This window comes from Camelus dromedarius, chromosome 6, assembly GCF_036321535.1.
Source record: "Camelus dromedarius isolate mCamDro1 chromosome 6, mCamDro1.pat, whole genome shotgun sequence".
Taxonomy (NCBI): Eukaryota; Metazoa; Chordata; class Mammalia; order Artiodactyla; family Camelidae; genus Camelus; species Camelus dromedarius.
In genome coordinates, this window is record NC_087441.1 from 6,371,413 (window position 1) to 6,659,770 (window position 288,358).

General features: G+C 44.6%; 2 protein-coding genes and 1 long non-coding RNA gene across 18 annotated transcripts; 2 read left to right on the forward strand and 1 right to left on the reverse strand.

The window, feature by feature from the left end:
- The first annotated feature begins 22,475 nt into the window (after positions 1–22,475).
- On the forward strand, positions 22,476–130,665 carry AGPAT4 (1-acylglycerol-3-phosphate O-acyltransferase 4). 12 transcript variants are annotated; one of them, XR_010381198.1, is made up of 9 exons: positions 22,476–22,632; positions 55,411–55,676; positions 106,255–106,424; positions 118,657–118,818; positions 119,297–119,450; positions 120,924–121,055; positions 122,011–122,181; positions 122,276–122,387; positions 122,796–122,912. XR_010381198.1 is itself a non-coding variant. In XM_010976746.3 (9 exons), the coding sequence occupies exons 2-9, from the start codon at positions 55,499–55,501 to the stop codon at positions 130,185–130,187; spliced, it is 1,137 nt and encodes a 378-aa protein (XP_010975048.1). In that variant the 5' UTR covers positions 22,477–22,632; positions 55,411–55,498; the 3' UTR covers positions 130,188–130,665. The 12 variants fall into 12 exon arrangements, 10 of the variants coding, with proteins under 10 accessions (XP_064342561.1, XP_064342567.1, XP_064342565.1 ...); XM_010976746.3 differs by lacking the exons at positions 120,924–121,055; positions 122,011–122,181; positions 122,276–122,387; positions 122,796–122,912 and adding exons at positions 122,983–123,085; positions 124,871–124,946; positions 128,056–128,254; positions 130,093–130,665 and having other exon boundaries at positions 22,477–22,632; XM_010976745.3 differs by lacking the exons at positions 120,924–121,055; positions 122,011–122,181; positions 122,276–122,387; positions 122,796–122,912 and adding exons at positions 122,983–123,085; positions 124,871–124,946; positions 128,056–128,254; positions 130,093–130,665 and having other exon boundaries at positions 22,508–22,753.
- Positions 64,713–67,824, forward strand: LOC135321469 (uncharacterized). The gene is made up of 2 exons (XR_010381196.1): positions 64,713–66,153; positions 66,294–67,824. It is a non-coding gene; the product is annotated as an uncharacterized LOC135321469 (long non-coding RNA).
- A 9,193-nt stretch (positions 130,666–139,858) lies between the features above and the next one.
- Positions 139,859–243,380, reverse strand: MAP3K4 (mitogen-activated protein kinase kinase kinase 4). Of its 5 annotated transcripts, none has more exons than XM_031456649.2 (27): positions 243,077–243,380; positions 211,650–211,840; positions 200,076–201,436; positions 182,248–182,490; positions 180,019–180,165; positions 173,947–174,104; positions 170,579–170,695; positions 169,024–169,123; positions 168,835–168,918; positions 167,144–167,410; positions 165,621–165,770; positions 163,482–163,643; positions 162,816–162,949; positions 162,201–162,279; positions 161,225–161,291; positions 157,855–157,951; positions 156,909–157,025; positions 153,500–153,600; positions 152,749–152,829; positions 149,884–150,075; positions 148,668–148,738; positions 147,586–147,702; positions 146,554–146,713; positions 144,622–144,744; positions 143,887–143,993; positions 142,203–142,382; positions 139,859–140,846 (listed from the first exon to the last, which is right to left on the reverse strand). In XM_031456649.2, the coding sequence occupies exons 1-27, from the start codon at positions 243,229–243,231 to the stop codon at positions 140,826–140,828; spliced, it is 4,782 nt and encodes a 1,593-aa protein (XP_031312509.2). In that variant the 5' UTR covers positions 243,232–243,380; the 3' UTR covers positions 139,859–140,825. The 5 variants fall into 5 exon arrangements, with proteins under 5 accessions (XP_031312509.2, XP_064342569.1, XP_064342571.1 ...); XM_064486499.1 differs by lacking the exon at positions 243,077–243,380 and adding an exon at positions 219,954–220,081; XM_064486501.1 differs by lacking the exon at positions 243,077–243,380 and adding an exon at positions 219,917–219,951.
- Positions 243,381–288,358: the final 44,978 nt, after the last annotated feature.

A 288,358-nucleotide genomic window follows, 5' to 3' on the forward strand; every position in this document is an offset into this window, starting at 1 on the left:
CGGTTTGGTTTGGTTCTCCGATGTACAGCCACTGTCCAGCGTGAGAAAGGGCAGGGAGCAGGTGCCTCCTCTGCCCATGGTCTTCCTGCTGGGGCTGCAGCCAGAGCCTCTCCCCTCCCCAGTTCTAGAAAACTGCCTGCTCTGTCCTGTGGAGCCAGACAGGACCACCGAAGCTCTCGGCAAACACAGCCCAGTGTTCCTATAAGGACGACTGAGGAAATGTCCCTGATGTCAGATGGAGGGTCTTGGGGTCAAAGAGAATAAGTGAATGGGAGACAAATCTGAGCACAGAACCTGGAGGGCCTGCCCCGGAGCCAGACCTTGATCAGTAAGAGCCCCACCTCTTCGCATTTCATCCTTCACGCTCTTTGGTGTTTAAGCCTTTGAATGCCCCCACCAACGAGTACAAAACATAGTCTGACTGGAACAGGATTCTAATGTATCTGTAATCACAGTAAATGATGAAAATAAAATAAATTATTTTTTCTTTTTCACTCTATTTTTCATAAACAGGTGCTGGCTTCCTTTTTGGGGGACAGGGAGGTGGGAGGTAATTAGGTTTATTTATTTATTCATTTTTTTAATGGAGGTGCTGAGGACTGAACCCAGGACCTCGTGCATGCTGAGCACATGCTCTACCACTGAGCTAGACCCTTCCCTCCGGCTTTCTTAAGGCAATTAAATTTTGTTATGATTTAGACATTTTCAACATTTAGAAGCGACAATGGTCTTCCAAAAATGATAAGGACAAAGCCATTAGATTACTTCAGAAAGGTTTTTAACTTTATTTTCTTTTAGCCTTTTCCTCTCCGACTGTGGATGACGAGCTGGTGACCAACATCAGGTGACGGGAATGAAAATAAAATGAATAACCTATGAATGTTCTTTCCCGTTGGCTGAGAATCTCGTGATGGGGGAGTTTGGATGTTGTTGGTTGGAGCGATTGGGTACAAAGGTCATGAAAAAACAGCCAGCTGGAAAGACAAACTGAACCAGATCGACCTTTAAGGGCAGAGCAACTTCTTACAGGAGAAAAAAGATCCAGAAAGTGGACAGTGGAGGACAGAGGGGGGAAACAGACAAGCACTCATACAAGCTGGAGTCTTGGAGAGTTTGGGGGTTTGTAGGTGGAGAGAAGGGGGCTGGAAGCAATTGCCTTGGGAGCTGTGTGAGATTTTGAGAGCAAAGTGAATGGGGAAAGAGGACTTTAAGAAAAATTTGAGTGTGCTATGAATGTGCCCCTTTAGAGAGATGACAGTAAAACCTTGTTACTTTCAATTACTGTTTCTTCTGAATGGGATTCTGGCCAGAGGCAGGCCAAAAGATGAACAAGAACTGATGATTTTATGCAGATTCAAAGTATCAGATAAGACCAAATTCATTTAGGAAAATCAGCATACAGCCCCCCTGTTCCCCTAGGGAAGTTTCAATGTCTGACTCCCAGGGGGAACTTTGTTCCCAGGTATGGAGAGAAAGACCAATTGACCAGGAAATGGCCAGTGCAAAAATTCAAATTCAAGGGTCTTTGTGAAAGGTGTTTTAATGTGGACTCAAAGATCTTTCTAGCATTGCAACGTTTCCTTTTAACCCTTATGTGGCCAGGACCTATGAGGTCGTTTCAAATTCTTAATTCATGCTTTCCTTGGTATCTCTTCCTAGTGCGATTTCTAAAAAGGTATCAACTGATTCTCCAACCCTCTTTCTCACCTTTTTTCTTTTTAAATAACATCTTTCTGAAGCAAGAAACACGTTACCTATGCAGGACCCGAAAGAGAAGGAAGTCAGAGGGGAGTCGTGACAGTCACCGGATCCATTCTCTGAAATTCATATGGGTTAGTCACACTGAGCTCAGCAAGCACTTTTTAGACCTCAGTTTACTCTGTCAGGCTTCTCGGGTGTTCATCCTCAGAAAATAAAAGGTTTTTAAAGGAGTAAGAGTGGCCTTTTGTGCCCTGTTTGTTTCAGGGTTAAAAGGAATAGATGGATATTGGTTGGAAGAGTGGATGTGGGGGGGGAGAATGGATGGATGTTGGGTGGAGGATGGATGGATTTTGGGTGGAGGATGGATGGATGTTAGGTAGATGTTGGGTGGAAGAGTGGATGCATGTTTCCCTCCACAGCCAGTTTTGGGGGTGGGACGAGTGTGGGAGACAGGGAAAAACCTCAAGACAGAAAGTCCGCCTGGCAGTAAAGAGGACAGGCAAGCAGGCTGAGTTCTGGGCTCTGTATGAAGGTAGATCATGGAGAGACAGCACGCAGGGTTTCCAAGCCAGAATTGAAGAGCAGCTGCTGGGCCTGGACATTCAGTAGACTCTTAAGGTCCGATTTCAAGTTCTGGGTCAGCTGTACCTACAAAGAACTTTCTGTTCTCATCAGACGCAGAAAATATCTCTTTCCTGGTTGGTTTTTGATTGGTCCCCAGCAACCAGGTGACCCATGTTTCTTCTATGGCCTTTTCTCAGCCTGCTGTCAGTGAAGGAGAAAGGCACAGGACTGAAATGGGGTTTGAACCAGGGGTGACAACTGCCAGCTGGGGGAAGCCCCACCTGCACCCCGGCCTCTGGAGCCACCATTTCTGGAAGGCCCGGGCTCTGTCCTCTGCCACCCTGTCTCTGTTCTCCCTTCTCTGCAGCCCAGAGGCAGCCAGCTGGCCTTCGCCATCCCTCCTGCCCCTGCAGGGCCTGGACAGCAATCTCCAGGGCTCAAGTTTGCGGTGTCAATTGCTGCCTCTGTTGGAAGAATGTGGGGATCCTTCTGTAATGATTGAATCTTCATTTCCATTACCATCTTAGAAGAAAATCTAAAACAGATACTCAGGGACCTTGACCATAAGAATTTTATAAAATTCTGGAACCACTACAACTGTCTGTTTCCCTAGTGACTCGTGGTAACTTTAAAAGTGAAAAGGGCCTGGAATGGGCTGAACTGTGTCGTTTCCCCCCAAAATTCATACAATGAAGTCTAACCCATAATACCTCAGAAAGTGACTATATTTGAAGACAGATTCTTTAAAGAGGTCATTACGTGAGAATGAGGTCACTAGGGTGGGCCCTGATCCAGTGTGACAGGTGACCTTGTGAGAAGTGATGAGGACACAGACACGGAGGGACAGTGTGTGCAGACACAGGGAGCCGGCGGCCACCGACAAGCCAAGGAGACACCAGCCCTGCGGACACCTCGGTCTCAGACCTCCAGCCTCCAGGACTGGGAGGAAGAACATGTCTGTGGTTTGAACAGCTCCGCTGCCCCCAGGCCCACGGCGCCTGGGTAAAGCCAGCAGCCCAAGCGAACAAACACAAGGCCTGAGTGCCCACCTGCCGGGGCAACAAGGAAAGGGGGATTCTGAAGGCTTTTCCCACTCATCCTGGGAGCAGTAAGGACGGGGACGTGCGGGAGGCAGTGCCGAGAGGAAAGGAAGAGGCCCTGTCGCCAGGAAGGTGACCCTATGGGACCTGCCTGCGATACCTCACAGCCAAGCGGAAGCCCCAGTGGAGGAGAGCAGGGTGACCTTCAGAGGCAGACCCCACGCGTACACGCGCACAGAGCTGCAGATGACAGGGGAGCGCGAGGAAGGAAAAAACACCCAAAGCAGAGGCCAAAATGCAAAGCGTTGAGTCTGAGCCCATTTTGCAAAGGGGCAGCCGGTCCTTGCCGCGTCTGCAGTGTCACCCGAGACCGCCCCCCTCCCCGGTCTGGACGGCAGGAGGCCTCGCGCCTGGCGGCGCCAGCCTTGGACCAACAGTCGAAGCCGTGGCTTCTGGACCAGCTCCCTTCAAGCGTGTTTGTGCTTTGCCCTGAGCTCCCTTCACGCCTCTGCCTGTGCATCTAGAAAAAGAGGAACCGGCACCAGCTGATCTCCAAGGGCCCTTTTGGACTAAAATTCTATGGTTTTGATTCCTAACGGTGATTCACTGCGAGTCAACACGAAAAAGGTTAAATCATGTTCTGAGTATTCTAGTTAGGAACACAGGCAGGTGTGTGCTCTATTGTAGAAACATCTCCATCAGAGTTACTAGAGTTTAAAAGCCATCGTGTCGTTTAAAGACGTCAATGTGGAGGGATTTTGTGGCGCGCCCCGCGCTTGGTGGTGGTCAGTGGAACGGGCAGCATCTTCCTTCCTGAGAAGTCAGTGGTTTCCCAGCATCAGGCCCCTATAGATGATCTTATATATCCATCTGACATTTATTTTAAAACTGTGGCTATTTCAAAGCAAAAACAAAAAGATTTGAAGATTCTATCTCTGTCCCTTTTCTCTTAGTGAAAGAAAGACATATTTACTGCTTCTTGTTTAAATATTTAGAGGATCAACTTCTCAGAGCCAGCGTAGACCACCGGCTCCGTCTACACTGCAGAGCGCAAGCCAGACCCCAGGATGGGAGAGAGCTGGTCCCAACGGAGGGAACACCCGCTTCTCTGCAGGATTCCATCCGCTTACACCTCGCTCACCGTGACCGCTCCAGACTCTCGGGCCTTCTTTCATTCGTTTTGTTGGTTCCTTTTCATTCTACAGTGAACATTCTCACTGAAAGGAAAAGAACAATTCTCTCAGTCTAGACTGTTTGGAACTCTTGCACCTCCAATTTTCTCTGGGATTTCCTGCAGTAAGGAGACACCCTCGGACGTCCTGCTGACAGAGGCGGTGCCCGGAGCCAACCAGGTCCTTCCACCCAAAGCCCCCCTCTGTTTTCTCTCAACAGAACACAAATACTTATGTTTCCAGTTACACACTGGGCAAACATTTGTCCAAGGCTCATTATGCTGAGGTAGACTCACAGAAAGCTGGGGTTCCAAGGAATTTTTTTTTAAAAAAAGCTGGACCAGCACCTTCATTTTGTGGTGAGAAAACCAAAGCTCTAAGAGAAGGGAATTGCCAGATGCAGAGGTCGTGGGCTCTGTTAGTGATGGACGGGATGGGAATCCAGTTGCCTCCGTCCTGGCCTGAGTCTATGAGGGCGGATTTCTTTTCCTGCCAGCTGTGGCTTCAGGAAGGGGTGAGGAGAGCCCGTGCTGCTGCACACACCTGTGCATATGCTGTTCCTAACTAGAATGACTGCCACCAACACCTGATCCTGGGCCCACTCTGACGTTTATTCACCCGCCTCGTGGTCTCTCAGCTGTGAGATGAGGAGCTGGGCTCAGGTGTGCGTCTTGGCTCCTGCGCGGTGTGGAGTGGAGGACTTCCTCACTGGTGGGCCCCCGGGGGGTGTGATCCCCGAGCAGCACCTGCATCACCTGGGAACTGGGTAGAAAGGGAAATGAGCAGGCCCACCCAGATCTGCGGGATCAGAAACTCTGGGGATGGGTGGAAGCCAGACCTCTGGGACTTAACCAGCCCTGCAGATGATTCTGGTGTCTGCTGAAGCTTGAGAACCTCTGCTCTGATATAAATAAATGACTTACCACTTTAATACTGGGAAGATGATAACAGTGAATAGCACTGATTCAAAAATCACTAGATGTTGGAAAGAATAGGTTAGACACATTAGATCTGGTAACCAGACTGCACCAAAATAAGTCAAAAATTGTTTTATTCTTATTTTTTTATTGAAGTGTAACTGATTTATAGTGTTAGTTTCGGGTGTAAAACAAAGCAATTCAGTTATACATGTAGATACATATATTTTTTTCAGATTCTTTTCCATTATATGTTATTACAAGAAACTGTAAGTCAATCTTCACAAATAATTTTTAAGTATGTAGTGTTTTCCATTTATTTTAATGCAATTAAGTAATCTTGATTTTTTAAAAGAACAGCAGTGTAGTTAGCCAGCCCTCCCTATCTAATTAAATGTACTATACCCAAAAAAGCTTTTATAAATAGATGAAGTCATACAGTAATTAACTTACAGAGATCTGTGCAAATCATTTTTCATGTCAATGAGTTTTTCTGTGGGGGAGGTGGATAACTCGTAAAAACAAAATGAATTTAGATTTAAGTAGATAGATTATATATTTAGCCACAATGTTGTGAGAGTAAATATTGTCTTTTTTATTAAAAAGGCAATAGAACATCCCTAACAGATTGCAATTATATACGGCCATGTTCTACACTCATTTTCCAATGCAGGAGGCTGACTAAGGTTTCCAGTCAGGATGTTATTTGGACAGAGATGAGCTCTGTGCTGTGAAGTGTGAGGCAGAATGTTCTTTTGAGTTGCAGCCCTGGGTTACAGCAGGGCGAGAAAACGCCTTGTGGCCGGGGTGACATTACACTGTGTGACAGTCACCCCACTCCCACTTTCAGAACATTTTTATATTTTGATGTAATCATGGTCAAACTATATAGCGAGTTTTTATTTTTGTTCAGTTACTTTGTTTTTTAACTCTAAGAAATAAATTTTGCTCAGAGGATGTGACCCAGGGCCTACACCTCATTGCTTTCAGGTGAAGAAAGGATGTTGGTTTTTCTCGAATTAAGGGACTTGGCAAATGCGGTGAGAGCCCCACCATTAAAAGAATTAAAGGATTCAAGTGATACCATGGCTGCTTGCTTTTTCCAGGGGGAAAAAAAAAAGACTTGAACTTTGGGAAGTGGCTAAGCGTGCAGTGGGCACCCAGCTACCCTCACTTTCTTTAAAGATATTTTAAAACGATTTTGGGTGTAGTTAATTAGGTTTATTTATTTAGTGGAGGGACTGGGGATTGAACCCAGAACCTTGTGCATGCTAAGCTTGTGCTCTACCTGCCCCACTGCCCTCACTCTTGAATTGCCACAGTTCCCAGCTGGGGTGACATCCTGCTTCCCCAAGCCTCTCTGAAACGTGAGTCGAGTAAGCCCTGCGGTTCTTTCCCAGGGCAAGCATCCCTGTTCATTTACTGTGATTCTGCGTCCGTCCTCAAGATCACCTTTTCTGGGGAGGCATCTAGTGAACCTACTGAAAACCCCAATGACTGTGGTCCACAAGGGCATCTCCCAGGTAGCGGGGGTCTCCAGCACACAGAGGGGGCCGTCATCATGACATTTTCATCAGTCCAGCATCAATAGCCTGAATGTAGGCCCCCATTGGAGGAACAGCACTGATGGGTCAATACCAGTCACACTCCCAGAGATGGCTGCTCTGTGAGGCCACCGGCAGCTTCCCCATTGCCAAATTCAACAGTCAACCTCTGTCCTTGTCTTACGAGAGAGCAGCTGATTCCAGCTCCCTTTAGGCTCCAGGACACCGACCGTCAGAGGGTTCTCCTTCTGCCACGTTAACGCCTTCCCTTGTTTCCGCTCCTCCCCCAGCCTCTTCCTGCTACAGGCCCAGCTTTCAGTCCTCGCACCTCGTCCATCCCAGCCCTCCCTCCCTCCCAAGGTAGCATGGCCAGATTCAGCAAATAAGAATACAGGGCTCTGGGTGATATGTGAATCCCAGATAAATAGCTAATAATTTTGTAATAGGAGTCTTTCCCAAATATTGGATGGTGCCAGATATCAACTTGACTTGGTTAACATGTAAATATTGCATGAATATATGCCAAAAATTATTTATCTGAGTTCATGTTTCATCTGCCAGCCTTAAGATGATCTCATCCAGTTTTGTGACTTTTGATGCCACCTATACACTGACTACTCCCAAATGTTTATCTCTGGCCCAGACCTTCTCTCCAGAACTTCACACCCCTACTGCCTATGCCCCATTGCCCCATGGATAAGTAACAGATGTCTTAACCTTGACATGCCAAAACCAATGCTAATCACATGGAAGCAACCTAAATGTCCATTGACAGATGATTGGATAAAGAAATTGTGGTGTGTGTATATATATATATATATATGTGTGTGTGTGTATTCCATCATGTGTGGAATACTACTCAGCCATAAAAAATGAAATAATGTCATTTGCGGAACATGGATGGACCTGTAGATGATCATACGAAGTGAAGTAAGTCAGAGACAGAAAGGCAAATATCATATGATGTTACTTATATGTGGAATCTAAAAAAGTGATACAAATGGGTTTATTAACAAGATAGAAACAGATTTACAGACATAAAAAACAAACTTACCGTTACCAGGAGGAAAAGGTGGGGAGGGATAAATTAGGAGTTTGGGATTAGCAGATGCAAACTACTATATATAAAATAGATAAAAAACAAGGTCCTATGGTAGAGCACAGGGAACTATATTCAATAGTGTAATAACCTACCATGGCAAAGGATCTGAAAAAGAATATATATAGACATGTATCACTGAAACACTGTGCTGTACACCAGAAACTAACACAACATTGTAAATCAACTCGACTTCAATTGAAAAAAAAAAACAATGCTAATCTTTACCCCAAATACATGCTCTACTCACAGGTAATTTTGTCCCCACGTTTGATCAGCCAAAACCCCGAGCACAAACCTTGATTCCACTCTTTTCTCATGCCCCAATTTTCTCACATCCAACCCCTCAGGAAGTCCACTGGCCCCAGCTACCACCACCTCTTGCTCCTGCTCATGCCCCTGCTTCGCCCCTGCCCCATACAGGATTTTTTTTCAACCTATCAGCAACAGTGAGTCTTTAAAACCTGGGTCATGTCACTTTTCAGCCCATTGCCCTGCGAGGCCCTCCAAACCACTTAGCGTAAAACCCACGGGTCCTGACACCATCCTGTAAAGCCCCCACGACCCAGCACCCCACATCCCCTGGGACGTCATCTCTTTTGCTGCCCCTCTAGTCACTCATTCCTGCAGCCTCTTGGTTCCTCTGAAAAGCAAGCATGTCCTTGGTCCTGGTGTCCTGGTGTTCATTCTTTCCCCCTGGAAAGCTCTGACCCTCCCAATCCACATCACCCACCACACTCTAACCCTGGCACTCAGACACTCCTTCCCTGAATTTTCATTTTTCCATAAATATCAACTTCTTTTGGGGGTGGGTGGAGGGTAATTAGGTTTTATGTATTTTATTTTATTTATTTAGTGGAGGTCCTGGAGATTGAACCCAGGACCTTGTGCATGCTGGCCACACACTCTACCACTGAGCTATACCCTCTCCTAATAAATTTCAACTTATATGACATTATAAACACATCAGAATTATCATGTTTTCAGACTCTTCCCACTAAAAAGTTCCACAACCACAGGGATCTTTGTTTGGTTCCCTGATGTGTGCCTGGCACTCACAGTAGGCAAACATATTTGTGGAATGAATGGGTGAGTGAATGAATGAGTAAGTCTGGGGCACACAGAGGTGATCGCAGGAAACACAGATTCAGGTTAGTCATGTTCCTTCCAGGGCCCAAATCACCAGATGGAAAAGAAGAGAAATCATTTGCAGACCTTCAACCGCCCTTCGACTCCTTCCTTCCCAGCCCCTCTCTGCCCCTAGAGGTTAGATGTGCACAGATTAAAGACACCTAAGACGCAGTTGCCCTATTTCTCCAGGTGGGCAGAGCCCCGGGGAAGCCACATCAGCAGTTTCCAGAGACAAGCTTTCCCAAAGCCAATCATTAACTTCCTGCCTGCAAAGAACTCCTTGTTCTTGGGTTCTGTGGTTCCACACTCACCTCCAAGGGCTAAAGTATCCACAGGGGAGCCACATGACACCAATGGACAGTGTTAAAATGACTCTCACTGCAGGCGGGGCCGTAGCAACGCCACTTGGTTATCAAGTTATTTTCCTGGAGGAGGCTGTCAATTTTAGTTCTGCAGAATCTTGTGAATGTCACGTCTTATGAGTTGAAATAAGAGAAGAAATGATTGAGGTTGCTTGCTGAAGTAACTTATTCATCTTGACAAAATGAATACACACACACACACACACACACACACACACACGGGAACCAGGTTGGGACTAGTCCGTGATCCCCTCCCACAACAGCCTCAGAGGGGGTGATCCCAGGCAGGGTGACAGGGTGCCAGTGCCCAGGCTTCTGGCTAATAGGCTAAGACAAAGCTTGACTTCCTTGAGGGAAATTCTCAACCTCCCTGAACCTCAGTCTCTTTTTCTGTAAAATAGGGATGCTACGCCAAAGGGATCTTGTGAAACACACGTGAAATTTGAATGTAATATACCTAGACTAGTGCCTTGAGTATAGTGAGCACACAGTCAGTTGTAGGTATTTTGACTCTTTGGGAAGTAAGTGACAGAGGCTGGCTGCTGGGTCTTAAGAAAACAATTTAACTATTTCAAGATTTCCCAAGAAAGGTGAAACTCATTTGCCTTAAAGGTACAGTTTGGCTTCAATGAATAGTGAGAAATCAGACAGGAGTTTACATGTGAAACATCTCTGCCCTGGCCAGACACTTGGCTGTTCCTCCAATGATAATGTACTTTTTAGTTCAAGTTATGTGTATGCAAGACACAGCCTCTTCCCAGAACCAAACTGGATTCTGTAACTGGTTCTTGGCAATACTCATCAAGCCCGTCTTCAAAGGGTTGGTATTAAGCAGTGGAGGTATGATTAAAATATATGTATATATATAGTTGTTATAAGGAATACTAAACTATAGGATATGTCCTTACAATAAAAAAAGAAATCAAAACAAACCCACATGAAAAAATCACAGAATAACTCCAAGGCATCTCTCAACAAATACAAACCATTACGGTTTATACCCATCACATTCAGCCTTGCTTACACATGGTATTCTTGCTGAAGCCCTTTTCATAAACCAGAGCAAGAATCAGTTCCATTCCTGGGTACCCCGAATGAAAGCTAATTCGCTTTAAAATTAACAGTGGGCCAGGAAAGCCTAAAATCTCTTGTTTTGGAGAGATCTAGAGTTCCCTCTTGGGTACCAGATGGACAAATTGAAGTGAATCGTTTTTCTTTTTGACTTTTGTTTTTTAAACACTGCGTCTGGAGAAATGCACAAAACCTAAGTGCATACATGTCAGTGAATTTTTTCAAAGTAATTCCGCCTCTGTAATGACTACGAGAGCAAGCAACAGAGTATCGTACCCCAGAAGCCCCCTTTTCACTCTCCCACCCCTAAGGTACCGTCCTGCAGCTCCAAAGGTAACCACAGAGACTTGTAACACTTCTTGAACTTTTGGCATGTACTTCTCCCTGATTTTTTTTATTTACCAGCCGAATCGTGGAGGAGGTAATCTTTGGTGTCTAGCATCTTCAGTATAAATTGTATTTCTGATATTCTTTCACATTGTTGCACTTAGTTGGGTTCCGTTCATTTCCTTTGTGAAACAGTCTCTTAGCATAGAAGTGTACCACACTTTCTATGTATGTTCTTGAGATGTTCTATACACGCTCATGAGCTGTGATTCAGGTTGTTGTAGTTGTGTGCTGTTACTGCTGTGAAGACTACTGAATCACATGCCTGCATTTCTACCAGGCACATGCCTAAGTGTAAAACTGCTGGATCATGGGAGACGCACATCATCTTTATCAGAACACACGACACCCCTTTCCCAAGTGGTTGCATCTCTTTCCATCCCTCCAGGAGTGTTTGTTCTGTTGCTCGATGGTCTTGTCAATAGCAAGTGTATTGCACACTTTGTATGTTAGCCATTCTGCTGGGTGTGTACTAGTGAGGTTGATCATCTTTTCAAATGTGTAAAAATTGATTTGAACATTCTCTTTTCTGAAGTGCCCATTCATATTTTTCACATTTCCTACAGGGTTGACTTTTTCTTACTGATCTGAAGATATTTTAGCACGTTCTGGTTAAGAGTTCTATGTCAGGCATTCATGGAATGAGTATCTTCTCACTCTCTGTATTTTGCCTTTTGGCTCTTTTAGTCCTAACTTTTGATGAGCAGAGATTTATTTGGGGGTAATCCAGTTTCTCAGTCTTTTCCTTTATGGTTAATACTTTTTGAATCCTGTTTAAGAAAACTTCCCCTATCAGAAAAGCCAAAAGATGGTTTCCTATTTTGCCTTCAACATGCCTCACTGTTTTGTCTTTCGCAATCAAATCCGCGATGCAGTTGAGAATGACCCCTGGGTATGGTGTGAGGAAGGGGTCGAGTGGTTTTCGTTTGGTTTTTGTCTGGTTTTCTGTGTGGCTGTCTAATTGACTCAGCACTATTTAATTTACTTATTTTTAAATTTTTAATTGAAGTCTAGTCAGTTTATAATGCATCAGTTTCTGGTGTATGGCATAGTAATTCAGTCCTACATATACATATATATCCCTTTTCATGTTCTTTTTCATTATAGGCTACTATAAGGTGTTGAGTATAGTTCCCTGTGCTGTGCAGAGGCACCTTGCTGTTTATCTATTTTATATATAGTAGTATCTGCAAATCTTGAACTCCTAATTTATCCCTCCACCTGCTTCATTCCTCCTAGTAACCACAAGTTTATTTTCTGTGTCTGTGAGTCTATTTCTGTTTTGTAAGTAGGTTCTTTTGTCTCATTTTTTTAGATTCCACATGTAAGTGATATTATATAGTATTTTTCTTTCTCCTTCTGACTTACTTCACTTAGTATGATGATTTCTAGGTCCATCCATGTTGCTGCAAATAGCATTATTTTATTCTTTTTATGGCTGAGTAGTGTTCCATTGTATATAAATGCCACATCTTCTTTATCCATTCATCTGTAAATGGGCATTTAGGTTGCTTCCATGTCTTGACTATTGTACATAGTGCTGATATAATATTTTATTTAATTTTTTTACCGACTATTCTTTCCCAACTCCCCTGCAGTACCACCATTATAATAAATCAAGTGCCCGTAAATATAGAGGTCTATATCTGGATTTTCTGTTCAGTTTCATTGGTCTGTTTTCTGTGCTTGTGCTGTCTTGATCCATGTGGCTTTATAATACACACCCCAGCTCCGGGATCTGAAGAGTAGGCCCTCCCTCCTTACCCTTCTCAGCCCTGTGCATCTCTGTGCAAGTGTTACAATCACCCTCACACCTGCTGAGTTTGAACAGATTGCATCAAATCTATAGATCAGTTTTGAGGAAATTTACATCTTCACATGAGTATTTGAATTTGTGTTTATGGTATATTCCGTTTTATTTAAACCTTCTCTAATTTCTCTTAGTAGAGCTTTATGGTTTCCTGGGTAAAGGTCGTACACATCTTTCATCAGATTCATTCTTAATTAAGTATTTGAGTTTGTTGATGCTACTGTAAATATGTTTATTTTTTGAATTTTGTTTTTCTAAGTGTTCGTTATTGCTGTGTGTTTTGATTATCCACAGCTGTGTGACAAACCACCCCAAACTGAATGCTGTGAAATGACTGCTGTTTTATTCTGCTGATGGTGCCGTGGGTGAACCAGCCGGACAAGGCATGACCCGGATGTCACCCCTCTGCTCCCAGGTGTGCAGACGTGGAGAATGGGGTGATTCAAGTGGTGGGGGGCATCTCTCATCACACGCTGGGCCCCGGGACGGACTGACCCACAGGCCGGGCTCCTCGGGCACTGTTCACAGACGCCCCTCACATGATCTCGCACAGCTCAGCACCTAGGTTCTGAGAGGGAGAACATGGAGGGCAACCTTGCAGAGTCAAGCGTTTTCAGAGGCCCAGGGAGCAGCCGCTCCGCCTTCTCCACCTGAAGCTTGGGGGTTACACAGCATCATTTCTACCCCCTTGTGTTGGTCGCAGTCGAGTCATCAGGCCACTCAGCTTCAAGCGGAGGCAAGGAAGGCCAGCTCTTGCTGGGGGAGTGGTGAAGCCCACTGCAGACACTGCCCTGGGCATCTTTGGAAAAGACATCCGTCAAGTGATATGCAGATACCATTGATGTTAGCACAGAGACCCTGCGAAGCTCACTTATTCTAATACGTTATCTGCAGATCCTTTTGGAGTTTTATTTGTAAGTGTTGTTTCTTGGTATCCATGGGGGGTTGGTTCCAGGACCCCTGAGGACACCAAACTCCACAGATGCTCCAGTCTCTTACATGAAATGGTGAAGTACAGCCCACCCTCCAGAATCCCAGAATGCGGAACCCACAAGCACCAAGGGCTGACTGTATGGCAATTTTATTTCTCCTTTTTCAGTCTTTACACTTTTCACTTCTTGTTCAGTAATTGGTTTCTTCATTGTCCCATCAGTGATTCTATTATGCTGTTGAGTTTGCTCTCCTTCCACTCACAGGGCAGTGATGGGGCAGGGGCAGGGCAGGATACACTTTCTTCCTAAATAGCATTTTTTAAGACTTTGATTCCTCTTTTTTTTTTATGCTCAAAACTGTACAATTGCTTTGAAAAAATTTATTTCACAATTTAGCCAAACCTTGGTTAAAACATCCACTAAGAGGTTTCTCTTAGAAATAAATAACTCAGATCCTTCTTTTCATCTCAGCAAAACACTGATCTGGAAAGCCCTTGGGAAACGCCCCCTCCAGCTCAGTGTGGAGTCATGGGAAGAGCCATTTCCTAGGGAGCGAGCACTTGAAGTCCCAAGACCCATCCAGGAGAAACGCACAGAGGTGACTGAACACCAGTTCACGGAAAATACGATGTGAGTAAAACACAGACCACATATTTCAGGAAGGACACGCGCAGGGATAGGAGCATGTAAACACCAGCTCTCAATGTCTCATACGCCAGCCAAAGGCGACACCTGGTCTGCCGAGGGCAAAGGCCAAGTTCTATGATGGCTTAGTGCGGGGGATACCGCCTCACCAAGTCAGTCCAAGAACTCCAGTGACCGCGAGGCGGGCGCCCAGGGCAGATGCAGGCAGTGCGGGATGCCGAACGAGGGGAAAAGCCAGGAACCATGCGCCCTGATTCAATAGAACCACCTTCTGAGTAGGACTTGGAGAACGCCAGGGTGAAACACAGCAGCTGGAGAAAACGTCCCAAAGGTCTGCTTCTCAGCAGAGAGGCCAGGGAAAACATACCTGGTGGGAGCGAAGCCAGGACTACCAAGAAGAGAAGCAGTGACAGCAAATTTAAGGGTGGGTGTTGGCCACAGCGTGGCGGGGGAACTTGGGTGACTCACAGCAAACCTCAGGCGATGAACGTTGCTCAACTAGACGCTGAGCGAGGCCAGGAACCACCTGATAGACTTGCACGGGGGTCAGCCCCACACCCGCATCTCTCTTCCTTCAGGCACATCTGTTTCTCTTCTGCTTGGGCAGAGTCAGTGGTCACCGGCTTGCCCTTCTCCTCCGGCAAAGGTCCCTGCTCAGCCAACTGCTCCAGCTCTGCTTCTGGCCACTGGTAATGTCCATTGTCCTGGGCCACCAGGTCCTTAGTGTCCTGCAGCTTCAACTTGGAGGATGACTCAAGTCATCCAGACGGGGAACCCCTGGTGTGGGATGCGGGTGGGTCTGGGGGTCAGGTAGATGGTGCTTCCTCGTCCTCAGCGTCTTGCTGAGCCTGGCAGGTGGAACAGAGGAGAGGGTGTGCTCTCCTTCTTGGGAAAGGCCACACCCGACCACAATAGGATTGATCTCCTCAGCCAGGGTCCCAACCCAAATCTGTTTTCTCCAAAAGCCCACACTTCCAGAGCCAGCACACTCAAAACAACAGGCGATTTATTTAATACACGATACAAGAAAATGGCAGTTGGATAATCAGCTTAAACACCTTACACCATACACAATAAATGAATTCAAAATAAGCAGTTAATATGGAATGACAGGACAGTGAGTGGAAAATAAAATTGAGTGTTGAAGCAGTTGAGATCATAGAAGAAAGAGACTGACAAATTAAAATGTACATGCCAATGATACATACCAAGACCAAAGCACAAATAGTCAAGGCATAAGAATAGGAACCCTCCTATACTGCTGTTATATTTATACAATGGACTACTACTCAGCCATAAAAAAGGATAAAATAACGCCATTTGCAGCAACATGGAGGGAACTGAAGACCATCATTCTAAGTGAAGAAAGCCAGAAAGAGAAAGAAAAATACCAAATGGTATCACTGATATGTGAAATCTTTAAAAAAAGACACAAACTTACTTACAAAACAGACTCACAGACATACAAAACACACTTATAGTTCCAGAGGGTAGGGGGGAAGGAAGTGGGAAGAGATAAATTGGGAGTTCGACATTTGCAGATACTAACTGCTGTATATAAAATAGTTAAACAACAGGTTTCTTCTGTATAGTACAAGGAATTATATTCAATATCTTGTAGTAACTACAATGAAAAAGAATATGAAAATGAATATATGTATGTATATGTATGACTGAAACATCATGCTGTGCACCATAAATTGACACAACATTGTAAACTGACTGTACTTCAATTAAAAAATATATGTATACTGAGTTTAAACAAATAAATGAATGGATGGAGGATGGCGAGAGCCGGGCTTCTCACTACTGGAGTGACAGTTTATAGATAAGTAGCCAGAAGATGCAAATGAACCATGTTAAAAAAAAAAAAAAAAGAATTAGGGTTCTGTTGCAAGTAACAAAGCTAGCTTGATGGTTCATTTACTGTAAGGATACAGGGACTCTCATGTACCCAAGGACAGAGCAGAGAGAGGGGAGAATCACCTTCTCTCTTGTTTTTTATTTTGCAAAACTCCCTTTCACAAAGGCTGCCGGGCGAAGACCAAGCAGACAGGACAGTGGCAGGAGCAGAAGCAAGGAGGCACGGGGAGCCCATTTTTCCTTGTTGTCGCCTCTTGTGAATCAGTCATGAGGCTACATTTTATTCAACTAGACGTGGTTTTGGCTTGAAACCAAGATAAAATGAGTGATCATGGAGAAAAGATGTCACATGCTTTTTGCCAACTTTGGTCTGATAGTTGCCAAATTCCGAGATTAATTTCCTTTGGGTAAATCTGACTATGTATAAACGCAAATGCCCGAAGTACAGATGGACTTTTAATAACTACATGTAGAATAATGCACATGAGTTTAAGTAGAAATTCTCTTTTAACTTTTTATGCCAATAGATTTTCTTTCAGACTTAGTTTTCGTCTGAAAGCCTACGGGACACAGTGGAAAGAATTCTGAGGTAGGAATCACTAAAAACTGCGGTTTTGCTTCAGCTCCATTCCCTGTCTGTTGTGTAACTCAGGACAAGCAGATTCAGCCTTCCTGGACCTGGAAGCATCCTCTGTGAAATGAGAGATTTGGACTCTAACAGGTACTTCTCAAACTTTCATGAGCGTGTGAATCTCCTGGGGATGTTGTGAAAATACAGTTTCTGATTCAGTAGGTCTGGGGTGGGGCCCGAGATTCCACACCTCTAACAAGCTCCCACCTTAATGGTCCACGACCACACTGATTAGATTACCCTCCAAGGTGCCGCTAAGCTATAAGCTTGCCAAATAGAGAAAAGCATTATGTCAACATTTGATAACAAATATTTATTTTTAAAAAAATCCAGCTTTCTGTTTATAAAGGTAATCCATGCTTAGCAAAAAATTTTTTAAAATCACACAATACATAAAGTACAAGGGCTGAAAATCATCCAGAGTGAAATGCCACTCAAAGCGGTGTCCTTTTTTTTTTCACTTGGTTATAAAGAATGCAAGTGCTAAATCTCAGTATTCTTTTGTGTGACCTTGTCTTTTAAAATCAGATCGTGAAGCTGGGAACTTTCTCTATTTGTTGCCAATCAGTTGGGCATTAATGGATTTGAATTCAGTTCTTCCTGTTGCGGTAGACTTGTTCCTACAACATATGATTCCCAGTTGCTCACTGTCTGGATGCAGGAGGAGGGAATGAATGAATTTCCAGGGCCACCCCCGCCAGGCTGAATGGACCTGGAGCAATCTAGAAGAGAAAGGAGCTAAGTGAACACTGAGAACAATTTGTCAGAGGTTTAAAGAAAAATTCTAAGTTAACATGCGTTGAGAGCTGATCAATGGACATTAATGTTTGAGGAATGACTTGGGTCATAATCATCATTGATCAAGGAGGAATCTCGTCTAGGTCCTCTGTACTTTCCTCAGTGACAGGTAACGTTAAAGCTGTCTGAGTATATTTAAAATAATTGCAGTAATAACAATATAGCCGTAAGAGATTGCTGGTCATTAAAAACATATACATGACACATTTGTAAGGCTCAATTAGAAATGGCTGACATATACAACTATTAAATATAAGATGATGCATTCCAAATATCAAACTGACTTTATTATGTACACTTCTTTCTTTGTCTCCTCAAAGGAGTAACAATTCCTAATTTGCATACAGTGAGATCGTTAAAATCACAATTCTATGACCTGTTTATATTTTACAACTTGAGGAAATTTTCAAACCGTATATATAGGTTTATGTGGATGTATCTATATTCATGTTCACAATAAGCCAAATGAAAAGAAAGTGAAAGTATTATCAGTATGCAGCTAATGATGGGTTAAGAGAAGAGGCTGTTTGAAGTACTGTCATGAATAGCTCAACCATCCAGCACGGCAGTTAAATATATGGTACGTGAGCTAACATTTTAGATAAATGATATTCATCGTTTAAGTGCCAACATTTTGCTTAAAAAAACCTTTCTTGAAACATGCAGCATTCTACCTTTAACAGAAGTTTCTGAAAATACTTTAATCTTTGGGATTGAACATGTAATCATCACCAATTAGTCTTTGCTTCTGTCCTAAATCATCCTACAACACTTAAGACATTAGAAACCTTGAGTCTTCTGTGTTTACATCATGACCATTTTCTTTTATAAAAGTTATAAATACTTACGATAGAAAAATTTTCCAAATGCAATAAAATATAAAGAAGCAAGTAAAAAAGCATCCTCAATCTCACAGTCCAGAAATAATCTCGAGCAGTGCAGGGACTTTTGCACACAATGTGTGAGCTTCCCGGAGCTGCTGTGACAGACTGCACACACTGAGGTGCTTGAAAACCAGAGATGGATTCTCTCAGAGTTCAGGAGGCTGAGAGTCTGCAATTAAGCTGTCAGTGTTGCTGAAAAACCAGCTTGTGTCCCTCGATAGCTAAACTGAGCCTTGGAGGCAGAGTTCTGGGAAAATTAGGGAAGAACAGCTTTATTGCTTGGCCAGGCAAAGGGGGGTCACAGCAGGCTGGGAACCCCTCGTGGGGTTGGTGTCCTGAGGTTTTATAGAAAAACCAGGTGGAACAGAAAGGTGACAACAATCAGGGCGTTTCCAGGTGCTGTGTTCTTCTTAATCTTGATGAATCCAGCAGGCGTCACGAAGAAACTCCAGAAGGTCTGTTCATTCTTCTGACGCTATCAGCTTGGGACCACCTTTCTGGAAAACAGCTTCTAGGCTAAAGGATAAGCTATTCTGGGTAAAGAATGTACAAGGAATGGAGAGTGTCTTGGAATGGCTGGGGGCTGTTTAGCACAAACGCATTTGAGCAAGTGAAGCAGAGATGGGGGCTTGTCAGAGAAAAGAGAAAAACAAGGTGCAGGAATTTTAAGTCAGAATGAATCAGCAAACAGCCCCAGCATCAGGGAAGCCATTCTGTCAGGTTCCTACCCTTTCATCAGCAGGGTTGGTTCCTGTGGTTGTGGAACGCAAGCCTCGGTGTTCCCCGGCCGGCATCACTCCAGGCTCAGCCTCCATCACCATGTGGCCTCCTGCCCTGTGTGTGTCTCTCTCTGTCCTCTCTTATAAGGACCTCCAGTCACTGGATTTAGGGCCCATCCTGATCCAGCACGACCACATCTTAACTAATTGCATCTGCAAAGATCCTGTTTACAAATAAGGTCACATTCTCAGGTTCTGTATGGACATGGATTTTAGGAGGAACACTATTCAACCCACTGCACACCTAATATAATATATAGCATATAATCATAACAAAAGGTTCCTGTTTTATAGATAGTTTAGTTCCATATTTATTTTAATTTTTTAATTTTTGTAGAGTGTTCTGTCATTTGAATAACACACTATCAACATAACTAATCTCCTGCTTCTGACACTGAGATGGTTTCCAGTCTTCACTATTGTGAACGACTCTGGTATGCCTAAACTTTTGAGGTTATCTTTGCCTATTTCCTTGGTATAAATTCTTGTAGCTGAATTACTGGATAAAGAGTATGAACTTTTTTTTAACCACTTTGTTTATTTATCATTTTTAAGGGGAGCAGATAATTAGGTTTATTTATATATTTATTATAACTTTTTATAATGGAGGTATTGGGGATTGAACCCAGGATCTCGTGCATGCTAAGCACATACTCTCTTACTGAGCTACACCCTCATCCCCCAGAGAGTATGAGCATTTTAAAGGCTCATGAGACATCTTGTTTAATCAAATTCCAGAAAGAAGGTCCAATTTACTGCCACCAGGAAGAGGGGAGCAAGCCCATTGACAGCATCCTATTCACATAGTACACTAAAGTTTGTTGAAGGTTTGACAGGCAAAGAAATGACATCTCTTCCTTTCTATTTTTATTTTTATGTGAGGCTGCATCCTTTCTGTTGTTGTTGTTTAATGGCTGTTTGTGTCACCTTTTTATGAGCTACCAGTTTAGGCCTCTTACCTCATTTTAACTCTCTCCGACTGTCAGCATTTAGTTCTTACAGTCTCACTCATGAATCTACTGGTCATTCTCACCCCTTTACAGTTTGCTCTGACTAGGAAACTATGCAGACACACTCCCCTGCTTCCTTTCCCCGTTCTTTAGACCATCTCTGAACCTTGTACAGACTTCAATTATTGTCTTTGTTACATCATATCTTAATGTAGCTCCTCGTATCTTATCTTACAGGCTTCTTTCTTTCCAAAGATTCTGACTCCCTTGGGTCAATGTCCATGTCGTCCTTGTGTTTTTGCATCTTCAGCAACTAGCATGGAGACTCAATAAATATTTGTTGGACTGAATTGTTAGATTGTGACCTGGAAATTCTCGCAATTTATTTAGATGGAAATAGCTAAATCAGGAGATCTAAAATAAAGAGGGTCTGTAAATGGGTTTGAATAAAATGCACAGGATTTCATCTTCAAATGTTGTATTTCCACTTTAAATTTTTAGAAGTAGCCTTTTATCCTCCTGTATTTCTCAGCTATATTTCTAAGGTAACAGGCTGTTAGCAAAATCATCTAAATAGGCAAAGTGTTACTGTAGCAGAAAAAAAAAGCATAATAATTGTAATCATAATGTAATAAACACATAGTAAAGGATTATGACCAGAATAAAACTTGCAATTGTCAAATATTTTCATATTGTTTCTACTGAAATCATTGGCTGTACTTGTAGTAAATACAGCACAAATGTACACAATCTGTAGATTCTGAAATAGATCCCCACTAAAAATTCAAATATGAAAAACAGTCCATCTAACTCTGCTTGAGAAGTGCTCTGAAAAACTAGAAACAAATGGATTTTAAAACATAATCTGAAAAGTTATGAGAACGCTTAAAAATTGCTTTGGCTGCAAGAAACTTCTTATAAACATCTTTTATAAATATTTCTAAATGGTCAAATTTATTTTCACAGGAACATCAAAATAAACCATTACCACACATGAGTTTTCTGTTCTGATCGTTTTTCATGCCTTAGGTGCCCTTCATCCCCCCTCATCCCCATTCAGGCTTTTCCCCCTCTCCATCACAGACTATCAAAATGCCGCACACCATGTACCACCCAGCCCAAACCACATTCGCAGGATTATGAATGCCCTTCTTTCCCCCATCATAACCCAAAAGAGTTCTTTCCACCCCCTCTGTGTTCGTGACACACTGTTTTTAGCACTTTCATAGCTCTTAGTAATTCTGCAATATGGTCTAGTTATCTGTGAACATTTTATTTTTTTCCTGTGGATTGTAAACCTCTAAAGAACAGGGGTGAACACGGCAGTCATATGTTAATACTCAAATATTATTTGCGATAATGGTTCTAATAGAGAACATTTGAAGGGCGTACATCTTTACCGTTTGGAGGTTAAAGTAGTTTTTTTAGGCATGTTGGAGAGCTAGCATTTCTGGAGATTCAACGGCCCGCCCGCTTTTAAAGTTACGATGACACTACTGTCTTTACATAAAGGTCTCCCCAGACCCTCTCTAACGCTGCGTGTGAATGCCACGTGCACGGGCTCGCGTGTGCGCGCGCGCACTGCTAATCAACCGCGGTGGCCGCTTTGCGGGGAGAAAATACGGCGCCCTGCAAGCTTCTCCCCCACCCCCTCTTCCCCGCTCCCCATTTCCTAACATCTCCGATCTCCTGAGTTTGCAGTATTATTTTGTCGAAGGTGCTCTGGGGCTCTTCTGAGCGGAATGCAATCTCCGTCCCGCACAGCGCAGCAGTGAGAGGTGCAGGGGTTTTCAGAGTGTGGGTATTTCACAAAACAAATCGAGCGTGTGCTTGCTGCCGTAAAGATGAGCCCGTTTAGGGCAATTTCCAGGTCGCCACGCCGACGGGGCTGGAGTCCGCCCGCGCTGAGGCTGGAGGAGCCATGTCGGCACAGGGATGCAACAGGATTTGGGAGGCGCGGCCGAAAAAGAAAGGCCACCTAGCGGGCTTTGTTTCCGATTCTGGCAGGTTCTCGAGCCAGAGATTTCAAACGTGAAGCCAATCGAAGCACTTCTTCACAATAATTGGAAGGGGAGGGGAGTGACTCATATTACACCAGCTCGTATCTCCCTCCCCGTAACCGCTAAATTGTAGCTTTAAAAGGAAGTGACATGGGGTGGGGAGAGACGTCAGCTGAGGACCACTTTTTTTTTTTTTCCCGAAGGGTCCACCCCATGGGTGGAGTCTCGCTTTTTCTTTCCAGTGTTGGCTGACTTACAGCTCCTATAAACTAGTGGCAATTTCTGCACCCCAGCCTGCTCCCTTTCAGTTTGTGGTTTCTAAGTCCATGTGTCCAGGGCGGCCAGAAAGGAGGTATGTGCGGTGCGTGCGATTTCCAGGCGACTTCACCTCTGGGCGTGGCGGATGTGTGTATCCCTCTCGCTCTCACTGTTATCCTCTCCTTGGCTGGATTTCATTAAAGCCTCTGGAAGGGGTAGGTAAGAAAGAGGAGGCGAGGAAGGCGGAGGAGAAGGAAATCTGGGGACAGTGGGAACGTGGAGGGGCCGCCCTGGAAGGCAGAGCCGGCTTGGCTGCAGCAAAAGGACCATTTCTTTGTGCTCAGCTGGGTGAGCGTACCTGTCTCTGTTGGGATTGCGAGCTGCTGTGCTGGGTTTAATTTCCCCCTGCCCACCCCCCACCCTCCCTCGGGTGGAAGAATTTTCATCTGCCATAGATGAAGCCGGGGAGAAGGTTCCTGTTACAGCTCGGTCCCTTTTGTGTCATGCAACATGTTCTTCCGTCTCTGGCGTTTCTATGGCAACCACAAAAATACTACACCCAATGCAGCCCCGATATAAATCGCTTTATTTGTATTTGCTCCGCGTTTGTTGCTTTCCGCGCTGGTTATGGCCGGGGCTGCTCAGAGGCAGCCTGGCTTCGTGGCTACCCCCTCCTCACCCCCTTTTTGGTTTTTCCCTATCACAGGCGGGCTGGGGGAGGGGAGTTGTCAAGGAAACAGGCATTTGTAATTACCTCTTTATTTACTTACTTTTCAGCCCAGGAGTTTCTTCATCAGATCTAGGAATTAGAAAAAAGAATGATTTGATATTTATGTAAATCTTCCATTATTGGTATTTTTTTGGAAACCTAAACTGTTCTCAAGATGTGATCTTAATGTTGTGATCAAACTAAGAAGGGGTGAGAGTACTTACTTCTTTACAGGAGGTGAGATCCTTGAAAAAAAGTTTGAGAGGGTGTTTGAGAATCAGTGCTGACAGATATGTTACTTTCTGCCCAGGTTTGACCAAAAGTCTAAATGTTTAAAAGAGGGGGCTTTGCTCTAGTCTGAGTTTATTTAGTACAAAATCTAAGTTCACCAAGTATAAGTGAGTAACAAATGGTAACTACCAGCAAGATTCTGTTTTTTGGGCATCATCCTTATACCGGTCACGCTGTCCACTCTCCTTAAAGTGAGGGTCTGTAGACCTCTTTTTCAAAATTGGGAAAGGCTGAACCCATCTGTGATTGTTAGACAAGCATCCTCATTTAGTAAAAAAAAAAAAAAAAAAAAAAAAAAAAAATCATGGGATAAGGGAGAAAGTGTGCGTGCGCGCGTGTGTGAATGTGTTACGTGTTTGATGTGCGCGGTGTGATGTGTGTGTATGCAGTTGGGCAGGGACAAAAGGGACAAGTCGAGCCCCAAGTTAAAACTACTGAATCTCCTTAATATCCTCTATGGAAAAGCATCATCTACCGAGTAATAAGCAAAGTTAAATGTGATTAAATCAAGTGACACATCTGTTGAAAAGTCATAGTCCAAATGGGCTTATTAACAGGTAGGAGTCAAATTGATGCTTTTATCCACTACCTCTGAGGAACTGTTTGAAAACAGGCGTGATTCTTTTAATGGATATCCTGAATTACCAGATTAGCATTTATAAGACAGATCAATAGTAATCTCATCCTTGATTCTTAAATTTATCTGTAGTTTTAGGTAAAGATTTGTGAAGGTGGCTTGGCCCTCCCAGTGCCTTCCTGCTATGAAGCCAAAAGCATGACTTAGAAACCGCAGAGTAACCCCTCTGAGGGGAAGCAGGAAGATGGGGTGGTTTCATGAGGTTCTTTCTGTTTGCCGAGATCCTTATCTAAACACATGGTTGTCTATAACTTGTACAACTTAGTATAGTGCAAGAGGCCTTAAGTATTTCAGATACAAAAGTTATCTAAAAACGGGGCATGGCACAAAACTAACAAGAACTAAATAAAGCTAAAGACAAGAAAACTAGTCAAAAAAGCATGAAGCACAGAAAAGTGTCATTAAAAAATAGGACTCTCATTTGGAAAAGCATGTGTTAGGACAGATAAACAGTTGGCTTGTAGATTTTCAATGTGTGCAGAGTGTGGAAAGCAGTCATGCTAAGTTACTGTGTTTCCAGCCTGAAGAGGGTCCTCAAGGATGTAGGTTTACCATGTGACCTGGTGGAGCAGATGGACAGGGTGTAAGTCAAAGTCTACAATGTGGGCACTCTTGAGTTTCCAAACCTAGGAGTTTCACAACAGAAAGCCTTGTGGGATGGAGTTCAAAGGACAAGTAGCAAGGATTGTTTGGAAGTTCAGCCCAAAATAAAAATGAATAAAAAATCACTGTCCTATAATTGGACCCTGAATAGAAGTTGAAAATATAATTACCAGAGTTGACCTGGGGAAAGTCAATGGAGCAATAGATGCAAAGCAAATTCAAGGTCTGATAAAAGGGGCTGGATGGGGGTGATGTGGAGGAAATCACCTCTGAAGTCGGAGTCAGTCGGCACTGTATTGGGATTTCATGGCTCTGACCTGGGTGCTGTGAAGTCTGTGAAGAAAATAGAAGTTGTAGTCTGTGCTCTCAAGTTTGAAATCCACCAAACAGGGTGACAGCAAGTGTCGAAGGGCACACAGCTGGAGAGAAGGAGGCAAGGCAAGAGGGAGATTAGAATTGGGATGCGGTTAGTCTGAGAAGACTATCACAGGGATGAAGGCCTTGAAGGTTTGAAGGGAGGAGACAGACAATTCAAGGGGAAGAGGCAGAGGTGTCCAGGTCCCAGGGATGGGTTGTGGCTCAAGGTCCTTGTCTCAAGCAGGGAGAAGTCCGTCTGACTTTAGTGTGGAAACCAGGCAGGAGCTCTCTGTGCTGGTGGAAAGAACTAGTAGCGATTCAGGGACAGAATTTCCTTTAAATCAGATCAGGACCGGTAGAAAAGAAAGATTATGTGAGTAGGAGGCAGAATCCTCCCTAATCCGATTATTTTTGAGTTGAAGCTCAAGAAGTGAAGGCCAGACTTAAATCAGACTTTAAACAAGTCAGAAATTTGGGACAGGGAACTCCACACACACCCACAACGTCATGCTAATAATACTGACCATTGCCATTGCTTTAAATTGTGGGATGCTCAGATGAGCGTTTGGCAGACTGACTATGTTTCGTGCTGTATTCTGGAAAGGAGATATAATGGGCATGGGAGACACTCCATTCACAGTTCTGAATGGTTTGTGCACCTAAAGGTTCATATGTAATCAAGCCTGACTTAATAACCATCTAACGTGACCCAGAGCCTGAGCAATTCTAATTCAATCATCTGTGTTCAGGACAGAGTCTATTTGGAAAGGAAGTTTTGGAAATCTGAAATTTAGCTTCACATATGGACCAGGGAGGATCACTGCTAAGGCTGTGAGAAAGAGGACGCTTACATCATGGACTTGTTCTTTTAGCAGTATTCATTGTGCACTTATTATGTGCCAAGTGCTGGGGACACCACTGGGAGTAAGACATATATTGTGTAAGTAGCTACAGTTTTCAAACATCTGAAGGGTTTTTAAGGGAGAGACCTTGACCAGCTGATCTCCATTTTCTCCTAATGACTAAGAGGAAATGTCTTCAAATAAGAGCAATTTTTGGTGACCGTCATCATGGAACAATCTATCTGACCTGTCTTCCTTTATTTTTCAAAACACACTCATGCTGCACAAAGATTTCCTACCCGTGTTCGTTTTCGTTACTCCAATCTGGTTTGCTTTCCTTCTTCCTTTGACCCTGAGTCCCACCTTTCAGTCACCATTTATTCATTTATTCATACATCCAGTTATTCGTTCGCTCAACAAATGAGATTTGGTATCATGTGTCAGGCACTGTGTAATATTATGGATCTAGCAAGAAGTAAGAAACTATTTCTCCCCTGAGGACGCTCAGAAACGAGCAGGAAGACAGCTGTAGAAACAGCTCCTTAAGCCAGAGGGTATTTTTTTTTTATTTTTCTGGTTTTTTTTTTTAATTTATTAAACTACAGTTGATTTACAGTATTGTGTTAGTTGCAAGTGTACAGCTTCAGATTCTTTTCCATTATAGGTTTTTACAAGATATTGAATATAGTTCCATGTGCTGTACAGTAAATCCTTGTTGTTTATCTGTTGTTATATGCTCAAAAAACCGGAACTCCCCAGTGGTTTTCGGCGGGGAGGGGGAGTTTCCACAGGCAAAATTTGGGGTGTGCCAGTGTCTTGTGCTTAGCCTGAAGTTGCCATTCTCCACCAGGGTGGGGGGCCTTAGTTCCCGCAGAAGAATTTGAAGATACTGTTATGTGTGTCCCTTGACTAGGAGCCAAGATCCTGCTTCAGTAGCTGCACTGTCATTTCTTGATTGCTCCTCCTTCGTTTCTGCCTTCCCTGCCTTCCCTGATTAGCAACTGTTCCAGTCTGCTCTTTGGAACTCAGGGAAGTCTAGGAGGCTGAAGCCTTTATCCTGCAAGTAAGAAACGGGGGACGCGGAAAGGCTCTTGTGCCCTGGAGGGCCCCACAGAGTCCCACTCAGTTTCAATGGCATTAGGTACTTCTTTCATTGAATAATTTTATACAGAGATTGTTCTGGGCAGCGAGGGAGAAAGTGCTTAGTGGTGGACTGTTTATTCCATAATTTTCCTCATTGGTGGAGCTTATGCCTGATGTCAGTAAACGTGCTGATTAACTAAATAAGAGAAGTGAGCTTTCCACCCTTGAGACACAGAGGCACAGAGTTCAGAAGGCTTGTCCATTCTCTTTCTGAAAAGTCTAAACTGACTGAGAGTTCCTTGTAGACTTCCACGGGACTATAGCTCCCTCCAGGTGGACTCAAAGTACAGTGTTTTTAAAAGAGAAACTCTCACCACATCAAAATTTTATATGCCCATTGTTTTCTTAGATAACCTCTATTACTAGATTTCACGTAAGATGATGCAAGTACGTGTTGCGAGGTCTGTGACAAAACCAGGTGAGTTTCAACACTTTAAACCTACACACCCCGAATAAATAACATCAAAGCCTTGTTGCAGCACCTCATGCTGTACTGGAGCTCCTCTCGGCAGAATTGTTTTATCCCATGTAATTTCTACCTTCAGCACAGAAATTATGCTGGCGACACAGTCAAGTTCATCTGGAATACCACTCTCCAGAGCTCGCCTGACCTTCAGAGAAAACGTTTAGCAAATCCCCCTTCTTCTTTGCTATTTTGATTTCAGATGAGATCAGCTCCTCCCTTCTGCTGGAAGTTGTTCCAGATGTCTCTGGTCGGCACAGATCTCTCCCCTCAGACCCCGGGTTGTGCACAATAGCCGATTCATGGTCATTTCTATGTAGGATCCTACGAGAGAAGAGGCATATTTTGTACTTAGTGGGAGTTTGAAACTGGACACTAAAACTACTGCAGGGGATTATTCCCCAGTCTGGGGGTGACAGACGCCATCAGGGATGCTGGGGTGACCGGCCAACCTGTAGGATATATGTGAGCGTGGACAGCAGCCCACCTGTGCTGGGGGCATCCTCTGTGCCAGCCTGTTACGCAGACTTCACATCTGTCAGTTGCCTTTATCCGCATAACCAACTAAGCAGGTAAAAACTGTTACCACTTTCCATTTTGCAGATAGAGAAAGTAAAGATTAGAGAGAATAAGTTACTCACCTAGTATCATAATAAGTAACAGAGCTGAGATTTGACCCAAGACCCCCCCCCCCACCCCCATCTCACTGGTGTTGGATTTGTCCATCGGTGCCCAGGGCCGGCCCGGTGTCTCAGACAGAGCAGACGTTCAGCAGGTATTTCTGCAGCAGTGAACGGCTCACTGCCGTGTGGACCTCTCCGTGCCTTTCATCCTAGTTTTCAGGAGCTTCAGAAATACTGGAAGAGAGAGAAATATTTTAGAACTTGGGGGAAAATGAATAGTAGGACTTGTAAGACAGGCTACTCTAATAGTTTTCAGGGAACTTTGTTGTTTTGTTGTGGTTTAGCCAGCGAGGTGATGTGGTGGGGGAAGGGAAAGGGCTCTGTGATTAAAATATTCAGGTGACAATAGAGGTCATACATCGAGTTAAATACAGATTGTCCTCAAGACCAGTTTTTGACCAAGGACTGAACTTTGCCGAGAAGTTGCCCTTCAGGATGCCTGCTTTGGCTGCCTGCTCCCCAGGCCGTGGGTACATGGAGTCAGACTTTCTTTTCTGCTGTCAATTGTCAGCAAATCTATTAGCGAGTTTAAAGCAGAGTATTATCTGAAAAGATAATACTTATCTTAGTGCTTATCTCAGACAAACTTTGAGAGGAAAATGGGAGGAATGAATTGACCCAGGAGTGAGTTTGGTCTTTTTCCCTGTGAGCTGTCACCTCTCTGGGGGCAGAGGTTAACCCAGGCTGATGAAATTTTAAAGAGTCTGTTCGAACACTTCCCAGGATGCTGCAGCCATCAACACACAATCAGTGCAAGCACCTGAAACTTCCTGCTGGGTCCTGGTGTAAGTAATTCTGGCTCCTTCCCCCTGCCATGGGGGAGCGGAGGTTGAAAGGAGATATGGGAGCAGCTTCCTTCCCCAGATGTGTATAACCCTTTGGGCTTATTTCCTAAATCTTTGGCCTCTGTTCTCCTGACATTCTTGCTCAAACCTGTTCATAAAAGTCACTCTTCCCAGATGCGATCACGTTATATGACAATTCCTTACAGTGCGATCCTATCACTGCCCTGAGGGCTTCTCATCAAAGTTTCCAGAGCTGAGGGGAATGCCTGGCACTGATTGGGTGTTCGAGCCTAGGGAAAGGGGGGCACAAGAGATCCGAGGTCCTGTTTGCCTAATCGGAGGGCCTTCCAGCCTGGGACCTCCCCGGACTGACGTTCCTTTACGGCAAGTTCTTCATCGCTGCACTGTTGACTTTTGGGGTCAGATAGCTCTTTGTTGTGGGGCCATCCTGTGCATCGTAGGCTGTTTAGCAGCATTCCTGGCTTCCATCCTCTAGATGCCACCGCCACCCCACCAGTGACAGCCAGAAATGTCCCAGACATTGCCCAATGTCCCCTGCAGGGGTAACATGGCCTGCAATTGCGAACCAGGGCTTTAGGGAATTCCCACATCGGAGCCTGCGGGGTCGGCTGCCTGAGCCGAGCAAGCCCATCCCTCCAAGTTTACAAAGATGAGTCCCAACCAGAGGGGCCTTTCATTCACCGAAATTAATAAAGAAAGCGGAGTGGTAATGTAACAGTTAAATAAGTGAAGGGCAGACTACTAACTGGAGGGTATTCAAAGGTTAAGTGTCCTTTCTCTGGCAAACCTGCATGGAGAGTCACCTTGTCACCCAAGGCTGCAGGAGGGAGCTGGGTGGGGCTGGGTGGGCTTCTCTGAACTCTCTTTAAGGAGATCCTGCCCTGGGCTCTGGCTCAGCCCTGGTGGCCTCAACTCAGGGTGGAAAGAACCCCTCAGGTGGGATTGGTTAACATATGTAAAGAAGGAATTGGGCTCAGCAGATCTGACCTGCTGGGATTTGCTGATTTTCCCTGGCTTCCTGGGGCTTCACTGGGAACCACATGCCTCACACCCAGGTCTCACCAGTAACTCATTGCCTCTGAGCCCCGACCCCCAGTCTCTGTGCGTGTTCCCAGCGTCTCCCTCCCTCTGGTCTCCTGCACTTCCCGCCCAGCTCACCTGGACCTGCCCCTGCTTTGGGTAAGACCTGCTCCCCCCGCCCGGGGCCTGGGGTTACTGGGTGCTGGATCACTGCTATGTCCCTTCCTTTTGTTGGTCCCCTCCATTCCCCGCTCCGGGCCTGAAAGATGGGGGTGAGAGGGCAAGTCTGTTATTCACACTGCCCCCGCAATTCCAGAATCCTCTGACAGCATTTCTGAATCCTTGCACCCACCCTCCTATTGGCTGGGCACTGAGGGGACACACGTGACCCAGACAGGGTCACCGTCCGGAGACAAGACAGAAACCTAAGGCTATCATTTGAATACACTGGGAGGAGAGCGCCATGCTCTGGGGAAGCACGGAAAGGGGAACCCCCGACGCCCCACCCAGGCTGGGGCTTCAGAAATGCTTCCTGGAAAAGCGTATCATCCCTCCGGCAGGTCTGGGGTGCTCATTTCCTGGAGGGCAGGATGGGAATCCAGAAGTGATCAGAGCTGGGAGGTCATGCCATGTGGTTCACTGGACAGCGGGGACGGCTAGGTGTGGTGACCGCGTCCCTGGGCCAGTCTGGAGACCTGATCTGGGCTGTGGCGGCAGGAGGCAGGGAGAGCCCAGTCAGGCTGGTGCCATGGTCTGGGAGACTGAGGTGGAGGGCCCTGGCCGGTCCTGGAAGGAGGATGCAGAGGAAGGAGCCGCGGGACTCTGTAACTGGTTGTGCTGGCCTGTCTGACGGTGTGGGACAGAAGCAGCCTTTCCTGTGATAGTCTTCACGAAGGGTCACTTCTGTGACGCTTTGTAACGTAGTCATTCATGCACTTTAATGATAACCTTCTTTACTCAGCATTTACTGCCATGTTGTGTGCTCTGCCTGCCCCTTCTCGTCCTCACTCCAGCCTTGGGGAGGTACAAATATTTTCCTCTAGTCTGACTTGAAACCGAGGCCCAGATTGGTCAGCTTGTACTTTCCTAAGTCACAGAAACAGGAATACTTGTTTGCGGAGCAAAGACTGTGACTTTTGATCTATAAAGAATGATAAAATTATCACATTTACTTGTACAGTGTATTCTTTCCCACAATTTCCCCAGATCGTCTCTTAGGGTGAAAGGATTTCCATCACTTCAAAATGTGCAGAAATTCATCGTAACCTCCCAAATCATGTGGAAGTTACCTAAGACCAAACTATATAATGAAAGTTTTGTGATGTCACCACCTCATTTGACCTCCATTTCTAGAAGAATACAACGTTAAGGGGAACCAGGGAGAGAGGACCACAGAGATACTTTAAATGTGCCTGATGATTTTAATTATTTATATTGGTTCCAATTTTAGCCAGATTGGCACTTCCTTCCCCCTTCCTCCCACTCCTTCTGTCTTTTCAACGGCTCAGCGATGATTCGTCTTTGAGACAGTTCAGTTTCAAAACTGTCTCTCTGGCTTGACTCCTGAACATGGGCTTTGTGAGACTGGGGTCAAACTGTGTCCTGTGGGTGCTGGGCAGGCCCTGAACTGCAATTTACTAATAATGGTGGCATCAGGGGAAAAAAACCCTGCCTGGTACTCAGGGTGTCCTGCTCTGGTCAAAGGCCACAGGAACGTCTCATCGATAAGCTGGAAACCTCCTGGTGTCCTTCTGTAGACCCTCTCTGCTGGGCCAGGTAGACTTGGGGGCCCCTGAGGACTGAGGGGAGCAGCACCCAGTAGAGGGGAGCGGGGCTGGGTCACAGCCTGGGTTGGCCCCACCCATGGGACCTCGGGCTCCTTGAGACCAGGGACTGTCTACCAGGAAGTGGCCTGCCACATCCGGGGTCCTTAGTTTCCTGATCCCATCTGAGAGGAGTCCAGGACAGATGCAAACTTCTTCAAATACCCCATCCTGGGGCCGTGTTGGCAGAGTGCCTGCAGGTGTGCCGAGCTGTGGGGGGACCTGGGCCCAGCTCACTCAAGCTTCAGTTTTGCCAAAAGCTCCAAGGGAAAAGGATTTTTAAAAAGAAAAGCGACACGGACATGCCATGATCTAACACAAAGTTGACGTGAACTATTAAGACAAAACTGAAGACTTTTCACACTGGGTAGTTTGGGTGGCTTACGGCCACAGCTCCAGAACCTTCAGTCTGTTTTCTCTGCTGAAGCAGGTGTTCCTGTGGACATTTTTGAGAATACGACTGAGCTGATCTCCAAATGACTGTGGGAAGGCACGGTAGATGTATAGTCCTGCCCCGCAACCCCCTTTCCCACTCTCCAAAGCTGAGTCTGGGAATGGGATGGGGTGGGGTGGGCAGGACTGGAGTCATCACGGAGAGTTTGCCTGCCTGCACTGTTTTCTCTTCTGCGTCTGTCTCTTCCTGGTGGTCTCATCGAGGGAGGGCTGCTTGGCCCTCTCCTTTTTTGTCTGTCTGGTCACCCACCCTTTGGAGCCTCCCCTCCTTGTCTGGAGGAATCTCTTCTCTTGAGGAGCCCAGCCCTTGTTTTCTTTCTGACCTCTCTTCCGCTCCCTCTGGACTATCTTAACCATCTCTTGGGTAAGGAATCAACTCTTACTGCTTGTTCATACCTGTTATCTTATCACCGTTTTTGTGGTTAATTATCCTTCTGTTCTCACGTAGCCTTCTTTCCTGGGTTTATATTTTGAAATCTGAACAAAACTGTTGAGCACGTGGAATTTGCCAGTTCAGACACTAACAAGCTATGGGAAGGTGGCTGTCACTTTAAGGGTCTCACACTCCCTAGGGAGCCTGAAGGATAACCTCCCCCAGGCGTCTTGCAGGAGGCGTCTCAGGGTTCTCAGTAAGAGATGGAAAGAGAGCCCAGTACGTAATGACCCCAGCAAACCACTGCATTTTTCCTTTACAATAAGCTGATGGAGGAGAAAAAATCTGAGCCATGGACTTTGCCCAGGGACAAGCAAACCATTGTCATTTTTCTTTTTGGATGGATTAGAGAATGAGGAGGAAGAGTCGGCCTCTTCCGTGTGTGTGTGTGTGTGTGTGTGCGCGCGCGCGCGCGCGTGTGTGTACGTGCGTGCATGTGTGCGTGCATGTGTATGTGCGTGCGTACGTGCGTGTGTGTACGTGCGTGCGTGTGTGTGCGTGCGTGTACACGCTTTTTTTAAAACCATGTTATTAAGCATGGGATTCAAGTGTCACTAGACCTAACATTTCTCAGTAGTCACTTGAAATGGAAATAGTGCTGGTAAATTAACTACACTTCAATTAAAAATTAAAGAAATAATGCTGTCAAATTATCAAAGTGCTTTGGGGTCTGTGCATAAGTACTGCCACCAATTCCTCAGAAATTCTTCCAGAATATTTGTGTGACTCAGGAGTTGAGATTGGCACTCTGGGGTCAGAGTAGAGAAAAGATACTCTGACCGCAGGGCGTTTGTCTAATTCAGGTTAAACCGGCAAGTCTGCTAAAACAGATCCCCTTTAAGAGATGGTGAAGCATCCAGTCGGGGACAGTCAGCCATGTGGAACACAGCTCCAGATCGGAGGTAGAAAGCGAGAAACATGATTGTCAAAGCCTCTGTACATTAGACTTAATCTGATTTATCCGGAACCTACTTAGCACGCAGAACGCTGAAATCACCGGCTTAACGAGCTTGGTTGTCCGTCTTCCTGGGTCAGTGGTGTGAAAGCAATGATGGAGAGGAAGGTAGGAAAAGAAAGAACAGCGAGCGAGCTAAAAATATTACTACTGGTGGGGACCGTCACTGATGAACAGCAGAACCGTCGCCCTGAGCCGTCCGTGTTGTGCTGTGGCCAAAGTGCTTCATTTATGGAGGCAGGAGAGTCTGGGTGACGCTAGGAAGATTGTCACTCCAAACACGAGTTCAGGCAGCTTTCTCTTTTGGCAACTTAAGCTTTACCTTTTAGCTTTCCAGAAAATTCTTTGATTCAGAACGCGTCCTCTGGCTGTCACAGGTGAGGAAGGAGATGCTGTGCTAGGGTCACGGGGCCTGCAGCCTGCCCCCAGCCTGGCCGTCCTTCCAGAAGCTGTGCTCTGAGCTGATCTTCCAAGCATGAGGTGGAGTCAGCTCTCGACACTGAAAGGGAGAGAGTGGGGAGGTTAATCCAAGGCTGGAAGAGTGAGCGGGCAGGAGCCGGCAGAGGAGGCCCTGGTGATTGGCACAGGTGCTCAGCCTTCGATGTGGAGTTGGGAAACATAGCCACGGGTCCTGTGAAGGGAGGACACGGCCGCCTGGGGCAGGACCACCTCTCTGTCCCTGAATTCCCATCTCAGTGGCAGCGTCTCAGCTGTGGTCTCGACCTGGCCTGTCTGTTGGCATCACTCGCCTCGGACCAGCTGATCGAGTCTCTGGTTCCTTGCTTTTGTTTAAGTTTCCTAGGGGACAAGCTGGGAGAACTGGGAGAACTGGGACCACATGCTGGAAGGAGGGTGACTAGCAGGAAAGTGACGGGACAAAAAGAAAGCCAGAGGCAGGACAAAGGTGGCGGTGATGGTGGCCACGATGATGACGATGATGATGGCAGCCACATTTAATATGAAAATGTACCAGACAGGGTGCTAGAAACAGCAAGCCCTCCCCACAGCCCCATGAAGTAGGAACCATTACTGTCTCCATTTTACAGATGAGAAGACTGAGGTTAAGTAACTTGCTGAAGGTTGTAGAGCCCCTGAAGGCAAACCAGCTCCTGGCTCTTGGCGCTGCCTGTGCACGGCGGAGCCTCTTCAGATGCTCAGTATTCAAATTCCGTGTAGTGAGAGCAGAGCCGGAGCCCCAGGCCTCCCTCAGAACTAAAGACAAAGGGCGCAAAGAGGATGAAGCCAGCGGCAGGGACTTCCCTTATGTCTGATTTTGTTTTATTTTTCTCTTGGATTTTACTTTAATGGTGTGGAGGAAAGTTATGCTAGAAAGAATCTGGAAGCTTCTGTTATCTCTGACCAACTATTTCTAGAAGAGAAGCAGAGTTAAATCGCTGGCGTTTCCGCATTCAGGATGGCTGGTAACAGTGCCTTAGGAGCTGGAGTTAGGGGAGCTAAACTGTCTCCGCCTGCCCGTGGGCTTTGTTCAGGAGGATGCCCTGATCTGGCTGCAGCGCAGCAGCCCCGTCCCGCTGACACTGTGGTCGTGTTACTAACGCGCCAGAAGGCAGGCGTTCCCCCGTAGCGGTGTGGTGGGTGTGGTTCGAGTCGTTTGTATTATGGATATGTATTAACCACCCGTGGTGGCCAGGTCCATGCTGGACTCTGGATACCAAACGAAAAACCCTTGGGCGCCTATGGAATTCAGATTTGTGGGAAGGCAGACGTACACAGGAAGGGAAACCACGTTTCCTGATGCCACGTGGCCTGGGTTCGCACGGAATTTTTTACCTCATTTACTCACATGTTGTCAGCTTCACTGCACCGTGGTTAAGTCCTACAGTGCTGAGCCTAACAGTCGGTGTAGCAGAGATCGTGAGGAGACAGAGACAGATGCTTGTGGGGAGGCAGCTGGGTGGTACAGGTGAGGGCAGCGCTTTGAAGGATGCACACACATTTGGCAAGTCAGCAATGCTGGGGGTGGGGGGCATCGGCAGATGGGACAAGATGCAGGTCTCAGAAGCGTGAACGCGAACGCTGTTCAGAAAATTCCAAGAGCTGGGACCACCCTGCCTGGTGGACCCTCATCCCGCTTTTTACTCTGAAAACACCGTGCATTTCAGGAGAGTAGCTGTTAGCCTTCAATTTTATCATTTACTTTTTTCAGTTGTTCTTGCCTATAGCATAGACAGTGCCTGAGGTCACTTGGTGTCTCCAACCCCCAGGATTGTGCCTGAATAAATATTTGTTCTAGGAGTGAAAAGCATCCTCTCGGAAAGGGGCTAAGAGAAACGGACACCACGGTGGGAGTGCCTGCCACCCACAAGGCGTGGGCTTTGAGGTCCGTCCCACCAGTCAGTCGCCTGTTCCTTGGTTTTGCGGAGTGGTGTTCCATCATAGGGATAAACCACGTCTTGTTTATTTGCTCACCTGGTAGTGGACGTTTGGATGTTTTTCAGCTTTCATCTAATTTTAATTTTTTTTTAGTACTTTTTGGGGGCAGTTATTATGTTTATTTATTTATCATTTTTTAATGACGGTACTGGGGATTGAACCCAGGACCCTGCCCATGCTAAGCACTGCACTGTACCACTGAGCTATACCCTCCCCGCATCTAATGCTGAATTTACTACTTTTATTTCTGATCTAAAGTACGGATTCTCAGAGCTGAAACTGGGGAACCGGGTGCATTAGTTCTTGATTTCCGTCTCGATGGTTCGTTTGCCGTCCACCCAGAAAAGGTGAAGTTTTCGGTGTTGCCAGACTGATGACCCCATTTCTTTTCCTTCAATTACTTATCTCCCCACTGATTTCATTAACTAAATGACGCTTTTGGCGATTCTCCAGATTTCATTCACGAGCTCTCTCTGTACTGTCTGCTGCATGCGGGCCCCACGCTGGCTCTCGGGGACACGGGGAGCCCCCAGCCACCACGCCGGCCTCACGGAGCCCTGCCCCAGGGGGCTTTGGGAGCATCCGCTCTGGATGGCCGGTAAAGGGCAGCAGATTCTGCAGCTCTCGTGCATTTCTTTCACGTACTTGAGCCCTGAAATTTCACCCGAATTTAATTGCAGGGCGTTGGCCTTAGCAAATACAGTCTATCCGGACTTTGGGAGTAGCAGTGATAGTAATGAACAGAAATAGAGTACTCAATCTCGGGTATTCAAAGCAGCCTTACATTAAGGGGGAAAAAATCTTTGATCTGTTAAAGATTTCCTCTTCTTAAGTCAACGCCTGGAATGTGGCTACAGCGCTGTTGGTCTGAGTGTGGCGGTGGTAGGGAGGGGCGAGTGGAGTTCCCTTGGTCCTTGACACTGCCTGGAAAACTGAGGGAAGACTGACATCCTTACCGCCTTTGCCCTCAGGCTGTACTCAGGATCAACAGTGAGGTCCCATCCTACCTCCATTTGAGGCCCCGCCTCACAGATCACGCCAGTTCAGGAGGACCCACTCTGCACCCCTACAGCGCCCTGGCTGGCTCCACCCTGACACCGGCAGACCTGGGCACCCAGGTCTTGCTCTCTTCCTTGGGAGAGGGGAGCACCTTTTTCCTACAGGCTGGAACTGCTCCCCACCCCGTTCATGCCTTCACTCCAACAACGCCGGGACAAGGGGTTACATCACACATGGACTGAGGGCTGACTGTTCTTGTGGTTTGTCTTCTGTAGGGTCAGGAGTTTGTTTTGTTTTGTTTTGTTTTTTAAACAACTAGGAGATATAACTGACCTGTCATAAAGTTCACCCATGTTTAAGTGTATGATTCAGTGGCTTGTAATGTATTCAGTGGTGCAACCATCACCGCTATCGACTTCTAGAACATTTTCATCACCTCTTATCCATGAGCATGCCCCACCCCCCACCCTCCAGCCCTGGACAGGCACGGGCTACTTGTCTATAGATTTGCCTATTCTGGGCATTTCAAATAAACAGAATCATACACTATGGAATGTGTGACTGGTTTCTTTCACTTAGTGTCACGTTTCTGAGGGTCATCCACGCTGTAGCTTGTATCAGTAGCTCATTCTTTTTTGCGGCTGGATAATATTCCATGATGGGGCTCTCCATGGGTCAGTTTTTTGGTTTTGTTTATCCACATAACAGCTGATAGACATTAGGACTGTTTCCATCATTTAAAAATCTTTTTATTTTTAATTTTTTAAAAATTTTATTGAGGTATAGTTGATTTACAATGTTAGTTTCAGGTGCAGAGTGATTCAGTTACTCATATACATACATACATGTATCTGTTTTTTTCAGATTCATTCCCATTATATGTTATTATAAAAAACTGAATGTAGTTTCCCGTGCTATACAGTAGGTCCTTGTTTATCTATCTTATACATAGTAATGTGGATCTGTTAATCCCAGACCCCTAATCTATCCCTCCCCTCTTTCCCCAGAGCTGTTTCCATCTTTCAGCTACTGTGAATGTTGCTGCCATGAACGCTCATGCACAGGGTTTGTGTGGACTTAGTGTCTTCATTTCTTTTGGGCAGCCGCCTAGCAGTGGAATGTCTGGGTCATTCGGTGACTCTGTTTAACATCTGAAGACCTGAGCGAGGTGTTTCATCACTTCCCCAAGCTCCTCTGAGGCCAAGGGAGCATAGAACTCTGCATAGATGCTGCAGATTTTCAAATCCAAGTCTCTTTACTGTTCAGACCTCTATCAAAATGTCCTCATCGGATCCATGTAGGAGACTTTTATGTGTGAGATACCGCAGGAAAGGAACGAAGAAGGAGGGTGCCAGGAGGGTGGCTGGTTCAACTCAGGGAGTGGCGATTATGCGGGGTTTCATCTGGGATCTGGGGCTGTGTCCCCCCCAGCCTGGAGCGTGTGGGGGCTGGAAGTGCCATGGGGCTAGCTGGTGCCCGCGGTTTGCTGGGTGTGTGCAGCAGCTTGTGCTTTTGTCCTGACAGTTTTAGGGCTCTCACTGTTTTGAGTCCAGGCGTTGTATTTCCAGAGCTCTCCACTCTTGCCAGGATGTGCTTTCTGAGAAAGTCGGAAGTCCTTTGAAGAGCGTTATCTGAAACCAAAAAGCACTTGCTTTTAGTACTGAATGCGTTTGTGTTGTTGTTGTTGTTCTGTCATTTGAGTCAGTATTTACTCATCTTGAAGAATTAAATGACTGTTAGAATAAAGCTTAGATCAAGGATGGAAGGAGCCAGTCTCCCGGTAGTAAACCATGTGCTAATGTCTACTTTCCTTGGGAAGGACCAGTTGAAAGGGTCCCTGAGGTCTCGTAAGAATGTACGTTCCCCCATATTCCCCGATACTTAGTTATTTCTTACTGTGTACAGAGGGGTGACAGAGCTGTAAAGAACATAATCATGAAAAAAAGTTAACCAGTGGATTGTATATATTTATATTTCACTTTAATATTTTTGGATATTTCAAGAAAGTTGTCTTCTTTTTCACCATCAAGAGTTTTGTGAGGTAGGTTGATGGAAATAAGAAAGCGGAAATAGAGGCTCAGAGCAATATGGAACCAACAGTTAAATGACCAAACTAAACAAGTCACAGAACTCCCCCGAGCCTCCATTTCCTTACCTATAAAATGGGTACATTAATAAATCAGAGAGCATTGTGAACATCAAGTAACATATGTTGCATACTTCAGTAATCTGAAAAATGCAATGTAAAACTTGAGCTCTTTTTAAAATTGACGTATAGTCAGTTTACAACATTGTGTCAATGTCTGGTGTACAGCACCATACTTCAGTCATACAGGAACATACATATATTCGTTTTCACATTCTTTTTCACCATAGGTTACTACAAGATATTGAATATAGTTTCCTGTGCTATGTAGTATAAATTTGCTGTTTATCTATTTTATGTATATTAGTATCTGCAAATCTAGAACTCTCAATTTATCCCTTCCCATCCCCTTCCCCAACTGGTAACCATAAGTTTGATTTTTATGTCTGTGAGTCTGTTTCTGTTTTGTAAATAAGTTCATCTTTTTTTTTTTTTTCAGATTCGACATATAAGTGATATCAAGTGGTATTTTTCTTTCTCTTTCTGGCCTACTTCACTTAGAATCACGATCTCCAGGTTCATCCATGTTGCTGCAAATGGCATTTTATTATTTTTATGGCTGAGTAGTATTCCATTGTATAAACATACCACAACTTCTTTATCTAGTCATCTGTTGATGGACATTTAGGTTGCTTCCGTGTCTTGACTATTGTAAATAGTGCTGCTGTGAACATTGGGGTGCGTGTGTCTTTTTGAATTAAGTTTCCTTCTGGATATATGCCTAGGAGTGGGATTGCTGGATCCTATGGTAAGTCTATTTTTAGTTTTTTGAGGAATCTCCATACTGTTTTCCATAATGGCTGCATCAAACTACATTCCTACCAACAGTGTAGGAGGGTTCCCTTTTCTCTACAGCCTCTTCAGCATTTATCATTTGTGGACTTTTGAATGATGGCCATTCTGACTGGTGTGAGGTGATACCTCACTGTAGTTTTGATTTGCATCTCTCTGATAATTAGCGATACGGAGCATTTTTTCATGTGCCTATTGGCCATTTGTATGTCTTCATTGGAGAATTAATTGTTTAGGTTTTCTGCTCATTTTTGGACTGGGTTGTTTGTTTTTTCCTTATTAAGTTGTATGAGCGAGTTCTTTTTTTTTTAACTTAAATATACTTCCCAAGTCTTGGTTGAATAATGAGAACATACAGAGAAGCATAAGGAAGAAAAATATTATTTCCCGTTATCCTCTTACCCAAAACAGCCTCTGAGAGTGTTAATTGTCTAACCATTGTGAAAAGAAATTTGTTAATATCTAGTGAAGCTGGACGGTGTCACACCTTGTTAAGTCATGTCAGCGTGATGCAGCAATTCCAATTCCAGTGGTCATTCATGAATTATCTATAACACAGAAAAAAAAGAAATATCCTAAATCTCCACCATTATGGTAACAGATTAACTTTTGGGGTAGCCATACAAAAGAATACTCTTCCACAATTGAAATGACTCAACTAGATGCATAACATGTAAAAAATTTCTTGAGTATAAAAAGGAAATTACAAAAGGATTCAAATATTACTCATGTACATCTTTACAATACAAAAATATTTTGTTTGTGAATGCAAATACATACAGTAAAAGAATAAAAACAGTGAAGAAAATACTAATTTCAACCTCAAATTGCAGAAGTGGCTTCAATATCTATTTTCTTTAAAACAATGAAGTAAACGTGACTAGATATCAGTGTGGTAAAACGTTTTGTATATTTCAAATATTTCTGATGTTTAAAAAAAGTTTGATGACTTGATAACCAACTGTTTCCTAAGCATAGAGATGCACTGGGTTTTTGCTGTTGTTGTTTTGTTTTGTTTTGTTTTGTTTTGTTTTTGTCTTTAAACTTTGGTCCATACGGTGCATGTTTTTGTTGACTTTGTATTTTGTAAACGTCTTTTATCACTAACTATATTCCTCATTGTTCTTCCTGGACCTCCTAAGGCTTTCTGTTCCTATTTAGCTATTTACTCAGAAATCTTTAAAACAAGTTAATGCTGGGGCTTCTGGTTAATATCTTATAATTATTTTCAATTTATTCATTTACAATTGTTCATAATGTTTTCTAATTCATTTATGATATATTTGGTCTCTGACACTGTAGGAGCTCATAACCTAAAAGCAGAGGCAAAAGTAAAGTCTGGTTTAGTCAACACACAAAGACTCCATTGAGAGTCTAGAAACAACTCAAAGTTTGGGAATTCACATGTGGAACTTAGAGTTACTCTTACCAAAAATACCAGTTAAACAAACATTTGGGTTGGAAAAGATGCTCTCATCCCTGCCTCCAGACCTCAGTCACTGTCTGCCGCTCAGTTCCCTTGAGTCTCCCCGTGTCCCGGGCCCCCCTTCAGTCTCCCTGTGTCGTAGGACTCCTCTCAGGTTTCTCTGTGTTCTAGGCTTTCTGTCTCATAGCAGAAAGTGGTCCAGGGGCCTCGTGAGGCTTTCCCGTCCTCTCTGTCCCTGCAGACATTGCTGTTTTGGGTTCTTGAGATGCACCATTGCAGAGGACAACCTAAAACTCCCTGCCCTGCTGTGGCTTCCATCCCCTAATCACTAACTGGTAATGAATCCCTTTTGAAGATCTGGAGTACTTTCTCCTGCCTGCCTTTTTCCTCCTGCAGAAAGCCTCCTCTAGGTAGACTGGTACCACATCAGTGCCAGGAATGCCCTTAGGAGTCTTGAGAATCCTTCTCTGGTCTCTGCACCCACCTTGGTCTCCCTCATTCCCTTCGCAGGTGGCGGTGGCATGAGTGTAGTTCTGAGATACAGCTTCCGTATTTCCTGTGGCTCTTCCAGCAGTGGCTGGGGAAGGCCGGTCTGAACCGCACGGTAACACTGACTGCCTCTCACAGAGGCACCGGGTCAGGTGGGAGGGCAGGAGCACAGTGCGCTGGGGGAAGAAAGGGTGCTCTGAGCTCTGTCCCTGCGTCTGAGGGGTGAGGCGGGTCACTGGCTGTAGGTGCCGCTTCTTCATCTGTTAGATGAGCAGGTAGCGTATTGATCCCTATGGCTCATTTCTTCTCTGTTGATTGGTATTTAATGTATGAAATTGTTGTATGAATTGACAGAGGAGGGAAAGATCTTTCAGTAAATGCTTTGGATACAGCTCGTTAAATATTTGGAAATAAATCTATGTAGATTCTCATGGAGCATCAGCCAAAAAATGCATTGTCAGACCATAGAGTTAAAAATACATACTAGAAGAAATAAGTGAATGGGTACCAGTTTTCTGCAGGACAAGAAGTAAGGGTAGAAGGAAAACCTTTCTAAGCTTAAATCTTATGAAGAAATTACAGTTCTTGCTTTATAATAATATAAGGCCCTAATAAGCTAAGAATAAAAGCAAACAAACTGGAAAAATTGGTCCCTCGAAATGGAGTAGGTAAGGTGGTATTCTACTTAATATATGAAGAGCTCGTGCTCGTCAATGTGCAAGGGTAAATGGGCAATACATAAAATAGACAAGTCAGGAAAGAGAAAGCAGTATAGTTTAATAAGTGTTAAAAAAAAATTCACTTCACTTGCAACCCCCAGAATGCAGATTCAAACAAATTGAGACACAACTTTTATTGTATGAAGAGTTAATCCGATTTTTGTTGTTTTTAAATGGGAATTCTTATTGCTAACAAACGTGATGGAATGGGTATTTTTGTAAATTGCTGGTAAGAACATAAATAGCTACAAACCTTTTGGAAAGCAGTTTGGTAAAATTCACTAGACGCCTTAAAATGTTTGTTCCTTGAACCCAGAAATCCTGCATCTGGGAATTTATTCTAAAGAAATTACCCAAAATTCAGATAAAAAGCTTTATACCCTGAATTGCTAATTATTGGGTTACTTATTATTAAAAAGACTAAAGAAGCCTAAATAATACAACGAGGCAATAAGATAAAAAAAATATATGATGTGTTCAATGTAGCTACTAGAGTATTTCTACTGTGATGACATTGAAAATGACTTCACTGAAGGTTAAGAAAAGGGCATATAAAATTGATTTAACATAGGATCTCAACTATATTTAAAAACAAAGAGCCTCTGCAATGGTTTTATCTAACAAAGAAAAAAAAAAGTTAATGCGTTCAGCAAAGACTAGAAGAAAATAAACCGAAGTGTCAGTGGCTGTTGTAGGTGGTAACATTTCTGCATTTTAAACTCTACACATTTTTTGTAATGAGTGTGAATTATTGTTATAATGGAGGAAATAGCCTTTACAAAAATTTATGACTTTGGCTCGCAAAATGACTTCCTCAGTAAGAATAATTTCCTTTACTTTTACCAGATTTTATTTTAATAGAAGATTCTTTGCTAAAAAACAAAAAAAGTCAGCTCAGTTCCCCACCAACATCTTAGCTCCCCTACTGGGTGTAAGCAGGCAATTTGCCTTCATTTTAGTTATTTTCCTGTCAGTTTCGTGGATTGCCTCATACAATTTGTGTTGGGAGAAGAGGATTCTATGCTTGGTTTCAGGATGTAATGGTCTAGATGGCAATCATGTGGATTTATTAGCTTGGCTTGTGTAGGGGGAATAAATTATTGGGTCATCTGTTCTGTGCTTATTGTAACGGGAAAGACGCCCAGGACTTTCTCAGTTCATGCTACCCCTTCGTACGTTGTTTTTGACAATCAATTCAGGGTTGTTGGTATGGAGGTTAATACTAAGTCATCTAGAGATTGAGATTGAATCAACATTTACTGAGCATCTATTTATTCTGTAAGAAGTGGAAGGGGTGGGGGGAGCTTATCCTGGGCCTGGAAATAATTACTCAGTAAGTGCTTTGGTTTATCCGGCGTGGTACTGACCCATGTAAAATACAGGGAGGGGCTCTGTAAGAGCCCCCCGTGCTTACTTTCAGAAGTCTAATGCAATGGTGTACAGAAAGCTATAACAGTAACTATGAATCAGTGAATTTTTGACTTAATGGGTGAATGGGTAGCTTGGTGGACAATCTAATGAATGAATAAAGTTATCAATGGATTGATGAACGTTTGCAAAAATCCAAGAATACCTGTCCCGGATTCTACTTAATAGAAATTGGAAAGAACATCACGTTTTCACTAAGCATCCCTCTGTTCCTGAGCCTTGTGACTAAACTGAAAAAGAAAAGGAGAGAGAGGGCCCCGCTTCATGTTTTATCGCTGCTCTTATTAATGAAACTTTTCAAGGAACAGCCAGTCCATAATGACCCCAAAAGCATCGTTCATAGCTGAGTACTTCAATGTTCTGTGGTCGTATTTCAGAGCTATCTCGAAACAAGGGTACTGTAAGTCAACTTATTTTGGGCGCTCACAGCCAGCAGTTCTGTCTTCAATGAATGATTCAGGTCAGGAAAGCATTTAAGTGCATTTGTTTTCTAATAAGTCTCTCTTCGGGTCCATTATGCATGAATCAAGTCAGGGAAATTGCTTGGGTTCATTGGCATCCCTTTATGAAAATCAAAGAAATGAAAGATTTAAAATCTAGCCTGACTGATCTCTCACCTTCCCCACACTCCTCACCAGAACATAAGGATTGGCAGCAGCAGGGTCTCCAAGGACTGAAGGGTTAAGGGCACTTAATTAATGAGCGGTGAGGACAAAGGAGAGGGACCTACCAGAGAGAAGAGAGCTCAGTTATCGGTGTCTGTGATGCAAAAGAAGAAGAAAGGCCATTTGCTTTTCTTCCCCAGACTAGCTGCTCTGAGCAGATCCTCGATGAACCACCCCACCTGCAATGAGCCCAGTTGATCATGGCCGAGGCAGCAGGGGGCCTCCTCTGAGCCCGATGCCCTGGAGCACCTCCCCAGGGCGCTGATGGCACGTTCGTTTCCATGAATCAGAAGCACTGTGGTTGAGGGCGTGTGGATGAGTGGCCCCCGTTTTGTAAAACTGGGAGTGGTCACAGGTGCCCTTGCACGTCCTCACCCCACTGAGCTCTGCCCCCACCCTTGTGGCGTCAGTGTGTCTGTCAGCTTCTCCTACTGACAGATGAGGAAGGTGAGATTTCTAGAGGCCGAGTGACCACAGGGATATGGACACACAGATAGATGGCCAAGAGTCAAACCCAGACCCAAACCCATACCCTCAAGACTGCTGCTTCCCCTTCTACGGTGATTTCTTCCACCACTAGTAGAATCACGATTTCTGGGTTCCCAAAGAGGGCCCTAACCGAGTTGACTCAAGCCAGTGCGAAGTAAGTTCCCAGGCAGTTTTAAAGTCCCCGGCTTGAATTTGCACCAGATTAGCTGCTGTGCAGACGACCTTCCCACGTGCACGTGGTTTTGTGACACGGCCTTCAAGCTGTGGTTGCTATCACTTCACATCTTCTTGGCTTTGTGAGACACCCTATCTCAGATGCTTGGAGCCTCCCCATAACTGGTGGTTTGGCCGTTTATCCGAGGCCAGTGACCCCTGCTGGTTACAAGCCCTGGTCCCATGGCTACAGTGTTTTGTCCTGTGTAACAGTGAAGAGTTATTACTCCTAGTGGAGCTGGTGACCCAGATAGACTAGGTGGGCCAGGCCAGCAGGAGTGAAGGGATGGGTGCAATTTTGTCTTCTCTGCTGGAAAACGGAGCCGCAGGGTGTGCTTGGCTGCCTCTGTTCCTTGGCTCTGCGTTCCTATCCCCACCGTTTCCTGGCCTGGCCATCCACCGAGTGCGTGTGGCTGTTTGACCATACTGGAGCCTACGTAATGGTCAGAACTCCTAAACACCAAAAAGGTTAGGGTTGTCCCCTTCACTCCATGGGGAAAATACTAAATTATAAGTTTAAGGAAGTTTCCAACAAAGTGTTGAATTTTCCCATAAGTCTTAATTTTAGAGGCTTTTTATTATTACTTGTTTTCAGTTTATTTGGAAATATTAAAGATCAGCATTTATGAAAAAAATTTAGGTGCTATGATTTGCTAGTGACTCAAGCACATGTCTGTCTGCACAAATAAGCTGACCCCAGCTTCAGACTGCTCAGAAGGCTGCCTGCTCCAGCCTGCTTCCTCGGTGATGCAGACACACCTTTTACCTGCTCATCCTTTACACATCCCATCCTGCCAGAGCTGTGTCCTCAGGTGCTTCTCGTGAGACACTGAGGCCAGGGGAATACGGGAATGTGGGCGCACTCACAGGGCACCAAGGCGATGATGGTCTGGGGCTTGTCAATATCAGTTTTTATTTCTTCCACAAGGTCAGAACAAGGCTCACCTTGCATGTTCAACTCATTTCTTTATAGTTTACACAGGAGCTAACAGGTATTACCTATCATGATGAAGAGAGCCTCAGAACCGATGACTGGGGTTTTCTTTCCCCCTTTTTTAAAAATTGAAGTATAGTTGATTTACAATGTTGTATTAGTTTCAGGTGTACAGCAAAGTGATTCATTTCTACATATGCATACATATACATTCTTTTTCAGATCCTTTTTCATTATAGGTTATTTCAAGATATTGAATATATTAGTCCCCTGTGCTGTACAATACGTCCTTGTTGTTTGTCTATTTTGTATATAGTAATATGGATGTGTTAATCCCAAACTCCTAATTTATCCTTCCCCCTACCCCTTTTCCCTTTCAGAACTGATGACTTTGAACTACCTTCCTCTAGGATGGGGATGGGGACGTAATCGATTCATTAAGACTTGTGAATGGACTTTGGGAGGTCTTACAAGTCACTTCAGCTCGGAATCGTTCTGGACTGTGCAGAGGTCCAAGAATAAATGTTCAAATGAGGAAAATCTTATTAAATCAAGCAAAAGAAAGGGATTATGAGAGCCACAAGAGGAGAGTTTAGTAAGAAAAGATGGTAGCAGTTTGGGGGCCGCGGGGAAAGCAGCTGGAGGAGGGGACATGCCCCAGGCAGCCTGGGGGCGTGGGCAGCGCTGGGGCCCAGGACCGCCTTCCTGCCGCATTTCATCCTCACAACATTCCTGGAGGCGGGGTTATTCCTTCCATTAAACAGACTCAGAAACAGGCTCAGAGCTGAGACATTCCCCGCCCAAGGTCACACAGCAGGTACCCGGGGATGGACGCCCGCTGCTGCTGGCCGAGGGCCCCCTGTGTGACGTGCCTTGGCCACGTGGCATTTCACGCCCCGGGTGGGAAGGAGAGAGGCGGGCAGTGTGGTGAGACCGCGGTCCCGGCCGCGTTGCCTCGGTGACGGTAGATCTAGAGTCGGAGGTGGCTTCTATACTGAATGAAGCTCTCTGTTTTGTTTCTGGTGCCAGCTGGTGATGCCGCTGCCGCACGCCTGCTTCTGCAGGCCCAGGGCTGGTCGCAGGCCATCTGCCGCCTCTGGTGGACCAGGGGCTGCGGGGAGAGCCGCCCCTTCCTCTTCTTCCTCCGCCTCCACAGTTTGTCAGCCTTCCCAGGTGTATGACCTGATTGATGGCCACACCACCTGGCAGGAGTCTCGGTGATGAGGCACACGACATCCGTCTCCACTCCACGTCCATCCATCTGCCGCACTTGAAAAGGTTTCATTAGTAATTGGAAGAGACTCATTTAAAGCAGAAATGTAGATGCTTCCCATTTAGAAGATTAATTTCCCTCCTTTCATTTCAGTTTTGGGTTTCATAATATTAGAATTTTATGAGGACTTCATAAAATTTGGGGGAAACGTCCAGAGATTGAACGGAATTTAAAAATATTCGCATACTCTTGGTTATTGGAAACACAGCTAGCTGGCGGCTCCCTCCGACGGCGCGGACGCCCTGGGGTCACAGCCCTCCACACCTGCAGACTGTGGGAAAGCGGGAGTAGGGTTTGGAGGTGACAGATGTTCTACCTGGAAGGAGGGCATGACTGGGGTCTCTGCAGGACCAACTGGTGGGGCAATAGATCAAAAACTCATGGTCAACCCAGCAGTCAGACGGGGACTGTGAGCTGCCATATGGCACAGAAGGCCAAGTGCACGTGGAGCCTAGCCACCTTGGGCTTCCTGTCTTAAGAGCAGCATTAACAGTGGGGAAGAGCTTGAGTTTGGGTTTCAGACATCTACTCCCTATTTGATTTTTCCTATTACCTAGTCTCACTAAACCTCAGTTTCTTCATCTATAAAATGGGCATAACAATATATTCCAGAGTAGGTTTTGGTGATAGTTAATGAGATAACGTGTACTTATTCTGCTGCCCCGGTTACGGTTCAGAAGACCTGATGGTACCATCAACATTTTAATCGTAGGTGTCAGAGCTACAAAAGGCCTTAGCGAATACCTAGTTTAATTTCCTTCTTCTTTATTTTTTCTCATGACAGAAAAAGTTATCTCAGTCATCCATCTGGGTTCACCTCTGAATCTTGGTTTCCTTGGATTAGATTTAAATGCTCTTTAGAATTTGTTTTTCTCTTATAAGCTGCTCAGAGCAACTATTAAATATAAAATTAGAAGTCTCCATTTTCTATAGACTTAAATTTTTATCATCCTAAAATTAGACTTTGAAGAGAGGCTGAGGGTTATTTATTACTGGACGTGATGAAAAAGTTGAGTATGATTTATGACTTTGGAGTTTGGTTTGTTTTAATGGACTTCATGTACTGTACAGGGGTATTGGGCAGAGGACTGATCCATCAAATTTTAAAAATAAGCTAATTTTATGTAGGCTCTTGCCAACCCATTAGACAATGATAATTTTTTAATTGAGGAATATTTTAGTTAGAGATGGTCCCAGAGACAGTGACATTCAGTCTAGAACACTTTCTCTCCTGTTTTGTTTTGGGCCTTGGGCCAATGTAACTCCCAGAAATCCAGAAACTAAATTTATCCGTTGTTTCTAAGTGCTAGGTGGCTGCCTCAGGCTTCCACAAGCTAGTTGCTGTCCTCTTGGAGATTTTTGCTAAATTTATTCAACCTAAAGTAGAACTTGAGATCTGGATGTTGTAGGACGAGATCCCCCCACCCCCTCCCCACCCCTCCCCGGGACGGCATCCTTGTCCCTTTCTGCAGGGGCACCATTGTCACTGGGCATTCCCTGCCTTTCAGACCGAAAAGACTGGTCCAGAAACAACGGCCACCAGCTGGCCCCACCTTAGCCGTGCTGCTCTTCGCCAATCCCCGCAGAGTCCTGCTTCCCTTTTCCTCACCTGGTTAAGATGGGGGCTGAGGAAGAGATGAAGCTGGTTCTCCGCAGTCACTACGGAGGGGGAGCCCAGCGAAAGAACGGGAAAGCCTGCCGTGGGAGGGTATCGGTTTTCTCTGTCAGAACCTGAGACCCTGTCGATGTGTAAAGGTCTTGGAGCTCCCCTGCTCGATTTCTTCCTGAGGGTTAAGGTGGTGAACCAGACCCCAGGCTGGCTGGGCTGCCTCCGTGTGTGCAACTGCCGTTTGCGTTTTTAGAGTTCTTGTGATTACCCTCTATATAATTTCATGACCTTTATCTCTTAATAACACAATGAAAATGTATCCATTTTACTGCAGACCTATTAGAGTGATAAGTCCTTCATTCAATTGTGTTGGTTTCCCATAATTCACTTTGTTGTTTCCTCATCTCAGAGATCAAAGTGGTTTCTAATTTTGGGTGCTCATAAATATTATTTGTTGACTTATCTTTGTGCAGAGAGAATTTTCTAAACGCTAACTTTATCCTTGAGAGAGATTGTCAGAGGTTCGTTTACAGGACCGTGTGGCATGAAGGTGTTTAGGTCTTTCTGTGTGTGTCAGGTCGCTTTCGAAAAAGACTCAGTGGCTGCTCTCACACTGCAAATGAGTCCTGTGTTACCTTGTCTCTTTTAAAATGGAGTATTATCGTTTTTAGTTTAGAATGTAAAAAAAATTGTATTATTTCAATTTTATCTCTTTTCTGTTTTGTGAACTGTGTTCACGTGTTTGGGGTTAAAACAGCCTAAATAAGGGGTTGTGTAGATTTGAGCGATGATGCTAAATTGGTCATGGGCACTGTCTTAGCAATTCTACTTGGTTTTTTGTTATTTAGCTGTATGCGCTGTTTGTATATTCTGAAAGTTAAGCCCTTGTCAGTCACATCATTTGCAAATATTTTCTCCCAGTCCGTAGGTTGTCTTTCCGTTTTGTTTATGGTTTCCTTTGCTGTGCAAGAGCTTATAAGTTTGGTTAGATCCCATTTGTTTATTTTTGCTTTTACTTCTATTGCCGTGGGAGACAGCAGTTCCACTTGGATTGATTTCTTTGGAAGAAAGCTTTCGCTTCTTCTAAAACCCTGACCTGGTTTAGTTCTGTCATGTAACTGTCCAAAACAAACAAGCAAAACCTTTGAAAACAAGCTGGTGAAAGAGAAAACCCCACTTCGGGTTCAGTCTCATCCTGAGTGTTTCCCTAGTTGCAGAATACTGACAAAGCAGAACGTGCAAGAATTAACTCAGGTTCGCCTATGCGTTGCCTAATTTAATGCTTTATGTTGAAACTCAGTGTGGATCTTCAGAGAAGGATGCAGCTTGAATTTTCTCATGGGGAGATTCAGAGCTTCTTTTATTTGCTTATGTTTCCACTGACGGCGGCTGGGTGGCATATGGTGCCACCTGCTTCCCCGCACCCCAGCCCCTGCAGGAGTCCCGTGTGCACGCCTGCTTCTCGGCGCTGGTACCGTTTCATGGTTGAAATGCTGCGTGGGAAACACAGAGCAGGGAAAGCATTCTGCTGGGCTGCATCTTCCCTGATTCTGAAGTCGCTTCATCTCTGCGCTTTGCAGAGATTATTACCTAGTTAAGAAGGTGCAGTCCATGTGAGTTTGTGAATGCATCACTTCCCCTTTCTGAGTCACCAGCAGTAAAGTACAGGTTAGATTTAAAACAGATGGGGGAGGAAATGTTTTAACACGCTTCAGGGTAAATTAAGGAAAACATTGGAATCTAGATACATAGTGAGAAGGAAAATCAAGTCGGTTTAGATCTCACTGGCTTTCCCAGACATGCCAGAGTAATATATCTTAGCTCTTCCCTCGTTGCCTCTTTCTTTTCTTGAAATAATGGAGAAATTCTCCTATGATTTGGATGCTCCCTGTGTTCCAGGCATTGTGCTAAGTGTTGCAAATGCTTTATTAGACTTGGGCCTTACAGCAACCTCACGTTGAAGGAATTGCTCTGATTTCACAGATGAGGGAATGAAAATGGGCTACAGAAGTTAAGGAACAGATGTTACTTAAGCTATAAGGTGGCGGAGCCTGGATTTCTAGGCAGCCCTGGCTGATTCAAACGTTCCCTCAGCCATTCCTTGTCCTCTAACAGCTGGCCTCCATCGCCCTCAGGAACAACAGTGCTTGGATTCAAGGTGACCACAGGTTGCCCTCTCATTCCAGAATTGCTCTTGTCTGTGGCTGATGGGCTGGATCTTCACGTCTCTGCTCACTTGACAGGGCACACCAGCCCTGCAGTCCTTTCTTTTCAAGATTGCAAACAGCCCGCAGGTATCTCCTTCATCACATGAGCTCCACCCTCTGACCACATCTCACCAGCCGCAGGGAGGCTGGGAAATGGGTCCGTCCACTTCTGTGCCTGGAAAGAGGGAGGATCTCATTCTTACAGAAAGGAATAAGAAAGCACGGGGAAGGAAGAAACCACCGTGCGTAACCCTTCGACCTGAAATGAGGGAAACAGGCAAAGAATTTTCCAACATTCTCCCCCGTTTTCATCACTGATCAGACCTTTCTACCATCTTTTCTCAGTGTGGCACTAAACTGGCTAATTACCACCTTCGAGAGAAGGCTTGCCTTTGTTCAAGATGGGTAGGATGGTCCCCCCACCACCAACTGTCCATCTGGAATAAACTTAAGACATAGAACTCATGTTCCCCTACCAGACACCTCCCTAAATAATTTAGCCTTGTCTCTCTTTTAATAATCAGCCCTAAAACTAAAGTCACTTACATTGTGTAACAATCTTATTGTATTCTTCATTATGCGATTCCTTCTCTGTTCTTGGGTTTTTTGTTCTTGCATATAAATTTGAGAATCAGCTAAAGTTTTACAAGAAACAATGGCCCCTGGAATTTTGATCGCAATCTATTCAAAAACTGAAATTCAGAAAAGCTAATTTATCTGAGGATACACGACCAGAAAGAGGTAAAACAAGCGATTGAACCCCAAGCCTACACCAGTCTAGGAAGGGGATCTGGGGCAGAAGCAAGCCCACCAGGGCCTGCCTGTCTGTGATCCCCCAGACTTCCTCTGTGACTCCTCTTAAACATCACAGTGTTGTGTTACACTCCTAGTATCAGCGAGGGTTTGACTAAAGGGTGTGCTGGTCCTTGGACTTTTGAAGGAAAAAAATCTTACTTTTACTTCCTAATGCCCTACTTCTTTTTTTAAAAATTGAAGCGTAGGTGATTTACAATGTTGTGTTAGTTTCTGGTGTACAGCGCAGTGATTCAGTCATACATGTGTCTGTATCTCTTTTCATAGTCTTTTTCATCACAGGTTATTACAAGATATTGACTATAGTCTTTCCCTCTACTAAACCGTAGGACTTTATCTGTTTTATGTATCTGAGTTCTCTGTCTGTGAGTCTGTTTCTGTTTTGTGAGTAAGTTCATTTGTGTCGTTTTTTAGATTCCACATAGAAGCGACCCCCTGTGGTATTTTTCTTTCTCCGTCCGGCTCCCTTCACTCCGCATGACTATCTCCAGGCCCATCCATGTTGCTGCAAATGGCACATCATGGCCTACTTCTGCCTGGAAACTGGGGAAGGCAGCGTTTAACTCCCTGCGTTTCCAGTGTCAGCTGACTTCCATTTCTTAGTGTTCAGTCAGTAAAGCAAAGGATTTATCAGTTACAAGCACTAGGTCCCAGAAACCTAGTGAAGTATCCAACTTTTTCCGGCCAGACTGTCTGGGAGCTTTTAGTGGCTGATCCGAGGGCAGTGGATAAAGTAATGCATGTTCAACATTAGACTTTTACTGCTGCCAGACTGTAGCCGAGGTCCATCACCCCTGTTCATGTAACTCCTAAAAGTCAAGTGCGCTGAGGGCGAGCTGCCAGCTTCCTGCCTGTTCCTTCAAGAGAGACTGAGTGAAACTCAATCAGGACTGTGACAACCCAGAGATGCATCTGGGCAGTGCCGTCTGGGAAAGGTCAGAGATGGGGTCCTTCCGCCCCCACGGCATCCTGGTTTTGTGCCAGAGCGTTGGGGCTTCTGGAGACATGGGGTGTCTCAGCTGAGCTGAGCTGAAATCAGGCCAGAAGCACTTTCTGTTTCCTTCATAGAAACATAGGAATCATACAGGAGTACAGCGTGCCTTCCGGATAGTCTGAGCCAGGCTAATGTTTTAGGAGAACACAGCTGGTGACTGTCCTTGTGCCCGAGACTGTCCTCAGAACGAACCCCTGAGGCCCAGAAGCCGGCCCCGTTTCCCCACTCTGCGCAGAGTTTGGGATGACAGAGCTCACTGAAGGCTGCGCTGGTTTTGGCCCTGGGGGTCGTTTCTGGGCTGCTCTGCAGAGGGGAGTTCTGAGTCCAAGAGAACTGCCCACCTCACACCCCAGGTGCCCAACTGCCCAGAAAACTGCAGGAGAAAGAGCTGGGAGGTAAGACTGAGTTTTAAGATCAGTTACTGACTGTGGCAGCCTTAGGTGAGTCACCCAACCTACGGTCCCTTTCAGTTTCTTACTCTGAAAATTGGGGTGATGATAAGGCCCATGTCATGGGATTCATCTGAGGCTTAAAATGGGATAATACATGTGAGGCTGTCATACAGATTTGGGGGGATGTTATTAATAAAGACTGTAATGAAGTCTAAGGCCTCTCGACTGTTCCTGTTAGAAAGTTCACCTACAGCTGGAGCTCTTCCTGGGTGGTCTGCAGTGACGTCCTGCAGTGACGTCCTGCTCCCAGAAGAAGTCGGTCTGCGGTGCCTCGTCCCCTCAGCCTGATTCTCGGCTCCCTCGGAGTATTTGAACCTCCTGCCTTTAGGCTGTTCCTCAAAGTCTTTCTTTGCCAAACGTACAGCTCTTCAATTATTCCGTTTTGGGGCTGGAGACTGATGAGAGGACTGAGAGGCTGGCTGCTGGGCACGTTTTGAGTTTCTTTCTGACTTCAGAGCTCTGAAGCATGCGCGTGGGCGTGGGTGGGGGTGTGTGTAGGTCAGGAGTGTTGGGGGGGTTCTCTGGCCTTCCTAGTTGGTTATTTGTTGTTTACTGAAATCTCAAAGTTCATCCCTTGTCTACCTCCATTAAATCATTTCACACAATATATAGATTTGAAAACTAAGCTCCACCTCTGTGCCAATGACTGTTCCAAGGGCAGGGGAGACAGCCGTGAGCTTCAAGGCAGCCACGTGCTCCCGGAGGAGTGCGAGTCCAGCGCAGGAAGGCGAACAGTTGAACCAGTAGCAACAGAGGGTCCTGTGTGGCAACAGGCATCACCCCCGGGGTGGCCCCCAATCTCTCCAGGGCAGGGGTGCATCAGGGAAGTCTGGAGATAAGGAGTGGAGGGAGAGGAGGGGGCTTGGTGGAGGCAGCAAGAAAGGCCCAGGGATTTGAACTCTGGCTGAGCGGCTCTCTGCAGAGGCAGGAGCTGTGGTCCCTGGCCAAGCCGCTCAGCCTCCGTGCCCTCCTCTGTATCATAGTGCCGGCCTCACAGGTGTGAGGACAATTAAAGGGACTATTTCCTTTTTTTGCATTTTTTAAAATTGAGGTGTAGTTGATTTACAACGTTGTGTTAGTGTCAGAGCGCTGAAACTGTGCCTGACACTGAAGAAGCACTATGTAAATGTTTGTGAAATAAAACTAAATTGACGATGTCACATATATGCAGAATCTTTAAAAATGACACAAATGAGCTTATTTACAAAAACAGAAACAGACTCACAGACATAGAAAACAAACTTACAGTTACCAAAGGGGGAAGCGGAGGGGGGATAAACTGGGAGTTTGGGATTTGCAGATACAGACTACTATGTACAGACTAGATAAACAAGGCCCTAGTGAATGGCACGGGGAACTATATTTAGTAGCTTGGAATTGTCTACAATGAAAAAGACTCTGGAAAGGAATATACATGTGTGTGCATCACTGAATCACTGTGCTGTACATCAGAGACTGACATAACTTTTAAATCAAGTATACTTCAAAAATAAGTAAGGAAATAAATGAACACACAATGTGTTTCATCTCGAGAGTATATTTTCCTTTTAAGAGTGTGTTTTTGAGAGCACATTACATTTTTTCTAACAGTGAACATTGGTCTGTGTTTCAGGCGCATCCCTGAGTCCCGGGCCTTCTTCCCCTCTGGAGGTGCTGTCCTGCGGGTGTTTATCTTTCGGGGGTAAGAGCAACCGCACATCATGGACCTCGTCGGGTTGCTGAAGTCTCAGTTCCTGTGCCACCTCGTCTTCTGTTACGTATTTATCGCCTCGGGGCTAATAGTCAACACCATTCAGCTCCTCACGCTCCTCCTCTGGCCGATTAACAAGCAGCTCTTCAGGAAGATAAACTGCCGGCTGTCTTACTGCGTCTCCAGCCGTAAGATACTTAACGTTTCTCTCTCTGCATCTTCGCGGCTGGTGTGTGTGTCAGAATTAGGGCTTTATGTACAGGTTCGCTGGGCTTTCAGAGTATGCTGAGTTGTTTTGTTTTGGTTTGTTTCTGTTTGTTTTAGGTTTGAAATGTCTATTTTACCCTCTTAAAAATGATGATTTCTCTAGTCAATTTACAATGCTGTGTTAGTTTCTGGTGTACAGCATAGTGATTCAGTTATACATAAATATATATTTTTCATATTCTTTTTCATTATAGGTTATTACAAGTATTGAATGTAGTTCCCTGTGCTGTACAGTAGGACCTTGTTGTTTATCTATTTTATATATAGTAGTGTGTATCTGCTAGTCCGAAACTCCTAATTTATCCCTCCCCCTCCAAATTATTTTTGATTGAGTAATGCCAATAGCACGAAATTCAACAGGCACAGAAGGGTATCCTGTGAAAAGTAAATACACATTCTGTCTGTTTCTCTAGTTTTTCTTCTCCGAAGCAAGCAGTGTTAATGATTTCTTAGTGATCCCTACAGAGATTGCATATATGTGTGTGTGTATATATATATTATATATATATGCTATTTCTATAAGGAAATGCATGTGTATATGGCTCTTATGTTTGTACATGTGAACAGATGAGTCTGTGGATGCGTATAGTTACATAAGACATACACATTTTTAAAAACTAAATGGCAATATAATATATTGTTCTCTTGCTTTCCTTTAACTTTTTGAGCTAACTATAGATGCACATGCAAGTATGGGAAGTAATATAGAGAGATCCCATATACCCTTCACCCAGTTTCCCCCAGTGGTGACCACTTGCCTAACCACAGTATGGTGTCCCCACAAGAAACTTGACATTGACACCATCCACCAACCTTGTTCAGATTTCTCCAGTGTTATGTATAGTCATTTGTGTGTGTGTGTGTGTGTGTGTTTGATTTTACTAGACTATTTTAAACATGATGAGTTCAATTGGCCTGAATATCAAAAATAAAAATGAAAAAAGGTGAATCTGAGTATTGGGGTGTGTAGAGATGAGTTCAGTGTTGACTGACCAGAAATCTATACCCATTCTCAACACTACAGCATGCAGTGCATCATTACCAATTATCTATATGGGTGTGAATATATTTTTTAAAATGAGCTCTCTCAGATTAAGCAATTTAAAAATCTGAGCTACCCTAGGTTATGTCAAGAGGCCAAAGTTCTGGATATCTTTTTGAAACCCCTTACATGAAGCAATCAAACTGGAATTTGGATCAAAATCATACAAGCTGCACACAGTTATCTGATTGTATTGCTACTGATTCAATGAGTTATTTTCTGAACTTCAAAATACTGTCTTGTGAGAAAAAAAATGATGGAAGCATCCTTATTCGTTATTTCTTTCACTGACTCAGAACTGACAAATACATCTGATACTATTTCTGATATGGTTTGTGTTCTAGACCTACTATGTCTTGCATTGGAGTGTTTTACATAAATGTTTTGAAAACGTTCATAAGATCATAAAGTTGTAATTGCAAAAAATGTATCTTTAATGCATGTCTGTGGCTCTTGGGTGCAGCCCCCCATGCAGTGCAGTAGTAGGTGGTGCAGATTTCTTTATCACACATTTCACTCTAAAGTGGTCTCTAGGATTTAGGTGTCTATCATGGGTAGAAAAGGGAGCAACCTGTCAGCACAGGACAGAGGCAGTAGGAGATGACCCGAACTTGAACTGTGTGAAGAGAGAAGAGTTTGCATAATCAAGTGGAGATAATTGCCTGAGATTTATCATTTTAAATGTCTTTTTACGCTTAAGTGTCTGTTTGAACAAAACTTAAGTTGAACAAAGCAATTAGCATTGAAACTTGTATTTCAATTGAAACTTGTATTTATATCATTTGTGCACACCTGTGGAGATCCCCAGTTTGCAATTCAAAATCATGTCTAGTTGCATTGTCATAACTCCTTTTTAAATTTCAAACAGATGGTTAAGAACTGGATTTCTCATTTGGGGTCAAGAAATAAGAGATAGGATTTGGGAGTCCCTAAGAGTAGTCTATTTTGCTTTTGGTAGGTAGTGGAGACATATGTGTCAATTTTCTTCTAAGGATGCTTTAGCCAACTTGTTTCTGGTAGAAATTAAGGTGAGTAACACATTCAGAAAGCAAGGTGGATTTTTTCAAAATTATTTATTGAAGTGTAGTTGATTTACAATGTTAGTTTCAGGTTTATAGCGAAGCAATTCAGTTGTACACATATATATATTTTTTTCAGATTCTTTTCCATTATATGTCATTATAGGAAATTGAGTGTGGTTCCCTGTGCTATATAGTAGGTCCTCATTGTTTACCTATTTTGTATATAGTAATATGTACCTGTTAATCCCAAATTCCTAATTTATCCCTCCCCCACCATACCAGCCATAGTTTATTTTCTATGTCTGTGAGTCTGTTTTTGGTTTATAAATAGAACTTGTGTAATTTTTTTTAAGATTCCACATATAAGTGATAACATATGATAGCTGTCTTTCTCTGTCTGACTTACTTCACTTAATATGACAATCTCTAGTCTATCAATGTTGCTGCAAATGGCATTATTTCATTCTTTTTCATGGCTGAATAATATTCCATTGTGTAAATATACCACATCTTCTCTATTCAGTTATCTGTCGATGGACATTTAGGCTGTTTCCATGTCTTGGCTGTTGTAAATAGTGCTGCCATGAACATTGGGGTGCATGTATCTTTTCAAATTATGGTTTTCTCTGGATATATGCCCAGGAGTGGTATTGCTGGATCATATGGTAAGTCTATTTTTAGTTTTTTGAGGAATCTCCATACTGTTCTCCATAATGGCTGCACCAAACTACATTCCTACCAACAGTGTAGGAGGGCTCCCTTTTCTCCACACCCTCTCCAGCAGTTATTGTTTGTGGACTTTTTAATGATGGACGTTCTAACTGGTGTGAGGTGATACCTCACTGTAGTTTTGATTTGCATTTCTCTGATAATTAGCAATTTTGAGCATCTTTTCATGCGCTTGTTGGCAAAGAGGATTTTTAAACATCAAAAATTAATTAAACTATTTAGAATGATGCCAGACGAAAGGTAAGCATCCAAGACCACTGGCATGTCCCCGCCCAGGGCAGGGCAGGGCAGGGCAGGCAGCCTGATTTTACAGAAGGCTCGGAAGCACTTGCATCCAGGTACATCCCAGCTGGGCACATCCCACAGTGCTCTGTGCCTACTGCCCCGGGGGAAGGTTTCCAAGGAAGCAGAGAAATGTCACACTGCCTGTAGAGGGAAGGAAGGGCTTCTCTCCGGAGGAGCAGTTCTAGCTCCTGGGAAAGGAGAAGGTGGTGGAAGGGGCTTGGCTCCGGCACTCACTGTAGCGAGAGCGGAGCTCACCCGCACCTTTCCCAGCTTCTCCCTTCCTGGTACCCCTGCGTGTGTTAGAGCCAGGCTGTGCTCCTTCTTTCTCTCTTTGAACTTGATCTCTGCAGCTGATAGATTTCCTTGTGCGCTGAGTGTTTCACAACCACCACCAAAGACCTGTAAGAGGCAGACTGCTTGGGAATCTTTGATCGTCAAGGGTACCCTTGGGGTAAAAGATGGTCAGGCCCTTTCTGTTTGCTTTCACTCTCCTCCTCTTCCCTCTGAGTTAAGATAAAATCTCTTCCTGGGGTTTAATGAATCACCCTAAAGCTTAGAAAATCAGCAGCAGTCATTCAGCTCTGATTTAAGAAAAAAGGGCAGAGTGAATGGTTTCCTAGAGATTCAGATCCCCCTCCATCCCCCGTTCACTTTGTACTAACAGAGCTGTGTCATCATCACCCCACCTTTTTTTTTTTTTTTTTTTTTTTTAATGTTTGTCAAGGGCTTGTTGTTGCACCAGGTGAGTCCGAAGTAGTCAGCAGCCCGGGCAGGTAAAAGTCCACAGTGATGTAAAAGGCATGGAGATGGCGCGATTACTGGCATGGCGCACGCAGCGGAGAATCTTAGTCTGATGCTCAGGACCAGCGCCAGGAAGAACAGTTTGAGAGTTTATTTAATCTAGATGGCCGGCTTTGGGAGGGTGGTTTTATCTCATTTTTGCCTAGATTTGTAATCCCGGGAGGCTGAGACAGGCTGGCCTAGCGCACTGAATGAGGAGGAGGGATGGAGCGAGCTTCTGCAAGGTGAGGAGGAGGAAGAGTTACGAGGCACAGCTGCGGAGTAGAATGTATTACCCTTCCCTTGTGCAGGATGTGCCCCTGCGTCTCTAGGGAAAGGTGGCCAAGACCGGCTGGCTTGTTTTCCTTCCCCTCTGACACCGTGGGTTTAAAAAAAGCAGAGAAGAATTAGGAGAAACCTATCAACAGCAGAGATTTTAAAAAGGGAAGGGGGCAGGGAGGACTACAGCTGACCTTAGTGTTCTGTAAAGGACCGGTGACGCAGGACAACGTGGAGGCACCACTCCCCACCACCAGCCCGGGGCTCTGCTTCCACATTCCACGCTGTGGCTAACCTGCTGTGTGCGCTGAGTCTGCCACTTACTTTTTCTGGACCGTGATGCTCTAAGATTCAGTGTCGGATGCACAGGTCCACAAGGTGCCTCTAACAGGCAAGGGAGGGGTCACAATTTGGAGTGCTGAGACAGTGCAGGACATCCTGCCTCCTGCTTCAGGCTGTCACCTTGGGTGAGCCACACAGGCCCTCTAGTTCAGCATAGAGTGGCAGGACCGATCACTATGGCCAGTCAAAAAAACAGAATGAGGTGCTGTGTACAAAAGTGCTCCATAAATTGTTGAAAGTACATCAAATTTAGGATGAAAACTGGAGCCTGCGTCTATGGAGGAAAGGGGTGTGGAGGGGCGGCGGGCAGGCAGGGGTATCTTCTCTCTTCTCATTATGGACGTTAACTACTTGGTTAGGTAACTTCAAAAAATGAACTACATTTGAGTGAAGGTGATGGGGTGGAATTGACCACAATTCCAATTTTTGTTTGTTTGTTTGTGTACTTGGGAAGCTGTTTGCTTCCTTTTCGGCTCCTCCCCTCCGCTCCCCCTGACCTGAAGGTTCTTGGCCACTTCATTTGTAGTAGGTGGTGGTCGATGTGAAGACAGAAGCAGGCTCTGTTTCACCTACAAAACTGCTCACATGTTCTACCTTGAAACAGCTGTCAGTTTTCCTGCTGTAACAATAATACACATGTGCGATGGACCCCGGGATGCATAAGTCACTTCCAAGTTGTGACCTGAGGGCAGGGCCAGCAGCCCGGAGAGCCAGGCAGAAGTCAGTCTGTGGTCCCCTCTGGAGGGGAGGACCAGGCCGGTGACTTGTCAGTACAGCCTCAGCAGGGGTGTGCAGGCAGCGGGGCGCACGCACTGACGCCTAAGAAAGTGCCCATCCGAGGTGTTTAATTCCCAGCTCCTGTCTGAGGCTGAAAACCACAGAGAGGGAGGCAGCTCTGTTCTCCCGAGACAGAACGACTCTTCACCCAGCCACAGCGTTCGCTGGCATTTTGAGAGCTGCCGGTCTTCCTCCAGCTGAGGGCCGGCCGGGGTGTTTTGTCCCCTCCTCTGGGCGGGGGCGCAGGTCCTTCCAGCACGAATCGGCTCACGTTCTTGCTTTTCATGACCCAGGCGTCGCCGGGTTGGTCTGAAGACCTAACAGGATGAACGCGGTGGAACAGAAGCACCTTCGGCGCGTGGCTCGGACAGTGGGTTGTTGCTAGCACCGGGGCCTCTGAATCCGCACTGTTAGGGGTGTCGCAGCTCCTGGTCTGGTCTTACATGCCTTCCTGTGTGAGCTCTTCTGATCCCTGAAACTGCACATGGGTTTGCTTTGCGGCCTCTGGCAGACGATGTCTCCAGGGATGGCTGCCAGGACCTGAACTTGAATTTCCTTTTTCTTTTGCCCAAGGCCCCCTTCCACAATTTCAGATCAATGCAGTTAATTGTAAAACAAAACAGACCTCCCCTTCTCTTCCTTTTTTTTTTTTAAAAACAATAATCTCAAGTCCTGTCTGATGGCCCCTCCCCCAGGCTTGTGTCAGGAAGCAGGACCCGAATGGTGTGTGGGTGAGAGGCAGGTGCCTTCATTCTGCTGTCCCTGGTGCGGCGGGACCATGTGGCCTGCAGGTCCAGTGTCACCATTCACACCGCTTCACTAGCTCTCTGACGCTGCCCAGCTGACCTCCTCCCTCCCTCTGGGAGGTGCAGAGTTGGGGGCTTGGTGATTAATACCTGGCAGGGTAGGGGGCAGAGCATCTGCAGTGGAGCCCACCACCCCTACTCACCCAGAGTTGGTCCCCGGACCCCAGTCGGTGCCCCTGCATGGGGGGACAGCACTGGAGCAGCTTAGATGGAGGTGGAGATGGAAGGGGGTCCCCCACGGGGGAGGGAGGAGGGAACGCCCGATGAGCAGACAGTACTAGGAGGCCCCTAAGGTCTGTTGCTGGATTTCCTCTAGACTCTCCTCCCCGCTTCCTCCTTGGGCTGCCTTCCAAACAGAAGTTGTTACTGATCTATTTGGCAGGAGATTTCTCAGAGGCACGCAGCTCCCCTGAGAGCAGGCCCTGGGGACGCGATCCTACCTGTTTACCCAGAGGACGTGCACAGCTGGTGGGTCCTGAGGGGGCGGAGGGCGGTATCGAAGGGCCATGAGGCTCAGCCCTCCTGAGCTTTGTTTCTGAGCAGGACCAGGAAAAGCAGGGATTATGAACATAGCTGTGTGTCGTCAGGTGAGGGCCATGACTGGGTGTCCCCCTATTAAATGCAAACCCAGATTTGTCATAGAGTCAAAGAATGTGCGTGTCTGAATTTAATTTAAATAATACCAGAATGAGAGGCAGGAGAAAAAGGAGAGGATCATAGTGTGTACAGGGCTAAGAAGGGTCAGAGGTCTCACCTCTGCCCCTTTATTCTGTAGACGTTCAGTCAGCTAATACTTAGTGAGCGTGTACCATTGCAGACACTGTTTTGCGTGTTGGGCACAGAGAGGTCAAGTGACTTACCCAGGGTCACACAGGAAGCAGAGGAGCTGTCTAAGGCCAGGCCATCCGAGTGCAGGGCCTCTCTGCAGCACCGCCCAGCATGGCCTTGAGGTTGAGGAGCCAGGTTCCTGAGCTGAGGCTGCATGTCCACTGGCAGCTGTAGTCGGTGACATTCCACAGGGCTGCAGAGACAGGAAAGGAGACGAGTTATTACAGTAGGCAACTATTTTCGATTCTGATCATTGTAATCAGTGCAGTTTGTGGTGTTCATGATGTATTAGGCATCACGCTAAACCTTTTATAGCCTGACCTCGTTGAAGCACATAACCACTCTGAACAGGCGGGCCCCCATTTTGTGGATCAGTTACCGGAGGCTCAGAGAGGTCGGGTGACTTGTCTAAGGTCACACCGTCGGTAGGAGAGCTGAGATCATAGCATCCATTTTCCCACCACATGTTGAAACAAACAAAAGCGTAGGCTGTAAGAGGTTCTGTTTTCACACTCATGGCCGATGCTAAGCAGACATCTGCAAGGGTCAGCCCTGAGCACGTTAATTCACTGCAGGAGGCCTGTCACTGTTGAACACGGTCTTTAACAAACGTGCATTCGAGTTCGTTCTGGGGGATGGACACTGGGCCAGCACTTGGAGCTCAGAGGTGAGGGGAGCACAGCTGCCTTCGGAGGGGCCGAGTCTAGTGGGGAACGCACGGGGCACAAACCACTGCAGAGCAGCGGGCTGGAGTCAGGGTGGAGGTGCACAGGGCATACAGACAGTGCGTCCCAGGGAGGGCTGGGACTTTGTTCCACTGAAGCAGCGTCACGCTGAGCGTTACAGAATGAGGAGGGGTTGAGTTCTGCTGGCAAGACGGGGAAAGGTGGTCCAGTCTGAGGAAGAAGCATATTCCAGCATCACCCGAGGGCTGAACTGGTATATTCAGGCAGCCAGGTACCGAAAGGAGAGGGACCTACCACGTGTCACCATGACCTTGCTGAGTCAGGAGGCTGGAGCCCGGATGTCCTCCACGCCAGGCCTGGAGAAGGGGGGACAGTGGTGTGCAGGGGAGCCCAGCACAGCTCGCAGCCACGGGCGCCCTCAGTGGGTGGACTCCGTGTGTTCTTCCTCGGGAATTCCAAGCCCTGTAACCGTCATTTACTTCAAGGTTTATTTCTGTCTTGCCCCGAGCAGCACTGTTTGAAACATGCCTCAAGAAATTGTTAATTTGTTTTTTTTTTTAAAGATCTGTTCACACATAATCTTTTATAGGAAGACACCCAACTGGGTCATTATTTTCTTGAACCATGTTCCACCCTAAGTATAATATTAAGGAAAAATAGCATGATGTAAAACTGTACAATAGAATACCAATTTTATACATACAGACTAGAAGTACATTTATCAGAGTGCTACTTTTAGGAATTATAATTGAGATAATTTTTAATTGCTTTTATATTTTCTTTTTTTTAACATTTTTTATTGAGTTATAATTTTACAATGTTGTGTCAAATTCCAGTGTAGAGCACAATTTTTCAGTTATACATGAACACACATATATTCATTGTCACCTTTTTTTTCACTGTGAGCTACCACAAGATTTTGTATGTATTTCCCTGCGCTATACAGTATAATCTTGTTTATCTGTTCTACGTATGCCTGTCAGTATCTACAAATTTTGAACTCCCAGTCTGTTCCTTCCCACTCCTGTCCCCCTTGGCAACCACAAGTTTGTATTCTATGTCTATGAGTCTGTTTCTGTTTTGTATTTCTGTTCTTTTTTTTTTTTTTTTTTAAGATTCCACATATGAGCGATCTCATATGATATTTTTCTTTCTCTTTCTGGCTGGCTTCACTTAGAATGACATTCTCCAGGGACATCCATGTTGCTGCAAATGGCATTACGTTGTCATTTTTATGGCTGAATAGTATTCCATTGTATAAATATACCACATCTTCTTTATCCAGTCATCTGTTGATGGACATTTAGGCTGTCTCCATGTCTTGGCTATTGTAAATAGTGCTGCTATGAACATTGGGGTGCAGGTGTCTTTTTGAAGTAGGGTTACTTCTGGATATATGCCCAGGAGCGGGATTCCTGGGTCATATGGTAAGTCTATTCCTAGTCTTTTGAGGAATCTCCATGCTGTTTTCCACAGTGGCTGCACCAAACTGCATTTTTAATTGCTTTCATATTTTCTGATTCTATTTCTGACAGTCTTATATTTCACCTGATAAGCATGTATTTTACAAACTGAAAAAATAAACTCCAAACAAAATAAAACCCCAAAGAATTAACACCAACAATTGGACTTAAATAAGGAAGGAAATAGAAAAGGGAAATATGAAGTGGGCCCTCTGTGCACTGTGTGTGTGCGCACGCGCGTGTGTGTTTTAGGGGGAGTGGACATCATCCTGGAGGCCTGGGGTGATGAGATGCTCAGGCCTGGCCTCCCAGGACCTGCATAGAGCGCATCCAACTCTCATCACAGATCCCCTGCGGGGATTCAGGACACAGGAAGTGAGAGGAGAGTGACCTAGAGCCGCATCCTTGGGGTTCCAGGCTGAACTGTGCCCCCCTCCCCAGAAGATGGTGAAGCCCTAGCCCCAGGCCTGTGACAGGGCTTTATTTAGAAACAGAGGCTTGGCTGAACATCATCAAATTAGGATGAGGTCGTGCAGGTGGGCCGCCATCCAATGTGACTGCATCCTTATATACGGGGTTGGGGGGACAGGACAGGACTTGGACACAGAGGAAGGCCATGTGAAGACAGGACACCAGAAGCTGGGAGAGAGGCCAGAGCAGATTCTCCCTCACAGCCTCAGAGGGAACCAGCCCTGCCCACGCCTTGATCTTGGCTTCTGGCCTCCAGAACCCTGAGGCGGTATTTCCGTTTTTTAAGCCCCTGACGTGTGGTACTTCATCACAGCAGCCCCGAAAACCGATGTGCTCTGCCTTCCAAGTCTTTTTCTCCCATGTGTCCATGAGGTGCTAAGTGAAGCCCGGTCCCTGGCACTGACCCGGGTGATGCTGTGTTTATCTCTCCCTCCTCCCCCCTCGCCTGGCTTCTGCTCCCTCCTCCCCCGTTATTTTACTGGCAGTTCAGGAAGTGAGAGCTTATACAGACAGAAGGCTTTGCTTTCATTCATGGACCGGGCCACGGAATTCCTCTGGTTCTCCTTGAAGTCAGGGAAGCCCGATGAGTGAGGTGGGGCCGGTGACGCTGGATGTGGCAGAAGGTGGCAAAGCGTAGAGGCCGCACCTGGAGGCAGCGGTCCCCCTCGGCCCCGCCGGTGGCTGGCCAGCGGGGCGGGTCTGCTGATGAACGCAGACAAAGGCTTGTACAGTTCTTTCATCCCGTTTCCCTTGTATTTTCAACTGACACCTGTTTTTCTCTCTTTCAGTATACTCCCCAAGTCCAGAACCGCTTTGGCTAATCACAAAAGCAGTCTGCCTAGGAAACAGGGTTAAACTGTCCTTCAGACCTGAAGGAAGTTCCCCGAGGTGATGTGGAAAGGGAGCCTGGGAGTGAATCGGGTGATGGAATTGCCCGCTGGTCATGCTGCACTTGGGTCTGTCTTTGTAACAGCCTCTCTGGCCATAAAGGGGGCAACAAATCTTTTCTTCCTCTCCTCGCTTTGCAGAGAAGTAACAGGACTGAACTCATCTCATTAAGGCAGTCTGTCTGTCCGTCCACACCCGCCTGCCTCTTTCATTCTGAAGGATCCAGGAAGATGTCTTCCCAGCTCCACTCAGATCCAACATCTCCTCTTCGCAATCACCCAGTCAGTGTTCCATCCCAACCTAGTACCTAATGAAACGATTTTGTTGAGAATTGGCCATTTACTCAACTGACCTTTTCCACACAAATCTTGTTATAAAGTTAGCCTTTTGTATCAACAGCTTTTTATTTATTTAGGGGAAAAAATGTTGGTGTTGAGATCTGATGATTACATTAGTGTGTTATCAGCTCAGATCATCAATAAACAGCTCTGTGGTTGATACGCCTGGCGATTGGAAGCATATTAAATATATAAATGGTCTCATTTTATGCAGCTGATTCAGTGAAAGGAGAGTGGTAGGTGAGGACAGCGGATTTTTTTTAAGTTTAAAAAAAGTGGGCTAGAACTATGCATGCCTCGTTTATTTTGAGTAACAATCCATCTTTGTATCTTAAATCTAAGTGTGTGTATACATATAAATACATACTCATAGTAGAGGATATGTGTCTGATCCTTTCTGTAAAAAGTGACCTTATATTTTAGAGAGCTTAACCGCTCACAATTTCAAATAGACGCATTAAAGACACAGCAAATTTAGGAATACAGATGTGATGCTGAGTTGTAGGAACAGATGCTTGCCTTAGAGCAAGGCGTCTGAGCTGTTGACATGGTTTATAAATAAATTAATTCTCAGCTAAGGTGCCCATTTGTTTTTGCCAGCATTGAATTTCACTTGTGACTTAAGTTACGGCTTTCAAATTAGGTTACAAGTTTGACTTGGGTGTCTTGTAACTTTGTAAGATGACTGTGCGTGCTGTGCAGAGTGGGCTGGGTGTTACCCAGGAAGGAAGCAGGGCGAGCCACTAGGGTGCAGAGAGGACACCTCAGAGCTTCCAGGTTATGTTCCGTGTGGATGTTTTGCACTGCCCAGAAGGTTGGGAGCACGAGTTAGAAAGGAGGCCCGCTTTGGCGACCACGTAACCTGACACTGGTTCTTAGGGTGGGGGGAGGGGCTTGGGAGTTGGGGGGCTCAGCACACTGGTGGAGCCCTCCCCCCGCTGCCTCTTCCTCCTGTGTGGCTCCTGTTGGCCCCAGAGGGTCTTGGGGTGACCAGTCTTCCCAGTTTGCCTCCAGCTGATGGGGTTCCCAGGATATGGGATTTCCAGCCTTAAAATCGGGACTGCCCCAGGCAGACTGACAGGTGGGGCACCTTAGCGGTCCGAGTGGGGCAGGTGCCCCGGCCTAAGTCATCCCCAGAACTAGGAAAGCAGCTAATGTTCGTGTCCTTCTCCTTGTGGGCAACGCGGATTATAGTGATGTCCGCTCCCAGGCATTAGTTTTGTACTTAACCTTCCTTTTATCCTAAGAATTCACCACTTCTTGTTTCCAAAGGAGCGTTTTTTTGACAGACATTCTAATGGGACATTTAGTTGGAATGTTCTCAGCGAACAAACACCACAGCCGTTCGTCCTGGGTTTTGTAAAGACGGCCCTCGTGTGCGTTGCTTCAGCTTGTATCCTTTCTCAAGGGAGGAAGGAGCTGTGTCAGTTCAACAGCAACGATAAGAAAGAAGTGAGGTTTTGTCTAGAGGGCTCGCATGTCTGCTGACCGCGCATTTGGAGGTCGCGTTCTGTGGTTCCCACTCTTGTTCCGGCCAAGTCCTGACCGGACTGGACCCGTGAGGGGAGGGCCTCTTTCATGTCGTTTGCATCAAAATTATGTGTGTGATGCTTCTGATTACTTTCTTGGAATTAAAGGAGGGGGGTACCATATTGAGGGAACAAAGCGATGTCTTCCACAGAGGGCTCCCGGCAGGTGCATCGTCCAGACCACCAGTTGGTACTTTGCTGAAGGACCTGAGGTCTGAGGTGGTGACTCCCCATCCAATCCCATCACAAGACGGCCTTCACCATCACAGAGCCCCTGCCTGCTCGTCCCCACCACAACCCAGGGAAGGTGAATCCTCCCTCCCTGTGCTCCCAGGCTCCTCTCTCCTTGCTGGAAGGAGTGAGGCAGGAATAGAGGTCAGCCCCAGGGAACCAGCTGCCCACACTGCCCACACACAGAACAGGGGCCCCATCTGTGACAAGTGAGTGATGCTCAGGGCCTGGCGTGAGCCCCGTACCACGAGGACTCTCCATCTTGACCCTGAAGATAAGTCTATGGGCCCCACAGGATGGGGTTATTGGAAATCCCAGATGGACTTACTGCATTTTTCTGCTTCATAATTAAGTCACGAGCCTAAATCTGTTTACTGAGCACTTGCCTAGATTCAGCCATGAGGCCACGTGTATCACTTGGAAAGGAAACATAAGACTGGCTCATCCCTCAGTAATACAGTAGAGACCCACCGACAGCAGGGTTTCCAAGGGAAAGAAGAGTTTACAGAGACTGGACTAGCCAGGGGGGCTTCAGGAAGGGACTGTCGTCAGCCCGACCTCAGAGCACAGGCAGCCCTTGCATGTGGAGAGCAGGTGGGGAAGATGTTGTCCAGGACTCACGTGTTCACAGATCAGAACTTAACTAGCTCACAGCTCTGGCCACGGGGAGGCTGACGAGCTCCAGTGTCCACTCCGTGCTGTGGACACTCTGGCCACCACTGAGCCTCTCTGTGCTGGCGGGTTTTCTGCGCAAAGCACGGCTGCCAGCAAGCAGGACGGGGGCTCCCCGCAGCTCCAGTTTCCATCATCGGAGTCACGATGCCATCACTGTGACAGTAGTGTCACCAGAACCAGCTGCTAGAATGTCTGGAATTCTCCGGGTCAGTTACGAAACACCGTCATAAACTTAGAATCAATTACCTTGTAAAACAAAGACGGTAGATACTCAGCACTGGTGTTTCCCTCCCACTAGTTAGCTTACTGCATTTCACAGTTCTCTCTGCTCTTGAGGTCACCTAGCTGTTTGTGCACAGTGGAAATGCTACGTGGCCTCACAGCTGGTTGTTGCAAATCGGCAGCTTGACGTCGACCTGGTGGGAATATTTACACCATGGAAATAGGCAAAGCTGTAAATCAGGACCAGGCGTCCCCCCAGGGAGCAGGCTGTTAAACATTTTCCATCACTGCACTCATTTCTTCAGCAGGCGTATGTTCCCAAGGTTCTTACTGGTGGCTCAAACTGGAAAAGTCCCAATCCAGTCACCAGTCCACTGTCACATCTCCTGTCTAGATGTCTGTGCTCACTCCTTTATTATTAATACAGCATCGCCACTCAATATGCACCTCAAATTGGATGGAGTAGACAAAGCGAGTTAATCTACGTCTGCAGGTGAGACTTTTCTACGTGCATCTTCCCTGGAGGGCTGTCCACCTTTCTTTGCCCCCAGAGAAGGAAGGCTGTTCTGGGTTCTGGTTCAGACACACTTGCTCCATGGCCTGTTGACAGGGATTACAGAAAACTTGCAAAAAATGACATTATCAGAAGTCAAATTCTTGAGGCTGCTGAGGGCTCGCTGCCCCCCAGCTGTGACAGGGCTCCTTTGTAGCCGACAGAGGAGACTGGGACGTGCTTGGACCCAGAGACACACTGGTGCTGCCTGTCTGAGACAGGGTTCTGTCCGCATGTTGGTGGGCGGGCTGGGCTGGGAATAAATGATCGGGGGCTGGGAGCTGGGGGCAACGCTGTCGGGGCTCCTGGAGGAGAGGCCAGGCGTCCCCAGCCTCTTCTGCCCTGAGGCAGACAGCTCGCGCAGACAGCTCGGCAGGGTCTTCCTGGATCCTCAGGCCCAGTCTCATCGGTCCAGCGAAGTGGTTTTCACAGGCTCCTCCGCTCCCTGTGCTGCACTTGTGAATGCCCCAAAAATGCACCGCCTGGTGCCTCAACTCTCTTTGAAGGTCATGCTCCTCAATGGGTCCTCCCTGAGCCTTCACGTCCTCCCTGACTGTCCAGTGGGGGCTTTCCTGCTGCACGGGGTTGGGATCCTCCCCACCAGCTGCCAAACACGCTGTTCTCAAGCTGTGCTGTCCTTCACCTGCAGGCTTTCCTGTCGTAAGGTCTTGGTTAGTTTCCTTCTGAGGATCTCATGGCTGTGGCCCGACTCATAGCATGTCTGCCACGAAAAATGGGCAGAGTATAAAACAGGAAAATAAAAAAAGAAAGGAAGGAAGAAGGGTGAGCAGAGAGGACAGGGAGAAAGAGCAGTGTAGGCACAAGTCAGGCGATGTGAGAGCCCAGGAGTGAGTCCCCGAGGGGAACGTGGTCCTTCCACCCAGAAGCCAAGGCACAGCGATGAGGGTGGGATGTGCCGCTGAGGAGAGATACAGGGTGGGGGGAGATCGCGAGGTACCTGAAGTCAGAAGCTGGGCCCCATCATCCCTGTGTGCCCAGCCCCGAGATCACAATGCCTAGGAAGTGCTCAATAAATGTTTGCTGAATTGAATTAAAGGGCATTTCATCGTTTGAGTGTGTTTTTAAAAATGTAATGGGTGTCGGGTGCAGGATGCACTGGGGAGGAGCCGAGGTGGAGACCTATGAAAAGCTCATTGCCACATTCCAAACCACATCCAAGCCCAGGACAGAAGCCTTTCCCTGCATCTACACGAGGGTCCAGCCATGCATATGCTGGCCCAGTGTGAAGGGGCCGGATTTCCTCCCTGCCTTGTCTCACACTAATACTGCCTCTAGCTGGAGAAATGGGAATATAATCTGTTCCTTTCTGCTTGAAGGAGTTGGTTGTGGGAGATAAACTGTACGTGAATAATCACGTGTTTACGAGCATCCTTATCATCCTGGGAAAGTGCCTGACTGGGAGGGCCAGCTACTCAGTCAGCACCTGAAGGAAGCGCTCTAGTGAGAAATGACTCACAGCCCTGGGACAGGGTGAGAGTCCAGCCAGAAACCTCCCTTCCAGCCCCTCTAGGCTGCTGTCTGGCCAGGGGCTGCGCTGGCCCACTTGGACCAGCCCCCGCCATCAGGGCCCAGTCAGCGCCGCCCACACCTGCGTGACCCGTGCTCCCACCGCGCGGCTCATGTCCGCTGTGGCACATCTCTCTCCCACTAGACTGAGACTGGATTTAAGGACAGGACTCAGTTAAGGGTGAGCGTTACAGCTGTTACTCAGGTCTGCAGAAATGAGAATACTTTCCCGTTGGGGGATTTAAATCAATATTTAATATAAAGAGCACAATTACAGCCACAGCAAAGAAACACTTACTAGCATCAAGCTGGATGTGAGCTGTTTCTCAAAACAGCAGTGGCCCATAGCCGATACTGCGGTCCTATGTGAGGAAGTCAGCAGAGGAGGTTTGGGAGCTGACAGAGGCATACTTTTGAGACTCCGACTTGGAACATAATACAATACAGTTTGAAACGCTGCCCTTTCGCAGGCACTGTCCCAGGAGGGATTCTGACGGCTGAGTGCGGGCACCAGGCACATCACTGCTGGCCTGGGGATTAGATGAGCCGTTGGCAGCTCCTCGAAGGCACCGTCAGCCAGAAACGTTGCTGACGGACTTCTTCCAGTGCGTGAATAGGGAAACAGAAAGAGAGATTTCCCCCACATTCAGCTCAGCTCAGGCAGCTGCAGGCTGGCCGGGCGGGGACTGGTTTCTGCCTCCACAGGACGTGTGCTCAGAAACCTACATTTAGGCAAAACCTAAATTTAAATTTACGAAAACTTTTTTCCAGTGGCTTGGCAACACTTTCCCCATAAGTGAGTGGTAGTTAAACCCTTTTATCCAGCCCACATCTCATCCTGTGTCTCAGGCTGTTGGAGAAATTGGTGTGAGCTCGCAGATTAATTCTAGCAGTAGAGGGAGAAGCAGCCGGTCGCCTCTGAGCCAGGCTCTGGGATTTCTGACGGCGCCGTTGTGCTCAGCTGTCCCCCGGAGGGAGGCATCTCCATTGCACAAATCAGGTTTCCGCTGTGATGAGGTCACCACGCTGACCCCGTATCACCAGGTCTCAAGCTGATTTATGGGGCAACCCAGCTTTTCCCATTGGGTTTGCATTTCTGTTTCCTTGACAAAGCCAGCCTCCTCTTGCTGGATGTGATGCGTTTTCCCAAGAATTGACACCCAAGGTCGTGGTGATATTTGCAGGGATTCCTTCCAGCATGTGGTCGCCGGCTTTGCTAGTGCTCCCGGTGGTGGTTCTGATTATACTGCGTCATCTGATTATTAACAATACTTCCCTGTTAGGCAGCTCAGCATTGCCTCCAGGCTTCTGTTTGAATTATTACAAATTATACATTGATGGAATTCAAATCAAGTATTTTTGTGCCTTATGGAAAAACTCAGGAAAGAATTCTTTATTTCAATCCCTCGGCTCTCAGTAGTTTTCTTTTGAGCACATCTCATTATTTTCTGTGACTTCTAATTTTTTTCCCTGTAGCTATGAATCTTGAAATCAGTCTGATGACTGATACTCATTTTTTCAATCAAGTTGCCCATTGCAGGCATTTTTTTGTTAGTGTTGTTTTGAGTGAACTCAGGTTTGACCTCTAGGCAGAGGAGATGTTATATTCCTTATTGGATTTTGTCTTAAATTTTGAGTCTTGTAGGGAGGAAATAACACTCAGATCTGTAGATACTAGTACTGTCTGGCTTGTGTGTGTGTGTGTGTGTGCGCGCACTTGTACACAGGAGTGTGTATGTGCGTGGTGTGCTGAGCTGTTAAGTACAAAGGACTTTAAGGTGGGAATAGAAAGGCAGCGTGCCAGAACCACAGCTGATGGCCCTACAAAAGCTGGGAGGGCAGCTGCTCAGAGAAGCACCTTAAGAGACTTGCTGAATAGCAGGTAGCTTACTTTTTAGTACTGCAGGGTTTTTCTTGGTAGCTCATTGCATATTTTAAAAAAACACTGAAATGTAAAATGTATACTTGGTTTTCAGAAAACTCTGATTTTTAAACTGACAGTTTCTTTCTCATCGGAATTGGAACTCAAGCCAGCCTTGTTTTGAATAAGACTAGCAGGATATGAGACTGGGGGCACGATCTCGCCTTCCCTTCTCATGATCCTACCTCTTCTAAGAATGCAGCGCTCCTCAAGAACGTGAGTCCTCAGGGCATCCTGGGGGTGTTTCTAAATCCGTCTGCCTTAGTCGTGAGCACCCACGGGAGCCACGGGCCCACGGGAGCCACAGGCTGGGCTGCGTTTCTCCACTCCTGGCGGGGACACTACATATTCAACGTGGTGCCCACAGTCACCCCGGCCCCCTGAACTGCTTCTCAGACTTTCCCTGCTCTGCCAGTGGGTCACCACTTTTTGCTCCCAGTGACTTTCCCTCTCCCTTGCCCCATAGCTAACCTCCACTCCATCCCCAGCCTCCTTCCCCTATTCTACCATTTCTTTTTTTTTTTTTCACCAGAGGACTGTCACTTTCTAATATACTCACTCATTTTCTCATATTGGTTGTTTATCATCATCTCTCTCCACCCCTCGCTGGCCCCCACTTCACTGCAATTCGAGCTTATTTCAGAGACCTCTGTCCCACGGTCATATCTGCATCCCAACTGTGTACAGCAGTGCTGTGCACCCAGTAGCACTGATAAATGTTTGTTGAAAGAATGAATTCACTGCAATATACTTGTCTTATCTAATGTTTACTCAGCTTTATAGCATCGTCTTAGCATAGCCCGGTGCCCTGGATGACAGTTAGTAGCAAAAAAGGCCGAGACACTAATCACGTGACCTGGGAGCTCTGTTTTCCCTCTGACCTGCCTCAGTGTTGTGGGGAGAGGGGGTCCTGGCACTCAGCAAACCCCAGGTGGGCACAAAGCAGTGCCGTGGGGGCCAGAGGGGCTCCTACCTCTTCAGTGACTGACTCCATTGCTACTCGTAAAGAAGCCAAAGACGTCACAGCAATTTTACTTCTAGAGGATTTCTAGAATCACTGATGTTTGTCCACTGTATTCTGCAGGAGAGTTCAGCTCTTCCTATAAAGATTTTAGGAAACATACGACTCTTATATTCACATTCGCTTTAGACATAATGCCTGGGTAATAGCTTTATACTTTCTTGGAATCCTCAGGCTCCTTGGCGTATTCCATTGCAGGGTTGGAAGGACTGGCTTAGACTATCTTTCAGCCCCTTTCCTCTCTGTTTAGATTTATTGGCTGATTCCTACCGTTCCGTCTTGGAGCTCACCGGTTCCCTCCTCTGGATGCTCCCTTCCTCTGTGGAGCCCATCCCTTGTGTTTCCCGTTTTGGTCATTGCTTTCTCAGTTCCTAAATTTCCATTAGGTTCTTCTCTGTAGCTTCTCTTTATTTGGCAAGACTTTCTACGCTTCATTTATGTCGAGTGTGTTCATAATTGCTGCTGAATCATTTTTACGGTGGCCCCTCTAGGGTTCTTGTGAGATACTGCCACCGTCTGGGTTGTCGCAGTGCCGGGAGGTGTCAACTGTCTTTTCTCATCAGAGTTGAGCCTTCTGGTTCTTGGTCACTTGTATCCTGGCTGTTTTGAACACGATGCTTTGAGACTCTGGATCTTACTTAAATCTGTTTTAGGAGGCGTCCTCTGACAGCGCATCAGTGGGGAGAAGGGGGGCAGCCTGGCAGGGATGGAAGCCCAGGCTCCCCACTGAGCCTCCACGGACGCCCTGAATGGGGGAAGCAACACACCTCGTCGCTGCTGGGCACAGTGGGCGTCTGGACTCCCCCCCGGGCCTCCGCTGACAGCACCCTGAGGGGGTGGGGAGATGCTCTGTCATGTCTGAGGCCGGGGGAGCTTGTTGCCACTGGAGGATGGTGGAAGTGCCAGCTGCCCAGTGGGTCTTCTCTGACACCACCCAGCAGGCGGAGGAGTTGGGGGGTTGCCTCATGAAAGCCTGAAGATGGTTCCCCAACTTGGGCCTTTGCTGCCGGGGATCAGGGTGGGGCTACAGTTGTTTCACATGGTGTTTTGTAGTAGTAGGGCAGAGAACGGCTAACAGTTCTCTCTCCTGCCTTGTCCCTCATCCTTTAGGTAGAGAGAGCAGCTTTTCTTTTTTTTTAATATGGAAAAAAAAAATGGGGGGATATTAGGTTTATTTATTTATTTTTAAATTTTTATTTTTTATTTTTTTAAAAACAGATTTTATTGAGTTGGCTGGTTGTTTGGGCAAATTAATTACTGTGTTTGAATTGACTTAATACAGTTAACTATTTTTTGGACAGGTGTTTTTCTTTAAAAAATTTCTTTCTTCTTCCCTTAATAGAGGCACTGGGGATTGAACCCAGGACCTCATGCACAACAAGCATGCACTCTGCCACTGAGCAAACCCCACTCTTTAAATTTTATTTTTAATGGAGGTACTGGGGATTGAACATGCTAAGCACATACATGCTCGTACATGCTAACATATGCTCTACCACTGAGCTATGCTCTTCCATTGAGAGCAGGCTTTTCTTGGAGCTTTTTTTGTCTGCCCCCCACCCCGCCACCCCATTGGCATTTCCAGGTTGCCAGCATCAACAGCACCCGGCATGAGATATATGAAGAAATACATGTGAGCACCAGGGAAATCACCACCATGTCTTTCCTCAGATCCTGAGTCGGTCCTGCCTTCTCCCCACCTTTTAGAGTTTTCCTATGTTCTTTCTGCATATAATGCCCTGTAGTTAGCAGAATAAGAAGCGTATCTTCTCCATCTCGCCCCAAAACTGAAAGACTGGAGGACTATTTAATGTCCTATGTTAGAAGCAACAACTTTGAAAAGGAGACCAAAAAAGAAGAGAAGATTTTCTGTTAGCGTGTTTGTTGTTATTGTAATTTCAACTCTTACAAAGGCTTTTTTCCTATAATCTATATAAGTCAGAATTGGTTTACCTTCAACTTGATGTTTTGGGTTTTTTGTGTGTGATCTCCCAACAGCAAGTTTCATGCTGTCTTTTTTCTTCTTTTTCTTTCTTCTTCTTCTTTCTTTTTCTTTTTCTTTTCTTTTTTTTTTTTTTTTTCCAGCTCTGAAACAACTTTTGCTTCTTGCTTTAAAAACCAGGTATTTTATTTATTTAGTTGAACTTCCATGCAAGTAGGGGACATCTTGAGTAGCAATAAACTGGATTCAGTTTTAATTGAGGCGCACTTCAGTGCCTCTGCCCTCTCTGGCTGGGGAGTGATGCTCTTTCCTTTAAGCGTCCCTCTGGGTCATCCTTGATATTGCCTGAGTTATTGCCCATAGTTGATGGAGGAAAAGAATGCTCGAGCCTCAGCATCGGGAGATAGAGGTGAAGACACTCGGCTGGTTCTGGCCTTTGGGCTCCACAGCCTCAGTTTCCCTGGCCATCCCTGGGGAGCAGCCTGCAAAGGATGCCAAGCTCAGTGGGACGTACACAGCCCTCCGGAGGGAGGTGGGGTGGACTAGGCGTGGAAGGTGTGTGATTTAGGATCAGTCATGCCAGTGAGTCGTTTATCTGCCTGACCCTGGGCAAGTCAGCACCGTTTTACAGGTGGAGTGAGGCTGAGACCCGCACCATCTTTGCTTTCTCCTCAGTGCTTTTTCATCAATGGGGTCGTATGGGCGTTCACACCGGGTGTATTTTTAAACATGACAATCTTTCATATTTGGGGGTGATCCTGTTTTCTTTTCTTTTTTTTTTAACTACAACTGAAATTATTCCTGTAGCCGACTCTGTAATAGTTACAAGGCAGCACAACACAGGGGAAGGAATGAAAAATCACTCAAAGGTTCACTCCACTGCAAATATGCATTTAATTCTGGGGAAGAAGCCTCCCTGCCCCTTTTGTCAGCCACATTACAAGCCTCTGTCTACCATGCTTGACACCAAAGCAAGTACGTTTTTTGAATTTGAGAAAACATTTTTTTTAAACAGCTGCTGATGACAAACAACTGTAGATCAGTTTTGATTGACATTTTGTTTGCTTTTTAGATTGAATTAGCATTTATAAAATTTGTGGGAGTTAAATTTCATCATGAGGTAATGAGGTAATGAGGGCTGAGTGCTGCTTCTAGGTGGTTGCGCCTGCAGGGCAAATACGGAAGGAAAAGGAGGCTTGGTGGGGGATTAGCAGTAACTGGGGTGTTTACCTTCAGGGCTGGAGCTGGTTGTAAAAATCGGTTATATAAATGTGAAGTTGGAAGTATTCACCTGTCAATAAATCCAATAAAATAATGAAAAAGGCACTGGACCAACCAATGTCTTTCACATCTTGAAAGTGAAACTTCCATCCAGAGAAACTGAGAGACCATTTTCTCAAACTTCAGACATGTCTAAAATATATTCTGTACTTACATAGAAAGATACACAAGATGTTAATAAACACACACTCTCCTTTATATACACTTTATTAACGAAGAGTAAATGCATTCGGCTCCTGAAAGCAACTGAGAAAAATTCTAGTTTTTTAAACACTTCTAGCCTGTAAAATCTGGATATCTAAAACTGAGAAGGTAAAATCAGCTCAAGAATTTGAAATTGTTTTCCAAACATTTGAGAACCTCGAATCAAAATCAAACAAATATCTTTTGGCTGTGCGGTTACAACCACTTTTATAATCATTTCTGTTTATTTATGTTAATGGTATGCATCTTTGCAGAGCAGCAGAGAGAGTCTCTGATTAAATGCTTTCAGGGTGAATTTCGAAAGTCACAGGAAGAGCAGGATAAAAATGCAGCAGACAGCTCTACAAGGGGCAGGGAGCTGGGTATCCCAGCTGGACGGGCAGAGACTCGACCCTAGAACCCCCAGCCGTGGTTCTCACGAATTCCAGCCAGAGAGAGCTGGCCCGGCAAAAGTCCACGAGCTCGTCTTCATTCCTGTTCACCTGACAAACGTTTGTAAAACACATATTACATGCCAGGCTCTATACTGGGTGCTGGCTTTATAAGAAGGAGTGAGACACAGCCCTGTGCCCTAGAAGAGCTGACAGTCTAACAATCTAAGGGGAGAGAGAATAAATTAGACACTTACAATGCAACATGTGTTCCAGTTATTAATTGCCATGTAACAAATTACCCCAAAATGTAGTGGCTTGCAACCACCATTTCATTATGCCTGTGGATTCTGTAAGTCAGGAATCTGAACGGAGCCCAGTGGGAATGGCTAGACTCTGCTCCAGGGTGTCTGGTCCTCAGTGGGAGGATTCCAGAGCTGGGGACTGGGATCCACTGTGGGGAGCCACAGGGCGTCGTGACTCACACGTCTGGTTGGCTGTTGGCTGGGATGGCAGCTGAGGTTGCTCACTAAACACTCTCTCCTCGGGGCCTGGGCTTCCTCACGGTGTGGCAGCCTCAGGGTAGCAGGAGTTCTTAGCTGGTAACTCTGGGCTCCCAAAGTGGGCGAATGGTGCCCTGCCCGTGACCCCCTGGCCTCGAAAGCCAAACGTTACTCCCACCGCATCTGGTTGGTTACAAGTGAGTTAGTGGCCCTCCCAGAATCAAGAGGAGGGGAATTCAGTTCTGCTGCGTGAGGGGGCAGTGGTTTCATTCTACAGGAAGATGGGGTCGGGGCAGGTACAGCTGTTTTTGGAAAACACAATCTGCTGCAGGATGGTCATTTTTAAATGCGTCTTTAACAGTCCTCCCTGCGAAAAACAGAACCTCACACCTCTAACTCTTGGACGTGGACTGGACTTAGTGGCTCTCCTCGTAAACTGAGCACAGAGAGGATTCTGTGTGACTTCGGAGGCAAGACCATGGAAAGGACAGCACCTGCCTGGCAGTGTGCTATTGCTCACTCTCCCCCTCCCCCGCTCCCCCTCCCTCCACCCGCCCCTGTCCCATCCTGTGCTGGGGGCAGCCAGCCACAAAATCGTGAGGACATTTGAGCTGTCCTGAGAGGAGGAATGGTGGTCTGCAGCCAGCAGCGGTACCAGCTGACCAGCCTTGTGAGTGGCCACCTTGGGGGCAGACCCTCCACCCCAGTCACACCCCAGCTGACATCTTGGCCACAACTCCCAGGAGACTCCAAGCCAGAACCACTCAGTTATATCAGCCCTGGATTCCTGACCCCAGAAACCATCAGAGATAACGCATGTTGATTGCTGCTCTGAGGCATTCAGTTTTGCGGTACTTGTTACAAGAGATAGATAACCGTGCATCTAGTGTAGGTATATAGGGGTGTGTGTTGGGCATATATAAGAAAGCCACCTTGTCCAGGCTTGTCAGGCCAGGAAGGCTTCCTGGAGGAGGAGACACCTGTCTCCTTCAGACAGGGAATGACAGACTGAGGCACGTGAACTTAGATATGCCATATAAGAACATTGGAAATAGGAAAGAATTATGGGTGAATAGTGACCAGAGTCTAACTGATTATCTGTAAAATGGGGACTTCCCTTAGACTGTTCAGAGACTGAATAAAGCAAATGTATTTACAGAGCTGAGAACAGGACCAGTTTAGTTGGGGCACCGTAATTCACCCCCCCACCCCCCTAGTCAGCTTCAGCATTGGCCTGGAGCAGGTAGACAGGCAGATCCAGGCCCCTCACGCCTGAGAGTCTGCATGGTAACACCGTCATCGCTACACAGGGCCAATGCCTGTTGGAGTTTGAGGAGCTCTGCCCTGGAGGCCAGCGGCTGGGTGTCTGCTGTGCAATTCCCTGCACCTCATAGGTAGACAGAGGTCGTGGTGAGGAATTTAGATGACAGCCTTGAAAACCAGAGTGACTAATACAAGAAACAGAGGTCTATCTCCCCTGGTCATTACAAATGACTTTCTTACTGCTGGGTTCTATTTTTAACCTAAAGTACTCTTTGAATAAAAATAAGACTTAAAAAAAAAGTAAATTAGTTCCTATAATTTCTTCTGGTACTTTGACGTCTCCCTTGGGACCGTGGCACTCATTAATCTCATCCCAAGGAAAATTGTCCTTTTTCATTAATGACTTCTTAACCTTCGCCTTATCTGACTATGTGCAAAATTAAGTCTTCCCTGAAAGGCCTCCAGTCCCCACTTCCCTGCCAGCTCATTTTCTCCAGGAAGGACCTGGAAGATCAATATTGCAGAGGAAGCTGAGTTGATCAATGGGAACAGAGTTTCTTTGTAACACCGCTGGGTGGATGATGACTTCCTGGGCTCAGCGGTTACCTGGGCAGCAGGCTCCAGGGCAGGATGCGTCTGCAGGAGGCTGCAGCTCTGCTCCTGCTCCTAGGAAGGGGTGACTGGCTGGCTCAGCCTCGCTCGGATCAGCCCCCAAGACTGAAACGTGTCATTTCAATTACAGCAGTAACCCAAACTGTGACAGGGACCAGTTATCCTGAAACCAGTTGGCAGAGGACCTCTCTGTTCACCAGTGTGGGTAGATGAGAAAGTGGGGCCACCTAGAATAGGCTTCTCAGACTAGAGCCATGTGATGGCGACACGCAGAATGGCCCAGGGACAGATGGAGCTGCAATTGAATGCAGAGGTGCCACTAGATTCTTTATGGAGGGGAAGGAGGGACCCTTGATGTACCCAGTCAGCATAATGGATGTGATTATCAAAAGGGACAAGAGGCACAGATAATTCCCTCCAAAGTGTTCCCAAGCAATCAAAAAAAGGGCTCAGAAAAATTTTTTAAAAGCAATCAAAAATGCGACACCGTAACACGTTGTTCTGCTCCTTGTCCAGCCCGGCTGTGATGGGACACTGGGCAGAGACAGACAGAGAGGACGGGAGCCCAAGTGTCCCCACCTGGAGGATTCTACTCCAGTTCTTAGGGGATCAGATGGCGGATGTTTTTAAGACCAAGCTCTCTGAACTCAGACAGCCCCCACTGTTATGCACTGGCCTGTAAATCCTTTACTATAGTGCTTGGCACATAGACCTTAATTTAAAATATTAATACTGAACGCCTTCTGGGTGAGTAGTAAATATTCAAATGTTCACTATCACAAGCATTATGCTATTGTGATTGTTTTCCTTAGAAGTGATGCATAATTTTGCATTTCCCTCACTGGATTCCAGTGGAAGGACTAGTTCAGAATTTAAGTGTTTTCTTCTTTCCTTTCTTCCCCTTTCTGCTCTGATTCATCGCAGTTCAAAGTTAGGTTCCCCAGAAACACTCTTTAGTACCTTTTCCTTTCCGTTTCCGTCTCCATGTCACCCTGGTAGTGCTCAAAAGCATCTGTGGCTCGGAGCGATTGTGAAGGGCCAGCTGGTGTTCTTGGAGGCCAAAAGGTATATATTCTTGATGTGAGAACTCACATTGTCCAGTGGGGCATAACCCCAGGAGATGTCCCCGGCTATGGTGGTGCATGTGGCCACCAGTTCTCTGCTCTTGGCCAGTCAATGTCATCAAGGGGCCAGCAGGCCAGCTGAGTCCATCGGGTTCTCCAGAGGAGCAGTATATGGATCTGTATTGATACCTGTAGCCTCATCTTCAAAGCACCTTCATGGCAGCCCCTCGGTTAGTATTTGATGAAATAACTGGGTGCTGTCACCTGACCAAGTTCATACATAAAATTAGACATCCCCCAGCCATGGCTAGAACGAAGCCAAGGTGCCCACCTGTGGTTGAAGCCCTTAACTTTGGCCTCATTAGCCCCGAGCTTTGAATAGTGAGAGATGTAGGAGAGGCAGGAATGACCAGAAGGAGCATGGAGAGAATGGTGCCCCGATGCCCGCCTAAAATGCCTTCAGTCCTGTAGAAAGGTTTTATCAGTTTCTGCCAGTCTGACGCACAGTATTGTAGCGCCTTTTTTTTTTTATGCAAAAGAGGTCCAGAGGCCAATGAATGGTTTTTGTACTTTCTCTATAATTACCCAGCTAGAATCCTTTAACTGTGCATTGTTGGGCGTGTCAGATCCAGATGTTCTGTACCAGACCAGTGAAAATGTTTAGGATGTAGACAGTCTGTTACAAAGGCTTATCGCATCATGGATTTCAAAACCAAGCCCTGCGACTTCTGAGAATGAAGCAGGATTAGCAGTAATTCTGGTGTATATTGGTTTGAGGATTTTCTAGAGTTTAAAATACAGAACCTTGGAAAACACGGACCAGGGATTTTTCCCTCAGCGGGCTACGTGCTGTTGCACTCATTTGAAAACACAAGATCTGGGTCAGTTCCTCTGCTAACGACACTCACACTCAGCCAGAGGAAAGGGAGGAGGAGCGATGACGCGCCAGACGTTCCCAGCCCCACCCTAGGCGCTAGTCCTGTGTTCGCTTATTTAAAACTCACAACAGCCAGCACAGATGAGGAAAACCAGGCACGGTGAAGCCAAGTAACTGGGCCAAAGTCTCACAGCCAGGAAGGACAGAGCCAGGAGACAACCCAGACCGAGCGGGTCTGCATCTAAATCCAGCCCTACACCCGTGCAGACCTGGTTTGCCTTTATCTTTCCCAGTGATGGTGGCCACAAAGCAAGGTTCTCGACCTCCGCGGCAGTGACATTTGGGGCTGGGTGGTTCTTTGTCTCGGAGACTGTTCTGTGCGTTGTAGGATGTTTAGTCACATCCCTGGCCCCGACCCCCTGGTGAGAGGCAGCCCTCCCCCAAGTTGTAACAACCACAGATGTCTCAGGACATAGACAGGTGTCCCAGGGGTGGGGGAGGGGGAGGCGCAGAGCTGCGCTCAGCTGAGAACCGTGGCCACGGAGGGAAAAATTACTTGAAGACTACATTTAGGTACAAGGTGAGCTGTGAGAGTTAGAGGTTTGTATTATATTTTGGAATGAATATATATAATTATTGTACTTTTCCACTTTCAAAGTTAAGAATAAGGAACACAGAACTTTCCCCTAAGTGTATCAGTAAGTACAATGAAAGTATACTCTCGTTCTTTATTATAGAAGAGTTGAGGGAAAGATTTTAAGATATAAAGTAAAGGAAGAGTTGGGGAAGAAAGGTAGGTGGGAGATTGAGGAAGAGGGGAAGTAAAAACAGAAGTCAGCATTAGGTACACACCAAAACCAGGACACATGAAGATCGAACGAACAAGCTGCTGGCCCTGACAAGTCTGGGTAAGCTCTGCGTGGTTTTTCATCTCTGTGGGTGGTGAGGCCGAGACCATGCTTCAGTCAGTCAACAGTGAATATTTATTGTGACTTTTCCTCTAAAGCCCAGGTAGGTAATTTTATTCTCAAAACTCGAATGCCCGCAGGTACTTAACCGTCCTGGCTGCGGTGACCTCAACTGCGAGGAGGGGGCGGGGTCTCCAGGTCTCCTTCCCTCTCCTTCCCGCCTCCCCATCCTTCCAGGAGCTTCCAGAAGATGTCCACTCTGGGTTAGGAGCAGTGGGGAAGTTTCAGACTCGGTTTGGGAGATAAAAACATATGTACACGAAATAATTGGAGAGTCAGTCAGTCCCTGAGGCTGGGGTGGGGGAGCCAGCCTGGTGCTGGGTGCCCGGCTCAGAGCCTAGGTGCCCTGAGAGTTTGTTTCCAGAGGCAGGACCGACTAGCCTTAGACTTGGAGGATTTTTACCAAGATTACATGGAATAAAATGTTAAGAATAAAGAGAAGCAGGCGCACTGACCCCCTCGGGAGTCTGACTGTTCCATGGAGCAATAGCCCCTTAACCTCCCTGGGTGTCGGGTCGGGGGCTCCGTGCTGCAGCCCCTCTCAAAAGTCTCGTTAGCACAGTCTGTGGTCTGAGAAGTCCAGAGGGGAAGATGGTTTTGTCTCATTTTTTCCAAATGACCAATCTCCCAAAACACTTGTGAACATCACTTAAGAGTTTGTTACTGAATCGGGGCTCCATGGGACAGAGTTTGGGAAGGTGGTTTTGTGGATGGAGGTGAAGGCTGCGTGTGTTTAACCAGCGCTGATTAACTTTCTTGGAGGAGGCTGGTGAAACGGGCCTGTGGGAGCCTGGATTGCGGGAAACCGTCGCTCCTGCAGACCGCCCCTCCTGGCTCTGGCGTGTTCCTCTCCCATTTAAAGATCTGCGCAGACTCATTTGCCATTCCCCCTTCCCATAAAGAGCACACCGCTCCCGGCTTTCCTGTCCTGGTTTCCTCCATTCGTTTCCCTTGTTCACTGAATTTCCAGTGCCTGGAACAGTGCCGGCCACCCAGCACGTGCTCCCTGAGTGTTTGCTCAGTGACTCTGCCCTGACATAACTCTCCCAGCCTTCGTATTGCTTCTCATTCTTCCACGTCGTCTTCTCCTTGCTTCTAGGATTAAACACAGTAAATTGAACTATGACCTTTAAGTCGAGCCTTCACCCTAACTCTGTTGCTTCAGACCCGCACCCAGTCTGACTCTCACTGTGTTATGTTAGCCTTATCACCACGTTGCTTGATGCGATTTCTCTGTTGCATTTGGCACTGACCACCTCCTTCTTTCTGAAACATTCTCTTTGCCTAGTTCCAAGACCCTTTCTCCTGATTTCCCTTCAGCCTCCCAGACTCTCCAGCTCCTGGATTTTTCTTCCCTTTGCTTTAAATGTTGATAAAAGTTCAACATTCAGTGTGTGATGTGAAACTTACCATCTTCCCATATGCTGCATTTCCTAGTCACCCAGCAAGAGGGCGCTCTAAGATGAGGAACCCAATCATTCAAGAAAGGTCAGCATTATCTCTGTTTTGTGATTGTGGCATCCTTACGGTCCATCAAGTAATGTTACTTCTAAAATTCTGACATCTTTAAGAGTTCTTGAATATCAAGACATGTAGCAACATTTGCATCATGAACCCTCTAAAAGGGAGATGCCAGGGTCACTGGGCAAGAGTGGGGGCAGCTTTCCAGGATCAGAATGCTTGGGGGAAAATATAATTGGAGTGGACCTTGAGAACATTCATGTCCAGGACTTGCCTTAATGCCTGAGGCTAGAGAATTGGTCTGGCCACTGACCATCACAACTGCCTAAGAGATTTGGGGTAACTGCCTGTGTTGAATGAGCCTGGAGTGTTAACCCTCCCTGTGTCTGAAGTTTCTATGTAGTGTTGGTTTGAAGAGAAGGGATGGCTTTCCTAGAATTCTTTCCTGTTCAGCACAGTCAAAGACGAGTGAGGCTTGGCACAGTCTGATGTATTAGGTACTCAAGCTTTCTTTTCTCCACCTGTGCAGTTGACTACTCAATGAAGTTCTACAAGTATGCTTTTACTGCAGACCCCGTGGACATGCTGAGTGAACTGTTCCATTAAGTGCACTCTAGGAAACTTCTTTGGGCTTTTAAAGATGACTGGCTACTGCATAAGCTGCTAATTCTAAGGATCATAGAATCTCCCAATGGCTTTAAGCTTCAAGTGACTGTATTCGTTGCAGGACACGCCACACAATCAACTTTTGCTTTAGAAATGTTTAGAGTCCACTTTGTATTCCAGGGCAGTGTTATCCAACAGTGCTTACTTTCTCTGAATAATTGCTTTCTTCCCTTTATTTGGGAAGACTGTCGCCGGAAAGAGAAAACTGGTTCTCACCCTGATACTCGTAGCCAATTTCGTGTCTTGAGTTACCCTTCAACTTGATTTTGAGTTAAATGGGACGTCGGCTTCAAGGGCTAGGTTATGTTTCTGAAGTGGTTAAATTCAATTGTATATTTTGCTTTTGAGAAAACAGTATGTGGAATTTTGGAGAGTAATTTTGGACATAGGCAATATTGAGCTCTCTAAGAGGGCTCCAATAAATAGTACTCGTCTCAGTTATTTTTCTGAATAATTTGAGAAATGAAGCAAAAGCGTGGAAGATGGTGACCAAAGTATTTTCTTTATCACTCATGGTGCCTATCTGGAAGTTACAGCTTTGTGTGAGAGCCAAGTGGGCCTGTTGACCAGACCCCAGAACTGGGCAGATGGACTGAAGCAGCCCAGACACTTCTGGCCCAGGGCAGCCTCCTGATGTCAAGGAGGGCACATCCCGGGGAGAGGGCAGAACACACACCCGGGGGGGAGATGCAGAGCCAAGCCGAGAATGTCCGCTTAACCTTCCCAGACTCACCAGTCACATCAACCCCTCCACCTCCAGGGGCGCGTGAGTAGCGGGGTGCTGGGAGGGCGGGCATCTCCCAAGAGAAAGATCCCTCCTCATGAAACCGGAAGTGCAGAGAGAGGCTCCCAGCTGAAAGGTCAGAGTATCAGACCATCCGTGGAAAGTATTTCATTCATTCTGCTACTGAAATGTCCAGAGTTTCTACTGTGTAATAGGCACCAAGTCTGATAACGTTAAGGTGAACAAAATGTTTCTTCCCTCGAGGAATAGTCTTATGGAAGTTACACACACACAAACACCCCTGTACACACACACACACACACACACACACAAACACCCCTATACACACACATACACACACACACCCCTATACACACACATACGTACACACATACACACACACACACCCCTATACACACACATACACACACACACACCCCTATACACACACATACACACACACACACACAAACACAGAGGAATGGTAACCAAGTTTGACAATGAGGCTGTTAAAGGACATGAAAAGAGCTCATCAAAGGTCTTTACAATATGCTAAGAAGCTGTAACTTTTAGACCTAATCTTTTAGATCAGCGCCGTCTGTTAGAAATATAATGAGAGCCGTGTATGTAATTTTTAATTTTCTGGTAGTCACATTGCAAAAATAAAAGAAACCAGTGAAACTAATTTTAATAATATATCTTATTAACAAAATACATTCAAATGATCATTCAAAATGTAACCATTATAAAAAACTATTAAGGAGGTATATTGCATTCCCTTTTTTGCTGTCTTTGAAGCCTACTTTTATTTCACACCTACAGTGGATCTCAGTTTGCTCCAGCTGCATTTTAAATGCTCTATATACACATGTGGCTAGAAGCCACCATAGCAGACAGCCCCGCCGTTGACACTGATTACTAACCCCATGTAACGTATGGGAAATGGAGACTTAGAAAAATTAACTACCTTGAAGCAGAACTGACCCCTTTCCCATAACATGGAAGCTTAGGTTACTTGGCCCAACTCTTCTTCTGTAAGCAACTAAAACCACTGGATAGAACGTTCCTTCACGTCTTCTTGAGAGTATCAAAGAGTGATCAAGATAGTAAGGACATACAGGCAAAACAGAAGGGGAGGTAGGAGCCTAGACAGTTCATCAGAGGCACCAAAAGTGCCCTTGAGGATGTTTTCTGAACCAGGAAATCTGAGCATCAGGTTTCACAGCAGCGCGTAACACAAAATCAAAACCTGGAGCCCGTCTAGAAGATTCTTCCCCCATAAAACTGGAACCCCAGAAGGCTATTCCCTCGACATAAGGATCAACCAAAAGTAAACCCGACCCACATGCCCAACAAGGACGTTTGTTTTGGTTCTGAGTTAAGCCGAAGGTGATAAAAATTCCTGAAAAGTTGTACCCACAGAGCAGCCTGCTTGAAGATTTGCCGTCCGTGTTCACATCATCTGGCTGCTCTAGAACACCTGCAACCATTCAGTCAGTTTAAAATAGTCTCAGACTAGACATGTGGCCCCTATGAGGAACAAGAAGCTTATAAAAAGTAACCAAGGAAGTTTTGAAACAAATTAAAGAAATAAAAATCTGTAGAAATAAAAATCTACTGAATTAAAAGTTTCTCTTTCTGTCTGTATATAGTGTTAATGTCAGCTTTAACACAGCTGAACTGAATATTAGTGAACTGGAAAAGACATCAGATGGAAATACCCAGAATGCAGCAGAGATACAGAGATGGAAAATATCAAAGAAACATGACAAAGAGATTGAAGACGTCTTTCCCGAAGAAGAGAGGGGAAAAGAGACAGGATTCGAAGAGAACGCTAGCTGCGAATTTTCCAGAACTGACGAATGATGCCAATCCAAAGACTGTGAAGTCCAAAGCCCCGTGGAAGCTGTGGAAGATCTGAAAGGAAAAAAGTCGCACTTAGACATGTCATAGTAAAGGTGCAGAGCACCGGACTACAAAAGCTATTGAAGATAGCCAGAGGGAAAAAGGAAGCCACCTTCCGAAGAGGAGCAGAGTCTAGCTTCTCACTAGCAAGAGCAGAAGCCAGAAGATAATGCAATCAGACCTTCAATGTGTGCTAAATGGAAAACAAGCTCTAGTCTACGATTCTATGCCCAGCAAAAGTAGTTTCCAAGAGTAATGGCAAAATAAATACATTTTCCGATAAACAATACCTGAATTAGTCACATCAGATCTTCGCTAAAGAAAATGAGAAAGATGAAATTTTAGGAAAATAAAAGTGATTTTGGATAGATGATATGAGATACAAGAATAAAAGAACCAAAAAGGTGATACATATATGAATTAATATAAGTGAACACTGATAGTATAAAACCATCATAGTCTTGTGGGTTTAAATTAAAAGGATAAAGTGAACACATCAGACCAGAATAACATTAAAAACCATGAGGGAGGATAAATTGAGATAATATTTTAAGGTCCTTGTATTTTGTGGGATGAGGATGAAAGGGTTGATGAATCTGATTTGTTTAAGCTGTAAGTTTCAGGGTAACCACGTTAGAATAGTAAGACTATATAGATTCTAAACTAGCAGGGGGGAGAGTGATTGAAAGTACTTATTCCAAAAAAAGGGCAAGAAGGGAGAGAGAAGAGAGAAAGTGTGGGACAAATAGCACAGAATAAGATAGTGACTACAAATTCAACAAGTCTTGTCCCGACGCACTGTATCATTCTGGTCCAAAGCTTGGGGTGGGAGCAGGGTGGGCATGAATTCAGAGTTGAGCACCATTTCTGTCTTCAAGATTGAAAGCAGAACAATTAAACAACTTGTCAAAGGTCATCACCTAGAAAAAGTGGAGTCATTAATCAAACCCAGTCTGTCTTGACCTCAGAGTTGCAACTTACCTCCCCGCAGTTTTAAGTTTATCCACGTTAGCTGTCTCTTCTGCACCTGCGCCTTGACCAGCTGGACTGATGTAAATGCCATCGTTCACCTCATGTAATCTCTGACAAAAATCTTTGTTATTGATATTTTAAATGTCATTCCATAAAAGTCAAACGGCTGCAATTTAACCTTGATTATATTCTTAACCCTAATTATTCAATGTCTCCAGGACGATGACAGGTGGGAAAAAATGTGTACATCTTTATTCTTGTCTGGCTCTAGCTTTACCACCCATCAGCACTGCTGGGAGTGGAAAATCTCTCCACTCTTATCTAAGCTGTTTGGTCTACTTTCAGCCACTTGGCATCTTAACGTTGTCACTATGCAGAGCCTGCAGTAAGCACTCAGTAAATATGTCATTCTGTGTGGAATCCGTTTGTTCGCCGTCTTAATATTAGATTCTTAAAGGATTCAGAAACCAATGTAGTGATGCTGGGGAGATTTGAACACCCAGGTGACAGTGAGTCTAACCGACCTCTATTCATGGGAAATCTGCACTGGGAAACTGTTCTCAGGGTATATTTGTCTAGAACAAAGAACAAACCTTGACTGTCATTATAACCTTAGGTTATAGTCTCTTGGCCAAGTGGACCTAATTGTGACCCAAGAGCCACAGCCATTGGCTTTTCTAATAGTCGATTCCTTTCTGCTTGTCTTTGCTCTAGAGATGGGTATTACAGGTCTTGTTTAAATTGTTCCGCTCCCCTTCCAACCTCTTGGGACTTGGCGCGTTGCCCATCTTCCTTTGCCATCCGCGCGATTGGAGAGTGAGGTCGGGGTGTTCAGAGGTTGAGGTGGGGCCGGAATCATTCTGTTCCCTTGATCGCTCTCTTAAGGTCCAAGGATCTGATAGCACTTCATTTGCTTTGTTCTGGGCAGAACTCCTGTCACTCCTCTATTGAGAGGTCATAAGTAACTGCAACCAGCTGAAAATCTGCCAAAGATAGAAACATAAAGCAAAATTTTGTGTTTTTTCTGTAACAATTTTTATGGAAGAAATATAAAAGTAGATGGACAAAGGGGAAATTAGGGAGGTGGGGGAAGAGAGGCACTGGTTCATATCAACTCCTTTTCTTACAATTAATAGACTTCATTTTTTTTTAAAGCAGTTTTATCGGTGCGGAAAGTACAGATATTTCCAGACACTGCCCGCCCCTGCCCCTCCCCGCCACAGAGCGTCCCCCTGGTTTAGCATCTTGCATTAGTGTGCTTTGTTACATTTAATGAACCAGTGTTGATGCACTGATGTTCCTGAAGCCCGTGGTTTACAAAAAGGTTCTCTCTTTGTATTATACATTCTATGGGTTTAAAAATTTTTTTTTCCTTTCTTTTTCTTTAAAAAAATTTTTAATGGGGGGAAGGTAATTTTAGGTTTATTTATCCGTTAATTTTTTTTAAACAGAGGTACTGGGACTTGAACCCAGGACCTTGTGCATGCTAGGTATGCACTCTACCACTGGGCTATATATACCCTCCCCCTTTACATTCTGTGGGTCTTGATAAATGTGGAATATCAAGTATCTACCATGACAGCGTCATACAGAATAGTTTCCTGCCCTAAAAAGCTCCTGTGCTCTGCCTGTTCATCCTTCCCCTCCAGCCCCCAACTCCTGGCACTTTTCAGACACATGGATACAAACAAGATACAGCCCATCAAAGTGACATCAGTTTGCTAAGGTCACTCTGTTTTTTCAATTTCTGTATCTCATAGACTCTTAAGACGTCACTGATTGGAAGATGCACCCTCATTTCATATGTCTCTAAGAAAAGGAAATTAAACTAGGCACACGATGGATAGTGAGATGCGCTGGACTTCAGACGTCTTCAAATCAGAGCACTGCACTTCTCAGAACTGATGAAGTGTTCCCCGGAGCACAGGGCCTGCACCTGTGCAGTGCTTATTAAGATGAAAACAAATATTAGAACTGCACCAACTGTTTGGCCTCTTCTGGGGTGACAGTGAGAAGATGGGGGGGTCGGTGAGGAGGGAGGTGATGGAGACAGTAAAGCAGAATGAAGTTGAGGGACAGACTGCAAGGCTCTGCCGGCTGTCCAGCCCCTGGCGGCCTGGATCCTGGGGGTGCACAGACCAGAGGGAAATCTTTACTCTCTGTGTGACCCTGGGCAAGTTACTGACTCTCCGAGCCTGCATCTCTGCACCTGTGTGGAGTGACGCTAATCCTGCCAGGAGACCCTGGGGCTGGGGAGATGAGTTGTGTGTGATGTCACTGCCTGCGCACAGCACGTGCCCAGTAAATACTGGTGGCTCCCTGCCTCCCTCATCTTTGGCTCCCCCGTCCCCTTCCTTCCCCCTCCATCCCATTTCTGTCCCTCACTGTCCTCCCCCTGCAGTCAGCCTGGGCTGGCTGACCTCATCCTCATCCTCACCGCCTCCCAAGCACTCTGGGCTCTGGGCTCTGCATCAGCCGTGGCTCAGCTGCATTTGAGAGCCTTCGCGACGAGAGCTGGTGGAGAGGTCCTAGAGCAGCTCACAGATGACAGAGCCTCGGAATTCTTGGCCTTGGTGGCCCCAGGGCTGCCAAGCAATTAGGGGTTTTTGTGCCCACTCTCTGGCTTCCCAACTTGATGAGATAAAGTGCAGACAGACCCCAGTAAAATGATTTCTCAGGGACCTTTGAGAGATTGGGATATGATTGAAGCACAGGTTTATTACTTACGGATTGCTAAGATTCTAAGAACCGCGTGTTCCGCATACTCTTGAGGCCAGCAGGGTGAGAGCACGGGGCCATCAGCTGCCAGGAATTCCAGGTGGCAGCCGCAGAGCTGAGTGGTCCTGCTCCCCAAATCTGAGTGACCTTGGGGAAGCCAGGTGACTTCTGTTTTGTCATCTGCAAAATGGGGGGGGGGGGGTAAAGGCCCATCTTGCCCTATCCGGGGACCCAAGGTGACGGTGGTGACAGCCCTGTGGGACTGTGGCTGGCCGTTCAACCCTGACCGGTGGTTTCCAGCTCGTTCCTAGAGCCACAGCAGTGCCTGTTGCCATGGCTACTGCTGGGCTGATGAGGACTCAGGCTGCCAGATTTAGCAAATGAAAATTCAGGACTCCCGGTTAAATGTGAATTTCTGATAAACAGTGGATAATTTTTATTATGAGGATGTTCCAGCTTTGCCCGGCTCTTAGTTTAGTGTAGTGTGAGACATACTTGTGCTAAAAAATAATTTGACGTTCATCTGATATTCAGATTTCACTGGGCGCTTTGAATTCCATCTGGCAACCTTCACAGGGACAGAATAGCACCTCGATGAAAATACAAATAAGAAGGTTCCCGTGAAGTAACTGATGTCTGGAGAGATTCAGAACCCTCTCGTGACGTCCTTTATCACAAGTCAGAGAAGAGGAAGCAGTTTGAACATTATCCTCAACAGTTAAGAGTCGCTCTGGTGAAGAAGTTTGTCCTGCATTAGGGAAGGCAGACGGGAGCATCCATGGCCTCCATGAGAAGGAAACCATGTCCCATGTGGAGAAAAGTTTTTTTAAAAAACAGTTCCAGCCTAGTTTCTCCTTCCCATTTCCGGCCCTAAAAATTATCTTGGGAATCGTGTACGTTCCAGCATCTTAATTTTTTCATCCTTTACAAAATCACAGTGTATGCATTTCTCTGAGTCATGAATCTGAATGTTGAGCATAAGCCTCATTGCATTTTGATGAGGGGAAGGTGAGAGAAGACATTAAATGGATGAAAATTTAGAGTATTGATCTTAAAGGTAGATTTTAAACTTTGCTTTAAATGTCGCTAAAGAGATTAGTAATTTAGTAAATCAGTGATTTCTTGACGTTATTTTTAAAAATTAAAAAAAAAAAAAAAGTGTTTCAGTGGCCCCAGGGACTCTGCCATCGGGTTTTTGACATGACCTGGATCTTCAAAAAATGTTCTCTTGGCTGCAGTTCATGCTATCACCAGGTTGTGAAATGACAAATACTGGTTGATATCTGTGCAAGCCCTATTCTTCTTAGATAGAGGACAGGATGAAACCCTCCCCGAGAGACTGTGTGGTCCCAAACCGAACTGCCCCAAGCCGAGCTGAACATGCCTCTAACCGGAGAGTGAGAAAGCAGGAGACTGAGGGGAGGAAAGGGACTGCCGGTCACGGCTGCTGCCTGCAGTTCTTTTGCAAACAGCAGTCAAACATTAGTCTTATTATTCAGTGTGCGTGACAGTTTTGTGAGTGGCATTTTCCTTTTGCACAGACAAAACTGCAGGCCAGGGAGGTTAAGTGGCATGCCCATGTCACAGAGCAGGCTAATGACGGAGCGGGAACTCAGATCAGGTCTGTCTGCCAGCAGAGTGCCGAGGACACAGTGTCCCCGCAGGGGGACTTAGAAGAGAGACATGTTACTTCTAACGGAGGTTGTGGGGGAGAAGCGTCCCGGACATGAGCTCACTGGAGCTGAAACTTGGAAGACGGATAAGATCTGGACAGCCTATGGACAGGAAGGGCCTCTCCGGCCGAGGGCAGGTACAGGGAGTTCTAGGTAGTTGCAGAAATAGCATGTAGTTCAACTTGACCTTGACTCAAGGTACGTGGAAGAGAGAGGGTGGGCCCCACAGGAGGGCCAGATGAGGCGTCTCACCTCCTCAGTGGATGGTGAGGACCCGTGAGGGTGGTGACGAGGTGAAGCTGGTGTCGGGCACAGACTGGATGAGAGGAGCAGGTGACACTGGAGGCAGAGAAACCAGAGAGAAGGTCATCAAGGGATGACGAGGGCAACCCTGAAGATGGAAAGGGGTGATGGCGCGAGACGCGGAGGAGGCAGGACAGGACCGGGGTAACGGGCAGTGCCTGGCAGAGGGGGCTAGTGGTGTGGGTGGGAGACCCGGGAGTTTGCTGTAAATGAAAATTCTTGGCAACGTGTGACACGGCTGTTTGCAGGGGGCTCTCAGCCGTACCTGGGAGGTGGACGGAGTCCCAGAGGCCGGTTGTACCTTGAAGAGTTACCACATTCCAGAGTCTGACCCCTGTGTTTGAGCCTAGGACATTTGCTCCATAATTTTTTAAATCAGGTTCTGATGAACTCATGTTCAGCAATCTTATGAAACACTTTTGTCTAAAAATTAGAATGTAATTAATAGCCTATTTCTCAGGGGAGAAAATAAGATGGAGTGAATGCTCATATTTGCTGATCAACACATTTTCGCCCCGAAGGCTGATCTACACGTGAGTTCAGATCACCTTGTGGAGGTGGACGCGTACTTCTGCGTTGGGCGGATGCGGGGCTTGGCCTGCCCAGGGCCCGAGCTCTCGGCGAGGGAGGCGTGTCGGACGGGCCTCGCCCCCGGAGGTGAGCATGGCCTTTCCTCCCGAAGGACCGGCGCGCCTTCCGGCTGATTCGTTCTCTGTACAACGTGCCCTTTTCTCTAACTGGAGCCGGTGTCTGAGCCTGGCCTGGAGACCCCGTGTTGTCTCTCAGGTGGTCCTTGCCTTGGGGCTTATTTTTACCATTTTACTTTAAGAAAACCGTCTTGTTCCCTATTCCCAGCTTTCTTTACTGGAAACTCAGAGTTGAGCTTGTGCCCCCAACACAAGATACGCACCCCTGGCCTCAGAGGGGTAACTTCCACTCAAGGATGTAGGGAAAGGCCTTCCCTCTTCAAGTGGGACATTCAGACCTGAGCTTAACAAGGGCGTGACATCCTTGCACACGTGAGAAGGGAAACACCACTGGATACGCCCATGGCCTTTGTACTTCTGGGCTTCAAGAAATCCTTCTTTCCTTAAAACAACTTCGCAAGTAATCCTGGGAGGACCATTCTGCCTGGGACCTTATGGGGAAGGGGGGTAGCAGACATCTAAGCTTCCAGGAACTTCCGGGAGTTGGAATACCACCACATTTCAGTCACCGCCGAAGAGTGCAAATGAGTCCGGAAGCATCTCCCTGCCCCCTCGGGGTACAAGGCTCAGACAAGACCAGCTCAGAAGGCGGGAGCATGGCAGAATCTGGGGCCCGGGGTCACTTTCCAAAGGAGGGGCATTGGACCTGTGTCTTGAGGGGCACTGGGATTTGGACCAGATAAACAGGAGCAGTGTTGATGTGTGGAAGGTTGGAGGGAGGAGAGGGGTGGGGGTCCCTTGCTATGGAGGGTCTGCTGTCACCCTTTGCGATGTGTTGATAAATTCCCACGTCACATGGATGTTACTGATCTCAGAATCTGGCAGCTTACACCTCCGCCGTCTCTCCCGGACGATGCCCAGACCTGGCAGAGAACGTGCTTAGCAAGTCCTTGCTCCTTTGATTAAGGTCAGAGACATCGCCCAAAGGCAGTGACTGTTAAGGAGAGGTCACCTGGCTTTTCTTCACCGCAGTCGGGCACTGACATCTGAGCCTCACCACAGCCTGCGTGGTGGGCGCTGTGGCCCCCTCAGACGTCAGGACGTTGAGGCCGGCGGAGATGCTGTCCCCAAGGTCACTGTGGGAGAAGGGCTGGGCTCGGGGTCCAGCCCGGCAGCCTGAGTCGTCTGTGGCTTGGACCAAGGCCCGGGAGCTTTGCCTGGTGACGGTGGGGACAGTGGAACAGTGCAGGCTTTTGAGAATATCTTGCCACTCCACACAGTGAGCAGAGGAGAGCAGAGAATGAACACTTTCACACTCCGGGACTTGAGACCTTTTAACTGCTTAACAGAGTGGCACTGAAATGTAAAGCACTCTTAAATTGATACCGTAATCTTCCTTTTCTCAGAAATTAACAAACCCAGAAATCCCCGTGCGGACTTGGTCCACGTTTGACACATGGATGTGTTGTCAAGGTTCTGTCCTTGTCTCTCCCATGCAGAGAACTGGCAGCGAGGGCCGGGGGCAGGACTGGGCATCTGGGCACCGCCCGCGACCCGGGACCTAACTCTTCTGCGTAACAGGGAACTTGCTTCCTTCCACTTTTTTGTTATGAGGCATTTAAACACGTGTAAGAGTAAAGAGAACAGCACAAGGATTCTCCGTATTCACAGCATCTGGATTTAAATACCTGAAGTATTTGGTCCTACTGGCAGTTATTGAGTTACCATTAATTGATCGATTGCTGAAAATTTATAAAGTGAATCCCGGACACTTGTATGCCCCAAATTACCACGAAGTGTGTTTTATAGAGAATAAGCGTACCTTAAAAACACAACCACAGGATTGTTATTACAACTGTCAAAGTTAGACCTTTTTTTCAGCATCATTTATTACTGTCTATATTCAGATTTCTCCAATTGTTTCCAAACCTTTTTTTAAACACATTTGGGTGTTTAAATTCAGATTAAAATAGGGTCCAGACATTGCATTTGGTTGTTATGTCTTTTAAGTCTGTGTTAACTTAGAACAGCACCTCCCCTGCACCTATTGCCCCCCCACCCCATAGAGTGTCCCACCTCTGGGCAGGTGTGAGTGCTCACTGGAGCGGAGTTTAACCTGCTTCTCCCTCCTGGACCCTACGCTAGAACTCAGACATCAGTGCTGGGTGGATCCAGGTTCGGACTGGTCCACAAGAATGATTCATGGTGCTGCTGCTGCTTAGCCTCACAGTGGGTGGTGTGCCTCTGACAAGAAACATGGGGAAGTGGATTTTAGGGAAGAAACTGTGGGTGCCAACAGTGCTTGCTACTCCCGAGCTATGACTGCCTCCAGGCCCAGTGACGTCCGGTTTCTCATCCTGCCAAGTCCCCTGCCCAGCAGCTCTCACTGGTGATGAGTGAGTGGGAAAGAGTTTTGAGGAGAATGATGGGCAGGCTTTGGGAGAGAAGTAGAGGTGGCTGCAGAGACGGGGAGTGGGGAGAGGGTCGAGGTGAGCAGTGACAGGGGGGGCAGTCAGAGGCCGGGGCAGAGCGAGGCCAGGGCAGATAGAACCACCACCGTTACGACTCCTGAGCCTGGATGTGGGTCCCCACGCTAGGCTCGCGTGGCCCAACCCAAGCCTGGTTCCTCCACCACCTGCCCCTCCCTCCCAGGGCTTCCCCGCTCGCCTGCAGCACGCCCACCCCCAGCCGTTCAGGGCAACATCTTAGAACCCTACCTCAGCCTTCTCTCCTACCACGTTCAGCCCAGCAGCCAGTCCTGCCATCACCCCGAGCCCGACCCCTCTTCCACGGGATGCCTCCCAGCTCATGGGCCCCTCCCGTGGCTGATCGCGGTCGCCCACTCCCTGTAGCTGGCCTCCGCCTGGCCTGCTGACTTGGTTCCCTCCACAGCAGCCACGCCGCTCCCAGTGAGCCCCCAGTCCTCGATGGCACGGCACGGGAAGTACACCCGTGAGCAAGGTGAGCCTCGTGTCTGAGAAAGTTCCCTGCTAGCAGGTCATGTCTCGGTTAACACAGCAGCTTCGCGCTACACTTCCGAGACTTCTGGAAGGCCTTCTCGGGGCCGACTGCGGCCGGGCAATCCCCATCCTCCCCGACCCTGTCCGCAGCCCTTCCCCTTCCTTTCGCTCTCACGGCACTCACAGCCGCCCATCCACCGCGTTCTGCGTCGACGTGCTGTTTGCTTCTTTGCTGCCTGTCTCCCCCGGCTAGCGTTTGTTCGCGCCCTGCCGTGTCCAGGCGCCGGCACCAGGGCTGGGCATCGCGTGGTCCTTGTGCCAGTATTCGCTCACTGGGTGAACGAGGGCACTGACCTGCTCAGGACTGGGTGGGCAGGTGGCACGGGCCTCAGGGCTCAGTGGTTTCTGTGCTGCTTTCTTGGAAGGGAGTTTCGAGAAGCCACAGTGTCGGGGCACCTGAGTCGGGGGTGGGGGGCAGATTCAAGGCCCTTCCTTCCTCTCTGCTCCCACCTGAAGGTTTTGACTGAGGCCGGGAAGCACGGAACGTCAACATGCAAAAGACAGTCTACTTCTTGATGTTTTGCCTGTTCATAAAAGTCTGCCCCATACTTGAAGCAGAGCGGTGAGTGCACTCGGTGGAAAGCTGCTTTTCCGCGCCTAACACCGCTCGCTCCACGCTCAGCCTGTGAACGCCTGCAGCGTTCGCACCGCCTGCTCTCAGTCCAGCGGGCCTCAGCACCGGGTGCCAGTCCCCTCCCCGCCGCTGCAGGATGCGCGTGGGGGAGGCGCAGCGCGTCACGCCTTTCAGGCAGGTGCTGTCACGGCCTCACCGCCCTGACCTGCTGTCCCATGGCTGCGGGAGGAAGGTCATAGCGTGGCAGTGTTAGCACTTTAAGATTTGAGCTCCAAGAACATAGCAGGTCAAGACCATTCCTTCCGTGCCCCATGAAGGGCACAGCCTGCATAGAGCCGGCACCTCCCCAGAGCGGGGAGGACGTGATGGAGGTGCTGCGTGGTCCAGGGCAGTCGGCTTTGCGTGTTGCCAGCTCGTGGCAGATCAGTGCATCAGAGGTGTCCCGCAGGGCTTCCCGGACTTCCCTTCACTCTGCGGAGCCTTGGCGGACGTTGTTTTTCTGATCGTCCCATGACGTGCTGGTAGCACACATGTACCTGCGTCTGTTTATGGGCTTCTTGCCTCAGCATCATTCAGTGACCCGGGCACCTAAGTGGGGAAAGCAGGTGCTTGGACGACTGGGAGGTGGGCTGAAATGCTGCGGGTACAGCTGGGCTCCTAGTTTGGTGTCATGGAAAGAAAGTACTGAAATCTGGTTATGGCAAAAAGGCACATGCTGGTGAATTAACTAGAAATAAATAAAGCAAACAAACAAACACGTGCCCAAATGCACGGAGCACAGGCAGTGGCCGGAAGTTAGGAAGATCCGTGTCCAGGTGGCCTCAGACCTGAGGTTTCATGGAAATAGGATGTGCATTAAGCCTGGAAGGATGGGGAGGGCGTGATGGGGAAGACAGAGGTCAGCCAAGGGATAGAAGTGGTGAGCAGGGTCTGAGGGGCGTAGCTGGGTCAGGAGGACCCTGACTTCAACTGAGTTTGGGGCTGGTGATGGGGCTGTGAGTGGGAGGGCAGCACGGGGCGGCCCCACTGTGGACCCTAGAGGTGGATGCAGAACAGTCAGTGGCTGGTCTTGGATCAGAAATCCCCGGTTCTGCATCAGGTGCTGTCACGTGGAAGTGTGTTTATTTATTACACTCCATCCCTTTTTAAGCACCTCCATGAGCTCGCTGGGGCCTGGGGCCGGGAGGCCAGCGGGAGTGAGGCTGGCCCCAAACCTTCCTGACTATTCCGCTCCCATTAACTGTTCAAGCTCTTGTTTTTATTCCAACTTTTGACCACGGCCAGACCCCAAGAGCAGGAAACGAAGGCCAGCATGGGGCACATTCCACCGCAGGGGGTGCGGGAGGGGGTGGTCCCTCGTCCAAGCCCAGAAACTTCTCAGCTTTGTTTTTTTACATTTTGGAAGCTGTTGAGGATGGGAGGTTTCATTTTTGACCTAAATTATTATCAGTTAAATTATAAAAACTATTATAAGTACATTATTATATATATGTGGTTTATAGATTACATGTAATTACACATGTGATTATATAATTATTAAAATTAGATAAAGTTAATTATAAAACTACCATTTGCTATGCCATCTCCCCCATCTCTCTGATGCGGGAGATTCTGGCCTTTGACATATGTTTGAACAATGAACCCTGATCAACAGTCTGGATTTCAAGGTCTTTTCTGCAGGAACCTTGCCTCCCTGTCTTATTAGAATTCTCGGCATGTCTCCAGAAAGGGCAGCAGAGAGGAGAGAAATGTCATTCATGGCAGGTACAAGCAGGACCCTGGAGGTTTTGGGGAAGGAGAGGGCCTAACACCTCCATCCGCCAGGGCTGCGGAAGGATTCAGTGGGGGGTTCGGAGGATCGTTGGGGTTCTAGGGCCCATGTGGACGCAGGGGGTCCAGCCCAGAAGGAGCCCAGTCTTACAGCTGCTCAGCATCTGGACTGAGATGACCAGAGAAACGTCAGGGCTGAGGCCAGGGAGGTTTGGGGGTGCCGGCAGGGGCTGCCTGGACACTCGCCGCTGTGCTCAGTCCTCTCCTGGCTCTTGTCTCAGTCCCTTCATGGTCCCCTGTCCTCACTGCCGTCCTACCCTTGCTGGTGGTGGTACGCAGGAGAAGGAGGGCGCTGGCTGTGGCAGTGAGCGCTAAAGGCTTTAATCACTTTTACATTTAAACTTCCCAGCAGCCTTTGAGCTGGGCATCTTCTTCATCCTACAGGGAAGGGCTGCCCGAGGTCAAAGTTGTGATCCTTCGACTCCGACCTTCCTCTGAGCCCCTTCCCGCCTAAATGCTCTTTCTCTCCCCTCCCCTGTGTAATCTTGGCTTCTAGTGTCGTCGTGGCCTCTCTAAATCTCCCTGGGTTCAGGGCCCAGCACACCTGCTTCCTAGCACTGGGAGCTGGACCGGCTGCCTGGCCTCAGTGTTTCCAGGTCCTCGGCTGTAAAATGGGGACAATGACGTGGGAGCTGACTTACTGAATGTTAGTTGTTATCATTTTCCTCCTCTGCAAACATGAACCAGTGCCTCTAACTTCCCTTTTGTCCATCTACTCTTTTTCCCTGTCTGGGGTCGAGCACGACAGCGATAGAACAGAAACAAGCCTGCCCTTCAGGTCACGTGCCCTCACAGCCCACTGGGTTTGGGCCTCCCACCAGTCAGCCCCTGAAATCTGAGGCAGCAGTTGGAAGTTTACAGCAAAGGTCACTTCCTGTGCCCCCGCCCCTGCCTGACAGCCCCCCAGGGCCCTGCTGGCTCCGTCCACCCCTGTGATGAGAATGGGGTGAATAGGGTGTCCCTGGCTCCTTTGAGGCCCTGGAGTTAATGTGTGGGTTGCAGCTGCAGGGGGCAGAGGGAAAATGGTATTAGGTACCAGTTCTCCTGGGGAGCGGGGGGGGTGATGAGAGGAGTTGGTTTCGGTGATGAGGTGGTGAGGTCCTGGGGACCCAGGTGGAACCTGTGGGACCCAACGTCCTCCCTCTTGAAACAGGATTTCACATCCGGGACGGGGCAGCCCCTCCCTTGTCTCCTGTGTCCCTGCATCTCCTCCAGCTTCTGCTTCGAACAAATGCTGATGTTCCCAGTTAGATTTATTCTGCGGATGGGGGTGGGGGGCCCACAGAACAGCAGCCTCAGGGCCCTGCTCTGGGGGTATCAGGAGCCCCTGCCTCTTCCGCCTTCCATTTTGATTTGACGCATTGTTTTAATGGCTAGGTTTTACTTTTCAATTAACTACTCAGCTCTGGGCTCCAGTGCTCATTAGATAAAAAGCCTGAGTTTTTCTGGTTGCAGAATGTGCGTTGCTTTAGACACACAACAAGAAGGAAATGCTCTGGGGGCCCAGACCTCGCCTCCACCCCGTGTGCTCGCCCTGGCGGTGTTCACCATTGGCTGCTGGCATCATGGTGCCGGCTGATGGGACCGGGATCTGAAACTCTCGACAAGTGATGTCCCCTGAATAAACAGCCTTCTCGCAGGCCCCCTTTGTCCCCTCACCTGCCCAGGGTTTCTGGCCTGGATCACTGGCTCAGCCGCCCTGGGTAACATCTCAGTTAAACTGGAGCTTCCAGGGACTGTGTCCTTTGGAAGGAAAGAGCAGTACCATTTCCATGGAGGGAGAGGGGCTGAGCAATTCCATCATCTGTCATCACCCTGAGCAGATGGTGGGAGTGGGCAGGACAGACGGAAACGTGTCGGTGTGACAGACCTCACGGATGCCCTGGCTTTCGACATGTGATGGTCCAGAGTGCATCTCACCTGAATAACAGATGCCCCCCACCCCAGCCCCGTAAGGCAGATGCTGGTCAGTAGGAAAGGTGGGGCTGTCTGGCCATCTCTGGGAAGCTGTTGAGAGAAGGCCTGAGACAGGTCCTGACCCAGGTCCTGACCCACAGCATTGACACAACCACACAGGAGGGTAAATGAAGCCTCAGGTCATGGAGATAGTTGTAAGCTACGTGCCAATATTTATACAGGAGCGTCCAGTAGAACATCAGCCAGTAAGTCACTCAACTAAAACTTTCCGAGTACCTTCCATGTGTTGGATATTGGGGCAAGGATATGGGAGACACAAAGATGAATGAGACGTGGGTGCTGCCTGGTCACAAAGTAATTGATGAATTACTCCAGCCTCTAGGAGCTGGTGTTGAAGGACACACTCTGTCCTAGCCTTCAAGGAGCTTGCAGTGTTAGTCCAGGCAGCAGCAAAGAGACCGTCTCCCACCCTGTTGATTCAAGCATGGATCGGTAGGATCCTTTTGGAAGATGATTTGGAAACATACATAGAATTTAAAGTATGCATACTCTTCAATCCATAATTCGCTTTTTGGTTTACCAATGTTGGAGAAATAGTGTCACAATTTTTTTTTAAAACATGTGTTTTCAAGGATGTTTACTACAGTATTTGTAACAGTAAAAAAAAAATTGGGAGTTCAAGATTTGCAGATACCAATATACATAAAATAGATAAACAGGTTCATCCTGTGTAGCACAGGGAAGTATATTCAATATCTTGTAGTAACTTAGGATGAAAAAGAATATGAAAACAAATACGTGTATGTTCCTAAATGACCTGAAGCATGGTGCTGTACACCGGAAACTGGTGCAGCATAGTAAACTGAGTGTACTTCAATTAAAAATAAATAAATAAATAATAAAACCAGCCGAACAAACAAAAAAAACAACGGGAAAAATGCTAATTGTTGGCAGAATGGCTGAGTAAGTCACGGTATATCCGGGGCAGGAGCTGCCGTGCAGCTGGTTACCCTTCATGAAATCGTCATTCTGCCTCTTTTTAACCAAAAATATGGCAATTCCATATATCGAACCAAGAATGAGAGACATCCTTGGGCTTTTGTTTTGTTGTCTCTAAAATGGGGACAATAATCATGTCTCCCAGTCTCACAGGGTTAACGTGAGGATTTGGTGCAATGCCGCGTGGCCTTGGACCAGTGCCCAGCACACGGCCAGAGCCTGGTAAATATTTGCTGATACCTCTATGTATCTGTATTAACGTGGAAAGAGCCCAAAATACACCAATTGGAGAAAATAACTATATGTATGTGTTTACAAGGGTTCATAAAGTATGAACTCATTTGTGGGGGGAAAACGTGTGAGTGTGCATGTGTGTGCATGTGGTTGTGTGTGAGAGTCTGTGTAAACACACAGGACTAGAATGTCACCCTCTGAGCTGTTCCTAGTGGTGAATCCTGGAGGAAGGAGTGGGATTGGGGGTGGGGAGGTAGGGGGTGCCCCTCGGGGTCAAGCAGAGTTGCTGGCAGGCAGACACACACCTATAAAGGGAGCAGCCCCTCATCCTCCATGTGAGCTGGTCCAGCCAGCTCAGGGGGGCTGTTGTCTCTGCGGCCCATGCCAGAGTTGAAGTCCCAGAGCCAGCAGTCAGGAAGGGGTGATGGATGTAGGCAGTCAGGACCCACAAGCCCGATCTGCAGCTCCCCAGAGGACAGACTGAAACCCATGTGGGTTCCTAATGCACCTGGATGGTGTGGGGGCCTGCAGAAGCTGGGCCCCCCAGGAGCAGGCATAGCCAGACCAAGCACCAGAGGAGCTGGAGGGGGCGGAGACGGAGGAGCAGTTGCAGGCCCGGCTGCTGCTTCGCACGGAGGAGGTGAATCAGCACATCAGCCACAGGGCGCGTAAGCGGAGTGGTACTGCCTCCCCTCCACCTGCCGGACCTCCTCCTTGTGGCCCCTTGCCTGCAAGCAAACAAGAAGGGGGATTCTGATGGACATGCTGCAAAGCCATCGAGGGGATTGACACATTTTCTTCTATAGACTTCTGGATTGTTTGAATCCTTTTACATTGTGACTCTACAAATGTACTTCTTGTGAATTAAAAAACAAAAAAGCCCTGAAACCCTTTGGTGGAAAAAAAAAAAAGGAAAGAAAACTCTTCTACCCAGTGAGATTTCGTCTTCAGTTGTGTAGCTGACAGCCTGTGGAGACGGGTGAGAAACCCACTGTCAGCGCCTAGTCCTGCCACCACCACCTCTCACTGCGCCGCTGCAGGTCCGTCCCCACCCCCAGGCTGGCCTCCCTGCTTCTGACCTGTTCCCACTTCAGCCCAGTGATCTTTTCAAAATGCAGATCAGGTGCTGCTGTGTGCCTCTTTAAAAATGCCCCAGTGACTTCTCACTGCCTCTGTTATGAAATCATAAATCTTAGCTGCTTACTAATCTGGTGCAGAAGACACTGTCACACTCTGTCTGCCTCGTCTCTCTCTCCGTCCCTTCCCTCACCACAGAGCCTTGCGTGCTATCAAATTCCCGTGCGTACAGCAGTAATGAGAAGCAGTAATGAGAGTTCGCTGACCCCCTGCTACGTGCAACATCCCTGCGTAGCCTGATGTGGTGCCCACAATATCCCTAGACTCTTTATCCCTGTCTTTATTTACAGACAAGGGTGCTGAAACTTAAGGGACATTGAGAAACAGGCAAAAAGTCTCATGACCAGTGAGTGGCACCCCAGGACTGGAGTGTGGCTGTGTCTGGCCCCCAAATCCATGAGCACCGTATTCAGCAGGGTCCATCCTGTGAACAGCCTCTGCTCTCCTGGTCACGCCACCTCGTGAGTGGGCGACCATCTGTTCCTCGGAGCAGCAGGCTCCAGGAGGGGACCCAGGAGCAGCCGTGTGTTTGCCACTACACCTCCAGTCCCTCCCATCACGTGTGCACATGTCAGGTCACCACATGGTGGGCGGAAGTGCACCGAGAGCCATGTAGTAGGTGTTTGTGAATGACAGCGGCGAGCGCAGGGAACTGCTCAGCTTCACCTCCTGACTCTACGCAGCTCTGCTTTGGGCTTCTCGGGCTCCGCAGCCAGAATCAACTAGGCTGGTCCTGCCCACCTACCTCTTAGGAGAAATCAGCGCAGCAAAGAAGCATTTTTCTTTCCAATGATAACTTTCTCCCACGGACAGGGCTGCCCTGCCAGGGCCCAGGAGGTGCCACTCCCCTCCCTAAACAGTTACCTTTGCTCCCTGGCCACCACTTCTAGGTCCCACCAGCATTGCTGCCTGGGGGACAGCTGCCTGGGGGCTCGGCATTTTCTCGACTCCTACGAATAAGCAGACTCTTTCATTGTCAAGTAAGGGGTGTGTTTTGGTTTGTTTCCAGCGATGCTGGTGGATGCGGAAGGCTGGATCTGTGGGGAGTTCAGCACGTGCTCTGCCCGGAGCCCTTGCTGTGTGGTGTGCCCTTCACTTCTCACAAACCCCGACGAGGCAGCCCCTTCAGAGATTAGGACCCTGAGGTGCCTTGCCGTTCAGCCGTCCGAAGTCCTACAGTGCTTAGAAACGCGACTGTAATGCCTCTTAGAAAGTTCTGGCACCCCAGTTCATGAGCACAGTCTCCAGCCTCGAGGAGAGAGCTTACCAAGGGCAGCCACTCAGGCCCTTCCAACACGAACACTTGGGACCACGCCTACTGGGCTGTGTGTGTGTGTGTGTGTGCGTGTGTGTGTCTGTGTGCGTGCAGGGGGCAGGTGATGCATGTGTCCTCTGCCTCGTGTGCACCCCACTAAGTGGTGATAAAAAAGGGGGTCTGGCCTTGGCAGAGGGCTCACCCATCCACCAGCTGAACATGCTTAGCTTTAAAATTCCATTTCAGTGCTTCTCTCCGGCTGGAGTTCTAATCTAATCAGCTGTTTTCCTGGACAATTTCTACTGTACAGGCTTGTCCCGAAGCCACCAGTTTGGGAATTGGTGACCCGGATTACTGGCATCACGGAAGACTAAAGACGAGTTGGTCATTGTTGCCTGAAAAGGACTTTTCTATTTTTCCAGGCTCCTACAAGAACGTTTTAAGTTTCCCGGAGGCCCGCAGGGTGGGCCCACATTTTCCCCTCCTCCAAGTGCTGGTGTTTCGCCCCAGGGCTCCCTCATTCCTGGTGCATCCACGTGTGTGAAAGGGAGAGAAAAATGGGGTGCTTAGTGTCCTTTGATGGAGTTTATAAGTGCCCCAATGAGTCATGTCCCCGGAGGCTGAGAATTCTATACAGAGCCACGCGCTGCCTCTCAGCGCTCTGTAAACACACGGGCTTGAATGCTCGAAGGATTCAGGCCTTCTGATTTATTTCTCCCTGAAGTACTTAATCAAGGAATGCAAATCATTTGCCTTCTTCAAGCTTTTCCATTTTCCTTCTGCTTTGAAATCCTTTCAAGGACTGGGGTCTGGGCCAAAAGTGACCCGGAACTTGATGCCTCGAAGTTGCTTTTTGCCCCAGCCAGGAGGGCTGAGCCTTGTGGCCGCCCGGCCTGGCGGACCAGACCCTGGCCACCGAGGGTCCGTGGAATGAACTTGTGTCTGTCGCTGTGGTTGTTTGCAGAGCTGGTGTTGCTGCTGGAGTGGTGGTCGGGCACGGAGTGCGTCATCTACACAGACCCCCAGGCTTACCCTAAGTACGGGAAGGAGAACGCCATCGTTGTTCTGAACCACAAGTTTGAGATCGACTTTCTCTGTGGTTGGAGCCTGGCCGAACGCTTCGGGGTCTTAGGGGTAAGTCGGACGCGCGTGGACTGCCTCATGCATCTCTCTGGTTCAACACCATAAGTTGCCTTTTCGCTCTCGGACCTTCAGAATTTCTAGAAGCATTTGCAGACTTGTTGAAATGTTCTTAACCAACTGCTTTTCCTTCTTGCTCGGACTCAAGATGAACATCTGCTTAAAGCCAGGATAATATTTATTCAGCCATTACGATGTGCTGGGCATTTTATGTACAATTGGTTTATTTAATCCTTACAGAAACATTTGGGAGCCAGGAATATACACCTGCCCTCTTTTAAAAGCTATGTTTCCATGCCCTGCTCAGAATCACACAGCTTTTAAGTAGATTTGGATTTGAACTCGTCCAGCCTGCTGCCTCTTTGTAGTCTTAAATCTCTGTGCTCTGCTGCTTCGCGGGCTCACGGGCAGAATTAGCCTCTGAGTGTTCACCTTCATAGGTCCAAATGCCTTAGTGAGAGAGACAGACGTGCAGAATTCAGAATAAATATGAAGCCCCAGTTAGCGTGACCTCTCGTGCCCCATTGTGACCGAGTCTCCCCAGTGGGCTTTTGTCAAGTTTACCATGTTGAGGGGGCTGATGGTTGAGCCAGTAGCAAGTGCCCGGACACTTGGGCGCAGGTATCCCAACGGGAGTCACACTGCGCTGGCCCGGGCTGGGGAAGGCGGAGACCACCCCCACCTCAACTTGGGGATCCTGCTTTGCACTCAGAACAGCCCCCTGTGTGTGCATCACACTTATTTTTGGTGGCCCATGTAGACAAAAGTCATAGTGTGTAGAAGGTATAAGTTTGCAGACCGTGGAGAGCAGCTTGGACAAGAGTGTGGGGGCAGACGCCCTGTGCAGGGGGTGACTCAGTGTGTCCAGTCCCAGGTGTACCTATGAGGTCTGGGAGTCGCAGCTGAACTGTGGGTCCTGTTGGTCACCGCCTGGGGAGGACCCTCGGCCAAGAGGGACTACGTAGCCTTGGGGTGCATTTTGTATTTGCCTTTTTTAAACTTTTTTTTTTTTTTAACTTGGACCAAAAGGAGAGAGAAGGAAGCATGCTTAGAAACACATTCCAATAATGTCTTTAGGACAAATGATCGTTGTTACGCAGTTAAACTGCCAAAAGGCAACTAAGGTCTTTAGCAGCTTTTCCAGAGATGGGAACTGTGTTAAATCACTGTTGCTACCGTAAGACGTCTAGAAAACTGGATTGTCTGGGGGCGGACATGCTGACAAGGTTTCTAGGAATGGACAGGCCCTCCTGCCAACAGTTTTCTCCTCTGTCTTCCTACCTCCTCTTCCAGTACTGACATGATGCCTGTGCGAGCACCTGTGTGTGTGTTCAAATATATTTTAAGGAACAAAACCAAAAATTCTAGGGTCTACCTTTCTGTGTTGTAGAGGCCTTGGGCAGCGATCTTAGCCTCACTTCTGGGGCTTTGTTCCCTCTGAGAGGCGAGAAAAGTCTCATCATCCGATCCCCATGGTGGGCACGGATGGTGGGTGATCCGATCCTCCCTCTGCTGCAGGAGAAAGGGTACGCGGGGTCCTTGCGTGCTGACCAGAGCGCACGCTGCTGCCTTCGGGCTCGGCTTCCTGGATCACCGGCTCTTCAGCTGTAGCGTGGGGGCGGCCGCTGATTTTCTGGGCCTCGCGGGTGGCTCGGGCGTGCTCGTGCTCAGAATGTGGAAGCACGTGTGACCTGGCAGGAGCCTGGGGTACAGCGGCAAGTCCGGTGGACTGAGAGGCACTTTCCAAACCCTGCGGTCCCCCTGGTGGCTTGGCAACCACGAGCCCCTTCTCTGTGCCTTTTAGCGTATTTGTGCTGTTTCTGACCCACGGGATATCGTGACTATTTTTTTAAATAAACTGCCAGAGCCTCAGTTTGGGTCAATCACTTGCCCCACAATGAGAACCAGTGAGTCTGATCACCGACTTGCTGCTCTTTCCTCCTGGACAGAGTTGTGGGGGGAGCTGTCGGGGAGCCTTTTGTCGGAAACAACCAGGGCGCCTGCAGGAGGGGCCGGGCTCGTGGTCTGTGTGGGGCTCGTCCCGAGGAGTGAAAACCCTCAAGACCTTTATCGAGTCAGGGACGGAGCAGCTGGACTAACGAAGCAGAGGCACAAACACAGATGCTCGGGGAAACGCACAGACGTCCAGAGCCAGCAGCCACGGGGAGGGGACCCAGGAATGGAAGGCGGGCCTGGGACTGGAGAGGGATCCAGGGCTGAGAGGGGGAGGCTTTTGTGGGGTGATGACTATCTCAGCACCCTTTTGCATTTTACTAGCAGAGGCCCTGAGATCCTGGTCACTTTACGTCTAAGAGCGTGAATGCACCGATGCGCGGAAAGTGACTAGGCAGAGTGGCTGCCCTGCCAACAGCACAGGGGCGGGTCATCTCCAGCCCTGACTTCCTAAATGATGACCACGTTCATTGGACCTCACTTCTTACTCTCAAAACCCAAACAACTAACGTTGTGTGTAAGGGGCGTGAGCCTTGCCCTTTGGTCTGGAGGCTGTTCAGGGAGAAGTTCAGGGAGATTTAGGAACTCCACCCAGCTGGGAGTGGGCAGGTCCCCAGACCTTAGCCAGGATGATGCATCTCCCTTTCTCACTGAAGTCTGAGTTGCCCTACCACGGGGGCCGTCAGAATGTCTGGATTCTTGCAGAAGTGCTCCCTGGAGCCCCCACGTCCCTGCCAGAAGTGGAGGGAGGTGGGGAGGGGGCAGCGGGTAACCATGTCTCCCTACCCCCACCCCAACCCCCCGCCCCAGCACTGGGGAAACAGTCGGGGCTGTGACTGTGGCTGCCTGTACAAATTCTCATGAAACCACATGCTGGCGGAGGCTCCAGGAGAGGAGGAAGGAGGGTGTCAGTGACCTTGTGAGTAACCTGGTGTGTGGGGGGTGGCCCAGCTCAGGTGGGAGCACCAGACTGTGTCCTCCGGGGTGGGGAGCGGTGTTCTCCCTACACAGCAGGAGCAGCTTACCATCCACGTGTGTCTCCTGGAGCAGCTGGGGTCCGCCTGGAGGGCGTGACGCTGGATGAGATGCCTGGCCCCTTTCCAAAGTGGCCCATTCATTCCTGCCACCCTTGAAAGGGACAAAACAGCCTCTTGTTACATGAAATGTTCAGCAGTACCTTTTGTCTTCATTGACCTTCAAAAAAAAACTCACATGATTTATGTCTTTCTTTAAGTAACACATTGGTGTTGAGAGCCTTCTGGAGTCTGAGGAGGTTACTTTTAGAGAAAGGATACAAGGAAGGTTCTTTTCCGGGCATTTTTTTCGTCTTTGCTCGTAACAGCCCAAGAGGAAGCGAGTTAAAATTGAAGCAAGTGAAATTTGCAGAAATTCTTTTTTTTTTTTTGACATTTTATTTCAACTTTTTGGAGGGGGTAATTAGATTCATTTATCTAATGTACTTGTTTCTTAACGGAGGTGCTGGGGAGCTGAGCCCAGCACCTCATGCTTGCTAAGCACGTGCCCTACCACTGAGCTGCGTATACCCTCCCCCCCGAGAAATTCTTGAGGATAGGATTATTAAATGTGAAATCGCATTTGAGGAGAAAGTGATGGGATTCATTTAAAAAGGAAAAAAGGAGGGGATTTCAATCTTTTATAAGCTTTTGCCTCATGTGGTCGTCGGGGGCCTGTTCTCAAGGCCCTGGTTTCCTTGGAGCTGGCGCTGCCTGGCCCGGGCCAGGTGCCAAGGGCTCTGGTGATGGTCTTTGAGGCTCCTCTGTCAGGGGGCCCCTGGAGAGTCCCCGGAGGTCCAGGGGAGGAGCTGGGGCCCCGATGAAGGTGAGAGGTACAGAGGCGACTCTGAGCATTTGGGGCAGCTCTGTTTGCAACCCTGTGGGGCAGGATTTTGGTATTTTAACAGCTGGTATGATAACATTTTGATGCTGCCGGCACACTGACTGCTGCCCCAGGGACAGAAATTCCCCAGAAGCTGATGAATGACACTGGGCTGAGGCCTTTGAAGAGCGGAGATGGATTTAGGAGATGAGAGATACAGGGGAAGGAATCATTATGAGGTGAAAGACAGAGGTGCCTGAAGGGAGATTGTGAGTGACGTGATCACTCAGTGAAGATGCAGCCAGTTCCGTGGCCCTGGGCTCTGCAGACCGATTCTTTCCCGTTTGGCCTCGGCCAATCATCAGCCCGTCCACACAGCCTCTCTCACCAGCTGCCCCCTCAATGTCACTGGGGTGATTTTGGACTTACTTACTAACCCAAATCAGAAAGAAGATGTCATAAAACCCAAGAAAATCATTTGGAGCTGAAACAAGAACTAAACTCAAACTGTCAATGTTCCGATTTAATTTCTCCAGGACACTGCTGGTCAGTAACACTACACATGGTTCTTTCTGTGCAAGACCCCAAAACCAACATTTCTTAAAGTTTGCTTACAAAAGAAGCACCTTTCTAACTCAGTCTTCTGAAGGAAGAACGCCAGTGCCGATTTGTTGAGAAAAGCTACACGAACGTTATTTACTATAAACCTCCGTCAGTTGTCACGTTCCCCAAAACTGTAGCTTTCCTGTGCTTTGTCTTCAGACATGTAAAACTAAGCAAAAAAGCGGGTGCCCTGGAAGATGAATCTGTGCCGTTTGTGCTCAGGTGTCCAGAACAGGTATTCGTTTTCCCTCAACTTACCCCAGAATGGTTCTCTGACGAAGATGGCAGGAGACAGATGTGGAGACAAAAACCACCACATGTGGACCTGCAGCCTCCCGGCTCCTGTATTTCCCAGCTCTGTGATCTTATCCGACTTTTCTGAACCTGGGTTAACCTTTCTCATTTCATGCTGTTTGAGGGTTTAATGAATTTAAGTAAAATACTCCGTCAAGTGCCCAAGACAAAGTAGGCGTGCGATAATACCAGTTCCTTGGACCCTCATTCGTTTCCCTTCATTGAACGTTTTCTTGTGAAAAGTAGGGTAAGGTGTGGAGAGTGGAGGTGAGATGGAATGTTCTCTGAGTGGGATTTACCCACCTTTTCTGGTGTCAGATCGCGTGCAGCTGAAATCTCCCACCTCCTTTATGAAATACAGGTAGGGTGGCCTCCGCCTTCATCCTGGTTTCTTCACACGGACCTGCCAGGCTCTCTTTGGCTCCAGAGAGATTAGACGTTTCTACATGTGGAGCTGTGTTGCTTTCCTTCCCAGCAGCTGCACCTGCAGCCGGGGTCTTGTCAGCCCTGTGCGGGTGGGTTCCAGCACCCTAGGTCTGGGGGAGACTCGTCTGCCCCTCCCCATGCTCCCCCCATTCATCGGTTAACAGTTAATCCACAGCCTTGTCCACCTTCCTCTCCAGGCACCGGCGGGGCACTGGGAGCGGGAGGGGCTGCAGGTGTTTGCCTCTGAGTGTCCACCAGTTGGGCCAAGCAGGCTGGGATCTGGCCTGACCCAGATAAGGACCCCGGGAGGGTGGGGACAAGGTGACTCCCTTAGAGGCCCAGTAGCTGGGAGAACCACTGGCAAGGAAAGGAGTCGGTGGCTCACTGAAGTGCAAATGCTCCTTGAGTTCATAACTGAGTGTATTCCCGGGCATGTTAGGAGCACTACACTTTTCAGAGTGTAGCCCAAGTTAGACACCCCAAGGTCCTCTTTTTTACTGAACAGACCCTCTGGCTTGTCTTTAACAAGCCAGCGTGGGATCACACTAACGGGCTGTCAGTCAGGAGTGCTCAGGACAGTGACGCTGCTGGCTTCCTCCCTCCCCTTCAGACAACCCTCGGGAACCAGCTGGCATCCATCGCCCCGCCCATTAACTGCTGCCTCTGTCATGCCCTCTGCTATCTGCTCAGGGCCCTCCGTGCCCCCGTGTTCCTGCACATTCTTCTGCTGTTCCCTCACCACCCACTGGCTAGAAGGTACTGGGCATGAGGAAATAGCCCTGTCATCTGCCCACTCCCTGGAAGGCCTTCTGCTCTGTCTCCCAGTCCCAGGGCCACCCGGAAGGACTCTCAGGCTGGCTATTCAGAACAGAGGCCAGGCAGGGCCGTGAGGATCTGTGCCCAGGAAGGGGGACAGGGCATCCTGCCGGGAATTCCTCTCTCATCACTTTTATCTGGAGCAATGATCCCATGGACCAGAGTCCGGTGTGACTTAGTCTACACCTAAGAACCCTTAGTTTGTCCCTGGACACCTCTCCTTCCCCACTCCACGTCTGCACTCCCGTCAAACCAAGAGCAGTTTGGGACTTGGTAAGAGGCGACACGTGGCCTGGGGTCAGTGGGGGATAGATGTTATGAAAAGTCAAAGAGCTGTGAGCTCGACTTTGGCCGAAGACACACGTTTGTTTCCGTCTCCAGGAGGTGAACTCCCAGGCTGCTTTTGTTCCCGTTTGTTTTATGCGTTTCCCCTGTAACTGTGACTAATTGTGGGACAGTGTTCATTTCACTACAGGACTCTTTTGAGATTTTTCTGGTAGTCTAGCGTCCCCAGCGTTTTCCTCCTTAGCATCAGAGAAGGGAGAAGTCAGGGGAAAGGAATACAGTGTAAGCTGAATTAGGCCACATAAGTGTTACCCTCGTTTGCACAGATGAGTCTCTCATCTTTTCTCTCTCTCTCTCTCTCTCACACACACATACACAAGTCACTGCTTTGAGCTCGTCTTATCCTCTGCATTTTACTATGATCTGGGGCTTGTATTTCAGAGACATATTCTAGTCTCATCTCCTTTCCTGCACCCATTTCTTTTCCCGGGGAGCATGTCTGTTCAACAACTTATTTGCAGAGAAATAACACTGAAATTGCTAGATTTCTGTTCCTCTCTCCCCACTAGGCTCTGAGCACCTTAAGGCCACAGGCAATGACAGCTGTCTTTGTGTTCCCAGCACCCGCAGAGTCCTGGCACCCAGGAGGTTTTGGACGGCCAGACCGTTTTTGAGGTTAAAGCTCCCATGTCACACATCGTGATAGAGGCTGAGCTGTTGGTTGACTGGCTCCTGCGTGGTGATGGGCAGGACAGCTTGGCTGCTCTCCACAAATCTTGAACATTTAGGACCGTGTCTTTAGCTCAGAGTCAGGGAAAAGTTCAGAGGGTTAGAGTGTGGATGTGCTCGCCTGTTTACTATTGAAGCCTCCTTACCTGTTTCAGAGCTCCACTTGAGATATCCCGTTCAAGTGTTTTATGCATTTAGTAGAAATAAATGACCTTGAGTAAACACAGGTGACTAGCTGGTAATCAGGACAGCAGACCTGCAGGAAGGAAGCCAGGAAGAGAAGCAAATGACACCTTGACCAGGGACCATCCTGCTGACTCGTCCCAGCCCCTAACTGTGTTCTCCGCTGGTCTCCATGGAGTGGTTAGAGGAGGAGGGGCATCATGGAAAAGTGACTGAACAGGATGCCCCCCTGGTTCCAATCATCCCACGAAGCCAGCATCAACACTTAACATTTTCATCTTACCGATTGGCAGGTGGCCAGGTTGGAGAAAAACCTGAACTAGAAAGTCTTGATACTGCTCATTTGGCTCTTTTTTTTTTTTTTTTTAACCACAGAGGCTGTGGAGCTAAGAGAAATGAGGCAAAAGCCACATAATCTCAGGTTGGAAGGCACTGGGTCTTAGCGCGTCCCTAAAGCAGGTCTTTCTAGCACCATGTTGTCTCTGCCCAGGCGGGGCTGACCAGTTGCTGGAGGCACTGACTTTGGGATTCAGTGGGGCTGTCTGCTTCCCTGAGCAACTGGGTGGTGCTGACTGTGATTATGGGCTGCTTAATTAGATTGACTGGGCAGCTGTGGTAAGAATTCTCAGTGTGCCTCCCTCCCTCTCTCACACGCACATACACACACACGCACACGCATAAGCTGTAACTGCAGGGTGTGATGTGCTGACAGTGACTCCCTGCGGCCACTAGGAGGTGGCCGGGTAGCACATTTCAGCCCCTTGCAGTTGCGGATTGATCACTCCGCGCTGCCTGGGAACATTTTTTATTTTCTAGATACGCTTGTACCTAGATGGCTCTGCTGATAAATCTAACTCATCAGTAAATCCCCTCAGAGGTACCTTCAAAATAAATCTAGAATCAATGAAACTGGTATGTTTTCTCATACATTGTCTCTTAAAGGCATAACCATCCACCATGGAGCGCGTTGCCTGGCCTGGGGGAGTCATGACGTTGACAGCATATTAAGCTTCCTGTAAGCATATTTGAGTAGTAAGTTTCTGGTCTCGTGGCCATAAATGTGTGACTCCTGTAAATCCAGCACAGTGCCTGTCAGGGGACGCTGTCAGGAGCACAGCTCTTGTCACTCCTGCATCCTGCAGCACGGGGTGAATTAAACGGCACGTTCAGCCACTGTGCCTGCTCTGTGGTGAAAACAGCGGCTCCACGTCATCGAACACCTGTGTGCCCTGTCCTCCTCTGGGAGCTCTTGTATCTGTTTCCATCTGTTACTAGAGATTTACAGCAACACTTGCAGGTAAGTACACCGTTCCTCACATACAGCCACGATTGCTGAGGCTCGTCGGGGAAACACAGCCGACCTGAAGGCCTAGGCCTGACAGTGACATCCAGAATTTGAAGGCTGAACGACGTGTGAATTCAGCATCAAAGCAGAAATGTCCCCTGTGCTCCTCTTGCTCATCAAAAACAAATTGGCTGTTTTTGATACAGAACCTCATGTTCCAGAAGCAAATGGTTGAAAATGTGCTGATGTCAATTGCTTCTTAAAGACGGCACTGTTAGGGGACACTGCAAAATATTTCCGTGGTTTTTAACGCCTTTATTGTGGCACAATTCCTGCACAGCAAACTACACACACTTCAGACGTACAGTGGGGTGAATTCTGACAGATGTGCACACCAATGAAACCACCACCACAATCAAGATAGCTCACACTTCCATCACTCCCCAGAGGTGGAAATTTCAAAAAAGCAAAACAAAAGAAAAATAGGAAAATCTAATAAAACTTGAAAAGCACTTCTACTCTCACTGCGCAGCTGTAGCTACCGTTACTTTCCTCTGTTTTACTGTTTTCCATGTAGTCAGAATTAGACTATAAACTCAGCTTTGATACCACATTTAAAAAAAAATTAATATTATATAAAGCATTTCCCCAGCCATTAACTATTCATAGAAAACAAATTTTACTGGCTCCAAATCAAAGGCTGACAGACTTTGGATGTGATTGTCCAGGTAGTAAATATTTTTGGCTTCATGGACCATATAACCTCGGTGACAGCTTTTCAGCGCAGCTGTTGGAGCATGAAAGCAGCTGGGGGCAATGTGTATGCGAAAGAGAGTTGCTGTGTTCCAATAAAGCTTTATTTATAAAAACAGGTGGCAAAGCAGATTTGGCCCCAGGCTATACTTTGTACAATGTATGGGATACACTGTAAATCATAGAACTCTTCCACTGGAGGACACTGAAATGGCTTTCAGTGCTCTAAGACCAGGAGACAGTGATGGACAATAGACTCTTAGGGTCACCTCCTTCGCCTGCTCCTACATCCCACAGCACTGTCCAAACTGCCATTTCTTTTTAACAGCAGGTCATCAAAGGCCAACCACTGAGACCCGCTTGGGTCCCATGGGATGGACCCATGAATAGGAAATACCCCCGAGAGGGCTTCTCCCCAGCAGACAGCCACGCCGGCTGCACGGGACCACTCACCTTCCGGACCCAAGGGCCCGACTTCGGAGTGTGTGCGCCTACTCTTGTCTATCGAGCAGATCGTTTATAACTCCTTCAAATTGCCACCAATTATTTTTGGAATGAGTTCAGGAGTATGTAATTTTTTTAATAGTCCTAGCCTACCGAGAAAGTAAGTTCAGTTCCTTGGTGAAGATTTTCTGTTTTATTTTCATCTTAAAGGCTGCGAGAAGGGAGGCGGCTGAGACGCAGGCATGAGGGAACATGAGAACATCCCTGCTGATGGAGGAGGAGGGCCGAGGAGAGGTCAAGGGGCCTCCCGCGGACTGAAAGCCACCCGTGGGCACAGTGGGTGGGCTTTTAAATGGCTCCTGTTGGGGGGAGTGGTGATCCGAAGGCAGTTTGTTTTTGTGCTTTTGAGTGACAGGCATTTCCTTCTCATTTATGGCATGAGAAGCAGGAGTCAGAAGAATCAGTCCACCCTTTAAGGACTTGAACCCTACGTTGAAAAAGAAAAGCTGAGCATAGGAAAGGTATTCACAGTCACATGACTGACTGTCACAGCATTTCTTGAGGCCTCCGTGAGCTCGAGATGTGCAGAAACCCTGGTTCCAGTGGGGGAGGGCAGAGCTCAGTGGTAGAGCGCGTGCTTGTTTTAAACCCCAGTACTTCCATTAAAAAATAATAATAAGTAAATTAAAAAAAAAAACAAACAGAAACCCTGATTCCACAGGCTACACGCCTTCCTCCAGGTGGCACAGTAGCCCCGGTGGCCTCAGTATTTCTAGGCTGGGGTCTCGGTGGCAACATAATAGTCAAAACCGTGACACACCCAGCAACCGTGCTGATGGCAGAAACCAGTAGGGCCTCCGGCCTGTCTCCCTTTTCCTCAGGGAGCAAAATCTCCCCAGGATCCTCAGGACATAAGCAGCCCACAGCAGACCTCTGAGTCACCTTGGCCAGAGCTGGGTCATGTGTCCACACTCAGCTAAGGCATCCAGCGGGCAGCCGGGCTGGGCCAGCATCACTCATGGTCACTCCCGGAGCCTGGACACGTTGCCTTTGGAACTAAACAGAGAGTCTGTAAATGAAAGAAGAGGAGCCAATGGCTGATGGGTCAGGTGACCCTCCATGTCCAGCCCAGGCCACACGCTCATGAACATTTATATGTCCACCAACATTTACCCTGGACTTCAGCCTCTGAACAAACAACCCGGCCTGAATTCTCAGTTTCCCTAGCGGTTGGTCTGTGATTTTGGGTGAGTTCCTTAACATCTCTGAGCCTCGGTTTGATCGTCTGTAAAATGGGTGTACCTATTCTTACTGGTTGAAAATTCAATAGAATTTGTGTAGTGTCCCTGTGCCTGGCACACGGCTCCCCCTCCTGCGGAGCAGAGCTGGCACAACCTTGACCGCTTGCTGACCAGTGTGGCAGCTCCAGGTCAGTGGCTCCCTGAGTCTGGGGACTGCCTCATCCCTCACCCAGGGGTCTGGGCTCACCTCGCCCTGACCTCCAGGGTCTCGCCTCTGGGTCCTCTAGGGCAGGTCCCCAGACTGATGGCTTGGTTTTCTTTGAGGGAATTTGCATGTGGGAGAAACAAAACCCAAACCCATCAAAACGTGGAGAGGCTGCACCTGAATGGTTATCTCTGCTTTTTCTTCTCCCCATGGGAAAGATGCTTGTTGTTTTCTTCGGGTAAAGGGAGCCAGCGGCTGTTCACGCCTTCCTCTGGTCTTTGTGGGTGGGTGGGGGGTGTGGCTTCTTGGGTGTCGCGGGAGTGACAGGGGAGAGACGAGTCAGGGCCTGGCTGAAGTGTCTCTCTTCTCGCTTCCGGGCCTTGTGGGTGCAAAGGCGTAACCAGACACTTGTCACCAGGAACACAGCTAAGGCCCCCGCCTGTCCACGTCACTGCCACCGTCCTCTGTGCCATTGATGGATGACAGCTATTTCAAGGAGCATCTTGGCCAGTTCCAAAATTAGGGGTGAAAAATAGGACTCAATCCAGGAGATCAAAAGCTGTTCCTGTGTGTCCCCTGCCCCCTGTGCCCCCTGGGTTCCCGGTCTTCCCCAGCCCGGCAGGGCCCTGAGCCGCTTGCAGCCGTGGGGACGAGCTGGCCAGGGGATGGGTGGAGCGGTCCCAGCACATCTGCTGATCTGAGTTTACCTCTCCGCTTTGCCACTTCCCGGCCATCCTCTGGGCCACACTTACAGTCTTTAAGGAGGGTAGCGTCTGGTCCGCCCGCCTGCAGAGCCAGCAGGTTGGCTGAGGGCTGAGTGAGGTCAGTGATAGCATGATGGGCTGAGCAAATGCACTGGGCACCCGTGTGAGCTGATAGGGGATGACACAGCCTCCCCGCCACCCTCGGCTGTCCCACCTGCTCCCGGTGCCTGCCTGGACACCCGCCTTCCCCATGGAGAGCCAGCCCCCTGGCTCCCCCTCCTGTGGAGCAGAGTTGGCACAACCTGACCAGTGTGGCAGCTCCAGGTCAGTGGCTCCCTGACCCCTGAGTCCGGGGACTGCCTGCTTGGGCCTAGAGTGTGTGTTCACTCCTTCTAGTGAGATCTCCGGCAGCCACGGGGAAAGGCCCCTGCCCCCGCTCACGGATGCCGCGGGTCCCCCTCTGTTTCAGGGCTCCAAAGTCCTGGCCAAGAAGGAGCTGGCCTACGTCCCCATCATCGGCTGGATGTGGTACTTCACCGAGATGGTCTTCTGCACGCGCAAGTGGGAGCAAGACCGCAAGACTGTCTCCAAGAGCCTGCTGCACCTGCGGGATTACCCTGAGAAGTACTTCGTAAGTGCGGCCCCATCCGGGCCTGGCCTCCCACCTGCACAGCCCGGTGCCCCCGGGCGCCCCTGCCCCAGCCTTCCCTCCCTGCCATGGGTGCAGAGGTCCCTGTCTCTCTCTCTCACACACACACACACACACACCCCTCTGCTTCCCAAGCCTCCTCAGATGTGAACCCTTTCTCTCCGGAGCTCATAGACTCTTAAACACAGTAGATGTGGGGCAGCCGGAGGTCCTGCCCAGAGCCAGGGGCGGATGCAACTGTCAGGACATCCTGCTCTTTTTCAGTTCCTAAGGCTTCTGTGGGACCGTGTGTGACTGCGGTGTATGACAGGAGACAGCGTGTGTGAGCTCGGGATGTGTGTGTGGCCTTGGGATGTGTGAGTGACCTCAGGGCTGTGTGTGTGATCTCAGGGATGTGTGAGTGACCTCGGTGTGTTGAGTGACCATGGGGACGTGTGTGACTGCCACTTGTCCATTCCAGTTCCTGATCCACTGTGAGGGCACCCGGTTCACAGAGAAGAAGCACCAGATCAGCATGCAGGTGGCCCAGGCCAAGGGGCTGCCCAGCCTGAAGCACCACCTGCTGCCTCGCACCAAGGGCTTCGCCGTCACCGTGAGGAGTTTGAGAAATGTAGGTAAGGACGACCCCGTGTCCCCCTCCCTGCGGGGAGGGAAGCCAAGCCCCAGGACCCACAGGAATAGCCTTTCCCCTGGCAGGTCCCCCAGCTGACCATGGCGAGTAGGCTGGAGGGAAGCCAGGGACACAGGCTGGCACGTCACACCCAGTTGGCCAGGGTCTGGGCGCCCGGCATCGGAGGAGTGGCCCCTGCCTGCACGAGCGCACACACACCATGTACACGCAGACACCACAAACACACACACTGACATGCATGCTGAGCCAACACTGCCCTCTGCTGCTCGGCGCAGGTACTGCAGGGCTGTGGTTAGCCCAGGTTTCTGTTGTTTTGCTTTGTTTGACACTTCTTGCCCATCTCTTGGCCCAAGCTGCCTCCAGCCGATGAGCTCTGTGACCTTGTTGTCTGTCCGGCTGGCCCTGAATCTGAAGCCCTAAGTTACCATAGGTGAGAATGAGAAGCAAGTAGCAACAAAAACAACTTGCTTCCAGTATTTTGTCTTCGTCTCTTCAGTTTGGAAACGCTGTGCTCTTCACTCTCCGGCCCTGCAGCGGCCTGAAGCCCACTGCCCTTGTCCCTCGTCTCCAGGGCGGTGGGGTGGGTGGAGCTCAGGGCCCACGGGCCTCATACATGTCCCCGTTGCTGGCTGTGCGCCAGCCGAGGCTGACATCCTGCAGGGAGAGTCCAGGCTGCCAAACGTGGTCTCTGGGCCCCCAGCTCCACCCTCTGCCTGCCTGTGTTGGGGATTTGGGTGGGGTGATGCGGGCGTGGACGGCACCCTGTCTGCGGTGCTGTCAGCACGCCTGGGGGTGGAAGGACCAACGGGAGCTTTGTGAACACGCAGACCTGGCCACCCCGGATCCTGCGGATGGAGTCTGACTTTTAACAGGTGCAGACCCTGCAGGCCCGTGACTGCTCCGGGCGACTCTGATTTCTCTCCATGCAGATTCTTCCTCTGCTTCCTTCCTGCCCCTCCATCCCCGGGCTGCTCCTTACTGTCATCGTGCTGCCTGCATCACCACCTCTAATCCTCACAGCACCTGGGGGAAAGGAAGGGTCAGAGGGTCCCGGAGACCCAGGAGCCTGCAGAACCAAGGTCCTGCCAGGCGTGGCCGCCTCCATGCTCCATCTGCCCTGCCCAGGCATCCCAAAGGAACCGGGCCACAGAGGGCCACCAGCTGTCTGTCTGCAGGCCTGTTTGTCTCTGGATCCACCCCAAAGACTAGAACCCGCCTGTCAGTGAGCTCCCTGCCGCCCCACACCTGACCCCAACAACCAGGACAAGGATGCCCACCTGCTGCTCCTCCAACCTCCGAGACACAAGCTGTGAGCGGCCGCGCCCCCCAGCGGAGCCAGGTGCTCAGGAGGCCTGGTGGCGGGCCTGGCTCCTCCGCTCACCAGCTGCGCTACCCGGGGCAAGTCACCTCCCCTCTCGGATGGATCCTAAGTCTGCTTTTCTGTAAAACCTCTTAGGGTCGCAAGCAGGCTTCAGTGAGAACTCCGGGACAGACTCAGCGCCAGGCGCGGCACACAGTGAACACCTGATCACACGGTGGGCTGTGGTCAGGGGTCGCCTCCTGACCCTGTGCCCCTCACCTCTTCCAGGTGAGGGTGGCCAGCGTCCAGTTCTGGTTTCCCCGTCTGGGTTTGACCAGTGAGACTCCCTGACTGAGCTTTGCCTACAGGCCGAAGGGGCAAGGCTGCCCAGCTCTGCAGACTGTCCCAGCCCCCCGAATCATAATCATAATCATAGTTATAACAGCAGGGCACTTCTGACGCGCCCGGCGGTGAATGCACCTCACAGATAGCCCAGCCTGAGTGCGTGCCCACCAGAAGCACCGAAGGAAACTTTTCTTTTTACTTCCAATTTAGAGATGAGGAAGTTGGGGCTGGGCGATGAGGAACCTCTTCCCGGGGACTCCGCTAGCACGCGGCAGGCTGGGGTCCCATCCGGGCTGCGGGCTGGTGGGGGGCTTCTGTCCCTCTCGGGCTCTGCAGGCACATGGCTCCGGTGCCTGGCCCACTCCTATCACTTCAAGACCTTGGGGTTTTTCTGGAAAAGGAGGCAACTGTGCAAATTCAGGCTGTTTGCCCGGGTGCCCCTGGGGCTGTCCCTCATCCTTGATTCATTGAAGTCACCCCCGCCGCTGTTGCAAGCGTTAGGCTCCCATGTAAGAATGGCCAGTGAGACCCGCTGAAGACTCGAGCTCTGCCCCCTCCTGCTCCCAAACCTGCGACCCCACAGCCGAACCCCACACGGCCTGGACACCTTTCACTTTGTGTCACCTTATGCTCCACAAGGCTGGACGGTGTATCACCTTGAAGGTTATTCTCCACCAGCTGGAAGACAGGAAAGCGGGCTCGGGTCCCTGGGGCGACGGGGTGGGAGCTACGGGCTGGCTCTCCTGCCCATCAATGGGACCCTCTCCCCTTGGCTGAGACGCTTGAGCTGCTAGAACAGCCTCTGGAGAGCCCACGTGGTGGTCAGGCAGCAGGTAGAAGAAAACGGATGGTGGCTTTTGAATCCTGAATCGTGAGTCTTCCCCCTCTTCCCAGCCAGACCAGATGGCTCTCCATCCTCCGCCACCGCGCTCGCGCTGTGGGCAGCAACAGCAGGTCTGCGAAGCTCTCGGTAAAGTCTCAGGAGCACAAGCCCTGTGCCAGGTCCTTTGGGCAGTGCTGATGTCACCAGGAGTCCCCTTCTCCGGAAGAACCAGGCTCCAGGAGGCTGGTGGGTTGTCCGAGAGGAGATCCCACAGCTGGGAAACAGTGGCCTTGGGATCCGCACCCGGACTGACTCCCAAACTCCGGTTCTTTCTGTCCAGCCCCGTCTTCCTGACGCTGTCCCACTCCCATGTGTGCCCTGCTCCTCCGTCCTCATTCCTTCACGCGTCCTCCTGTCCTGCCGTCCAGGAAGCATTCATCAAGCCTGGCCAGGTCCTGGGGCTACAGCAGTGAAGTTTGACGTACCTTCCATACGCTGACAGGGTCGCTCACCATTCGATGGATGGATTAAAGTCACAGATTCTTGTTTATTTCCCCTCCGTGTTTCAGCTGACTATCTTTCAGTTCCTCGGGAGTTTTCCAGTTATCTTATTCAAGTTTTGATAACTATCTTAGTTTTTAGGGAAAGACAGTGCATGGGATGGTTATGTTGCCCTAACTCAGACACATCCTTAGATAGTATTCTTTGTGTTGATTTATCTTACCAGTGATCCTTGTTTAAATATTGGCACCTGTTGTAGGCTTCTGGATGGGACACTGCAGTATCACTTTAAACTGATCTGACCTCCGTGATAATTCTGTTTTCCGTTACTAAGTTACAGTGTGCTTTTCTGGTGACAGGATGTGGTGTGTGCTCAATGCAGAACATTTGGACGGTGTAGAAAAAGCATGAAGAGTAAACCAGTAGCCCCTTCATCCCAGGATAATCAGCTAGCAATGTGATGATTGTTTTCCAGTGTGTGTATCTGCAAAATGAAACTGGGTTCGCACCCTCTATACTGCCTTGTATTTGTTTTATTTTTTATAGTTTCAGCTGTATATGACTGTACACTCAATTTCAGAAATAATGAAAATCCAACACTGCTGGGAGTCCTCAATGGAAAGAAATACCACGCAGATTTATACGTTAGGTAAGTTGGCTCCATCTCCTTTCCAGAAAATAGCGTGCCCGTCCCAAATACGTCACAAACGACCCGCAGCCCTTCTTGCGGGGAAAGCTATGAATATGTTCCAGTCGGCAGTCTGTGCCAACTCAAACATGTCCACAGTCGTGTTTTATGTTAAGAGAGACCCGTGCGCCGTTGTAACTCATTCGGTGAAGCCTCTGGTCTGCCCGGCCACTTCCTGAGTCTCCCACAGACTCATTCTCATCAAAGAGCTCAGGTCCGACAAACAAAAAGACAGTATTTTATAGTCATTTTTGAATTGAGTGTGAGAATTGATTTTATCGACCCCTTTTCTTGGAGGACGTGTTTACTCCCCAGAAATATACACAGAGAAAAGCCTGTGTTTACAGTTTATAGAGAGGCCTGGAAGCCAGTGGAGAACATTTTAGCATTTCACGTGTTATATTCCAAGCTGTTATTTTATTGAAAACATTTCACAAGCTATTAGGCAAACTTGATCAACTTATCAATGGGTCTGACCCTAGTCTTCTGCAAGGTCATCGAGGTCAGGGAGAAACAGCTGGGAGGCCCTGCAGAGGGGGGAACAATGGTCATTCACGCACTGAAACCCGACCTGGAAGCTTGGGGAAGGCGCTGGCTTCCCGCGGGGCAGACTGTCTCCCTGAAGCCTGACCAGGATGACCTGAAGTGCCCCTTACTGGAGACGAGCTGAGATTCTAGAATGTTCTGACTCCAGGCAGACCTCATTTTATTGCACTCTGCAGATACCGCATTTTTTTTTTTCACCAATTGAATGTCTGTGGCAACCCTGCCTTGGGCAGATCTGTCCACACCATTTTTCCAACAGCATTTGCTCACTTCATGTCTCTGTGACACGTTTTGGTAATTCTCACCCTATTTTAACCTTTTTCATTATTATTATATCTGTGATCTTTGATGTCACTATTGCAAAAAAGATTATGACTCACTGAAGTGCAGATGATGGTCAGCATTTTTTAGCAATAAAGTGTTTCTAGCTGAGGTATGTACATTGTTTTTTAGACATAATGCTATTTGTACACTTACTAGACCACAGTGTAGCATCAACATAAATTTTATGGGAAACCCAAAACAGTGTGACTCGCTTTACTGTGGTGGTCTGCAGCCGAACCCACAATATCTCTGCGTCTGCCTGTATTTTTTAAAAGACGTCACAGATGTTAAATTACCACGCAGCACAATGAAGATTAAAGCTTGAACCTCTCGGAGAGATGTACTGGGGGACTGACAGCCTCAATTAAATAGCTTATGACCTGGAAACAAAGCTGGCTCCCCCTGAGAATAGGAAAGAACCATCTCCATTCCTGTTTTCTTCTCTCACCGTGCGGTCGACAGCGGCCTTGGTCCTCACTCAGAAGGCCGGAGACCACCCGCCTTCCCAGAAGCCCTCTCCTAGAAGTAAAGGGAGGTTCTGTCCCCTCAGCTGTGACACCCGACAGGGGCTCCACGCAGCAGCCAGCTGGGCCCGAGGGGCCTGGGGAGGCCCTGAGCTGTGTGTGTAAGATCATTTTACCTCCGCGAGGCTGTTCCTCGGGTGATGGTAACGCTCCCTCGTGGGCCGTGACTACAGTCGGGCCTGCGTTCCCCTGATACAGATGAGGATCCCCCCACCTGCCCTCTTCATCAGTTAGAGCACCCTCTTCACTCCCCCGCCATCTGGGCGACCTAGGACGGCAAGTGTTGTGCTGGGAGGCGTGTTTGGGGCACCTGGTGGGGGCTCTTCCTTGCCAGCTGCCCTCTGCTTTGCAGGCGCATCCCTTTAGAAGAAGTCCCGGAGGATGAGGCCGAGTGCTCAGCCTGGCTGCACAAACTCTACCAGGAGAAGGTCAGTGCAGTGGGCGGTGGGCGGCACCCCCGGCCCCGCTCCCGGCCGCAGCCGTGGGTGCCCTGGGGCCTCGGGAGTTGATAGCGGAGGCAAGACCCTTCCCACTGGGTGACAGCTCCAACCGGAGGGTACAACCCAGAGCCGATGCTCTGCTGGGCAAGAGGGAAAAGAATGTCACAAAATATTTTTAAAGGGGGCCTCACAGAAAGAATGGAGTAGCGTATGGGTGAGTGGGCCAAAGATGAAAAAAAGGCCCTGATCTGTCTTCCCGCCGCTGGTCTGAAGGCAAGACATTCCTGTGGTGTGGGGGTGTCTTTACCAGTGGTGGCTTCCGGGTCCACAATTCGGTTGCCTGTCTGGTCGTCAAACGTCACCAGCATAAGCAGGACGAAGGCGCACAGGGGTGCGCCTCACCTTGGCTGGTCAGCTCTGCAGTGTCGCCCACCTGTCCCGCCCCGCCGACCCCTGTCCGCCGTCCAGCCCCCACCCCAGCCCCCACCCCCGACACTCTCTCTCCTTCTTCTGAGGGCCCCGTCTTTCAGTGGCTTCTCTCCTCAAAGACGTGCAGGGCAGAGGGAGCCTAATCATCGCTCAAACTGCTTGATCTTACGAAGGAGAAAAGTTGAGCTTCTCCCTGGTGACGAAGGCACGTTTAGGAGCAGGTCTCACTGATCAGGAAGAACCTCCTGATTCTGATCCATCGTACATTTTAAACCCAAACCAGCTCGCCACCTGGAAGCAAACACATCCCATACGTAGGCTTCGGGTGTCCTTCCACCCAGTTCCACAAAGACAGACTGGCGGACACTGCATCTTTTTCGCCGTGAGAACAGGGCCATCCTTTCAGTGGGACAAATCTAGCACTTAGGAAACACACAGTGTATATTATATGCCAGCATTTGGGACCCCGCCGGCTCTCGGGTGTGGCCTCAGCCCCTTGTGCTCTGTCTGGACGCACAGCTCCCAGATGACCTCCATCTCAGGATGACGTATGATCCCAGACCCTCCTCCCCCCAGAGCCATCAAGTTTTCTCAGCTGTGTGGTCTGGACAAATTCTGACTTCAAGTACTTCCCTGGGTTATCGTTTGAAGTTGCTGAAGGGATTAACAATTAGCCATTCATGGTGTAAATTAAGATGTGAGTGAAAGAAGCAATCTTCTGAGCTGTCCTGTGGGTGTACCCAGGGTCCCCGAGGCCAGAGTCACTCTGCGTGGGATGCAGAGTTGGGGGTGTGCCCAGAGGCCGGCAGGAAGTGCTACCCGTCCAAGCATTGGCCTTCAGGGATCAGAATGAAGGGGTTTTCAAGCTGGTGATGGTTTTTTTGCTTATACTGAGGACATTACTCTTTGGAAGGGTGGTGGGCTTGGCCCCGAGGCATAGTCCTTTGTGAAGGACACAGCCCCAAGCATACTGCCTGTGTGTCAGGCTGAGCCCTTGGAGCGCTGTTCCCAGAGGCCATCTCTCCCCGCCTGCACTTGCTTACAAAGAGGCACCAGCTCTTTCTCTCTGTCTACCCCCCTTTCTCTTTCCTCTCCTTTTCTTCCCTTTCTACCCATAAGAGAAATTTTATTTTGCTGGGTCGAACGCTGGGCAAGCCCAGCCAATCCAGCTGTACATGGGTCACCCAGCCTGGGTGTCCTCCTGCACATAATGTGGGCTCTGGACTCTTGTCTCTGTGAACAAGATCTTCTGCTCCTGTAGACTTTGGGTTGATGTTTCATTCTAGGAACAAATCAAGTCTCTTTTCATGAAATACAGTGCCTGGTTCCAGTGCCACAGGATGACAACACGTGGAGACCAAAAATGGAAGCACCATTAACAGGTCCTCCCAGTAGGGGTGGACTTTATTAAGAAATAACACAGCCCAGAGAGTCCACAAACATTCTGCAGCGGGAGCTGACACCTGGCCCTGAGCCAGGCATCTGTGTCCCACCCAGCCAAGTCACGGAGTCCCAGGGACGAAGCCCGGGAGGCCAGCAAGAGCCCCAGTGGCCGCCCTGTCACTGCAGAGCGGTGGAGGTCTTGGTGAGGTTTAGTTTTCTAAACAAACCAGAGAAAAAGAAGACTGGAGTGAATACAAAATTCTGAATCCTGCTGACTCTTAGAAAAGCGAGTGCTTTTCCCCTTGTGAGAGGTACAGATTAAAGATCTTGCCTTAGTCAGTGTCTTCCTGGGAAACGAGACAGAAGCAGCACCATCAGCGCCCCACTGTAACCTGACAATAGAGAACCACCATCAAGGCTACTGAGGAAAAGAATTCAGAAGAAGAAAACTTGCCCATATTTTAAACGGGCGAATTTTATGATATGTAAATGACACCCCAATAAGGCATTTTTTTTTTTAAGGCACTTAAGTATCATCTCCTGTCTCAGTCCAAGCAGGGTTCTACAACAAACGCCACAGGCTGGGTGGCTTACAAACAACAAATGTATTTCTTGTGGTTCTGGAGCCTGATGGTCAGGAGTCCAAGATGCGGGTGCCAGCCCTTTCAGGTTCTGGTCCGCCTCGTCCAGGCTGCTGTGTCTCATGCAATGGAAGGCGGGGCAGAGCTTCACCCGGTGCCCCCAGACTGGAGGCAGAGTGGAAGGAGAGAAGTGGAGCTGGACTGGGGGCGCCGCAGGGGAGAGCCCCTGAACCCCGGGAAGGGCCAGAGGTTCTCCTCCCAAAATGGCCCATTTGCGGACTTACAATCACGACCCCGAGGGTCAAAAAAGCGTTTTTTATTCAGCACATCCTGATTGTTATTATTCAGTACATCCTGATTGGGAGAGAAGAAAAGTATGATCTACTTGATACATGTCTATCTCGAGTTGTTGAAAGGGGAAATGAAGCACCTGAGCTAGAAGTTTCTGGTATGTGGGAGCGCTGGGCCACAGCGGGGAGGACGGGCCCGCTTTGCTGGGCGTGCGCGGCGCTGGCCCAGGACGGGGAAGAGGCGGGGAGGCCGCCCTGGTCTGACCGGTCTCAGAAGCTCCCGGTCCCGCGGGGCCGCCCGCGGTCACAGCCGCGGGTCCCCGGGGACGCGGTCGGGGACGCGGTCAGAGCGGGCCGGGCGCGGGCTCGGCGGGGAGGGGACGGCCGGGCGTCAGGCGGCCTCTCTGCCCGCAGGACGCCTTCCAGGAGGAGTACGCCCGCACCGGCACCTTCCCCGAGACGCCCATGGTGCCCCCGCGCAGGCCCTGGACGCTCGTCAACTGGCTCTTCTGGGCCTCGCTGCTGCTCTACCCGTTCTTCCGCTTCCTGGTCAACATGGTCAGCAGCGGCTCCTCGCTGACGCTGGCCGGCGTCATCCTGCTCTTCTTCGTGGGTGAGTCCGGCCGGGCCGCGCGGGAGCCCCGGGGCCGGTGGGGGGGTGGGAGGGAGGGGGCCTGCGCCTGCGCAGATCCTGCAGCTCGACAGGCGGGGAGAAGCCAGGTCCGCCGGGAATCCTCTGCCCGGGCGGGGCTCCTCGCCCCCGGGGCCCAGCGGTGCTGCGGGCACCCCTCGGGGGACGGGAGCCCCTCCCGGGACAGGCTCCCGCTTCCCTGGGCTCGGGGAAGACCACTTCCTGGGGTCCAAAAGGAACTGACAAAGGCTCTGCCATTCAAAGCGCCCCTTTGGGGGCAGCGTAGGTGCCTCTCCTTGGTTGCCACGTGTAGGGACATCGAATGGAGGTGCTGGGTAACTCAGTGTTTTCACTCATCCACATGGGCTTTATTTGACCAATATGTGGTTTCAGGTGACTGCCATTTCTTCCTAGCCCCAAGCTTGCCTGCACTTGTTCTTGAAGTGGGGCCACCGGGTGCCACTGCACACAGCCGGCCTGCGGCAGCGCTGGCCAGGTGTGCGGGGACCTGCGCTTGCCAGACCCCAGGTGGGATGGGGATGGACCCAGCCTTTCTGCTTGTAGGAGTAACAGAAAAGTAAACACTCAGGCTCTGGAGGAAGCTGGGCTCCTTCAGATAAAGGCTGAGAAAGGGCTGCCCGGATGTGTGGTGAGCAGAGGGCCCAGCACTGTCACCGAGAGACATGGGGTGTCTCCAGCTTTGGAGGAGCCCACTGCTCTGTCTCCCCAGGGCTTTGCCACCGTGAGCCCAGCCTTGCTACACTTTGCCCTGGATTGTTCTGTCTTGTTCCTCCCACAAAGCCTTCCGGCACTGGCTTCTGTGGTTCACTCTCCACAGTATCATCAGCCTCGCTGCACAGAAGTTCTAACGCGGGGACGAGGGCTCATGCCCCGGCCTGTTTGGAGTTGGCCCCAGGCTGCAAGTGACCCGTTTGTAACTGACCCAGGGTCTGTGTGTGTCTTGTACCCTGGGTGGACTCCGCTGGCTTCGTGTCTGATGTTTCACAGACTTGATGCTCACACTGCAGATGTGCACGTCACGACTGGGGGAGGGGTTCAGCCACTACCATCTGTCCACGCTTACACACACCGTAAACGGACTGTGCTGCCGGGCCCTGTGTTCAGTGCTCAGCTCGTCAAGGCGATTAAGACGTGGTCCCCACACCCAGGGAGCTCACCGAGTTCGTCCTCTCCAGAGGGAGCGTTTTAACTGCTGCCTCTGAGTTCTAGACCCGGTCTGCCAGCTTCCTAGTGGTTAAACCAGGCTCTCAGGTGCGTCCTGCACTTTCTCTATTTGGGCCAAACCCCGCTGTTGGAGAAGAGGCTTTCCGTGGAGGCAAGGACTTTGCTCGTCTGCTGCTCTAATATTCACACCAAAAGCAGTGTTGGGACGTGGGGCGCTGCATTCTCCAGGTCCTGGTGTGTCCTTCCCTGAGCTTTGCTGAAGGATGCCTGTGACTGCACTGAATTCACCACAGAATCCTCTTTGCCTTAGGGATCGGCACAGGAAGCAGAGGAATTCTGTAAGCCCCCAGGCAAAGCGGGGTACGGCTTACTAAATTCTGTTCACTTGCGGGGTAGGGTGTCCACCGTCGAAGGATTAAAACCCGCCATCAGAAGACCTGCTCTTGTCTGTCACTTGGTGCAGTTAGGCCCTGATGCCCAAGCTCAAGGGTAGCTGTGAGGCAGGAAGTATGAAATGTGCCCCAGGTCAGCCGGCTTGTAGCTGATGCTGGAGATGCAGACAGCTGCCTTCTTTGGAAATCTCACCAGAGTTCCTACAAGTTTCTCCTAACTCGCTGCCCTTCCTGTCCCTGCAGCTTCCATGGGGGTCCGATGGATGATCGGCGTCACAGAAATTGACAAGGGCTCCGCCTACGGCAACATGGACAACAAGCAGAAACACAGCGACTGACCCAGGACGCGTCACCATCCAAAGGGGACCTTGGGGGACTGGCAGATGCTGCCATCGTCCTTGGTGGGACCCAGCGAAAGCTGGGTGAGCCCCTGCTGGGGAGGCAGGGGGTTCGGTCTCAGCGCCAGATGGGGAGGAAGATGAGCTTAAACCTTTTCCCCCACGTGCTTCAGTGGGCTTCGGTCCTTTCTTTCCCCGCGAGTTTGTGTGTGTGTGTGCGTGTGCGTAAGAGAAAGAACACATACGAGTGAGAATGATGTGTGGGTGAGTGTGACCATTCAGAGGGTATGTGAGGTGCAGGGGGAGAGTAGAAATGGGGAACACGGTGGAGTGTTCACTTTGATCCTTTGGTGCTGAGTTTTCTGTAACCCTGGATTGCCAGAGGCAGAGTAAAAGGCACTTTAGGTAAAATGACTAAATTTTGCCTCCCCCCAACCAAAAAAAAATATTAAAGTGTTTGGCTCCTCTGGTGTGTTCACACAGACCGCTCCCTCCTTCCATTTGGCCCCTGCCTTACATTTTGGAGTCCTGGCCCACAGTGATCTGGAGGGCGCTGCGAGGGAGGAGGGCCCAGGTGCTGGCTGGCTAGAGGGTGGGTGTGCCACCCGACCACCGCCGCCAGCAGCAGACGCAGGTGCCGGAGCCTGCGAGTGTTCATTATGAAAGATGGCAGATGCAGGCGACTAGCTGAGCACGTCTGACACAGTGACAGGGCCTTCTGTCAGGCAGCTTTGGTTTCCCAGTCCCCTGCAATGGAGTCTCCTTCCAACTCCCCAAAGAAACTGATCTTGAACATCACAGCCATTTGACGTTCTGCAGAGATTTGAGAGATGACTTTACATCCTCTCTTCATCTCAGTGGCAAGCAGAAATTGGGTCCCTAAAACAAATGCAGGCTCACTTTAAAAAAGGACCACACAGGAGCCAAGGTTCTCCTCTGAGCAGGGTCAGACTGAGCACACCCTGGGGTCTGAGGATCCCCTGGGCTTCCGCTTTCCTTCTGGAAGCCCAGACTCCCACGACGCGGAAGAGTTGTGCTCTTTGGCACCTAGGGCAGCTTTTAGGGTAACAGTTCACGTGCAGGACTTTGGCAAACTTCTGCCTGTCAACAGACGCCAGGTGCAAAACAAGAACAGAGAAAACCAGTTATATTTCTGGAGAACAATTAGATCTTGGATGCCACGTGATCTCAGGCCGAGGTGCCACAGTGCTTGGCCTGACGGGTATGCGCGCGCCGGACAGGCGAAGCCTTTCTCCCTGCACGGCTCCCTGTCGCCCAGTGCTTACCTCCTGTTTTGCTGTAGTTACAGAAGAAGGGATGAACTGTTTCATAGAAAAGTTGGCCTGGTGTTATTTAAAGGCTTATTCCATTAAGAATCATGTCATGCTTGCTCTTGGTCACTAAGTGTTTACCAAGCACCAGTTTAGTTATCAGAGTTTAAGAGAAGCTCTCTGCTTAAGGGACAACAACGGATCATTGATGCAAATCTGCAGAAGTGAAAAGGGGAACCTTCTGGCTTAGTTGTGGGAAGAGAGTGTTAGTGAGGCCGGGGCCTGAGTTGACTCTGGCTGGTGTCCCTGAGGACAGGGTTGAAGGCCCTGTGCCTCTCCTGCCCTGCAAAATTGCCACATGCAGGTTCCAAATGCAGCCTCTCGACCAGAGCAGAGATTGTAGGCATTAGCCCAGGGCCGAGCACCTCAGGGGCGCACACTGTTCCTGGGGGTCGGCCCACACCTGGATCGGGCTGTTCTACACTTGGGGTTTCCTAGCTCCGTGGGAAACAGAGCAGAGAGTCAGACGTGTTGGCTGTGCTCCGAGCTGCACAGGCCACCCTCACGTAACTGCAGCTAATTCGCTGTAAGGCCTTGGGAGAGCCATTTTACTTCCGTTTTCCCACCTGTAAAATGGGGTTGTTTCCAGGGTGAGATGAGGCAGTATATATGAACACACTGTAAGGGTCTTTTAAGCACTACACAGGTAAGGGGTGGAAGAAAGGTGCCTCCATGTGGTTAAGTCAAAAATACTCAGAACTTCCCTGGGAGTGTCTAAAAATGTCATTTTTCTCAGTGTCTTACCCTTTCAATAGTAGTAATCTAATAACATACACCCACTCCTTCTGCCTGGAACGTAAAAGGGACCCAGACACACTTGGTTTTCTCCTGAATCGGCTCTGGGACCAAACATGAAACATAACGAGCAGACAGACAAGGCTGCTCACACGTGCAGACAAGGGTCCAGGCCAGAGGAAGGCAGGCCAATACTCTCCTGGGAAAGAACTTACAGGTCCTCTTTTTAAAATTGCCGCAGGAAACAAGGGAATGCGGGGTGCTGGGGGGAGGTCCTGGCAGCTTCCGTGGGAACAGTTTCGCGGGACGGGGACCTGGTTGTCCTCCTGCCCCGTTACCGTAACGGCAGAGATGAGCACGGCTCCCAGAAAGACTCATCACTCCTCCCCGAGCCCCTTTACCCGTGTTCAGGCCTCACAAACACCACCATCTCTTCAGCAGACAGTGGTTCTGGCTCCAGGTTATTTTTCTAAGAATTAAAAACCCACAGGGCTGAGGCCACCTCTCTGGCCCTGCACAGTGCGTGATGGAGTACGAGCGTCACGCCCTGTCTGTCTGTCTGTCTGACATCTCCAACTCATGGCAGCTCAGGTCAGCCCTGCTCAGAGCCTGCTCTGGGATCCAACTTGGAAGAGAAAAATGCAAAGTTTCCTGCAAACTGGAGATCAGTGCAGGGTCCTCCCAGATATTAAGGGCCATATCCTAACTCTGAGGCAGGGAGTTTAACACATTTCTAGGAAACCAAGCCCACAAAGTGACTTTCTTTACTAAAAAAGGCAACCGTCTGAAACAAGTTTAAGGAAAGTGGACGGATTCTGTGACGAGGAACATGACTAATTGCGGAGGAAGAACTACTGTGCTTTTGGACTTAGTCGGCCACCTGGTTTATCTTCTTTAGAGAGAACACAGCCTTTTCCACAGGATCACAGAGGGTACTGGAATCTCTCTTGACTGCTGTAGTCTCTAAATAAGACCTTGTAAAAGTGGCTACTGATGTTTAAAGATTAAAAAAGTTAGTGTTTTTCTAATATATCCATAATTGGATCTGAAAGACAGCGATTTAGATATAAAATCCAAAAACCACTCAGCCAAAACATAGAAACAGCTGATGTGACAGAGCCAGAAAGGGGCCCCGGGAGCTTCTGGTTTCTCTCTGGGGGAAGTGGGAACGCCAGCCAAACAGATGAGGCTTTTGAGGCTTTAAGAACTTTCCACAAATACAGACAGAAGTGGGAAGGTGTTAGCAGAAATTCTCCAGGGGACCTGTTTCCTGCTCAAAACAAGAGGTTGCACCCAGCTTTCCCTGAAGTGCCAGACAGCACACAGCTGCCGGGCTGGAGTGGGAGGAACAAACCTGCGCGCAGCTGGTCTGAGTGCCTGCAGGAGGGCTGTCGCCTGCGCTCCTGCCACGTGCCCTGCCCAGACCAGGGAGGCTGGATGCGCCGCAGTTCCCCTGCCCCGGCCCGCGGTGGGCGGCACCGTCCCGCCTTCCCCAGCGCTTCCAGGAAGGGCCCCGCTGGTGCGACCTCCTTCAGCAACTGTTTCCGACGCCTTAACTGCAGCGGTTCCCATGCGCGGTTTCTGGATCACAAAGTGAAGCAGCTGAAGACACGGGCTCACCGATGTGCTGGCACCGCCTCCTCCTACAGAGCGCGGAAGGGAGCTGGGCTGCCAGGTCCGCAGCGGCGGCTGGTCCTCCTCAGAGAGTCCTGAAGCCACCACTGGAATGAGACAAGGACCACCTCCGCTGGGAACATCTCTCTAGCTGTGGGGGGAGCTGGCTGGCCTCTACATTCAGCGCTGCGACACGACCGTGTCCTTCCACTCGGCCGCCCCGTTGACGGTTAACTGCTGCCTTCGTGAGACGGGAAGCTAGTCAGTGACTCTGAGACAGAGTCTGGGTTGGACACACTGGATGTTATGCAGCCCCTCACTGGGAGTCTGTCTGCCTTTGCCAAGGAATCATCAGGGACCTCAGTTCAGCTGCTAACACTCCCTTTTCTGGATGCTTCCCCATCTCTATAAAGATACGGTGGGTCAATAAGGAACTGGGTGCGTCCTGGCAGGGTGATTTCCTAAAATGATCTTCAGAGATTTCATCGAAAAGCGTTTAAAAAAAAATTTTTTTTTTCACCAGAATGAATGAGGCTGAAATAACCTTGATGAACACACTGGGCAAAAGGGTAAAGGAAGCAGTCTTCCCAGGGCCAGTGCTTCCGCCTCCTGAAACCACCGGGCACAGAAGGCCTGGGGGCTCAGTCCTCGCCAAGTTACCCGAGCACGGACCATCCACTAAAGGCAAGCTCTGAGGCTCGCCTACAGCAAATCACATTCCTGCATCCCTGGCCTGAGTCTGAGTGTTTCCAGAGCTTCCAAGAATGTAAAAGAGAACCAAGCACCTCAGATGCCCTGAGGCTTCCTGTCCTGCGGCAGTGGCATCGCAGAGAACGGGGCATAAACTCGGGAGGAGGGGAGAGGACTAAGCACATCCTCCTCCTGTTCTCTTGATCTGTCACGTTCCAGACCATTCACATTTGACACCAACTGGTATCTGTTTATGAGATTCAACTGTTTGAAATTACCATTATTCTGGTCAGGAACAGCAGAATTCAGAACTTCACCTCAACAGCTAGTGTGTGTCTCCTTAAGAGTGTTCCCTCTGGGGGGCAGGGATGGGCACCTGGACCACCTCTGGCACTGTCATGGTGCACACGCAGCCGGGACAGACTGAATGAAGGGACCCCAGTTTAGAGGTTTTAATAGCTGAATTTCCGTTGTCTTTTGATTAAAGTGAAAATATAAACCTTTCTCAAGCCCAATGAGTCCATAATAAAATCAGTCAAAACTTTGAATTTCAGAGTTACCAGTGAAAAAAGCCAAGTTTTCCTCTAGTAAAGGATGAGCGGACCCAAGCTCGGCGTTCCTCGGCGCCCACATGCTGTCCTATTCTGATATTCTGATATTCTGATATTAAGGCAGTGAATTGATTAAAAAGTAGTAAGCGCCCACTCAGATCTTTTTGAGTATCTAGGAAACCTCTCTTAGGGCTGTGTTAGTGAAGCCTTTCATTGAGCAAGACTCAGTTTTTACCTTTAATATTTTTTTAAACACAACCTTATTTCACACATTGGACTGACTAGAGAGTTCTGAAATTTCTGGCATCTGGGTGCTTTTGAATTTTAAGGAGGTAAGTGATACGAATACGAAGTTAGGGTTGCTGGATAATATTACTTCCTCTGGACGGTGGCAGGAAACCACGGAAGCTGCACACGTGTTTGGAAGAAGTCACTCTCAAGCAGGAATGATTTGAATGGACTGAGAAAAAAGTCACCTCACGATATGTGAAAAGAACTGTGCTTCTAGAACTTATATTAGTTGACTCAAGAAAAGAAAAAGTGATGTGACGAAATGGCAGACTGCTGGAGCATGTGCCTAGAGGACCCACTCCAGGGTGGGAGACAGGGGACCCTTCTGATGTTCAATCAGGATGCGGCTGGGGATGTGGGGCTGCTGGGCTGCGGGGAGGGTGAAGCTGACAGGTGTCCCAAGCCGCATGGCGGTCTCCATCGCACCATTAAATCAGTGATTTGCAAGGCAGTGACTTTAGACACAGCAACTAAGAAGGGAGTTACCTGCTTCAACACGACAGCAGCAACAAGGTCACTGATTTTGGGAAAATGTGCGATCCCCTGCTTATTAGGGGAAAAAGGGCATGCTTCAAGGGCCAGACCCACACTCCCGTATGTGTAAGAAATGCATTCCGGAGCAGCCAGCTCAAACCCCTCCCGGAGCTGCTGTCAGCACCTCTGTGTAAACGAGCCCACGAGAGCCAGCCCTGTTATCTCACAGCCACCGGCCCTCAGTTTTGACCTGGTAAGAGTATAACTCACCTTTTCATAGCAGCATGTAAACGTATGAATACGGCAGCATTACACATTACCTTTGAGAGATAATACTCTTTTGTGTAAGTTCTACTGGCCTAAGAAAATGCCATTTCTTAATTTTGCTTAATGCTCCAGGGTAGGGTTTAGCAAACTAAGACCCACCTGCTGCTTGTTCTGTTAACAAAATTTTATTGGAACAGAGCCACACCCACTCCCGCACGTGCTCCCACGGCTGCTTTCATGCCACAACAGCAGATTAAACAGCTGCAGCCAAGGTCCTAGTGCCTGCAAAGCCAAGAATAGTCAGTCTCTGGTCCTTCACACAAAAGGTTTGCTGCCTTCATTCTAAAGAACACAGTGTCAGTTGTTGAGGCTGCTATTTTAGAAGAAAAAAGAAAATCTACCCTCTGCTTTTACATTATTGAGAAACTATTTTTACAATATGTTCAAGATATATGCTCTATTTGTAACTATATGGCCTAGTAGATTATTTTTACAATAATTCTTGCCTTCACCATCTTCTCTCTTAAGAAACTTAAAAAAAAAAAAAAAAGCAAATTAAACCCAAAGCATGTGAAGGAAGGAAATAATAAAGATTAGTGTGAGGGGAAAAAAAAGAAATGGACACCAGAAAAACAATAGAGAATATTAATGAAATCAGAATTGATTCTTTGAAAAGATCAACAAAACGGGATAAACTTTTAGCCAAGAAAAAGAGTAAGAAAACATAAATACTAAAATCAGGAATAAAAGAGTAGACATCACTACTGACCTTACAGAACTTAAAAGTATTATAAAGAGATACTATCAACAGCTGCATGTCAACAAATCAGACCACTCAGCTAAAATGGACAGCTTCCTAGAAAGACAAAAATTACTAAAACTGACTAAAGGAGACTAGAAAACCTGAATAAACCTATAACAAGTAAAGAGGTTGAATTAGTAATTAATTCCCACAAAGAGAAACCCAGGCACAGCTGGTTTCACTAGTGAATTCTACCAAATGTTGCTGAGTATAGGCTGAGGAGAGGAAGTCTGGTAAATAATACCAAATCTTCATAGTCTCTGAGAGAAGAGGAAGAAAACTTCATGACTCATTATGTGAGGCCAGCATTACCCTGATACCAAAGACAGACATCACAAAAAATGAAAACTCCACAGAAATATCCCTCATGGATATAGAAGCAAAAGTCCTCAACAAAACATTACAACTAAATACAGCAACAGCAATACTTAGAAAGTATTATGAACAATGATCACCTAGAACTTACCTCAGCCATGTAAGATTGGTTTAATATCCAAAAATCAACTGATATAATACACTATATACTTACAAAGGACAAAAACCATATGATCACCTCAAGAGGTGCAGAAAGAACATTTGACAAAATTGAACAACTAATCATGATTAGAACTCTCAATAAACCAGGAATAGAAGGAAACATCTTCAACCAGATAAAGGGCCTTTACAAAAAACCCTACAATTAACACGTGTCATAACCTGATAGTGAAATAATGAATGTTGCCACTTCAGGTCAAAACCGTGAGAACGTTATTCTCACCAGTGCTTATTCAGCACCATCCTGGATGGAGGATCTAGCCAGTGCAATCAGGCAAGAAAAAGAAATATAAGGCATCCAGATTATAAAGGAGGAAGAAACACTGTCTTTACCTTTGGGGACATGATTTTATATGCAGAGAATTCTATGGAATCTACAAAACAACTACTACAGCTATTAAACACGTCCAGTGAATAAAAGATCAGTGTACAAAAACCAACTGTACTGACAGATACGAGCAATAACAATATGAAATGAAACTAAGAAAATACTTTAATCTACGACAGCATGAAAAGTAAAATATTCAGAAATAAACTTAAGTTCAAGAATTGTACACTGAAAATTACAAAGTCCTGCTGAGAGAAATTAAAGTTCCAAATAAACAGATATCCTGTATCATAAATGGAGAAACTTAATATTGTTACGGTAACAATACTTGCCATGCTGTTCTGCAGGTACAGTGCAGTCTATCAAAATCCCAGTTGATTTTTTGGGGGGAAGGGGCTGTGTGGGAGAGACAGAAACTGACAAGCTGATCCTAAAACTCACAGGGGAATACAAATGACCCAGGATAGCCAAAACAATCTTGAAAACGGAGAACGAAGCTGAAGAGCTCACACTTCTCAACTTCAAAATCTGCTACAAAGCTACATTATTCAAGACTGTGGTTCTATATAAGACAGCAGCTACCGAGCTCAATGGACTGGAACTGAGAGTCCAGAAAGGAACCCCTAGGTTTACGGTCAACTGATTTCAACAAGGATGCCAAGACAATTCAGTGGAGAGCAAACAGTCTTTTTAACAAATGGATGCTGGGGCTGATAAATATCTACGTGCAAAAGGATGAACTTGGCCCCTTATCTGATATGATATACAAACATTAAAAATACATGACAGAGCTAAAACTACAAGACTTGGGAGAGAACACAGGTGTAGATCTTCATGACCTTGAGGCAGGTCACGGTTTCTTAGATACGGTATCAACAGCGCATAAACCAGACTTCAAAATTAAACCTTCCACACTTCAAAAGAAACCATTAAGAATGTGCAAAGATAAGCCAAAAAATGGGAGGAAAAACATTTGCGAATCATATATCCAGTGAAGGACCTGTATCCAGAATGTATAAAAACCTCTCACGACTCAGTAAGAAGACAAACAACCCAATTTAAAAATAGGCAAAAGATTCAAACAGGCCATCTCACCAGAAAATGTATGTGAATGGCCAACAAGCACAAGAAATACTTGCCATCCTCAGCGAGATACCCCTTCACATACACTAGAATGGCTTTTACGAAAACAAAAGACAGTATCGTATCAAGTGTCGGCGAGGGCACGGAGAAGCTAAAACCCTCATGTGTTGCTGGCTGGGAACGGAAGACAGTGCAGCCACTTTGGAAACAGTTTGAGAATTTCTTAAAAAACTGAACGTGGATTTACCACGTGAGCCAGCAGTTCCACATCCAAGAGAAAGGAAAATGTACAGGTCCCTACAAAGACTTGTATGTAAACGTTCAGAGCAGGGGCATTCATGATAACCAAAGTGGAACTAGTAGATGAATCAGTGAAACACGCGGCCTAGCCTTACGATGGAGCAGTATTCAGCAATAAGAAAGAATGAAGCAGGAACACACGCTACAACATGCACAAACCTCAGAATTATCATGCTAAGCAAGGAAGCAGACACAAAAGGCCACATATCGTAAAATTCTGTTTATATTAAAAGTCCACAATAGGCAAATCTATAGAGACTGTAAGTGACGTAGTGACTGCCTGAGGCTGGGGGTAAGGAGGGGGGTGACTGCAAATGGACGGGAGGTTTCTTCTGGCGGTAAGAGAATTGTCTAAGACGGATTATGATGATGGCTGTACAACCATACAACTACACTAAAAATCACTGAACTGTGTGCTTTAAATACTATGTAAATTATACCTCAAAAAGTTGTTTAAAAAGTTGAATTTAAAAAATTTCTAAGTACCTGTACAAATCCTTCTGTGATGCCCTCTTTCTCTGGACATTATTTCCATGCTGAGGGGACCCGCTCCCCTGGAGAGAAGGAGAAAGCAGAGCCTGTCTGGGCAATTACCTGCTCAGGGTCACCTGCTGCGTGTAAGGAGTGAGTCACGTATGCCCTAAAAAGATTTCAGGAAGCTGTAAGGTCGATCTTTTAAAAAATTTAATAGCAAAATAATAATAATAATAAAAGGACACCAGCAATGACATAATTTGGGCTATTTTAGAAAACTCACTGCTGAAACATTGACATTCTGAAAAAGATGCTTTCCTGTCCAGAGATTATTCAGCAGTATTTACACTGACCAGGCACCTACACATCTCGGTTTAAAAATAAATGGAGCCCCAACATGTGCTAACAAGGCTTAACCTTCCACCTGTTATAAGCTTGTGGTTAATACGCACAACTTTCAAGGGGCCTTAGTGTTGTTTCATTTCTGACTTCCACTTTTCAGTGAGGAGATTCTCGACCCTGAAGGCACTCCTAGCCCAGTGCCCATCTTCAGACACGGGACTCACCCCTTCTGCTGAGGACACAGGAGTATCAGATAATGTGCTGGCTCTGAAGCTGATAACCATTAAAAGACAATATAACTGAGCTTTCCTAAAATAAACCATTTATTGAAAAAAGAACCTTTTTCTTAAATTTCATTAATCAGCCTTTTGCATAACAAACCCGCGGCTTGCCAACAACAACAAAAGGTCAGGTTTCACAGTCAGTGCACTCAACAAACAGGGGATTAACAAGGCCCAGGACGCCTGATAACACTACAACTGCTTCTGAACCTAGAAAGGTCAAAAATACTACTCTGATGTCACGATTCTCAGTCCCCCGAGACACGGAGGTGACAGAGGCGACGGTCCGTGTACAGTAGTAATGGCACTTAACACGCAGCTTCTCTACCTCGTGGACACCATCGCTCAGGAGGGTCCGTGCCACAACGAACAAACAGGAGCAGCAGGAGGAGTGACGCTCGTCACCTGTGCAGTCTTCAGTCTTGGAAGGTTAAAAAGGCTTACACCTCTTCCCAGCACAGTCTTCATGTAAATATTACATACAGTAGTGATTAGAGAATTTTCCGAGTACACACGCCACTAGGCCACAGACTGATGAGCTTCATTCTTCATCTGTGCAAACCTGCGAGGAAGCAGGAGAGAGCTGAGCTGAGCCCCATTCACGCGGCCTCACAGGTAAGTCACCACCCATGCACCCTGATGCCCCCGCACCGTGCCAGCCAGCGGGGAGGCCGAGTCCAGTGAACGCCAGTGCTGAGCGACTGCTCCAGGGACTGCCTACTGAAAGCGTTCTTAAGAATGTATCTGTACCATATCAAGTCACTATAAATTGGGCCCTTTACACGTCTTCTTTAGGGCTCCATTCTCATTCCATTTCTCCTCTAAATACTGTCCCCAGCAATACTTGTGTCTCCCAAGTCTGTATCCCACCCCAATTCTTTCGAGTGCCAGCCCCAAATATTCAAATGCCTGTCTGAAATCCCCAGGCAGATGTTCCAAATACACCTCAAACTTAATCTGCCTAAGAGGAAACCATCATCTCCCTGACCCAACCCTCAACCAGCTGCCTTCGACCTGTCTTGGTGAATGAAATCTGAGAAGCTGGTGATGCCCGGGAGCCGCCCGGACTCCTCCCTGGCGCTCACCTCTCACATCCAGTTACTCACTCATGGCCATCTTAACTCCTACGTTATCCCTGATAACTCATCCCTGACCTCCCACTCCCAACCCATTAGCTGTATCAGCAGCTTCCAACTAGTCTCTTGCCTCCAGGGTGACTGTCCTAAAACACAGTTTAATCATGCGATGCTTACAGTGAAGCTAAAATCCCTTCACGTGGTTCCTGCTTCCTTTCCCAGCCTTACCTGTCGCCATTTGCCACAACCTGTGCTCCGTCAGTACTGACCTGGACACACTTCCTTGACCGCTGTCCCCTCTCAGTGGTGCACCTGTCCATGTCTCTTCCACTCCGACTGCCACATTCCTCCGTGTTTCCTGACATGGCTAAACCCTCCCAAACAGCTCAAGTACCTCATTCTAAAGAAAGGAACAGCTGGGACTACCTGGCTGGATTAAATTCCTCTTCTCAGTGACCCTGTGACACGGGATCATACCATGACCACAGTTCTGCCGCATGCTCGGTCATGACTGACCTGCGGCCGCTCTCGGTAGAGATGAGTCATTACTGACCCTGTCCTCAGGTAGACTGCACACTCTCAAGAGGAAAAACCACATCCTTCATCCAGTCCCATTTAAAATCCCATTCAACAGTCCCCAGTGCACCTCAGACCACTGAAATGGAGCAAGGAGGAGAACCTCAGGAGCATTTTCCAGAAGGAAAAACAGATACAAATTTCCTGGCATAAGACATTTAGTTCCTTCCCATTTCAGATACAGATGTTCTAAGTTTCCAGATTTCCTTAAGTGCCAGATGCAAAATACTCAAACACGGAGAGGACTGTACAGCAGCCTGCCAGACCTTGACGAAGGAGTGGTCCAGGAGCTGGCTGGCCGTCCACCGCCTCCGCGGCTCGCTTTCCAGGCAGTGAGACAGGAAGTCCTTTCCTTCCGGGCTTAATCTCTCAGGGATTGGAGGCTTATGCCCCATCCCCACTTTGTACATGATCTGAAAGTTGTGTTCATATTCATGCCAAGGTCTCTAAAACAGAAAGAAAACCAGGTTTTAATGTTACATGGCCACAGAAAAAGGCAACTGCCCAATCTCTTTGGGCATCTCAATATTAACACACATCGGGGCTGGCAAACTTTTACTTAAAGGGCCAAACGGTCAATCTTTTAGGTTTGCAGGCTGTCCGGTCTCTGTCACGATTCAATTCCCCCACTGCAGCGTGAAAGCAGCACAGGCCAGACCATGTGCCAATAAAACTTCATTTACAAAACTAGGCGAGGGGCAGAGTCTGCCTGCCCCATTTGAATGTCCTACTAGTCCAGCATTATCTAGATGCCATCATTATGCAAATGAACAAATGAAATACATAAAATAATATTAAAATGTCAATAAAACAAAATTCAACAGTTATCTTTACAGGAAGGTTTAATATGCTGCCTTGTTCAATGATCAGCATCAAATTCCTTTAGTGCAAAGCTGATCACGGGGGCAAGAGCTGGGTCTGTGTGGCGTTCTCCTTTGTGCACCAGCGCTCAGTCATTCGGTACGTCCTCCTCAGTGTGAGAACTGGCTCTGTTCCTGATGTATGGGTTAACTGAGATAGCAAGCACCGTGGGCTCCTTTTCTGTATTCACACTAGCAGAAATAACACCAGCTAACATTCATTCAGCACTTACTCTTTTCAGCAGCTGTAAGGTGTAGCTGGATGGAAATTTAATTTCCTACCAATAATACTTAGGAAGTTTCTAACACCCCTGCTTTTTAAGTAGTGCCATGCTCGCACACGCACTGTGCCTTTATACGTTTGTATAATTGTTCAATAGCAGTGTCTTCATCAGAAGATCCATTTTCAGAATTCTCAGATACTGTGTCACGCACAACAGTTTCACTGCCCTAAAAATCCTTGTGTTCTACCTGTCTGTCCTTCCTCCCACTCCCAGAGCCCCTGGCAACCACTTATCCTTTTCTGCCTTTATTGTTTCGCCTCTTCTGGAATGTCGTGTCCTTGGGAGTCATACGGCACGTGGTGTTTTTAGATTGCCTTCTTTCACTAAGCAGTATGCTCTTAAGGTTCCTCCGTGTGGTTTCATGGCCCAATTTCTTTTTGTTGCTGCATAACATTCCATCATGTGGATTACCACAGTTTATCCATTTACCTCTTGAAAGATATCCTGGTTGCTTCCAACTTGTGGCAATTATGAGTAAAGCTGACATAGGCAGGCACGGCCACTCTGTATGGACGTAAGTTCTCAACTTCATGTTTCTTTCTGTAGCTGCTTCCTTCTCTGTGTTTTAATTAGAGCTTTATGCTTTTATTTTGCCGTTCCCCTGAAGAGTTCTCTAAGTCATACATCTGACAAATATTTGGTTCCTAGTCTGTCGCTTGCCCTAACTTATTGTACCTTTGGCAGGTCATGTTCTCTAATCAGCAGGGAATGTGCCCAGTGTTCATAATGACAGTAACAGCACAACCACCGCCCTGCCGACGTGAAGTCCCTGCTCGGCCTGTCCCCCAGGTGCGGGCCCGGCTTACCTTGCCAGTCACCATCTCTATGATGACACACCCCAGGCTCCAGATGTCGGCTGCGCGCCCGTGGCCTTCTCCTTTGGCGCGAGTGATGACTTCTGGGGCCATGTATGCTTTAAAAGTCACCAGCACAGTGGTTAAGAAGGGGTTGTGAGTACAGCGCCGTGCATTAACAGAGCCAAACACCACATTAACACGTCTAATATTCCACAGGGAAGAAACTACTGATGATCTGTCTGGGGGAACCTTCTCTGAATTGCACAATAAAAAATATCAAAACTTGAAAATAAATACTTCAAATCGATTTCTTGAATGGACATTTTAGGAGCCAAATTATTTTCTAAAAGACTATCTGTGCAAAACTTCAGACAAATTGTATGCACAATGAAAATATGAAATTTAACCCATAAAAGAAGATATAAAATTTTATGTCATGTTCCTAAACAGTAAAAACAAATCATCACAATTTAAATATAGTATTGTTTCAACTAGAATAGTTATCAATAAGCCCAATGTGAATAACAGGTTTTTCTGGGAAGAAAAAGAGGCCTTTCCCCCTCGTCTAACTTCAGGGAGAAATTTGATCCCGCCACCTGACGGGCACTTTCAGGCATGGGCCCTCCTTCACACGGCTGGAAGCCCTGGCCTGCTCTCCACGTCGGCAGAGCAGAGAGAAGGGAAAGTCTGGGTACCGAGCACACTGGATGAGCCCGGCGCAAAAACAAGTCCAGCCAGACCCACCTGCTGTCCCCAGAGTGCTGTTCACTTCACCAGGCATGGTCTGTGCGTTGTTTTTAAGCTTTACTGAGCATCCGAAATCTCCCAGTTTGATCAGTCCAGATGAGGTAAGGAAGATGTTGGCACCTAACAAGGAACAAGCAGCGTTAGCCTCTGAAACATGATGCAGGCACTTTAAAGTTGCCATGGTAACCTAAACTTTATAAAGGCTTATAAAACTTTCCTTGCAGAGTGTAATCATAGAAAGATTTTAAGCCTTATTCACAAATGTTAATATAAAGCAAAGAAATTTTACTATCAGTGCATACAGCTTTGACAAATAAATTCTGAACTGAAACATGCATAAATTCTAACATTAAAAGCCCAGGGAGATACCTAAAAAGAAACTACAAAAAAATACAGATGCCCATGCCGGCAGCCCCTGAAAACCAGAGCTCTGCATGGTCAGCAGAGCCTGTTCCAGGCAGCAGCAGGCACACGGGAGCGGGGCACGCACTGTGCGCTGCAGAGTCGTGTCTGAGGCCGTCACTAGGTCTACTTCAGACTGTGACCACGAAGACCGTTCCATGACTGTCTCACACTCAACAAGCAGTGTACATGCCTAATGTGTCCTCCAGCTGGACTCTGGGTTACTGCTCATCCCTCAGGGCGGCTCTGCCTTCTCCCGAAGGCTACAGGACGTTATCCCTCCAACTGAGCCACACAGCTCAGCACTATGTGTCCGACAGTAGCTCCGTCCAAAAGCAGTACAGAGCCAGCCACGTTAGACCACCAGCCATGCGTGAGCTGGAGTCTGCTCACTCTCAGAGCCCGAGTGCCCCCAGTGCAGGTGGTCCCCATGGGGGATGACGTGGTGCTAACTCCGCGGTTCTGGAGCTAGTGCACACACGTACACCCCTAGCCGTGCTGAGCTACGCAGACTATCCGAAGCCCGCACGTGGACGGCCTGGACTCAGGGGCTCTCAAGGATTCTCTTTACAGCCACAGCCAATGACGTGAAGGTCCCATTTCAGGAGTCAGAACAACCAGAAATGGGGAATGCCCTGGCCTGACCAAGAGCCAATTTAGCAAATGCCCAGAATGATCCCAGATGCGAACAATGTGGTGGAGTGGCAGGCGGGCAACAAGGCTGGTGTGCGCTGGGATCCAGGGTGAGCTGCGGAGAGAGCAGTTACTCCAACAGCCAGCAAGGCAGGTTCTGGTGCAACCCAGCCCCTGTGAGTGATGCCTGGTCAGGAGTGAGGCTGATTCTGGAGTGAACCTGTTTAGTGTGGCCTCAGATGACGGGACAGGATGGAACCCTTCAGTCTAGGGCCAGCTAGAGACAAAATGAATCTGCTGCTCTAATTATCCCCAACACACCCAAATACAAGGGTCAGGGCATGTGCAGTTAAGGCAAATGTAAGAGGGACAGTTCTGAGGCAGAAGCAGGGCTCTTCCCCTCACAAGAAAGGAAAAGCACTTGTAATCAATCCATGTGACCAGATCTTTAGCAGAACTCTCCTCTGAGGGTGGCGTAAATAACCCCTCTCCTTGCCTCCCCAGGCTCAGCTGCGAGTCATGATTTCCAACTCACTGTCACTTATATGCTCACAACGGTCATACGTAAATACACGAAGCTCCTAACACAGAAGAAAGGCTGCTCTGCTCGCAAATGTCTGGTAAATACACAGGGCAGGCCAGACTGGCCTATAAGACAGCAAATACCATTTTGGGGAAACAGACTTGGCTAAACGCCGTGCTGAACAGGAAGAGCCAACTCAGACACTCAGAGACGGAGACGTGCGTTCTGTACAGTTTCTTAATGCTGGGCTCTTCATGGAAGGATACTGGAAGTGGAGAAAGGATGTGTGGGGTGGGAACAAGCATCCTGGGAGCAGGTGCTGCGTGCTGGGCGCCAGACGCCTCTCTGGCAGGGCGGTGAGTGCAGAGTACCTTTAATGTCCCGGTGAACGATGCCGTGCTCATGGAGGACATTGATGGCGATGGCGATCTGCTTAGAGTACAACCTGATGACGTGCTCCTGCAGCCCCAGCCGCGACACCTCTTCCAGGGTCCCCTCGTCACAGTACTCCATGAAGATGTACATTTCTTCCTGCGAGGAACCAGATGCAGCCCTGTGTTACCTGCACCCTAAGTGAAGACGCTGGACCGCTTCACTGGCCATGCCCCAAAAGGACCTTCTCTCTAATGCTATGCTACACTTGTCGTCCTGAATACGGTCCTAAATTTGTCTTAAAACAGTCATTTCTGACTCCTCCATAGCGGTGTCTCTGCCTGCCTCCTCTGTCTGGAATTATACAGCTAGCTGGGATAAGAACAGCTCCAAATCGCAGGTGATAAACGCCTGTAATTCTCTGAAATTAAGTCTGCTATATAATCTCAGACAGGGACCGACAGGGCTGTCCCTATAAATATATTATTAAGTACTGAAACACATCCTTTTCAAATCTGAATTTGTGAAAACATTAAAAATCACCAATGTCCAACTTCCCCTGGAAGCTCGTATTCCACCAAGATGCTCCAACTTACTCTCTTTCCCGCAAAGTGTTTATTTCTAAACACAAGGGGGAAAAGAATTTGAGGTTTTAATTTTCTCTCATTTCACAACAGTTCCTTAAGTACATGTAAAATCAAAAACAGCATTACTTCAGTGTGCTCAACAAAAAATGGAAGAAAAAAGCAACGAGAGGCTGTGGAAGGGGCGTTAGAGAAATCCTCTGCTTGGCAGGATGGGTTTCAGTGCTTTATAATGTCGGGTTAACGACTACAGTCTACAACTTACATTTTAGGAAGAACTCCTCTAGTTTCAGAGAGAAGGCAGAAATGGTGTAACTCATGGAGATTTCCTGATAATTAGGCAAAGTTACTGTGCTCTGAAATGAGAAGACCTGTGATGTAGAACAGGACTCCATCTGTGCCCTTACTGATTCCTCACACCAAACAGTGTGACCAAAGGTGGCTTACTCTATGCAGCTCCACACCAAAATACCGAACCAAATTGGGGTGTTTGATGCCTTCAAATATTTTCAGTTCGTCTGCAGTTTCCTTGATAGTTTTATGGTCATTGGGCTGAAATCGAATCTGTAAAAGGAAAACTGTTGGTTACTGTTGGCACCGCCACAAACTAGAAACACACCGACGCTGAACGCCAGAGCAGGGACGCTGACAATTTCACTGTCCAGACCCACAGGACCGTGGTCAGAGGGTCTGTGACTTTACTTCCATACTTTCTTTCCCTTGCTGCTCCCGGTGAATTAAACACGCCTGCTCTAGAACATGTGATGTAAGATAACAGCTAATGGGATCATCTTCACAACTACAGACTGAATTAACAGGAAGCTCAAACAGGAAGTCATCACAGGTGTTCAGGCTCCCGGCAAGAGGAAAAGATGAGACACGATCCTGTCCTTACAAAGTTTACAGCCACGCTGGAACGTGGCGATCACAGCAGCGCGGCTGAGTCCACACGGGGAGGGCAAAGAAGCGCAGCAGGGCTTCAGGAGAGGGACGTGGGCCGGGCCTGCAGGGGCCTGCTGCCTGCGCAGCCACCGGGGGGACCGACCAGCCCCCCTAGCCCCGTGGCCCTCGGCTCTGAGCCACGAGGGGTCTCCCGGCACAGCCTTCCCCAGGTTGTCCCTGCCCTTGCCATTCTCCCACCTCCAGCAGTTAAACGCTGCTCGTTTCTGAAGTTCATCACCAGCGTTATCTCCCCATGACAACCAAGTCCCTCCACAAGATGCCCCTGCAGACACCGCCCTGCCAGCTTCCACCAAACTGACTTCTGCTTCCCTCCGTGCAGCGCTGAGCCCCCAGTGTGGTGCCGGAGGGACCTGTGCTCTGGGGGCCTTGACTCTCACACCATCTCAGCGTGCTGGCCAACTGGTCCCTGCGGTGTAGCTGCTACAAGGCAGCCCCAGGCCTGGCCGAGTCAGCACGGAAGCACTGGGGCCAGCTCTACACACTAGGAACCTCATAAACACAGGCTTCAATTCCAAGTGTCTATCACTCAGAGGCTTCAAAAAGGCCCCGGAGGGCAGAGCACTCACCTCCTTCATGGCCATCAGCTCCCCGGTGTCAACGCTGATGCAGGTGTAGACCTTCCCGTACTGCCCTTCCCCTGGGACAGGAAAAGACACGCTGCTCTCAGTCACCAGAGTGAGGCTGTTTTAATGCATTCAAATGTGTAACCATCTCTCCCAGTTCCAGATCTATATTTACACATCTATAATCGTGTTCTCTGTGGTCTGCTATTGTAAGATCTAAACTATTTCTGAACGTTTCTGAGTACCCAGAGCCTTAGGCAATCTTTTCACTAGGTCTTACCTGTAAATTCCAGTGTACAGAGAAGAATGCACTTTGGCAAACCCCAGAAGAGGCGTGAAGGTGAGCACTATGCACCCCAGTGCGCACTTCTGAGCCCCTGTGGCCCTGCGGAGGTCTAGGCCGGGAGGTGGGGGGTGGGCGTGGGCAGAGGGGTGGCTCAGAGAGCCTGGCTATTGTGCAAATGCACTCACTGCTGTACGCCCAGGGCTGTGGGAGTGGACATTCCACCAACCCACCTTTTGGGGCGTTAAACTACGGGGATACATGGCTGAGCAAGACTGATAACAAGAATTACTACAATTTATAAAGTGCTTGATTCCTTTCAGTGTTTTCTGCTCTGACAGCTCCACGAACACTTGTGTGTCCTGAGGCTCACAGAGTCCTGGGTCACAGCTGTGGCTGCTTCTTCAGACCCAAATGCTCAGCAGACAGATGCATTTAAATGGGGAAGACCTGAAATACAGCCGGGCTCCTTTTCTCACAATCTAGTAAAACCTAGTTATTTTACAAGAAGCTGTTTCACCTGAAAATTAATTAACTGAGCAGTGTTTTAGAAAAGGCTGCTCTATCATTACTTGTATCCAGTCTCTCTTCAGTAACGGTCTTAAGGGAATAAGATAAAAAGAATACAGACTAGAACAAATGGGTAAAATCTATATAGTTAGTTCTCCACTGGCAGTTTCTTAAGTTATCAAGCAAAACTACTCAATTTAATGAACGACTGGAAACCCCCTTTCAAAAAATCTCACTTCTGTTGCTCTTAGAACACATTTTACAAATGAAACCAAAACCCAGAACCCTCTACAAAAGATAAAAAGGGTGTGCTTTTGTCATGTCTGAAGAGAAAAGGGCCAACCCTGTAAGATTTAACCTAAAGAAGTGTAATTGTTGCTATTTCTAACAGAGCCATCTTTTAATCAAGTTCTGTATTTCCCTTACCAATTTTATTTCCTCTTTGCCACTTAAAGGTCACCTTCCTCAAGCCAACGTGCATGACATTATCGTAGGATTTAGGGGTGTCGCAAACTTGACCAATGATATTCTTTCTCCTCATTTCTCGGTATCTCTTCTCTTCGAACAATCGGACTGACTTCTGGATGGCTTCTATGGGTCCTTGCTTAGAAGCAGTATCTGCAGGGAGAATTGCCAACTCAGTAGTCCCCACAGCTATAATCAGGTCAATTTCGGGCAAATAAAAATAAAAACAGAGCAATAAACATTTGCACTCCATCACAGTGTTACTGACTCAGATATACCACAGGGGAATTAAAGTCCATCAAACTCTAACACCTGCAGAGGACACCACCCAGCATATAGATACACACACACAACACAGAAGCTGGTCAGACAAAACCGATCACTTCCTCCCCCAAGACTCTTGGTTAGACTCTGCAGTAACCACCCTCTGCGTCTAGGTTTCTCCTCTCTCTCCAATCCGCTCTCACTGACCAGAATCACCTTACTAAAATACAAAATCTGACAGTGCTATTCTCCCACATAATTTATGTCATGGTCCATCACAACCCGTTTATCAAAACTCCAAGGCCATTATGCAGGGTCTACGCGGGTTCATTTCTGTAAGCCACACCCCCTTTCTCCACCCACAGGCTCTGGACCAGCCCTACTGAAAAGGCGCTACGGAAAACAGCAACCGAGCCGCACTCCTCGCCCCTGTCCCCACTTTCCCGTCTTCTCACTGCCAGGGCTCTGCAGAAATACTGCTCCTCTTCCAGGAAGCCATCTCTAGGGGAGGCAATTAAGTTTTCCTGTCTCGAGAGCAAAGGCTCTGGAATCAGAATGCCTGGAACAAAGCCCGGGCTTCACCATCTTCTAGGTGTTTGACAATCGGCTAGCTAATTAACTTCCTTTATACACCAAACTCCTAATCTGCAAAATGAAGGTAATAATACCTCGTTTACAGAGATATTGTGAGGACTGAGAGAAATCACACACATAACGCTTTTAGCCCAGTGCCCGAACACAGGAATACTTGGTAAGTTTTAGCTATCTTATAATTTTTATTACTCCTTATTTTCCCATCAAGCTATCTCTATTTCTCCAACTTATTTTATCATGATTTACAGTAAGAAATATCTTTCACATATACAGACATCTAAAACAGCAGTTACGAACTTTCTAAGAGCCTGTCTTTTCCGACAAAGAGATCATTTAGGATGGGGTGAGTGAAAGGCTACTTTGAGAAAGAAATTCCCAGAGATGTACAATGGTCCAATTACAGTGTCCAACTACAGTTACTTCTTAAAAACATAGATCCTCGTTTCCTTTACCTCAATACATGCACATCAAGTCTGCTGGGCACTGAGCAAGAGTTCACAGCGGTGAGGCCATGGACTCCACTGTCAAAAAAAAAAAAGGCCTTTCCCAGAAACATTTAACAGTAAAAATTTCTCAAGCTTTCCCAGTCTTTAATATGTCAATGTAAACTGTAACGCTCCCAAGAGTTCCCAAGTTTATTTGACCACAAAGTATTTGTTTTGAAAATTATTACGAAGACCTGGTATCCGTGGGAAGCACTGGTGACACGAGAGCTGATGGAGAAACCCTGCTCCCCTCACCCAGCCCCGAACCGATGAAATTCCCCACCCCCTCTACCCACACCCAACCTGCCCCTGGACAGCCCAACGCTGCGTCTCAGTTTCTGCCTCCGCTCCTTTGCCAGAGCCCACCTGAGCCCAACATCTCATCGTCTGACAACGCATTACTACAGCAGTGTCCCAGCCCGTCCCCGTGTCCTCCCATTCAGGCAGCAGTTAACCCACCTCAGCCCATTCCCTCTCTCTGCCCTCCGTGAGCACAGGTGGCTTCAAGCTCAAGAGGCGTCGGGGGCTGCCCGCCACCTTCGGGTAAGGCCTTAACCATTCAGCCCATCGCTGACGACAGACCATGGTCAGATCTCCCCTCGCCCTTTCCATTTCGCCTCCACTGACATCCACACTATCTGGTCTGACCCAGCTGCTCTATTCTTTAGTCACTGGGCCTCCAGATGTGTTTCTCATTCTGTACTTTTCCTCCTGGCTTGATGCAGACCTGTCCTTCCTGCAAGGGCCAGTTCAAGCCCCAGCGCCAGCCCCCCTCCCCACCCCTCAATCCCTCCTGAAGGCTCTGGGCCCTGGTGGACCACCCCCCTCCTGCTCAGCCACACATATTGGCCAGGGGCGCTGTGTGGAAAAAGCCCCGGACCTGGAGGCAGAAGCAGTGCATTCTGGCCCCAGCTCTCTATTTACTGCCTTGACCAAATTATCTGGCCTGTCAGAAACTGGTATCATTTACAAAAAGAGAACAGGATCTATTCTGCCTGTGGCTCAAAATCGTTGTGACGAAGAATATGTGAAAACATTTTGTGGCTCATCAAGTGCTAGACCAGGGGTTTTTCCTATTTATTCTTTTGATTTGTACTGACTCATCACCTGCTTTGTAAGATAAATGCTTTCTCTCAACTTCTTAACATAAGAAATAAAGGGTTACTCATTTCACAAATATTTACGCTATTCCTACCATGTACAAAGAATTATGCTAAGGGCCCACCTAGATGATACATAAAGTTAACACAGCTTAAAGAATACAAAACTGAGCAGGCCATGTTCCTGACCCAAAGGAGTTTGTAATCATAAGAAACAGGGAAATGTACACAATCACAGCACATAAGAAAGTGATGTCAGACGTATAAAAGAGATCACAAAACGTTCATGCAGAAGGTCTAATAATTCAGAAGCTAAAGCATATTTTAGCTGAAACCACTCACTTTCTGCTTAAACATTTTAAGTTCAACATTCTTTCTCTTACCCTTAGTCTGGCTGATAAGTGTCCGAAGTTCCCAACTTCTTCGAGTTGACCCACTTGAATCACCTTTTGGATATGCTGGTTCTGCAGAAATATTTTCCATGCAAATTAAGACAACAGAACAAATAGGCTCATTTAATTCAGAGCAAGACTGGAATGGTGAGTAGTGATGATTAGTTACCATCAACCTGTCATTTCTGGTGATTAATTTCCATTTCATGTGAGTGTGAAAAGCTGTCTCTACAATCATTATAGTCAGTTGCACCAAAGAAGGTGTTAATGGAGTTACAGAACTTTAACTGCATAAACTTCCCACAAGGAATAGACAACTGAGCGGAAGCTTGACTCTTTGGAGGCCCCCCTCAAGAGGTCCTGCCCGGGAGCCCAGCAGGGCTACAGCAGGAGCAACTGCTAGACTCCTAGTTCTGCAGTGCAATAAAACTTCAGCATATCATCAACAAACACAGCGCCACTTCTGTATATTTTTAAAGTGAATAAGAGTGCTCTGCAATTAAAATATCAGGGATAATAATTTTTAAAAAGTATTAAGCAAAAAAAGTAGAAAATGCAAATACAGCTAAAAAGGCTTCTATGTTAAAAAGCCAATGTGCTCAGTGTTAAATCTTCTTGCAAAGCTCTGTTGTTTCTCATTCTTCATTTCTGTTAACAGCAGAACTGGCAACAGTAGAAGCTGGTGGACCGAGGCAAAAGGTCAGGTCAGCTGGGGATGCAGCTGACAGCCCTACACACTCACCATCTCGCTCCTCGGTGGGGCTTGAGTGACGACTCAGAGACCTGAACTGCAACTCAGCTGCTATGGAAGCCAAGCGATCGTTTTCAGGGACACTGGAACCCCTGTTTCAATATTGTTAAAAATTAAGCTATCAATTCAATGGAACTCAGAATGACAGACCTGTGAGACTCTCCTAGGCAGTGACTCTCAACCGGGGGTGATGCTGCCCGCCAGGAACATCTGGCATCTAGGGGGTAAAGGACAATGCGAAGGACAGCCCCAAACCAAGAATTATTCACCCAGAACAACAGTGCTGCTGCTGAGAAACCTGGCTCTGGAGTTCGGAAGGACAGCAACATTGCTATCCCTCCACAGCCAACACACGAGAACCTGACTGCGTAAGACATTATTTTATGTTAAAAACAGCAACAAAAATTTAAAAAAAAAAAAACACAGTATTTACTGAAGTGTCACTAATGTGTAATGAAAGCGCCATAATTTAAGCCCAGGATGGATAAAAACTATGAGCCAACCCTGGTTAATTTTTATTTAAAATGATCATCACACCTATATTTCTGTACTTAATTCTGTTAAAAGTGCTAAAATCATTACATGTTTCAAAAGAGCTCAAATCTCTCAATAAGCAATTGGAAAGGAATACCTAACGATTTCTCAAGCAGTAGCCAAGCAAAGGTGCAAAAGCAGGAGGCGCAACACAGAAGGGACAGAGTGAGTCTGCTGCTTTTGTAGAACAGAGCGAAGTGCTCAGCAATCCAGAATGAAGCCATCAAGAGTAAATAAAGCCCAGAATTAAATAAGGGGAAGTGTTAAAACTGTAATTCAAATCATCCAAAATAAATAAGGTGTTAGTTTATTAATAAGTTTACTGCCTATTCTTTAAACAATATAATGAAGTATGGTAGCATTTATGCTCTTTTTTTTATCATACACTGAGTGGGTTTAGGGCAACAAGGTCTACTGGACAGACGTTCACAAATTATGACGTATGCAATGCTTTTCCATTTCCCTAAACTCTCAAATCCAGTATAGTACTTGTCAAGTCTGAAGAGGGGGGCATCTTCTCCTGCCATGTAGTTCATTACGAAGTCTTCGTAGTACCATTTCATGGAAAAAGCACTGATGCTCAAGTGAAGACACACATCCCACTCCTGAGCTGTGCCGAGACCGGGACCATGGAGAAGCCGCTCCACGCCTCTGTTTTCCTGATTTCCCAGAAATGAAATTAGCCAAAAATCCTCAGATTTTTGCCAGGGTTAATAGGCAAGGGAACACACTTACATGAAGTGGTTCGGGTGAATGTTTAACAACTAGCTGCAGGGGGAACGGGGAGGTTGGAGACTTCAACAATTTCTCTGGTGTAACGACTGGTTTGCAAAATTCCTAAAAAATTATCAATCAGCTCTTGCCAACCAATAAGAGCCAGATCCAGCAAGCACAACACGGCAAACATTTTTTCCAAACAAGGTAAGATAACTGAAGCCCAGCCTATTTCCTAAGTCAAACCATATCAAATCAAAATATTTACTGGATTTGTGGGGCAAAAAATTTCACTGGCTGATGTATCTCTAAGACATTCTGGGGCTGTACACACACCCACCAATGCCAGGAAGCGCAGGTACCATTCTGCTTCCTCACAGCACGTTCACAGCCTGGCACGGCGCTGAGACCCCAGCTTTCGGGCACAAGGCGGTGTATCTCAAGGTCCACCCCACAGGTTCCCCGGGAAGGGCCACGGCACGAAATTACAGCGAACATGTGCCAGGCTGCAGGGCAGCAGCGGGGCTGCTGACCCTCGGTTTTGCACCTCTTCACTGGCTCTGCTGGTCTCCACTGCCACACACCCCTCCATAAAGAAAACTTTATTCTTCTGTAGAAAAAGGCATTCGAGGTGGCATGTTACGATGGTAGTAAAATTTCCAAACCTCAAGGATCATCCTAAAGCATCTACGAAGGACACTTATGAAATTCCACTCACAACGCGCTGAAAAACTACTTATGCGAAGCCTAGGACAAAATGCGTGTGTGTCACTGCTACACCAGCGCACACTTAGGGTACACACCACTGACTTATAAAAGCCTTAAACCGCAGTTCATGAGATCTCTAGTTCTGGAGAAATCTTGTGAGCGGGGAAGCAGCAGATGTGGGACCAGGCACCACGGTTCTGGTGAAGAGTTCTCCTCAACTACGACTGCATTTTAGGGCACGTGGCTTCCCGTACTGTATTTATCAAAAAGACAGTTTCAACCCCCCAACAGGGACATAAAGCCTATGCGGCAATGTTTGCCGTGAAATGTTCTATACATAAAAAAGAGAGTAAATGGGAATTTGTTCAATGTTAATTGTTAATTTTTTTAGTTGACTGCTTAAGCTGTGAAAGACTGATTTTTTTTAGGTTACAGACATTTGTCATTAAAAATTAGGAATATTAATTATTTAAATGAATGAGAAAAGTGGAAATATCTGTAGAAATTTGAGACTGTTATAACGGAAGGCTAAAAACACTCTAGTCTATTTTAAATTCTAAAGCTATGTGTCATCTTTCTGCCAACATTATTCTAAGATTTTTTCTTAGGAGCAGGATACAGAGCACTGAGTTCCTTCACAATTTCATCTTTTTTGGTCAGTTTTGTTTGACTCTATCACCATCCTTACTGGAAGATGAGAACAGTGACAGAGTCCATCCCACCAGGCACCAGGATGGAATTAAGAGTGACCAATGTCCCTTCTCCATTAAGTATGGGACCTTGACGGCCAAAACAAACAAACAAACAAGTGAAAAAAACCCAACAACTAGAAAGGGCAAACTGCAGCATCCTCATTACTTATAAAGACAGAAGACTTCATGCAAGAGACTTCAATTTTTCTGAAGCTTGCTGAACGCCTGAGCGCTTTCTCCAATAACAGTCTGTTCTTCACATGAGACACAAACCCCATGAACTCCTTTTTCCAGTTATAAACTACTTCTCATCAACAACTGTATAAATTAGGAAGCTTGGTTAGAAAAATGAACCTCTTAAAAAAAACAAATCACCACCTAATGGTATTAACTAGAAGTCATCTTTGAGTAGCTCCTCAGAAGCTCCTCAGCAAAGGCGCTATTTGCCAAAACCCACGTATCCGCGGGCCCACTCCTCTTCGCTGATACTCTGTGTAGTTGTTATTAGCAGAGACGCTGGGCATTTGGGCCCATATTCACTCCAGGGCAATACAAAACTCAGGCAGATTATCTAGCTGCGCTGGTCAGTGCTGGAGCCCCAGGGCCATGACACCCCGCTGGGGGCCTGAGCATCACCCCTGCCACCGGAAGGCTGTCCCGCCATGTCTCGGGACGCGCCCCCAGAGCTGAGGTCACTGCAGAGGGGCACACGGGCGGTGGGGGGGGACATGACACGGGTGGAGTGAGACTACCTGGCATCATGGGCACTGCTGATGGGTTTGGGTGGCGCAGAGTCGCTGCCTGAGGGGCCGGGACGCCCAGCGGCGGGGCTGCCGTGGCTCCGCGTGTCCGAAGGCACGCTCCGGGTGCTGGGAGGAGAAGAGAAGCTTCAGGAACACAGGTGAGAAAAGGGGGTGGAGTCTCAGTGGTTTTCAATTAAAAATAAAATAGGGGGAGGAAGTGAAAAAAAAAGTTTAAATATTTTTAAAATATTTTAAAATATAAAATGCAAACTGTTCTTTGAGACTCAGGTCTAGATATGAAAATGAAAAATAACTAATTTCACACTATTTAAAAACTGCTGTCCTTTCCTTGGAAATACTGTTGAATAAATTAACTTTGAAAAACTGAGTATACAGGGGAGAAAGGATGCTTGATACCTCAAGATGCAGAAATGCCACCACATTCAAGGCAAGTATTCTGAATGTACTAGTTTCAGAACTCACTTTAGTATTTAAGTTGCTCCGTAGTTATATACACACAAAAAAGTCAAAACTGAAAGGGTCACTCCGGTTTTCCCTCCACTTTTAAACTGGCATTTAGTTTCAAATGTTTCAAATGTTTACTATGCTTTGTGCATAGTATGAATTTGTTTCCCTAAAGTTATTTTTCAAAGAAAGAGAAAGAATTATTCCAAAGCTGGAAAGCATTTAGTAGCTTGAAGTTATAAATAAGCTGAGAGGCTAAGTTATCTTGAAAGGTTCAAGTCTATTTTAAATTTGCGTGTCTTCTTCTTTTGCAACTAAGGCAATGTGGTATATCCTCAAGATAACGAAAAAAAGAGTTTTAAAAAACGTATAAACAAGAACACAGAAAAAAATGCTTAGTTATCAGAGCAAGCATCAGCAGCTCTCAGGGTATTAGCATGCTCATCAGAGAAGAATGCATAAAGCACATGACTAGATAAGCGCCCAATACCTGAATCCCTCTGGCGTGGGGATAATTAGATGGGGGTTAGGAGGGTCGCTGTGGCATCGAGGCACCTTCACAGGACGGGGGCTGTTCCGATGAATGGCTGCCAGGGGAAAGAGCGACAAGTGCAACTTGTTAAAGGGCCAGCAGAAAACTGTCAAACCAGGCAATTCAGTGGAAATGGGAGGTGGCTGACTTTTGCTGGTGATCAAAATAAAACCATTTATCTAAGTAAGAAAATTATATTACATACATAAATATGAGGAAAATATCACTTTCTGAAAGTTAATAAAGTTCTATTACACGTTCAAACTTTTTTCCATTAAAAACATTTTTAAAATCCTGGCGTGAAACATACATAATGTGTATGGAACCGATGATGTGACCTATTTTAGAGATGGATGAAATGTAGCTTACGTGGCCTCTCTCTACTACAAAGGAGTTCCTTACGTTGCCTGCACTTTTAAAGAGTCTGGTGACACTTCAACAGGTCCTGAGTTGGGGAGGGGTCACTGTCATTTTCCCAAGTACCTAGAGTTTTATTTGATTCCTTTAAACCAAATGAGGAGGGTGGGCACAGTTTAAATTGGTTTTTTTCAGAACATGTTCTCTTCTCTTTTTAAATATTCTGGTAGAAGGTAAATGTGGATAAAATTTAAAACAAAATTTAAAAACTAGATAAAACTTAAAGCAAAATTTAAGGCACCTTTCCTAGTAATTGCAAAAACGCTGACAATTCTACTTTCCCAATCCCTAGATGTAACCAGTCAGGAACATGGAATTACACTTCATCTAATTTTCCCTAATACATTTTCCTCTTATTTTTAATTTTGTTTGAAACTCTTCTTAGTTTTTTAAAATGTCTTACTTTCTCTTCATATATTAATAATTTTAGTCTACATATGTTTTATTCCAAATATGTTTTATCCTAAATGGAAATAGTTCTTTCTTCCTCATTTTTGTTTGTTTACCTTTAATAACATTACATAGGAAGACAGAAGTACCAAAAATGAAGAGATCTGAAGGGAAAACTTGCAAAAAAAAAAAAATCAAGTAATTATTAAGAAGAAATTCAGGTAATTTGTGTCTCTGGCTCATTATCTCAACTATTACAATGCTAAACGGAAGAAATCCAACAGCAACAAAGGCAAGAAGAAAAAAATAACAAGTGTTTTGCTGAGAATGGTGATATCTTTAATTCAGCAAACATTCTGAGAACTACTGAATCAAACATTACCACAAACTTTTCCCATGAAGGTATAAAATAAAGACATTCTGTTAAAACACATGCATACAACTTTAACATCCTTCATGCATGAAAAAGAGTGTTTCTTTAAAGAGTACATATATCTAATTGTTGTAAAACTGTGCTACTTCATTAAAAAGAAAATCCAAATGGCCAATAAACATAAAATAGATGCTCAAATTTCACTAGTGGTAAACATTTATTATAGAGATTTTTTTTGTGGCAAAACTAACAAACGTCCATAAGGACATGGTGGAAAGAATTGTACGTCCCTATGGACACAACACAAACGCTGAAGAGAATGAATTGGATGGAACCCTGTTGACATGGAGGGATTTCTATACTTGTCAGATAGGAAAAGCAAGAGGTTAATATCCAGCGTGATCCAGTTTTTATGCAGTAAATGCCAGGAAAACAAACAATGCTATGCTTGTGTGATTTCATGGGCATAAAGAAAGGTACGGTAGAATGCATCTGTGTAACTACACGAGCAAACGGAAAATACAGAAGCTTATATACTAGACTGTTATCATTAGTTACAAGCATAGAGCAGAGGGAGAGAAACAAGCAAGCAGAAGAGTAACACCAATGTTCTCTCACCTTCATTAATTTCCCTCTAAGGAAAGAGCACAAAACTAAATGACGACTCCCGCCACGTGCAGAACACTTCAGGTAATAACAAAGTGTCGTCACCTCCTGAAGCCTCATTAGCGTCTGGTGTTAAGCACTAGAAGGGGAGGCTCAGAGATGTTAAATGAGCGGCCCCAAGTCCACCTGGCTCCCAGTCCAGGGCTGTCTCCACCACCCCCGTGGCTGAGAGGACGAAGGGCAGCTCACGCCTGCAGGGAGCGCTGTTGACCGCCTGTGCCCCGCAGGGCGGGGGAGGCAGAGCACAGCGAGTGCCTCGCCGGGTAGCAGGGATCACCCCTGGGCTGCGCAAGTGGGAAGAGGTTTTTCCTTTTGTAATATTTTCCCATGTGTATGTTGTCTACATTTTTTTACATATGTTTCTACACTGTAGTTTTTTCTACAATGAATATGATTTCTTACGTAATAAAATATTTTAAAGTAATTTTTACTGAATTATTGATCATGTACTTTTAGAGAAATATTTTGAGAAGTCAGAAAATCGAACTACTTATGACAGTATGCTTAATCAAAAGTCTGAAAGAATACAGTATGTTTTACATAGAATGTTCGAGCAGTTTTACAAATGGTAACTTTCATTTCATAGCTGCCTTGTGAGAAAGAGGAATAAACTGAGTGAACTTTAAAGACAAAGAACGAAGCACTAAAACCTGGTCTCCTAAACGCTGAGCAGCTAGCAAGTACCCTTTAAGATACAGCTGCTGCTCACTTTACATTTACCATTTATGAATTATTTTATTTTGTGTAAATGTAATTGTTTAAAATTTCTAAGTTTTCATTTTTGGGTATTTATTACATAAAAATGCAGTTTTGTTTTTGTTTACTATCTCAAGAATGGGGTCAGACAGCCTTTTTCTAATACACATTTTAAATTTCAACATACACTGTAAAACTATGTATTAACTGTAACTTAAAACTGCAATTTAAGTATATTATGGAAGAACTTAACTTTTTTTCATAGTAAAACCAAATAGGAATGGAGGGAAAACCAATCAGAAATATTCTATGTTAGAGAGGAATGGGCACCTGGGAAGCTGCGAGGAAGCTAGTTCATTCTCCTCCAACAGGTGCGGAAGGGCGGGCAGAACAATCATCCTCACCCACCTCCATCAAGAAAGGCCCTAGCTGCTCACAGACAACTATTTTCTCCAAGTCTTTCCTCCCCAAAAGAAAAGAATTTAAGGAGGAGAACAGAATGGGAATGTTGATGCACCAAAAAAGGAAAAAAAATGTAGTAACACTGTTGGCAAGCACAGAACACCTGGTGTTGGCATTCTAACCTTCCTGCTAATTGAGAACGACTACTGTGGAGTTCTCTATAGATACACACCTCATTCCTAGAACTTTCATTGTCATTTTCCTGAATATTCTTACAGAACCTCTATACCATTTTAAATGACTGCAATTGTAAGACAACGTGCTCACCCAAACCAGCAGGTTCCAGGAGAAACACTTTAACTGCTGTCTCACCAAGGTACAAACCTGTAATAGGGCTGTGTGGCTTTCCTATCACGTGGCCGATGCATTCATTCATCAAGGCTTGCAAACTCTAGAAACCAAAGGAAACGGGACAGGAGGAGAGAAAAATGTACACTCTCTCAATTATATTAGTAGCACCAATTAACCTTTCGGTATATTTAAAAGAAACATGCTATCCTTAAGAAAATGCTTTCAAAGTTACTTTAAAAGAAAACAGGTACAGTGCAGTGTACTGTTCATATGGGTTTACATGCAATGTGTGTATGTAGTCGAACTGTAGTAATTTTACTTAATAAAACTGAAAAAGGAAGAAAAAAAAGCTACAGAATGAGAAGACATTGTTCAAACTGCTCTTGATAAGCTTTTTAACAAAGAATAAAACACTTACATTCTCAAAAAAAAGAAAATAGGTATAACATAAATCAAACACAAACTGCACATAACTTAAGATAACAGACACTCCACTTTCATAAGTAAAAGCAAACTGCTATTCAGTTCCCTATCATGCAATGATGTGTATAAGCGAGGAACTTCTACTTCTGTAATCATCTCTACTGTCTGGAGGCTAAAATGAATGAATTCACATTTGAACAGTGTCCTTTTGATCTGACAGAATTGATAATATTTAACCTTTGGCATTATGCTCTCAAATGACACGCACCGAACTGAAACAGCTCTCCCCTGTTCCTCACTAAGCTGCTAAGAAGCAGCAGCACTTTATAAAACACAAAACTGACAAATGTCAACGCAGGCTGCACGACCAACTGCACACTGACTTAGCTGAACAATACTGCTGTAAAGGGAAAAGCGCACTGAATGTCTCACACACTATTAAGAGTGCTTTAACTCCTCAGCCTCATCATCACAATTATGTGAAAATATTTAAGAAGCACTATTAAATTAACAAAAAGATACACAATCAGGAATAAGAGTGATCAATTTACTTGTTTTTTAAGGGAAAAAACTTAATATCCCATACCAGGAAGTCATCTTCTGGTAGAGCTGAAATAAAAGCAGGTTCAATAGCTTGCAGGAAGTCGAAACCTTGAGTTGCCCATCTGTAACAGGGAAAAGTTCAGTAATCACAAAACAATCCAGCAAATGCCGTGGCAGTTTTAATCTATACGATACTGAAGAACAATCTGACTGGAAAATTACTATCTAGGACAAAGTACATTTCTTTGTCTATACATCCCTCGGGGAGTAAGTTTACAGTGTGTTTTGAGAAAGACAAAAATGGCTTCTTCATCAAGGAACTGGCTACCAATTTGTTTTCCATTTATACTAAATAACAGGTGTAAATTTCATGAAGGAGGAAAGAAGATTAGCAGTCAGGAGGGCCTGTCCAGGGAGAATGTGAACTCCTTAAAGAGTACTCATTTGGGAACAAATTTTTTTTTAAATGTTTTCCAAGAGTTATAGAGAGTTCATGTAAACAGGCTTATTTAAAGAAAAGAGAAAGAAAGAAAAAAAACTGATCACCAAAGAGTTCAAAATGCTCCTTTCTGTGTCATCTGCTCAGAACTTCCACATAAAATGTAAGGACGCAAGACCACCAAGCCCACATGAAGGAAACCACCTACGTGCTCGTTACCTGGGTCTTGTGCCTCTACCGCTCTCACACTTAGTTAGGACGTAATTCATCCACTTCCGGGCAAAGCTTATATACTTGTCTCCTATCTTCTGTCTAAACTCGCCAGACATCAAGCGAACCACTTCTTTGTGATACTGTAAGAAGATTTCATGTGCATCAAAATTAAGAAAACAATTATACAAATGCCTAAACGCTGTAATGCCACGTCTGTTTAAAACGTCACTTTTCTAAAAACAAAAAGCAAATGCCAGTGACCTTTACATATTCTGAAGAGTATATTCATGCTCAGTTATATTCAGTTTTATTTATATATATATATATATTCAGCTATAGAGAATATGTCTTAAAATGCCATTTCACAAGTGTTTTACTTATAAATTTAAATTAAGAATATGCTTTTAGGACATTAAACATCTCTTAAAGTAGGGTTTTAAATACAAGTGGATAGTTGTAAACACAAAATAAAAACAGGGCAACCATCCGACAGTTTAAAAGTAGAGCAACATTTCTGATACGCGGCAGCGGAGTGAGATGACGTTCCTAGCTAAGCTGTGATTACAACAACGAGATCGTGACGTCTGCTGCACGAGAATCCTAATACATTTTATAAGTAAATTACAAAGCAACTGCAGAACTGCGCTGTTTTTCCTCTTATTTCGTACCTACCTCGAACCCAAAATTGTAGCCCTGAATCATGGCTTCCCGGTAGTACTGCTGCAGCGTGGCGGACTCGGACTCCTCAGCCTCAGCGTCGAATTCTGAAGTGAACATGTGGGCCACTCGGTCAATGGCAGCGCTGATTCTGTTGCAAAGCTCTAAGGCATCATTCTAAAGAGTCCCAAACCATAATTAATCCAAAACGAAACGAACCGCACAGTACCTACTGCATGCTAGAGGAAGATTTCTTTCATCATCACACAGACATCAACCACTGCAATGTCCTTCAGCCGTATTCATTTTGGTTATTCAAAAGGAATGACCAAAATTAGAAAATATTATAGTATTTTCATCTTTATCTGTATTAGGTATTCTTAAAATCCTACGAAATACAAGAGGGAAACAATCCACTTAAAGAAGAAAGCCTAATTACAACGTGGTCTCTGCACAGAAGCTTACAGCTTCAACATGTCTCCATGTCCGCTGCCAGCTGTTTTCTGCCCTCGGTGTCTGCACAGCTGTGAATATGGATCCAATCCCTCAGAGTGAACTAACGATGTGTTTCTAATGACCCCACAATGTATCAAGTCATACTCTTCTTCTTGTCCCTGGCTACTCCCTAGCCCAAGGGTCCTCAACTGGGGCCAAGTTTATCACCCCAGGGGACACTTGCAATGTCTGGATATATTTTTTGTTGTCCAAACAAGGGGATGTAGGGGGAGTGTGTGTGTGAAATCTTCTGACATCTTTTGGGTTGAGCCCAGGGATGTTGCCAGACATCTTACAACACACAGGACAGCTCCCCAAAACAAAGAATTACTGATTGACCCAAAATGTCAACAGTATGGAGGCCGAGAAACTCTGCCCTAGTTCAAGTTTTGTTGTCTCTCCTAATCAATACTACAATAGCTCCAAATGGGGTACTCTTTCCACACACCCTTAAACACATTCATGTGTACACACAGTCTCTATCAGGCAATTCCCCTATATATTATTCCAAAATATTCTTCCTGAATCTTCAACATTCACTGAGGCTACAGAATAAAATCCAAAATCTCTCAACAGCCTGATTTTTGCCCACTTGATTTTACCAGCCTTCTCTCCCACTTCTTTCCACTGTATACACCAAGATCCAACACATCAGACCACAGGTTATTCTCATAACCCTGGTCCATGGACACTGAGGCCCAGATGTTTCTCATATTAGTCCCTTCCCAATTTACATCTTTTGAAATGCCTCCATGGTGGCAATTCCTAGGTGTTACCAGGAGGATCTAATCTCTCCCTCCTCTGTACTTTACATGAGAGTTCAGGTCCTTAAGGCTGTAAGTTCCTTAAGCTCAAGAATAACCAACATGTTACATAAAATTCTGTCCTCTCCAGAGTACACTGATTCAAACTAAAAGAAAAAACAAAAGTCCCCTGCCCTGGCATTAGAATGGGATGACAATCCATAAGCAAGAACGCTTACAGATAAATAAGACAAATCAGACTGACAGAAGAAAAATGAGTATTTATCAAAATACTTCTAATTTCAAGAAGTCCTGCTTTAAGAAGTCAAGCCTTAATGTGACAGAGAAGATGTAACTGACGACCTGTGGAAAAGTGCAGATGGACCAAGACCGATGAATAGAATACAAAATAGAAAGCAGTGAAAACAGGAAATGATGGGAAGAGACGGCAAGGCTCTGGCCCGTCATGAGCTCTGAAGACCTTTCTACAACTGGCTTTCTCTAAAACAATCACTGTGGCTGAATCGTCTGTTAAATAAAAGACTACATAAATCTTCTTTCAAATTACACATTGTAGATTCAAGGTAACTCTAGTAAATACTGGTAACTGCTAAAGGAGGAATAAATTTGGATTAGGAATGAAGAGACCTAAATTCCAATATTAACCAGGCACACGAACATTAAGAAGTCACACAACTGTTCGAATTTTTATCCCGTCCAGTCTAACATTCTACAGTTTCAGGAAAGATCCGGGAGATTTTTAACTTAGACATGGGAAAACGTGTACTGGGAAGAGAGGACAAGTTAAGAAACAAAGTCCCTTGAGTGATATTAAACTATAAGACACGGATTCTCCCCTAGCATCTTCACATCTTTAGCAAATAAGTCAGCTAAGGTAGAGCTGACAGTGAAGTACCTTCAGCTGCTGCAAAGCTTTGGCGATGACCGGCTGACTGGACGTCTGCTCCTGGCGCAGGGTCATGAGACCTTCAATGGACTGCTGGAAAGCTTTTCTCTGAATTATGAGATGTGCAGACTCCATGACAACTAGCAAAAGATTATCCACCTGGGAGGGAAATCAAGCACACGCTTAAACACAGACCCAGTTACTGTCTTCCATCTAGTTCAGCTCCCAGTCCCCAAACACCACCAATCTCAGGGCCACCAGGCCAGCAGCCATCTGATCAGAAAGTAGCTGTCAAGCAAAGCTCCTCCCACAGAGCAACACACTGCAGTGGGCACTGGCGGCTGAGATCTCCAGCGCAATGGTGAGAATCCCATGGGATTATGTGAGCGTCATGTCTCTGAAATATCCTGGAACTCAAGTAACTCAACAGTCCTAGGGCTGTGTGTGTATGTGTGTGTGTCTGTGTGTGTGTGTGCTGAAGCCACAGGTGAAGATGGAAAATGCAGGAATAAGAGTGGGATGAGACGAGAGGCCTTGAATGAGACAGAAATCAAGACTTTATGATTTTTACTGTTTAAGTGATGATCATTGCAGTACTTTGAGTAGACCTGTGATGAGATGTGTGAATTATAAGCATCATTCTTGAAGTATCAAAACAAGCAAACATATAGAATTCGAGGAGGGAAGGCAAGGATTGAAGTAGGGAAACTAAAAGTGGGACCCTGCAACAGTTCAAGAAAGGGCTGACAGGTCTGAGGGAGCGGCTCTGGGGATACAGGGAAAGAGTCATTTATTACAAATGCTTTAGGTTGCTGAGGCCAGTGATTAAGTGGAAGGGTGGGAGGCTGAATTTATATGAACTGTCACATTCTGGTTTAAATAATTGAGTGGACAGAGCACCATTCACCAAGAGAGAGAATCCCAGAGGAAAAGCAGACATGCAGACCTGAGGGGCCAGCCAGCTGGTGTGCTCAGCTCTGGTCAGGCTGTGTGTGAGGGACACGCAGGCACTCACCGTCCGTGCCCCAGAGCTGCACAGAGAACACAGGAGGTGGCCCCTAACAGTTTTAATTAATGAGTTTTATAAATTGTCCTGGGACCCTATTAGGTAGCTGAGATCCTTTACTACAAAAATGAAAGCTAAGTAGCCAGTAAACCAGAGCACTTGGAGAACTGGGATTTCTGGAACTACAAATTAAATGAGTAAGAAAATTCCTTCTAGACTGTGAGTAGTCAGACCTAACTACATACATGCCTGAAGTAAGGAAAGATATAAATAAAATATTTCAAATATCCCAGTATAATTTAACATATTCAAAGAATCTGATGGAATATTTTAGTACAAGTAGTGCTACAAAACTACCTATTAAAACATCAAGGTATACTTCAGGGAAGTGGATACTTGAGACAACAAAACTAATCATTCATAAGCTCCTAAAAATTCACTTTTCCTTAAAGTATTTTAAGTAAGCACTACTGCTTCAAGGTGGGTGGGGGGGGAGAGGCAGGAGAGGACTGGGACTGGGCCACACCTGCATGCTTCTCAAGGTGTCCACAGTCTCCACCTGAGGCACAATTTTGACAGGCTGTGCCTCCCACGTGGCCCAGCTGTCGTCTGAATCCTGAGCGAGATCACTGTGTTTGGTTAGAAGCAGGTAGGCGTCAATCAGTACTTCATCTGAATCTTTTGAGCAGTCCTTTCCAGCAGCTGCATTGAGTAACTGCAAAATAATACTCTTCTCCTCTGCAAGAGTGTCTGGAACAAATACTTGCAAGTTTTCTAAACCAGGAATTTGTACCTGAAAAAGAAACCCAAAATCTCAAATTAAAGAACGTCATATATTATAGAAATGCCATTTAAAAAAACACTAGAGAAAGACAAGCGGGTTTGAAAGGAGATGTGGGAAAGGCACTACCTAGCGCAATGAGGGGCAGGGCAAGCACAGCGGTCCCTGAGCATCCACAGAGGGTCGGCTCCAAGACCCCCTCGGATACCAAAATCTGTGGACACTCACGTCCCGTAGGGAAAATGGCAGAGTATTTGCATATAACCTAGCACATCCTCCCACATACTTTAAATCATCTCTAGATTACCTACAGTATAATGTAAATGCTATGTAAATAGTTACAATGTAAATACTATGTAAATAGTTGCCAAAATGCTGCAAATTCAAGTTTTCCTTTTTGAAACTTTCAGGAATTTTTTTTCCCTAAATATTTTCAATCTGCAGTTAGGTGAATCCATGGATGTTCCATGTCACTGGAGGACAGAGTGGAAGAGAGAACATGTGAATATACTGGTGGAGAGGCTTTGTAAAGTTTCTCCACTTATAGGGCATCCTTCCATTTCTTTATTTTCAACTACTAAGGAAATACTCATCAGGGGAAGAATGTCCCTGAAGCGACCTCAATCAACGTGACTGCAATGTCGTTTTTATGGAAAGGTGCCCCCACAGAGGAACACGCTGCAGTGGCCACTGACGACCAGGGTCTTCAGCACAAGGCGAAGACTCCCATGGGATTGTGCCGGCATCATGTCTTTCCAAACAGAAAATCATCTGACTTAGTAAAAAGGCAAAAAATGTTAATACAGATCCACTATATTCTTGGTGGGGGTATCATAAAAAGTCTGGTGGGGGTATCATAAAAAGTCTTTTAAAGACCATTTTAACAAGGGGTGCATATGTGATTATGTTGTGCAAGTCACACATAAATGTGGGATAAAATTTCCAGTAACATCATCATACACAGATTCTGAAAGTACTAAACTCAAACAACTTAAATGAGAGCAAAGATAGGAACTCAGAAAGTGGTTCCAGTGATGGCCAGGACACTGATATCAAAGATTTATGTACAAAGTTTGAATTGTTTCAGGAAATGTGAGGGTGAAAAACGAAACAATTATTTAAAATCAACATTACTTTATATACATTATTTTAAATATATGTGTAACTAATAAATTAAATAGTATGAGTAAATAGTTGAGGCTTTATCTGTATTCTTAAAACCAGTTAGTAACTCAAGTATGAAAAACTTTGTTTTCCTAATGATTTCATTGGGAAATTATGGGATAGTCTTAAAACTGGGGCCAGCATATGGCCTGCAAAGCCTAAAATACTCACTACCTAGACCTTAAAGAAAAAGTTTGCCTGTTTTAGAGTAAGAAAGACAAAACAATTACCTACCTTCACACACTGTCACCTTACCTTACTTACTTACTTACCTTCACATACTGTTTTGATTTCAGGACTTCCAGAAGGTCTCCAACTGGGGCTGAAAATATGAATTCTGCAGCTATTTCCAGGTCCTAGGATCACAGTTACAAAGAAACTTCTTTAGGGTTAGTATTTTTAAAAATAAGATAAAAGAAAAATAAGAAAAAAATAATAATTAATCAGGATTGTTAACTCACCTTCCTCAGCATTTTAGCAAATCCGAGCGCTTTGGAGGCTCTTTCTCTAGCTTCGTGAAACAGCTCCTTCAGGGCCCGGCTGATCTCTATGACAGACCTCCTGCAGAGGTGGTTGAAATCTAGTTAGAATACGTTACCGTACATCAAGAAATATGTAACAGTAAAGATGAAGCAAATTCCAAATACGTTAATAAAGACTGAAGATTTTAGAAGCAAACAATTACTGAGGATGTATTTGAAATATTCAGATGCTTGCTCCCCACTCTTTCTAGAAAATACTTGTATCTGTTAAATAAGTAGGGCACACTTAATAACCTTCAAATAACAATACACTCAATTTTCTAAAGATTCCATTAGGATAAATCTTGGAGTTTGAAACAATGGTCTTGACTGTCAGCTTATAATCTAACTGAAGAGGAATACATCTAGTAAGTGAGCTGGTGAATATTTAACAACTGGCAGCCCCCACAGTGGTGTTTGCCAACGTGCATGGTGTAAATTCTCCCATCACAGCTGATTTCAATCTCCCAGTGGGACATCACTGAGCTATGACCTGGGGAGAGATGGGCACAGTCACTCGTGGGCTCTCCGGAGCCAGCACAGTCAGCCCCACACATTACTGCACGTGAATCCACTTTTTAGATCCATCCCGGGGGAACAATCAGGGCATGATAAGAGCCATTCTCTGGTTCACCATCTTAATTCTTGAATTCTTGTGTTTATTCTGAATCTACCATGTTAGCATTCAAAACTGCAAGGCCTTCTACAAACTGACTCATTCCATTTCTCAGCTACTCGGTATTTTCCCAGCTAAGAATCTATGTTATGTGATAACATCTTTCTTTAATCCTGACATAAAGACTTCCCAGTGTTCTGAAACCTAAAATGTGTTTTCCATCAGATTTTGGAGGTGAGAGACAACATCTCTAGAGAAGCTGGTTCACCTGAGCACTTGCTAAAGTTGAATCATAGGATATCGCTAAAAACTGGCCACAAAATAGCTGTTAAGACCGATACATACGCCACAAAAACAGCACTTTAGCATGGGTCAACCTAAATTCTAGCTGCACAGAGTCAGAGGAAATGCAATTGATGAACAAGCCATGGTCTCACGTGCTTCAGCTTAAAGTTCAAGAGAAGGGGCAAATTAAGTATAAAAACAACAAAATGTACCAAATGTCAATCAGATGTATTCATGGACAGCTCAGAGGCTTTAAAGACAGAAACAATTATTTAATTAGACATTCCCGAACACGTGAATGAATTCTACCCTACTCATTTTTAGTCAACTTAAAACTACATCTTTTCTAAGGACGTTATTTTGATAAGGCTAAACAGATTCTATGTTCACCTTCAAAGAAAATTTCACATAAAACCACAACTAAGAGATCATACGAAAAGACAATACAGTAATAAACAAACCCCTTCAGGTCTACTACCCAAATTTTTAAAGTCCAACACAATTTAGTTTCAACAAGGCTCACTTCAGGCTCATTAACAAGAGGAAAGATACACAAAGTAAGAAATGGGAGAGGAGAGAAAATGCAACTTCAACCTTATTTCATCTGAAGCACTGCCATCGTCAGCACTGGTCCAAAACTCTGCACAGCTCTCCTGTAAGCCAAATTCTAGAAAACTTCCTGTAGATTTCAGCAGCATTCCTGCAATGTCACTAAGGGAACAAAAACAACAAAAGTAAACCACAGAAGAAAAACTGTCCTTACTCATCCTAATTCTTGAATGAGAAACCAAAAGATTCAGCTGTTTCAAATAGTTTAAAAATCAGTAACTAAGAATTTCCTTTTTATTTAATATAAAATCATAATAACTGTGAAAAAAGAAATCTTGATTATGGAACCTCTGTTCTACTACCAGTTTTTCATTATAAACCTTAAAATCTTAAATTACTTTCATGTTAGCTATGTAATTACCACACAAATGTTATTTTCATCTTAAATGAATGTTCAAAATGGTATAAAATGGCCTCATACATATCTATGACAAAATATTTTTAAAAGTGTAATAAACTAAGTGATAGTGTAAGAAACAAAGTGAATTCCTTAAATGCAATTGTTTTCAAAAAGGTTCCCTCACAATTAGCTTTCATAGTCAATTGACATGAAATAGTCTAATCAGCTGATGCTTCATTAAGTACCCAAATACTAGGGTTAAAATGCAAACCCAAATGTATAAAATAAATCTGAGTGTAGTAAAAATTCAACAGCGGCTCATTGACCTCCACGACGAAAAGGAGTTCTGACCCAGTAAAAGAGAGCAGGGAGAGCTACAACCAACACCAGGCGGGGAAGAAGGCAAGCGCGGGGAGCTGTTGGAGGAGCTACCAGACCAGCTGAAGGTGTGTTTTCAAGGGGCCTTGTGGGCAATGCAGGAGTGCGAGAAGCCGAGCAACAGTGGGAGGAGGGGCTCTGACGGAAGCGGGTGGATGGGGGGGAAGGAAAGGCCACAAAGAACACTGACTGTGACCACAGGGCATGAAGCAAAGGCATGTCTGTGAAAAGAAGCTGTCAATCTGAGAAAAGCAGAGGATTTGGGGAGTAAGGCCAGGACGGTGAAGGCCTCGGACGTGCTGCCTGTGTGATTGCCATTTGGTAGGCAAAGAGGGTGGGCCTTAAAAACAACTGAATGGGAAAACGATCTGGTTAGAACCGTGCTTTTAAGAGCAGTAAGTACACAAGGATATCCAGGATGAATTTATTCAACAAGTACTCAGTATCCGTCATGTGGTAACCGCAGTGAACGAAACAGATACAATCAGTCCGGTGGACGGAGAAGAAAACAAAAACAAAAACAAAAAATACATAGCATTTCAGATACTGACAAATGCTATGAAGAGAAATAACACACGGAAGAAAGCTAAGGCATACCTGCCGGTAGCAACTTCAATTTTAAATATGGAGAAGATAGCATGTGGCTACAGACCTGCAGGAAGTGGGGAACTGAGTCCTGGGAATGACGGGGGAGGAGCCGCCCAGGTGGAGGCGCCGGCAAGCGGGAGGCGCAGGCCCGGCCCACGAGGCCCAGGCAGGAAGCCGCGGAGGCTGCGGGGCGCGCGGGGCAGCCTGGGCAGCCGAGGGCGGGGCTTAATGAGAGGCAGGCTGCACGGGGCCCGCGGGCCGCGGTCCAGGCGCTCCAACGTCTACTTGAGAAAGGAGGAGAGCCACCGGCGTGTCTGGAGCAGAGGGAAAGGGCTGACATACATTTCAACAAGATCACGCTGAGGACACGCTAGACAGGATGAGGGACGAGGGCAGAGGCCACAGCAACACAGTACGGAAACCAGCCTGGGCGACGGAAGCGCGCGTGGTGAGCAGAGGTCAGATTCAGGGTGTGTCTTGAAGGGACAGCCAGACGGAATTGGAGGCAGTGGTGAGACAAAGAAGGGAAGTCGGGGTAATTCTAGGACTGGCGGAGCCCGGGAGAGACAGTGTGTGAAGCGGAGCGCGGCGCTGGCGCGGCGGACGCCCGGACGAGCAGCGGCCGGGCCGGCAGAGGCGCTGCGACAGCCCTGGGGCTTCTCACGATCAGACGATGACGATGAAGCCCAGAGACAGCACTGTACGGAATCAAGGTCAAGCAGCAGATAAAAATAAAAAGACTGGCAGGAGGGAACGAGGGTGCAGAGAAATTATATATCATGAATTGGAAGTAGAAGCAAACAGTAACCTTTTTAAAAAATTTCTTCAACAAAGCCTGATCGCCTGAGAACACAAAATGCAAACAGAAGAAATTATAGGCAAAGCAGACTATGGAAAATTAGAAGGGGAGAGATGCTGAAAATGGCAGGGACTGCAGTTTCTGCAAGGCGGACTAGGAGAAGCAACGTGAAGAGGAAAACAAGCCAGGTGGGGAACCTCGGCCTGGAGGACCAGGTGAGATCTGAGACAAGACCAAGTTCACAATTCACTCAAAATAAAGGCGGAGGACACAAAAAGACACAAAAAGAACTGGTGGCTGGGGCAGAAAAGTGAACACAGAATTCTGAGATGCTGAGCATGGAATAAAGGCCGGTGGAGTTGAGAATACTGAGTTTCAGGGAAGTAGAGGAGAACTATAAAAGCTTAAGTCCTAAGGCCCGCACACTAAGGGGGCAAGGAGACGGGCTGGGTACAGAAAACCTCAAAGAAAGGAAACGGGAGAAATAAAACAGCTGAAGGGGCATGTGAGAGAAGGAGCAGCAGAGTCCAGAGCCAAGGAGACGCCTGGTCTGTGTGAGCCAGAGCGGCCCCAGCAAAGACGCTGACCCGCAGCCCGCACTCCACACACGGGCCTGCACCAGGGAACCTGCACTCCCTTCCCAGGACAGACAGACAGGGGGCGCTCCCGGCCCCTGCGTGACTTTCCTTGGGTTACATTCCAATTCTTTCACCATATAGACATACCTAGTTCATAAAGAGATTCTATGATTCGTATTACATTCCCAAAACAGTATCAGTGAAAACACGCACTTCGTAGGCTGCAGAAGTGCCCACCAAGACTGACACACAGGTCTGCGGGTCACCCCACTCGCCACAGGCCTGAGTCCGCCCCCTTTTGTACGTAACCAAGAGGGCGCGCTCTCAGGCAGGACTTCTCGACTCCACAGCTGACGCTCTGGGTGGGTGATCTTTGTTGGGGGCCATCCTGGGCGCTGTAATGTGTTCAGCAGCGTCCCTGGCCTCTGCTCAACGGACCCCAGCAGCACCTCCCAGGCAGCACAAGGGAACTGCTTCCAAACACTGCCAAACGTCCCGTGGGCGCATATCACCCGGGGTGAGAACCACTGCTCTAAGGAGACGGGCACATCATGTAACTGTCGTTCTCATGTAACTAAGCATTCAAACACGCAGACCAGAACTTGTGAGCAACCTAGGAGAAAGAGGGGGAAAGGAAGGCAGGCGCGCTCAGGGGCACGACGGTTCCTACCAGAAAAGCTTTCCAGCCTGCGCTTCTCCTCCCCGGATGTAATGCGTTATTTCTTTGGTGAAATTCCACTCTTCTTCTAAGAGATTTTTTAAACTATGGGATGCTTGAGGTAATTGCTGTAGCATTTGGATCCAGCTTCTCATGTAATCAAAATATACCTTAAAACACAAAAACGTAAAAGGAGATATTTGAGAACAGGATTCAGCAAGTGACAACTTTCACCTCTGTTAACATGAAAGCTGTGAGCCAGAGGGCAACGGACGAGGGGCCACTGAGGCAGGCAGCTCCCAGAGAAGTGTCTCTCCATCACTGTTAACTGACGTCCAAATAGGATTTTTCCTAAACTGTGTAACTCTCCTCCTCGGCAACTTAACACATATGCACAGCCCCTGCAAGGTACTAAGAGAATAACTACACTGTACAGAAAAGTACAGTAAAGTTAAAAAGACAAAAATCACAGCACATGGAAATTTTCGTTACTAATATATTATGAGCATTATTCTGTGAGAGGTTGGGATCTCTACTTGTGGAATTACTTAGACGTTAATTTCAGACGGTATCTTACGTGTGACGAAGAAGAAACGAGCTCACTTCTTCCCACCATGTCGTCCCAACATCCAGATTCTTGTGATGCAATTTTTCAAGGCTTATGACATATAAATTATGACCAATAACCAAAACGCCCATCCTCCCGAGGCGGGCGCACCACAAGTCCTCTCACAACAGTTTTCCCTGTATTAAGTTCTTATTCTGATGTATCTCATGTTGCTTAGTAGGGTCTGACTATCAAGCAGTTTTTTCCAAGACCGGTTCACAACTGTAATATTATAAAACAAAACTGCGGATTCTTTTACTGAAAAGATAACTTGACTGGGTATAAAGTATCTGAGTTACACATCCTCTGCCTCGGAAGCTGTAAGTAACATAAGACGTTACTCCACTGCCTTCTCACGCCGCGTCGTGTGAGTGTGAAGAGATGCGGCACCAGGCCCACCCCCACTCTCTCCGCTCCCTGGGAGGGGCTTCCTTTCTCTGCTCAGATGTTTACAGGACTCTTTCTCTGGTCTTGGATTTCAGTTACTTCACCAGGCTACATCTCAGGTTCACTGAAATGAATGTTTTGAGATACAAAAGTAACTTCCAGTAGGCAAGTATTTGGGTCTTTAGTTCAAGAAAACTGTCTCTGTTGTATCCTTGGATGCTTCTGGTCCTCCTCCTCCCACAGCTGAGTGTGTGGAACCTGCACGTGGTGGGTCCATCCCCGTCTTACCCAAGGGAACAAGCCTCTGGCACACCAGGCCCGGGCCTCCCCCTCCGTTCTGGGGGTGCTCCTTCGTCTCCTGGGCGTCCCTGAAACCTGGCTTCTCCCCGACCACCTCTCAAGGGGCAACGTTCCTACAATAGATCTCAAGGGCTGCAGCAGCAGCACCCTCATGCCCCACTGCTGCTTTCAAGCCCTTGCTCTGACACAGTCTTATTTTAAAACAAAACTGAAGAAACACCATGTCCCTTTAAGACTTGTATCATCAGATACACCATTGACGCCACCCCCTCCACCATCACCTGCTGATTTTCAACCACTCCTCGTCAGTCGTCACACTCCAGTATCTGGCTTGGTCCTCTGTCCACCCGAGGCTCAGCACCACGCTGTGTGCCTTCAAGTCACCCAGAAGGCCCCCGCGCCATTCCAATTCCGCTCCAGAGGCGTCACCTGTGACCTTGCCACTGCCCTGACTGCTCACGGCCCAACTCAAACACCTGGAGGCTGAACCTCCTCACCTCCTCCAGCTCCCCTGTTCAGCCACCACCTCCACCTTGTCCTCTTCTCTTTACCTGTACCTCCAGTCCCCGGGCTCCTCTTCTTTCTCCAATTCCCTCCTCTCCTTCCTGGCTCACTTCTCTCCTTACGCAGCTCAGAGTCCAGGCGTCCACCCTTCAACAGCACTCCCATCGGTCCCTGCCTCCTGTGTGGCCTCCTTACCCAGCCACCAGCTGCTGTCACAGCCCTGCAGCTAGTACCGGCTCCCCTCCCCGCGCTCCACAAGCGTCCCACGACAGGGAGGAGTCACTGCGCCACGCAGCCCCAACCCCAACCAGCACACAACGCTTCTGGTAACATCTCTGCCTCTACGCAACTCATTTCCCTCTCTCGATAACCACAAGTTAGCAACTTTTCCATTTTCCTCAAACTGCCATAACCCACCCTAACCCCTTCTCAGCAAATGATCTCACCTCTCGTCACAAAAAAAGAGAAGTCATTAGATACAAAAGCTCTCACTTTCCTCAAACAACAATGCAGACCTACATCCTGTTACCCGTGGTCCGCCCCGCTCTGGCAGCAAGGGGGCCGCGCACCCGCCCAGTCCCAGCGCTTGTGCTGAGACCATCACCTCGTGGCGTCCGAGCAACCTGACACTATCAGTTTTCCCTTTCCTCTCATGTACGTCTATGTAACTTGTTTCATCTCTTTCTCTTAACAGAATCAATACTAAAGGCTTTCAATGGTCTTGGGCATCTTCAATTTAAAAAGCTCTCATCGGACCCAGAGTCATCACTATTCACTTCACTGCACAAAGGGGAGAGCCAGCAACCACTCTCGATAACCTCCCCCGAATCCAACCCATCCCCGAATCCTGCCAACTTCACTTCCAGTGTTTCTTCTGAATCCTTCCACTTCCTCCTAACTTATGTTACACCAACCCAATCCGAGGACCAGCACGCGCACCGCTAGACCAGACTCTGCTGGCTCCCACGCAGGCTCCGGGCCCCCCAGCCTGCTCTTCCAACTGCAGCCACAATGGCCTCCCATGGCTTTCTTGGGAACCTTCGTTCCAAAGCTGCTTCCCACCACAGAGGCTTTGCACCCGCTACCTTCTCTGTCAGGAAAGACATTCTTTCAATCTCTCCCTCTTTTGTTAATCAGAAAGTAAAAATATTTTAACAAATATCCCCCGGAATGAACAAATGTTAGTATTCGGTCATATTGCCTTTGGATAGCTTTTTAATAAGAAGTAATCCACCACAAAGTTAACTTCTCCTTGGTTTCTTTCTTCATTTCTCTCTTTCCTCCCTCCTCAGAGGCAACAATGATGCATTTAGTATGTTGCCTTCTACTTCATGTTTTTAAAAATAATCTATTATATAAATTATAAAATAGTATTGTCTTGTGTAAGTTTTCAAATTTCTTACATAAATTGGATTGTAGTATACACACAACTTTCAGATAAATTCCAAGTGTCCCTTCCTGAGAGAAGCCTTCCCTGACCGCCACGCGTACTCCAACCTTCCCGTGGGAGTCCACGGAAGACCCGAGCCTCTCCCCTGCTGCACTTTTCACCTTTGTAATGTTATGTCTGTACAATTACTCAATAGCCATTTTCCCCTTCATTCTTAAGCTCCAAGAGGGAGTGTATGCTTATTCCTGAATCTTCAGCACCTGGTATGCCTGCCTGGCACACAGCAGACACCCAATAATATCTCTAGGATGGAAAACTGAATCTTTTCTGCCCCTCTGCCCTTTATTCTTCTGCAGGAACAGGAATTGTATGCATCTGAGCTCCCGGTCGTATGCCTTCTACAATTACCACATCCTGTTCATCATTTTCATATTTTCATTCCTTTTAAATTATTTTTGTGTGGTTTCCTTAAATCCGTCTATCACATGCTCCTCCATCATATATTTTGTTGTTCTGGTTAATTCTAAGGCCAAGGCCAGGGCCAGGGCAATGAGCTAAGAGAACTCACAGCTTCAATCTGGCTTTGCTGGCTCAAACAAATACTCACTAGTTGCTTCCTTGGACCCGCATCCACAAGTCCCTCAGTGTTTCCAGCCAGAAGGCTGACGCAGCGCAGGGTGAAGACCCCGCAGCCACAGTCAGGCTGTACCACACCCTGCGGGGCACTGCCTCCCCTCAGCCGTACAGCCTGCCCCTCACTCAGCAGTCTTTCCCTGCTCGCAGGGTGAGCCGCAGACAAGAGAAGTGTCTCCACTTGTGCCCCTCTGTCCTGCAGCGTGTCCTCCACGGGGCACCCCTGCTCCTCTCCTGAGTGTCCACACCCTGGGATGTCATAGCTCTAATTCATCCCTGGAGGGCCCTCCACCTCTCAAGCTGGGAAGGGCGCTGCTGTAAACAGTGTGACTGCCTAGCCAAAGGCCACTCCCTCCTTCTCTCCTAACAAATACACTGACTTTGTTTGGGTCCCCCCAGTTCTCAAAACATGCCCCTGCACTTACCCATCTAGCACATTTTGGGGCACAGTTTTAAAACCACTGATACTTTCTAGTTCTTCACCTGTGAAACGACGGAGATGAACTAAGGGACACTGTGCCCACACAGGTAACTGCCAGCAAAGCCAGAACCCAGTCCCGAGCACGGCCGGCTCTGACCAGCTGAGAATTTGGGGACTTCGCTTAACCTCGGCTTCAGAAATGAAAATGGGTGACCTAGAAGGCACATCTTGCCTGCCTCATTCTCATCCTTCCAGCTTCAGTGATTAACATGATAAAAAGGTGTGGCATGTGCCTTTGTAAAGCCATCTAAGACCCCTGGAAAGCAAAGCACGCTGTCTTTTTAAATTTCTAGTTTACTCATCCACAGAGAGAAAGAAAAATTAATTTTCTTGCTGTTTTTTATCATAACTCTTCAATGATAAAGATTTTTCTGACATAAGGAGCATACATAGTATTTCAAAATACGTTCACATTTTACACATTCTGGACTTTGATGTATTCTCCCAAATAATTGGGAAGTAATTTCAGGCTCAAAATTATTTCTTAAAGTGTGCCACGTATAAGTCCCCTTCCTGGTCACAGTCTTCTTCCCATCCTTCTGCTATAGAGGCCGAGAAGCGGAATCTTTGAATCTCTAGCTTCCATTAGAGCTAAGAGACCACGTGACAGATCTGGTCAGTGAGATGTGGGGGGAATCTGTTGGGTGGGACTTTCAGGGGAGCTTTCGCTGCTTCCCCCGTGCCCTCCTCTTTCCTTCCGGCCTAGAAAGTGAGGTGGTGTCTGGAGGGGCTGCAGTCAACCCCAGCAGGGCACAGCGAGCGTCAGGTGCGGGTGGAAGCACTGACAAAACAACGCTCCTACAGGCTTGCTGTCTTTCGCAAACTGGCCACATTACGTACGATCCGTGTGTACACTCTGGTGAACCTAACACGTACGTACTATGGACTAACACTCCACCAGACATTACGGAAGACAAAGGAACTTCCATAAGAGCCCCTGGCCTGTGCCGCTTTCAGCCTAATTAGGGAAACCTGAGAAGAGAGATGTGGTCTATCACTAAGTATTAAATGATGCAGTTATCATTAGAACCACTCTAAGAGTTCAGAGGAGGTATCAAGAAACGCACATTAAAAGTGAAAACTGTCTGGAAAAACTTGAAAGTAAATCTTAAATGGGCAGCTAAGGAGGAAAGGCGACATCTGGAGCCAGAAGGAATAACGAGAGCAAAAGGACAGGTTAAAAAAGCACAGGTAAGCACAATGTGTCTGAAATGACTGGGGAGCTCTTTGCGGGAAGGAATAACAATAAGTCTGCTCCTGCCAAATCACAGTGTTTCCAATTCTCAGATGCGGACCCAGGTTCTGCAGCGTCCTCGAGTCATCTTTACGATTTGGCTTCGTCACGTAAGGAGCTCCTGGATGTCTCCAGGCAGCCAGCTGTCCCATCTCAAGCCTTTGTGCATCTCAGCACCCACCACTCAGGTGGCGGCGTCCACTATGCCCAGCTCTCCCCGGACCGAGTCCTCAGCGCTCACTACTGACGCCCAGCGCACGCCCAGCAGGTGTGACAGAAGGGCTGATGACAGATGGCTCAATAAAACAGGACCAGACTAGGATTCTACCTCTAGGCCATTCTGCTATGAGATCCTACTATTAAACAATGAACTAGGTTAAGCTCTGTCAAAAATTCTAACTTAAAAACCACTGAAGATTTTTTAAAATGTGGATTTAGGAGAAACAAAGTTAATCTAAAACAAACATAAAAACATGACCCCCTCCTTCACACAGACAGACACACAGACAGACAGACGTGAGAAGGACACCCCTCCGCACTGTCCTGACCATCAGCATCTTGTGCAGGTCCTCCTCGAAGGCGTCGATGTTGCAGTCGGTCTTCTCCAGGTCGTCCAGGACCTCGTGCAGCATGAACTGGTAGTACTGCTTCATCAGAAGGCCGCCCTTCAGCACCTCCTTGCACTCCCTCACCAGCTGCGGGCAACGGGCACAAGCTCCGTCATTTCACACACTCTGAGCAGATCACTGACCGGTTTTCACACCCCTCCCACTGAAATCCCCAGAACACTCAGGAAAGGGGAACCCTGCCTCTGAAAAACCGAAAATACTTTCCAGATTCTTTATCAGTTCATTTTACATAAATATCTTAGTAATTTCAAGTGAATAACAACAAATAAGTGAAAATGAAAGTATTTAATATTGTAGCCATGAATATACATAGAAAATACCATATAGCTAGAAAGCTGATCTTCTAAAATATATTCTCCTACAAATAAACTTTCAGAGAAAATAAATTCCACAGAAAAAGATCTATTCTACTAGTTTACATTATAAGACAAGGGATACGAGAGAGAAATTTCCTTGTGAAACTGGTCATTTTCAACCAAAACACAACAAAGATTCAAATACACTTACACACCACAGAGCATGACAGCCAGAGTATAGTTTACCCACTGTGATTTGTGGCTTTTACCATCAAAAAACTCCAATAATCACAAAAACAAACAAACTTAAGATTAATCTGATGAAATTAAATGGGAATCAAGGAGGGAAAATGCAATAAAACAAAAGGATGAGTAAAAGCTAAACGTGTAGGCCCAGCAGGTTTTGTGAGAGGGAGGGAAGGTGAAATGCCAGGACCTGGAAAGCCTCTCATTAACAACAGACTGGGACAGACACTCTCTACTCCACAGGGACTGTGGTGCAAGATCACAGTTACATTCGTTTTAATACGTATTAATCAAAACACAAAAGGAATCACAGTGCCGCTACTGGGAAAGAAACTGGTACAAACTTCCTAGAATCACAAATACGTGACTCACTAGTTAATTTTTATGTTTTATACTCAAGCAAAAGTCAGAGATGCAGACTAAAACTTACATGCAAATATATTTATCACGATGTTATTCCAAACAATGGGGGATTAAGTAAGTTATGATACACTTATACAGCAGAGCATTATCGTAGCCATTTGAAGTCTTGTTTTTGAAAAATACTTAAGGTGAAGACTCATATATTCTTTTCTTTCCTTTATTTTTTTAACTTATATGTGTATGAAATATGCACACACAGAAAAGACAAATGGATAGAAATACACCAAAATGTTATAGTGGTCGTCTCTGAATGGCAGAGTAACAGGGTAACTTTCATTTTTGTATATAATTTTCTGTATTTTTCTAACTTTCTAAAATAAACATGAATCACTTTTACAAAAAGAAGTAACATTAAATACCTTTATTTTCACTAATTTATTGTTACTCAGTTGAGGTTACAGAATATTTACATTTTAAAAACAATTACCCACAGTAAGAGAGCACTGGCTAGAGTTAAATCTATTAAAAAGTGCTTTCTTCAAGTCACACAGACACAAATTTCTATGTTAAAGATGTCACTTAGGTGCTAACAACTCAGTCCAAACGCATCAAAGTCAAAATTTCTATTTAATTTTTATTCTAGCAATGCTACATTAATCTAAGTATTTGTTTTTTACTTTTCAGAATGTTTTAACATAAATTACTGTTTAAGCGCCACAATAGCCCCATTAGTACAAAGTAAACTCCACCTTGTCTCACCAGTTTATCATCCCTCCCCCTCAACAACTTGCAATTCACGGTGGTCATCACTGTCTAAACCAGCAGCTGCTTAAGCAAACAGAATGTCCCAACACCTCCACCCTGCACACTCTAAAGACATTTATCTGATTAAAAAAAGACAAAAGAAGAAATTTAAGGAACTGAAACTCTCTCTTACGATTGAATTTTAAGTCCCCAGTCTTCACAGACGGGTGATAACAGGAGAGTCATATCCGCACCTACTCTCGTGTCCTTTTAGAACAAGGAAGTGGAAGACAGTTAGGCTGAGCCAGTCTTACCTCTGAAGACTGCATGTAAAGAGAACATCTTAAATTACCCGAAGAGGAGCAGCTTAAAACCCGAACATTCACTCGTTTCTCACTATTGGCAACAATTAGGGGGAAACTCCTCTAAAAATAAAAATTATGAGCCTATAGAAACATACAATAATGCTCAATATTTTTATACACTCTTTGAAACAAACCTGCTTAATACTCAAGAGCGATGGTTCTCCAGCAGGTCTCTGTTCCAATCTTAACTTGAGACATTCGTGTATGACGTTCAGAAGGACTCGACAGAGGACTAAGAAGGCAGGTTTGAAGGAGGGTAAATCCATGGACTTTAGTTCATCCCAAGACACAGTGCTGCATTTCTGCTCCGAGGAAGGGGGCGTCCTGGACAACTGCACATAATCTGAACCCCACATGGGATCCGGAAATTCAGAAAACTGTAACAAAAATTCAACAGAGGTTAAAAGAGCAAACAGGAGAACATCCTCAAGTTGTAGTTATAAACTATTATTCTCTATAACTTGCTAACAAACCCATACAAATCATAATTTTACAGTAAAAATTATCTTTAGAATAATTCAACATTTTTGATAGATCCCAAGTTTTAAAAGTACTAGAAAACCATAACAAGAACTAAAATGAAATTATAATATTTTTATCAAAAAATATAAAGAATCAAGCTCATCTTTTTCATCATACATTTATCATACTTAAAATTATCAGAGCACTTAGCTTTAAACTTTTATACAGTATTATCCACAAATATCTCTAGACTGAGAAAACCAGAGAATTATTAAATTTGAGAAAAGAACAAAACCAGGTAGCTATTTGTGTAAACATAAAAATTAGTAGGTTTGACCAATTCTTTTGTCCATTTGTTCTCCTGAGCTATATACCAAATGAGGCTGAAAGAAAAAAATTCACAAAATTAACCTGGCTGGTCTCACTCAAATATCTGTTCTCTGATATTTCCTGGGATTCCGACTGTCCCATATATATATCCCCATCAATTCCTTACATTTTCCCCATAAGACAGAAGCTTGGCACTTTTCCAGTGTTGCACCTCCGGCAACACCACCCTGATCCTGCCTTCTTCCTGTTTTATTGGGAAAACTGAAGCCATCAAAATTTGAAAATCTCAGGGGGTGGGGCATAGCTCAGTGGTAAAATGCATGCTTAGCCTGCACAAGGTTCTGGGTTCAATCCCCAGTACCTTCACTAACCAAAGGGGAAAAAAAGTCACTTAAAATTACATCTGCAAAATTTGAAAATCTCAACTTCTCTTCAACTTAAATCACCAATTACAGTTATTCTGCCTCCAAATGTCATTTCTATCTGTGCTCCCTGTCATTTAGCCAATGCTTAACTGGTCTCCCCCACTCACATTCTTTAATGTTCGACACACATTTTTGCATTTAAATTAATTCATACTTCAGTTTCCCACAACAGGCAAGAAATTCTAAAATAGCTGCACAATTTTAAAAACGATTACTTGTGATACATGCAGTCAGGGTTAAGCCATGTCCTGTTTAAAGCTTTAGGCAATATAAGTGCTTGTTTCTTCTGGTCTGGAGAATGACATCAGAGAAAATGTTTATTTAGAGCCTACAAAACGCAGCCAACTTTCCAGGATAAAATTCTAAAGAATTCTTCTGGCACCCCCTACAGTCCCAGCCTGCTGACCCATGTGCTACAGGCTCACTGGGGAAGGGACAATCCCTCCCCGTCAACACTGCAATTCGACCCTGCCTGGAGCCCCAGCAGCAGGACCCACACAGCTGCCGAGGAGACCATTCCTGCTGGAGTTGCCTGGTATGTGGATCCCCGTTCAGACAAAGAGGAATAGACATTAAGAAATTCTGAGCACTCAAGAGGAAACAGCAGTGTTAACTAAGGAGACCAAGGTGAAGAATCAGAAAAGCTGATGCTGATTTAATGTAGGACACAGGAGAGAACGATAAAAATACTCTCATGCAAGATCTCATTAAAGTCCGCTGGGAAAAAATAAACAAATCAAGATGGCTGAAATAAACTCCATAAAGGCAGGGAAAATTGAAAGAATGCTGTCAAAATCTGAATAATTTAGAAATTAACTGCAGAAATACCACTAAAACCCAAGGCAAAAGAAAAAGGAATAGAAATTTTGAGTGAAAAGTAAGAGACATGACATTGATACAACATCGTAAACTGACCATATTTCAACAACAAAAAAGAGAGAGAGAGAGACACAGAAATCTGATGGAGGAGCTCCCACATAAGAATAATAGAGGAGTTCCAGAGGGAACAGAAGGAAGGGGCAGAGGAGAGCTTTCTGCGCAGTCAAGATACCACTAACACATGAAGAAGGAAAAATCCTCCCTGAAAAGGGAAGAACTCAAAATCCAGTTCATTTACCCTCTCTACAAAGCTACCTGAGGAAGTACAGCAGTCTAGTGAACTGAAAATTGGATCAGAATAAAGATCTCAAGACTGGAAAAGAAAAACGCCCAAGGAAATGAGAAGCTGTGAATCTGGCAGGACTTACACAGGCAGGTACAACTCCATGATGATAACTTGGTTAAAGACTATAATTCAAGCAAGGACTATTTGAAATTGAACAAAATAGAAAAGCATCTTGTAAGGAAAAAACTCTGGATCTTAAATTCCCAATTACTTTAATAAAACACAGGGCGAGGAGAAAGGGGCAATTAGGTATAAGAATGACATATCTGTATTATTTTATTCCAGTAAGAAATATAGTATTAAATTTGGTATAAAATCCCTGATCAATTATCTCCAGAATATATAAGCAGCTCATATGACTTAATAAGAAAAAAAACAACCCAATCCAAAAATGGGCAGAAAACCTAAACAAGCAATTCTCCAAGGAAGAAATAAAAATGATCAATACGCACATGAAAAAATGCTCAATATCACTAATTATCAGAGAAACGCAAATCAAAACTACGATGAGGTATCACCTCACACCAGTCAGAATGGCCATCATTCAAAAATCCAGATGACAAATGCTGGTGAGGCTGTGAAGAAAAGGGAGCCCTCCTTCACTGCTGGTGGGAATGTAGTTTGGTGCAGCCACTGTGGAGAACAGTATGGAGATTCCTCAAAAGACTAGGAATAGACTTACCATATGACCCAGGAATCCCGCTCCTGGGCATATATCCAGAAGGAACCCTACTTCAAAATGACATCTGCACCCCGATGTTCATAGCAGCACTATTTACAATAGCCAAGACATGGAAATGGCCTAAATGTCCATCAACAGATGACTGGATAAAGAAGATGTGGTATATTTATACAATGGAATACTATTCAACCTTAAAAACCAACAACATAAGGCCATTTGCAGCAACATGGATATTACTGGAGAATGTCATTCTAAGTGAAGTAAGCCAGAAAGAGAAAGAAGAATACCATATGGGATCACTCATATGTGGAATCAAAAAAAAAAAAAAAATACAAAACAGAACTCATAGATATAGAATACAAACTTGTGTTGCCAAGGGTGGGGTAGCTCACAGCGAAAAAAATGTGACAATGAATATATGTATGTTCATGTATAACTGAAAAATTGTGCTCTACACAGGAATTTGACACAACATTGTAAAATGACTATAACTCAATAAAAAAGTGTTAAAAAAAAATCCCTGATCAATAGAGACAAACTGAGAAGACTCAAAAATGAAGGGACATTAATAAAAATGCAGTGTAATTACAATCACAACGGCATTTTGTGTGGATCAACAAAAGCATTAAATAAAGTTCATGTGGAAGGAAATAATGTAAAAATGAGCCCAGAAGCATCTGAAAAGAAAGAATTGCCCTACATGATGCCAAACCTTATGAATAAACCTACTTTATTTAAAACAGAAAAGCACTGGCACGGTAATAAAGCAACAGACCAGAGAAACAGGTCCAATTATCTATAACTTAGTATATAAAAAAGTAGGCACTTTAAGTAGTTGGAAAATAACAAATAATCCAATGAGTTTCAGGGAATTAAATAAAAAATAATTACTCCCTTATCTTACCCTATACATGTACACATCAACATTATCACAACTGATCATTTTTTAAATTATGTGGCTATTTTAGAAATTTTTGCTGATTATGAGAAACTAACGTAAAGTGGCCCTTAGTGTCCATGGGGGATTGGCTCCAGGATCCCCAGCAGAGACCAAAACCCACGGAAGCTCAAGTCCCTCATATAAAACGTCACAGTGCACTCAGCCCCCTGTGTCTGCGGGCTCTGCATCCACGGATGTCAGTGTGATCTGTGGTTCGCTGAAACCACAGATGAGGAGCCTGTGGATATGGAGGGCTGACTGCATGTATTAATGTAAATACAAATATATATGTTGAAGCTATATATTTGGAAAAAAGAGATTCCAAATGTATTAAAACCTAAACATAGAGCTATATATCAGTGTAAACCATATAAAATTGCCAATTGAGTCAGGCAAAAATGATCAAATAGTGGCAATTTAATACAGGTCAACATAATCAAAAGAATTCTGAAAAGACAGTAGTAGCAGCAGGACTTCAGCTTCCCTTAGTCCCCCATAAAAAAAGAGAACAACTAAGACGACAAAATCAAAACTTCATGAGACACACTTACAGTAAACTAGGTGAAAGGTCCCTTCATGAACTCCAGAACAGAAGATGTGGGGAAGAACAGATGGTCCTCAGACACACGTCATACCCCACACCCACACCCCACACCCAAGCAGTACCCCAGGCCCCTGCCTGCAGCACCTGTGCAGGGGCATCAGAGGGGATTAACACAGTATCTGATGGGGCTAAAGGGACAAATTCCAAATCACCAATGAATACTCAATAGAGAGCTCACGGCTTCTATTTGAGGACTTCATGACACTGGGAGTGGCTACAGCACAGATTCTGGCATGAAGTCAATGGCGTGAAGTCAAAAAAAGCACACTGTCATCAGGCTTTGCAATCTCAGTGATTTATGGCAAAAGATAATGGGTAACATACACTAAATTTATTCAGGGAAAGAAAATACAAGCAATATATTCTATGGCCAGCCGAACAGTCTTTCAAGTATAAATGCTGTAAACTGTCAGGAAAATCTAAGAACTCATGAAACAGTTTTCACAAGCCCTTACTAAGGGATCCACTAGGGAACCACCATTACCAACCAAAACGACCCAGAAGACTGATATGAAATCTAAGCGAGCATTAAAACAAAGTCACAAACTATGTACTTAAATCTAAATCTCTGTCTCTCTACCCATCCATCCATCCATCCACCCACCCACACACACCACTGTTGAACTAAGACTGGATCAGATAATAACCGTAAGGGAGAAAGCACTATCAATCATGGCTCTATGATCAACAACGCAGGTACACCATAACTCTCCGAATCCGAGAGGAAGGGGAGGACACATAAAATGTCTTAGCATTTCATTGGAAGTAAAAGAAAATTACTTCAAATGAGAACCTGGGTTTAAAAAAAAAAAAAAAGGATAATTCCAATACAGCTCACAGCTGGGAACCAACAAATAACAACTAACAAATGGGAAGCGGGGACACTAAGTGTATTATAGAAATATAATTATATAATGATAACCTTAAGCGGTGAAAATAAGCCTGTCATACGTTAAAAGTAAATAAGTAAAGAAAATTGCATACACAAGCTTTGTATTAAAAACATGTTAGAATAAAACAACTTTTAAGGCTTAACTATCCCTATTAGAGAAACCAAGCTTCTTTAAAAATATATTACTCCATCTGAAAAAAAAAAAGAAAAAAGAGGACACTAATGAATTCATCTACAAAACAGAAACGGACTGACAAACATAGTTAAACAATCTTATGGTTACCAGGGAAAGGGGGTGGGAAGGGATAAATTTGGGAGTTTGAGATTTGTAAATGTCAGCCACTATATATAAAAATACATGAAAAAAGAAACAAGTGTCTTCTGTACAGCACAGGGAACGATATTCAAGATCTTGTAATAACCTTTAATGATAAAGAATAGGAAAACAAATATATGTATACATATGCATGACTGGGACACTGTGCTGTATACCAGAAACTGACACACTGTAACTGACTGTATTTCAATTGAAAAAATAATTTAAAAAAGATATTATTCCATAGATTTTTCTCTTTAAAACAAGTATTTTACATAATTTCTGCAAAAATTAAGTTTAAAAAGCAACACCTAAAAATAAAAATCAAATTTAAAAATTCTATGAATGGAGAAACAAAATGTGGTATATCCTTACAATGGACAATTATTGAGCCATAGCAAGGAGGGAAGCACTAATACATACTACAATCAGGATGAATCTTGAAGACATTACACTAAATGAGAGAAGCCAGTCACAAAAGATCACATATTATATGAAATGTCCAGAACAAGCAAATATGAAAAAACAAAAATTAGATAAGCAGGTGCTTAGCGCTGAAGGTGGCCGACAGAGGGACTGTGGAGGTGAGCTAAAGGGTACAGGACCTATTTTAGGGGTGGAAATTTTCTAAAATTTTCTAAAATTAGATAGTGGTAATGGCTGCCCAACTCTGAATATACTATAAAAACTACTGAATTGAACACTTTAAAATCATGAATTTCATGCTATATGAATTATCTCACAAAGCTGTTATTTTTAAACATACAGCAACAAAAAAATGAAAGAATCTAATTGTGTGTCTAGTCAGTGGCATAACCACAAGAAGAATTATTCAAGTGTCTTTAAAACACTGTAATTTGATGTTCTATCCCTAAAGGGTTGTACCATCTTAAGGACGGGGAAAAAACCTGAAACTGTTTTTGAGTAATCACACTGTCGGTGGTTTTATTCTGAGATTACTATGTGTGTACTTTGAATACAGTCAGTATCTGATACTCTAATGCTATCATTCCTGGTATCATTGAAAATTTGAGATTTTCAGTGTAAAACAAAGTCAGAAGAGATTAAATAAAAATCTGAAATCCTGAATTTGAATTGTTAGTATCAGTACAAACTTATGCTATACTGTGTGTGTGTTTGTGTTCTTCTGTCTACTGAAGAGAACTAAAGCAAGGACCGACCATTTCAGTTCCAATAGCAAAGCTGGTGCCCAGACTGTGGTCCTGAAATACCACTTCCCAATAAAAGGAATGAAGATTCCTTGAAGATACATCAGATTCCCGATCTGGAGTAAATGTACAATACAAGCCTAAAATAGCTTGTTACATCAGATATCAAAGACTATTCACTAGGGTTGTGGAAAAAAGACTTAAGCCAATTGAATACATTATCATTGTCCAAAGATGGGTCAATGTGAACATCAATTACTATGATTACTTCAATGAATTACAATAATGACTTCAATGAATTGAAACATGTAAAATATGTTTCAATTCATGAGCTCAAAGTCATAAAAAATATACTTAAGTTCAAATCCTATTAATAAAAAAACATTAATTGGTCACCAATAAACCAACTCATTATTTTGAAAAATGGTAAATAAAAGGGAAAGAATCAAGTATATTTATCCTGCTATTTCTGTTCAGTTATTCCACTGATAACCAAATAATGGATAAGGAAAGTTTCTCTTTAGAGCAAAATCTAATTAATGAAGCTGCTAACAAAGAAGAAATGAGAGAATCAGACTATCATCACTTTTCAATCCTTAATGAATTAAGAGATTAGGTAATGACTGTTAACCACTACTAACGTCTCAGAGACAGTTAGACGCTACATGTGTCCTAATGAAGCAGTGTTAACAAAATCAAATCAACAAATCAATCACGATCCTGAATCTGATCAGAACACTAGATCATACAGTCAATTCAGAGAATACAGAGAAAAAAGAAACACTGTAAAAGATCAATTGGAGGTAAAACCACCAGAATTCAGACTTAGGTAGGCTCTACAGGATAAAGGACCCATTTCCTAAAAAAATATATGGCAAATAAAGGGAGGAGGACCTACAGATTAAAAAAGATGAGAAATATAATGAACAATTACCATGTGTAGTCACTGTCTGCAAACTGATTTAAACTGAAAAATATTTTTTAAAGAAAATCATGACAATTATGCACAACAGAAATATTAACATGAGCCTGAAATCTGGTATCAAGGAGTTTCTGCTATTTTTTTAGGTGTGAAAATGGTATTTTGGTACATTTGTGAAACAAGCTCTCATCTTTGAGAGAAATATACTGAAATATTTAAGGATAAAATATGATATCTGAGATTTTCTTCAAAATCATAGAGGAATGTGTCAAATGGTGGTAGGTACTAGCCATGAGCTGATAACCTTGCTGCTGGAATACAGAATCAAGGGGGTTCACAGTATTATTCTGTTTTGCATATGTTTAAAATTTTCCAGAACAAAAATTTTTAACTATGTAAAAACAAAACCAAAAAAAAGGGAGATTTTTTTTTTATATTATTAGAGTACACATAAAATAAGGTGATCATAAAACAGAAGTAGATATGACTACATAAAAAATTTTAAATTCTTTCTAGCGAAAAGCATCATAAATAAGTTAAAAGACAGTTTGGAAGAAAATATTTACAGCCATAATAGAAAAATGAATCATATATAAAACATAAATAGTTTCAACAGATCAATAATAAAAAAACAAAAAACGAACAAAATAAATAAAAGAAAATTAAAACAAATGTAAGTAGGCAATAAACATGATAACCAAGTTCAATATCACTAAAAATGAGGGAAATGAAAGCTAAAACTAATAGTTTTTATTGATTATGGTTGCAAAAATGAGGAAAAATGGGACTTCTCCTATATTGTTGGAGGAAGTGCTCATAGGTACAGCCTCCTTGGAGAGCAGTTTGGTAGTTTCTAGCAATGATTTAAATGTGCATATCCTATAACCTAGCAATTCCATTTCAATTAACCATTCTTACAAGAACAACAGAATAAGTTCACAAAGGGGTATGTACAAGAATATTTGTTGTTTATAAGTTTCCATTAAGAGTGAAATGATTATAATCATCGGGGAAATGCAAATCAAAACCACAATGACATATCACCTTACATCTGTTAGAATGGTTATTCTCAAAAAAAAAAAAAAAAAAAAAACCCCAAGAAGTAACAAGTGCTAATGAGAACATGGAGAAAAAGGAACCCTACGTACTGCTGGTGGGAATGTAAACTGGTACAGCCACTATGGAAAACAGTGTGGCAGTTCCTCTAAAAATTAAAAATAGAACTATTATATGATCCAACAATCCCACTCTTGGGTATTCATCTGAAGGAAATTAAAGCACTAACTTGAAAAATCATGTGTACCCCCATGTTCACTGCAGCATTATTTAGAAGATCCAAGACGTGACAGCAACCTAAGTGCCCAATGATAGATGAACGGGTAAGGAAAATGTGGTATGTACACACATATATACAAGAATATTGTTCAGCCATTAAAAAAAAGAGGGAAATCTTGCTGTTTGTGACAATACAGATGGATGTGAAGGACATTATGCTAAGTGAAATAAGTCATACAGAGAAAGACAAATACTGTATGATCTCGCTTATATATGCCTGAAATCCAAAACAAAAAAAGAACTCATAGCTCATAGATACAGAGAATAGACTGATGGTTGCCTGAGGCAGAGGGTGGAAATTTAAACAAGAGAAAGAGTTAAATAAGTCATGGCACATTCATATAATGGAATACCATGTAGTTTTTACACAGAATTGAGGCAGAGCTACACACACCAATACGGACAGATTAGAAGTAAAGACTATCAGGGGTGGCGGCACCAGTCATGGAAGAAAGGCAGCATTATCATGCGGGTTTTTTTTGGGGGGGAAAACAAATTACCTGCACTACATAACAAAGATATAAGCACAAAAATGCCTAGAAGATACAAACCAAATGATTGCACCGAGAAGGGGTAGAGGGTAAAAAGCAACTCTGTTTCTTTAAAAATACTTCAATAAATAAGACAAAAGAAAGAAAACTGCTTTGAAAAATGAAGGACTAGATCAGAACAGTCTTTATGTTAGGCTTCAAAAGTTAGCCTCTGTGATTCTCTACTAGGGGTCATATCACCCACGGGGCGTGGCGGGTGCTGTGAGTGAGCGAGCAGGCAGGGAGCCCGGAAGCCTGTGAGAAGGGATGGGCCACGTGGGAAGCTGGAGCGAGCTCGCCTGGTGCTGCCACGTGGGGACAGAACTCCCAGGGTCTCAAGAAAAACAAAAATCCAGATTTTCATGCGAAATCTTCTGTTTTTTTAAGTGCTAGCCACTAAGTCAAAAAACATTTACAGCGCTATGTAGGATGAAACGTAACTTCGGGAGGCAGTATACTATAATGTTGAAGAGCATGGCTTTACAGGGAGTTCTGGTTTCGCGTTCTGGCTCTGCCAGTTACTGGATGTGCTACCTTGACCCAGTTACTTGACCGACAATTCTCCAGATATGAGTATTCAAGACCAGCTACCAGTCTTTTTGTTGTCGCTGTCACAGGATCCAGTTCTCCACTGCGAGCTGAGGAGTTCTGCTCTGTCTTTGATCTCTTTCATCTTACATCAGGTTTGATTCAGCTGGCTCGCTGCAGTCAAAAACAATACAACACAACTTCCTATTTTCCCTCATGTAAGTATGCTTCCTTTAAAAAAAAGACCTATAGGCAAATGAGCTTCCCACTCATCCAATTAAAAAGTTCATGTATGTTGGTGGGAACGTAAACTGGTGCAGCCACTATGGAAGACTATATGGAGGTTTCTCAAAATTCTAAAAACAGCTACAATATATATGTAAGCTATATATATATAATACACACATGGATATGTATCTGAAAAAAATGAACACTAATTTGAAAAGATACACGTACCCCAATGTTTACAGTAGCATTATTTACAATTGCCAAGATATGGAAGCAACCTCAGTGCCCATCAACAGACGAAGGAATAAAGAAGAATAGGAATATATATATATATATATATACATACACACACACAATGGAATACTAGTCAGCCATAAAAAAGAATGAAACTTTGCCATCTGCAGGAACATGGATGAACTTGGAAAGCATTAGGCTAAATGAAATAAATCAGCCAAAGAAAGACAAATACTGTGTGATATCACTTATGTGTGGAATTTAAAAAACACAACAAACTAGTGAATAGAACAAAAAAGAAGCAGATTCACAGATATAGAGAACAAACTATTGGTTACCAGTGGGGAGAGGGAAAAGGGGGAGGGGCACGATAGGAGGAGGGGATTAAGAGGTATAAACTATTCCGTATAAAATAAGCCACAAGGGTATAGTGCACAACATGGGGCATAAAGGCAAGATTTTATAATAACTATAAATGAAGTAGAACCTTTAAAAATTGTGAATCGCTATATTGCACACTTGTAACAAACAATATTGTACATCAACTATGCGTCAATTAAAAAAAATAACTCCCTCCATATGGCATAAATAAATAAACAAATAAACAAGTTGGGGTGGCTTTTTAAAAAAGTTTTGTGTAACTTTACTAATGAAATCAGACAAGTGATAATTAGAGCAAATCAAAAAATTAATTGTGACAATTGTGTTAATAAACACTGACCTTGAAGGCAGGGATAGGGGAGACTGTAGCCTACTTAGTGTTTCCAGTGGACTGACTCACAACTGCACTGGTGATCATCTGGTTTCATAAAAGGACGTTGGAGATTAAAAATGGCAGTGCTCATGTCCTACCTCGAGAGATTCTGATTTGCCTTGTATCCAAGAAGGGCACAGGTATGTGCATTTTTAAAAGCTCCCTGGGTAATGCTGATGTGCAGCCAGGTTTGGACACCATTCACACAATTTAAAGGCTGGTATCCCCTGAATCCTGGGTTTGAATCCCCCCAACAATCTATAGCTTCTGTAACTTGGGGCAACTGACCTACTCTCCTTACTGGAAAATACAGAAATAGCGACACCACTTCATTTGGTTGTTGCATGTAGCGCGCAGTAATAAGACTCAATAAATGGCAGCCGTTATTATACATATCCTAGTTTCTACATGCTTTGAATATTCTGAATATAAAAGGCAGTCTCTTCAGGGTTTCTTGTGCCTATAGGAAAAAATAGCATGATTATTGTTAGATCCAAAGACAAACAATATTTCATTGGCCACTAACCTTACAATAATTACATGATCATTCCTAATTTAAAAAAAGTTATTAATAAACTAACCAAAAATCTTCCTAGATTTTGGAGTAACACGCATGGTAATATACAAAGTCAAATAGCTAATTTTTTTGTATACTACATTAAAATGTAATTTTTCATTTTATCTTTTGCATCTTCTGAAAATATATAGATTTCATAAGATAAAGCAAAAAGGAATAAACATAAAATAACCATATCACAATCAATGACTCAAATATTTTATGGGTATTTAACATTGCAAATGCACAAAACCCAAAGAACTATACAACACCAAGAGTGAACTTCACAGTATGCAAATTTTAAAAATGTCAGTTAGGGCACCAGGGAACCCCAGGACGGAACACAGACTGAGACAAATGAATTAGCTATTTTACAAATGAATCCTATAACCTCACTGAAGAAGGTGGAGGAAAAGGTGCTGTCCTAACTTTGGAAAACTGTTCTGACTCTAAGGTTAAAGACAAAAGGTAGTGTACTTAAAATTGAACACTGTACTCTAGTTGGTAAACTTAGTCCTCACAGGGGTACTGGTTAGCAATTCTGAAACTAGTTTACATGTCTACTAGGGCTGCACAAATATATAAATACGCTGCAGTAATGGGAGCCGCATTTCACACTGCAAGAGAAGTAAGTTACAAAGGAGGAGGGCTAGGAGGAAACCAGTGGTGCTGGATTACAGCCAGAGACATCAGTATGTACTCAGGTTTATTTTTAACAGATAGACAAACAGGTAGAAAGAAAGACACAGAAGTATCCATACATGGGTTAGAAGACATACCTAGATTTTCTATCACCGAGAGGACCTAGAGGCAATGACACCCCAATAGTAACAAACGCATCCAGTGCCCACATCTTCATTTCTAAATACCAGTCTCCAATAAAAGGAACCAGAGCTCCTTCAAGAAACAGCTGATTTCAGGACTGGAACAGGGGAAATGCAAGATGATGCCAAAAAGTAAAAAACTCCTGAAAAAGCAAACCAAAAGCAAAACCACACACACAAAACGATGGGGACATGTCAAAAGGATACAGAAGCCACCTGAAAGAGGTCCAGTGACTAAAGCAGGAACAATCTGAGCAACAAAATAAATAACAACAGTATTAGACTATAACCCAAAATTAAAAATAAACATTTATGAGTAATTTACATATGATTTTTATAAGCAGAAAACAATCTGGTTATACCTTGAATAACAATGAGCAACAAATGAACAAATGGCAAAAATATGTGTGGGTGGGGGAGGGGAGGGAGAAAGAGGGAGGTGGGGGAGGGAGATATAAATAGACATTTAATGTGATGCAGTGTGAACAAAGCTTTCAGTGTCGCCTATCTTCTTCCCCATTTATTCATTCAATCACTTCTTTATTGTCAGTATGGACACAGACTTCCAACTAATATATGTAGATACTCCCCACCCCTGGAGGTGGAGATTAATTCCCCTCCCCTTGACGGTGGGTTGCTCTTGGCGACTCACTTCCAAAGAACAGAGCACGGAAAGGGAAAGCTGGTCACTTGTGGAGGAACCTGGCAGACACCGTACTAACCAGGTGGTGAAGGGTAACAGCAGCAGTGACAGTAAAGCCATGAAGGAGCCCCAACCGTGCGCTATTCACACCCAAGCCCATTACTCCCGCCCATCATGAGAAAACATCCGACAAATCCAAAGGCAGGAACACTCCACAAGCTGTCCAGGTCGTGAAAAATACGGAGAAACTAGCACAGATCAGAGACTAGGAAGACATGTAGACTAAATGCAATGGAGTGTCCTTGACTGGATCCTGGAACAGATAAGGGACATTAGTGGAAAAACAAAAACCCAAGTAATATCTATAATTTAATCAACAGTATTTTGTACCAATGTTAGTATATTAATTTTGACAAACGTACCAGAGTTAAGTGAGATTAGAGGATGAAGAGCATATGAAAACTCTGTATAATCTTTGCAAGTTCCCCCAAAATTTAAAATTATTCCAAGATTACAAGTATATTTAAAAAAAAAAAAAAAGAATGCAATTGCATGGGGGTAGATTTGACACTAAGGATAAATCTTTTATATATGTTTACATGGTCTCTTGTTTTAATTTTTAAGTGAAGTGAACTGTAAATAATATAACAAAACTCACAGCACAGTAACTACTGGGAAGGACACCCAGAAACTGCTAGACTGAGATAACGCCTATTAATTTTTAAGGAAGGTTGGGAAGGCTTACTCTACAAGCAGGTTCTGATGAAGAAGGAGCTGGAATTGGGAGCTAGAAGATCTCTGTCATAAAGGGACACCAGCACATACTATCACGAAACAGCTATCGGATACAGTCGTGCCTAAGACTTGAGATCAGCCACACTTAGATTAGACAAACTGAGATTATAGCAAAGTGGGAGAAATAAGTAGGAACAACGAGATCCTGGGATACTCTAAATATTAAGAAAATAAGAAAATCAGGAACTAAATGAGTAAGCATGAAAAATAACTGCTAGGATCATCTCTGGGTCCAAAAACAAGGAGGAAAAAAAACGTTTTCCCTCACTTTTGACTTTTACATAATGTCCTTGCTTCCACGAATACAGCTTTGGCTGACATTGTTAGCTCAGTTACTAGGATTTTCGTAAGTATTTGATGGCCTGAGACTCTCATTTTAGCAGTTTCTCTAGATAAGTATTTTCGAGATCGAAATAATCATCTTACAAAGTGAACTTGGGAAACTAAACCCATTTGTTAGTCAGAGACTGTGTATGTAATTAGAAAACATGTTCTGAGAAAACGAATTCACAGAAGCTGGGGAGCTACAACGGTATCTAATTTTGAACAAACCATTAAGGCTATTTATGATACTCTTATTATTAAAACAAATTGCAAATAGCTTTTTTAGTATCACTAGTTATAACTTTTTAATTAAAAGATTTTAAAATGTAGTAATAACTTTTTAGAGGAAAACTGTTTTATAAAGCATGCTTACAAGCCAAGGGGAATTAAATATTAGATCATCTTATTTATAAACACAGGTTACAAGTAACCTAATAAGAAATAAAAATATAAAGTCACAGACAAAAATCAAATATCATATTTCTTTCCTACAAAATCCTTCAACTAAATCCATTGCTATTGTCACATAAGCCATAAAAACTGTGCAAAATAGAAGATATGTATTGGGTACAATCTGCAGTACCAGTTGGTCAAGATGTTTTTAACAATTAAGAATGAAAATTTAATTGTCCTCAAACCTAAAAGGTTATCCGCTGCTTAAAATGTATGCCCTTAAAAATGCATGATTATTTGGCAAAGATCAAAAGGTAAAAATACATTTTAAAAATAAAAATAAAAACTTGTCTAGCCCATAGTGACTTATAGCTAGCTTCAAGGAAAAAAACTGTTAATAAAACTTCTAAGAAAAAAATAGTTTATATTTGACTTCTTTACCATTTTAGTATTTATACAGATATATTTTTAAGCCTTACAACAACCCTGTGAGGTAGGTAGGAAAGTATTATTTATACCTATTTTACAAATGCAAGACATAGAGTCAGAAAGATTAGTCATTTACAAAGTTATGTGGTGAGAAAGAAAGAGCCACATCGAGGAATGAAATCCAGTTATTTGACTTCAAAACAGTGGCTCTTTCCCGGACACATTTAATAAAAAGACTAGAACAAAGCAAATCCAGAAGGGGAGTGCACATATATCCATATATACAAACATACACTTCCCCTTATAGAAATTAGGTTCCTGAAATAGGAATGAAAATAAAGCCTTACTTTCCCACTGAGTTAATTACAATTTGGAGGCTTATCTTTCATTAATATGGATTAATCTCCAATACAGAAGAATTTTAGCTCTTGGTTACTCTTTCATTATTTGACAAACACCATTTTACAAACCAAAATTTAAAACAAGAACTATTTCTGCACTTTTTTTTTTTGGAAAAGCAATCTCAAATAATTCTAATAAACATCTTTAATTCACATACTTCATAAGCTTTGAATTTATATGCGTTTCTTTTTTTCTATAATAAGGATACATTTCTCATTCAGTTAAATCTCAACTGGTCGAACCTGAAGAACACAACTCTGACAGGATTTCAAAACCGTGAGTTCTACACTGCTAGGTAGTGGGCCCGTACTCAGTCTTCGTTTCACCCCAACACACCTAAGGGGCGCAAAGCGCTCCTGCTAGCGGCAACGACTCACTGCCAAAGGTGGTCCAAGGATGGGAAGGCAATTTGGGGGACGGCACGTAAAGCAGTTTTAAGAAGCCCCGCCCCTCCGCCCCGTCACCCCCAGCCCTCACCACGAGCCCTTCTCTCCTACGAGAACCAATGAATCAAAGTTGAGACAATAATGCTAGAGCTTTTTCATTGATATTAGCTCAAAAACAGTGCTTTATAATAAAAATTAATCAGTCCTGGCTTGTCCACAGGTGTCCCTGAGGAGAACCACTTCAGCCAAAAGCCTAAACCAAAGTAAGTTACTTATCATCTGAAGCATATGTCAAATCTTTACTATGTATCTGGTTTTGCTCTACTGACTCTGAAACTTGCACTATAAGAAATTCTTATTATAAAATAGTTATTCATGGACTAAAAGGGAAAAAACTCATTTGCCCCAATAAAAAAATGTATATAAAAGATCATTCTCAGAGTCAAAATACTGCTTAAAGAAAATTCATTTTTTGAAATTTCTAATCAAAATAATACTCCAAGTAAACTAACCTCTTACCACTACAAAGTATTGATTCATTCTGTAAACACCTGGCTATATTATGTGAAGGCCTGACCCCTTCTCCTAAGGGATCTGACTAGCAAATTAAAAATAAAAATCTTGCAGATTAAGGTTCTCTTCTGATGTTTCCCATCTTAAAGAATAACTTCTGTTTTATCATCTGACTCCAAACTAAGCCAGACTGTGTAATAAACTGAAATTTTAAAAAATTAAAAGTATATACATACGTATGTGGATAGCTATTAAAATTCAGAATCACAGCCTAGCCCAGGCAATCAGGGATCTCAAAGATCTGGGTGCTTTTGCAACCTGCAAACCCACCACAACAGGAAACTGCTTATACTCTTTTATTCTCAAGAAAAACATCCGACAATATGCCCCCTTCCAGTTTCACCACCCTTACCGGTAAAGAATTTCTGAGATACCAAGTGATCAAAACCAAATCTGTACTATGGACTATTCTGAAACCACTTCCTCTAGTAGGCATATTCCTCTCATAAAAATCTTCACTTATCAAAATACTCCATTTGATAATAATTAGTACTTCCCGTAAACTTCCACCATCTATGCTAATCACATTGCCCTTACCAGACAGCGTATACTTTCTGTCCTTTGATCATTCTTATGCTTCTCTGTAATTCACTTCTCTTTAAAATCCAGTGACCAAAACTGGATGTGCTACTCAAAAGGAAGCAAGCTACTGAAAAGACTAGAGGAAGAACTATATCCATGACCTTGGATGCCATACTCACTTAAAAATATTTTAGCATCATGTTGACTTTTTTACTGACTCATATTCAGCTTGTGGTCACCCATGATTGTGGCTTTCTTCCCTCTTTATTTATAACTAGACTGTCCTTCTCCATCCTATATTTAAACGGTTGGATTCTCTCCCTCCACCCACTTAATCCACTAAATTTCATAGTTTTCATAGATCCATTTCCCCATTTATCACAATACTTTATAGAAATGTTTAAATCTGCAATTTACAATGACTACCATTTATGCCTTAAAAATATCAAGACTATGAACACAATATTGTGAATCAACTATAACTCAATAAAAAAAAAGCAAGACTATTGAAGTACATATATAACATAACATACATTGTAATTTACAAGTAACAGTAAACTAAGGACAAGATCAGACTACATGGCCTACCGGAAACCTACCTCCACTGGACGGTCGCTCTTTACCAGTGCTATACGTGCCCTTTGCAAGGAACCATCCATCAGCTTGTGAAGTCTCAAAATTAACTTTCTCAACCCCATCTGCTTCAGTGCTTTGTCTACAAACGGTCTATAAATAGAAGTCAGACAATGTCTACCAAAGCCTCCTTCTGTGCTGCAGTCTGGTGTCCCCCAGCCCAGAGAATCGTCCTCAGATTCAAGCCTCTCGAGCTTCTTAGTTATGCAATCCTCTGACTGGCTGTTGAAACTGTTGTCAACAGGCTGCCTGGTTTCTGGTCCCCCTGGGTCAGAGCTGTGTTCTTCTTCACTCTCATCTGGACTACTTTCCAACTCTTTCAGTTCTCCTTCTGTGTCATCGCCCTCATCTTCTGGCTCGTTGCCTTTGGATGATCGCGGGGAAGGGATTTCAAACACTGGCCAGCCAATGTCTGATAAATTCTTGATGCCCAGAACAGTACCCATAATCCTTAGTTTCTGATTTAAGTCTTTTGTGATGTTTAACCACAAACAGAGTGCCTGCACCCTGTCCTGGAAGTCTTTTGCAGCATATTTTTCGTAGTCCTTTTGAAGAGCCTGCAATGATGGATAAAGTGCTTCTATGTACTCCAGCAGCTCCATTATCCGTTTTACCTGCTCAAATGACACCCGTTGGCGCTGGAGATGCTCATGGTATGTTGAGTAACCCACAACCTTTGTTCCATGAGGGGCTCTGCACTGCCCTTCTACTGAAGTACCATTAAAACTGGCTCCATTTCTAACAAAGGCAAAGCTCCCATAATTAACTTTGAAAGTAAGGATTTCATTGATAATGTCTGGGATGTCTTGGCGGGCTGTATATAAAAAGAGGTCCTGGTCGTTAATGGTCCGTCCCGCATGCCAGGCTTGTAGCTCTAACCAGATCAGTTCGTTAGATCGGTTAAACCAGAAAGCAGATGTATTTTCCTGTCCTCTTTGCTCCCTGTCCTTCTTCTTTGAGACTGAGGTAAGCTTAAGCAGAAGCCGCAGAGTTTCAAAAAATTTTAAGCGATCTGCTGGACAGTCTGTCCTAGAAGTCTGCCGGGCAGTCCTGGCTATGGGCATGGGCACAGACACTGGAAGCTTAGCGTTGCTGCAGCCCAGACTGAGGTAAGGCTTGTTGAGATCCACGTCTGGAATTGACTTCTTGGGCAAAGACCCAGCCACCGAGTCCAGCATGAAGGAGCACTGCACGTTCTTCTTATGGTCGCGCTCTGTTGTCCTGAGAGCCGCTCGGATCTTCTTCTGCTTGTAGCTGTATTCTTCCACATTCTCCACAGTTTTTCCAGTGTCTTTATGTGGAGGCTGGTTTGGTGCATTCATTTTCTCTATTAAAAAAAATAAACAGAACATTATGTTACTGTAAAATATGAAGCTATTCTCAATACTTTCAGTTAAGACTGATATTCACATGGACTTGTATTGTTAGGCTATTATTAAAGAAAATAATCATATCATATGCTGAAAATTAAAGGAATACACACACAAAAATATCTCTCTAAATTTTTTAAAAGAATTTACCCATTTTACCTGTTACATAATACTTGCTATATTCTCCACTACTAACCTGAAACCAGCTGTTTACCTCTCTACAACAAAGTGCAGTTATCCAGGTAGTCAAATCTTCACAAGTTATCACCTTACTCTTAAGAAGGGAGAATTAGTATGGCAGATCTGACAGAAACCTGATTTAGAAAACACATCTGATTTCTGCCTTTGCCATGAACTAAATGTATCAACTCAGAGCAAATCACTTAAATTTTCTCAGTCACTTTTCTCATTTATAAAATCAAGTAGATTGAGGAAAGAATCCTTAAGGCACCATAAAATCATTCTCATAAAACACTGAAACAGATGATAAGCAAAAATATTCACCTTAACTTGTTCTATTCCTTAATTTCTTCTTTGCCACAAACAAATGAGCAAAAACATGTTAAATTTAACATTAAGAAAACTGAAGACATATACACCAATTTTGTATAGTTTGCTAGTCTATCATACTGGCACATAAAAATCATTCAAAATTAATACGAAGAAAGTAAACATGACATTTTTCCTTCAAACAACCATAAAAAGTTCTGTTAACTTAATTCCCAAGCTTTGAAATAAACACACACCTGCCTTCCTGGCTGGCATTTCCGACGCTGCTCACAGCCCCTACCTTCCTGACACCCCTGCGTCCTCTGCTGTTCTAGACACAGCAGTCTGGGTTCTCGTCCACTTCCTAAGTCGCTCCTTTTCAAATCCCCCCCCACCCCAGGAACTTTGCTCAATCCATAAAAAGTTTATGTTTCTCAAGTTCTACCCTTAGATCTCTTCAGTCTCACTTTCGTCTCCCTGGGTGACCTTCTTCACCACCACTTCCTACACTGATAACGCCCAAACTACAGCACCATCCCAACCTCCTTCTGCACTCAAGGCAGAGTGAATACTTCGTTCAGTGAATCTAGGACTCACGTTTAGATTCTAATACCTCTGAAATTAGAATATGTTTTCTAATCAATGGTTGTTTGATAAGCCACTTTTAGGAAAATATTCACCAACATATTTCATCTACATTTTCCTTTATATATATGCGCAAGAGTAATAAATGGTTTTTAAAAATCTGTATTTAAATATCAAGAAGTGTAAGAGTTCCTTAAATAAATAAAAAGTAAAAATTCTAAGAACACACTGTGTCATCAATTGTAAGCATTTTTTCTTAGTATGTATTATATATGCCTTTAGATTTAATGAAACAGGGTATATTTATATGCTTACAGACTAATATACCCAAAATCAATTCACCAAAGAAAATTTAAATCAATTCACCTCCAAATCAATGGAAATTGATACATCACTAAAACAACATAATTTAAGCTTAAAATATACTTAAGCTCCACTCTTGCTACCATATTAAAAAATATACATATATATTTATCTATCAATAATATATTTGTGATGAAGAAAGGAAAACCTAAGAGTATTTTCTAACAATTGGTGACTAGATAGCCTCTATAAAATCGTAAGGGACCTGTCAGTTAAGGGAGATCTGAGATGCAAGAAGGTGCTGGAAGAAGATACACAGGAATCTTCCCAAGTCCTTTATACTCACTCTGACATGAGTAATAAACCTTTAATAATACTCAAAATCCCATTACTAATAGACAGGTTTGTTTGTTTAGCTTTCTATTAGTACTGAATCCCTTTGCAATTAACAAAAAGTCAAATACAGAGTTTCTGGAAAGGAGAATGGATCAAAAGTATATAGAATGTTTTATACAAACTTTAATTACAGTACTACAAAACTAGTTCATAATAATGTAAGACTAATGGAACATCTGAGCTCCCAAGTGTATAAATAAATTAAATGGTGTGAGTTCGTAGTACTGTTAAAGCAAACCTCCTAAGTAGTTACTTTTTCCTTTGTCCAATCACCAATAATTCCTGCCAAATTAGAAAAACATGAAAGGAAAAGAAACAAAAATGTATACTGAAAAAGAACCAAATGCAAACAAGTTCATTTGTTTAAATAAATGTAAGAAAATCAGCTGAATTCCCCACAATTCACACCTAGAAATGGCTCTTTAGAAAATGTATAAAATGTATTTTTATCAAGTCCTTGCAATTCTTATGTTCTTCCACACACGTATTGCCAAATTCAGAACACCTGCCTTCCTCAATCTCTCAAATGAGAAAGTAGAAACAAATATCTGCTCTTTCCTTTAAATGTGAGATGATTTTTAGAGCAATGATGTACTGGACTATCAAAGAATGTCAGCAATCTGAAGGGACTTAGAGATCTTCTAATTCAAGGTTCTCAAATTTCAGTAAACATTAAGAATCACTCAGGCAGCTACTCACCTGAGTCTGCCCATTCGCCTCTAAACAGCATCCTATCACTTAATAGGATTTATCACTTAATAAATCCTCACTTTAAAAAAAAAAATCCACACTTTACTTCTTTGAGGAGAAAAAAAATAAATCACTCAGGTTCTTGCTAAAATGCAGATTCCTGGTCCCAGTCCCGGTCTCTCTGATTCAACCTGGCTAGAATGACACATTTTGGGAAACATTACTTTATTCAATCCCCTCATTTGCGAGGTAAGGGCTTTACAGAAAGTGTCATACAGCTCACAAGAGCACTGTAATGAAGATTATGACAGAGCACGGACAGTCAGACAGATGGTAAACGGTAGGACAGGGATCTCAACCCGTGTTTGTGCCATCACACCACCTCTACATCTGTCAAAACTGCTCATAGGGCAGTTCTGACTGACCAAGGAAAACTTAAGATACTGAGAGCCACAAAAGACAGATTCCGGTGGGCTAAGTAATCTGTAGACACCATAAATAAGACCAAGTCCTTGACTGGGGGCCTTCAAGAATGGATTCAGCTTAAATAAGGGTAGCAAGGAAGGCAAGAGAATATTTTAAGCCAGAGAATAAAAGTATGAAAAGACACAAAGACATACAAGAAGAGAGTCTGGCTGGAATAGTGAGTCTGCATGTATATGGGTAGCCTGGGAGTATAAATCAGAACCCTGAAAGTCAGGCTGAGCTTGGACTAAAGCGCTGCAATACAGAGTCCACTCTGGGCCACAATGAACGTTCCTCTAACTGCACAGATTGAATCTGACTTGTGAGTATTTCACCAGCTCAATTTTATAGCAGTTATACTTTTTCAAGGAAAAAAAAAAAAAACTTGCTAATCTCACTATTTGAGCAAAAAACAACACACATTTACTCACACACCCACACCTTGCAGTATTTGTCAATGACAGAGATTAACGTGTATGTACGTACAAATTCCAGTGTAACTATTTCTATCATCTGGCTACTGCAATATTACATTACTGCTGCAAAATAGAGCTGATAACGATTATAAAGGCAGATTCGCCCTAAAAAGTGCTTTGGTTTGGGTGTCTTGATCCTTATTTAACCTACTGAAACTATGAGATGAACTGGATTTACTTCCTTCTGCCACATTAGAAAAAATTAAAACTTAAGGAGCAGATAGTTTGTCTCTTTCTTAAACCGCCTTAAAAAGAAACAGCTACACATGGGTAATTATTGTCCAAACTTACCAAAATTTTAATTGTTGTAATTTAGTAGTTATTTACCATTATCCAAAAATATGATCTTAAATAACCCCACAGCTAAATTCTGTTACTCATCAAAGTTTGAAATCAAGCCTGATCAGTGAGCTTATTCAAGAGCTAAACTCATACATTACAAATAACCCCACAGCTAAATTCTGTTACTCATCAAAGTTTGAAATCAAGCCTGATCAGTGAGCTTATTCAAGAGCTAAACTCATACATTACATCAGTGAGGATGTCACATAGCTGGTATTTTTTAGGTAATAAAAAGCTAACTCTCTTTACCTAGATATCATAACATCGTTATATATTTATCACAGCTTCTAAAAGCAGAAGTTAATATTTTGAAAGCAAAAATATCTTTAACGTTCCCAGGGAAACAAAATCAGGAAAATGGAAAACTCGAATGAAGTAGTTTTAAACACATCTAACTGGCAATTGTTTTAAAGTCCCTCAATACAAAGAAACACAACATCATGGGCGATGGTGACCTCACCTTTGTCCTACATCCCTAGGCTCCTCTGCTCAGTCCTCTCCCAAGCCGACAAACACCGACAATATTGATTTGAACTTCCCTGTCTTGCGCATACTCATATTATGCATGGAGATCACAATGGATGACACAGCAAGCCCTTCTGCAGAACTTCTTGAGTCTACTTGCAGGAAATTCTCTAAAGTCTACTCCCAAAAGTGTGTTTGCTTGGGTCAAGGATATAACTAATCTCAATTTGGCTGTGTTAACAAATCAGTTTCCCTCGGGGACTGAGACAACTTACTCTCCCACCAGCCTTGTAGGAAAGCTGCCATCTCCTCATGTCTTTGCTAGTATTCGACACTGCTCACTGGGGGGTAGTAAGTGATGGAAAGAAAACCACAGGCCCTAAATGGGGTCACCTGCATGCTGAAAGCCCACGATGGCAAGCCTAGATTTCATACATTACCTAACTGCAGTTCCAACCTCTCCCAGAGAAGTAATCTTAGTCGAACAGTCTGGAATTTTGTGGTCAATACCAATAAAGTAATCTGTCAAGCAGGCCCTTTCTATGCCCCAGAGGAAGAGGAAATCTGCATGATGCAGTCCCTGCCATCCCCTACTTCATCCTCATAAAAAAGATGCCCTGGCCTAAAAACAGCCCTTCTTTCCTTTGGCTAACAGCTCCCTTCCCCACCTTTCTGCCTGTACAAAGCCCTACCGTTTCTGCACAGCCGCTCAGAGCGCCCTGCTAGCTGCTACATGAGATGGTTCCTGTTACTTGAATAAAGCCCATTGAATCTTCAAATGTACTTGGCTGAATTTTGTTTTTTAACATAAGAAATATATTTGGGTTTTGTCTAGGTTCCTGGCACAGAGCTTCTAAAACCCTCGGAATTTCCTGACAGAAGAGTCTTTATTTATTCATAAGGAGCCCTTTTCAATCATACCAAAATTTATGCTAAAGAGGCAACTTAGGGTGGGGCCCCCAGACAGCCTCAGGATGGGCTGGTCAAGGAAAGAGCAAGATTAGAGCAGGAACTCTCAGCCCCACCCACCAACCAGACCTCCCAGGAAGAGGTGGGAGGTTGGGGACGGGGCCTGCAGATTAATGTCCATAAAAAGTCTGGAACAAGGAGATCTGATGAGTTTCTAAGCCAGGGAACACATCAAGGCGCTAGGAGGATTGTGTTCTGGAGAGGGTGTGGAAGCTCCATGTCCCACACCTTGCCCTATGCATCTCTTCCTTTGGGCTGTTTCTGAGTCCTTTATCATAAACAGATAAGCATCAGTAAAGTGTGCTCCTGAGTTCTGTGAGCAGCTCTCTCATGGGACCCCTCAATGGATAGCCAGTTGGTCAGAAGGCTACCTGGTACTAAATTTCCAATTATAAAAATGTGTCTATAGCAACAGCAGTTAGTGGCTCTGAGCCTATGAGAATAGGAATATTTAAAGAATCACAGAATCAGTTCAAGAAAATGGCTACCATCACTAAGGAGAAGTGTTAGTGGCTACTCTCACCTCCTTTCACCACACGGTGCCCTCAGTTACCTGTGTGTGTCCTTACATTCCTTCAGGGATGCTCCTGATGGTACCTCCATTTATGGAGCAGAGAGGCTGGAGGGTGCACAGAGCACGACTGACCAAAACGCCGCAAAGCTTTCCATGCAGGTGGGAGCAATTCTCTCAAGATAACTAAAGAAGCACACCTCTGGGTGCTGATGCCTGTGCAGTCCCCTCCCACCTGAACTCTGCTGGGCCCTGTGCAGCCAGAAGAATGCAGCAGAAGTGATGCTATGTGACTTCCCAAGCTAAGTCATAAGAAGCTTACACATTACACCTCGATCTCTCAAGACACTTGCTCTGAGGGAAGCCAGCTGCCATTTAAGAAGTCAATTACCTAGGGACCGTATGCTGTGAGGCAAGCCAGGACAGCCACGTGGATGTCACCTGGGAAAACGAATGACGCCAGCAGCTCTCAGCCCAGGGGCCAGAGTCAGTGAAGGCGCTGTCTAGGACATCAGAGACCCAGCAGACACCACGCGGAGAAGAACTGAGGGCCCAGCCTATGACAGCACCTCCAGCAGCTGAGCTGCTTCAGCCAGGGCTCCAGACATCAAGGGGCAGAGACAAGCTGTGCCCGGCCTGAACACCTGAGCCCCAGGACCGTGAGCACAATACAATGCGTGTGCCTTCATATCACTTAAGTTTAGGGTGGTTTGTTACAAAGCAAAAGATAAGCAGAAAATGCAAATATTATTGGTGACATTAATTAAAAAGATGAGTTCAACTCTGACTGCAGTTGTAAGATGAAGAGTATGATTCAGGGAGCTTCTGCTTGTTGCAGTGAGAAAGAAATAATGCACCAGTCCACATTTCCTTGGAAAACTTTTAACATAAATCTGACCAGTCTAATTCTTAAAAAGCCCTTGAAAATACTGAGAGGTCAATATAGTAGTATGAATCACAAACGTGTCTTAAATACTCGTCTCCCCGATTCAGCCTTCAGGTCACAGCACAAATGTCTCTTGTCCCAGAAGTCTCCCTGGGCCAGGCCCTCTCCACCCTCTCCTGGGGGCGCCCGCAGCAGCCCTCCTCCCTGGCCTCCGTCCCAGCTCTACTGCAAGAGATGGCACTGCCTGAGTATCTGCGTGATTCCCACTGGCGACAGGCTACCCACACCGATCACGTACATGCCTACGGGGCCAGCACAATTCTGAGTCAATGGAAAGAAGGAAGGAGAAGTACAGGAGGAGTGGGAGGGAGGAAAGAAGGGAGTGAGAAAAAAGGGTAGGAGAAAGGAAAGAGAGGTAAAGGGAAACAGAAAGGGAGGAAGGGAGGAAAGAAAGGCTCTGTGAATAAGTAACTATGATGGGAAAACACAGAGTGAGAAAAAGGAAAAGGGCTAGAAAGAGCAACAAGAGACGGATAATCCAGACGGGACCCACCCGGGTTGGAGTCCCACCTCCACAGCTTGGCAGCTATGTGACTTGAGTCTAAGGGTCCTGAACACTAAGTAACATTAAACAATGTGATTATTTAATTCTACTTTAAAATTTAAGGCAAGTAGTGAGAAAGAAATCTTCAGCTTACAGTAGTAAGAATGACAGCTAATACCTACTGAACATGTAACTCTTACAACACTGGAAGGCAGATTAATTTACAGATGAAGAGAATGAGACACAGAGGTGGCATATGCAGAAGGGGGCAGAACCAGGATTAGAATCCAGGCAGCCAAGCCTGAGCTCTGTCCACCACGCCACGGAGTCCAGAAGCAGGGAAGTTCTCAAGCGCTGTTGTACCATCACAGCACGAGCGCCCCGCCAGCAGAACGCCAGCCACCACGGGCGCTGCAGGTCCACCTTCTCTCGGTATTCCTGAACGAGAGCGCTGACAAAAACAACTCACCAGACGGCAAGCACATGAAGCCGCTTTCCAATACACCCATGAGCAGGACAGCTAGAAAGAGAAAGCCTAGAAACTCTCTGTGCCATTTCCTCGATCGTAAATTGGAAAGTAATATACAGAACCTACATCTCATTGGGTTATTGTGATATTAACATATGTATTAATACATCATAATTCATGAAACATTAAGTGAAAAAGGAAGCCAGCTGTAAAATGGTACATATAGGATGATATAGTAGTCGCAACAGAAATACATGAAAGAGGAGACACTACAAGGCACAGACGGTAAAAGCTGCTATTTCTATATGTTGGGTTCGTGGATACTTTCATTTATTTTTGTCAGTATTTTATAAATTCCCTAGAACAAACGTAATCTTTTGCAATAAGAAAAAAATAAATTATTATGAATTTTGGTGTCCTAGGTTTGCTATTAAATAGATAAACAGTAGTCACTAGGACCCCTTCCACAAAAATTCTATAATTTTATGAAATAAACAACTGAAAGAAGTCAAAGAGGAAAGAGACAACTTTCCTTCCTCCTTCCGTCTGCGACACCGCCCAGGACAGTAACAGCTCAAAAAGTATCGAGTGACTGGTTTTCTGACTGATTAGTAAAGACGTACAGTCATCCGAAGTATTGCATTCAGATAAGCTTAATGCCTGCGGCTTGTACTAGGAAGAAGGGCCAAACTGTGCACCAGGAGAATCAGTTCTAAAAATAGTCCTGCCACTATCTCAAGCCTTCCGGCCTTAAGAAGTTGCTTTAAAACTCTGAGCCTCACTTTCTGAATCTATAAAATGGGAGAATTGTGTTCTCAACTCCTGTTCTAAAACAGTGTTAACCAACAAGTGAAGAAAAAACAGATGTCCTACTGGCACCATCTCACTTTACCACCACAGAGCAAGTACGTATCAACTAATACTGATTCAGCGGGAGCTGCTCCACTGACAGCATTTTAGATAAAGAACTTCTACAGGCAGCTGAGAAGTTTCTTTGCGACAATGGATAAGGATTGATTTTAAAGATAACATAATTGCAATGGAAAGCTATACCTTCTACAGAGTGGGGAGAGGGGTGGGAGGGGATAAACTGGGAGTTCTAGATTTGCAGATACTAACTGATACACATAAAATAGATAAACGACAAGTTCATACTGTACAGCACAGGAAACTATATTCAATACCTTGTAGTAACTTACAGTGAAAAAGAATATGAAAGCGGTGTGTGTATGTTCACGTATGACTGAGGCATTGTGCTGTAGACCAGAAATTGACACAGCATTGTAAACTGACACTTCAATAAAAAAATATATATTAAAAAAAAAAGAAAAGAAAGCTATTACTTTCCAAAGAGGGTAAAGACAGGCCACAGGTTAACATCCTGCTACAAAGTTTTAAAAGAAAAGAAAAGAAAAAAATCTTCCCTGTGGAAAGAAAGACTCTTTACTACTGAGAAGTTCCTCCTGGGATGAGATCTCACGCAAGCGAGTAAGCACAACGAAGCCCGTTTCTCTCCCCTCCTCCTTCTCGAGGAAGGGCCAAGACAGGGACGCAGGGTGAGCTTGCCGACGTCACCCACGAAGAGATCAACGTGCGGAAAAAATCTGTGGGAAGAGAAACTCGGCCAAAAAGAGAGGAAGAACGTGGGCTAAAGAAAGGGAGAAACGGACCTGAGTTTGTTCTCAGGAGGGAGAGCATGAGATACGGGGCAATTTCTCAGAGGAGTTGAAGAGTGAAACCCCGATCTCGGACGGTATCGAGGAGACGAGGTCTAGGAAGCTATGGGATCAGTTTTAGGACAAGTGGCTTGCTGAAGTTAACAGAGAAATTCTAAGACCCAGGCTCCAGTGCCCTGAGTTCCACGCCAGAAAGCAGCGTACGAGGCAGCAGCAGGCAGCGCGGGTCAGCTCACCTCCCAGGACGCACAGCTGCGGCGAGCCGGGGGGAAGCAAGACGGGAGACAGCGAACACGCTCAGTCTCTCGGGCAGAACACCACCTGGACAGCGGGAGCCTAAACAGAAGGGCAAGTACAACACAGGGTCTGTCCGCGGTGGGAGGAGGGTGCCACCCAGGCTCCGTGCCGGAGAGAAGGGGCCCTGCTCACCGAGGGCAGCGTCCTGGGCAGGAAGGCTGGCCTGCCCCTCCCAAATTGCCCAACACATCATGTCTGCAAGACGAAATCTAGAAATTTCAGCCTAAGAGATTCAAAGAGTGAAGAAGGCCATCCATCCCGCACGCCAGCAGCTCTCCTGGGTGAGAGCGCCGATGCATCCATATTTGGCCTCGTCCACACCCTATAAGGAAGGCCAATGCCTCACACACTGACTTTAACAATTACTCAGGACAAACCTTGTTATCTCTGGAGAATTATTTTCTCCTTTATTAACAATACTGCTAATGGTAATAATCCAAAAAAAAATTTTTTTTAATTTTAAAAGCAGCATAAAATCAAGTTTAAAATAAGAGGAAAAACTAACGTTATCCTAGAAATGATCTATCAATAGTTAACATGTTATATAAAGATTATATACCAAGCGTGCCACACCCTTCACGTATTGCTTTTTAAGTACAAGATTTACCTTTCAAATTAGCCCGGCTGGCTGGCCTCCCTACACTGTTCCTCTGGTGCTTGGTGGACATGCGTTTCATCTGCCGAGGTGTGCTGGGAGGAGAGGTGCCATACAGATTCTCCGTATTTGTTTCATCTGAGAAGTCCTCTGGGTCAGACTCGGAATTCTTACAAGCTGAATCTCCCAGTGTGTACTCTTGCCTATGAGAGACAATAAGCAGAGAAAACATTCAGTAACATATTAAGTGAATTCAAATTTAAACTACTTAAAATTCCTTTTACGAACTCTCCCTAAAATTTTTCTGTGGATATGCATCCTGCTCAGCCTTGTCACCTCCTCTGTCCGTATTTGTGGGACACTCACAAAGAGGACCGCTTTCACTCAAAGGGAGGAACGACTGTGCCTTCCTGCTCTCACCACGAGCACCCCAGGGATAGAACTGATGTGCAGTTTCTGCTGTTTACAGAATTCTTTCTAATGTAAATGAAGTTTAAAATTAAAAATTTAAGGATTCAGAAAAAAAGGGCAAAGGACTAGAAGACACAAATCAGACAAAACTAAGCATCACTGTGCACTCTAGTCAGTGACACGTGCAACTGGTGAGTGGGCAAGTCCTGCTCCTGTGTCAGAGTCCACTCCTTTCTTGTCATGAGGCACAGGGCAGAAAGTGCGACCTGAGCAGCAAAGCAGAGAGCCCTGGTGACAGATGTTGGGCCAAGGTTTCGGTGTTCTCTGAAAGACTGCAGTGCAGCACTCAGGTGGCGTGTGGGGGAGAAGGATGATGGGGAAGAAGAAAAGGGAAAGAGTTTCTCTGCATCTTCAAAATGCAATCCCTCATTAACTTGGCCTCTGGAAACACATTCGGCCAATTCTCTGTCCCTAGGAGACTTCTCAAATAATACCACTATTTCGATAAAGTTCTATTTTTTGCAAAGCTAACAAAATAAAATTTAATTATACACAATGAGAACAAATACAATTCCAAAAGTCTACCCTATTCTGAATATTCTTTATAAAATACACTTCATATGTTATAAATATAACTCCAAACTATATCCAAGATACAACCAATTTTCTCTCTGATGATTTATATATCCTGTTATAAAATCAAAAACTATTTCAAAATCATGAGGGAAAAAATAAAATTATTAGAATTCAAATTTACAGTACTGAAATCTTTAAAGAATCCCTGCAACAGGTCAAAAACTGATTTTTTAACCAGATAAGAGCACTCTAGATATTGTGGTATACATGCCCCCACACATGTGCACACACAATCAGACATACAGGTGGGATGTTCTGAAAGCTAACTGAAACAAAGTCGCACGACAAATATTATTACTTATAGATTAACTTGGAATTTCCTATATCCATTTCTTCGATACTCACTGCAAAAGAGCTGATTCAGCTGATGAAAGACATGGCTATAAACGACCAGGATGCTAATTTCATTTCCATATGGCTTTGTAGTTCTTAGCACAGGCTTTGGAAGACCATAGGCTTTGTGGCATGAGGGCCTTAGTTCAAATCCTGACTGTGCTGTTTACTAGCTGTGTGGGCCTCAGCCAGAGTATTTAAAATCTCCTCACTGCACATATATAAAATAAGGCTAATAAATATTTAAACTCCATACCTGTAAGGGTTAAATCCAATAACGCATGCTTAACAGGAGTAGGAACGGCCTGAGGACTCACTAAATGGTGGACACCACTCGTTACTACAGGCCTCGGACGCGCCGTGCTCACCGAGCACCAGTGACAGAACCTGAGCTCTTCACCTACCTGCTCAACTTTTTTAAAAGAGAAAGTTCTTAGGACGAGAAACTTTTTTTTTTTAACATTTTTAACATATTCTAAATTCTTTCAAATTCAGTATTATAACTTTTTTCTCCATTAATTCAGTGGTAAGGAAGGACTTTGTATTCTATTACTTTTGTATCTCCAATAGATTCCAGAAAACTGCTCAAACCATTCAGTGTTTTCCCACAATAATATACTTCATATATTAGAATGGTAATCGCCAGAAAACTACAGCACAAACATTTAGTCAGTTAAATAAATCAAGGTCAGACAGCAGGGAATACCACGATAAACAGAAAGACGGGGTTGGGTGTGAAAGAGCAAGTAAGACCTTGTTCCAAACGCTCCCTCCGCAGTGAGGAGGAATGTGAACTTGGGAGGCAGAAGACCTAAGGCTGAGTCCCAGCCTTACTGGACGTGTGACTGAGTACATGACTTAATCTTTCTAAAACTAAGAAGAAATAAATCAACTTAGAATTTGTAAGGTCAATATTCTAATATATTTCAGGAAACTGAGATGTGAAGATTCAAAAAACAAAACAAAATGGAAATAAACGGCTATGCAAAAAAAACTAAGGCTCAAACAGGTATAAAAAATGGGATGTTTTACTAGTATCCAGCAGTATTATGTGGATAAATGAATTCATGAAATGCAAAGTGAAAGTGGAGGAGGATTTTTTGAAGAGGAGCTAAAATGTCCAAACTTCACTACGCCAAGTCAACGATGGCAAGCCCTCTGCCCTGAGGACAGAGTAGTGATCTCAGGACAGGTGAGTTTATGTTTTTTAAATAAATACCCCTGTCATATCTACAAGGTCCTGTGCTTTAGTTGATAAAAAGGACCTAAGAAAGCATGTATTTTAAAAAATGTTAACTTTCATGAAAAATTTAATTTGGGGAAACAGAAAAAGATATTTGTGTTGTATTGTCCTCCGATTGTGGATAAATTATTTCTTTACACATGAAAAATCTCATTTGGCTGCACTCTCCAAACAAAATAGAATAGTAAACCCCCTTAGTAATTCTACAGAAGTTGAGTTATCTCTTGTTTTCAAAGCTGCATCTATTACAAAACAAAAAGTCATCTTAGTCTTTATACCTTTACATGGACACAATAAACAACTTACTGATTTCAAAGTCTTTCCAAATTATTTAATTATTCTAACAGGAAACAAAGAATCACAGGGAAGTGAAAATGAATACTGTCATAAGCAATATATTAGAATGCAGTACAACATAATACATTTCATCCTTCTTTACTCATTATGCATCATAGAAAATGAGGTAGGAAAACATGTGCTGCCAGTCACCATATTTATAATTCAAAATTAAAATGAATTTCAAAAGAGGCACTACACAAAGGTGAAGCTATTCATTTAATACTTTCTTAAGATTTACTTAACTCAGTCAAGATGGTGTTCACACCTGTAGGAAATGTTACTGGTTTACATTCCATCCAAGTAACTTAGTAACTTAATTACATGTTAGAACAAAGTCCAACATTATTTAAAGGAATTAAAAAAAGAAAAGTCTAGGACTCAATAAATAAAATTCACAATGTCTGCCACCTTATGGAAATTTACTAAATACAACCCTAACCAGGAGAAAAATCAACAGAAACAGACCAGAAATGATTCATGTGGAACTTGTAGAGAAGAAAAATATACGTGAAATGAAAAATACCCTAGAAGGAATTAAAGTCAATTAGATACAACAGAAGAAAAGATCAGTGAACTTGAAAACATATCAATAGAAACTACCCAAAGTTAATGAGAGAAAAAAACTAAGAGAAAAAGAAAAAGAACAAAGCATCAGTAATCCATGGGACAGTATCAACTAGTGTAGTACACATTTTACTGGAGTCCAAAAAAAGAAAAGGGAGGGACAGAAAAAGATCTTTGAAGAAACAGGCCTGAAAATTTTCCAAATTTGAAGAAAACCAGAAGCTCCAAGATTTAAGGTCAGCAAACTGTAAACAGAAGAACTATGAGAAAACCACCAGTTTCTGATTATGCATATCATAATCAAATTGCTAAAAACCAGTGATAAAGAGAAAAATCTTAAAAGCAGCCAGAGAAAAACAACTTAGTTTGGAAACTTTAGCTAAGAAACAATACATAATGGGGGGAGGGGAGGGAAATCAAGCAAAAGTTTCTTTTTTTCCTTTTAAAAAAAACATGTAGACACAAAATCTAAGAAAATAAATACATTGTAAGTTCAAAAGAACTTGCATCATTTCAATTAACTAACCAAAAGCATCCAAAACCTCATTTTGTATTAGCTCATGTGAGATGAGCTAATGTGGTCAGTTGACTGGTTCAGAATGTTTCCATGGATACCAATTATTTTGGATGAGGAAAGTAGTACAAGGTCTCCATCAGCTGCCCTGAAACATTTGCCTTACTTGTGTTTAAAAACATACAAATGTGAAATGTCTTTCTGGAACTAAACTTCTGACAGGCACATTAAACAATGTTGCATTCTTTTAACATAAAACTCTGCTAAAGTACTATACACTTGACAGAGTCTGGTCTAAGAAATGCGTGTCTTTAACTCAACCCAAAGGGGTTTCATGCAGTTTTTAAATGAGTATGTGGAAGACAAAAATTCAAGTGACTTGGGATTAAATAGTTCTGCTCTGACATAGTAGGTAAACCACATGGCGCCTGAAATAGCTCATCTATAAAATGATGAAGCTAGATTAGATGAGCTTAAAAACATCTGTGGTTTTGCAAAAGCCCTTTAAAAAAAAAAAACTGACTTCATTAAAAGTTCTTTAGCAAAGTCTTTAGACATAAAGTATTTTATTCCATTATGAGTACAGTTCTCACCTGTTTGAGGTTCTCTCCACCACCTACACTTCCCCATTAATTTATTCTCTATTAAGTAATAATTAAAGGGAGACTTTTGCTATTGGGGGAAACAGAGGAGAAGGGTAGGAAGAGGGGTTGGATTTTCTGTTTCTTTTGTAAAGAACTTGCAGTTTGCTCAGCCTGCAGTATAAATTAAAGGGAGCTAAGCTAAGTTTGAGGTGGCATGGTTGGTTTGTATTGCAAGAGCCAATTAATAGCTGATCTTTATTATCAGCCTGTAGTTGAGCATTTATCAGCTTACCTCCACGTGAGCTGTTATCAAATCTCAAGTTTATCCAACATTCACTATTTAACTTTTGCATTCAGTGTAGGGTCTTTGTAAACCCAGCAAGTCTTCTTTATTTTTCAGTACAGACACTCAGACTTTTTTTTAACTAAAATTCACTTTTTTAAACAAAAGTAGATATTTTAAAATAAGATTTTCTGTGGAAATGAACAAGAAACTATCCCCTCAACAAGACTGGAAGCTCCATGAGTGCAGGGACCTCATCTGTCTTCTTTACCACTGTATACAGTGTCTGGTGCAGATTACACACTCAATAACTATCTGGTGAATAAATGGATTTGTGAGGTTAGTAATTTTATCTTTGACATTTTAGACTTAATCATCTAAATTCTATTTAAATACAATCACATTTCATAATTTAAAGAATATAAATTTTTAAAGGATATAAGAATTAAAGATTATTGATATCTGACAATGTTTAAGTGATATTGTACCCCTAGGTGCCAAGATGCCTATCTACTGACCAAAACAGCAGCAATGGAGTATGGTATAAGGAGTACTAGTTTTGGAAAAAGAATAACATGGGCTGAAACCCCTACATCCCACACTTATTAGTAAGAATCCAAGTTTAATCAAATTATTATGTTTGCTTATGAACACTTTCATTTATTAGAAGACTTCTTATCCAGTATCACTGGGACTTGTGGTCAGTTAACTTTTAAAATATATTAAAAGCATTAAAAATGAAGCATGCAAATAAAAAATTTGAAACATCTTTGGTGACTGTTACTTTGGTGGCCTTCCATGAACCTGGCCTCCCAGTATTCACATCTTTGTATAATCACATCCTCTTAATGTGGGATGACCCTGTGATCTGCTTTAACCAATGGAACAAAAAGTGACTCGGGGCCAGTTCCCGGCCAAAGCCTTAAGAAGGCTACCCTGTATCCAGGGGAAGCTAGCCACCAGGAAAGAAATCCAACTACCCTGAAACTGCCATGGTCTTCAAAGCCTAACTAACTAGCCAGGTGGAAAGGAGTGAAGGAGGACCTAGGTAGGTCAAAGTCTGGTTGAGCTCCACCCCAGTTGAGGGCCAGTGCCAACTTGCTAGCCGGTGAGTAAGGCTATTTTGGACCTTCCAGCTGTCCCTGAGCCCAAGCCAACACCATGAGAAGCAGAAGAACCACTCAACACCATCACAGATAATAAATGGTCTTTATTTTAAGCCATTAAGTTTTGGTATCGTTTGTTACATTACAATAGATAATTGACACACATATGAAAGTTAAACATTTTATTTTTACTTTAACCTCTGAATAAGTTTTAATCTGTCAATACTTTGATGAGGCCACCACCTTGTCTTTCAGTGTGTGCAGTCCCTGAAAAAGTCGAGTCAACTTTGTCACATGTACCACAGCCAACGTGCAGCACCTGCCATCTCCACTATTTCTTTAAGATGGAACAAGAATTTAAAGACTTCTGCGGAGCAATTTTTCTGGATGTTTATGATTTTTCTCCCTATACTTTAACAATTCTCTCCAATCCCTAATTTGATGGCAATTTTCTTTTTGTGACCTGTCTTGAGACCTTCCAAAGCATTTCAAATTAGTTTACACAGAAACTACAATTCTCTTTTGCATTCATGTTTCATATATTTTGTGTAACAATTCACTAAATTATGCAATTACAATTAAAACATACAACAGACCTAAAAAGATTTAGGGACAAACCAGGAACTCTTGATAAGCATATAGGTCAACTGGGAACAGAAAATCACAGGTATTCTAGAGAGGATCCTATCAGCCCTAAGCATTCATGATGCTGTGAGCACAGACAACATTTTTTATAGAAGAAATGGATAGGTTAAAGTCGGAAAAAGTTAGGTAGGTGAGTGGATAAGACCTGCCTGGCTTAGATCTTCTAGAAGTCTTTTGTTTCATTCATAGATTTATACAAGATATACTTTATCAGTCTTGAAGTAAGCAGAACAAAAGAGAACACAAAGACATAAAACATATATATGAAGAAAAATTACCCCATATGGATAAACTTTACTCATCATTAGAAATAAAAACAATTATAAATTGTTTAAAAAATATTTTCAGATAAAGGCTTTCAGAAAGTAAACTCATAAAATTATATAAACAAATACAACAAAATGCTTTAAAGACTTCATATCATTATCCTTCACTTCTGGTTAACCAGAAGACTATCCAAAAAGAAGTAGAACAAAAAAAGAGAAAGGTTTTAGGCACTTAAATACATGTGAGACATGCTACAGATGAAAGACAAATGGGATTATTTCTGCTATTTCTGCAGTTTCGCTGCAAACAGTTGAGTACTTAAACATAAGAACTTCTGATCATGTTCCCCGCCTCTGGAAGTGGGGAAACAGCTGAGCTAGGGAAGGGACTGCTTGGTTTGAAATCATAAGGACCATTTCCACAAATAAAACCAAGAATGTGATTTTTAAAAAGGGGAACAAAGAAAAGACATTTTCAAGTGTGCTTTCTTATTTCTGCCAGTTCTAACACCTCTAAAAATGTGTGGGTATACCTATATCTTTATCCAAAGTTTTGCAAATCAATACTAGATCGTATGGGTATGGATTAGCAAGCAGACAACCAAAGGGAATAAAAACTCTTCTTGGGTACACCTGGTTGTATGGCAGTAGTGCTGCTGGGGACACTTCTTTCGATACAAGAAGTGAAAATAAGCACCATTCAGTCTCACTGTGGATGCAATTTACAGTGAAATGCCAACCAAAAAAGTATTTAAAGAAAAGCAACATAAAAGTGATGATTCATTCAAAGGTTGCTTTAGGCTTAAGTAAAGAGAACTCTGAGACTAAAGCACGGAAATTTGAAAAAATGAAAATCTGTGTCAAATCTGGGAGCAAAAACAAAGGGGCTTACACTATGCCAAGTGCACACAAAACATTTAAGAATTTAAAGAGAAGTAAGACAAATGTTTAAAACTTTAAAGACAGCAAAAAAGAATTATGATCTCTCTCTACCTACTCTTTCTTACAAGTGAGAACATTTCTAAAAATCTCCTTATTCTAATTCAAACTTATATGTGGAAAAAGTATTTTATATCATGAATTACCTTCCATGTCATTCTTAGAAATCAAGTACCTGAAGAGCCACTTTCTGCAGGAAAACAAATGAGCTGTCTGAATCTGAACTGAAGTTATTAAACAGTTAACTATAAATATGCCCTACGACATACAAATACACTCAAAAGATGAACTCCAACTGTTGAGGGAATAAACCAAGGAAGCAGCATATGACACTTTCTCCCAGAGTTTTCAGTGAAGAAAAATGGAAAGAAAAGTAGGGAAAACAGTAAGGACAGTCTGGACATTAAATCTCTCACCTCTGCTTTGACGTTAGCATGCAAAGAGCTCATTTACCTGGAGACCAGATCTTGGTTTCCAACACCGTGCTCCAACAAAAGAACCAGAACTTTTTGGAATGGCTGACTCCAGGACTGGGGCAAGGAAGACGTAAAATGACTCTGGGGCATCTTGTAAGTGCAACAAGTGAGGAAATGTATATAAAAAAAAAAAAACCAAAAAGCCAATGGGAGCATGTTAAAAGGACACAGGAGGAACTGAGAGAGCTGTCACTGGGCAAAGGTAGAACAATCTGAGCAACAAAATAAATGACAAAGTGCTGGATTATAATAATGAATTCATGAGTCCATACTGATATGAATAATTACTATATAAATGAACAGGAGAAAAAACAAATCCATACAGAAAAAATTCAAATATTTATATAGCCAAGTGACCATGGTTAACATCCTCAGTGTTAAGTCATGTTGAGAGCAGGTGCCCTGTTATGGTGAGAAGGGCACTTCACCTCTTTGGTCATCCTCCCAAAACCCATAACTCCAGTCAAACCATGAAAAAAACACCAGCCAAACCCAAATTGAAGAAAAGTGCATAGAACACCCGACTGGCACCACTTAAAGCTGTTAAAGTCATCAAAAAAAAGTCTGAAAAACCGTAACAGCCAAGAGGAAGCTAAGAAGGCATGATGAACAAATATAATGTGCTGTCCTCGATGGGATCTGGGAACAGGGTAAAAAACATTAGGAAACATTAATGAAATTGGAATAAAGTACAGAGCTTAGTTGTGACAAAAGTACACAGTACCATAAGATTTAACAAGAGGAGAAACTGGGCACAGGATACATGGAAATTCTTTGTGCTTTCTGCAACTATTCTAAAATTAAAAGTTTATTCAGAAATTAATTAAGAATGCTAAATGGACACCTATTCCATGACAATGCTGAAGAAATTTGGTGTTACTATACAGGTACAAAAGACTAAGAGCCAGGACTAAATGAAAATGTAACATTAATTATAAAACTAAAGCCATTCTTTGTCAACATAGCCAATGATTGTGGTTATAAAAGAATTTTTAAATGGCAGGTGAGGAAATCCTACAAATGGTAGGTGAGCAACTTCTAAAACTGGGATATGCATCAGATTTCTATTTATGTTTTTCATGAGCTATATAACTTGTTACACAGTAATAAACAATTTTCATTATAACAGTGTAACTACCACCTTAGGCACTGAGGCACTGAATACTGACCATCTGCCAGGCCCTGTGCTAAACAACCTACATAATCTCATTTAATCCTTGACAGAGCCTATGGCCCCATTTTGGGAAAGGATACTTTGCCCAGATGGCCCATTCTTGTTGATTATGAGAATTCTCATGCTCTCATTAACAGATGCCTATCGCATGCCAGGTACCCAGACACTCTACCAGCGCATGCCGCTTAGTCTTCCCAACGCTCCTGCAAGAACTATCACAGCCCCTAAATTGCAGAAAAGGAAAAACAGCTGCAAAGGTAACTTGTCTGCTCTGGACAGGAAGTGTCTGGGCAGAACTGGAGTTCTGGACCCTCCCACCCTTAGCCCACGCCTCACTCCTAGGTCACTGTGATGTCTGCCCTCTCCCAAAGGCAGGCACAGAGGACTACTTCCCCCATGGAATGAGGTCCCTACCTGCTGGAGAAAAAGAAGAAGTGTGAGGGACAGTTCAGGGACCAAGTTCCCTGCCCAGCTCTGGGGCTCCCACCTTGGGTGAAGCCTTTTGGCCACTCTAAGTCTACATTTCCTCACCTGTTGCTCTCAGTAAGACACTCGGGCCTGTGGGGGGCACAGAGTGGCTACAACTGGAATGAGGAAAAAAAAAAAGTGAGAATTTTGTTTGGCCTACTCATTTCTGCATATCAAACAAAAGGTACAACTCGACTCTCTCTCCTTCAGGGAGCTACCTACCTCCCCTACCAAGCACAGCGATACCCTGTCTTCCCTGCAACACCCGTTTACCACTCCTCTAACAGAGCGCACTCATTAGATCAGGCTGCTGCTTCCAGTTCATGTACATCTGTGTGTGCTGATGTCGGAAAAGAGCATAAAGCTACCCACCAGAGGGACAGAAAAACAGGCTTTTTAAATCAGAGACAAGTTATTTGGAATTAACAACAATTAACTGAGACTGGACTTTTGTGTAAGAGGTGAGACAGAAGATGACATAAAATTTTTAAATGTAAGTTATTTCATTCACCTTTGGTTTTTTGTTTATTTAGTTATTTATTTACAGTTGAAAACACACATTGGCTGTTTCATACTTCACTGTGTGTGCCTTTGTGTCAACTACACACTAGATCATTCAGCCCACAGTGGCCCCATTGGACAAGAGCTGTGCTAGGGGTTGAGGGAAACACATGGCTGAACAAGAGGATCACCACTCCTGCCTCCTGAAGCTTTCAATCTACAGAAAGAACGAGAAATCCAGCACACAAGCACATACACAAGCCTTTAAAGTGTACTTCTTCATTATGCTGTGAAGGAAGATTACAAAACTGACAGGAACTAGCCTTAGACAATCGGTAGGATGATTACAAAAAAGACACCTTCAAAGAAGGTGCACTGAAATGGAAACTCAAAAGCTCTGAAGGCACAGACCAGAAGGAGGAGGGGGAAAGTGGCTGAGACAGAAGAGCCCACAGCTTATGTGAGAGACGAAAAGGCCACAATGCCCCAGAGCGGGGGGCAGAGAGCAGGAGCACCCACAGGGCAGGCATGGTCTGACGCCACAAGCCCTGCATCCCAGGGCAGAGACAGAGCGGCAAGGGCAGTAAGCAGGGGAGGGGCAGGAGGGCACCTAGCTTTCTCTTCTAAGGATTTCCCACATCACCTTACACGATCAGACAGGCATAAAGATACATACAATTTTGACTTTGTCACACACAAGGCTTCTCAGCTATTCATTCTTAAAGTCAACCTAAAGATCTATTCTGTCTCTACTATTCCAACAAGCAAGAACAATTCACCTGCCAGGAGCCAACAGAGGGGAAAAAAAGAATGGTTCACTTAAGAGGAACAATGCCTCTAGGAATTATGAAATCCTTAAAAATGGCAGGGTAACATCTAAGAAACAGACACTATTCAACATCAAAGATGTAATTAAAGACACACACACAGTCTGTCTCATGAAAAGTATAACTTTTTTCTAATTAAAAGCAATGTAAACTGGGGGAAATTTTAAATAAATCTAAAAAAATTTAGGGGAAAAAGCTCCTATTTTTAATTTTATACTTTTCTTCACTGAGGAGAACATAATTGGTAACTGTGGTTGCATACATAAGGCTAATGTGAAATTTACGGGAAACTTGGGGCCTGAAGTCCTGTGTATTCCAAATATAAATACCACTTACGGTTTCAGAAAATAAATGTCTCACAGTATATAATTAAATGTAACACGCACAAAATATAGGGAATAAAAAAAATGAAGTACAAAACTGTATTACTTTCTATCTCAATCATGGGGATTATGAGGCCCCTAAAACTGAATGTAAATTTTAATCATGTGCATTTTTGGAGTCAAGAGTCCATAGTTTTATCAGATTCTCAAATGTAGTCTTATTCCAAAAAGGTTAAGGCGCACTGCCCTAGACAATATCTACCACATATTTAGCAGGATTATCCTTTCAAAATATCCCATCTTAACATATACTAGACAGACAGTCAAAGGATAAAGGTATTAGATGCATAACTAACTCAAATCAATACTCAAGCTACAAGGATGCTTCCACACTAGGCAAGAAAAATCTCCCTCCTGACCACATACACCGGCTTTGCACAAAACTGACTTAAATCACATAAATGTCAAGAAGTTAACCAAATAAGACAGCAGTTTTCAATCTTTTGTGACACTCTGTTGTTTTATGTTTGGAATGACACTGTCCTCCATACTCCCTGTAAAAGTGGTTAATTAAAATAAACTAACATTTAATTTAACAACAGTTAATTCAAGGATGAATAGAAAGATCCTTAAATGGGTCATAACCAGGGCTACAACTAAATACAATAAAGGCAAAGCCTTTGCGGGAAAAAAATTTAAGCAAACATGGAACACAATGGTTTGGTGAATGAGAGAAAAAGGAGAATGTTTCATGTAATACAATAATAGAGATGTGAAAGAGAAGAAAAAATATTACAAGAATAAAGTTATTTCTAAGACTGACATACGAGGGTAGAAACCATGGAAGAACAAGAGTTTAAGTAGCGATTTTTCAGCAATGATGGGGCTCACTGAACAGTTTGAATCTACAGGCTTATATTGTTTATTAAGTGTGAAATATTTACAGCCATTATTTCTTACAATATTTTTTTCAGGTCCCCCCTTGCCCTCCTCTTTCGGGAACTCCAAGTACAGATACGCCGAGTGCCTGATTTTATCCCATGTCACTGATGTTCTGCAAATTTTTTCTCATCTGTATAGTCTCTGTACTGTATTTTGCACAGTTTCTATTGCTATGTCCACAAATTCAAAAAATTTTTCTAGTATCTATTCTGTTGATTATCCCATTTGGTGTATCTGTCATTTCAGATTTCGTATTTTTCATCTTCAGAAGTTCCATTTGGGTTTTTTAAATATCCTTTAATTTTTGCCAATGTTCAAGTTCTCCTTTAAATACTTAAACATAATTCAATAATAAAAAGACAAATAACCCAATTAAAAATGGAGAAAGGATCTGAGTAGACATTTCTCCAAATAAGATATACAAGTATCTAACTGAAAGATGCTCGCCACCACGAGGAAAATGCAAATCAAAACCACAGGCCAGTACTTTACACCCATTAGGATGGTTAATCAGAAAGTCAGATAATAACAAGCACGTGTAAGGATGTGAAAAGATCAGAACTCTCATACACTGCTGGTGGGAATGTCAAGTGGTGCAGTCACGTTGGAAAATATATGATCCAGCATATCAGACTCCTAGGTGCACATGTGAGAAAAATGAAAACACATGTCCACACAAACACTTGCATAAACACCTGAATGTTTATAGCAGCATTACTCATAACAGCCCAAAGGTAGAAACAACCCAATGTCTTATCATGTGAGGAATGGATAAGCAAAATATAGCACCTGCATCTAATGGAGTATTATTCAGTCAAATAAAGGAATGAAGGACTAATACATGGTACAAGGTAGATGAAACTTGTAAACATTATGCTAAGTGAAAGAAGTCAATCATAAAAGACCACATATTATATGATTCAATTTATATTAAATGTTCAGAATAGGCAAATATACAGAGAGAGAAAGTAGATTAATGGTTGCTTTAAGCCTGGGAGGGATGGGGGTTGTGAGGTGGCAAGAGCTAAAGGCTAGAGGGTTTCTTTCTGAGGCGATTAGGATGTTCTAAAATTGACCTGGTGATGACTGCACGAATCTTGAGCACACTACAACAGCTGATCTGGGCACAGTAAATGGGTGAATTGTATGATATATGAATTACATCTCAATAAAGCTACTTTCTTTCCACCCCTACCCATCTTCCTTTTTTTTTTTTTCTTTTTTTTTTTTGAAGCAGTTACCTCAGATATGAACTAGGGACCTCTTGGTTTGCAGAAAGCTATTTTTAAAAAATAAAAAGTAAAGGCAAGCAAGATTCCTCCTCCTGTAGTTCTCTTACTCTCCAAGTAAATTCCAGTCTCAGTTAGAGGACTTTCTGATAGCCTAGAGATGGAACACTTAATTCAACTATACATACTGTTAAGGTCAGTACAAGCTTTTAGCACCATAATACAAAAAAACAAAGAGCTATCTCATCTGTTCATTTCTTTAAGAAATTGTGAACAGCAACAAATCTGGGAAACTATACGGTACAGATCTCTACATAACCAAATTAACTCATTTTAATCATCTATTATTCAAATTCTAAAAAAATTAATTTGAAAAAGCACTAGCAAACAAGCAGAATTTGAAAGGAAGGCAATCCTATTTCTAAAACAAGGGGAAATAGGGATCTAATGACAGGTTCTACATCAACTCTCCTTCAAACAGCATTTCCAAGAGGGAAGCTCTAGGAGGCAGGGGTACAGCGCAGCGGTAGAGCACGTGCTTAGCATGTACAAGGTCCTAGGTTCATCCCCAGCGCCTCCATTAAGGGAAAAATTTTTTAAAAAAGGAGAGCTCTTACCAGGTAAGATGTGGTACACACCCAGTGATGGAAAAAGGAGTAGAAATCTTACATAAGGATCCTAAAAGAAAGGACATTCCTCTGTCTTTTATTAGCTCACTAATTCTCAGAAAATGAGAACATATAGAGAATACAAAGGAAGAGGTGCCAATGACCAGTAAAACTGCTAAAAGTCTTATCAGCGATAATTCATTGAATTAACTCTTATTCATTCCATCAACAGATACTCAGCCAGTATCCACTATATGTATGGCTATTAGAAAAAGATTTACAGTGATGTAAAAATACATAAAATCTATATTATAAATTATGATATTTTTCCAGGAAATACCACAGAAAATGGTATTTATGGCATTTTTCCAGAAAATGAGTCTGAAATTATTTTTCCTTTATTTCATGTGTCTGACTTCCTAGATCTAAAGAAATGTAAGAAAATTTAAAAGAAAAGATTTAACTATGTGAACATTTAAAACTTCAATATGTAAAAAGATAATAACTAAGTCATAAAACTGGAGAAAAGACAATGTCCTTAATTTATAAAAGATTCATCAAAATGGCAAGAAAAACCCTAGGATACCAACAGGAAAATAAGCAAAAACTACAAAAGATAATTCACAAAATAAATTCAAATTGCAATAAAACATGAAAATAATTCCACCTGTGCTAGAAACCAGACACTCAAGTTTAAACAAGACAACCCTTTCTGGACTATTAAGCTAGCACAGACTTCTAACACTCAAAGCTAAGAAGCTGGTGAGGTAAGCACTATTTGTGGCCTGAACATCTGTATGATCTTTTCAGAAGAAAATGTTTAGCAATAGATATTGAAACTCTTAAATGTGTTCAAACTCCTTTTAAATTCCACATTCAGGAAAGGATTTTACATGAGCAGAAGAGCGGACAGAGTGGTCTATCAACAGGTTCACTGCAGTGCTGTCCCGAGCAGTGAGACACCGGTGGTAGCTCGAATGGCTTATGGTATAGCTGTAAAATGGAATATGATAGGGACATTTTTGTTTGTTTGTTTGGGGGGAGGTATTAGGTTTTTTTATTTGTTTATTTATTTACTTATTTATTAATGGAGGTAGTGGGGACTGAACCCAGGACTTTGTGCATGCTAAGCACACACTCTACCACTGAGCTATACTCTCCCCCTAATAGGGCCATTTTTAAATGACCTTTTAATATTTTTACTAACATGACTAATGCTCACAATATGTTCAGATAATATATCATGCCCACCTCAGCCTAAAGGTAACTCTTCCCACCCCTGTATAATTTACTTGACAATGAATCATTCTTGTGATATCTCTTATTGCTATAATAAACTATTTTTTAAATCATTCACCACATCCTTCCACATTTATGCCTAAGGAGACAGTATATAAAATAGAGGACCACAGACTCTAAAGGATGAATGAGTCCTACTCCAGGTATTCTGAACTAACACATCATTTAAAGACTGGAAATGCACACTTACTTTACAAGTTCACTGTAATCATTACATAAAACATGTTATACTACTAGAACGATGGCACACAGGGAGATGATAGATGTAAATTTATTACCATTTCTGCACCAGAGCATGAATTATGAAGTTTCCATTTACCTTATCTCTTCTCCTTAACCAGATTATAAACTCCTTAAAGACATGGCATGTCTTATATTATGTCTACATATAATAAAAGTATTATCTGCCTGGGGGGCTGTGAGAATATTTATAAGACAAGTGCCATCTGAAATGACTACAGTAGAAAAAAGAGGAAAGAGCAGTTGATATACAGGAAACTCAATCTACCAGAAGGCAGGAAGCTGAGAAAGAAGATGCTACATTCAGGAACTAGGAAGATGCTCAATGAGGATGGCGAGTCTAAGAGGCAAGGGTTTCCGCAGGACTATCTGGCCTGGAACTCAAGCTTAAAGGAGTCTCAAATCTAGCTTCTGGTGAGGAGCAAATCTGCATAGGGATGCAATGAAGGGTCTCTTCACAAAGTGACTTTAATTGAAATTCAGGGCCTCCCTAATTCTTTCTCTGAGGATCAGGACATCTTTAACTCAAAAAAGCTCCCTGGACGTAATCAAGGCTCTTAGAGGACCTGGTCATTAAGCAGAGCCCAAGTCTGCTTTACCCACCACTGGAGCCCCGTGACTTTGGTCTAGCACTGCCTGACACGGGGCAGGCCCTTGGGACGTGAGTGAGTCTACAAGGGAAATAAACAAATGGTGCAGGAGGCTTAATGAGGAAGATGGGATGAGGTATTGTGCTCTCACTGCTAGTCAGTACAGCTAAGGCTGAGTTTTTCACTCACACAGTCAGGCTAATGACTCTTCCTTTTCAGTAATTACTCCTCAATACACATGTACTCCTTTTGGTTTTCTGTTAAATAACACCTAGATATTTAAAGAGCCCAATAAAACTCAGGAGGTATCTTTATAAAGTATCATCTCAGTTCTGGGGTTGAAGCTTCATGGCAAACGTTTATGATGTTTCCGGAAGTGTTTTTCCCCAATTTACTTCTAACTTACTACTTTTTCAGATAAGTGAGTGTAATCAAACAATTTCTAAATTATTTATTTTAGTTCAAGACACGATATCCAAAACTGTGTGATGAGGGAGGGAAGAGGACTGAAAACCAATGCAGAGCTGCCACCATTTTCTTCGCCAAGTACAGAGGTTGAAAACACACAAAAACCACTGCCAGTATCATCTACAAAAATATACAATTTAACCCTGGAAAGTTAGTTTAACTCTATAGAAAAAAATCACCATACTGTCATTTTATCAATTTACTGCAGGCTGATAACTTCAGTGCCTGGCTGGAAACCTCTTACTAAAGAAGTCGATTTGATTTATGCTGTCAGAGAAACTTTCCTTAAAAGCATTTTACTTTAAACTCTTCCTAAGACTCTCCTTTCACGAGCCCATCAGGACAATGAGTGTTACTGAGTGTGGAAGCGGGTCTCCTCCTTCTCTGCACCCCGCCTTCTGCTGCTGGCTCTCACCTCGTCCTCTCCTCTCCCCAGCAGTGTTCTCTTCATTCCCCCGTGCTCCCCACCAGCACTTCCAGGATCACACACCGACCAACTCTCTAAGCAGAGGACCAGAGTGTTCGAGTTTTCATTCTGGTGGCTGCCTTAAGATATTCTAAAGATCATCCGCGCCAAACACCCCGAGGAATAAGAGGCAAAAAAAGTACAACCAAAGGCTACCGGCTCTCAGTCTTCAATAAACCCTAACTCAAAAGTTCCAGAGTGGTGAATTCAAAGTCGCTTAAAATACTTTCTATCAGGCACCTCCATGTGACAAGGTAAGTTCTTTTGTAAACTTTCCAAATAATTAAACTGATAGTGTTTGAGTATTTAACAAGGGTTAATGACAGCAAATACATTTGTGACGTATCACAAATCACAAAAGTGATCTAACCCTAGGCTTAACAGGACTGTCCAGCTTATTCGCTCTCCTTAAAATAAGGAGAAGGTGATCACAGTTACTGTAGATAGGCTAAGGAAATTAAATAAAAGCCGTTTTCATTCATTAAAAGTGAATTTTCAAAGGCTGCCTATTTGGGAAAAAAATACATACTGTTTTAAACTAATAAATCTAAAACTTTTAAAGCATATTATAGAGATAATTTCTAATTAAATGATACATATTACTTGAGACTATTCATTATGCAACTACTTTAAGAAATATTTTTAAAATACGTCATAACAAACCAAAAAATATCATAAGGATACCGTCCAATGAGAGTCTAATACAGCCACATATAAATGTAATCATTCAATTTACCAAACATCCTAGGCATCTAATGTGGCAGACCCACTACTAGGCAGTTCAGGGATAAAAAGACATCTAAAATGATATTCACTACCCTCAAGTAGTTCACAGTCAAGAGAAGAAGAAAGATGCATGAACAATTTTTAAAATATAAGTAACTAATTGGCATAAGACAGCATTCAACCTCACAAGTAATCAAAACACTGGCAAAACGTAAAAACTACCATTGTAGTGGCAAGAATAAACTCATATATTCCTCATGAAAACTGGCACAGATTTTCTGATGAGCAATTGGCAATATAAATGAAAGAGTTTTAAAACTATACATACTCCAAAAGATGGAAGCACCCAAGTGTTCACAGATGGAAGAATGGACAAACAAAATGTGATATGTACATACAACGGAATATCATTCAGCCTTAAAAAGGGAATTCTGCCACGAGCTACAGCACATATGAAGCTTGAGGGCATTATGCTAAGTGACAGAAAATGAAAGAAGTCTGTCACAAAAATACTGTATGATTCCACTTACATGAGGTACCTAAAATAGGCAGATTCATAGTGATCAGAAAGCCATTCAAATGGGGGTTATCAGGGGCTGAGGGAGAGAGAAGAGTTGTTACTGAAAGGGGCAGAGTCTCTGTTTTACAAGATAAAGAGTTCTGGAGACTTGCCTCACAGCAGTGTGAATGAATGTACTTAAACACTATGAACTGAACACTTAAAAGTGGTAACAACTGTTAATTAAAAAAAAAAAACCTGGGTGAATAAAATATACTGTAATACATTTACACAATAAAATACTTTATGGAATAAGATAAGAATAAAAGAGCCACTATCACCAAAACAACACTGTGAATCTCACAAACATCACACTGCATAAAAGATATAAAACATCCATAAGTGTCAGGGCAGCGAGCAGAGGCGGGTGGTGACCCCTGTGTGGGGGAAAAGGGGTTTCTATGCTGCTGCTCACTCCCTCTTCCTTCACATCGGCGATTGTTACCAGAGTACACTCACTTTTACATAATCAATCATGCAACACATTCCATACAGATATAAATGTCTGTGTTACCTTATACAACAATAAATACCACACAAAAATTTAAAATTAAAAAAAACCTGAGGGAACCTACCAGGTCCCACCTAATTGAACAACTGGCCTCTCTTTCTCTTTCTTCTTTGTATTATCAAATTCTGTCAAAAGCCTATCCAGTTGCCTCTGTTACATATAGTTCAATATGTAAAATTCTGTACCTTTTTTTAAGTAATAGACTATAACTAAAATATATGTATGCATACTACTTGATATCACAATTACATTCCCAGGATCTTATTCTAATAAAACATCTTGGATATACCTAAAGACTGAGCTAAAAAGAATGCTCATAACGTTCTTATTTGTAACAGCAAAAGAAATGGAAACACCCTAAAAGTCCAACAAAGGACTGGTTAGATTAATTAAGATCACAGCTTCCTGGAATAGAAACATCAGAACACACTCAATGGGAGTCGGGAGGCAGCTGCTGCACAACAGAGGTGCCCCTGGCAGAGTGAGATTTCGCCAAACACTACGTAATAAAAGTCACTGCAGCCCACTTTCCTTCTCCCCTACCCCACTTCTACCATTCCGTCTCCCTTTCACTCTTTGTGAACTTACCAGGATTCTATGGAGGATGCCAGCAGCTTCCTTCATAAATATACACCACCACATATATCACGTTAGGTTTAAAAACACCAAGACTCAAGGCTTTCCCATATTTCACTGATCTGAAAACATATCTTTTTTCCCTATGTTAACATCTCTGATATTGCCCTGCTTCCTACAACTGATACAAAAAGCACTGTGTGATAGTTTAATTGCAGCATGCTGTCCTTAGTGATATGTAAAATTATAGTGCATCTTACAACCAATGGCATCTTATATTTGATGAAATACTACTCTTTGAAAAAATCAACTTCAAGAAGTTAAATGAGTGTTAAGACAGCTAGAAATGAAGTCTATTCAAGAGCAAAAGTACCAAAATAAGTATGAACTAAAACAATTTTTTAAAAAAGGAAGAAAATTTTATTTACAGATTTTCAGAGCTTATAGGATTATGTCCAGATATTTACAATTAAATAAACTACCTCAAACTATCTAATACAAATTAAGACACTCAATGTTTATTAAAAAACACAATGAGTTGGGCACTTACACACATCACTTGTGACAACTGTTGAATTTTACCTGAACCCTGAGTCCCAGAAGAGAGCAGTAAGAAATCCCCCCACCCTTTGTGTTCCAAGAAATGGCTAACCTAAAAGGCCACCACGCCCCCGCATATTGTGAGATAACACCTGCCTCCACCTTTGTCCGCATATCCCATGTTTCTCCCTCTTCTGAGACATTCTCCATCAATGAACATACTGCATGAGCCTGAATATTATGTCCTTGATTATTTAAGAGCACAAAAACGTCTCATTTACAAAAGGTTCTTTATAATCATGCTACTTCCTATGTTTACTTTTAAAAATCTTTACTGTCACTTGGTTAAATATATAGCCAAGTATTGTTTCTTAGTAAACGACGATCCTATCTGTGTTCAAATCTCCTGCCAACTTTTAATATTTTGCCTTCCCAAAATCATATCCTAAATGGTATCTCTTACAACTAAACTGTCTTTGAGATTTCCCAGAGGGCCCTTAGAAAATCACAAAGGATTTGTTCTTTCACCTTGTAAAAGAAGAGGTGCTAGAAATAATTAGGTTTATTTGATGTGTTACTATTGATGAATTATCAAATCAGAAGCAATGCTTAGCCTTCCCTCGGTTAAATTTGTATGGGTCAGATATTATAAATATTTCAGAAACGTTTTGCTATGATGGGATTCTAGAGAACTGCCAATGCCCTCACTGTCCATGGCACGCTTATTTATCAGAGTGCCAGAGCTGCTCTGCTGAACAGGAGGCAACTGCACAGAGTTCTCAGGCATAATTCAGTCATGTATTTTATGTGTTCAGTTGCTCACAACTTCTTTAATTTGAATCTAGGATCTTCTAGGCCAGTGGTTCTCAACTGAAACTTCACATCACTTACCTATGAATTTTTATTATTATACACAATAATAGGACCTATTCTAGACACAGAATCCCTTTATTTGATATTCTTGATATATTCTCAGTATATTCTAACTATATATTTGATATATTCTTGGTATATATCAGAACTATTATATATCTGAAGATCTTTTTTTCTCTATAAAGATTACATGTTTTCCATTTTCATAAATTAGATACAATATCTATTTTCTTGACAACAGAGTTAATCATTATGTTTATAAATATTTTGTCTAAAAATGTTTTGGATTGACTTCTAGACTGTTTTTTATGTCACAGAAACAACCAAGTTTTCTTATCAATTGCCTTAATCTTATAATCAATCTTCAATGGATCTTTCACTTTTGAAAGTTACCAGTCATAAATTAACCAGAGCCACTTTAAGTTTTCCATCACTACAGACAGGCTTTGTTTTTCTCTGCTGCTTCCCTGAAAGCACCTGCCTTCAGCTGCAGGCCAGGTTGCCTGTCTTCAACAAAAATGGGCCATCTCAGGGCCCAGGGAAAAAGACTCTTCCAGGTACTTTCAGATACTGGTTTCTGATGCTATGTTTAAACAACTCTGAAATCATGCCAGTGGACTGAGTTGGGATTTACACAATTCTAGTCAAGAAGATGGATTTCCAAGACTGCTGACCAAACATGGAGTGGAATTAAGACTTACATAGGACTGAAGGAACTGATGAAGGACAACTATGGGTTTTGTTTGGAATACTGCTACTGTGTTATGTTTTATTTCCTGGAAAAAATAAAACTCTTCTATCTTAAGCTATTTAAAAGTCATAATAATTAGACTATTCTCTTGTAAATGAAATTGTCAAGAGCATTTTTTTTCACACTGGTATGAATAAAACTTAGTACCTTTCTAGAAAGAAATGCGGCAACATGTCCCAAGAGACTTAAAACTCTGAATATTTTATGGCCTGAACTGAAATAATGTAAAATACTGAAAAACTTACATACAGATTTTTACCAAGTCATTAATTATAAGTGGAAACATATATATTATAAAGTAATTCAAGAACAATTAAATTACAGTGTACTCAGAAAGGAATATTGTTTGTCACTAAATATGTTTACATCATGGGATAATGCTCATGATATGGCAGTTTCTAAAGATAAACTATATTGGGGGGATATGTATATATATATCACACACACACATATACAAAGCCCAAGGAAAGAAACATACCAAAATGTTAATGGTAACTATTTTTAGACTCTAGGATTATGACTGGCTATTTTCTTCTGTATACTTTTCAGGTTTTTCAGATTTTTCCACAATTGACATGTTGCTTTTATAATCAGAGAGATTTCTAACCGATTTAGTTGTATTAACCAAATAAATTTCATTCACTTTTCTAAGGCTGCAACTAGATCAACTTGAAAGGTATTACTCTTAAACATAATGTACATTTTAAAAAGTGAACAGTATTAATCTAATTTGTAAAGACATGTCAAGTTAAACTAACAACAAAAAAGAAGTTTCAGAGAAGAACGACTGAGCTATGCCTACTGACCTAAAGGAGTCATTCAGTCTGTAGGGTTACACTTCCGATTCAGTAGCACGATTTGTAACCCTCGAGCCAGAATTCCAAACATGTTCAGGAATAATATACAAAATAAATCACAATTGAAGCAAAAGAGGGAATTTGGAAAAGCCAGGTCCCAAAATCCTCTTTCCTCCTTCTATGAATTGAAGCAAAAGAGGGAATTTGGAAAAGCCAGGTCCCAAAATCCTCTTTCCTCCTTCTATGAATTCAACAGACACAGGAAAAACAAATGTTTCTTGAATTAAGATCACTGCAGCTACTTTAAAATATATCTAGCCTCAAAGCATATTTGATGCTTTCTTACGAAAATTATGATGGACTTCCCCCTTTTCACTTTAAATGAAAAAAGAAAAAGAAAAGAGAAATATAATGATAGCTAATGATTAATGAACACCTCATATAAAAAGCTATTATCCCATTTAATCTTAGTAGCAACCTAGGAAGTAGGTACTATTATTATTTGTTTTTCAAATGAGGAAACTGAATCTGAGAGACGTTAAATAACTTCCCCCAAATCATAGGCTAGTAATCAAAAAGTAAGAGTCAGAGCTTGTCTGTCTAGTACCAAAACCTTTGTGGTCTCACCAATATATTCACTGCCTCCTCCATTCAACAAGTATCTACTGAGAGCCTTCCAATCATTAGACACTGTGCCAGGAACTGGGACCTAAAAGTAAGCCAAACAACCACATCCCTGCCTTCCTGGACTCTGATGTCTACTGAAGGCAAGACACAGTAAACAAACACACAGATCATCACAATGGTGACGTGTGAGTGGATGGTCGAAAACCACAGGGACTAGAAGACTTATAACAGGGGGACTTGATCCAATCCCTGGTGAAGGGGTACAGGTCAAAGGATGGCTGACCCTCAAGTAAGCTTAAGAGAAGACCAGGAGCAGGAGGAAGCATTAACAGGATAAAGAAGGAGGGCAAAAGATAGCACCCCAGGTCATCCTTTTCTTAAAAATATACTTCACAGCGGGGAAAACTGCTGCGCGCACACACACACACACACACACACACACACAGCAGGGGAGAATGGGTCCCTTTTTTTCTTTTCTTAAGGACTGCTCTATTGGAAAAAAATTTTAAATATATGTCAGTGTTTCAGAGAAAAATGAACAAATTATCTAAAGTACTCATATATTCTAATCCCAATTTTACTCTAAAATTAATATTAAATTTTAAACTCATCTTTATAACTCTTGTGTTTAAGGACAGGCAATCAAGAGAACAACCTTGAGAGACAAGGATAAGATGCATTCTCATTCCTGCCTTTGGGAAACACGCTGTTTTTAAGGAAGAAACGTTCAGAGCCTGGTATCGCCTAGCTTCTTCAAGATGCCTCCTCATCACTTCGTGGATACGTAGTATGCTTGTTCTCCTGACTCAGTCTCAAGGGACAAAGTACAATAGCATATTTTTTTAACTTTGGTAGAGCCGTGTTTTTCAAAGTGAGGGTCACAACTTACTTGCGGGTAATAAAATCAATTTAATGGGTCACAATGAACAATATTTTGTAATAGAAGAGCACAGAACAAGAATTATCAGAGTGTATCATATATTACAAGGTCAAACACTGCTTCATAAATTTTTATTTCAGTTATACAGGATCCGCAGTGTTGTAAAATAAACTTGTTACCATGGGTCACAATCACAGCCAGAATTTAAATGTCACCACCACAGGACCGAAATCACAGTCTTACTGCCTACTTGATCTAAAGACTGAGCGCAGAAAAGATTAACTAAAAATCTCTAAAAAGGTTTGAGCACTGGCTCTTTAATCTGTGAACTTGAATAGTTTCACAGGAAAAAAGTTGTGTACAATGAGTTTGGGGGAGATTTCAAGGTTGATGGGGTTTTTTGCATTTTTTTCTCCTGAAGACGAGTCTTTCATCACTGCTCCATCCTGTAAAGCCCCATTTATCCAGAAAACATCCTCCTCCACAGTTGGTATGAGGGCCTGAGCCGGCGCTGGGCTGGGCAGGGCGGCAGCTGAAGACCCTCACAGGAGCACAGTGTGACCAGAAGGGAAAGGGAGGCAAGAACCTGGAGACCTGGGTCCTTGGCTGTTACCTTGAGGAAGCTGCAGCCTCTGCAGGCTGGTCTTCTCACCTCTAAAATTAAGGGCATGGCCCAGATGGTCTCCGAGCTCCCTCCAGCTCTAACCTCCTATAAGTCTCTAAGCAAAGGCTGGAAGCTGGACTCAGTGAGTATTAAGAGTCCCACCACCCACAGGACTTGGCATTAGGAAGTGCTTAACTCCTGATGTGCCTAAGAACTAAATACCTAAATATTCAAAACATTAATTCTAAGTGGGGAGGGTATAGCTCAAGCGGTAGAGCACATGCTTAGCATGCATGAGGTCCTGGGTTCAATCCCCAGTACCTCCTCTAAAAATAAATAAATAAGCCTGATTACCTCCCCCAACAACAACAACAACAAAAAACACTAACTCTAAAAGTCTTGTGAGAAAACCAAGTTACACCTACACTTTTATGCCTCGCATAAAAAGACTTTAGAATTTTTAATGGTACAATTAAAATAATGCATGTATTAAGTCTTCTACCAAAATATTTCCACTGAAAGACTAAAAAGGTTGACAATTTCTATTAATTTTACATCTCTAAACTAGCTGTCCTCTGACAAGCCCTGTACAGAACACTCTACAGTTCAGCAGTATCCTCAAATAGCCTGCTCACATGCAAAAAAAAGCTCCACTGAAAACATCAAATCTGATCAGCTTTAAAGCTTAGTATCCACTGTTTTACACAGAAGGCTTATTTCTTCTGAAATTATGCTGAAATGAAATCCACTTATGAAATGCTTTTGATAGAATGCCTAATACATTCTGAATAGCTTTCCCTGCTACTCTATAAACATTTGGCATCCATATGATCCAAATTTTATGATATGAGCCAAGTATCATGACTAATACTTCTACTGATGTCTGCAAAATATGACAAATGAATGTTCTTACAGGTTAAAAACAAATTTTCATTTGCCTATGCCGTTAGTGAATAGACATCTAAAAGCAACTTGCACTCTGTTACACTAGTGTGAGGTCTGTGGGAAATACAAGAACATACCTACCACACCTACTTTCCAGAGAAATGTTCTTTTTAAAATACAGCGGTTTCAACCATGCCTTTTAAAAAGGGGAAACATCTTAACAAAACAGACATGTTGAGAATACAGTTATACATCTAAATAATAGTTCTAGGAACACCAAGACCACTGCAGGGCAGGGTCTTTGTCACTGCTGATGCTGCCTCTCAACTACAAACTCCGCTATCCAGGATGAACTAAATAATTAAAGAAAACCAACTGGATATAGTCAGCTCAGATAGGTCATATATACTAAAAATAAACTTTAAAACAGAAAATTTAAGTTAATTTAAAATCTGGCAACAACGTTCTCTTTATATAATATATAGAATCATCTATTTCAATTTTACTAACAATTCAAAGTAAAGAGACAAATTTATAAACGTACAAGAATTTGGCCACTCTAGCTTTTTACTGTAAAATAAAAACATGTAACTTTCATTATAAAAAATGGTAGGAAAAAAGCAGTAATATATCCTTTCAGTCTTTTTTTCTAGACACATATACACTGTTTTAATGTGATCACACTAAGTACAAGGATTTTAAGAAGCCCAACTCAGATTACTAATAGTTTAAGCAAAAAGAATTTATTAATTCACATATTGAATCAAGAGAAAAATGGGGGTGAATGTAGCATAAAAGGAAAACTAGCCAAAGACCTCTTTCGGCCTCTCTGCTTTTCTCAGGGGGTCAACGTCACTGTCTGAAACCAAACCACTGCTCTATGAGATGGTGACTATACACTTCAGGGAGCTAGCTCTAGGCTCAGGACTCCACAGTACACATTTCGGTTACCAAAAAGAGCTTTTCTGTCCCCCAGCTCCGACTGAAAAATCCTAGGAGAGAACTCCAATGGCCGGCTGGCACCAAGTGTCCACCCCTAGAGCCGGAGTGTGTAAGAGGGCCGCTCCAATATGTACCTCGGAGCTAGAGCCGCGAGGGGGTGGCCCTGAGGACAGGGAAGACAGAGGCAGGCCAGTCACAGCTGGGGAGAAACACACACAAGCTGAGCAGCTATCTCAAGTCTCAGCCACCACCTTCTGCAAATGCTGTTTGAGAATCTGGCCTTTTCGCTAAACACGGTGGGACGTACATATACATCAGAAGTACTTAGGAATCTTGTTAAAAGTAGTCAGGTCCCACTTACCTGAGGACTTATTCAGAAGGACTTATATCATGAGCACTTTCCCATGCCACTGAATATTCCTTAAAACATTGTTTTTAAGAGCTGCACAGAATTTTCATGTGGGTCTGAGTTTTTAAAATTTAATTTTATGCCTTAAATCCAGAAAAACCACATACCATTATGATCTTTTTTGAACACAATACTCATAAGAGTCAACAAGCATTTTATGAAAGCACCACCACTGACATCCCTGCCACACCTTTTTCGGAAATGAAGCCAAAGGGTTCCTTGTGGGGAGGGGTGCGGGGGGGGGGGATTACGGGGAGGGTGGGGACAGTCAGGTGATCCTCTGAGATGCAGCATTAGTGAAAACCTACCACTGATGGTCTTTTTTTAAATAAATGTCTTTTAGGGACAAGGATACAATATACCTCAAAGTAAAGCAGGAAAAGCAAGGCCTGTCATAATCTAATTAAAGTAAGACTGAAGATTAAAAACAAACCCGACCAACTGAGGGAAGTTAGTGACGACAGAAGAAAAAGCAGCCTGTGTGAAGTTTGGGGAAATGAGAACCTGAGAGTGACTCTGTCACAAGTCTCAGCCTAGGGCAGGCGGTACGCCTGGTGGGGATGCCAGCCAACCTGGTCTGTTCACATTAGTCACTAAGATCATTCAACTAACTTCCCTGGAGGATATCACGCTTACCAATCTCTTAATTATACTTCACAGGCAAGAGAATACACGGGCCCACCAGGTACAACGCTGAGGAGGCGCTGGAGCCCAGGACCTGGACCCTGCTTCCCTTATCCCACCCAGGGAATGCCGGCTTGTTAAGACCCACAGCAGTCACTGGCCAAACTCGCTTTTCTGACATCTCTTCCACTTTCCCTTTAAAGAAATTATTTCCAACAGCCTACTGACTGGCAGCAGCAAAGTGTCTTTACAAAGAATACATACCACCTGGTCAAATGAGAAGGCTGAGACAACAGAATGCTATGAGTAAAAACGACAATCATTGAGGAATGAGGAATTATTAAGTAAGAGGAAGTTAGTAAGGCAAATGTATCCACTAAGCAATCAAGACCTTATATCCCCATATTTCAGCAGAGCTCAGAACAAGACCTACAAGACACCAAGAGAACACATGTGAAGGAAGTAGAAGCAACTTCTAACAACATGACAATTAGAGGGAACCGCAAAGCCCTTCCTGCGAGACAAGCTGTCCCCATTTCAGAACATGAAGGGGATTCTGCCATCACTGCAGCCTTTGTGACTGCTGGTGGCCACTGCTTCTCTGCCTAAAGGCACCGCTGCCAACGGTCTCTCCCTTGTAAGGGTCTCAAGCTGCACCCATCACTGAGGCTGCCAGGAGAGCCAGCAGCTGCACCATGAGGTAGATTTCGCTAGGGAGAATACATAGGTGACATTCAATGTCAAGACTGAAACAAGTACACTCCAAGGGGACATTCAAGGTGAGAGAGAGATCAAATAACCTCGGAGGGATAGGATATTCAAGTAATATTTCAGTATGAAACCCATTTTTTCAAATGAATTTATAAGAACCGCATTATACAAAGGAAATAATAAAGTCACTGGTTAAAAATAGTTATTTTTAAGTTCATGTCACATGTACTTTACAAGGTCAATAAATGAGAACAATGAGGCTATTTTTAACATACACATTTTAAATGAAAGCTTACAGTAGACAGGAACAGTCTCATGTCAGCCTCAATATCCAAGATCTGTGTTTTTTTAAGTGCAGATTCAAGATATCACAAAAGTAAATTGCTACAAATTAGTTTTAATTGCTCTCCTTATAATCTCAGGATCCTCCTACAAATGACCCAAAAGCTTGGAAAAAAAATTACAAGGAATGCTTATTTCTAAGTTTAATCACTAACAATTGCTACTCTTATCATGAATTATTTATCAAAAATAAAGACAAGTATCCATGACTGACTAACAAGCAGTAAAACTCTAAGAGCACTATCACCTCGCAACCTGTTTTGTGTTCCTCGGTCATTGCATAACTCTCACGTCAGCACGCACTGAGCAGATGTGCTGGGCTGGCACCTGCCGCAGTGGCGCACTGGCCAACATGTGCAGGCCTGCTCTCTACAAAAGATCTGTGCCCTAGAACAGCCTTCCTAATCAATGACACACTGACCTGAAGTACATGAACAAAGATGGCAGACAAAGCTTTATTCTGGTCTGTCCCCCAAACCAGTTAACCCAGTAGCACAAGTCACATCATTGGTCTCTAATGTGTTAAACTGTGGCAACTAGCAAATTTTGAACATGCATGTTGAGCTTCTTTAAAATGGTTAAAAACATAAATAAAAGAAATTCAAATAAGCAATTGCAGAATCCCTGAAGTATCTGTTACTAATGATCTACAGTAAGTTGGTCAGAGGTCAGCTCTGTATGTTGAAGAAGTGGTGGTGACAATGAGGACGTCTAAAAGAGATAACAACAGCTTTATCAGATAGTACTTCACAGATTTGCTATTGTAAAATTAACTGCAATGTTGCTGAGAAAAATATTACTAAGATCTTCTTGTTCCGAACACTGCTGTTCACTTAAAGTTGGATGAAGCCCATTATCCTGATCCATTTCTACTATAACAAAGACAGAAACCTGGCTGAAAAATCAACATTTCTTTTTATCATTGGAGCAAGTCATTTTTACAGCACATTTTTACTTCTCTCTGCTCTCTTTACTTTTACCTAAGAATGTTCACATCCATTTTTTTCACCAAAGTATAGTTATACAGGATTATAACTTCTGATCTGCCCATCTATATAATGAAATCACATCTCTTCTTCACAGTGGTTAAGGATGGTATGCACAGTCTGACATGAGTGCACCACTGGCTGTGAAATCTTGGACAAAACACTTAACTTTGTCCCTCCGTTTCCTCACCTGAAAAAGAGACACAGTAATTGGACATACCTCCTAAGGTTGTTGGTCAAGATTAAATGGGTTAACAAGCAAAGGAAATGGCACATTTTAAGCATTTAGTAAGTGTTCGCCATTATTTTTAAAGAAAAACTTCAAGGAGTCAAAATGCTCGAAGAATGGACCTACTCACAAATTTATATAATAAACTTTGGTAAAAGTTCTAAACATGTTAGATGTATTCAAAAAGAACAGAACGAATTCTCAGTACACCATGTACCATTATTTAGAGAAGCTGTTCCTTCAAAGCTCACAAGAGTATCTCAGAAATATCTCAGAATTAAGGAAAACGAAGATCGACTTTATTCTCCGCTTATAAAAACAAAACAGACCTATTTGGACCCACTAGGTCATAACAGGGAAGAACGTGGTTCCTGTATTCAGTTCTAACTACAGCTACAGACTTTGTTTAAAATTTCTTTAAGCAGGAAAAAGAAAGAGGACACTTAACTGCCTTATTCCTGGAACTACAGAGCAAGACAGATGCACGAGGAGATGTGAAAGTATTTTCACTATAGGGGACAGGGGGCAGCAGTTTGCAAGTTCACACTGGGATGCAAAGGACAGGGGATAAGAGGGCATTTGAACGCACAAACATAGGCATATAAGAGGAGAGAAATTTAGTTATGGCTTCATCTCCCAACCAAAAAAAAAGACATAAAAGTTAATCAATAGTCTCTAAGTAACAAAATGCAACAAATGCTTTGGGTACCAAAGTTTCATCTAAAAGTTTCCCGCGGTAGCAAAGTTTTACACAAATCAATCCTTTACTCTGTGTGCACGTGTGAGCAACAATCTGCACAATTACTACTGAAGGCCGGTAAAGGGCCTTCAGAAAGAGAAACCATCCTCCCTCCTGTTTGCAGAGCCTAAGTGCAGTTTCTCCCAGGAGAGACAGCAGGCACTCCCGGGGGCGGGAAGAGGGGGACTAAAAGGAGGACAGGAGGAGAACGAAGGGGAAACAGCTAGTGTGTATCTGCTTCACCAGAGTCTACTCCTTTACTCAAACAGGGGCGAAGGAGAGGTAGCATTTTCCCTTAGTAACGATGGGCGCAATTTCAGCGCGGCCCCCGTTCGGAAGCCGCGGCGGAGGAGGGGGTCCCAGTTCCCGCAGGACCCGGGTGCCCCCACCGCTCCCGCCCCGCCGCGTTCCGGGCGCGCAGAGAAGCTGCAGGGAGGGCCAGCAGGCTGCGCGCCAGGGCAGGGGTCCCTGGGCAGACCGGGCCGCCGTGCCCTCCATCCACGGCTGCACCCCGCCCCTCCGGCCCTGGAGCCTGGATGCTCCCGCACCTGGCGGGAAACAGAGGCCACCCACGCCCCCTCGGGCCCCCAACCGAGCTCGGGCCGGGGCGAGACCCGCTTTCTGCGCCGGGCCCGCTGCGGCAGCCCCACTCACCTCGCCGCGCGGCAGCGCTCGGGCTCGGACTCGGGCTCGGGTTCTGGCAGCGGGGGCGGCGGCGGCGGTGGCGGCGGCTCCTCCATGGCGGCGGCGGGGCTGACGGCGAAGGCGGGCGGGGGGACCAGCTCGGCGGCGGCGGCGGCTTCTCTCATCCGTGCACGGAGCCCCGCATCGCCGCGGCGGGCAGTAAGCTGCAGCCTGGCGCGGGGGACCGGAGCCCCGAAGTGCGGGAGTGACTCGGCTCCGCCTCCGCCTCTGCCTCTAGCCCGCCGCAGGAGCCGCTCGCGCCGCGGCCATCTTGGAAACGGCGACCGGCCAGCGCCGGGCTACGGCGGGCGGCGAGGGACAAGCCTCCGAGGGCGGCGGCGGGCGCGGGAGCGGACGCGCGGGGAGGGCCCGGGATGGGAGGGGTGGAGGCGCCGGCGACCCAGGCGCCGCAGAGGGAGCAAGTCCGGGTAGCGGCGCTCTGCCCCGGGGGCCGGGGCCTCGCGGCCGCCGTGTGGCTTCGCTCGCGGGGAACGTGCGGTGAGCTGTGCGTGTCTGTGCTCCCAGGTGGTCAGCGGTGGGCGTGCACGGAGGACCCCGGGGAGGGCAGCGCGGCCTCGATTAGGCGCCAATTCGTGACTTTTAGGTGCTTTGTGAACTTTAGCAAGAGGATCGTCGCCAAACGTAGATGTCATCCTCAAGAACAGGGATGGATGTAACGCAGCCGCTCACAGCTCACGCGGGCGTAGAGGCTTTGAGAGACCTGTGAGCCCTGGGGGGCTGGGGGTGCACTCTGATGAAAGTGCAATCTTCAACACACACGTAAAACTCGGGTTTTTGAGACTATTTAAACAAAGACTCTGGAACATTAAAGTTACCCTCCTATCAACAGGGCGGGAAAGAACACTGAGATCTAACCTTGTAACCTCAGTATCACAGAGAGGGTATTGATCCTCCGGAAACTCGGGCTGGAGTGCTCCTACACTGAAGGAAAAAAGAAGACAGTTCTAAAGATTATTTCAGAGTTACAGAAATACTGTTGAAATTCCACCGCATCGTTAATTCAGAGCATTTAAGGCTTCGCTGTTTTAAGGTGCAAACATTTACAAAATTTCCCATAGGGTGAAATCCAGAGTTAATTCAAACACGGCATCGTTTAAAGTTAAGTACATTTCTATTCACTCAAATAAGCTAGTTTTCAAAAGCTTATTTGGTTGAGCCTGAATATGTAAAATACACGTTTTGATTATATGTTGGTAAGAAAACTGGCCAAGATGGAAAAACTTAAATGTGATTCTATTTAAAGGCCACTTAGCTATATTGCACTCAAAAGTATATGATATTGTAGATAACATATTTGTGTATTTCACATATATATGTGAAATTAGCTGTATTGCATTCAAAGTATGGTACAGAAATTTCTCTGTAGTTTAAGAATTTTTTCAGTCTGTTTTCTTTATTAAGGTAGTCTGTATTATTTATATGACCTGATAGTGCTGAATTTCCAAATTGAAATTAGTTTTATTTATTCAACAACATTCATTCCACAAGTGAATAAAATAATAAAATTTATTAAATGCATATATGTGCTAGGAACTGAAGTAGATGCTGGAAAAATAGAGGTGAGCAAAACAGACTAAGGCTTTTCCTGGTAGACCTGACATCCTAGTTGAGTGAGGAGAAAAGAGAGAAAACAAGAAAACCAAATAAACAAGCAAATAAGTAACATTTCAGCGGGTGATAACTGCCGTGGAAAAAAGTAAGGGGAAGGACAGTTTGGAGGGGACAATGCTATTTTACACACATTGGTCAGGATAAACTTAAATGATTTACTCATACAGCTATTTCAAAGGAAATCTGTGATAAATTCTTACTTATCGAATTTCAGATTTTCTTTTGAAATAGTGGTATGACCAAATCACTTAACTCTATCCTAACACACCTTTAAGTATTTTAATATTTTGAGTAAGTCATGGTTCACAAATCACTCCTGAAGACAGTCAGCCTGGGGCCTGTCCTCAGGTCTCCCAGTTTATAAATCTGTGACATTTGATTTTTAGACTAGCCTTTGAGAGATGTATGGTTTGTTGTTGTTTTAATTTCTACTTGAGGGTACTGCCTGTTTTAGCAGAACTCAAACAAATTTATACTTAATAATCACATAAGGCATGTAGAAACCTAAGTTAATGAGTACTAAGTGTTCATTTTAAGTGCTGTGAATTTTTTTTCCATTCAAGTTAGTTTTGTGTCCTACTGCAGCCCTTTTTGTTACCTGTGTTCTCCTCCTATTCTGTGCCCCTTTATTCTGACAATTTGGTATTCCAGATTTCAAGATCAGAATTTATTTCCTTCTTACCCACACCAGCCTCACACCTGCCCTTTGCCTGTATTCTCTGACCCCTTCCCCATTCAGAGCTCTAAAGAACCATACTCTAGGCCCCTGACTGATGGGTCCACATTCTGTCAAACTCTCCCTCCCCTCTGGAATCCATTCACCCCTCCCAATTCAGACAACCAGCACACCTCACCTAGATAATCCCAACAGTCTCCCGCTCTCCCTGCCTGTCGGACTGCTCACTCCCCACCCAATCTGTTCTCACACTGTGGCCACAATAATCTTTCTGAATCTCCATCTAAACACGCCACTCTTACCTGCTTCATTTTATTGACACCTCATTGCTGTCACAATAAAGTCCTTACTGGACCTTTCTGAGTTCTTCGAAAGCTCCATGCCTGGTGCTGCTACCCGGGTTGCGCAAAAGGGCTTTCCTCCTTCATCAGACCACCCTTCCCACCTGGCCAGCCCCTTCTAGTCTAAGCTCTACCTGATCCTGAGGAAGCCACCTCTAACCAGCTGAAGTGCTCTCCCAGGGCAGGAATGAGATGTGGGCTCTCTGGCAGGCTAAGCATTGGCATCCATTTGAATGGTAACTTAAAAATATTTGTTCAAAAGGGATAAACTGGTTTTATCTTAATAAAAACTATTCTAGAAACACTAACTCGATGTCACTGTGTGAAGAACGCTCAGCAAAGTCTTCCCCAGCTTTCTGTAATTCTAGTTTTCCTCATTTTCCTTTACGATCTTCTGAGCCAGAATCCTTCTTAGACGATACACTGGAAGTTTTACACATTATATAATCAAACGGACCCCTTTCCTCCAAACAGCACTAAACCATGTATCCTCCTCCTCCTCACACTCAGCAAACACAGACCAGCATCAGGGAGACTTCTTGTTTTCATTTCCACTTGAGGGACCAAACAAATTTACATTTAGCCGATCACGGGAGGCATCATGTGTAGGAACTTAACTCAACTGGTATGAATATTCCTCTAAAATGCATGACTTTTTGCCCCCAGGAGCACCCACACCCAAGCCTCCATAAATATAGCGTGTATCTATATTTATAAATGTACCACTTCTCTGCTGGAGTGTCTGCTCCTTCAGGACAGGCACCTTCTGTCATCCACCACTGACTCCTAACCACCAGGGGAACAGTCCTGGAAGGAGAGGACCAGGGCTTCATCTGGTGCCCCAAACATTAGAGGAATTCAGTAAATACTATTGCTTTCAGGAAATAGGATTTTTTAAAATATTAATGAAGTACGATTATAATTAGATTTTTGTTTTTAAGTCTATCACTGTTTAGCATGTCTGACCTCATCGCCTCTAATCATGTTCTTAAAAACAATGACGACAAAATCTTCAGAGGGTTGCCTCTCACTCTGTACTCGAGGCTGAATTCACATAGCCCTTGCTTAAGTTCTTTACTTTAAACTGAGTTACAAGCAGAGGATATAGCTCAGTGGTACAGCACAAGCTTGGCATGCCTGAGGTCCTCAGTTCAATCCCTGGCACCTCCGAAAACAATTTCTTTTTAATTTAAAAGTTAAAATGAGTTACAAAAGCCAGAGTTAAGTTCTACTAAAGATCTAATTTAGGATAAGCCACAGAACATTCTCAACTTTGCTTACCACTACCGTCAGGCCCAGTTTTGACACATGCTGCCACTGTTCTGAAGTCAAACCAATAAAGACACGGATATCTATGTGTCTTTGTGTCTATACTTATGTATGTACCAGTGTCCAGAGCATCATTATAGTGCCTTAGCTTCTTATCAAGGTTAGTGTAGCAGCAGAAAGTCCGCTTCAGGTGTTCTGTTGCAAAATAATTCAAAAAGAATGTTTGAATGCCAAGCTATGCTGTAAATAGGGTTATGTCTTTGTTTAAGAAAAAACAAAACACCTCTCTAGGTTTTTACATTATTAAGAGCATGGTGATGCACTTTGAGTAAGTTTCTCCCATCCCTGTGGTATTCCACAGCTTTCCATCCAGGTTCCTGTGCCAGTGCTCAAGACGTCACCAGCCCTGCCCGGTCCTCTCCAGTGGCTCCTTGGAGCTGCAGAGGCAGGAAGACAAGGGTACAAACCTCCCGATCTGCTCATGACCAGAGAGGGTTGATTCAGTTCACTGCGGCACACAGAGAAAGGCCAACTCAGTGACAGAGCAGTCAAAACCTCCCTCTAGCAAGTGAAGCCTAACCTGAGCATTTCACACAACGATTTTTTTTTCCAAAATGTTACTATGACATCTAATTTCTACCTATTAGTAAAACACAAAAAACTTGGATACACACCAAAGATAACTAGTTGTCATGCTTTTTAAATAGTCCTTGTAACATTTAAGTTTCCTCTTTCTCTGCTGAATAATGAGAAGCTAGAGCAAATCTCTCTTGTTTTTTTCTCAGGTGATTTGACCGTTTTTCTTAATTCTCCACCAGGACACAAATCATCCCTTATTTCAGACGTGCTTCTCTGTGCAAACGAAGGGTCTAAAGTGAGTCCCCAAGGGTTCTGAATCATTAAACAAAGAACAAAGTTACTCTCTCTATTTTGATGGTTAGAATAGCAGGAATGGAACTAAGAAAGGAAGTGGCCTCCAACGCAGGAAAAGTGGAGACTCCAGAGGGTGGGCGATGCGTTAGCAGAAACCCCCACGGTCGCCCCGCCTCCCCGAGAAGCCAGGCGGTGAACATCAGGAGCGCGCAGGCCTCGTCAGCTCTGCTCTGACCCCTCGGTTGGCCTCCCCAGGATCCCGCCAGTGCGAGGAGCGGCTGGCTTTCTTTCCAAGGGGAGGTCTCTGGGGGAGCCCGCTCCTCTCGGGAGCCAGAACCTTCCGTCGTCTCCCCACCGGAACGTCCCCAGGACTTGCCTGCTTCCCATCCTCTCATTTCTTTGTCCAGGTGTGAGTGCGGGAGAACGCAGACACAGCAACCGCAGTTCCTAAATTATTTTCCGGTCCCTTCAAACCAGTAAGCGGATACTTGGCACGCAACACGGAACCAGGCGTGGAGAACCGGGAGGGAGCAGCGCGGAGCCACAGGCTCCTGCTCTCCATTTGCACGTGGCAGTGTCACCCTTTCCAAACGCAGTTCAGGGCTCTTCTGCCCGCTCTGGGAGGACTTCTCTGAGCTCCACCACCCACCTGCCCTAACCTGACAGTGAGGTGCTGCCCGTAAGGCCCCCGTGACAGCTCAGGCAGACCCTTCGGTTAGCGCTATCCACCTACCTGTCTGCATCTCTATATGTGGTTGATGACATGTGTGTTTCTTACCCTGTGACCTTCTCAAGAGCAGGCAATAGTTCTTGGTATCACTGTATCTTCAGCACCGAGAATAACACCCTGCACATAGTACATGCTCAGTAAAATGTCTGTTGAAAAAATGAACTGGATGAATGGATAGATAGATGAAGGAATGGATCTCATTGGGAAAATAAGCCTAAGAGAAAAATTACTGTGGTACAAGTAGATTCTAAGAAGCACCAGAGGGGGAGGGTGTAGCTCAAGTGGTAGAGTGCATGCTTAGCATACACGAGGTTTCGGGGTTCAATCCCCAGTACCTCCTCTAAAAATAAATAAACCTAGTTACCTCCTCCCCCAACAACAACAACCAAGAAAAGAAAAGAAAGGATAAGAAGCCTCAAAAGGCAGATTTGGGGGGTAGAGTGTAGCTCAGTGGTAGCACAAAGTCCTGGGTTCAGTCCCCAGTACCTCCATCAAATAAATAAAGGAAGAAAACCTAATTCCCACCCCCCGCCAAAAAAAAACCCCATATATATATATAGTCCTATATGTCAATTATACCTCAATAAAGCTGGAAGGGAAAAACATTTTTTTAAAAGGCAGATTATTTTTTAAGGGCAACCGACGTTCTAAAGAGAGACAAGGTGGACACAAGTAAGGAAGAAAAACTATATAAAATAGGAATTCAGTTTGATGGGTGAAAGCACTGTTAACTCAGAGCATGTGAGGCTTTGAGTGACAAAAAGTATTAGAAAGAGCAGAAATGACCTGGATTCTTATATCGACAGTGGAGAAGCTTAATGGCTCTTTGGGCTTTTTGTGCCTGTACACATACACCACCAAATAAAGGCTCTTTTTAAAAAAAGGCTCTTACATTATTCTGGTTGAAGTAAGAGAACAGTAGCCGTGGATGAACATTGAAATGGAGCTTAAAACACAGGTTTTCACTGAGGTATGGTTCTGGTGCACATCAGGAATATTTTGAGCCAATGGACTCATAAAGGCCAGAAATAAGTTCCAAAATGTCAAAGAGCTATCCTTCTGAAGTTTACATTTTCAGAGGAGTTTTGCAGCAACGTGAAATCCTGAGTTGGACACATCCTTGGAAGCCACGTAATCTGTCTTTTCAGAGCAAGATTTTTCTCTTCATCAACCCCAGAAGTGTCCAAGGCTTGAATTTCCCAGTTTCATGAAGCAGTCTATTCTGTAGTTTGACAACTCTTATTCTTAGGAAATCAATGTTTGTAATAATTACAAAACTGCCTCCCTAATATATCTCCCCAGTGTTCTACCTAAGACTACACAAAATGTTTGACATTTGAAAACAGCTATTTTGTAGTTCTCCCCCGAAATGACAACAAAAAAGTCCTTAAAAAAATGTTTTCCAGATTAATCATCCTCTTCCCCTCACTCCCTCCAGACTGGAGTGATACAGGCTAGCGATAATTCCGCTGGAAGGTTTTTCTTACAATGGTTTACTTGATAATTCAGATGTGGTTAATTTTTATTCAACTAATCAGAGAATTTGAAATCATAACTTTAGAACATTTTTACTTCAAATACATTTCAAAATATAATTGGAAGATATTTAAGAAAAGAGGGCTTAATGGTTAATTTTCCTATTTAAACAAGGAACATTGTGTGCACACAGCAACCAGAATCATTTACCAGCATGAAAGCTTTGTTTTTCAGAGCACAGCTTTTCAGGATTTGAGGTGTATATCCATCACCTGCAGATCCTGTTAAACTGAAAATCCCCAAATCAGTGGGCTGAAGGTGGGACCTGAGAATCTGCATTTCTAACAAACTCCCATGTGCTGTTGATGCTGCCTGGGATGGAGCATGCTTTGAACTGCTCTGATATAAAACTCTGCTTGGATAGTTAACAGACTTACTGCTTAAAGGAAATGACCCAGAGAAAAGATGGAGGTGTTTATTTCAAGCAAAGATATCTCAGCCCTACTGGCCAGAGCAATCAGCATGTATGTGGTAATCCTGGTGCTGTGAGTTAACTGTGTCCCTCAAAAAGATTACGTTCAAGTTCTAACCCCTGGCACCTGTGACTGACGATGACCTTATTTGGAAATGGGATCTTGGCAGATGCATTTAAGATGAAAATTAAGATGAGGTCCTACCAGAGTAGGATCAGCCCTTAATTCAATGCAGATGGCATCCTAATGAGTCACACAGACTAGACACAAAGACATGCACAGAGGGAAGGCGATGTGAAAGACACAGTGGGGAGGCCACCTGTGACAACAGAGGAAGAGATGGGAGCGATGGGTCTGCAAGCCAGCAGTTGCAGGGAAACACTGCAAGCCAGGAAGAGGCAGGGAAGTATCCTCCCCTGGAGCCTTCAGAGAGTGTGTGGCCTGCAGACACCTCGATTTTGGACTTCCGGCCCCCAGAACTGTGAAAGCAAAATGTCTACTGCTCGAAGTCTCTCCGTTTGTGGTACTTTGTTAGGCACCCTTGGGAAACCAATACTCCTGGATTTCACACAGTGGCTGGGAGGACCCAGAGCCACTCCAGGAAATTGCTGCGGGAGATTCAGGAACCTGTGTGGTCGCCTGAGGAAAAGGGCCTGGAGTGGGCTGGGAGGACGCCAACAGGACAGTAGCCATGAGGCAAAACCTCTAGGTCTACGTGGTGCTTGGGGGAATTCCCAGAAGAAGGCACTTACATTATAGCAGAGAAGTGACATGTAAGATGCCTACGTGAAAAGCCTCTGTTCGCATGAGGTTTTAGCAGGATTGTTAAAAGTGGTTTGGGAAGTAAGATACAGATCAGTGGGTCTCCCCTCTGGCTGCAGGACAGAATTACCTGGGGAGGTTTAAAAAAAAATTAATGCTAGGATTCCGCCCCTTTCCACCTGAGTTTAATTGGTCTGGGATGGGGCCCCAGCACCCACAGGCTGAGAAAATCCCTCAGGTGATTCTAATGTCCAGCTAGAACCATATCTGTTACAGATCCAAACCTTCAACTGCAGGATGAGCTTGGAAAACGTGGTCCAAGAATAAAGCTTCCTCAGCCAGTTCCTCTGGGACCTGCCTTGCAAATCAGCCTCCCTTTCCTAGAAGTAGCTCTTAGGCACTTTAGATTGAGATAAAAGTTGATTTTTCAAAAGTACACATGTTGAGTTTAAGAAGGAACATTGTCAACATGAGAGTATAAAACAAATAATCTCAGATAAGCATGAGAGACCAGCTTTGCCATGACTATAGGCACTGAAGTGTTCAGTGGACAATAACAAGACATCTTAAAAGATGCCTCATTAGCAACAGTAATGATGTCAATAATTACAAATTAACCTCTCCCCTTTATTTTTGAGCACTTTCACAACACCCTCATTCCAAGGGAGATTATTATTCACCTACTGTATGCAGGCTGTGTACTGATTATGGAGGAAAAGTTCTGCTCTCCTGGGAGCGTGCAGTCTGGTTGGGAGATAAGATAACATTTAACTAACAACATCAGGCGATAAGTGTCTGCTGTGCCCTCTGCCCATCCTTCTGGACCCAGCCGGTCACCTCCGGTGACAGAGTCCTCAGCCTCGCCAGCACCTCCCTGCCCAGGAGCACCACCTTGACTTCTGAGCTGATGGTCTTCAGCATTTGTCCTCTGATTGCGATCTTTTGTTTGCGGGGCGAAGATCTGCATTTCATCTGCATTCTCCTCAGCAATCAGCACATGGAAAAGACCCAGTAAACTGTAGAGGGCTCAGACTTCAGAAGGCACCACACCTGGGCAACTCTCAGCATCCCGGCACCTCCGAGAGAATGACCAGGAAGTAATCAACGTCCGTAACTATGATCAGTTATGAGCCGGAGGCTCCAAAGGCCAGTCGGTTGTCTATTTTCACATCAAGACCGATCATAACCAGGGGGGAGGATATAGCTCAAGTGGCAGAGTGCATGCTTAGCATGCGTGAGGTCCTGGGTTCAATCCCCAGTGCGTTCTCTAAGAATACATAAATAAGTAAACCTAATTACCTCCCTCTACCAAAAAAAAAAAAAAAAAAAAAATTAAAGACCAAGCATGACCAGCCTTGTGTGTTCTCAACTAATTTCTGACAAACAAACGAAAAGCACCTCAGTTACCAATCCCAGGGCACCCAGACTACCCCGGGGAACAATGCAGGAAGGGGCCTGAGGGATCTTTAAAATCTGTTTTCTCCATGAAACGATTCAGTTCATATAATCATGATAAGGCCAGAGCCCTCAAGCTTATCTTAAATTGTTATCCGTTCTACACTCCAATATTGACAATGTTCTTTCCTTAACTCAACATATGTGTTTTAAAAATCAACTTTTGTCTGACTCTAAAGTACCTAAGAGCCACTCCTACATTCATGAATCGCAGTGAGTCAGGGTTATGAGGTGTTGGGAGCGGTTCATGACGTCTGCTGCAAATGGATCCTAAATTCTACCACTCTCCCGCACAGGCAGCTATTAAAGCCCACCAATGTCAGAGTGGTAAATGCTTCAGTTCCTCTTAGTTTTTAAATTCTGAGCAATAGTAGCTTTACTGAGATATTTGTAGTGGGATAAGATATTGTTGTTTGTGGGAACAAATCAACCACGGCGACTTCTAAGCTGCAGAATCTTGGCGCTGTGATCAGAAGAACTCAGGTTCTGATTTGCATGCAGGTGTGAGGGGCCCGGTGTCCTCTGGGCTGTAGACCTCGTGACCCAACACAGTGCATTCTTGTGCCTCCATCAGCTGCTGAAAAGTGGCCACGCGGACATGTGAAATGCCTCCTCCTCACTATGGGTGTTTTTATATTAGCTAGGTGCAAGGAGTTTCGAGTTAGAATATAAACACTGCAATTCAGACAGCTTGACATTCAAAACGTGTTCCTACACACAGTCCCACAGTCTTGAGGGAAAGACTTGGATTTGATGTGAGGGGTTTTCTTTGTGACCCAAATCCACCTATGCAGCCAAGTACCAGTCCCTGAACTTCCATGTCTCATTTCTCAGTGAGTGTTTTGAGAATGACTAAGCTATGAATGAAGTGCCCTGACTTGAGAAAGCTGTTGTCTAAATAAATACCTGGTGCAGATCACTATTTCTAGGGACGGCAACTATGTTGATGATTCTGCTCCACAATCAGCAAACCCAGAACACCCCCAAACCATCACAGGTAGCCAAGAGATCAGCCTACTGAAAGACCAGAAATTTCTTTACCTTCCCCAGCTGGCCGGATCACTGATTGACAGCTCCAACTGTGAAGAAATTCTTTCAGCTCTCAACTGAAATCCACACGTAAGCCCATCATGCAGATGGGGTCCTACTGTGTGCTCGTGCCTGTATTCTCAATCACTACTAACTTCTTCTCTTTGACTCGGGAAAAATAACACCAACTAATATATTCTTTGCTCATTAGACCTATTTTCCAAACCTGTTATCACCTCTGTAACTCTCGAATCAGAATCGTTCCTAAGTTTCCCTTCTCTGCAGGTGGTGAAGCCTTAGAATATTTTCTTGGCCCTTCTTACAATTCACATGCAAAGCTGGACACATCTTTCTATTTTTGACTTGCAGTTACATTTTAAAATCCTAAATTCCAGTTTCTTTCTCCTGGTCTCAGTGGGGTGCAGGAGGTTGGAGATAAGAGATTAGATTCATCTACTCTTTTTTATACTTTTCCTCTTGTAAAAACCATTTGTTCTTTGAAATATTTGTGTTTTTAACAGACTTAGGTTCAAAACAAGTTGATTAAGTTTCTTAAAAATGTAAGAGCATTTCAGAAAAATTAGAGATGCTTTTAACCCACAGGAAACAACAAATTCTTTAGTTACTGTAACTCATGTTAGCTCCAGGCTCCGACCAGAGCACAGCTGAGCCTGGGTGGGAGTGGGGAAGGGGAAAGAGGTGGGGGGTTCCATCAGCAGACTCACTTCTTATGCCAAGTTCTTCCTGCAGACTTCAAACCACAACACACTTTCAGGGACAATCTATTCCCAAATTTTATAGACTTTTGAATGTCCTGCTGTTACTGAGATTCAAAAGAACTATATCTCACAGAGAAGCTGGATGACACAGGGAGAGGAGAGGCTCCATTTATTTATTTATGCACTGATTTACTGAGCACTATTTGCTGCCCAGCACCTGTCTGCAGCTGTGAATGATACCAGGGAGGAAGGAAAAAAGAGAAGACAGATGTTTTTATATCTTCCACCAGTTACTAAGGGTTCCTGGTGTAATGGAAGAATAATCATACCACTTATGAATTTTTAAATGATTGATACATGAAAAGAAATTAGGACTATGTCTAGGATGTAAGCAAGCATTCAGAAAACAACAACTACTACAGTTTTCATTATATCTCTCCTTCGTTAAGATATTTTTCAAATTTTCAGTAAAATTGTTGGTAAAGATAGTACCTATTTGGTTATCAAAGCCTCTTTTATAAATAATATAATGTATATAATAAATTAATATATAACATTGTTTCATATTTCTATTACTATTTTATTAATACTTATATGTAAGTATTCATTGATAATATATTAACATTACATTTTTATTATACTGTATATTTATAATATATTGTTATAATAGATCTTAATTATATAATGACAGGTTATATCATGTTTTAATTTTTATATTTTATTGCTTCAAATGCCTCAAACTATGGGAAATCTTTGGTAAAAATAAAGACAACAGAATTCTCAAAATAACTTCACACAAAGCATTGCACAACAATATTCAATACACACAAATATATGAATCACTATATTAATATTTTCTATATAAAATATAAATAAGTTCTACTTAGAATAATATTGTCCAGTAGGGATATAAAAGTCACAAATGTGAGCCATACATGGAATTTTTAATTTTCTAGCAGCCACACTAAAAAAGTAAAAAGAAATAGGTGGAATTAATTTTAATAGTCTATCTTACTTAATCCAAATAACCAGAATACCATAATTTCAACAGGTAATCAATATAAAAACTTTTAATGAGATAGTTCACTTTTTCACACTAAGCCTTCAAAATTCAGTTCATTTTACTCTTACTGTAAATTCATCACAATTCAGATGAGCCATGTTTCAAAGTCTTAATAATAGCACATGTGGCTACTGGTTAGCACATTGGACAGAGCAGCTCTTGTTGATTAATTATTCTTTTTATTGCACTGGTTGCCAGGAAACCCAAAGCTAAATTGGTGCTCAATTATCAAAATTTTTCTCATCCAGAGTTCCTCTAAAATGTATTTCTTTTTCTTCTAAATGTATTTGAATAGCTTTGTCTTGTATGTCCTTTTAGAGGAGTAATTTAATATTAATAACAACCATAAGGGGAGATGCATCTTATTGTTAATAATAATAATAACAACAACAACAATAATTTATCAATCACTCACTGTGTGCTAGGCAGAGTACCATATGATTTACGTGTATCACACACCAAGACAATGGGAGAGCTGAGACCAGAGCCAAGATCTGATTCTAAAGCCTTCATTCGCAATGACTTAACCCTTAGGATGCTTACAGCAATGACCAGGGCACTCTGTGCCACTAACCGCACACACACTCCATCTTCTAATCCTCAGAAGAAACTTGTGGGGCAGTTACGTTGTTCCCAATGTATAGGTTAGGACCGAGGCTCAGAGGTCAGGTTCCCTGGTTGAGGTACAGCTAATAAATATCGGAACCAGCATATGAACTCAGGTTCTAAGTCCCCTCACTTTCTAGATGCTCTCTGCTTCAGTTATGTAAAACCAACACCAAAGGATCAAATCCCTTTTGGAGATCAGCACATCACAGTTATTCATTCAATAGCTGTATCCTGAGCTCCTTTCATGAGCTAGTCATTGCCTCCCTCCCCGACCCCAGTGCCAGGGATTCACAAATGGAAAAGACAAAAATCTCTGACCTTATGGCATTTGTAATGGAAGAAGCGCGAAGTGAAAAAAATGTCACAGTCATTGGAAATTCTCTGCTGGATTTTGCATAGCAAGTGCTAAGCAAATATTTGCAAACAAACACATCTAGTGAAGGCTAAACGAGTAAAATAAATTAGGAAAAATAGTTTCAAGCACTTAGAACTCCACACATGAACGTGTCAGCGCTGACTGCCACCCGCCCAGTTCTCCTAAAACGCCCTGAATGCCCTCCACGTTCTCTCCACGTGTTCCCACGAGCTGTCCAAAAGGCAACATGCCCACGAGAGGAGACAGCCCACACTCTGTCTCAGCATAAACTGATACTCAGCGCCATCAGCTAAACTGCTTTGGTAGCTTGTAGGGTTCCCGGGATGAGAACTCACAGCTGCTTTCTTTAAGGTTTGGCAGGGGCATGTAAACGCATTTCACATTTGACACATACGGGCTGTCAGCAAACAAGCCAGCGAAAGGTACCCTGGTTTTGTTTGTTGATGGCATTTTCACTTTCTCCACAACATCTGCACTTGACACAGGCTTCGGGAGCAAATTAACGTACGAGCCTCTTTGCCGTGTAAAACCATCATGCTTTCACCCACACAGCATCTTTTAGCCCAGCTTCCTAACGCTCTTTTCCTGGGACCACACCAGCAGGCAAGTAGAGAAATGATTTACTAAAGGTCATTGATCAGGAATCAGTGGGGTGCACTGCAATGCCCTATTCTCCATTCTGAGATTATTTCTAATTCTATGCATATGACAGCTTTACGCATAACCTTTAAATGACATCTCATTTTTCATGCCATAGTGTCCTGAGGTAACCCTCCAAAGCCAGTGATTTTGAAGGTGTTCCTTCCAAGGAGACTTTGACATGAGTGAGTCACAGTTTTCACTGGACGGTTATGTGTTTCCTCCTCGCCTAACTAGAGACCATTTGCTATTCAGGCCATTTTGGCTGCAAGAAATGGAAGCCTGCTCTAATCAGCTCAGGAACAGTGGGGCTTGTCATAAGGACACAAGAGAAATGGAAACGGAGCCTGACTTAGAAGGCAGGTCTGTAAGCGGGCACATGGCTTCTCTTGGGCTCTGCCATCTCCTGCCCTCCCTTCGTTCCTCCCTCCTGGCCAGCATCCTCTAAGCTGGGATGTGAAGGTCTGCGAGGAATTTCCAGGGTTTTGTTTCCGGATATGAGTCCTAGCAAGGGTCAGTTCACTTTGTAAAAATTAATTGAACTATGCTCTTAGGATCTGTGCAGTGGTATGCATGTATTTTTTTTAATCAATAAACAATTTTACAGAAAGAATATTGGGTAGCTTCAGTACTGCTGGGCTGGAGAACCAGGCTCGAGCCTCACTGCTGGGAACAAAGTACACCGCAGAACTGGCTGGCCGGGACACTGCTGACACCTCTCCACTGCCCAGCACACCTGGCAGCTTGCAGGTCCAGTCCACTAGCCCACCACCCCACCACTGCCCCCAACACAGCGCTGTCCCCTGCGAAGCTTCCCCACCACCGTGCCTCCTGACCCTAAGCTGGCGGGGGTGCATCTGATGGGTGCAGCAGAGGACATGGTCATGGGGCTGGTTTCAGAAACTTTCAACTTCTGCAGTGAGAAACCACAGAGAGACTCACAAGGCGGGAAACACTCAGACACTGGGCGGGTAATGAGAGGGTAAATGTCTTCCACCACGTCTGCGTGGGACTCCGTTCTGGGGCAGACAGTGATTCCAATGACTCCAGGAACCCTCTGACCTAGTGCCAGATACGTGGAACGACTTAAAGGATGTTTTGGTCCCAGAGAAGTTCCAGAGACAGGTCACTAGGTAGGGGTTCTGAGTTAGAACGTGGGAGCAGGGGTATCCTGGAATCAGGTTGTAGACAGAGCCAATACTGGCCCGGTTGGAGGGTCTGTTAATAGCCATTTTTTAAAAAAAAATTAAGCTTTTGTTTATTTTAGAATAATTTTAAACCTACAGAACAGTTTGAAGACGGTACAGTGAGTTTCTGTACCCCAAACACCCAGTTTTCCTTCTTATTAACATCTTCCCTTGTATACCACATTTGTCCCAAGTAATGAACCAACATTGATGCATTATTATTAACTAAAGCTCCTACTTTATTCAGATTTCCTAATGTCCTTTTTCTGTGCCAGGGTCCCATCCCAGATGCCATATTACATTTAGCCATCGTGTCTCCTTGGGTACTTCTTGGCTGGAATAGTTCCTCATACTTTACTTGTATTTTTGTTTTGTTTTGTTTGTTTTTAAAAAAAAAATTATTGAAGTATAGTTGGTGTATAATAGTATATGTTTCAGGTGTACAACATAGTGATTCACAATTTTTAGTTCAAAGAATTTTCTAATCTTCCTCTGTTTCTTTGATTCATAGATTAGTTCATGTATGTGACTTAATTTTTAAATATTTTAGAGATTTTCCAAATCAAGATGACTCATTTATTTCTAACTGAATGCTCATGTGGCTCCTAATTTTTAAAGGTTATAAGACATTCCTGGTTTTTGATGGCAGTTTTGAGGAGTAGCAGTCAGGTAGTTTTCAGGAAGTCCAACACCTGGGATTTGTCTGATGTTTCCTTAGAAATCTGAGGGCCAAGGTAATAGGAACTGAAACTGCAGTCAGGAGAATGGATCAGGGGCTCAGCCCCAAAACTGGATGTGCCTGGGAGCTCCCTTCTTCTCTGAACCTCACGCGAGCCCCCAGTGGCTCAGAACTTGACTGAGCCAGGTGGAACAAATACCCTACACTTGGGGTAAACACTTGACTTCCACTCTTTCAGTCCCTAACCCTTAGCCCTTGCAGTTAACTCTGCTGACAAGAGCAGGCATCCCTGGGCACGAGAGGATAAGCGGGAATTCCTGGAGTCTAGTTGGCCGTCTAGACATGAGCGGATTCTGAGGAAAGACTGCAGAGGAGGTTAATGCAGTCTTCTGGCCATTTTCCAGTCCCGAAGTTGTAAAAGCAACACAGCTGAATTTTAAAACAAGAGCTCTCTTTCTTTTACACGCTACCATCTCTGGGGACTAACCTTTGATATTTCAGACTTGGCTGGAAATTAGTTAATTTCGAGGCCTACTCACATTACTTGGAACAGAACTATGTTTTGGAAATAATGTTTGAAAATACCTTTAGGGTAGCACATGGAATTGTCAGGTTTAAGATGTGTTTATGGTGCATCTCATGAGTGGCAGTTTGACATGAGTCTGCCTTGGCTGGTTTCGAGAGAGGTTTCTCAGGGTTTTCACTCTGGAGAAAGAGACTCCAAGCGTTCACTCATGATTTGAGGGAAGTCAAGAGATGGTGGTCGCTGAATGTGTATTTGGAAACTATTAGATCAGTTAGACGGTACATTTAAGCTTAATCTTTAATATACTTGTGTCCCAATAAAAGTTTGAATCTGGACTGACTGTTAGAACAAGCAGCATCTCTGGTTCCAATTGAGAGTGTAATATACATGTGTGACTGGCTACCACACAGCTGACTGGCGATCATATGCGTGACTGGCCATCACATGCATGACCAGCTATCACACAGGTTTTTAACACAGCACTTATGGGTTGTAAGATGCATTTCTACTTAGCATTTGACATAGGTTTTGAATGCAAATAAGGCACAGTTAATGGGTAATACAGAAGTCAACCGGATGCTCAGAAAACCTTTGAAAATGTCACCACATCTAGTATTCTTGGCAGAAACACTGTAAGAGGTCTAGCCCTTCCAGGTTCCTTAGGGCCACTGTCAACACCTGCCCCGTGGGACAGTGAAGCACCCTCAGGGGGAGGCGGGGTGTGTGGCAAAGAACAAAAGCTTTTTTGTTCAAGAAGTACAAAACTGGTCAAGGCAAATTTTCTGATCTAAAAATAATAGAAGGAGAGGGGCAATTGGGCTACCCAGAGTCTGGCTACCCAGAGTCCCTCTTCTTTCCCGATTCTAAGTCAGCAGAGACTTGAAGACTTTCACACCCAGTGTCAGTGCAGTGACATGGTTTTCCTAGGCTGTCTGCTATCTCAAAACCCAGTGGATCATCCACACCCAACAGGAAAATGTAGCAGCAGGAAGCACTGAAAAGCTGAAGCACAGAAATTAGATGTGATTTATGACCTGAGCAAATTATACCATAAAACAGTTATTAATCTTAATAAACTGATGATTGGTCATGGATTTAGGATATGGCTTTTCGAATTGGTTAGCGCCACGATCCTAACTCAGTGGAAACTATGAGCGTACAATCCATTTGGCAAACTGGGCAGCTACGAGCCAAGCCCTGCGGTGGTAGGACAGGCAAGTGGCGTAAGCAGAGAGTATTGAGCAGAGGAGGCTGACGACCCTGCCTTCAAGAACATAAGACTCAAAGTTAATTAAATGGAAAAGAAATCTCAAGACACTTTGGGTATTAATAAGTGACATTCAGAAGTGGCAATGCATCTAGAAAACAGTTACTCAGATGGCAAGGGGATAGAAACTCAGCTATAGAAAAAAAAATGATTGGAAAAAAAAAAAGAGGACTTCTGAAAACCGGAAGGCTGTGAAGGGCACAGTGCACGTGCACATGGGACTAGGCATACGTGGGGGAGTGGAACGTGATTGCTGTTTTCAAATATTTGAAAGCATATGTGGAAAAGCCTTAATCTGTGGAAAAGCCTTAGTCTGTGTTCCTGAGCCCATTGGGAGAATACGCGGCAGCAATCTCCAGCAGGGGAGGGGTACTCCCGAGACCCTGCGTTTGCTTCCCATCTTCTCCAATCCCTGCAGTTAGGCAGGACCGTGTGACCAGCTCCAGCCAATGGGGTCTGGAGGGAAGTGACAGGCATCCCTTCCGGATGAGGCATAGAAGAGACAGGGCTGCTTATCACTGCAGCACAGCCATCACGTCCTCACTGATCCAGAAATTATATGGAAGCAGATTTGAGATTGAATGCAAACTGTAAGAACTGTTCAACAGGTTGTTAGCTAACTATATTGCTTTGTTCTACAAGTGTTCAAGGAGAGGCTGAATTTGGAAAGTAGAGTAGAAGTCACTGACATGGGCGAGTAGATTTGATTACTTCTGGAGGAAAAAAAAAGGCAGGTTAAGGCCTTACCTTTAGCTATGCATAAAAATAAATAACTTTAAAACAGTTAAAACTTAGAAATCTTGAGTTATAAACTATATACATATACAGATGTATATTACTTTCAGATGGCAAAGAATTTTCTAAATTTAATAAAATGTTAAAATTTATAAATCATATAATGCCATTATAAAACCAAAATGCAAACAACTTCGGAAAATATTTACCCCAATTATGACAAAATATCAATATCCTTACTGCATGAGTGGCTTTACCAAGTGACAAATAAAAATACATGATTCCAACATATTGATAAAAGACATGTACAAAAGCTATATAAAGCCATAAAAAGCTCACGGGAAAAAGTGAACTTCACTGAAAAACCATTTTTACTGTATTGTCAAAAAAATTGAAAAATGACTGATACACAGTGTTGGTGAAACCACAGTAAAACAAGCATTCCTCTTTTACGAAGCTGGTAGAAGCAAAAACCGGTACAGTCTTTCCAGATGGACGTTTATAATGCGTATACACTTTTGAGCTTGTAACTCCAGTTCTGGGAGTTTATACTGAAGACTCAAAAGATGTACATCATGATGTATATACAAAGCATTATTTACTGAAAAATTGATATAAACATCCAGCAGTCAGGGAATAGTAAGCAAATTATAGCACATCCATGACATGAAATACTATGGGGTCGGTAAAGCCATGCATGGGAGTTATGATTAACAACATGGAAAATGCTTCATGATGTAATGCCAAGTTAAGAAAGCAGATACTGTCCATACGGATACATACACTTTGTACCTATACACACACACACACACACACACACACACACATTTGACCTAGAAGTACCACCTGACAGAGGGGATCCCACCTCCTACTTTATTCCCCAGCTTCCTGGACCCCACTCTCCACTCCCCTTCCCCTGGGTCACACCTTCCCAGCCTCCTTAGCTGGTTCTTTGGCGTCCCCCAAACTGGATAATGTTGGAGTTCGAGGGGGTCTCTGACCTCAGATGCTGCCTTGCTTATACCCACTCTCCAGATGATTCTACCCACTTTCATGGGTTTAAATAGCATCTCTGCACTGATGTATCCTGCTTGTTGTCTCCAACCCAGACAGGCCCTGGGCTCTCGCAGACTCACGCCTGTCAACGTGCCTACAGGGCCTCTTCACTTGGGTATCTTATCAACATCACATGCAACCAAACTGAACCCCTGCATCCTTCAAAAAAAAAAAAAAGAAAGAAAGAAAGAAAGAAAGAAGAAAGAAAAAGAAACAAAAATCAGAGCAGCAAAACCAACAAAATCCTGCTCTAGCTGCAATCTCTCCTTTTGGGGAAACAGCAACCCCATTCTTCCAGCGGTTTGAGCCAAAAGCTTGGAGTTCATTGTTAAGGCGTCTGTTTCCCTCAAACCCCACTTCCAATCTTTCAGCAAAATCTTTCAGTTTTACCTGCAAGATATATCCATCATTGAACCACTCTTCAACACCTCTGCTGCAATGCATCCAGACTCACCTGCCAACACCTCCCAGCTGGAGCTGTTGCAAGATCCACTCCCCCTGGCTCCTCCTCCTCCTTGCTTTCATCTACTCAACACAGCAGCAGCTTGATCACCCGTCTCCTAAAAACGCTCAAGGCTTCCCATTTCACTTGGAGTAAAAATCAAAGTCCTACAATGGCCTAGAAAACCAGCCAGGGCCTGACCTCTGCCCATTCTCTGACCACCTCTCCTACACTCTCGCACCTGCTCACCGAGTTCCAGCCACTCTGGCCTCCTTGTCATGCTTCCAATACCCAAACATGGTCCTGCCCCAGGGCCTTTGCACTTGCCACTCCCTTGTTGCAACTCTCCCCAGATATCTGCAAGGCTTACTTCAATCTCTGCCCAGATATCACCTCAGTGAGGTTTTACCTGATTTCCTGACATCAGATAGCAACATCTGATGCCCCTCGCCCTGTTTCATGTTTCTGTACAGCAAAATTCACTACTTGGCATATTGCACATTTACTTGCCATTGGTTTAGTGTCTTTTTTCCTCCACTGTAATGTATGCTTCATGAGATTAGAGACATAGCTGCATTCCCAGCACCTGGAACAGTGCCTGGGTGTACGCAGCAGTCAGACACTCATTGCATAAATTTTAAGAGGCTGTAAGTGGTTAAAAAAAAAAAAAACCCAAACCCAAACTAAACAAAACAAAAATCTCTGACCTGGAGTTTGGGACACCTTGTAGCCACAGGCAAATCATTTGGAACTTGGTACTGAGAGTGAGGGTAGCTGCCCTACCTATTCCACAGGGCCACTGTGGGGTATCAATAAATATGCAAGATGCCAATACTTCAAAGGGATGAGGATGGAAATAATAAGTTGATGGAAGGAAGTGTGTGATTTATCCTGGGTGAGGGGAGCCAGCTGGTTTCCATCCTAATGGCATGTGGTTGCATAGCTTTCCTGCCTGCACTGCTCCAGTCTCCAGAGGGGTCCCGACAGGTGGCGGGCCACGGGTTTCCAGCAGGAAGTAGGCTCATTTGGTGGCTTTTTTAGAGGTCTTAGGTCATTGGGACAGCTGAGGCCGCCTCCAGGACGGCTCCAGAGAATGACATAAAGCTCATGCTCATTCCATTTGTGTGGCAGTCGTCAGCGTGGGCAAGGTACTTCACACACGTCATCTCTAGCCCTCACAACGATGGCAGGTGTCGTTACGCACGTGCATCTGAGGCCACATCTGAGGACAAATGCACTGCTCCTTTTCTGCCACCTTCTGTTCCCTCCCTAAGATTAGTCCTCGACATCATGATCCCTTTTGTTATAAACCATGTCCTTGCTCGCTGGATACAAACCACTTTAAAAGTATAGACATTGATAGACTTTGCCCCTACTGTATCAGTTTAAATTATACAGGAAGGGGAGGGAAATAGCTCAGTGGTAGAACGCATGCTTAGCATACATGAGGTTCTGGGTTCAATCCCCAGTACTTCCACTTAAAAAATAATAAAATCATGTAGGAAATAAAAATTTGACTCTATTTAGATTACATATGAAAAGTACCCAATTATTCATTCACTCATTCAGTAAGTATTTAAAGCCCCTACTGTGTGCTGGCGCCATGCCGGGCACTGGGGACACAGCAGCTAACAAAGCAAAAAACACTTCTGCCTTCACTCAGCTACCTTCCACTGATGAAGACGATGCATGATAAATAAGCAAACATAAGGCATGTTAGAGGGTGGTAAGGGCCCAAACCAGAGCAGGGAGAGAGGAATCACAATAAATGGAACCATGGAAAAAGATGTCAAAGGTTCCTGCCAGCACTGAACACCTGCATCCACAAATGTCTCAAAAGTTTAAGGAATCTGCCTTCAGAGTTTTCTGGACAAAGAAGCCTCTGAGCTTACATTCTTTTCTACGGAGTATAATGATGCTTTGCAAGAAGAGGAAACCATTTACAAGCAGAATCAGTGCAGGGCTTCTCAGGGACAGAGAGATGCAGACGGCAAAAAAGAGTTTGCAGCCGTGCGAGGCTGCTGCAGGGGAAGTCGGGCACATGCTGCACACGCCGTGCACGGGGCCGTCTCATTTAACCAATTTCTTCTCCTGATCGACCACTGGAACCGTAAGACCTTAGGACAATGGCGATGCCACACCAAAACACACAACAAACATCACTCTTCAGCTGATTTCCCTTTAATTTAGTACATTCACATACCTCCCAAAAAATTGGAAAATAGTGGAAAGTTTAATGGCAAGTATACCCAGAGTCTGGGCTTTCTGTTTTCCTGAGGGTTTTTTTCTTTTCTTCTGCTCAATAAAGTATTTAATGTATTAGTATTATTTTTCTCTTTTTGGCCAGTCCTATAAAATGTCTTCCTTTCCTGTAAAACATCTGGATTGGGCAGGACCTCAGGAACCATACCTGCCCATATTCCTAACTACACTCATGAAGAAATGATACCCAGGAAGGGGGTGAGTCCCCTGCCCCACATCACAGACCTGGGACTGGGACTAGAAGCCAGGGTTACTGGTGGGACAGCTGCAGCTCTTTATCAAACACCTTCAGGGCTGTCATTAAAAAAAAAAAAAAAAAAAAACGTATAGAAAACTATCTGAAAATGTATGGCTGACTCTGAATTATGATCTGAAAACGGAACTCAGCCCTTTGATACGTATTTATTGATGTTCCAGGCAGCCTGCTCACATGGGAATGAATAACGAAGAAAGCAAACACAACCCCATTCCAAGGAGCTTACGGTTTAGTGAGGAAGACAGACAATTAGACACACAATTAAGATGAAGTGCAGTGGTGTTTCTGTAGGAGAAGCACGGTGCGCTTACGGGAGCAAGAAAGAGAAGCTTAAATAGCATGTGTGTGGGGTCAACTGCAAGGTGATGGATGGTAACGAGGCTTTGGTGGTGATCACTGTGTAGTACCCACAGAGGTCAAATTATAATGCTGGGAACCTGAACTTACATAATAAAAAAGGTGTGCATGTGTGAGAGAGACAGAGAGAGAGAGAAAGGTGGGGAGCAGTGTGTGCTGTGTGTGTTGGGGCAGCAGGTATAGGGAAAATCTCACTCCAGGCAGACCCTGATTTACTCCCTATCTTGCCACCTTGCCATCCATCTGGTCTCCTGAGCTGGGGTCCTGGGAGTCACCCTTGACTCCTCTTGCTTCTCCATCCCTCATACCCAATCGGTCATCACTTGCCGACCATCTGATGCCTGTAATTCTCTAGGCTGTCTCCCCTCTCCTTTCCTAACACCCCCTCATCCATCTCACCACGACTATTGGCAGAGTCTCACAACCCTTCTCCTGGGGTTAAGTCTTGCTCTCTTCAATTCTCTTTCTCTGCAAATTGCTCTGCCTAAAATGCAATTCTGACCACGTGACTCCTCTGCTGAAAACCTTTGATGGCTCCCCACTGGCTAAGGATAAAGTCCAAGTTTATCGACACTGCCCTGAAGCCTCCACAAGTCAGTCTTACCTACTTTTCCAATGTCTTCCCTTGCTTCTGCCCGTCCCTCACTTTATATGTCAATAATGCCGGCTGCTCATACTTCCTGGGTGTGCAGCAGGCTCTTTAAGGCATCTTTGTGGTCATTCCTGAGGCCCTGTCTCTGGTGTCACTGCCACCCCCTGCCCCTGTGCTGAGGCTCCTCCTTCTCTGACTCCCTCCATTCAGACATCCTCCGTCAGGAATCCTTCCCCAGTGCCCCTCCCACACCAGGTGAGTTACATGGTACCCTGCGCACATCCTAAAAGTTACCTGTTTCACATTAAAGGACCATCACTTGTTTCTGGCTCTATTGCCCTCCCCAGCATTTGACCTCAGGGAGGAAAAGGACCCCTTTGTGCATCTTTGCAAACTTAGCACCTCACACACTCGTGACCCTTAACAAGATGTCAGTGCATGTTTGTTCAGTGAAAGAATGGTCACTGCAGATATTACATGTGGGTAATTCTCAACCCAGCAATTGAAAGTGGTATTATTACATGTGGAAGTAAAAGAACAGGGTTTTGCGTTCTCCAAAGTGGACCCCCCGAAAGGAAAAACTGATTTAAGTTTCCTGAAAGTGACTGGTTTGGGCTAGACAGATAATAATATCTCAGCTTGCCTACATTTTCAAAGTGCACTGGTTCACACTGTTGCGTCGCTAAAGAAATAGAAGCTCATTATATACCCTGGTGAATTATTTCAGATGTTACAAAATAGCATGGCACTAGTCTTGAGTCATAGCCTAATTTGTGTTTAGAATAGTTTGAGGTAAACAAACTGGTAGGAGACCAGCACCTGGGCAGGGTTCCGTGCATGGCGTGACCTGGTGATGTCACCATTCAAAATAGCAAGTTACCAAGATCACAGGCATTTACCTTCAGATACCCTGGCCCCTCCCCTAGTAGATAGGCCTGTCTTCAAAATTAGTTACGATTCTGTAAACATTGATGGGAAGTTTAAGGAGGTCTTGGGGAGGAGAGAAGTCTCAGGAAGTGTTGGGACGGCAAGGAGAGGCTAGCTGGGTTTTTGAATGATGACCATAAAGAGCAAAGCACCTATAGATGCTCTAGAACGTTTATAAATGAAAATTGACTGTGCTTCTCCAACCACGTGTAACCTGAACTTCAAATTATAAACTATACAATCACTATGATGAAATTTGTGGAGTCTTTTTTGTTGTTGTTGTCATGAAAACCACCAGCCCCTCCCTACAAATGCAAACATATATCCCACTTTTCTTAATATAGCACACATGATTTAGTTTTAGCTCAGCGAGTGTTTGGAGGATTTTTTTTTTCCCAGTTGTGTTTATTTATAATACGGGTGTGGAATAAAATATCACATCGCAACACATTATATACTTCCATGCAAGCCTTTCCTTTCTGCCCAGAGCTATTTCTACACCCCTTCTTAACCTCAAATTTAAAAAGTGTATCTTGTCAAATTGTGATAAATTGTTACCTGAGTGGCAAAGAACTTGCTAACTAGAATAACCTCAGTCTTCTCAAAGTACATCCTTTATGTAACAAATTGAATCTACTCTTTGTACTCCTGTAACCTTGAAAAAAATGGGAGGGGGCTCAGCAAAACGGTTGGATTATTCCCAAGAACGCTTGAACATATTTTCAAAAAATATTTTGAAGTGAAATATTGTTCCTAACTTAAAAAATGAAACGATATAGTTTGGCACAGAACTCATCTGAAAAGAGGTCTTTGGTGCAGCTTTCCGTCCGTAAGACTAAGGCTGTGTGTTTATGTGTTTGTATGTTTGTCTGTACTTGCCCACGCGTGCCTGCGTGTTGTACTGCATGGTTGGAAAATGGTGACTTGGGCTCAAGAAAAAAAAATTTTTTTAAAAGAGGCCTTTGGTGAAGTTCTTAAACAAGAACTAAAATCTAAATATTTGTTGAAATGCTTTCAAGCAATTATACGCATAGTAAATAATCATTTTGTTTCATAAATTCAAAACTTCAAAGAGTATCCAAAATATAACCAAGCAAAGCAAATCTGACCTTTTATGTCTGGAATAAAAGACTGAAAAATGTTTTGTGAAACCTAAATACATGTTCTCTTTCAATTACTGATTATCTTTTGCTCTTTTGAATCTAACTCTGGTTTCGAGATCTTCCTTTGCTGTTTTGTTTCCACTTGTCGAAGGTTTTGCTTTGGGGTGGGACGGTCCTTTCATTTTAAGGACAAGGGGGGGAAAACCCAGGTAAATATATGTGTTGCAGCAGTAGCAGGAGATGAGAGGATCAAGGGGCCTTTTCAGTATTTAATGAGCTTATTTGTTGGTTACTTTGGCAAGATCGTTAAATTACAAAAATAAACATGTGATTTTGTTAGTGTATTTCTTTCAAACAAAATACACAAAGAGCTAAGGGGCAAAAGATGGAAAGCTTAAGGATCTGCCACTGTAGGTATAATGACAGCATAACTGGAAACCTTTCTTACATGCCTAACAAAAAGAATAGCCCATGATAATCCATAAATATGCCTTTCCAAGTTACTGAGTGCTATAGCTTGTGAATCAACGTTCTTCCTGAAATTAAGACACCTCTTAGTATAATGTAATTGGCCAGAAGACCATCATCCAAAGCAACTGTAGAAGTATCTCTTAGATTTAACTAATCATTTTCAAAATCTGGCCAAAAAGAAGTATACTTATTTATCTCATAACTACTAAGCAATAACTATTCAACCCATTAGGGTAAAAACTTGGAAAAATGTGAAATTTTAAGATGTCTAGATTCCTAAGAACTCAAAAGGTAAAGGCTCCTTTGAGGTAGTTTCAACATGTGACATTGGACCCTCTCTCTTATTGACTAGAAAAAAAAATTGGTGATGAAAGGGGAAGTGGTTTCATAAAAGACAAAGAAGAAATGAAAACATCCTGTTATTTGACTTGTATTAGAAATACAGGTATTCATGTATTAGAAATACTGATAAAAAATTGTCACCTTTCCCCTGGATATGGTATGTTGACACAGGTATAAGCAATCTGTGATCTGTAGGCTTTACAAAGTAAGAAATGATCTGAACACAGACTAGTCAAATAAAATTCTCCCTTTGCTTTGGGAAATGCATTTGTCAGAAATCTGATAGATTACATATAGTTTTAATAGTTGCTCAAATACATACGGAGGTCACAGAAAATTTCGGTATTCAAAACATACTGATAGTTATATTGACCCAAACAGGCAAAGTGCTCAATAGCAAATAGTTCATGGTAATGCCTCAAATCTCTCTGACCCAGAAGCCTAGGAACTGTTTTCCAGTGGCATTTTCTATGAACTTTCAGAGAATTTGCCGCCCTCCATTTTCTTACTGAAAAAGTGGAAGGCCAACTCATTATAGAGTATATTTTAGTCTCTTTAAATTTTTTAGAAAATTTAACTTCTTTTGTTATTGTTGTTGGGGGGAAGGTAATTAGGTTTTATTTAATTATTTTTAATGGAGGCACTGGGGACTGAACCCAGGACCTCATGCATGCTAGGCATGCGCTCTACCACTGAGCTATACCTTCCCCCCAGTCTCTTTTTATTTATGACCAAAACCTTCCCTTTAATAATACGGGGGAACTGGGTTGAAATAGAGGTAGTAAAACAAAAATCTACAAAGAAACCGGAGCCTGTACTGAGCACACATAGGAAGAAAATCTTGACAGAATTATTCAAAAAGCTGCATGGAAAGGAGCCCTGTGATGATAAAAGCCATGTAAATGACATCGAAATAAGCAGCTCGCCTGAGGAGTGGCTCAAGGTCTGATGGTAAAAGAACACAGAACCAACAAGAACCAGGTGTTCCAGGGGAGCGGGAACAAAGCTGTCACTCAGAGGTGGTTCTGCAGAAAGCAAACAGGAGCTTTGCTGAAGAAGTAGGGAAAGGACAACACACCGCTATCCTTTGTTACACCTTCTAAGTCTAATGCAAGTGTTCTTACATTGGCTGCAGAGAGGAGGTACCTCAGAGGGAGAGCTGTAAGATAAGGAGGAAAATGAGCAAATACATTACAACTGGGAAAAAAGGGACTGGGTAAGGACAGGGTGGCTTCTGAGTCAACTCAGATATCCTCTTTTAACTGGCTGGGGGCAAAGTGATGCTGACTAATACAGCACGACAAATAATTAGAGATGTACTGGATCCGAGAAACAAACAAGCAGTCCATCAGCAGATGGCTGGATGAAGAAGATGTGGTATCTGTATACAATGGAATATTACTGAGTGATAAAAAAGAATGACATAATGCCACTTACAGCAACATGAATGGACCTAGAGATTACCATATTGAGTGAAGTAAGTCAGATAGAGAAAGACAAATATCATATGATATCACTTACATGTGGAATCTAAAAAAATAATACAAATTCTATTTACAAACCAAAAACAGACTCACAGATAGAAAGCAAACTATGGTTACCAAAGGGGAAAGGGTGAGGAGGGATAAATTAGGGGTTAGGGATTAACAGACACACATTACTATATATGAAAGAGATAAACAACAAGGACCTACTGTATAGCACAGGGAACTACATTCAATTTCTCATATAGCAGAAAAGAATCTGAAAATAAAAAATACATGTATGTATGTGTATAACTGAATCAGTTTGCTGTACACCTGAAATTAACATTTTAAATCCACTATACTTCAACAAATTTTTTTTTTAAAAAAAGAAACAAGCAAGCAAAAGTAGACAAAAGTTAGGGTCAACACCTACCCAATGAACTGACTGTTTCTAGGTTGATTTCCTTTTTCAACTTCCAGAGCTGATTTAAAGCAGTTAGCTAAATGGCTACAAGGTTGGTCCATTTAGATGATATCATTATGATATAATTTCATAACTTTTCTAATAGAATTGCTACCAAAATCCTTGGTGGCAGACTTCAGACATTCAACCCAAATTTCCCGGATTCTCTCAGTCATGAGACCCATGGTTTGACCCAGCATGCCTCCCACCTGCAACAGCTGAACCCCCAAAAATTTATTCCACAAGGATCTCAGGTGGGGTTCCCATTCCTCTGGGGTGAGCCCAGATGTCCACCCATGGAGGTCTGTCTCTGGGCCCACCCTCTCCGCAGAGATGAACCTCCCGTCTCCTGCCTGGGGAGGGGGCAGGATGCCAGGGAATCTGCGGCGAGGAGTGAATGCAGGAAGGACTGTCTCCTACACAGACTTTCAGTGACTCCCTTCTTGATCCTGGGCCATCCTTGGCTGGAGTTCTGCAGAATTCCCGGGCTCCCCCTTCTCCCGTGTCCCTGCCTTGCAGTCAACAGCAGCTATGCCCTCTTTCTTTTTCCTGCCACTGGACCATCTCTCCCACCCACGGTTTCCCCTCACACTCATCCTTGTGAAGTGAAGCTTTTTATAAAAAGTCTTTACAACTCTTTTGGTGGCCTCTCTCAGGGCTGCGGTGGGGGGCTACATGGGATGATCAGAGATTTTAAACAAAAGTTCCACAGTTATTAACACTTTCATATCTATAATTAATACACTGTTTTGGTCACTGATGCCATTACTTCTGTGTTCTGCTTTGTCAAACAGATGGTAAGTTCTCAAGCCAGGGCTAAGGATAAACCTTTACATCCACAGTGCTAGACAAGAAAGCACTTGGCCTGTTTTTGAATCTCAGAAAGAACATAAATTGTCTGCGCAAATATGTGCAACCACACCCCTGTGTGTTGTTGGACCTGTGGCATCATATTCTACTTATTTTGTCCCTAAAGGCCTGGCCGTTCCTCCAGTGTCACCTCTTTTCCTGAACCTCCCGTCCCCTTGATGTTGCCGCTCCTCGGAGATGGTGCCCTGGCCTCTCTTCTCCCTCCACGTGGACACTCTCACCCACTCCCTTGGCCTCAAGAAACCTCCCATGCTAATGACATCCATGCTTCTATTCCTCAGACTCGATTTGCACCTGTTATTTATCTACTGGTTTCGACTTGGATGTCTTACTAGCCCCTCAAATTTCACATGGTCCCCACCCATCTGTGGCTCTTCCAGGTTCCTTACATCAGTGAGCATCCGTCACCCAAGTCAGAAACCTAGGCTGTGTGCCCCACCTCTCCCCATTCCTCACCCACCTCACCCCGTCCCCTAACCCAACCATCCAAGTCTATCCTCAGCCATCCACTTCCTCCGTGCCTGCCACCACTGTCCTGGCTCAGGCCACTGTCATCCTGCACCTGCAGTATTTCGACAGCCTCCTAACCAATCTCTTCCTGAAGCATCACACCACTGATGTGTAAATCCAGGATGTCACTCCCTGATATTTTGTAAAGACCTTCACCATCTGACCCTGCTTTACTTCTCCAGCCTCACTTCCGGGCAATCCCCACCACGTACGTACAATGAGTTGTGTTTCTTCCTTCAGTGAACGTGGTTTTCCATTAGTTCTGGACCTTTGCTCATACTCTTCCCTCTGTCTAGCAGGTTATCCTTCTCATGTCCATGTCTCCTATTCACTATCGCTCATGTTCTTCCTTCAGATCTTGCCAAGAGATCTGGAATCTGGAAATGACTCTAGAAGTCTCTCTGACCACCTTACCCTCCACCAGTCCAGGTTCAATACCACCTATGGGCACCTGTAACACCCTAGGCTTCCCCGTCATGGGTGTCATCACAGAGGTGTGTAACTGCCTCCTTTCTCATCTGTATCCCCACTGACTTGTAAGCTCAGGGCAGGCAATGGCCACTCTTGCCTGTTCATCGTTTTCATTTCGTCCCAGGGCTTAACACGTGGTAAACAATCCATATATATTCGTTACAACAATACATGAAACAATAACCAATATTTTATTACTTTAAATGAAAATCTTTACTTTCCCAACGACTTTTGATTTCTAACACAAAGTATTTATCATGTAAAGCTTTCAACAGGCAAAATTTACCAAGATTAATTAATGTTTTTTAAAAATGTTGGAAGTTGGCATCTGTATTTATTCCATCATATCCCATTCCTTCCTTAGGCGACTGAACCAAGGAAGAGAGCTGCCCTAACCAGTGAAGCCCCAGAGAGGTCCAAGAAGAGCTTCTAGGGCTTTCTCAGGTGACCCCCCATGAGGAGATGCCACCAGGTACAGAGATGATTTGGGAGCTTGACATCCCTCAAGTGAGGCATCTAGATGAGGTGTAGATTCCAGCCCACTGGCTGGCGTTCCTTGTACAAAACAATGTTTGTATTTTCCAAAGGTAAAGAAAGTGTGAAAGGTAAAGAAAGGTATGAAAGAGATTCCTACCTAATGTGCTTTTTTTTTTTTACTATCGGATAACTATGCACAAAAGTAATAGTTGGTTCTCCCTTGCCTTCAAGATTGTGTGTGTGTGTGTGTGTGTGTGTGTGTGTGCGCGCGCGCTGGGTGGGAAGACAATTAAAATCTTTTGTTTATAATTTAAAAAAAAAACCTATACACTCCACTATTCAAGATTCTTCATTATTTCTAATTGACTTATTTTAAGTCATGGGCTGAAACTGATGCCTATGTAGATTTTAGGAGAAAGTTTCCTAAAGGCGTGACAGGTAGAAACCATTCACTAATTAATTCTGATGATTCAGTTTACTAACACTAATGATGTTAAGAATTGGGCTGTTAAATGCCTTATTGAGGATTTAGAAGGAAAGAGGCAATTGCTTAGAAAAAGTCAGGGCTAACTGATCCTGAGGGGCACTGGGAAGTGGTGGAAGGAGAATGGCTTCTGGAATCAGATAAAACTGTGATCTAAACTAGCTCCTTGGTCGCTCTGAGCTTCATTCCCCTAATCTTTAAAATTGTGGTAATAATGGTCTATTTTAGTGGGCGTTGTGAGCACTAGAGATATTGCAGGAAAATGCCTGGTGCCTTGCGGCCACGCAGTAAATGGTAGCCATTATTTCCTTTCTCAGTCTGATGGTTTAGCAGGTAGTTGAGAAGCCTGCTACAGGGTAATGCATATCCGTTTCCCAATAAGGCATTTCACAAAGATGCTCATACTAGCCTTAGGCAAAAACAGAAACATGAGGTGAAATTATAGCACATTAAGTCACTGAATCTGAAAATTCTGCATGGATAGATGACTGTCCACCCTAAGATGGGCTTCCAGGGGCATGCCACAAGGCCCTGTCATTGGCTCAGTCCTATTCGGTACTTTTATCAGTGCCTTGAAAGAAGAACAACATTGGGAGGCAGAAGTAATATTTTTACAAACAAGTCAGAATATAAGAGTTCTCAATAAACTATTAAGAAGAAATCTTGCAGAAATGGTGTCAAATCCCTGTTAATCAGGAAAATCAAATTTAAATAACAATGAGAAAAAGTGCATGTGTGTGTGTAATGAGAAACACAACAATCAAATGTAATATATGATCATTGATTAGCCCTAAAAATTAGCAACAACTGTAGAATAAATTTTGAGGACAATTATGGATGTTATTTTTAATTTTTAGAAGTATATTGAAATATTACATTATGATTATGTAAAAGCATATCCTTATGTTCTGGGGTAAAATGTCAAAATATATATACACATAAAATATGTATGCATATATAATTTGTTCATACACATAAATATAGACATTATAACATTTCAGTGATATATAGTGCTGATCACATACATGTGAACATATATGTGTGTCCTATTTCAAAAGTAAAATAATATTTGTACATGTGCATGTATAATGAAGACCAAGAAAAATTCCCAGAACTGAAGGACATGGCTTTGTATGTTGAAATGGCCCGCTCAAAACACAAACCCACGTGAATGGCATCATAACAAAGTATTCAAATACTGCGGATAAAGAAAATATTCTGCAAGTTACCAGAGATAAAACACAGGCTACATGTAAAGCATAATGAATAAGAATGAAATCAAACAACCAAACAGCAACGCTGGGAGCTAGAAAACAACTCTGGGGAAAAAAATGAATGTTTTTACCCAGCCAAACTGTCGAGTAGGTGTAAAGATAGAGTTAAGACATTTTTAGACACAGAAGATGTTAAAAGATCTATTTGCATCAATTGATTTTCAACAAGGGAACCAAGTCTGTTCAATGGGGAAAGAACAGTGTCTTTAACAAACGGTGCTGGGACAAGTGGACATCCACTTGCAAAAGGATGAAACTGGACTCCTACATCACACAGTACACAAAAACTAACTCCCAATGTACAAACAAGCCAAATATAAGACCTAACACCATAAAACTTTTAGAAAAAAACATAAAGGTAAATCTTCATGACCTTGAGTTTGACAAAAAATTCTTAGCTATGACACTAAAAGCACAAGCAACAAAAGAAAAACAGATAAATTGAACCTCATCAAAATTAAAAACTGTTGTGCATCAAAGGATGTGTCTAACAGTAAAAAGCAACCCACAGAATGGGAGAAAATATGTGCAAATCAGGTATCTGTTAAAGATCTAGTATCCAGAATACATAAAGAACTTTCACAACTCACCATCAAAAAGACAAACAACCTGACTAAAACTGGGCCCATAATTTGAATAGACATTTCCCCAAAGAAGATACACAAATGATTCACAAATACACGAAATGAAGCCCAACATCATTAGTCATGAAGGAAATGCAAATCAAAAGCACAATGAAACACTACTTCACGCCCATTAAGAGATGTGTAATTGAAGAAAATGGAAAATAACAAGTGTTAGTGAGGATATGGAGCAATGGCAACTATTGTTCATCGCTGGTAGGAATATAAAATGTTTCAACTGCCAAGGAAAACAGTCACTTCCTCAAAATGTCAAGTATAGAATTACCATATGATGTTGCCCAAGGAATTGACAACAGATACTCAAATACTTGTACACAAGTGTTCACAGCAGCACTATTACAATAGCCAAAATGTGGAGGCAACCCAAGTGTTCATCAGTGGATAAGTGAATAAACGATGCGGTGAACACACACAATGGAATATCACTCAGCCATTAAAGGTAATGAAATACGGATACACGCTACTGCCTGGTTGAACCTAGAAAACTTTGTGCTAAGTGGTTGCCAGAGGCTGGGGGAGGGGAAAATGGAGAGTAACTGCTAAATGCGTATGGAATTTAATTTGGGGGTGATGAAAATGTCTTGAAACTAGACAGAGGTGGTGGTTACACAACATTAGGAATGTATTAAATGATAATGAATTGTTCACTTTAAGGTGATTAATATCATTGTGTGAATTTAACCTCAACTCTTCAATTTGAAAAAAAAGCTCCACATACCTTTTCTAAGGATGATACTGGAAGATTTGCTCCAACAAAATGAGAAGTGATAAGTAAAGAAGAGGAAGATGTGGGATCCAAGAAACAGGGGATCAAATATCAAAGAGGCAAAGGGACCTGTTGATGACCGTAGATGGAGATCACATGGCAACTGTGCAGCACACCTAAGGCACGCCCACCCAGCCCGGGCTGGAGCGGGGCGGGAGCTTTCAGAGAAGTGTTCTCCAAGAAGAGAAGATCATTAGACTGCCTAATGGATTTGGACGTATATGAAAAAGATTTGCCAACCTGGTGTAGAATTTGGAGTGGAATTAGTGAAAACAGATAAAAACGCTTTCAAAAACAGCAATTGTTAATTCCAGGGAAAAATGTAAAAGTATACCATGTGACTCAGCTGTAAATAGCATTTCATAGTCATTAAAATATGAACACAATATTTATGTAACCAAAATTACAATGTTCTTATATAATTATACTGGGAACATACGGGAAAAGGACACATACATGTATGTGTTGGTGGAGGGGAGGTGATGTTAGCAGGTGCATCAAAGAGAGTTAAATCCTAATATTCCAGATGGGAAGTCAACAGATAACAATTAAAACTGAAAAAACTCAAGAAGCGATAGGATCAGAATGTTGTTTAGAGACCTGAAGGGAAATACCAATAGGATCAGTTTAAGGGGTTCGAAGAGGTGGCCTCTGGGAAGAGGGGACACAGGTGCTTCACTGAACTTTTTGACTCTTTAAACTATGCGCAGAGGTTGATTTAAAAAACTAAATTAAGTCAAAAGAATTTTAGAATGCCAAAACAGGTTGGAGGGGTACACCTTAGGCACTGTGGGGGCTCGGGTTAGGGGCTGGGGAGAACAGAGAAGATTTCATCTTTTTTTTCTTTACAAGAATGATGTTAAAAGGATGAAGTGTTCACAGTTGTTAATTCCAGGTTGTAGGAAAGCTGGTAAATTTGAACAAATTTCAGTATTTGTTCAATCTGCCCTTTTCCGTATAGATGACATTTCTTAAATTAACATAATGTAATGAACTATACAACCAGTGACACAGCTGAGTTCGTGGAGAGCTAGCTTCAGGGCTGTTTACACACAGGACAGCCAGCTATCAGTTCAAAATGACTGGTCTTGTAGCAAATGACTGTAGAATTAATAGAAATAGGGCACCCGGATCAAGGGATGCATATCAATAGACCCGCAGAGCTCCGTTTCCGTTCTCTGGACCACACCTGGAGAATACAGCAGGGTTCTAAGCGTGTCACATTTCCTCGGGATATCGCCGAGGGACAGGAGAAGACCCGCAGCCCCCGGCGATGCCGGGTCTGGGAACGCGGGCGCTGGCTGCAGAAACCTGTGGGACTGTCACCTAGAAGAGGGACGGGGTGAGCGATGACTCGCCCAGCCCAAGTGATTGTCATTGAAATCAGGGCGCTGCGAGTGATTAAATTTCTACTTTCCTAAATCCAGTTTTGTATACTTGTTTTCCACTTTTGTGAGGAAGACAAACAACAACAACCAGTAATCTATTCAATAGAGCAATTTCCAAGGTATGACATCTATAGAATTCAGATCTAGGTTTTTACATTTTCCAGCAATTTAATTTGACTATGATGATCACTGGTAACTACAACTTAATGCACCAGTGGCATATGTTGCTACTTTTGGGTTTTTTTGTTTTCTGTAACCACAAAAACAAAAGGTTTTTGTTCTTGTTGCTTTTTTCACAGGTCTATATAACCCACTTTTTAAACTTAAAAGAGATCTTAGTGAAGGGCAGGAAAAGTATAAACTCAGTACAAAGTATAACACAGCTTTTTCTCATAAAGATACTTATTTACCTATTTATACACACAAACGCATGTATGTCAGATGGGTCAAATTACTAAATAGAATAGAATTTTTAGAAATTGGAATTTTTCTGATTATTAACCATATTAGCTAGTTTTAGAGTGTTAATTTTTACTGTACTTATATTCATTTATTGCAGCTTAAACTTCAGAATAGTGGAGGGTAAATGTCAAACTGATCTAAGCAAAATGGATTCTCCTTTATCCCTTCTTCCGCAAGTAAGGGGAGGCTCAAAAGTACATGTATTAGAGCTCTTTGACCGTCTCTTCCTGACCTAGCCTGTCCCAGTCTCTTCACCTGCCTTCACGAGAAAGGTGTTTAAGCAGGGAAACGCAGGGAGCTGCACTCCTCCAAAACATCTCCCCTGGCCAGTTTCGAAATTCGAGGTTCGGTGGCTGAGGCACTGGGGCTCTGCAGCACCGCTCGTGGAAAGTGAAAACCCGCCTCACTGAAAATTCCGTTCCTCCTCGTCCACACACATTGCTGTGCTCCGACGCGGAGCCAGCTGTTGGACCGAGGAGGCCTCCCCAGGGGCCTTCCCCGCCCCCCGAGGACCAGGCGGGCCACGCGCGAGAAAACCCGGCCCAGCCGCGCGGCGGAGGCGTCTCCTACCTTTGCTGCCGGCCTGCGCATCCTTCCGCCGGGCGGGCCCTGGCTCCCGCCGCCCGGGCGCAGGCGGCGAGGCCGCTGGCACCGCCCCGTGACTTTGCCGGAATGCAGGCAGCTGCTGCCTTGGCCGGCAGCTCCAGTTTTCCAGAGTAGCTTCCGCCTCCCCATCAGAGGCATAAATTGTCCACAGGAATTGGCCACGTGCCGACACCAGCTCCCATCCCTGCCTTGGAATTCTTCTCTCCTTTTCAGCCTGAGTCTGCAGCCTCAGAAGCGAATTAACCCATCTGCTGGTGGAGTCACTGAGGATAAAACCTGCGACAGGTTGAGCGACCTGGGGACTCCTACCTGGGGGCGCGGGCCCTCAGCCGCCGCTGCGGAAAAAGCTGGGGTCTGCTGCCCCCTGCCGGCCCTTGTCGGCTTACGCGTCTGTTGCACTTGCCCCTAAGTGTTCCGGCCAGTAGAGCGCTTCAAAGAGAATAAAGGTTGTTTGCGCTTCTGTGGGTTGGAGTGAAGTCTTAACTGCGTCAGAGCGATTGCCTCGAGGCGCTGGGATCGCCCAAGGGGAGGCAGTTTCAGTGTTTCGGAATCTCCAAGCTCTTGCATGAAGCCAACTTTCCACATTAAGCATGTAACATAATCTACCTTATCTCCTATGGTTTGCCCAGCTCTCCAAAGGAGCAAGTCTCTGCAGAATCAGACTCACGAAATTTTTTTAGGAGAAGAAATCGTTGTGTGTCCTGATTCCTGGGTGTGGACTACATCGAAAGCTGATGCCCTTAAAGGCATTTATGGCTGAACAATCAATAAGGAAAAAGACTCAAAAGGGTAGGTTTCATTCAATTTCATTTACTAGAGCACCAACGCCCCCTCTGCAGGTTTGGGAACATAAGACGGAAACACAACGTGCAGAGCAAGTTTAACTTCTGCTTCGTGATGTTCATCCTACAAACAGAAAGCAAACAGAACCCTGCATAATTAAGTGCCAAGCTCAATACAAGACACTAAAATGCGCAAACCCAGGCAGATGGTCCCCGGGCAGCATCCCAAGGGTGAACATCCCTCCCAGGCTGGTCCAGGCAACACACTCCAGGCCTTAAAGGCATTTATGGATGAACAATCAGTAAGAAAAGAGACCAAAAAGGGAAGGTTTCACTCAGTTTCCAGGACCCTGCTTTGAATTCTGCTCTTTCTGCTAGTGCTGGGCTTTGCTTCATTGCTGGGGCTTCCAGGAAGGGCATAGTCCTGCAAATGCAGTAGGTGCTCAATAAATGCTGATTCTGGGTTCTGCGATTGATGACTATGGCGATGATAGGAAGCCAGAGAGCCAAAAGGTCTGGCTCTGGCATTTGATGCCCTGTCAATCCCTGCCCCATCCAGCCTCACTAGCTGCGTGACACCCAGCCAGTTACTGAACCTCTCCTCCTCCTTTCTTTATCAGTAAAATGTGAATGATAACAACAGTATGTCCCTCTTGGGGTCAGGCGGAGGAGTAAATGAAATAATTTACCTGAAGTGCTTGGGACGCAGCCATTCGTCAAGCAAGTGTAGCTGATACTATTGTCGTGCTGCTGCTGTTCCTTCTTCCCAGAAGTAATTTGCAAGGCAGCGGTTAAAAGCAGTCACTTGAGATCCAGGGACTGGGGATACTTTCCATCAGCATAACTTTGGGCAAGTGAGTTTCAATTTCCTGATTTATAAAATGGTAAAAATAATAATAGAGGAAAAGCTGCTATGGGGTTTTACTGTCTGTCCTTAATTCACCATGGTGTTTGCGCCCGGCACAGAGTGGACAAGCCTACAATAAAAGGTATTTGGAAGTAAAATGTATTTAAAACAATGTGTTTATACGAGCCACCTGTGATTAATTGTCCCTGAGTAATCCACGCCTTTATCTTATTTCACTTCTCCACTAATTTGTGTCTCAAAAGGCCAGTTCTCAGTGAATCGCCTGTGTCTGCACCTGTGACTCCTTCCCAGCAAAGGCAGGAATGTCTGTAGGACTTTCTTTTAATGGTTTCCCTGCAGTGTCTGACGTGCAGACATTTCCAAAGAAGGGCCTCCAGGACTTTCCATGGGATTACTGCTCATTTTGGCCTGGGCAGGTGGAAAGGCTTCTTGAGAAACCAAATGCAATAACCCTTTAGCTTCCATAGTTAATCAGGTGGTGGAACTTGGTTTTGTAAAGTAGGTCAAATGAAACTGAACAACGTTTGCAATAATCCGTCACTCCCTGAGTGACAGGGGAAGGCTCTGGGAGAAATCGGGCTAGAGGACCCCCGCAGGAGGCTGGCAGGGAGATGCAGGTTAGCCATTCCTTGACTGTGTATCCTTTCAGAACAATATCCGTTCAACTTATTGAACTGGAATCTCAACTTAGTGGATTTCTTTTTCTCTCTGGCCATTCTTAGGGGACAAGGAAACCAGGTGGGGATGATTCAGAAAAGGATTTTTTAAAATCCCAGGAACTACTTCCTGCTGCCATGCTCTAAGACTAAGAGCCAGAGCAATTCTATTCTTTCATGAAGGTCAAATGACCTTAGAAAACGAAAACATCCTTTTATGCATAACGTCAACTTTTGCTTTTCCAAGGAGCCTGAAGCTCCTCAGTCTGGGGTACTCTCCGCCCTTAGCGGCATGTCATGCTCTGTAGGTTAAAATCCACAATACTTGACAAGCAATCAACCCTTTCCCCCCAGCCCCCAGTCATCTGGCGCCAGTCTCATTTTCCACTCTTATCTCTCCACCCCCAAAGCTCCTCACTTGCTTCTTCTGGTCCAGTTCTGGTCTTCTGGTCCAAGGGGTTTTAAACTCAGATGCCTCCAAGGGCCAGGCAGGTGAGATGAATTCTTGATGAGAGAGACAAATACAATTTTTAAAACCACAGCCATTAACAAACAGAATCACTGTCACGCCTCACTGTGAGTCCTGCAGCCATACAAAGCCACGTTCACTGTCACTCTCTCCTCTGAGCTCCCTCCACTCCCCCTAGATATTTTTTGGTTTTGTTTTTAGAGTTTTTTTAAAAAATTTAAGTATAGTTGATTTACAGCTTTGTGTTAGTTTCAGGTGTACAGCAAAGTGATTTAATTATTCATATATTATATATATTTTCTTTTTCAGATTCTTTTCCATTATAGGTTATTAGAAGCTATTGAATATAGTTCCCTGTGCGGTACAGTACACCCCCTCCACTCCCCTCCCCCACCGGATTTGGCCAGAGCAGCCCAAGCACTCAGTACTCAGCTAGGTGAGGCCAGCGTCCTACCAACCATCAGAGACAGTCAGTATTTCCAGCAAGGAGGAAGGCAGTGAAAGCCAAATAATTGGCCTGTCCTCTGGGATGGGACGCCAATGAGAACACGATCACACCAGGTCACGCCTCATCTTCCCAGAGGCTGGCGGGTCCAGACCACATCTCCGGGCAGCCATCCCCTGGTGTTCTGCTCCCTCACTCTGAGTCTCTTCAGGTGCAGGTTCAAGACTGCCCTACTTCCACGTCTCTGGTACCCAACCTGCCCAAAATGCTGATGAACACACGTTCTACTGTGGGGAGGAAATGGACCCTGAAGGAAACTCCCTGCATTTCCCGCCTGGGGGGCGCAAACTTCCTGCAGCCAGATGGAGACTCTCCTTCTTCTGGGGTTTCCCTCCCTCGCCCCTGCCCTCACCCTCCCCTCATTTACCAGCAGGTGGGCGCTCCCCTTTTCACCCTGCGGTGTGGCCTTGACCGCAGGGCTCCCTCCAGCTCTGGCTCTCCCTCTTCTCTCTGCCTTCATTGCCATTCCCGGGAGACCGTCCACATGCATTCCTTCCATGTCATGTTCCACCAGCTCTGTACCTGTGGCCTGTCTCCTCCTCCCACCAGGATGCTGACACCCCCCCCCCCCCCGTTGCTAAGTTCAAGGAACATTTTCAGGCCTTACCTTTATAAAGGAGCATTTTGATTGCGTAGAAACAGGCGCTCAGACAGTGTTGAGGAATGAACGGAGCCGGGGTGGCCCCGTCCAGATGCTCATTTGGGGCTTGAACACTGTTGGGAATTGGGAGGACCCTCCTAACACGCTCTCCACACACACCCCCATTGACTGGGGGTGGGGGGGTTGCCTGGGAGGAAAATACTGGGATGCTGGTACTGCAATGCCTGTTGAAGTCCAAGGATAGAAAGAGGTGACTCTGGGCTAAGGGGTGACCAACTTGTTGAAAAACACCCAGACTTTCTGAGAATGTGCCATTAAGGTGAAAAGGCCCTTATGTGCAGGGGTTGACCCTAACACCATGACATCAGGTTGGAGGGACTATTGGCTTGAGAGAGAATATGGGGTTAATTCAAGAAACCCACTCTAGCCAAAATGCACACTTGGGTCTGCTTTGTGGACGAAGGATTGCATGATTACGACAATTAAAGACTGAAACACTTTGGACCCCCAAGCAACTTTGTGGTGGTATAGCCCTGACCCACATAAGGGGGAGGGTCTCCTCCCACTCAGCGAGTCTCCTTTTCCAGGTACAATGACAGATTGGAGTTTATGGGTGGGGGGCCACCCAGAATAGAAAGTCCCTTTACCTAGCAAAGACACAACGATGGTGGAGAATTCTGACACCACTAGCAGGGATCAGAGGGGAGGACAAATTTCTGGCTGGACCTTCAGTAGAAGCAGATGTGCTTGAAGCTACTTGGGCAAACTCCAAGGATTTGTTCTGTGTCAAGGTGGGAGAAGGAAGAGTTCCAGGGGAGTGCTGGTGAGAAGCTATGGAGGGGGCTGAGTTAGGGACCACAAGTGAACAGATCCAGATTTACAGTGAAACGACTGAAGCTTAAGCTGCAAGGCCCTTCCCTCCATGGGTCCCATGGCAGATGGTGTTTTCCAAGATGGCAGCAATAGGACTGCCCTTCATAAATGCTCCTCTTACGGTGTGAGGTTGACACTCTGTATTTTCCCCTTGAGTCTGGGCAGGCCTGTGAATACGGTGGGGGTGATGCCCGTGACTTTCCAGGATAGGTCATAAAAGAGATGGAACTTCTACCTGATTCTCTTGGAACCCAGCTGCCATGCTTCCAGGCAGCCCGGGATCCTAGGAGAGGCTGCAAGTGCCCTGGACCACGGTTCCAGCTCAGGTCCCCAGTGACAGGCAGGATCCACCCTGAGACACGAGCGTGAGGAAACCTTTGAGAAGATCCCAGCCCTGACCACCATCTGCCTGAAACCTCAGAGGGACCAAAGGTGAGAGAACCACTTGGCTGAGCCCAGTCAACCTCCAGAATTGTGAGACCATAAAAAGATTGCTCTTATTTTAAGTCACCATGTTCTGGGGTGACTCATTCCACAGCAATAGGTGACTTCAGTACACCCTCTGAGTGTCTGGAAGGATCCTAGCGATGCATTCATGTAGTCATATGCTTTTGCAAAATTCACAAAATAAAATATTTTAGACGCAGTTGGTTACAATCGCTGTCTCTCTCCCCACTCACTTTCCCGCCATCTCTTTATGTTAAATGGCATCAGAGTGGGTGTGGCACTTTGGGGATTCAGCGAAAGGTGAAACGAGTCTGGGTTCCGAGGGACGCATTTCTGTGGCATGGAGCCACTTCTGTGGAAGTCACTCTTAGCTGTCCCAGTGTAAAAGGGCTTCCAGAACATTCCGAACATCTGCTATGCTGACTTACCCAACGGTGCAACAAGAACGTGCGGGACCATGGATTAGATCACCATTATGTAAACTGATGTGTGGCTTTGAGACGTCCCAAGCTAGAAGAGAGTCCTGGGAAGTGTTCCAGAATCTTACAGCACAAACATAAAAAGAGTTTGATGGAGGCTTCCCTAAATTTGACAACAATCCTGAAAAGTTGTCTTTCATTATCAATAAGAAGTCATGAAGCTTAAAGTTTGAAGATCTATGGATAAGAAATTCTAGAGAAGGGGTGAATTATTTTTCTATTCTCTCACAGCGTATGATGTTACAAAATCATCGCTATATGGAGAGTCGGTCAAAGGATACGCAGTGAGACAGGTTCGGGCAAGAGCGTTACAGAGATGGGTCAGGAATTTGCTTAACAAAGTACTCCGCTTTCCTGGCTTTCGTTTGTATTTGGTGGTAGTGGTGGGCAGAGTCGACTTTGCCGGGAGCCTGAGATTTGGCTGAGTAAGGTGTCGTGACCTCTGTTGTTCTCCGCCGTTGGGACACACAGGGTACATCTTCCTTGAATTCTCAGAAGCATCTGGCTCCATTGACCACTCCCACCTTCAAAAAATTTTCACTTCCCTTGGCTTCTCTGAAGCCCCACTGTCAGTTCTCTCCAGCTAACTGTTTATCACCGCAGAAGACTTCCCTTTTCCACCCCAGGTCCTCCCTTCCTCTCTTGGGGTAATCTCATCTACTTCCCCTTGTTTCAATGTTATGTGTACCTGCCTCCACATCTCCAGCCCAGGCCTGAGACCAGAAATCGGCACAGTTCCCGCAAAGAGCCAGGTAGTAAACACCGCACAGGCTCGCTGGCCAGTGGAGCCTCAGTCTCAGTTGCTCACGCGCCCTCGTTGCGCAAACGCAGCCGCGGCCGGCAGCAAAGGGACAGGCCCGGCTGAGCCCTACGACTTTGTTTACAAAAACAGGAGGGTGTCTCAGAGGCTACCCTTTGCCAGCGTCTGCTCTAGACCCAAGCAGTAAGCTGCTGTTCATGAGGTCCCAAATATAATGTGTCTCCAAGCAAGCTCATCTTTTTCTTTGCTCTGTGTTCCTGCTCCGTGGAGAAACCACTGTCCACCAGGGAGCCAAGACAGAAATGCGGGCTCCAGACTTGATTCAATCGACCACAACATCCTGTCAGTTCTGCTTTCTGATGTCTCCCGGATCCAGGCCTGTTCCTCCACCGCCTTTCAGAGTCCTCTCATCTCCCACCACCTTCCTCCGTGCTCACCACACTTCAGGCCGAAGGATGAGGCCTCTCTTCCATTTCGGACCCCTTCCAGGGTCGCTGCTGTCTGTGTTGACTGTGTCAAGAGGCCTGGTGGCTTCTCCACCATTTCCAGTTGCAGCCTGAATTACTTTCAATTGCCTGGATGGAACTTTTGCCTCTGTGCCTTTGCATATTCATTCTTTCTGCTTAGAACACGCTGCTCCTGTTTCTCATCTCTCCTGCTTGTCTCCATCTCAACTTGATGTCCCTTCCTCGGGAAGCATCCTCGCTCCTCCAGCTGAATGCGCGTCCCTCCGGGGCTCCGCGGAGGCTCCAGCTTAAACCCGCACGGCCCCCACCCGGTTAGTTGGAGAACTCCCCGAAGCTGGGTTAGCATCTCCCCTTGTCTGCCCAGCGCTAAGCACGCGGCCGCGGACACTGACAGAGGCATCGACTGCAGGGTGGTGCCCACCTCAGTGCTTCCTCTTCTGAAACCCTGCTCCTGCCCCAACTCCACGCTTCCCTCAGGGACCTTCAGACACCTTGGCTGGACTTTGCAGCTGGTGGGGGTGGGCAGGAGATGAGGGAGGGGTCATTACTTGGGGTCCAGTTGTGATGCGGGGGCTTCGCTTTGGCTGGTGTTTTATATCCGTGCAGAGATGGTAGGTCTCCCCTGAGCACCTGAGGGGCCGGAGCAGGTCTGAACTCCTCCAGCCTCTGGATTCCAGGTCCACGTGCGGACCCGCTGCTGCTCAGGTGACATCAATCCGGCCTTAATTGTCTGGGCAGGGGAGGAGGGGCGCGGTGGCGGGTGAGGGGTGCCTCTCCCATTGGACCCACACTTCTGAGCGCTCAGAAATCAGCCAAAGGTTGGGTGCAGCTCCCTAATTTAAAAATTCTATAACTTTAGATTCTCCCTGGGCAAGTTTCTGTCCTTTGGGAGTTCTCTTTAATATTACAGAAGCATTTACGTTATCCTGGGTCCTCTTAAATATATATCCAAATACATACACATACATTTAAATACGTACATGTAGATCTAAATATATATACATATATCAAATATAAACACATTTATCCAAATATATACACATATATCAAATATACACATATATATCTAAATATATAAATATATATCCAAATACATACATATGAGCCAAATATATACACATATAGTAAATACAAATGCACATATCTAAACACATATGCCTAAATATACACATAAAGCTCCAAATATAAATGCACATATCCAAATATATACATATAGATCCAAAAATATACACATATCAAATATAAACACATTTATCCAAATATATACACACATATAAAATATGAATACACACATCAAGTTATATACATATGTACCTAAATATATACATATATCCAAATATATACACATATATCAAATATAAACACACATATCCAAATATGTACATATATATCCAAAATATGCACATATGCCCAAATATATACACATTTAGCAAATACAAACACATATATTTAAATACATATACCTAAATATATATGTATCTCTCCAAATATATACACATATATTCAAACATGTATATACATACCCAAATATATATGTATGTACAGATATAAAAACATATATCCAAATATATTTTAATATACTTATATTAAATGCAGATATCTGTATTTTTACTTTTTATTTTGAAATAATTATAAACACACAGGAAGTTACAAAAATAGTACTGAGAGGTCTGGTGTAAACCATCACCCAGCCACTCAGCCTCACCCAAAGTTAACATCTTGCATAGCTATAGTTCATTATCAATACCAGGAAATTGCCATTGGCACAATGTAATGAACAAGTCCGCAGACCTGGCTCAGATTTCACCAGCTTTTATATGTATTCATTATTTTTTCCTTAAAAGATGTCAATGTTCTCTACATGTCTTGTCTCTCTCTCTCTCCCCCAAATACTGTGAAAAAAAGACCTTTGTCATAATTAGCTTAGAGAATAATGAGTTTTAGGGGCAGGAAGGATGATTTGTTTCCTCTCTTTGTTTTGTCCAAAGTGAATCTGGGCGTCAGAGCAGAGGACACCTGCCTCGTGCTGACTCAGAGTGGGCTGGTAAATTATCAGAGTTACTGTCTTCTTTTCTGCTGATATTTTTCATAAGCATTTAGTAAGTCTAAGGAGATGTCCGATGAAAACCCCTTTTTTTCA

Coding starts and splice junctions, on each gene's coding strand:
- MAP3K4 (XM_031456649.2), bottom strand. CDS start 243,231: ATGAGAGAAGCCGCCGCCGCCGCCGAGCTGGTCCCCCCGCCCGCCTTC. Junction 161,292..162,200: donor TACCAGAAGATGACTTCCTG/GTATGGGATATT, acceptor TTTGGTTTCTAG/AGTTTGCAAGCCTTGATGAA. Junction 152,830..153,499: donor CCCCACCGAGGAGCGAGATG/GTGAGTGTGTAG, acceptor ATATTTCTGCAG/AACCAGCATATCCAAAAGGT.
- AGPAT4 (XM_064486491.1), top strand. CDS start 55,499: ATGGACCTCGTCGGGTTGCTGAAGTCTCAGTTCCTGTGCCACCTCGTC. Junction 118,819..119,296: donor ATTACCCTGAGAAGTACTTC/GTAAGTGCGGCC, acceptor TGTCCATTCCAG/TTCCTGATCCACTGTGAGGG. Junction 119,451..120,923: donor GAGGAGTTTGAGAAATGTAG/GTAAGGACGACC, acceptor AAAACCTCTTAG/GGTCGCAAGCAGGCTTCAGT.